A 241251-nucleotide genomic window follows, 5' to 3' on the forward strand; every position below is an offset into this window, starting at 1 on the left:
ATGTCCAGTTTTTTCCAGTGGTACATACAGTTGAGTGTCATCTGTATAGCAATGGAAACTAATATTAAACTTGCGGATAATGTCACCAAGCGGGATCATATAAATACTAAAAAGAAGGGGGCCAAGTACAGAGCCTTGAGGAACACCACAGGGGACATTAGATTGTTTAGAGGTCAGATTGCCATAGTTAACACATTGCATACTGTCTGACAGGTAGGACCTAAACCACGAGAGTACAGTTCCTGAGATACCAATGCGTTCTAGACGAACTAATAATATGACCAACAACATAATTATAATGATAGTTAAGATTTGAAGACAGAATGAATCCCAAGTCAATATTATCGAACTGATCCAAGTACTCGATCAGGGTCCATAATATGGACATTTGGATCATTCTGCCCACCCTTACTTCTTAGCTGTTTTAATGAGTCCAATGTTTAACTCCTAATGGAAGTTTTTATGGAAAATGAGTCTGATTTAGTTACATCTTTCCTCGAAATGTATAGTGTTCATATGCTAAGGAAAAACAAATTAAACTTTGCAATTGTTCAATTATTTCTGGATGTTACTTTACTGATCAAATAATTTGATTTTTTTTAATCATCTGAGGTATATTTAAATCAAGCAAAATATTTGATGCTTATTGTACCAAATCCACAGCCTGCTGATGATTTTGGTTTGCAAAGTTCCTAATAGGTTGTGTTAAACCTGGTAACCACTCGACATTTGTTAAGCTATTAAGTGTATCCGTCACATGACAGTGTCAACAGTGTGACAGGATTTTCCATGGACAACCTGGTTTTGTGCTCTTGAGTGGAACTAGAAAGGTTTCAATCCTGTGGCTGTTTGATGGTTAACCTTTATTGACATCGTTTTTATTTGTGTTTTGTCTGTATTTTTTTTAAACTACTACAAATTGCCGTTTTGCCCAGTTATTATTAGTTAAAAAGCCAAACCACCTTGTGCACAAAGAAAAAAAAAAACGTTTTCATGTATTGGTCATGCTGGACTATACACAGATAATATACATGGTGCGTTAATATATTAAAATACCAACACAAAGTGTATTTGAATAACTTCATATTATTAGGCAGCAAGTTCAATCTGCGGTGGACAGATCGTTGGCTTTCAAACTAAAAGCTTCACCCTTTAAATTTGTTCTTATCATCACGGACACGTAAGATAAAATGTTTTTCATTTTTTAACTCTTATGTAATGTTTTTATCGTAAACCCTGGAGTTTATAATAATTGCAGTACAAAGTTTAAATCCAGGTGTCAATATCATGATTGCCCTATTTGGAACCCGTGTGGCTGCTTGATTGGCGCCAACAGCCCGGACAAGCTGATTGGTGGCCACACCCTTCTTAAACCCCCGACTTCAGTTCAAACTTTGTCAGATCGTTGCGAGCTGTTGTGTTTCACTCAGTGAGCGTTCCCGTCTTCGTCCCTGTTAAAACCTGTTTCCTGCCTGATTCCCGTTTTTCGACCCGTTTCCGAACCTGACTACGCCTGTTTTGCATGCCGCCTTCCTACGGCCACTGTTACGAACTTTACATCGCCTCTGATCTCCAGCCCTGGTCAAACAACTTGCCATTCCCGCCTGTCTTCTTCCGACACAGAAGTGTCACTTCCACCTTGCTCGTTCCCGCTCTCCGCCAGTCCTCGGATCAAGCAATCAAGCAAGCCTTACTCTCACTCTCTTTCAATAAAATCTGAGAAACGCATGCAATTGAGTCCTGTGTCCGTTCTGGTCTGTGACTGTCAAATCAGCTTTTAAATTTTGTTTACAGTGTAAACATTCTATCCATCCATCCATTATTTGCACAGCTTATCCTCAGTAGGGTCGCAGGGGGTGCTGGAGCCCATCCCAGCTATCTTCTGGCAGTGGGCAGCGGACACCCTTAACTGGTTGCCAGCCAGTCGCACGGCACACAGAGACGGACAACTCACTCGCTCATTCACATCTAGGGACAATTTGGACCAGCAAATTAACCTGACAAGCATGTTTTTGTAATGTGAGAGGAAATCAGAGTGCCCGGAGGAAACCCACGCAAGCACGGGGAGAACATACAAACTCCACAGAGGAAGGTTTGATCTTACAACCTCAGAACTGTGCCGCACACGCGCTAACCACTGCTTCACCGTGCTTCCTGTAAACATTCCATAAAGGCAAAAATGTAAAAAAAAATAACAAACATGGAAATACAGTCTTTGCACATTATTTTCAATGATTTTGTTTTAAACTTCCATAAATTAATTATAAATTAAATCACAAAATAAGAATATTTAAATTATCTGCTAACAGAGCATGAACACTTTTCTTTTAAAGATGATTATTTTACTTATTTTCTAACTGCACATTTTACTGAGTAATTTTTTTTAGTTATGATTATTTATTTAGCTAGCATTTATTTTTATTTATCCAATAGTCAAATTAGATCAAACAAAAACCTTTTTTTCTATCTCCCCAACCAAAATGGTTTGCGGGGAAAATACAATAATAAAACATCGTACAGAACTAAAAACATATGTATGTATATCACTGTTCTACATTATGTACCAATAGCCCTGACTTTTTACCTGCAACTGCACCTATCTCTATTTCAGTTCCGATCATTTTAAGGCCAACGCGATCTTGGGAGGGAGAGGAGTGGAATGTCAGAGGATCTCATGCTAAGACAGGTAGCTTACCGTTAGCTAGCATACGACACACGCGTGAGCTGTTAGCTTGTTTATAGAATAATATAGCTGTTGTTGAGGAACGGCTTTTTTTTCCTCCATGTGTTTGTTTCAATATCAACGTTATAAGACAAGAGGTCGGTCATATAAGAGCTGGAGATGAACATTTCCTTTGAATTTTTCCAACAAAGTACTGTGGGCATAAATCTCAAGACTGAGGTGGTCTTCTTATTCAAAATGGCCCGTCCATAAACTGATTGTAAGTCCATGACAAAGTTAAGCATCAAACAGTAAAGGGATGCCACAGTTAAATGGAACGCTACTAATGTTTTAGACTTGATGATGTCCCTCCTCTAATTGTGATCGCTGATGCACAAAATGAGTTTAAAGATTTGTACACTGGACCCAAATGTTCTCTTCTCATCTTAGTGTTAGCGGGCAAATTTGACAGTAAACATAAAAGTTTAAAAAAAGCTTAAGAAAATAGAAAGCAAATCTCAAAGTAAAAGTAAATTATCATAATTAAAGGGGGTAAAAATGTCATGTTCTCAAACAGACTCAGTAAATTTCCGAATAAAGGGCGATCGGGAATTTGTAAAGTCATTGGGGATAAAAGAGTGTTTGATCAGTAATGGGCAAAACGTAATTCAAGAATTGAAAACGGTCTGCTTCATTTATATGATTATTTGAATTCCTGAATCGTGTGATGTTTTTGTTTGTCAGACACCAAAAAGCATCTTTGGGTGCATGAAATTGGAAGTTACAGCCCTCGTTTGACTCCATGCTGCAAACAAAAATTAGAGATGGTTATCATTTCAATAAACTTGAGAAGAACATTTAGGCAAATGCCTTCCATGAAACTTGTGATATTCATCTCTCGAGAGTGCAAACTGCTTTTGTCACCCCGCGGCTCCTTCTTTGGTGAAAAGTTCTTTGTTTTTCATCACAGTGGTTGTTTTCAGTCATGTTTTGATATTTGCCTCTAGTACCTGAACCAATCCTGCTGGGTTTGCAGTGATAATCAATCAAAAGGCCTTCTCGGGTTGCTCAAAGTTCTGACAAGCAGAATATATCTACAAATACTGACATATCACACCTTCAGTTATTTCTGTTTTTGTTCAGGGCCTTATTGAGGAGAACATTGCTTCCTGTGCCAAAGGTGTGGGCCATCTCATCATTTGCACAGTTGGACAAAGATCATTTCTTGTCAGATAATTTCTTCCGCTATTTCTCAGGTTTTTTTTCACAATACTTTGCCATGGTTATTGATTGCTAGTTATTTTTTCTCATATGTATTTCTGTCACATTTCATTGTACATCTCCATGTTTTTCTCTCATAGCTGTGTGTGCAGTTGATTTTTATATTGGTTTACTTTGGGATTATTTACTCTCCTGGCCTTTTGCATTTCATTTCCTGCCCCGGTGTCAACATTTTTTGCTATTTGTAGTTTTCCTGTAAAAACATTTTGTGTAGTTTCTTTTCTGTTTTGCATTCTGTGTTCAGGGGAACAACAAATACCAACAAATTAATTAAAAAAAGACCAAATAAACCAGCAATTGTTCTCTTGGGAGAGTTTCCTGGTTCCCTCATTTCAACTTTGTCTGCAGCAGTTTAGGAAATGCCTTGTATTACTCTGTCCTCGAGTATTGTCTAATAACTGTCATAGAGTGTAAAGAAGATGAATTGCTAGACTCTGCTGGCTAAACCCTTAAAAGGAATACAATCATGTGGGCAGCTTTCTTGCCAGTTGGCCGCAGATGCATTGGTAGGCTCCTGAAATCACTTTTACTCGCGTCACAGATTGTTGGCAACTGGTGTCCATCACGAAACTAAATATTATTCAAGAGTGTCAGTGAGTCTAACACAGAACAATAGTCAGAGATGTCTTTTTGTTTTAGTTTTAAAATGCTCATTACTAATTTTTGACTATTTATTTCCCCTCCGTGGAAATCTGAAAGACAATATTTTGTCTGGGAAGAAGGAAAAAAATCCTGATATTTATCTTGTGGGGAGAATCAGCAGGCAAGTATAACAAAGCCCGATCTGTGTTCGCCATCTGGACTTTACAAGCTTGCTTGTAAAATTTATCTGCTGAAAATCCAATGTGTGAACAGGGCTTTGCATCCATTCTGCCATCACCTGACAATGATAAAACTTAACAAGTTAAGTTGACATTGCCACAAGCACAAGTTAGAGACTGACTGCAAATGATGGATCACTATTCGTTACAATGGACATTGGGTTGGGAATCTGAGGCCCACACCCATGCCTCTGCATATTAGATGTTTACAAATTCCTTTTGTAAATGTTTGGGGATCTCGGATGACAGGAAACCATCCATTAAAAACAGGAAGCAGGAGGGAGGGAGGCGCAACTTTTATTGTTGATCACTCAAAGTCTGTGATGGGATGCCATCTTGTTCCATTCATAAATATGTCAAGAGTGTAAATTATAGTTGCAGGGACTCTCCAGGTGTCCACTTTTGATGGCTTTGGCCAAAGTTAAAACATTCACCCATGAAGGTAAAATTTGCATGGACTCTCAAAACTGCGCTGCTCTGGACTAGATTGGGAATGAAAACTATGTTCACTACCACAACAGCACAGACAACCGCCCTTCTAGCTGCGGGCTTTTACAAAAATATACTAAAAACTCCAACCATGCAAACAGTTCAAACATATACGTTGTGAGGAATCTTAACATTTGTGGCTTGCGTACATTTTCCATCCGAAAAGAAACATATGCTGTAGCTTCCTGGGTACTTCTCCTGGGGTTTTGCTCCCCATGCTCATATCACCAATAAATGTCCCGCCGCACTCCCTCTTGAGAACAATGTCAAGTTATTTTGAGGGCTAGTTTATGTGTTTTACTCTGAAAAACCCAGAGGCCTTTTATGTCTCCAACTCCCATTCTCTGAATAAATTCAGACTGAATTAAGATCTTTTAGTGTTTGGTTATTGCTATAATGGATTTTGACCTATGCTTGGCATGGGTTGGGAGTGACTTTAGAAAAACGTTTGAAAGAAACACTAATCCTTTTTCATGCTAATTTTCAAACCTCTTATAGCCACACATTTTTAATCCAGTTTATTCTAATCAAGGTCAACTGTAAACAAACCCACACGATTCAGGCAAGAAACAAGGTGCAAGGCTGAAATGATTGGTTGTCGAGTGCAGGCCATATAAAGACAAACAATCTTTCATACTCACAATCACACGTTTGGTAGCTGAGCTCTCCATTATGCACCTCCTTAACCCTACCCAGGCTTCTTATACATATTTCTTATACATACATACATATATATCTATGTCAAATGTCAAAATCTCAGCTAATGCAACTGGTTCTAGATAATGGCATGCATCAGGTCAGGTCAGGTCAGGGCAGGTCCAGTTTTTGAGTTTTCTCCCACCGTCATGTAGGTTTCAGATCAAGGGATGTTTTAATGATGCCCCGTTTAAGTCAAGTCAAGTCAAGTCATTTTTATTTGTATAGCCCTAAATCACGAAGAGTCTCAAAGGGCTTCACAGATTGTTACACTATATTACACAAACTATTTTCAACCGACAAGAGGAGTAGGTTATTCGTATGCAATGGAGTAGAAGTGAGTTTTAAGTTTAGATTTAAACATTTCCACTGAGGTTGCAGATCGAATCTCAGGGGGAAGAGCATTCCACAGCACCGGTGCCCGGATGGAGAACGCTCTCGAACCAGCAGAAGACTTCTTTGCTCTCGGGATCATCAGAAGACCAGCACTCTCAGATCGTAGGCTTCGGACCGGGACATAGTGGCAGATCAGATCTGAAAGATAAGAGGGAGCAAGTCCATGTATGATTTTGTACAATACTAAGAGAACTTTGAAGTCACATCTTTGGCTAACTGGGAGCCAATGCAGGTTAGCCAAAATCGGTGTTATGTGATCGTACTTTTTTGTCCTGGTTAAAAGCCTCGCTGCGGCATTTTGTACTAGCTGAAGAGACTTGATTCTGGACTTCGGGAGACCGGAGAGTAGTGCATTGCAGTAATCGAGACGGGAGGTAACAAATGCATGAATTATTGTTTCCGCATCAGACTGAGACAGTATTGAACGGATTTTAGCAATGTTGCGAAGATGGAAGAAGGCAGTTCTTTTCATTATTAACTTTTTTTTTTTAAATGACTTAACTTGACTTTTGACAGTCACGTGATTACTTTCCATCCGTTGTCCTTCAAGGAACCGAAAGAGAATAGAACCTTTTGCTTATAATAGCGCTTTAGTGTTAGTTTTTAGCGCGCCGGTTATATGGCGCCAGTATCCCAGACACACTAAAAAGGAGGACAAGGTCTGGATCAATAACTAAAGTCGACAGCGGTAGCGATTTGATGAGTGGCATTGACATTAAGTGCTGTAACTACTTATCGGGCGCTTGTGATGTCAATAAATGACTGGAAGCGACTCAGTTGCAGGTTCAACAGTGAGTGAAATCCTCATAGAAAAAGACCCGTCATGTAAAGATTTAGTGCCCGGAGTAATGGCAGCAGTCATGTCAGTGGAACAGAAGAATTGGAGGCAGCGCAGGGGGGCAGTTAATTTAGCAAAGAAAAGCAAATACTGGACAGGCACAAGAATAGCACACAGCAGGAAGCTCAGACATCTTGTGAGTTGATCAGGAGCATGGACACTTACGATGTAGATGTTATACAACATTACATTTTATCTCATCATCACATTTATTCTACTCACGAATTTTTGTACTCAGAGACAAATTTTAGAGAAAGCAGAAAACAGAAAGTCTTTCTGAGATATAAGTAAACACAAAATAAGCACGACCAAGTAAACAACTCTTGGGTTATTTGACGATGATTCAGACTTTGAAGGACATTAAATAAATACAGTGTAAATTTCATTTTGGTATTCTGTTTATACTTTATGTTGACAATGTATGATTTTAATCATAGCCCCACAGATTCAACAACGTGGTACTGTGAGTAAAAATAGTGTGATGATGACATAAAACATACAGCTTTTTCCCATGTCATATACTTCCCTTGAAGTCTCGTAACTAGAATTCGGCAAATCGCAGCAGATCATGAGAATCTATTTTTGTCAGCATGAAACTATTAGCAACACTTTATTGCTAGGACCTTAATTTGGCCTGTCATGATTGTTTTAGGTCCTTAGCTTGGCCTTAGATACTAGGTCCTTAGCTTGGCCTTTTGATTTTTGCATTCCGGAGATGGAATAAGAGCTTGCTCTGTCCACTCCACGCATCGGCCCGGTATTGCAGTACCTCCGGGAACGGTGCATTCGCAATGATCGCAACAAGGCTTTAGGGCTAGGACCTTAGCTTAGCCTTTTGGCTGAGAGTAAGTGTCCCGGCTCCTAGGCTTTGTAGCATATAATGAACTGACCGATAACGGATAATGGATAATGAATAACGAAGATAGATCAATAACCCTTAAAAACCCCAAAAACCCCCGCAGCAGGGCTTTAGGGCTAGGACCTTAGCTTGGCCTTTTGGCTGAGAGTAAGTGTCCCGGCTCCTAGGCTTTGTAGCGTATTATGAGCTGACCGATAACGGATAATGGATAATGAATAACGAAGATAGAACAATAACCCTTAAAAACCCCATTGATCAAACGTCATATTGTTAGAATATGTTATAATGAATTTGTGAATGTGTTTAATTGCTGTTGAAAGTGTCAATAAAAATTGTTCAAACTCATCTCACCATGGCGATCATGCATCCAATTTTGTGCAAACATGGTCAGTGATATTTTTCTACTGATCAATCATTGCCTATGTATGTTAATATGCTACTGTAAATCTTTGTGAATATAGCGCACCCCAACTTTTAGTTCTTTTTCTGGGTAAAAAAAAAGGGAGTTATACACTAATAAATACGGTATTTGCAAAAACGTAAGGTAATTTTTATGTCTGTGCAGCTTGGAATTAGACGACTCACAGCTGGGACTGGTGGTCGGTCGAATTATAATATTCGACTAAGGCAGATCATAACATTAGGTAAGCTTTTCCTACATTTATTCACAGAGAAAATATTGAACTCCAAACAATGTATTCCCTCAAGTCTCCGAAACAAATAGTTCATTGTTTTTTTTCCTTATTATTTTGACAACAGAGTGAGAACATGAAATACAAGTAGTTTCTTTTGTGGCTTGCAATTTGATGATATGATAACACGACAGTGACTTTTGTACCGAAGGCATGTTTGTCCAGACATAAGAGATGACAAGTTCATGAGGCATCGTTGTTTTTGCTATAACAAGCCTTTGGTTGTTTGGTCATATTTGAGAAAGTATCCATAGATCTGATCTAGTTCTTTCAGCACAATCACGATAAAAAAAATTGATGCCACTTGACTCAATAGGTCTACTTTTGTCTTGAATTAAGGACTGTTTAATTTTCATATTATTTTAATTTTAGAGAGAAAGATGTCGAGAAGGGAAGCAGAGAGAAAAACAGAAAGGTGAAGAAAGACCGGAGAGAGAGGGGAAGAGAGAGAGAGCGAATGAAAGAGAGAGAGAAGGGAAAAATAAAGAGAGACAGGGAGAATTAATGCGAGGGAGAAAGCGAGACACTAGGAATGAGGGAGAGAAAGAGAGACACTGGACATGAGAGAAGGAGAGATGTATGGAGTGAGAAAGAAAGACCAGGAGAATTAAAAAAGGGAGATGGAAAAGATGAGAGAGAGAGAGACAAATGGAATGAAAGAGACATGAATGAAATGAGAAAAAGAGAGAGGGAATGAGAGATACAGAAGGAGTGAGAGGGATAGAAAGTGAGAATGTGAGAGATTGAGGGAATGAGTGAGAGAGGGAGATAGAGAGGGGGGGAGAAAGAGAGGGAGAGAGAAAGATGTGAAATATGGTAGGAATGAGAGAGAGCGAGTGTGAAAGAGGGTAGGAATAAAAGAGAGAGATGATGGGAATCAAAGATTGACAGTGGGTATGAGAGAGAGTGTGTGTGTGTGTGATGGAGATAATGAGAAAGAGAGACAGAGAAAATGAGAAAGGGGAATGGCAAGACTGAGAGAAGAGAACGAGGGAATGAGAGAGAGGCAGAGAAAGGTAGAGACATAGGGAATGACAGAAAGGGATCTCCTCACCTGTTAAAAAAATAAATCAGTGGTTTTTAATATATTAGGTGCTTGGGAGAAAAAAAAAACAAATCCTGGAAGATTATGATTTGGTTATTGATTTGTTTTATGAAAAACATCCAGCACTGTTAATAGAGAGATAATAAACACAAAATGTAATATATATATTTTGACAATAGTAAATGTAGAAAAACGTAGAAAAAAATGCGTTTTATTTAATGCAGTTCTGTATTTTAAATGCAATTATGGGTCCAAACGTTTTTACAATTTGACCTCATTTCAAAGTATCGAAACTTTGTACACCCTTTTTGTAACTATTTCAAATGCTGATGAATATAAAATGGTTATATTTTGATTCAGACAAAATACAACCATTCTATAATGCTGTTTTAAGACAAAAAATAGATTTAAAAACATCCCAAAAAAATATTGGATTTGTAATCTGGGTCTTTCTTCAGAAATATATCAGGTTTTTAAGGTGAAAATGTAAATATATTTATGAAGTCATTATTTGTATTAGGAGTTGAGTCACACTGGTGAAAAAACTTGCATTTAACATCATTATCCCCACACATTTTATATTTCACTTGCAGTATGCATATTTAATAATACTGATTGTTCACAAAGAAATACAAATGTTACTCACGGATGAATGCTAATTTCGGTATAAACCGCCACTAAATTACAAGGGACTTTATTATGAACAAGATATGACAATAATAATAACAGAAAAAGGTTTGGGTGCTAAAGTTTGGTTAAGCTTCGTTTTCCCTTGACATTTCCAAGTTATTTGGGCTACAAACAATCTGAACCAATATAAAATCTGAGTAAACAGCAAAAGCCTAAACCTATTTTTCTCTTGTTTTAAAATACAACATTATCTGTTTATACTGAACTTTCTTCCTTCGACGTATCACTAGTGCTTGCTTAATAAAAGTATTTTATTTTATTATAGGATAATAGATGCCTGGAATATAAAGTATGCATAGAGACGAGGGTAATCAGTAGGAACGGACTGAATAAACTTGGCATTATTGCATAAGAACTGTAATGCAAAGAAGAAAATAAATAAAATAATAATGCTTCTAAGTATTTTTATTGGTGCACTTTCAAATTGAATTTATTTGTTAAGCGTTTTTTTCAGCGAATAGATTGCCGATCAAAGCGCTGTGTAAAACATTCAGTGTACAATAAGACAATAAAATCCCCTGCTGTATCCCCACCCAACAACCCCAAACAACTAATATACAAACACACTCAGTGTTTGAAATAAACTAAAAACAAAAATCAATATTAATATAAATAAAATATGATGCTAATAAGGCACTAATAAGGACGAACCATGTTAGGAAAAGGGTCCTGTGAGAGGCTTATAGGGATGGTAGCAGATGGCCTCAGGAGCTTCAGCCATTGAACCACACCCTACCACTATGACCCCAATTTAAGGTTCGCCTGAACCTAGGCCCAGGCAGCACGGCGGCGCAGTGGTTAGCGTGTGTGCGGCACAGTTCTGAGGTTGTGAGATCAAACCCCCTGTGTGGAGTTTGCATGTTCTCCCCGTGCTTGCGTGGGATTCCTACGGGCACCCCCACAGTCCAAAAACATGCTTTTCAGGTTAATTGGCTGGTCCAAATTGTCCCTGGGAGTGAATGAGCGAATGGGTTGTCTGTCCCTGTGTGCCCTGCGATTGGCTGGCAACCAGTTTAGGGTGTCCCCTGCCCACTGCCCGAAGATAGCTGGGATGGGCTCCAGCGCCCCCGCGACCCTACTGAGGATAAGCGGTGAAGATAATGGATGGATGGATGAACCTCAGCCCAGTTCTTTGATCTTAGATCACTATATTACAAAATGAGTACCAGGAGACTGCAATTCTCTATTAACAATTTTCTGAATGCCAGAAACCTTGAATACATCGCAGTGGAGCGTCCCTCTGGATTTCGCAGAATAAGTCTGTCTTATCAAAGGTATTGGCCAGTCTTATACTGTCTTGGCCGCCTACCCGCACAAAGGTGGCTTGGGAGGCACGTCGCTTTCAATATGGCTCCGTGGGAATCAAATCGAACTGGAAATGATAATAATAATAATAGAAGAATTGAATAAGAAAATAAAACTTTGGCGGGAAAAAACATATGTAGAAGTAGGATTCAAACAAATCCAACTACCATAAATTCCAGACTATAGAGTGCACCTGATTTTAAGCCGCACCCACCACATTTCGGGAGGAGAACCGATTTTGTACATACACAAGCCACACCTGTATATTAGTCGCATGCGCCCACATTGAAAAAACACAATTAAAACTCTAATTGGGGTTTTTAAGGGTTATTATTCTATCTTCGTTATTCATTATCCATTATCCGTTATCGGTCAGTTCATAATACGCTACAAAGCCTAGGAGCCGGGACACTTACTCTCAGCCAAAAGGCCAAGCTAAGGTCCTTGCCCTAAGGCCTTGCTGCGATCATTGCGAATGCACCGTTCCTGGATGTACTGCAATACCGGGCCGATGCATGGAGTGGACAGAGCAAGCTCTTATTCCATCTCCGGATTGCAAAAATCAAAGATCATGGCAAGAGGTAATGTCCTACCACCTAGTTGGTTTGGGGTTTGGGTTTTTAAGGGTTATTGATCTATCTTCGTTATTCATTATCCATTATCCGTTATCGGTCAGTTCATAATACGCTACAAAGCCTAGGAGCCGGGACACTTACTCTCAGCCAAAAGGCCAAGCTAAGGTCCTAGCCCTAAAGCCTTGCTGCGATCATTGCGAATGCACCGTTCCCGGAGGTACTGCAATACCGTGCCGATGTGTGGAGTGGACAGAGCAAGCTCATATTCCATCTCCGAAATGCAAAAATCAAAGATATAGTGACTTCATAGAAAGTACACAAAAGGCCAAGCTAAGGACTTAGCATCAAGGCCAATCTAAGGACTTAGCATCAAAGCCACGGCCATAGGAGATACACAATATCAGAACCACAGCTGTCAACCAATACCTGATAAAGTCCAAAAAACACAGCCGGCAAATTGAACGGAAAATGATACCGGTACTTAAGATTTAATGCAGACCAGCAGAGTCCAGGTGCCCGTTAAAAGTAATCCAAGGAAAAAAGTGTATATTTCCAAAGGTAAGTGTGGGAAAAATATATATCCACTATTGTCGGCCGCGTCCACAAACACGTCTCACCTTTACTCCACTTCCCATCAGCCCACGTTTGCCCCGCCCCTTCTTTCTCATTTGCTCGTACAAAACATATCAGAATAAGTTTCTAAAATAAATACATTACAAAAATATACAGTTGTAAATACATATTATACATGGTTACACATATTTACAAAGACGGTACACCCGGAGAGTTTTCCAAGCTTTAATAATAATATTATAACTTTCATCCCAAACCGTGCCTGTGAAGGGTAGCAAAACGCTACTAGCAACCTTCTCTAAAGTAAACAACTTTGTTTAAAAAAACAAACCGTACTTGTTCTAAGCACGGTAAACCGTCCTCATCTTCCTCCTTATAACTGACGTCATCAAAGTCGTCTACCTTCAATATGGGAAAGTGACTTTGTTACAAAAACGTCGTCCCACGCTTCCTTACCTGAAAAAGCGCTAGCATCACGCTCACTCAGTAAAGTTTACGTGCGGTGGCTCTGTTTCCTTCTATATCGGACTGCTCGATTGCGTTTAACATGAAAGTTGTGTCATGTGCCTTTTTTATTGCAATTTGCATGATGAGGATATGTCTACGCTAATTTAATTTGTGCACAAGCTAAGAAGTTGCAGTCTAAATCTTACCTTTTATACTCGAGCGCCGCTGGCGGCCGTTAAAGAAATTAGGCCGCATGACTGAATAAGCCGCAGGGTTGAAAAGTTTGGGAAAAAAGTAGAGGCTTATAGTCTGGAATTTACGGTAACTAAAACTCATTAATTAAAAGCCTTATTGAAGGAGGGTTTGGAGTCAAGTCAAGTCATTTTTATTTGTATAGCCCTTAATCACAAAGAGTCTCAAAGGGCTTCACAGGTTATTGCACAGACTATTATTTCAGACTATTATTACACCATCCCCTGATCTGGAACCAACATGAGGGCAAGGAAAAACTCAAAAACCTCAACGCGAGGAAAATGAAGAAACCTTGAGAAGGGACCGCACATGTGGTATCCCCCTTTCAGGATTACCAGACAGCAAAGGATGTTGCAATTACAAATAATACAGAGATATTGTCCACAACAAGTATAGGTTATTCATATGCTATAGAGTAGAAGTGTGTTTTAGGCTTAGATTTAAACATTTCCACTGAGGTTGCAGATCGGATCTCAGGGGGAAGATCATTCCACAGCACCAGTGCCCGGATGGAGAACGCTCTCGAACCTGCGGAACACTTCTTGGCTCTTGGGATCACCAGTAGACCGGCGCTTTCAGGATGAAGGCTTCGGACGGAACAATAGGGGGAAATCAGATCTGAAAGATATGAGGGAGCAAGTCCATGTATGATTTTGTATAATACTAAGAGAACCTTGAAATCACATCTTAGGCTAACAGGGAGCCAATGCAGGTTAGCCAAAATCGGCGTGATGTGATCGGACTTTTTTGTCCTAGCTAAAAGCCTCGCTGCAGCATTTTGTACCAGCTGAAGACTCTTGATTCTGGACTTCGGGAGACCGGAGGTAACAAATGCGTGAATTATAATCTCCGCATCCTACTGAGACAGCATAGGACGAATTTTAGCAATGTTGCGAAGATGGAAGAAAGCGGTTCTAGTAATTTTCTTCACGTGTGTTTGAAAGGACAGCTCGGGGTCAAATATGACACCTAAATTTTTAACTGAGTCACTCTGTGTGATGTGACATTTGTCAATGTTCACAGCAGTTTTTGAGAATAAGTCACGGCATTTAGATTGAGCCTCTTCTTAAAAATATCTAGCGTCCGGGAGGACCCTATGACATTTGCAATATATTTAGATTATAACTAATTTAATATGATTACATAAGATGATCGAGTCCCCTTTTTGCTAGTTTCCCATCTTGAATCACAACACTCTTTCAGTACACTGAACTTTCTTCCTCTGCTAGCCTCAAACTTTCAGGATTAATGAAGGATTCAATTGCTTGAATTGTGTCTCATGAGATGAATTTCAAACGGCCTGTAGGCTTCGGAAACTGTGGGAAGATGTATGGTTTGAAATCCTTAAATCAGCACAAATATTCAAAGCCTCACAGTATCTCTCTTTTACGGTGCCCTCATCTTTAGTGGTTAAACTGCAGCAATCCAATCCACCTACTTGTCATGTGTCTGCAATACTCAGACCGTTTCAAGGCATGTCTTTGTATGCATGTTCTCCATCCGCAGCTGGCGAACTCATTGCAACCTCACAAGCCATTTATTTCAGAGTCAAAGCTGCTTTTGATACAGTTGTGATGATCACGTAAACAATTCTAACCAGTGCGAGTACACACAACAATATCTGCATACGTCTACAACTTATGCACTCACACAAATACATACAGTAAATAGTAGATGCCTTTGATACCTTTGTTTTGATTTTCAGAACAGAATCATCCTGAGCTTTGTTTTGCTGTTAATCGTGTTTTTGGTTATTCCTTTTGTATCACTGCAAGTCTTTGTGTTTCTTGAGAATCAAAAACTTTATTTTAATGATTTTCTGCCTCGCCTTTTTTCACTGAAGGCCTTGAGACCGAAAAACACAGTACAAAAACATTAATGCATTGCACTAACTCCCTGAGTCTTTACGAAACACACAGGACTACTTACTGAATTAAAAAAGGCGTTGGGAGGTTCAGCCAGTAGCAGTAGTAGTCACGGTAGTAGTTTCACGTGAGGGAGCAAACCCCTATCCAAATAAGATAGAAAGGGATGGTCACCACCCGGCTGTACTTGCCCAAACACCCTACAGAAGTGGTGCCACTATTCCCCAGGTGGTTAAGGGATCATCTCATCTCATCTCGTTAGCTGCACCGCTTATCCTCAGTAGGGTTGCGGGGGTTAAGGGATCAGTGAACCAATATTTCTACTTAGCTTGTGAGTGGTCTCAAAAAAACAATACCACTAGTAGATAAATCCCACGTCCTCCACACACAAAGGAGATATAAAAACAATGACAAATGTTTTAAAATCTCACACATCACAATTGCATTGTTCTCTATACGGACTTTGTGTATTATTTACCTTCTCCTACTTAATTAATTTTAAAAATATATTGATTTGAGGCAGCATGGCGGCGCAGTGGTTAGCGCGTGTGCGGCATAGTTCTGAGGTCGTGAGATCAAACCTCTTGTGTGGAGTTTGCATGTTCTTCCCGTGCTTGCGTGGGTTTCCTCCGGGCACTCCGGTTTCCTCCCATATTCAAAAAACATGCATGTCAGGTGAATTGGCCGGTCCAAATTGTCCCTAGGTGTGAATGAGCGGGCGAATTGTCTGTCCTTGTGTGCCCTGCGATTGGCTGGCAACCAGGTCAGGGTGTCCCCTGCCCAACGCCCGAAGATAGCTGGGATGGGCTCAGGCACCCCAGTGACCTTACTGAGGATAAGTGGTGAAGATAATGGATGGATGGATGTATATTGATTTGAATATTGGGCAAAAATACATGAACTATCGTGTTAATGTGCATTTTTTTTTCAATACTAGTAGGACTAGAACTTTGTAACTGTGAAAGGCTGGCCAAAAAAGTGAAAACAAAAATTGTGCGTTTTGGTCACTTTGAGTCTAAGAGGTTTTTGTTTTTTCTTATGCCTGTCATTTTGGGTTGCACTACACAATACAGTGACATCATTATCTCCAGACAGAAGAGCAGCTTCAGCGACAGACTGCTGTCACAGTCTTGTACCACGGACAGACTGAGGAGATCTTTGCTTCCTCATGCCATGAGGCTCTTTAACTCCACCCGCCGGAGTAAAGGCCCACATTAAACCACACCCACGACATTGCATATTACCGTACCTTTATTGCAGTGTGTATTCTGTGTAGCACTATCTAGATAATCTTTTTAACATGCTACATTGGGTATCAACACGTCACATTGGCTATTTGTGTATTGTATTCTTTTTTGCTCTATTATTGTTTTGTTCTCCAGCGCTGGGATGCTGCTGGAAATGTAAATTTCCCTGCGGGGATGAATAAAGTATCTATCTATCTATCTAAGAATGCATACTGTCCCTTGTATTGTTGGATGAAATAATCAACGAATTAATTAAGTATTGAAAGCCATTGTATTTGCATCCCTCAATAATGGTTGATTTAGAAATGATTGTGTTTTATTGCTGGGTTAAAAACTAACTGCTCATTTTTTCTTAGTTTATTTTATTTTATTTTACTGTTCTCATTATTAATTTTAAGTAGACTTCTTAAAGTGTGTTTCAGGCATTAAATAACAAAATATTAGCAAAATTCAAAATACTTGAAGGTAAAATTTGTATTATTTAGCATATCCTAGTGGTATTTTTTAAAAAAAAAAAAACTAGTGATTTAAATAATAAGCAATAATACATCAACTATCATGTAAACGTTTTGTTCCCCAAAATACTTATAGGTCAAAAATGAGCATTTATTTTACATAGCGATTCTCATCAAGAGTTATTTGACATAATTGTGCACTGTCTTGCTGCAACGGGTATACAAAACCTCAAGAACTCTTGGCAAAAAAAAAAAAAAAAAATCAAAACTTGTACATAAATCCCTCTTTGCGTGCTTTTGTGTGCGGCTTCTATTCCCTGAAACGGCTGAACCGATATTTGTAAACATTTACACAGTTGTACTTTAGTTTTCTGGGATTGTTATTAGCTAGGTTTGGTGTCAAGGAACCCCCAATAAATACCAACAAAATTGATAAACATCTGCTTTCGTGTGAAATCGGCCATGCGGCTCTTTGGAAATCCCTAGTGGCTCCCTGGCGCTTTTTGAACAAACCACGGCTCCATCAATCCCAGCAGTAGAGGTGGTGGCCAAAGCCAGCCATGCCAGGCCATTTTGCTTGTGAGAAATGAATAGGTGAGGTTTGGTCACTTGATTCTGCGTAGTGTGCATTCTTTCTTGTGCTTTTTTGCACTCGTTTATAGTTTCACGGCACAATAGAGTGACGTCTAGTGGTCAAATATAACACGGTGTCCCTTTGACCAATCGAGGTTTTTCTGCTAAAAGCAGATGAACAGTGATTGGTTGTTATCGTCCTTCGAAATAAACTCTCAAAATGGTCCCTGAGAAGGGTAAAGTGAGGTGGATTTGTATCTTAATTTATATTTTACAGCACAATTTGAATCAAAATGTTAACACAAAGGAAAAGAAAACAAAAACAGGAGAAAACAGAGACACAAGAAGATGCTTAAAAACTTAAATAAATCTTAAAATAAAAAATAAATTTAAAAAAAACAATCAAAGATTATTCGAATACCACTAGTTTTAACACGCCAAGCAATTTCCACATATTTTTATCCATTTTAGTAGTGGCCATATTGAAACTGTGATATCACTGACAATTATACCACAGTACTTCAACTGGTCTTTGCTTTTTTCGTTTTTGCACAAATGCAATGATAACCAGAATGCCTTCTTTATATTATCAGGCAGGTGTATAGCATCATATTGTAAAGAAAATTAACTTAAGTCAAGTCAAGTCATTTTTTTTTGGTATAGCCCTAAACCACAAAGAGTCTCAAGTTAACATCTATTTAAATAAAGCTTATATAATAACCTGATGTTGAATTTCAATCCTAAATGACACGTAATAGATTTTATTTTCATGCTAATCGGCCCATTGTGTAATGTTAAGGGGGATGTACGGAATTTGGACGGTTTTCACCCGTGACCAATGTTCCCTCTAAGCTGCGCGCATGCGCAATCGCGCACTGCCTGCACAATCGCGCACTGCCTGCACATTCTCAGCGCACAAGAAAATCTAGCCAGCTCACAAAAATCAGGGCTCGAAATTGCTAATCAAGAAGCGAATTAAGTCAAAGTTACAGTGCATGAAGGTAAAAATACACAGGTCTTTAGAAAAAAAAAATCTCCACACCTGTCTGCTTTTATTTTACTTTTAGCACCGCAGTTCAGGACCTCGTAACACACTAGGAAACAGGGAACGGGAGAAGAGCGGTGGAGAGTGATTTCATGCTTGTCCCCAAAGTTATTTGTTAGTGTAGCCAGAAAATTGTAAAAGTAAAAATAGGCCTGTTTCAAATACAGTCCAAACACAAACCCAAACACCCAAAAAGATGACAAAGAGAATTTATTAGTACTTGAAGAATGAGCTTACTGAAGCTACAATCATGACTTTAAGCCAGGAGATGGCGTCAGAGAGAAGTCAAGTCAAGTCATATTTATTTGTATAGCCCTTAAGCACAAATAGTCTCGAAGCGCTGCACAGTTCAAAGACTATTGCAAACTATTACATACCTGTCAACCTGTACGTTTTTGCCGTACCATGTACGTTTATTATGCATTGTAAGACGTGTACGACGTACAACAAAATCTGTACGGAAAAACGCAAATTTGTCAATTATGGGTACCATCCGGTAAACTCCGACTATCACGAAACGGCAAATCAATAAAGTCTAACGAGTTGGCCGCGGAAGCCTCTATCTCTGTATCGTTTTTTTCGTTGCAAATGAAGTGGGCGGTTTGATGCCACTGTGCGCATGCGTCTGCTGCTTAGGGATTTCCCATCATGCATCATTTCGAAGAAAACAAATATGATGTACGATTATTTTGTACGGGAAAATACGACAGTTTGTACGGGCATGGAGCCGTAGAGGTTGACAGGTATGCTATTATTACAGACTATTAACCTACATGAGGGCAAATGATACGCATTTTATCAACATAAAGTATAGGTTATTCATTTTCTATAGAATATAAGTGTGTTTTAAGCTTAGATTTAAACATTTCTACTGAGGTTGCAGATCAAATCTCAGGGGTAAGTGCATTCCACAGCACCGGGGCCCGGATGGAGAACGCTCTCAAACCTGCGGATCTCTTTTTGGGTCTTAGGATCACTAGTAGACCAGCGTTTTCAGAGTAGCAAAATGTCAAGTCCCGGACACCACCTTTAAGACTCAAATGATGTCGTTAACAAGACTGGTAACGCCTCTGGCTGAGATCATTAACAGGATACAATTTGACAACACTAACGCTCTGTTGAAGCGCCCATGGCACTATGTAGAGAAAATAAAAACACAAGAACAATTTGTTTTTAAAGATGAAAATAAATTTCTAGGAACGGAAGTGGAGTTGCGTAATCTATAACAAAATTATTCTTTGTTGAAAACAGCTCATTAATTTGAATGAAAACTTTGGGTTGGAGATACATCCACGAGTTCACACTCATGAGGTAATCTCAAGCGGCCAGAGAGATAAAAAATTGAGCAGGCCCAATAGGGTGGGGAGATAGGGGCATCTACCTTCCTTTGTCCTTAATTTCTACTCTGCGCGCAAGTCCCTTGACGGTCTACACTGCAGACCCATTGGAAGAACTATTACTACTGTATTACCAAGGGGGCTAGAGAGAAAGAGAGAACAAAACAGTGATGGAGCAAAAGAGAAGCAGAAATGAGAAAGAAAGGAAAAAAAGGAAGAAAGAGAAAGAGAGAGAGAGAAAACAATAAGAGAAAAAGCAGGAAAAGAGAAAAACAGATAAAATTAAAATAAATAAATAGAAACAGAAAAAAATGAATGGAGAAATAAAAAGAGAAAAAAATGCGTGGTCCCTTCTCAAGGTTTCTTCATTTTCCTCATATTGAGTTCTTTTTTTAGTTTTTCCTTGACCTCATGTAGGTTTTAGATCAGGGGATAATGTAATAATAGTCTGTGGTTTTCAATAATCTGTGGTCTGTACAGCCCTTTGAGACTCCTTGTGATTAAGGACTATACAAATAAACATGACTTGACTCCTCTGCCTAGTAGGCAAGATGCAGCAGCAAGACAGGCCTGGAGAGGTGCTCAAAATGTGCCTGTCATTAACATGAGGGATAAACTTGTGTGGCTGAGGGCGCTGGGTTAGAGAGAGAAGGGCCGCACTATCTACATAGAAGTGGCGCTTTGAGGGAAATGGTGGAGTGGTGAAGCCAATACTATTTGATCCAATCCAAGTACTTTCTTAGTTTCAATATTATCAATATTTGTATCGATGTGCCCATCCCCCCAGCTAAAATGGAAATCGAATGCGATCGTTAGAGCAGTTTCCTAATGCCCAAAGAATTAGTTTTGTCAGGGGGACCAGAACAGAGCAGGAGACCCCAGAGCATTCGTACAATTCTTTATTTGGGGAAGCGTAAAGGGTTAGCGGGAGACGCGATGACCGTCGGACGTCAGCAGCTAAGCCGTGAAGACTACTTCGGAACACGTAGCCAATCGTAGCGTGGGACGGAAGCAGGTCGAGTTTACCGGGACTGGAGAGAAGATCGTAGCGTGGGACGAAAGCAGGTCGGATCGGAGGCAGGCAGAATCAGGTAACAGGTCAAGAAGGCACAGGTAATCAGGAGAGTCAAACGGGGTACAAAAGTAATCCTCAGACGAAGAGGTCTCGGCATAGCGTGCTTAAAAAGGGAACATAAACCAATCAGGAAGCGCACTCAAGCGCGCCAGATGATTACCCCAGGTGGCTCCACTTAGGTAATCACGACAAGTCTAGCTTCAAAATAAAGAAACTGTGGACTAAAACACTAGTTTTGAGTCATTATTTTTGTTAAAATTTGAAAATTTTGTAGATTTTTAAAAAGATGTGTAAAAAGAGAACCCTACCGATGCGTAATACGGTAGTGTTGGCAGGTATGTACTGGACTGTCTCAGAAAATTAGAATATTGTGATAAAGTTCTTTATTTTCTGTAATGCAATTAAAAAAACAAAAATGTCATACATTCTGGATTCATTACACATCAACTGAACTATTTCAAGCCTTTTATTATTTGAATATTGCTGATTTTGGCTTACAGCTGAAAAAAACTCAAAAATCCTATCTCAAAATATTAGAATACTTCCTCAGACCAAGTCAAAAAATAATGTTATAACAGCAAAACTAAATCAAACATTTGAAAATGTCCATTGATGCACTCAGTACTTGGTTGGGAATCCTTTTGCACGGATTACTGCATCAATCCGGCGTGGCATGGAGGCAATCAGCCTGTGGCATTGCTGAGGTGTTATTGATGCCCAGGATGCTTCGATAGCGGCCTTCAGCTCATTTGCATTTGTAGGTCTGGTGTCTTTCATCTTCCTCTTAACTATACCACACAAATTCTCAATGGGGTTCAGGTCAGGGGAATTAGCAGGCCAATCAAGGACAGTGATGCCATGGTCAGTGCACCAGTTACTGGTGGTTTTGGCACTGTGGGCAGGTGCCAGATCATGCTGGAAAATGAAATCCTCATCTCCGTAGAGCTTTTCAGCAGATGGAAGCATGTAGTGCTCTAAAATCTCTTGGTACACAGTTGCATTTACTCTGGACTTGATGAAACACAGTGGACCAACACCAGCAGCTGACATGGCTCCCCAAACCATTGCTGACTGTGGGAACTTCACACTGAATTTCAAGCAACTTGGATTTTGCTCCTCTCCAGCCTTTCTCCAGACTCTGGCGCCTTGACTTCCAAATGAAATGCAAAACTTGCTTTCGTCTGAAAAGAGGACTTTGGACCACTCTGCAACTGTCCAGTGCTTCTTCTCCATAGCCCAAGTCAGACGCTTCTTCCGCTGTCTTGAGTTCAGAAGTGGCTTGACCATGGGAATACGGCTATTGTAGCCCTTTTCCCGGACACGTCTGTGAACTGTGGCTTTTGATACCTGGACTCCAGCTTCAGCCCACTGTCTTTGAAGCTCCACCAAATTCTGGAAGCGGCTCTTCTTCACAATTTTGTTAAGGCTGCGGTCATCTCTCTTGGTTGTGCAGCGTTTCCGGCCACATTTTTCCCTTCCAACAGACTTTTTGTGGATATGCTTTGAAACTGCACTCTGTGAACAGCCTGCTCTTTGAGAAATTTCTTTTTGTGTCTTACCCTCCTGATGGAGGGTATCAATGATGGTCCTCTGGACAGCAGACAGATCAGCAGTCTTCCCCATACTTGTGATTTAGTTTACTGAACCAAGCTGAGTGTTTTTAAGGCTCAGGAAACCCTCGCAAGGTGTTTCGAGTTAATTAGATGATTCAGGTGATTAGTTGAATAGCCTACTTGTATACTTTTTCATGATATTCTAATATTTTGAGATAGGATTTTTGAGTTTTCTTAAGCTGTAAGCCAAATTCAGCAATATTCAAATAATAAAAGGCTTGAAATAGTTCAGTTGATGTGTAATGAATCCAGAATGTATGACATTTTTATTTTTTTAATTGCATTACAGAAAATAAAGAGCTTTATCACAATATTCTAATTTTCTGAGACAGTCCAGTATGTACTTTCCCTGCGAATTGGTTCTAATGATCTGTTTACCTGCAACCTGGCAAGAATCTTGCCGGGCCAGTTCATTCTCGGATTGCTGCGCAAAGGCTGAGGCTAGATTTTGCAAATGTCAGAATGTGCGGGTGGAGAGGGATAAGCTCGAGCGGGTAAGATCGGTATGACATTTGAAACTCCAGATTCAGATTGCAAAGAGACTGCTGTCTGCGATAGCATCTCCTACGGACTTCCTTCTGACGTTGGACTCCTCCACATTGTGAATGGCACAATACACATTTTGAGGTAGTTTAGGAGCTTTTTTTGCTGTAAATAAAACAATAATTGTCTTGTGTTTGCCATGCCTGTTTAGCCAGTTGAGGACCGGCCCAAAATAGCAAGATATCTCCAGGCTCGGGGCGAAGGAAGGAAGCACAACAAACCTCATCAAGTGGAGACAAAAACTATTTTGGGACACATACTTTGTTATTCGTGGGTTATTCTTCTTGTAAGTTTTTATTTTTATTTTTTTTTTAATTTGGTTTAGCAAAAAGTAATGAGAATTGTTTTATGTCTTAAAACACCAGTTGGACATTAGAAGACAATATTTTGTGAATGTAGAAAATACACCCTGTTCCGTTTTACAAGGAATAGCAGCAAAGTGAATGCGTTGTGCCACAAGGTCAAAGCGCTTGAGCTAGAAATGTGCAGGTCGCATTACAGGCAACTCACGTGGGATACGTTGCTAATAGAATTCCATGTTATTGATACAATAATGCTCCTAATTTTTGGCCTGCAAGCAGTCTGTTGGTGGCAATGGGATTCAGGGAGTGCTTGCACAGCACATTACTTAATGCTACGTAGCTTTGCAGAGGATCTAATCTTAACCAAAGTAAAAAACGATCATAAAGTAATAGTTATTAGTGTTCTATTGTGAACCAAAAACAAAACTCGGAATTGGAATCTACATTTACTTAGTTGCAACTATTTGGTAATGTACATATAGTGAGAATGCTTTGTGTTGAAGAGTACATTCTGATAATCCCCAACTTTTGGGGTTATTTTGAACCAGACAACCCAATATTAGGGTTTGGTGTAAAAACACATATTTTCTTTTAGCACAGTGCCACAAGTATTTTGAATTATTTTAAAGAATACCAACAAGTAAATAAAGTACACTTTTTTAGGAGTATATACCTATATATACATATATAAATCCATTATCTGCACCGCTTATCCACAGTATGGTCACGGGAGTGCTGGAGACAGCCTTAACTGGTTGCCAGCCAGTTGCAGGGCACACAGATAATCCACTCACTCATTCAATTCGTTACAAAGGAGCACATTCACACCGAGGGACTTTAATAAAAATAATAAGCATAAATCCACTGCGTAGTCATGTGGAACATTTAGATGTCTTCGTAATATGACACCAAATTCCCATTCATTCTTTTTTTTCCGGACGGCAGGAGTGCTGGGCCCATCCAGGCCAGATTTTTGGAATTGAATTCAAACGTACCACCTCAAAGCCCCAGTTCAAGTTAGAGTCTGAAATATAGCAGTAACAGTAACAACACAAGGTAAAATATAACGGAACTCCTTTTTCTTCCTGTGCGGCCCGCTACCAATTTACCTACGGCAGAAAACTGGTGTGCGGCCTAGTGGTTACCGAAGGCTGACTTACAAGAATCCTCTTAAAGATTTATTCCAATTAAACAATTCCACAGATGTCCTCATGCTCCCATTATGAAGACCGATTTTGCATAAAAGCACTCAAGATACCTAATGACCAGCTCATAAAACGATTGGAGTAGCAAAACTGTTTGTCAGCTCCCTGTCACATTTGAGAGAGAAATAATTGCAGAACTTTAAAGGTGTGACGTTTTTCACCATCAAAACTAAGCAGCTGTTAGTGGGTGGTCTAAGAACAAGGCTTTTCCCTGCCAACGCTTCGTTGTTTGTACTCTTGGTGACTTGCCTGGTCACTCTGTGGACAGCCTTACTCAGGCGCCGCATACAAATCCAGATACATTACATCAGATGATCAGATTCTTCTCATTCTCAATCAGATCAACCTTCATATTACCTTTCATGTCGTTTGTCGACGTATAAGCTTTCCACATAAAAATAAATGGTGTTTGGTAAGGTTTCTCATGAATGGAGTTCACGATCATACCTCAGACCACAGTTTGGATTATGCCACTTAAAAATATGAGGAAAATATGATTTTATGGTGATTACCTCACAAGATTAATAGGATGCATGAACATTTATTTATAAGGCAACGGTTTTGTTGTTGGTCCGGACAAGAGAGGGTTCTTTTGTTTTGGGCGCAAAATGACTGCAACTGGCATTTTAATTGCTATTCTAAAGTGTCTTAGCAATAGCATTCTGATATTTGTTTTAGAGAGAATGACACTATATTGGCCGCACAGCAGATGAGTGGTTAGCACCTTGGTGGCACAGTTTTGAGGTCATGGGATCAAATCCAGCTACCAGCCTTTCTGTGCAGGGTTTGCATGTTCTCCCCGTGCTTGCGTGGATTTCCTCTGGGCACTCCGGTTTCCTCTCACATTCCAAAAACATGCATTTCAGGTTAATTGGCTGGTTCGAATTTCCCCTACGTGTGAATGAGCGAGTGAGTTGTCCGTCTTTGTGTGCCCTGCGACTGGCTGGCAACCAGTTCAGGGTGTCCCCTGCCCACTGCCCTAAGGTGGCTGGCATGGGCTCCTGATTTAATGTAATGATTATCGTGATTTTTTTTTACATGATAAAATTTCCATGTTTTAACTTAACAGTTTAAGCTTCTACCTATTTTTATCCTCACAGTAAAATGTGATACTGGAGTGCCACGTCCCATTTCGTTGTCACCCATTTTGTAACAATAATAATAAAGGTATATTCTATTCTATTTTATTCCATTCCTTTTTGGACATGTTACGTTAACATGGTTTTTCTTTTTTGACTAGTTGTTTTGTTTTTCTCTTCCTATGTTCAAAATAAAGTTTTATACAATCATTCATTCAATCATAAAAAACATAAAACTTATCATGTAAAACATGAAAATGATCTTGTCAAATGTTGTATAAACACAAATTTGCTTTTTTTTCTAGTTTTTTTCTTCCCCAGGTCCATTACCACACAAAACAAGCGCAGGACTGTGAATAATATACATGTATCTCGTTCACCTATAGAGAGAAAGGTGTGTCTTATTTTGGAATTCCATTGCTGCTAAATATTATTGCACTGTTTTTCGTTGCACTATTATTAGAAAAGAAAATTGCACTTATAACTTGGGCCAGTTCAAAACACCACTCTAAATAGTTTTGCCTGTTCAAGCTGCCATTCTTTTTATCTTAATTTTGTCTTTTTAGTGTTTAATATGTGTTTAACCTGGAGTGTCGCGTTCATTCTCGTTGTAAACAAGGTACACTATGTGGTCATCAGTGACAATAAAGAAAATTCTTATTTGAATTGTTTTTGTCCACATTCGGCAATACCTTTTCATAAAAGCCTGTCGCGACATTGGAAAGTTTCTAAAAGACATGAACCTTTTGTTAATGTTTGTTTGTGGGTGTATCCTGAAAATGCCTTTTTATGCTACCAATTCGAATTAGCTCTCTTGCACACATATTCTATCATTGTAAAAATGAATTGTGGGAATGTAATTCAAACTAGCTAGAATTATGATTAAGAATATTCACCAGGAAATATTTCCCTTGAGACACAAACTACTGCATATAACCCAGATCACAAAATGGAGCTTCTTGTGTAAATGTACAGAAATATTATTTATTTGGGTTACCGCATGGATTTTAAAGCTCTTCTGGTAGGGGCCCAGTTTGCATTTGCTTGTAAAGTGACTAACTGACATTTTCAGCCTTATTCTCAGGACCTCACGATGGCCTTCCGCTGGGGCGAAGGCAAAACAAATACGGTTCATTTTGGACGGACCCATAAATACGGCTAGGTGATTTTATATTATACAGTACTTAAACAGTAAGTTTTTCTTTTTTTTTCTCTTCAAAGTACAAAAAAATTGTGCCATCAATTATGTCATTTACACATAATAATCAATGTCTATTGCATGTAAGAGCCGTTTTTGGGAGGCGGTTGTTCAAATTATTTAATAAATTGTTTAATAGTTCTGCAAATCACATTTAATAAAGTCGCGATAATGCATAAAATTGACATTTTTAACAAATTATTAGCAAATCACTCTCATCCAGTATTTCATTATGAACCAATGACAGGATGAGCTAGCGGTAACCAGTTGGCCACTGCAATGAAAATGCAATTATATCTCCTTGATTCCATCTGAAAATTGCAATATTGCTCAAGGGGTCGGAACACGTATGCAAACAAAAAATTCCAAACACAGTTGTGTTTATAACAAGAACAGCACAATTTTTAAAAATAGCAATCTAATCACACTGATACATGTAAAATGGCCTATACCAGTCCATCAGATTTGACATTGTGTTAGATAAACACTGCCTGCGACCAAAATCCAGTTGAACCACACTTCAAATACACTAATAATATCGTGCAAAATGTTTAAAAGGACATTGTGTATCATTTAGCGCCTTCTAGTGGTAAAAAAAAACGTCATTAAAAAAATTGTATGGATTTAAACAAAAGGCAAAAATACTTAAACCATTATGTACTGTAAATATGATTTTCTTTAAAGACTCGTACTGTAGGTCAAGACATTTGTATTTATTTTACATGACATAAGGCTCACTTTGAAGAAGTTGACATGATTGTTTGCCATTTTGCTACAAGTACCCCAAAAACCCTGTGAAAGGCTGGACAAATAAATGGGAAGAGAAATAGTAAAGTTTGGTCACCTTGAGTCTCCGTATTTTGTATCCTTCTTTGTGCTTTATAGCTGTTAAAATTTAAACTTTAGAACACTAATTGACCTTAAAACGTAAGGAGAGAAGACATCAATACATTTTGAACATGCAAGGAGAAACACGGTGAGGAGAGAAGACATCAATGGATTTTAAACGTGTAAGGAGAAACAGGGTAAGGAGCCTTCAGACAAAAAATTCCATTCCCGTTTCTGACGCCTCCTCTAAACCTCCTCTTTCTATTAAACCTGCAAGGTTACCAAAAACGGAACACCCCTTAGGGGTTTTAGTTTTGCTTTGATCAATGAAGTACAGTTTTGCTATTTTACCATCATTAAAAATATGTGAGCTACTTTAGTAATTCAAAGTGTGTTTTACATTGGTTAAAATAGTGTAATTTATGAGGCCCAGTGATGACTTTTGACCTTGTAACAATAAAACAACATATGAGCAAGGCTCTAGAAAGCCTGAATGAGCTAATTGGTGCTTGTGTTGCATTTAGGGATCTGATCTCACCATAAGGTTCATATCCGTAAAGACATCTGGCACGATGCCACGTAGTGCCAAGAAGCTGTTTCTTCTCTTGCTCAAATTGGTATGATTAAAGGTTGCATTAGGTAATACCCTGGCAAACGGCAGAATGGGAAAACTGTTTAGGCACTCTTATTACTACCACAGTTAGTCAACAACCTAAATTGGTCAATTTGTAGTTCAAGTCTGGGTACAAAAGTATTAGTTGACCAAGCCGTACAACCTTCACATTTTGCTAAACCCTGTGAGACCCAGATACAGAAAAAGAATTTAAGGAAACAAAAATAACCACTTAGATCAGTTGTTCTCAACTGGTCTGAAGAAATAAATTGTTGTAATTTTACAATGCTGGGTCTTACAGGAATAAATGTTAAGTCCAATGTCCTGAATTCAATAAAACCAGAAAAACAAATTCAGGTATACTGTGTATTGGAATTTAACTTATCCATGATCCCTAAATATGTATTTGTGACAAAAAAGAGAATGGACATTTGTCATATATCTGCTGTGCGAAATCATATACTCCGTATATGTAGTCCTGCGGGTACATATACTCCAGTAAGCTGCTGCATACAGTACACCGGATGGAACGGTCATTGCCTAGGGTACAAAATTACAAACACATTCACAACAACATTCCTCATTAAACTGAACTGGTACAAACTGTTAAGCAATAAATAGGCCTTCTTGGGGGATTAAAACGATTGAATAACTTCCGAGCAACGAAAATGTGTATTTGTGATTTTGCTCTCTTTTCTCCTTGTGCCTGCGTGGGTTTGTCCGAGAACTCTGGTTTCCTCCCACATTCCAAAAATTACATGGCAGGTTGATTGGTGAATCTGTGTCGAAAAATGAATATAAAAAGCTTTCTTACTAGAACGGGATCGATGAAACAAAGCAAATATAACCATGTATGTCATGTTGTTGACAGACTCTTATCTTTTGCTGATATTGTTTAGACTACACCAGCAAAATGTTTAACAGGATAAAATTGATGGAACAGGCAGCTAAATCATTTTGTCGTGAGATAATTGAAAATTAATTTATAGCATTAAAAACCTTTTTTACTGACCAATAAAAAATTCAGAAAGTTTAGTTTTTGTGTGGTTCTCCAAAAAGTTATTTCACCAAAACTTTCTGTTCCCAGACATCAGTTTAGTTTTAGTTTTTGTTTCTTTCTTGCTCTACAAAAACAAAAATACTGTTGTGCAGTAGAGCTGCTGCAGTGAAAAGGCGAACTATTGGTCACAATGTCAAGGCATACTAAGATAGTGAGTAACAATCATTATCTGATGCTGATGGGAGGAGTTAACTGATGCTGAACCTGCAAGAGTCCCTGCAGCCTCAAACAACGTGCACGCCCATACGTGTTACTTAGGTTTGGAATACCCAAGACAACCAATTGATTACACGAAAAGCATGTATATCACATACCAGGTTAACTACTATTTTGTCCAAATGATCCTTGTCTATTTTGGGTTGATATTGCAGATATGCCAAAAATTCCAACAGGTTCTTACTTGAGGCATCTCTCCAAAGTGTTTCTTGAGTATACTAAGAACTTCACATCATAGAGCGTATAGAAAAATGACATCAAGTGAAATGAAAAGGAAAAACAACTTTTTGGGGCAATTGGCAAACCCGAAAGCATTATCAAAAGCTTGCATGTACTAGGGCTAAACTCCAGATCCAAAAGGGAAATCTTCTCGCAAGTTATTTTAAAAAAGTGGAGAAGGTCAAGTCAATTCATATGTATTTGTATGACCCTTAATCACATGATGTCTTAAAGGACTTTCACTGTACCTAACACAATGCGTCCTATCTGAGAAGTAAGATCTAAACCATGGGAGGGCAGTTCCTGAGAGACCAATACATTTTTCCAACCGATCTAGTAAGATATTATGGTCCACAGTGTCAAAGCCACTACTGAGATCCGGCAGCAGCAGCAGTGAGGAAGCGCCGGAATCCATTGCCAGGAGAACATTGTTGGTTACCTTAAACAGGGCTGTCTTAGTGGAGTGATTACATACCTGTCAACCTCCGCGGCTCCATGCCCATACAAACTGTTGTATTTTCCCGTACAAAATACAAAATGATTGTACACCATGTTGTTGGGTTTTTTCGGAATGATGCATGAGGGGAAATCCCCAGGCAGCAGACGCATGCGATTGACAAATTTGCGTTTTTCCGTACAGATTTCCTTGTACGTCGTACTCGCCTTAAAATGCATAAAAAACGTACTTTGTACGGCAAAACCGTACAGGTTGACAGGTATGTGATTAGCCCTGAATCCTGACTGCATAAATTTGAGCCTGGAAGTAGGTCAACCAGGCAGGTAGTCGGTTTGGCCGTACTCTCCAACTGTTAAGATAATCAAGAGACAAATCACTTAAAGAGTAAAAAATAAATAACCAGACCACTACCATCCTGCACATCTATAATTTCCAGATCTTTGTCAAATGTCGTATTTACATGGTCAATCTCTTCCAATATGTGTTGAATCTTATTGTTAAAAAATACCGTATCTGGAACGATCAGTTGCCTTGTTAGCGATGCTACAGTCTCGAAGAGCATTTTGGGGTTATTATTATGTGCAGGAATTATTTTGGAGAAATAGGCTGTTTTAGTGTGACAAGGGCTGTTTTATACTTCAGCAAGCTGTCGCACAAGGTCAGACGAAAAACTTCAAGCTTGGTAGCGCTCCATTTTCGTCCAAATTTCCTGCAGCATTGTTCAAGTCAGGCATATCGAGGCCAGTTACGGCCCGTGATCACATTTTTACAGGCCCGCGGCCTCTGTCATAAAATTAATAATGTGGGCATTCAAGTAATGTTGACCGCAGTAAAAAAAATATTAAAAATCACAATTTTACCTAATGATGGCAGTAGCCCCTTTGGCCAAATTGCTTTTGGCTTTCTGTGATAATTTTCGCCCACCCAATTTTCGACATGGCGACTGTAAATAAAAAAAAAGGAAATTCGACTGTGAAAGTCCCCTCTTCCAGGACATGTGAAAATTTGAATATTTTTTTAAGCAAAATCAAAATATAACATCAAGAGGCACTGTCACGTAAAACATGCTGACTGCAAAAGCCTAACTGGAAACGAACTTTGTGAAAAAATGAAGCAACTGGAAACTTTTTGAACGGCACAGTAGCGCTTCTTCACGAGTCACGAGTCAAATGAAAAAGCTACAAAGGTGTGCTATGAGGTTGTGACGCTGATCGCCAAGCACATCGAACATTTCACGGAGGGTGAATTTATTAAAGCTATTTATAGAATGCCAGGTTGAATAGTAGGTAAATTCATCCACAAGCAAAAATAAACACATTTTTAAAACTTTTGAAATCATTAAATACCGTAATTTAAGAACTACTGTATAAGTTGCTCCAATGAAAAAGTATTTGGTAAAATAATATAAAGAAATCATACATATTTCACAATAGTATATACTGTAAAAATTCTTAACCTAGTTGGCAGAATATCTTGTTGTTTTTTGTCATATTTTTAGCTTATTTCTCTTTTAAAAGGAGCACAATAATGATGAGCAAAATATTTTTTATGGAATGTGGCAGATAATTTATACTGTATATATTCGGAATCCTTTTTAACTTAGAATAGAAAAACAATACATGTACTTCATCTCATCTCATCTCATCAGCCGTACCGCTTATCCTCATTAGGGTCGCGGGGGGGGCTGGAGCCCATCCCAGCCATCTCCGGGCAGTGGGCAGGGGACACCCTGAACTGGTTGCCAGCCAATCGCAGGGCACACAGGGACAGACAACTCATTCGCTCATTCACACCTAGGGACAATTTGGACCGGCCAATTGACCTGAAATGCATGTTTTTGGAACGTGGGAGGAAACCAGAGTGCCTGGAGGAAACCCACGCAAGCACGGGGAAAACATACAAACTCCGCACAGGATGTTTAGCAAATTATTTTCCACAACAGACAATTTTGCTTGAAATATATAAAGTATTTACACATATTTTTTGAGAACAAAAATGAATTATACCTAAAATATCCAACATGTCTGTCTATGGGACAGGATTATTATCATCATTTTGTTATTTATAGTCTATAAATTTCATTTTTGCAGCTAATTTAATGATGTGGCAAAATTATTGAAAAAGACTGCTACTTTTCCGAGGAGAAGACAACACTTATTTTACATAAGAAAATGTAGCTCAAGACCCACAAATTTGTGTCTGTGTTTTTTTAAATGTATTTGTTTAGGAATAAATTGCTTCAAAGTATCCCTAACAGTAACAAACAACCTATGAAAAACGTCAGATTCATAGTTTGGGAAATGTTTCCATTTTGAGAGCTTCTAGCCACCCGTCATATTGGCAAAGACTCGTCCCCCTGGAAAAATGAGAGACAGTTCTGGCAACTTCTGTATTCAAAAATGTTAATCATCCACAAATAAGTGTAATTTCTGCTACTTTGTAGATTGTGTAGAATGTTCAATATGAAAACCTATGCTATTTTGGCAAAATTGCTTTGGTTAACAGAAGAGTATTAGTTATAAATGCTGCACACAACAAGAGGGTAAAAATGACTTTGACATCCCACTCTCTCCCTGTTGAGGTTTGGTTAAGATTTGAGGCGGTTTCTCAATACAGATGTGTGCCAACTAAGCACAAGTCCCAATAAAAAGCCAAGTTGCAATGTAAGGTGTTTGTGAAGTATGCAGTACTTGACTAAATAAGGACTGTGTTAAGAGTCGTGAATATGACAACCAGTATAACGGCTGTTGCCATTAAGTAGAGGTAATATTTTTGGTATCTATCCTAATCTTATCTCCGTGAAATAAGCAAGTTGGAAACAGCACGAGTTCTGTAATGAGTTGCCATTGATAATTGGCAGTTAAATGTTAAAGAACATGAATTATTACAACTATTAATTAGAAACAAAGAAGACTCCAGACAAAAAGGCATGACTAAAAGCAAAGTGCTATGTCAAAATTTGACAATTTTATGATTCCTGGAGCAAACAGAGAAAAAAAGACAAATGCAATCTCCCATAGAAGTTTGGAAAATGTCCGTGGGCATTTATTCATTTGGGTAGAATACCAGACAGACCCACAAATAGTGTCTCATCTCAAAGTAACTTGGTGCTTTGTTGATAATAAACTGTGACTCATGTTGAACTGAGCAATCAGTACAGTACAGTACAGTACAGTAAAAACAACTTAAGACTTTTTTCCTCACCACATCCTTTGAAGGTACAGGCTTTTATCCATCCATCCACTTTCTGCGCCGCTTATCCTCACTAGGGCCTTGGAGTGCCTGGAGCCTGTCTCAGTTATCTTCGAGAAGTGGGCTGGGGACACCTTGAACTAGTTGCCAGCCAGTCACAAGGTGCTTACAGACATACAACTCACTTTCTCATTCACACTGGCCAATCAACCTGATGTGCATGTTTTTGGAATGTGGGAAAAAAAACGGAGTGCCCGCAGGAAACCGGAGTCCCCGGAGGAAACCTACGAAGGCACGGGGAGAACATGCAAACTCCACACGGGGAGACTGCAGTGGCTGTAATTTGGTAAAATACACCATTTTCACTGTGCTTGAACAAAGTTTTAATTTTGGTAAATAGATTTTTGCGCTTTATTTTATTGCATTTCAATTCAATTATATATTTTAAAATATTTCATTTGTGTGAACAAATAAAACTTATTATATTATTTTGGGGATTAAAGTTATCCCACTTTTGTCAAAATAGGTTACTGATGGTGCTTGAATAATACCTGCTTCTTTCATTTAATCATTATGCTATAGGGATTTTACATCAAGAACATTTGTCTTTTGTGGCTGTTTGAAAATTCCTGACAGAGCCCTGGGAAAATTTTGCTTTATTTGTCTGATCATATTGGAATATGTTTGTTAGGTTTTCAGTAGGTTTGATTGGGTTCCCTAGACTATATTCACCATTTCTAAAATTGTCAACATTCTAAATGTCTGGCCATCTTGTAGCCATCTTTTTTTATTTGGCACTCTGTCCTTTATGTTTTCAATATTGAAAGGGATAAACACACCACATGATGGACAACAACAGCTCACTCTTAATACCAGCTCGGTCGTGGCTCTGGTCAAAAAGGGCCGTGCCTTCAGCTATCTGTCAGGTCAGAGGTGATAAGTGTGTGACTGATAGAAGGACACCTAGATATTATTACGGGAACATCTTTACCTCTGCCATATAGAATGTTCGTAGCTTGCACTAACAAGGAAAATTGAAGGCAAGGTCAATCTCCGGGGCACAGTCCATAATACACAGCTCCCTACTTTGCCACCACCCAAACTGAGGCCATGAACCGCAGCGGTAAGAAAGTTGTGCAGAGTTGCCTCCTTAGTGCCCTGACGACCCAAGGCGGTGAAGGAATTTGGGAACTGAACCATTCAACTTTGTCATCCGTGCTTAAGACCTAAAAACAGATGAATGAGAAATTTGATGAAAATTATCTGTTCGTGGAGAGGGTAACTTTACTTGGAATTGATAGAACATTGGTAAACAGGGACCTCTAGAGGAATAGTTGTTACATTACATACAAAAACTCAATACAGGTAAAAATCGTACTTTCGTATAAGTTTCCAACCCCAGGATGAAAAAAAATAACACATAGTACATTACTGAACGTAATTGTGATATTTTAAACAAATGCTTTAATTTGAAATCAAAGTACATTTTATTTTGAAAGCAGCGGTTCCGGTTATGGGCAGGTCTGGACCAAACCGAGAATCACTGTTGGTATTAACCAATCACAGTGAGTGATATGACGTCGACTCTTCTAGCCTGCCCTTGTTTGTAGCTCTGTTAGCATTGTTAATAAATTATTCGTTTAAACTCGCCGCATTGAAAGAGCTGACAGTTTAGGATTGCCTGCGATAAGAAACGGAACATATGTTAAGTATTTTAGCGTAATGGGATTAGTTTAGCTGCGTCGCTGATAGCGGACATGTGTGATAAGCCGCTTTGAGTAGAACCGAGCTACCTGGCTGCCCATCCATGCAGCTGTCAGCACACCTAAGCTGGTTAGCTTAGCTGGCTAGGTGCGCTAACGAAAGTCCCTCTGGGCTAAATATTTTGAAGTTAACCCGCAGTTGCGTAATATACTTTAGACCAGAGCAGAGTCTTATTGGCTTATTAGCAGTAAAACACGGCGAGATTAAACGACACCACCCTCCCTAAATTCGGACTATTCGTTAGCAAGAAAACAACGCCTTAATTCTTTGGTTACTTTGAAGTCCAATTCGTCGGCTAGTTTAGCTAACTGCAGTAATTCAGTCTAAATTAACCCCATTTACCACCATCTCTAACGTCGACCTCCTGCTAAACTTTGGATACTGGAACTGTCATTTCGGATAACACCTGGTGGGCATGAAGAAATTTTTTGATTCTCGCCGGGAGCTTGTCAGCTCTGGGCCCGGCCCGGGAGTCTGTGGAGGGGGTTCGGGTGCCAGTGGCGGAGGCAGCTTCATCGGCCGGGTGTATACACTTGGAAGACATCAAGTGACCATCGAAGAAATTGTGGCTGAAGGCGAGTAGGCATTCTGTCTCTTCTGTTTAGTCCATCTCATTTACATCACATTGGAATAATTTGTCCGACCAGGTTAAAACAGGATTCACTTTTAACTTTCCTGCTTACAATGATATTCTCAGATAATTTAGAATTGTCTTTGTCATTGATAACAACTTAGCTTAGCTTTGTTTACAACAAAATTTAACATTACATTCAAGGAAAAAACATGTAATAAAGACTTAAAAGAGTAAAATAAGTATGCCATGATAATTGGGCAAAAACATTTACAATGAAATGTTCGTGGACTGGCCAATTTAAGGGCATCGTTAAACTAGTCCAAAGAACAATAGTGCTATTAAAAATAGTGTAATGACTTTTAGCAGCTACAACACTCCAAAATAAGTCGATTAAAAAGACATGATCGCGCATTTTACTTTTCATCAGCAAAATATACATATTTTCACTGTCTTGTGCACTGCCTTAGGTTGTTGGTAGAAATGGGTAAGAAATTATCCGAGCCTGTAAATGTGTGTCTAAATTGTTAATTTTGGGGGGGTTGAATAGTCAAGTCATGTTTATTTGTATAGCCCTTAATCACAAGGAGTCTCAAAGGGCTGTGCAGACTACAGACTGTTTTTACTCCATCTGATCAAAAACCTGCATGAGGTCGAGGAAAACTCAAAAACGTCAGCATGAGGATTATGAAGAAATCTTGGGAAGGGACCGCACATGAGGCGATCCCCCTTCTTGCAGCAACGGACAGAAAAATGTTGATGTCATATCACACTCATTTATCCAGAAGTCATTAGTGTCGAGACTGACCTTTGACAGCATATTTACTTTCCCTATTTTGAATCAGCTACACACACGTTATATATATATATATATATATATATATATATATATATATATATTTTTTTTTTTTTTTAATTATTATTATTTTTTTTTCCCATCAACCAACCCACCCATTTTCTGCATTGCTTATCCTCACGAGGGTCGCGGGGGTGCTGGAGCCCATCCCAGCCATCTTCAGGCAGTGGGCAGGAACATACTGAACTGGTTGCTAACTAGTCACAGGGCGCACAGAGACATACAACACACTCGCTCATTAACACTTAGGGACAGATTGGACTGGCCAATCAACCTGCCACGCAGGCACGGGGAGAACATGCAATCCCCGCACGTCATTTAAAAGTCAACACAAAACAGAAATTAATGCCACAGTAAATATAATGGTTTCACACCTTGCTACAAAAGCATTACAGAGTAAATGGTGTGCCGAGTTAAAGACACAGTAATAGTAAAAATGTATTGCTAGGACAGCCATGAACGCAATTTTGATGTAGGGTGGGCAAAATATGACATATTAGTGTAGATTGTGACATTTCATTCCTAAAATTATATCCTGGTGTTTTACTTCAGTTAAACAAGGTTTGTGTTTTCCATTACACCAATAAGAGGAAACATTGTTGTCCTAGCTGATGAGGCTTGTTGCTAAATAATATATTTAAAGAGTCTGATTAATTTATTAGTGTTCTGGCAGGATTCCTGCTCTCCGGCCACTTTAATCTGGTCATCTCGCCACAAAGAGGATCCTGAGTAGAGGTGCCACAACTAAATAATTGATCGACAACAAACCAATGTGTAAAATACACTGACAATTATATCCATAATCAGTTATTTATTTGGATAACCCATGGATTAGAAATTCTCAAAATCCACAGAATTTTAGTTTCTGAAGATGAAATATTTATATGTTTGCATTGTTTTTTTATGATACAAAGCCGATTAGTTTTAGTTGAATAGAATACAAACATTTTCTTGATGTAGGTACTGAAAATGGTCTCACTTTTGTAAATGGAATGTCAAGTCAAGTCATGTTTATTTGTATGGCCCTCAATCACAGGGAGTCTCAAAGGGCTTCACAGACCACAGATTATTGCAAACTACGTACTGTTTTTACACTATCTCCTGATCTAAAACCTACATGACTGCAATGAAAAACTCAAAAACCTCAACATGAGGAAAATGAAGAAACCTTGAGAGCGCAAAATTTGTTTCGATGTGTAGTCTGATAATGTCATGTGGCAGCTGTTAGTGTTGCATGGTGTTGCTGTGTACATACAAGTGGTGGGCGGATTGGCCCAAACATCTATATTATCGATACTGAGCAAGTACTTGGATCAGATGGATATTATTGTCCTAATATTGATACTTTGCTCTTGCCCCAATTTTTTCAAAGTGACGCTTCTCTGCGTGGATAGCACAACACAGAAATCCCTAACAACTGTGTCTGTCTAATTTGCCAAGAGACTGTGGCTGTTTGTTATTCCAAATACATCAATATATCACAATCACAAAATTTTGATGGTGGATGATTTTGGCCTGTCTGGAGTAGTCTGTTTTTCCCCTTTATGAAAATAATGACAATTGGTATCAAGTTTCAGACATGGTATTGGACAAACCAGTAAGTAAAATATCATGAATGTATGGTTTCTACAATTATTATTTTAGAATACATCATGATAGTATAAAGCAAGGGTTGCGAACCTTTGTGACTCAAAGAGCCGTTAAAGCAAATTATTTTTATTTTGGGAAAGGGCTAAACCCGCTCTCCAGACAAAATAGTATTCTTCGCACATGTTATTTGATGATTTGATAAAATTTATGAAACAAGAATAATGCCAGAGCTTGTGTCCCAAATATCAACAAAATACTACTTTAAACTTGTCTCGCTCCTGAAATTACTTAGGATTGTTGAGACTCATTTTGATCTTCATTATTTTTTCATAACTAATGGTTTCAAAACGAGGTGCAATCAGTTATCTTGTGAAAAAAAAAATCACAACATTTTCTAAGAGGTTCCTGATGCATTTAATTTAGGCGCAGTCGGTGCAGGGCGAAAGACGAGAGGGAGCTCTTGTGCTCTTTGCATAGCTCCACCCATCCCTACCGCTCACCCAATCAAAATCCTCTGGGTGCTATTCTGGTGTTTAAGCGTACTTACAGTTTGTTGTGCGGATTTTATAAGGTGTCTTAACAGTGAACACAAATTATTTTATGGGCTTTCATATAAGGATTCCATAGTGATGTACAGCCAAAAATAGTTTATTTTGGTGTGACACATTGACTGTAAACTGTAGTTAGAAATGTACCCTAATATATATATATATATATATATATATATATATATTATACATTCACACTGGAAAACATTGGTGAGGCCTTGCATGCATTACAATCGGCTTCGCTCACTCAATATGGAATGACACGGGTCTAATTTGCATGGAATTAATTTTGTCTACGAGCCATACCTACTCATGAAAAGAACCATAGGTCCGTGACTACTTGTATGTATAAAGCAACAGTTTTTGGTCTTGTGATGGTATGCAACTCAATGCTCCAATGATTCCTTCGTTCATCTGTGAAACAAAATCATTGACTTGAGATCATATTCAAAAGAATGAGTTTGGATCTTGTTCTGTCATCTTTGCTTAACCTTGCATTGGAGTAGTTGTAAGGTTGGGAAACATTTAAAACCCTCCTCTATTATAGAGATGGCAAGTCAGAATAGATATTGCTCTTTTCATGGTTTTGCCCGCTGAATGCATTTTTGGTTCGTGTGTTTTGTGAGTGTAAACTAGTCATGAATAATCCTGACATTTGGTTACACTAGTGGGTTGTGGCTAGCTGTACTTAGTTATTCTTTTGACCTGTCTCCTAAGAGAGTAGACTGGCGAAATGGTGCTCAGGAAGCCAGCTAATCCTTCTAATTTCTTACAGGCATCTCAGATTAGGCAGCCGGCAAATTGTCTAATTTATCACGAGAATGCATACGGGCAAGCCGTGGATATAAAGTATTATGCAAATTACTATTAAAATATTAATTATTTTGTTTTCCGGGCAACTGCAAAAACCATGTTCAGTATTACTATCACTTTTCAAATATACCATATTTACAGTAATAAATATAAACATTGAGCCAGTTTTTTAAAAATATTGACTTTTCAAAAACTGATTGACTGAATGTAATTACATCATCACATCACAATCACAAATGCAACAATCCCAAATGACTTTTTTTCAGTTGATTTGTACAATTTATGTCACTGCTGATTGAGTGCTGACTGTTCAATTCATTATAATCCTTTTAATATTTACTTTAGTTCTAAGTACTAAAAGTTTCAGTCTTCTTGAAAAATTGTAGCATTCAGTTTACTTTTGGATAAAACGCAATAAAATAGTTTACTGTTGTATACCAACATGGTTAAGGCAGGCAATGATCTACTCTTCTAACTTCAAATTGTGCCATCTCTTTGCAGGAGGTTTTGCCATTGTGTTTTTGGTGCGAACAAATCAGGGTCAAAGATGTGCACTGAAGCGGATGTATGTTAACAATGAGCATGATCTTCAAATCTGTAAACTGGAGATACAGATTATGGTGAGTAACATTTAAAAAAAAAAATGTTGCCGACATTTAAGCCTCTGGTCATTTTTCAATTTGCATTATTCATTGCATTATGCATTGTTCTTGTTGTGATCTAGTAAAACAGTCAACAAACTAAGATGTATTTGACCAGTTAAAACCAAATATGCCTTTTTAACAAGCTTGGATACTTGTGAAGACTTAATTGGGAAAATTCTAAAAGAGCTTATGTCAGTCATGGGTAAATTTCAATTCCCAAGGCGACTCACATTCATAGGATGAAAGTGCCTTGCTCGTTCACAAGCCCATATACTGTTACTGCCACTTTTCATTTGAAAGAAAAACAAGTTTTTCTATTTTCGGCTTCCAAAAAATATTCCATTCTTCATATTGAGAAATGGCTTGCAGTAGTTGTTTTTTCACCAGCAGTGCGTTTTTCTTTTTGGTATAAATAACCAGATGTTTGTCTTACCAGTTTATAGCATTTACGATCCAAACGCAATAATCTTTACAAATGAAATAAAAATGAAGAAGTAGTATATGCTGTCACACCCTGTTTGTCCGGATGAATAAAGCTGTTAAGGTAACTGCCCTTGTTTTTGTTTATTGACATAGCGGGACCTTATGGGACACAAAAACATTGTTGGCTACCTGGATTCCAGCATAGCAGCTGTTGGGGCTGGTGATGTGTGGGAAGTCCTAATCTTAATGGACTTCTGTCGAGGTAAGATATCTCCTAAAATACATTTTCTGGTCTGCATCAGAAATAAACTGAATTATCGGTGGTGACTTTAAGAAATGTTATACTTTTTTTTTTCTTCTTTTTTTTTGACCAAGAAAGCCAGAGATCAATCACTTCAAAACTTAGTAAATGTTATATTTTTAGTAAGGCATTGAGACAGTCTCTGTGCCTTTATTTAAATTGACCAAAGAAAAAGAGGTACTGTGAGTCTTCAAAATACCCCGGGAATTTAAAAAATGTGTCAGTGGCATGAAAAACAATGCCTTAGCTTTCTATTATTCTTAAAATAAGTGACATTTTAGAAAGCTTTTTTCTTGAGGAAGCAAAAGAACAATCATTTTTTTAAATTTTACTTTACATTTTATTAACTTTTTTCCGAGTTCCCTAAATTGCGCTTGTTTTTTAGGACACCCAATATTTTCCTTTTTAACCACTAATTATAAACTCTATAGATCTTTTGTCAGCCACTTTAAAAATAATAGTTTAGCCCTAATTTTTTATATCAGTACATTTCACACTGTTTTTAATGCCCTCCAAAAAAAACCAGATTGTTACCCTAATTGACATACAATTTAGTCAAGAATATGGAATCAGTGGTGTTTGAATGAAATCAGACAGACAATAATGAAATTAATATTTTTATTTCATAAAAACTGCAACAGCTTAATGTCATCAGGTTTTTCAGCAGATGCCATATTTCATTTTTAGGTGGACAGGTGGTCAACCTGATGAACCAGCGCTTACAGAGCGGCTTCACAGAGGCAGAAGTGCTGCAGATTTTTTGTGATACGTGTGAGGCTGTTGCTTGTCTACACCAGTGCAAAACTCCAATTATTCATAGGGACCTCAAGGCGAGTTCATTCATAATGTATATATATATATATATATATATATATATATATATATATATGTATATATATGTATATATATGTGTGTGTGTGTGTGTGTTAGAGGAAATATCTCGGGTTCGGGCATAAAAAGTCGATAATGAACTCGGGCCAGGCTTCGCTCTTGCTGTTTTTTTTTTAAATTTATTTTAAACCCTCCACTTTTTATGTGTTTTATGTTTCTTTTACTTGGTGGATTTCTACGGAATGGCATCTCCGACAGCCGTTTGTTGTCTGAAAAAGCAAATATCACGGTTTCGAGGTAGTCAGGGTAGCGTGCATGCTGTGCACTTCGGAGCTAAAGTGGGCACCTCCGCGTCGGGCTGTTTGTTGTCTGGAACGACCCAAATCACCCTTACTCCCCACAAATAAAATGTGAAAACTTGGGTTTTTTGCTGGTTAGTGTTTTTATACCTGCATGTTGTGCCAGTTGGGGTGGAATTTTTAGGACTGATCTTACCTCTAATACATATACAGAGGCTTGTGAAATTATTTGGCCCCCTTGAACTTTGTGACCTTTTGCCACATTTCAGACTTCAAACATCAAGATATAAAACTGTAATTTCTTGTGAAGCATCAACAATAAGTGGGACACAATCATGAAGTGGAACACACTTTATTGGATATTTTGAACTTTTTAACAAATAAAAAACGAAAAAGTGCGTGTGCAAAATTATTCAGCCCCATTGAGTTAATACTTCTTAGCGCCTCCTTTTGCTGTGATTACAGCTTCAAGTCGCTTGGTGTATGTCTCTGTCAGTTTTGCAGGTCACAAAGTTCAAGGGGACCAAATAGTTTCGCAAGCCACTGTATATACAGTAGTATGTACATATATGAAATTTATTTTTGGGGTGAAAATTGGATTTGAAATGATTGTTTTTCTCGTTTAGGTGGAAAATATTCTTCTGCATGACCAGGGACATTACGTGCTGTGTGACTTTGGAAGTGCTACAAACTGTTTACAAAACCCCCAGACAGAGGGTGTGGCTGTCATTGAGGAAGAAATCAAAAAGTTGTTGTTTTTTCTGTCTTTTGCCTATATGCTTGTTCTAGGTTGCTTCAATGCATTGAGAGAATGTGTGTGTCTCTTTCCACAAGGTACACAACGTTGTCATACCGCGCTCCAGAGATGGTCAACCTCTATGGTGGTAAGGTCATCTCAACGAAGGCGGACATATGGGTGGGCCCTTTGAATGACCTAATGACCGAGGGAACTAAAGTAAACGGAGCAAAATCAACTTGTGTTCTTCCTATTGTGTTTGCATAGGCGATGGGATGTCTTCTCTATAAACTATGCTACTTCACGCTTCCTTTTGGGGAGAGCCAAGTTGCCATCTGTGATGGTAGTTTCTCTGTTCCAGACAATTCACGCTACTCGCACGATATGCATTGTCTTATCAGTAAGTTGCGTTGCCTTTTTTATTTACTACCTGTTTGTTACACTGTTCTGGGTATGCTATTTATAAGTTATGTTGGACTCGTAGTATATTCACTCAAGTAATACTAACTATATTTGGTTCATGTATACATTCATACTTAAACTTTACCCAATAAAATAGATGCAATTATCTGCAAAAGCAAGATATAACATTTCTGTCCCTAGGTGATGCAGTACAAGTCGATTAAAAAGTTATATTCCTTGAAATTGTGTTTTACATGATGGTAGAACCGATGTTATGGAAATCTGAAAATCCTATGTTTGGATTTTTCAGGATATATGCTGGAACCTGACCCTGACAAGAGACCAGACATTTATCAAGTATCTTACTTTGCCTTTAAACTGCATCGGCGGGATTGTCCTGTTCCAAATGTATATGTAAGTTCAAAATAACAAGCTGTAAACTAAATTTTGACTTTGCTTACGGCTTACATTATGTCAGGACAATCTAGTCCCCAGAAAATTAAGAACTGCCCACATTTGTGTATCCCTACTTTTTATGTTGTATACCTAAAGATTGAAAAAAGTGTGTCTTGCAGTACTCTTTTGATTGACAGTATTACATTGATTTAATTTAATCTAGAATGTACCAATTCCTGCAAAACTTCCTGAGCCTGTCAAAGCCAGTGAGGCAGTTGTGAAAAAAAGTCAAACCAAAGCCAGGTGAGAGACCAGCCAAAATTCCTGCTGTTTTTTGAAAAAATAAATAGTTACATTATAATACATTATCCTCCTCCTTTTTCTTCAGGATCACAGACCCCGTTCCTACCACTGAAACCTCAATAGCACCTCGTCAGAGGCCCAAGGCAGGCCAGACCCAACAGCAGCCGATGTCAGGCATAATTCCCATACAAGCAGCTCTGACGCCACGTAAAAGGCCTAATGTTCCTGCTGCAGCACCGCAAACCAAAGGTAATAGATCCTTGCCGGATCAAAGAAAAAAACGGGCCTTCTATTTTGAATAGGAATAAAAAATTTGTGTTAGTATACTAATATTCATAATCAATTGTTTCCGTTAGGAGGTGTCACTGTTACACAATCAGCTACAGGTGCCCTCCAGACTTCTCAGCAGGCTCCTCTCGCTGCTATGCAGGCTTTAGTACGGCCAGCGCAGACCACCAACATTCAGCCTCAGGTCACACCACAGCTTCAGCAGCTTCTCATGAAACAGCAGCAGCCTTCCGCTTTTTTACACTTACAGAATAACCAGCAGGTAGGCTTCCTGACAAAAGAGCAAAAAAGAAAAGGTCTAAGAGTCAATGTATCCTAAAGTTCTTCACTTCAGTGTTCATTTTCCCCTCAGTATTCAGACATAATTTGCAGGTTTTTTGTTATTGTTTTGTACGGCACACAGCTGATTTCCCAATCTCCAGTGTTCTCATTTGCCCGCGTCCCTGCGTTTAGCATAAAAGGAGAAAATGAAAAAAAGACAGGTTTGTGGTTATCCCTTTAATCAGTATATTACAAACAATAATTTGATGCAGAAAATGAATTAATAATTTGATGATTAAAACTGAATGAATATATAGATTTTATTATATTATTTGTCACCGATTTACAATTTCAACCTCAATAACACTAAATTTTGGGGACCCATAGATCTCTGTTGGGACCCATAGATTTTTGAGCATGCGAGTCCCCGGGACCCATCACTTTTCAGAGGTAAAATGAACACTAAATCTCCACAAGTTGTTAGGAAAATACTTTCTGACTGCAGAAGGAATAATAAAATTCATGGGTCAGAAATCAGTCTATTAAAATATATAATAGGAAAACCTGTCTATAAAGATTCTGTATTCCTGATTGGAATCATTAGAACTTCTAAACCAGCATAGTTGACTGTCTCCGTGACAGCCACTCAGCTGCAATGCAAAGCTAAGCCTATTTTTCCTGCCATTACACTGCACCAGCAGCAGCATGAGGTCCAAGAAAGCCGAGCTCCTCGTCTGACTCCAATCTCAGAGTGTTCCATCATTCAGCCATCTTCTGACCCAGATGTGGTAACTTGCTGCTAATAGTGCCATTTTGTAATGATTTTACTGACCATGGCAATTAAGTCCCCGTTCTTCATTCATTGCTCTATCCAAAATCCCTGCACTTACTCTGATTGACCTCAAATATAATGACTCGCTATCCTTTATTTCTAATGTGAACAGTCTTATCTTGGTAGAGGTTTTCTTAAGCATTAAATGTTGTTTGGTTTTCATTTTCAAGAATATGTAAGACTTGGGACCTTTTTTTCTTGTTTCTCTTCCCAATCACTGATCCTTGTTTCTGCTTTTTGTTTCCTTATGTCTGGGAATAGTTTGTCTCTTCAATAGATTTTAATGTTGGTACAACATATCTTTATTGTCCCTCCACAGACGACAATAGGAAGAGGGCTTCACAAAGTAGGCTCATTAACACCGCCTTCATCACCAAAGCTGGCGGCCAAGAGCGGTCATAGACGCATCCTGAGTGACGTCACCCACAGTGCCATCTTTGGCGTCCCCATCAGCAAGTCCACTCAACTACTGCAGACAGCTGCTGCTGAGGCCAGCCTCAACAAGTCTAAGTGAGCCAAATGAGTGGGTTATGTGAGGAGCAAATCTACTTTCATGGCATAACTAAAGAAAGATATCTTAGATAGTGCAAACCAATTTGAATAAAACCAAATGAAATGAAATGAAATGAAATGATCTGCATTTATATAGCGCTTTTCAAGTCAATGACTTCCCAAAGCGCTTTACATTGTGCTTCACATTTCCCAATAGCGGCCGTGATCTGTGCAGCCATGTAAGGCGCTAACCTGCTTATTGGGGGTATTGGGGGTTCAGTGTCTTACCCAAGGACACTTCGGCATGTAACACGGACAAGCCGGGATTCGAACTGGGATCCCTTAATCCTAAAACGATCGCTCTACCTCCTGAGCTACTGCCGCCCCACAAATCTGTTTGGTTCAACAGAATTTGTTGAAGAAGGGTCAAACTGTACACATTTGTTTGCACAGATGACTAGAACAGACAAAAAAAAAAATGAAATCAGACCGCTTTCTCATTTATATGTAGGTCAGCCAGCACAACACCTTCTGGCTCACCTTACACATCCCAGCAGACTGTTTACCATCCAGCTGATACAGACATGCAAGCTGCCCGGATTTCAATCAAAGGACTTCCCAGTTGGAATCCCTTTGGTGATGATAATTTTTCAAAGCTCACTGCTGAAGAACTGCTTAACAAAGACTTTGCAAAGTTAGCTGAAAGTAAGTCATGTCTCTAAATTAACAAAAACTAGTATGACAGAGTACAAACATTAATTTAATTATTTTGGTCATAGCTGCTGTAACAGAGGAGAGCTCCAGGGGTGACTGTCTCATTCAAGGACTCAATTCATTTGCAGGTAAGAAAAGAAGAGCTCTTTTCTCAAACATTTTACACCTATTTGTACTGAAAGAAAATAAAGATCTTAAAAGTTCTAGTGTTGCAGAACTCATTTTTATGTTCAATTTGCGGATGTTTTCCAGCATGAAAATTATAACTGATGGTTACAGAAACCTGCATGTGTTAGCATGTTAGCAGCTACACATGGACTCCTTGTCAGTTTCCGTGAATAGAGCCCCTGGCCTACAAAGGTCGCATCTCATTTGCAGATCTGTGCTTATACTGTCACTCGGTAAGGCAAGGACAAACACGCCTTTGTTAATTGGATTTCCTTCCTGCTGGAGGACTCTTTACACAAACCAATGAGCTCAGGAAGTCAGTCACTCAGTCTTTTATGTCTTTTTTTCCTATTGAGTCCATTGGAAACAAGTGACTTTAATACGCATGGAAGAAAAAATATACTTTGATCATTTGTAGCGCCGCTTTTTCCTTTTTGTGGTGATCCTAAAGTTGTATCGATATCTAGGTGTCTAAAATCTTTTAATGGAGCGCTGTAAGAGGGACACGTGGTGTGAGATTTAAAAAAAAACTGCCTTGTTGTGAGTCCCTCCCCCAAAATATAGACTACACTCCTTTTTGACTAACAATATGGGAAAAAACTTTCAATATCTTACGTTTGGATATGTTTAAATTTTTGCCTTGAGTGCTATATATCTTAATATAAAAAAGTAGTACTTAAATATAATCCAGAAAACGGAATCCTTCTCAAGGAATACATTCCCTTCAATTTATGTGTACATTTGTATTTACAAAAACTTTTTTGAACATGCACAATGTTATGTTTTCTAGCTAATTTTTTTCTTAATGCTTGCATGTAATTTGAGACAACTAAAACTAATATGTACAGTATATTGTTAAATACAATTGTATTTGATTGTTAGGCAAAATATGACCTCATCGTTAAGTAAGTCAGCTCTTATAGCAGAAATTATTATATGTGTGAAAGTTAAGTAAACCAGGGCTGGTGTGTACAATAATGTCTTACATTATTGTCAACCTCATTTTCACTTTGGATGATTAGCATAAGATTTTCAACAATCCTATCTCCTTTAGTGAAGGGTCACATCTGCTGTGCCATTTTCTGAGCCAACACATTACTTCTGTAAGAACCCCACCCCATCTCTCCTCAAATCACCAATTATTTGCCATTGTGGTTTCTTTCCCGTAAGTATGGGCTGTAGAGAATGTTGTGACAGATTTGCTGAATGCATGGTCTTCATTTGAATATACTGTTTATGTCATCAGAGCCAGTCTATTCTGTTACGAGTTATGTGCTTTACAAATAAGGTAATTGACTGCTCAAGCAAATAATGAGTTGTATGGTTTGTCAGAACCCTTGTGGCTTAGTGTTTGTTCAGCACGCTTACTGGGGACATTTCAGGGTTGTCTTTGCCTGGTTTGTGTCATCCTGGTACTAAAAGATTTGCTCTAACATGGAATGGGTTGCTGTATTCACCATAACTAAGCAACTAACACATAGGCCTCCTTTATTAAGGCATTTTGTAAATACACTATTGAGGTACTACAATACAACTGACTTGTTTTGTAATCCATAGGAGCATTGCTTGACCTATCTTACATTACTTGAAGTTGAATTTCTATTTTCTGTTCTGTTTATACTTGTTTTTCAACTTCTCCTGGTGTGCTTTTCTGTCCTTTGCCGTATCGCTATGTGTCCCTCCATTGTCTCGCTTCATTACACAGATGATTTGCTTGACAATGGACACAGGTGCCACGAAACCTCACTGCTTCACCCTGACCTCTTAACCCTGGCCGAACCACTGAACACAATATCTGGTAGCTGCACCAACTTCATTTTTGTTCTATACCTTCCTTACATAAATCAGTCACTCAGCCTTATATTTTCCTCCCCTGCTTTCTCTGGCTTACATTTGTGTAGCAAAGACAGGTGTGTGTGTGGATTCACTGATTCCGGGATTGGAAGCTCCTCCAGCCCAGCGGCAATCAGGCCTGTCTGAGCTCGCCTCTGCTAGTATGCAAGGTTAGCATTGTAGGTCTCAGTGTAGTATCGCAACACAAAATTAAGTAATTATATTATATTATTCATTCAATTCATTGGCTGCTATTGGTGGTTATAATTGTCATAGAATTTCACTCTGCTGTTGGATAAAATATCTTATCCTAAAATGATCAGAAACCTCGCAGCTTGGTTTGACACAGTCCATTAGTATTCAAAGTGAAAATGGAATGAACCAGTGTTTCAAGTTCTTAGAATTTTCATGCCATAATTTCAAAACAAAATCAGTTGTTTTTGTCTTTTATGAGAAATGTTCACACATATGCATGTTCTGCTTACTTTGACTCATTCTTATTGTGAGTTTGCCTTCTTTCTTATTCAGATTCCTTACCTGCTAAGGAGTCTCTGCTGGGCTGCCATCTTCTATCCCATACCATTTCTCATGGAATTCCAAATGTTTCTGCTACTTCTTCCTATCGCACCTCTGCTCCTCTTGGTCCCTGTGCTGCGCCCTGCCCGGAGGAACTGCAGCCTATTCAGACCTCCGCTGGTAAGTGTTCCAGATTTTACATTCTGCAGTTTTGTACTTCTACAATAACAGATTTGAATACAAGTTGAATAATTAGATTGTGCATAAAGACACTTCCAGTGTCTTTCGCAATCAACGTGGTTGGTGCTTTCCATTTTCAGTCGAATAACAGTAATTTGTTTTTTGCAACAAAAAAATCATCATTAGCAAAGCTTGCTTATTGTTACTGCCGTATCTAAAAAAACTTACCTCCGTTGTATTTGTCATTGTGGATTTTTTTGTATGAATGTAATGCTTACAATAAAAATAAGTGTAAGAAACTAAAAATGCCCCAAAATTGAGATACATCTTTTTGAATTAGCAAAGACAATAAATTAAATTTGAGTTACCAAATTAGGACAATGACCACATTCCGGAAGCAATATTACAATCACAGAAAAACTTTCTAATAATCGTAAAGAGCAAAATGCATTATGTATGACCTGAAAGATTCACAAACTCGTATTTTGTTGGCAAACTGAAAATAAAATCACAATACAGGATGTCGACACTCTCACTTTTAAAAAGGTGTGAAAGGACTGAAGCCATTCTGCAATGCCACATATCTGTGCTAGCCTGTTTTTGTTTCCCTTTCTGGCCTTAATTTGGTAAATTGTGCAATGGCTGAATTAACTGCTTTACCCTCACTTACCTTTGCATTTTCCTTCACATCGTATTCCTCTGCTGCAGACTCTTCTTTGATCATGTTGCAAGGCCAGATTGCCAATAATGACGAGTTTGACCCTATTCCCGTGCTCATCTCCAAAACCGCAACCCAAGGTAAGAATCTTGAGATGAGCACTCGCCCGGCAGTCAGCAGATTGTGAGCCCATCTCTCAAAATATATAGTTCTAGTTCTAGTTATGTAGGAATTCTTGCCAGTAGGGATTTTACATTAGGATATGTGCAGATGTTGAGTACTTAGAATTTTGAAAGTACCCTGCCCACCCGATACGTTAGAACAGGCTTCTCCCATGTTGATTCAGCCATGTTAAGATGCTCACTCTCTGCTTCTTTCTCTCTTCCTGCCTTGTTCATGCATCCCTCTGCTCTCACCATCCCCCATCCTCACCCACTCGTGTCGTCATTCAACCTTTGTTTTGTACGACTTATCCTTTGGCTCACCATCTTCCTCGGCTCTTCCACATACATTTCTGTGTCTCGTCTTTCTTTTTCTGCCATGTTTCAGGTGGTCACTCACGCAACAACAGTGGCAGTTCAGAGTCCAGTCTTCCCAACTTGGGCCGCTCCCTTCTACTGGTGGATCAGCTCATCGATCTCTAGAAGGGGTGGGAAAGATCAATGGGGCAGAATGCAACTATATAATGAGTTCTAGGTTTGGAAAATGTAGCAAGTTAGTAAGCTATGAATTGAAAGAGAGGGCTCGGCATAGATTTGTTTATCTTAGCACCCCAAGGGCTGTTCATAAAGCGTTGCTTACATTCTTACTAATGCCTGAACATATCTTTTGTCATTAACATGGCTGCATCGTGGCCATCATCATGCTTCCGCCCTTCATAATTCCTCATTTAACGCATTGCCATGGTGGTCAATTTCTCATTTCATGATGGACTGATCTTTGACTTCTGCTTTGCTATTACCTGGTATTTGTATGTGTTTGTTGAGGATTGATGCTTTTTTGGAAAACAGTAATGGCGAATAGGGTACATTTCATTTTGATGCGCTTTCCGTGAAACATATACGGGTTGGGTGTACCAGTGTACCCGTACCAGCCCACAAATAGTTTCTTGGACAAATGATGGAAACATGTATGTCCAGGCATGCTGTGTGTTGTTGTGCTAGTGCTTTCATGCATTCTAACGCCTCGTAGAGTATACATCCCAAATTCAAACACAGTTGACAGCAATGCAAGAACTTTCTTTCGGAGACACTGTTGAGGCTGCAATTATTCATACCTAAGCTTTAAAAAAAATGATCTTAAGTCTTTAAAATACTGGTGGGGACACGTAGAGTGATATGTAGCAAAAATATTTGCCCAAGTTATAGGTCAAGCTAGACATAAATAAATATTCCAAGATAAAACAACATATAGTGTCTTGAATTCCTAAATGCTTTGTTATGTTGCCAAAAGGAATGGTGATGTAACAGACTGGCATTTTTTTTTAGAATTTTGTCAAAATGTGTTTCTTGTGTCCAATTCAAAATGGGTCAATATTCGTTGGCAAAAGTGTGATTTTACATATTTTGTTTCATATATGTCTGAATGTACTCATCGTCATTGTGTTCTATTTTTATGTTTTACACAATCTCCCATTTTCATTGTAACTGGGGTCTTTACAATTGGAGTCTTAAAAGTACAGTACTGTATCTTTGAAAGTAACATATGACAGTTTTAAATATAATTACAAATTTTATGCAATGTACAGAATTACATGGATAAAATGACACTGCATGATTGCCGATGAGAAAAAATTGGAATATGGAGCCTACTTTTGTAGCACTTTATTTTTCTCTAAATGACATAGGCGAGTGTCTTATGGGACTTAGTGTCTCATCCATGCAGGAGAACGGTAAGCAGTCAGTATTTTAGAAAAAGACTCGGTCTCGTCTGGAATTCATCCCAAAAATGTATTTGGATGGTGAATCGCCAACCTACACCATTCACCCAAGCATGACTGAACTATTTTTATATACAGGGAGTGCAGAATTATTAGGCAAGTTGTATTTTTGAGGATTAATTTTATTATTGAACAACAACCATGTTCTTAATTAACCCAAAAGTCTCATTAATATCAAAGCTGAATATTTTGGAAGTTGGAGTGGGGCTTTTTTAGTTTTAGCTATTTTAGGAGGATATCTGTGTGTGCAGGTGACTATTACTGTGCATAATTATTAGGCAAGTTAACAAAAAAAAATGTATACCCATTTCAATTATTTATTTTCATCAGGGAAACCAATATAACAGCTCAACATTCACAAATATACATTTCTGACATTCAAAAACAAAACAAAAACAAATCAGTGACCAATATAGCCACCTTTCTTTGCAAGGACACTCAAAAGCCTGCCATCCATGGATTCTGTCAGTGCTTTGATCTGTTCACGATCAACATTGCGTGCAGCAGCAACCACAGCCTCCCAGACACTGTTCAGAGAGGTGTACTGTTTTCCCTCCTTGTAAATCTCACATTTGATGAGGGACCACAGGTTCTCTATGGGGTTCAGATCAGGTGAACAAGGAGGCCATGTCATTAGTTTTTCTTCTTTTAGACCCTTTCTTGCCAGCCACGCTGTGGAGTACTTGGATGCGTGTGATGGAGCGTTGTCCTGCATGAAAATCATGTTTTTCTTGAAGGATGCGGACTTCTTCCTGTACCACTGCTTGAAGAAGGTGTCTTCCAGAAACTGGCAGTAGGACTGGGAGTTGAGCTTGAGTCCATCCTCAACCCGAAAAGGCCCCACAAGCTCATCTTTGATGATACCAGCCCATACCAGTACCCCACCTCCACCTTGCTGGCATCTGAGGCGGACTGGAGCTCTCTGCCCTTTACCGATCCAGCCACGGGCCCATCCATCTGGCCTATCAAGACTCACTCTCATTTCATCAGTCCATAAAACCTTAGAAAAATCCGTCTTGAGATTTTTCTTGGCCCAGTCTTGACGTTTCAGCTTGTGTGTCTTGTTCAGTGGTGGTCGTTTTTCAGCCTTTCTTACCTTGGCCATGTCTCTGAGTATTGCACACCTTGTGCTTTTGGGCACCCCAGTGATGTTGCAGCTCTGAAATATGGCAAAACTGGTGGCAAGTGGCATCTTGGCAGCTGTACGCTTGACTTTTCTCAGTTCACGGGCAGTTATTTTGCGCCTTGGTTTTTCTACACGCTTCTTGCGACCCTGTTGACTATTTTGAATGTAACGCTTGATTGTTCGATGATCACGCTTCAGAAGCTTGGCAATTTTAAGAGTGCTGCATCCCTCTGCAAGATATCTCACTATTTTTGACTTTTCAGAGCCTGTCAAGTCCCTCTTCTGACCCATTTTTCCAAAGGAAAGGAAGTTGCTTAATAATTATGCACACCTGATATAGGGTGTTGATGTCATTAGACCACACCCCTTCTCATTACAGAGATGCACATAACCTGATATGCTTAATTGGTAGCAGGCTTTCGAGCCTATACAGCTTGGAGTAAGACAACATGCATAAAGAGGATGATGTGGTCAAAATACTCATTTGCCTAATAATTCTTCACTCCCTGTATTGAGCTGTGCTGTAAGAGGGCTCTCCTCTTAGGAGTATGCAAAACGCTTTACTGGTCAATTTTCGAAAACTGGAAACTTGTCTGAACAGGCCACATAAGTCTGTTTTTTTGTTTTGTTTTTTGTTTATTCCCCTATTTCCCCAGAAATAACTTGAAATAGAGAAAGTAAAGGATTTGAAGGGATATTCAATGATGATGATGTGCATTTTAAGATAATCAAGTCATATCCTTGTCTGGGGAATGACACCTCTGATCTAAGCGATTATGTTGGTGTTTGATGCGGCACACCTTTGTTTGTTGCCTCCTCTATTTTAGAGTAGAGAGAGGATCCCTTCTTTCTTTGTTCCTTTAGAACAAGGTACAGTAATTTGTCAATTTCATATCTCAGTCTCAAACTTTGAAGTCGTCAGACCTATGCAGCAATTCTCTTGTTCAGATAAAATAAAAATGTGTAAATTATTTACTGTTTCGTTTTTCGCCATTGTCTGGAAGGTTAATTTAAACTGCATCACATCAGCCGTTGTTTTATTTGTGCTTTATAGTGGATGACGTTACGCGCTAAGATGGCCAACTTTTCCCCCTGATCTTTATTTGCATATTTCTTTAAAGTTATAGTCAACTTAAAGGAATGCTTTTGAATGGACCACCAATAATCTAAATATGGTTTTGATAAATATTTTCCTTATTGAAGATGAATTAATAAGTCATATGTACCTGTCTTTATCCTCCCTGGCGGTTGCAATCTTGAGAGTTGATGTCTTTGGATGATGACATTTTATCAAGGCTAACAACCAAACACAGTTCATGTACTTCCTGGAGAAAGCCATGATTTGTTATTGGCTGGAACCTGGGTGTTTGTGATGACATTTGATCAATTGCATTATTTAAATTGCTGCTCTCTGGAAAAAAGAAAACTGGTAGTTAGCACCAATGTTCTCATTCTGCAAGCACAAAATACTACGTTTAGATTAATAAATCCCCATACAACACACACACATATATCAAATTTTAGTTTGTGTGTGTGTATATCCCACCCACAGCACTCGAAAGAGGGCACCATTCTTCGCTACAGAACAGAACAATGAGGGGGACAAGAGACTCTGAGGTATAAAATGTTAATGGCTATAAGAAAAAACACAGACGACAAGACATCTGACCCAAACCACACTAACTGGGGATGTGTTAGAAGCGAAGTGCCACTGCGGGAAAATTTGCAAAAAAACAGGGGGATCTTAACATATCAACCGAGGACCTTCTCTGAGAAAGGGGGAAACCAGATGAAGCGAATGGTAGGGACACTCAGTGAGATGTAGGAGGACTCCAGTCAGAACTCTCCGCATATGCAGGACCCCTCGACCACAGAGTCTACTCACACACTACCCGGGTGGGGGAAGCCAGCTTTGGAATAGGAGGGAGAATTTAGCTCAGGACCAGGAGAAGATGGGCAGTTACCAGCCAACTCGAGGGCGTTGTGGTTTGGGGTCAAAACGTCCAGTGACAGTTGGACACAACCTTATGACATCTTCTCCTGGTTGAAGGCTAGAGTCACTTTTTTTGAGGGGCTGGAAGAGGTAGCGCTAATTGTATGTAAAAACCTGGGCAAGTCTAGGTTACCAGTGACTTCCATGAAAGGCTGGATGGCAACCAAGGAAGATTGTTGAAGCTGAAAAGACAGATGACCTCCAGGAAAGACTGGCACTGGTGTGTGAAGCTAGCAATCCCACCCACAGCACTTGCAACAGGGCACCAACCATTGATACAGAACATAACAAGAAGCAAAGTGTCCCGAGAGGAGGAGGATAGGGTTGGGCGTGAGAAACTCAAGAGGGTGGATTGAACGGTAATGGCTGTGGCGAGAACATGGACGACAAGACAGCTTACCCAAACCACACTAACTGAGGATGTGTTAGAAGCTAAGTGCCACTGTGGGGAAATTTGCAAAAAAAGCAAGGGGCCTCAACATACATCAACCCAGGACCTTCTGTGAAAAAGCAGAAAACAGATTCAGCGCATGTAGAGACACTCAGTGAGAAGTTGGAGGACTCCACTCAGGAAGCACCCCACAGTACTGGAGACCTCTCCGCATCTGCCGGACCCTTCGACCACAGAGTCTCCTTTTACACTACCCTGGTGGAGGAAGCCGGCTCTGGAATAGGAGGGATATCACTACAACTACAACTAGAGGGCGTTGTGGTTTTGGGTTGAAACATCCAGTGACCGTTAGACACCACCTGATGGCATCTTCTCCTGATTGAAGGCTACAGTCACTTTTTTTTAAGTGACTGAAAGAGTTGGCACTAATTTGTGTATGTGATTAAAATAATATGGGCATTCTGTTGATATCTCCTATGTTTCAGGAGATCACAGTGGATGAATCAGACATTGTGTGACTTTATGACAAGAGCATCCGTTTTGATGAAATGGGCATTGTTAAACAGTGTTATTCTACCATATGACTTCACCTTATACACGGACAGCACTTAAGCAATATTTTAGCTCAGTAACCATTTCTTTTTAAAAGAAGTCCGATAGTGGTGATCTTTTAAACCCTCTGAGTTGTCCTCCAGTAAACCGATGATGTCAACACTGCTGAGGTAAGATTGACCCAACCGTGCCTCCCTTTGTGCTCATCTTGTTTAGCTGTGTCTCCTCTCTCTGTCTATGCCCTTTTCCGCTCCTTGATTCCAATGACGACTAAAAACATGGAGTGAAAGTTATGGAAACAAGGCCACTCAATGTTGTGATAAATGTTGTCAAGCGTGTGTGTTGCTGTCATGACGCGTCCTCACGCTGTGCTTATTATTGTGTCACTTGAGGTGTGTTGCCCAGAAAACAATACTAGTTGAACTTGTTTTTTTGTTTTTTTACAGACCTGCAGCTGGAGAGAAATGGCTACTCGATACTTGGCAAGGAAGGGAGGGATACTGAAGCTGATGAAAATTGTGCAGCAAACTTCATTGATGAAGTTAAGGAAAAGAAAACTTACCGAGAAGACCATCAGAATTTGAAGGTGTCGAATGAAGATTGTTCTACTGCCCATGACTGCAGCGGCTCCAGACCTCTGCTGCTCGACTCTGAAGAGGACGAAGAACAAGGAACTCAGTCAAGCTTGGACCACTGTGCAGCTGTCGCTTATCTTGAACCCAAGTCAACCACTGCGGACGTCTTTTCAAAAGCTCCCTTTCGCAACACCCAGAAAAAAGTGAGCGACGTGTTCACTAATGCGCCGTTTCGAGGTGGGCCGCCCTCAGCGCAACTGACGCTGGACGTGTTCTCGCAGGCTCCGTTTGCAAAACGGAAGGAGGCCATGCCACCCGCATGCGCTCAGGGAGCAACTGGGATGCATGAACAAGGTGTGCTGGTACAGACAGCTCAGCATCCGTTCCGTCCACAAGCGCTGGCCAAGTATTCTCGCCACTTTGAAGGAGCGTCAATCCCACAGCAGGAGGGGCCTTTGAATGTGTTTGGGCAAATGAATTTAAACACCGGTGATCCCTTCATCTGTGCTCCATTTCACCTTAAAGCCCCACAGGAAAAGCCTTGATGACAGCTAAAATGCAGGCTTGCACCCAAGCAACTTTCTACTTGAAATGACTGCATCAAAGTTTTGGGAACAATGATGCTAAGTCTCATATCGGGACATGGTGACTTTTTTTATGCTTGCGTTTCCAAAACAAAAGTGGCATGCATGTGAATAGCACAATTTACAACCCACATGAACACTTAAGTGCCACAACCAAAGCAGCACGGACACACCATTGCACGCATGTTTGAAGACCTTGTCACAATAACAGCAAGGGCTGTATATCCACAATTGTCATTTGAGTTAGACAATATGGGACTGCTGCTAAAAAAACAAACAAAATGTTACATGTTTACATCTCTTTATTACCTTCCAATTTCAGCATATTGTACAAATGACTCCAGTAGTTTGCAATTGTCATTCATGTATGCAGTGTTTGATCTGATCATCTCAAACGTGTTGTCAATGGCATTCCTAAACGGCCATTTTCTGTTCACATATTTTTTGGAATGGCAATTTAATAACACACAATAGGGTGGTCGAGCACCTATGTTCTTCCCTACCTCGCATCTGCCTCGTTTGGTTGGATTCAAGGAGATCTGCGTTTCACATTTATTCTAGTTGCACATTTAAAAAGAAAACGTCCTTCTAACACGCGTTACCATTTCAGCCGAAAGTCAATCGTTTTACACATTGAAACTAAATCCATAATATGCACCAACAGTAAATCACTTAACAAGTAAACGACTTCTCCAATGTTCAAGTCAGCACCGATTTCTTCTTTACAACTTTTGAAATAGCGTAATGCGGATTAATCAACACAACTATTTAGAAGACCTGTAACTAAGATGCCTACCCAGAACTCCTTTATGTCCACCGTGCTCTGTCAGGCCCTGAAGCACTTTGGTTTTAGTCAAGACACTTTTATGAAACCGCATTCAGACTAATTTATCCAAAGTTGAGAATGATATTCTGTCAAAATATAATGTCCTTGTTTGTAATTGAATGTAATGCAAATGGGTGCGTGATTTATCATTGTTTTGTTTTGACACATGCTTGGAAGTGAGGGTTTCAGTAACTGATCTAGTGTTTGAAGATGATAAATGCATGAAATACATCACAACCTGCCTTTGTTTCCTGAAAGATATTAAACGAATCTAAATCGAACTGAAAAGAATCGTTTTTTTTTTCATTAACAGGCTGCCTGTGTGGTGTGTATTCACTAGGTGGCGCTAGTCACCGATGACCGTCGATTTAATCCCTTTTGTCAGCGTAGAAACGCTTCATTTTGTTAATCTATTAAGAAATGTCGGCATCTTCTCGGGCTTTTTTCGTATTTTTTCCACAACTTGAGCCAATTAAGATGATTCAAAAGACGCGTTAATCTAAATAGAGTTTGGGTTTTGATCGGCGTCTTGCGTGGATGTCTTGCTAGTTTTTAACAACGTTTTGCTTGTCGACTTCTGTCCTTTTTCTTTTTGTGACTTCAGCGCTGACTGAGCTCTCCCTCGCAGTGTTAAATTGATAGGATTTCTGCAAGTAAAACATTGTTATAGCACCATGGCGACCCAGAGAGTGCTTCCTCAAAGCAAAGAAAGTTTGCTGCAGAACTACAATAAAAGGCTGAAAGATGACATAAGGTCCATCCTGGACAACTTCACTGAGATTATCAAAACTGCCAAGGTATGTGTACACGAGTTATTTTCTGATATTTGAAGTCCTCACTAATGTAGTCCAAAAACGTGTGTCTATCGAGAGTTTATTATCTTTGCTACAAATATCTGACAACAGTCCTATATTATTGACTTACTAATCATACGCCGATTTGAACACAACGATCTTTCATTTTTGCAATCGGTGTAAAATTTGGGCACATTTAATCATTGACATTAAGTCAAGTCATTTTTATTTGTATAGCCCTTAATCACAAAGAGTCTCTAAGGGCTTCACAGGTTATTATACAGACTATATTACACAGACTATTTTTTAGACTATTATTACACCATCCCCTGCTCTGGAACCAACATGAGGGCAAGGAAAAACTCGAAAAAACCTCAACATGAGGAAAATGAAGAAACCTTGAGAAGGGACCGCACATGTGGTATCCCCCTTCCAGGATTACCAGACAGCAAAGGATGTTGCAATCCCAAATACAGAGATGTTTTCCACGAAAGGTATAGGTTATTTGTATGCTATAGAGTAGAAGTGAGTTTTAAGCTTAGATTTAAACATTTCAATTTAAGCATCTAAATACATACACAGCGTTCTGCATTTAAAGCTTTTATGAGGATATCATGCGCGTGGTCATGGTTTTCTTTCATTCCAGGATGAAAATGGTAAAGTAAGAAAATTACTACAGTATTTTCCGCACTATAAGGCGCACCGGGTTATAGGGCGCACCCCGAAAAAAGAGTTTTTGGTCCTATTTTTGACATACATAAGACGCACCGGATTATAAGGCGCTACAATGGGAACGTCAACCAAACAGTCAGATAGTTCAGTCCAACTTATTACCCCCTTAACATTCCGAAAGCTTGCAAAGACGCAAATACGTGTCGAGAACACGTGCGGATGCGGTGTCCGTACGATGTCACTCAAATGCATCGTTCCATCATTCGGAAGGTTAAAGTCTTGGGATTCAAGAAATGCCAACCATTTCTTAGTTTCTATTTTCTTTTTCGCTCGCGACTTTACTGTGCATATGACAATAAACACTTGGAATTGAGTTTAATTTAAAAATACACTCCATTCTATCCATTATCTGCACCGCTTATCACAGAAACATCGAGTTCAGTCTGAAACAAGATACAGGGACAATATAAAACCCGGAGTAGCTCACCGAAGTCATTGTGTTCATAATAATGTGCAGCCAATGTCCTCTGATATCCGTGAGGGTAGTAAATCCAGGAGAATAAAATATTTACAAATACAGAATAGAAAAAATGCTTTCTCTATGCCGTCAGCCACGTGCTATACACATTCATCTTTTTCGGCCAATTGCAGGCTTTGTTTTGCCGTTTAAGCCAATGCCAGCCTGTAAATGATAAAAAGGATCCGCCCCTTGACCTCCGAATAACTTAAGCCAATAGTGATCTATTCAAATGATGATTGACACATTGGTTAGCCAATGAAACGCCGGTAAATAAATCCCGGCATACACCGCGTACTACTTGGCGTTCGGGGGGAAATCTAGTCGTCGGCTGCAAGTTAGTTGGAAAACTTTGCAATTTTAAAATTGACCCATAAATAAGGCGCACTGTATTATAAGGCGCACAGTCAGATTTAGAAAAAAATAAAGGCTTTTAGGTGCGCCTTATAGTCCGGAAAATACGGTACTTCAAATACAGTCCAAATGTCAAAACATTTGTTTTACCAATACCAATTCTTAGGGACTGTTTACTTACCTGTCAACCTCCACGGCTCCATTCCCGTACAAACTGTCGTATTTTCCCTTACAAAATAATCTTACGACAGAGTTTTTTTTTTTTTTCGGATGATGGGAAATCCCCATGCGGCAGACGCATGTGCACATTAGCAGCAAACCGCTCGCTTCGTTTGCAACAACAAAAAAACGATACCGAGATAGAGTCTACCACGGCAAACTCGTTAGACTAGAATGATTTGTCGGTGTTTACCAGATGTTACCCATGATAGACAAATTTGCGATTTTCCGTACAGATTTTCTTATACGTCGTACACGTCTTAAAATGCATAATAAACGTACTTTGTACGGCAAAAACGTACAGGTTGACAGGTATGTGTTTAGCCAATCAGAATGCAAACAAAACGCATCGGCTTATCAAAATCTGTAGAGCAGCGAGACTGTAGAAAGTGAACCGCATTATAGTGAGGGTTTTCTTTAAACATTTGAAAGTAAATTGACATGATGTTGTAATTGCAGCTTATCTAATTCCTGTGACATAGGTTTTTGTTCTGTGTCACCTTTCTCTACCCCTTCCCTCCTCTATTATGTATGCCACAGGCTTAGCTGCACTTGGTCTGTTTACAAGGGTAAAGAGTTACTTGAATGCCTAAATCACCTTACAATACCTTAACATAACCTAGATGAATGCTTTTTGAAATATGAGGATCTCTGCTCAAAAATGTTAAAACACCCCCCCCCCCCATTGCTTGTCCCGTCAGATAGAAGACGAGACACAAGTTTCCAGAGCAACTCAAGCAGAACAAGACCATTATGAGATGCACGTACGAGCAGCAAATATTGTAAGTCTAAACACATGAAAGTGTTTATTGATGTATTTGAACAGATTTTAACCCCTGTTAATAAACGAGCGCTGCAACTAATGATTATTTTAATAGTCGACCAGTCACTGACTATTGAAACAATAAGTCGAATAATCAGATGTTTTTTTTCTTAAATTTAGCATGAGGTTTTTTATAGTTAGGTGGCAAATTATAATAAATATAAAAAACTGGGCACAATGACAACTAGATCATTGATTAAACATACTATGGAGTCGTTCAAAAAATAAATAAAAATACCCAATATGAAACAAATTAGGCACAGTGCTTGGTTAGTGGAGACTAAAGGTAAAATCTTGGGCCCAGTTCGGACATAAAATATCAATCGTTAGGTCAGGCCGGGCTTCTCTCTCGCAGGTTTTTTTTCCTTTTTTTCATAGAGGATCTGCCCAGCTTGCGCTTACTTTTACTTTGGTAATTATTTGCATGACTACTTTTTACTTGAATAATATTATTCAGAAGTAATTGTACTTTGACTTAAAAAACACACTGTGGCGCTGCGCCTCAGCGCCGCGTGTACTTCGGGGGAGAAGTGCATACTTGATTTGAGGTACAGAGCCTGAAGTAAACCGATCTTACTTCTAGTAGAGACGTAAACCCATAATTAAACCTTGGCCTATTTTTTATGGACAAGCAAATAAATTAATATTGTATATTATATTAAATACATTAGTAAATAAACCAGGAGCAGGCTTAGTAGCAGCAGTAAATAGAACCAATGGTGTGTTCAGTTTGTGGCGCTGTCAACTGCAAAGTCTCTAACAATAGAAATTAACGATTCTCAAAGTTTCAAATCTAACAGAATCGACCAATGATTTTTGTCATTTTCAACGTGTTAACAACCAACATTTGATACCCAGACTGCATTCATTTTATTTCAACTACGTTTGTCAGGCACAGTCCGGCATAATGCTCAAGCTCTTTTGTAGTGAAATATACTCGTATATCAGGTACAATGCACGTCATCAAAACTGTTGGCTTAGCGAGGCGGGTCAAACTCAGTTTTGTTCAACTGTCCAATGTGCTTTCTCTTTAAATGTTCATGCATCACTGAGGTACTGCCATGATACGCAAGGACTGCTTTGCACACTTCGCAAGTAGTCTTTTTATCCGTTGTATTCAGTTTAAAATGCTCACATACTTTAGAAGTTTTAGTACTTAATGTTGCCGTCGTCATTTCAGTTGGTAACCACTTGAGACAGAGACGCAATCTCGCATGAGCGACCCAACAGAGGTTATAATCATCTAAGATGCCTCTTTCTGTTGGGGAAAAAACTTGTGACAATAGTTGTCAACCATTCCTATTATCAGATTTTGTTGACAGCGTCAACTGATTTTGCATCCCTTAAATAAACATCCAAGTTTAATAATTCCTCCTGAGGCCATTATTTTTTTCTTTGCCGCTGCTATCTTATGCCCCTATATGAGTAACCAGTTATTTTCCATTGCAATGCAGCTCTCTCACATTAGGCAAGATCAATGTGAAAAGGTCTTTGGGCCGACTGTGCTTGCCAAGCCCTGCCGCAACATTTTCTTTCCCGTCAGGTTCGGGCTGGCGAGTCATTGATGAAGCTGGTATCGGACCTAAAGCAGTTCCTCATCCTGAACGATTTCCCTTCCGTCAATGACGCCATCAGCCTGCAGAACCAGCAACTTCGCTCGCTGCAGGAAGAGTGCGACAAGAAGCTGACCTCCCTACGCGACGAGATCGCCATCGACCTATACGAACTCGAGGAAGAATATTACTCCTCCAGGTACAAGTAGTCTCTTATTCGCCACCATCCCACCACTGTCCTGCGCTCCCACCCCCACCATTCCCCATTGAGCCCCAGAAGCCTCCATCTTCATAATCATCACCATAATCCTACCATGTGTGAGTGTTGGATATGCATTGTCGAGTGAAGGGAATCCCCTAAGCCTTAAAAACAATCTTGTGCCTTATATTTTACCGCTGTCGGAAGTGAAGACACATCGCTTGTAAAAAAAACACACAAAAAAAACAAATGGTTGTATAAGGATTTAATGAAAGTGATGAGTAGCTTTATTTAGGGATACTGTTTTTGACTTGTCAAAATTTTAAAGGGGAAGTAAACCCAAATATTTTATTTACCAAATGGTTTATCGACTCTTCCACTCATCTAAGCCTAGTATTGTAATAACAGTATTTATTCGAGTATAACGCGGACAATTATTGATTGACAACATAAACTATGAACAAAATACTAACATAAAATTAAAGGTGGTGTCCGTAAGTTCCTAAAGATTCTACTTGCTGAAATCATCATTTCAGCTTTCGTCATCCTGCCTGTGTGCCACGTGCACGCACGTGTCTCTCTCAGATGCGCTCGAATTAACTTTCTTTTTGGAGGTTTGGGTTGGCATTTGGACTTTGGAATGGTCCTATTCTTACATATACCATTTTCATCCTTAAAATAAATGAAAACAACCAGTACGCGTGGGAAATCACTCCCCACCTCCTGCCTCCTTTTGTCCAGCCTAATGCTCTGAGTGGCCGGAACACAGGTGAATAGAGTTAGCTGAAAGCAAGTAGGCACGGTGACAAAAAAAAACATATGGCCTCTTTGAACTCAATCGGGCATTGTTAACAAATAACATATTTAATTCTAAACTTTTTAAGGACACCTCAAACAACCACTTTTAACATTGTATTTATTTAATGTGCTTCAAAGTCTGATTCATCATCAGATAAACCAAAGAGTTGTTTACTTCATTATGCTTTTTGCGTTTATTTATATCTTTTGGGACGACAAATTGTTTCCTCTATTCTCGAACATTTGTCTTTAGTGGGCAAACTGCGGCCCGTAAGGCTTTTTAATCTGGCCCACGAACAGAAAATGGTAAGAATATAATTCGTATATATATGTAAATATATATGTATATTTTTCTATGATGGTTGAAAAAAATACTACTTATAATTTGTTGTTTTGATGGCTGTGTCCCTTCGGAGACCACTTACACTTTATAAAAAAATATTCCTTAATGCTGTGCTTAAGGCTAACAGTCAAACAGCTGGCGACATTTTTCTGTACTTGTGTTTTTTGTCTATTTTATTTATTGAATATTTTTCAAACGTAATGAAACAAAAACACTTGCGCTAGCCCTATTGCATTTTGAGATTTTCAATGTATCAAATTTTGTGGTTAAAAACAGGTTATATTTTATTTTGATATGACTATTTGAAAACCGATTTAATTGATTGACAACTATAAATTTAGATCAGGATGTTTGAATATGAATTTATCTGTAAATGCCTATAAAAAATATGGATAGGCCAATTTATCATTTTTTTCCTCATATCGCCGAAGTATCTGGTTTAAGTCTGTATTTTGCAGATTGAAAAATATATATTTTTTTGTCGTTCCCCGACCCCTCTGCCAAATAATCTAACCCAATGCGGCCCTTGACTCAAAGTTTGCACACCCCTGTAGTAAGTGAAGACTGACCATTTGATAGAATTTAGCCCTGCTTTTTAATCTGACTCTGATCTTACCTCGAAAATGTGCAAAGTAGAGCTCAAAGGACTAATTTTTCCATGTTTAGAAATACAAAGCGAACTGTAATTAATTCATTAAATTGATTGTTAGGCTGGCAGTTTGTTGCGTGAAAAATCATGATTAAGAAATAAAAAAGAGGAAAAATGGAAGAGTGTGTCATGTTTGTCGAGAAGAAACAAATGAGATGTGTTTTATTGTTCTTGGCACTACACTGGGCGCAGGCCCGCGACACTTTTTTGCACTTGCCCAGCCACCAACAACCTCACTCATATTCAACAAATCAACTTGACAACAGTGATAAGCAGCTCTTGAGCAGACATGGTCTTCATCAATATTCCAGTTTCTGGCGCTTGTTGCTTAATCTCTGTGCTTGTCTTGTGACTGACTCTGCTTTCGTGGGCGCTTGAATGTGCTTGTTCTCACTTGGCACTCTTTTCTGCTCCTCTCTTGCTCCGCTATGCCTGTGCCGCGCTGATTCTTTGCCTCCCGCTGGTCCCCCCGCAACTCAAAAGCTACGATCAGTGGGATAGTGCCGACCTTCCCTTGTGCGAGGCATACCGGAGGCGGGACAGTTGGGCTTCGCCAGGCAGCAGCTGCAGCTCCAGCCATGGGGAGCAGGAGGAGACTGAGGGAACCCCGCAGCAGGAGGTCCTCACCCAGCATCACCTCAACGGACACGGAGGAGGCGCACCCGTCGACAAACCGTAAAATTGTTAACCAGACAAGGGAAAGATCATGCAATGGAACATGTTCTACTTTTTGATGTATTTTGAATGTGTTTGCACAACAAATCTATTTTCTTACTTGTTACTGATATTATTTTTCAGCATTGCGATTACAAAAAGACTTTGTGGAAGTGGAAATTAAGACATCTTTTAGTGTTCTTATTGGCGTTATCTACCAAAATGTAAATGTGCAGTGGTGTCATTTGCATGCTAGTCAAGGCGTGTGTTTGTTTTCTAGTAAAACGACATTTTGAGCCTTAATCACTACAGCCCAATGCAAATAAAGAGTAAAAATTCTAGTGGGTTTCGTTTTTTATTAAAAACAGATTGATGGAACTTGAAATATGTACACATATACACAGCACATTTTCATTGAAACAACTATCAACCTTTTCCATTTAATCATCAGTGTATCACATTCACGCCAAAATATTTAGAGAAATTTCATATACATATAGTCACACAAAGAAAAAATGCAGACTACCTTTCAGCATAAGTCTGTTTTCCCATTCAAAAGTTAAACTAAGGTTTATAATATCAAAAATGGGTCAGACACTGCCACAGGTCCATATGGTGCTACCATAATGACATAAGTGTTGCTTTAAGAGGAATATTCAACATTTAGACATTTGCTAAACAGAGAACAACACATTATTCTGATAAATAATGTATTTACCCCCTGCTAAATCAAAATGCAGTACTTCAACCAGCCTCAATTTGTTTACACCCATTACCTTTTTATTAAGCACGTGATGGGATGATTGCTTTTCTCCCTTGCAGATGTTAGCCACCAAAACTTGATCAATATCGCCGGTTCATCTTCTTGAACTTCTCATAATGGTAGTCATCAGTTGCCTTTTCATTATTTGGCCGCTTTCTGAAGTTTGGTGGCTCTGGTACTGGTGGATTAAAAGATTGAATGAGAAATATGTTGCAAATCTCATAATTAATTTTATGTATTTCCAAAGATCTATATTTTTCATAATTTTTCATTTATTATCATTTTCAAAGCGTTTTATTTCTCTTTGAAGTAGTAATTGTATTGGTTGTACTACAACGATTTCGTATTTTTCTGGGAAGTGAGTAATCTGTACATACAGAATTTGAGCCTGGCATCAGAATAAAATATAAGAAGAGAAAATAGCTGGCAGTGAGCACTTACTCTCTGGCCCAGGTTTTTCAGTGTCCCCCACACGCGGAGCTCTTGCTTTGGGTTCCTCTCGTTCTCGTCTGTGGTGCCTTTGAGTGTTGTTGGAGTCTTCATGATAGACTGTAAAATAGGAAATTAATATTATAGACATTTTTTATCATTAAACTATAATTGTGTGATAATCAAACCTACAGCGGTTGTGCTGTACATAGTTGACAGCTATGTTGGTGGGGACAAAGGATGTCCCGTTGTCTTTTTTCTTGTTTCTTTGTTCTGCAATGAGTCTGGCTTTGGCTTCCTCTGTCTGAATGATGTTCTTTATCTTTGCACTGAAAATTAAATACAATTATTTGTTGGTTTTTACAGTTTTAATTTTTTTGAAAGTTTACATACTCGATACCGAGGTCGACTTCAGGGATTCCACTCAGCATCTGATTGGACAACATTTCCTCCGTCTTCTTGGCTGAGTTAACTCTGATGTTTTCCGGCAGCTCGTAAAGGTGGTCCTCTGCATTTTTAACCTTGACTTTTTGTTCCTCTGCTTCCACAAGGCCCTTCTTTCTTCTTAATTCTGTTTCTATGTACTTCATCCTATAGTCAAATTTTAAAACGTGTAAATAATGGTAGAGGGAAGTTTGACCACACGAATCACATATTTATCTTGATGTGTTAAAACAGACTTGTTTACATTTATCAATTTCTTTTTTCAAAAAGCACAAGATTTAGAGCTAATGAATCCGTACATGTCAGCATCTTCGTCTCTTCTGTTTGTCTCGGCGGAAAAGGAGGTACCCAGGTTAAGATCTGTATCCTCCTCGGTCCTGCGAAGGCAAATATATTGAAGAAAATACAACACGGGTTGAAAATGATAAACAATACAATTACAAAAATATGTGTTTGTTTACATGTCTCGATTTCGATCCTTGACTTTCTTCATGTCAACAACCCCTCCAGTTTTGAGTTTAAAGGGGTCATTCTGTAAAATGATTAGAATCCTTATCAGATCACTGTGCAACAAACGCAATGTAAATCTCATTTAAATCAAGTCATCAAGAATAGCACTCACATCAATCTCAGCTTCAGGTGGCAATTTTTCTCCAACCAAAAGGGCAGTCACGCTGTAAAAAGAAACCCAGTTATTTGCAAATTATATGTACAGTATAACAATTATCTGCATTATTAGTTGTTTCTAAATTAGAAGTTACCTGACACCGTTCTGTCGTCGCCGCAAACTTTGTAGCTCTTTGGCCTCTTCCACTTTGCATCTAAAATAAAGAAAATGAATGCAAACTATATAAATGAACAAAAAAATATTTGTATTTCTGATTATTTTACGCTATTAGCTCTTAGCTAGCAATACTTTGTTCCATGTCACTTGTTACCTGACTTCTTGAGTCGTATCATCTTCTTCAACATCTGAAGAATCTCTTCTCCGCCTAAAGTTTTTGCTTGAAGGCATATTTATGATTTCTTCTGTTTCCTTTCTTTTGAAGATTATAAATGCCCACTGAGGGGGGAAATCGCCAGCAGTGAGGGGGACACTTGTTAATGGTGCACAAAAACAACGAGCCAGCAGCTTCCGTTCTCTCCAGTTATCAAAACAAACATGGCGACTTCCAGGCAGGTCGTCAGTTTGCTGTCTAATTCTATACGACTTTTGCGTCCGTAAGTACTTTACTATCTCCTAAAACGGCACGTATTTGTTGCTTTTAAAAGCATTGTTCAAAAACTGTATTCAAAAGAATGGTTCAGTTTATGTGATTACGCTTGCGTTTAAGTGCTCCTCTGTTACGATTAAAACTCTATTATTACTGCCTTGGTCGTTATTGATAGTATTGCACTGCCAAAGCTTTAAATGGTTGCGACGTTGTCTGTATGATTGGAATAGGGAGTATGGATAGTCCAGTGGCATCTGGTCAAGTCCCATTGATTTGCATAGCCCTTAATTACAGAGAGTCTCGAAGGGCTGCACAACATCCCCTGATCCAAAACCTTCATGAGGTCAAGGGAAAAAACAGCTTAAGGACGCACATGAGGTCCCCACGATGAGCTGACTGCAATTGATGTTGCATGGGCACCATGGGCACAAAATTTAGTCAACATCAACAATAAACATAAGATCTAACTGAAATTGTAAAAAAAAAGTTCCGCTTCCCATTCCCCTCACCTATTTGATCCAGTAGGCATGGTTAGCTCATTCGCCTCACACGTATAACGTCCCCGGTTCAAGATAGGGTGGAAACATTTGTTAGCCTTGAGAGGGATAGGCGCCACCGGGCTGTATTTGCCCAAGACACACCACAGAAAATGGTGCCCCAACAACCCTCTAGTGGTTAAGGAATCCACCTACCCCGGTGATGGGATGCATCAGGTGCTAGTGCGCTGACTCATATGGGTTCATCCTTCTCCCTCTCTCAACCACCAGCCAGGCAACAGGATAGGACAAGAAAACAATAGTATAAGGCCAATATTAATCATAAGCTTTGTTTATGATTTAATCTTCAAACCCTTCCATTGAGGCTGCAATTATAATCTTTGAGTGCAGAGCATTCCGCAGCACATTAACTCAAATGGAGAATACTCTAGAGCCTGCAGTTTTCTTCTTGGCTCTTAGAATCACAAATTGGCTACGCACACCTCCCCCTAATGGGTCCCCTCGGAGGCATCGCCCCTGTTATAGTGATGTCACACACCCAGGTTAGCCCTACGTGTGGCGCCCAACATGAGGCTCCCGCTGCGCTGCGGACCTTTTCTACTAGGCTTCAGCTCTTTTCGGGATTTACCACCCTTCCGGGTGAGTATTTTCCCAAGTGAGCCTATGAGGAGGAACATAAGGCACAACTTAATCTGAAATATAGGAGGGGACAGTACCACGCAAACTTTTGTATGTTCGTATCAGAGGCTTAAAGGCACAACTTAAATGGACAGGGTGGAACTGCAAGTTAGCTATTGGAGAACGAGTTTGATCATATTATTGAACTCCATTTTTATTTGCCTGTCTTTGGTCACTAAAGATTTGCACATTTGAAATTCGACTGACTGACAGATATGTAGCACAAATGCACACCATGGGGTTTGTGATAATTCATATAATAAGAAATCTATTTTTTTTAGGTTGACTTTGCATTTTTATACAAATTTTAATTTTTCTTATAATTTAAATAATAAATTGATGAGACGCTGGTGGGAACAATTCAATCCCGGTGACCCACCATAATCTTCCTATGGTATGAAAAATCCTGCAAGATAAAAAAAAATATTGACATTCATCACATCCAGATTAAGTCTGAAGGGGTGGGCCCTTCTCAATGTTTCTTAATTTTTCTCATGCTGAGTTTTTTTCTGTTTTTTGTTTTTTTCTTTCCTCTATGTAGCTTCCAAATTGGGGAATATTGTAAGGGTCGCCCGTGCAGCCCTTTGACAATTCTTGTGATTAAGGGATATACAAATAAATGTGACTTGACTTGAATACCTGTGACATTGTACAACTTATTCAACTATTATTGCCTAAAATGAAATGTATTTAAATATTTCAATCTCAAAAGTTTTCTATGAGTCAGACTGACTTTCGACAACGCATAGTTCAGTATTGTTGTAACGTATTCCTGCGTAAACAGGTCTCATGTTTTACTGGCAGGGTGTGCCAGAGTTCTCCTTTTCACTGGCTTTCACACAACTCGGTAATCAAGAGAAGATTCCCTCAGCAATGGGTTGTCCCTGGTCTGTATCACAACTTAACAGAGGTTTATTTATTTTTTTTCCCAGCATAGTGTTAAATGTATTGTCAAATGCTCCTTGACAGGGAGAGGCATGTTTGTGCAGACACAAGACACACCAAACCCAAACAGTCTAAAGTTTCTGCCGGGGCGCGTGGTTCTTGAATCTGGGACGATGAACTTCTCCAGCCCTCGTGACGCATACACTTCACCTTTAGCCAGGTAAATGTTTTTTTAAGCAATTTAAGAAAAACGGATCACGGATGACGTAGCTGCACTGCAGTCAGTTCTGAGATGCGATCTCTGCAATAGTTTGGTATTTAAATCTAGAATTATACATACAGTGATATGAAAAGATGTAGCCATCCCTGATCAGTTTGAAACGTTTCCATTATTATTGTTCTTTTCCAGTCACATTTGAGAAGTGAAATCAAGTTTAGGTGCCTTCTAGTGGTCAGTAAAGAAAACATATTTTTCAACAAACAAAAAACTTTTTTATCATTCTTATTTCTTTCTGAAAGGCTGGGTTAAAAAATGGAAGAAAAATAGTGCTTTCAGCTCACTTTCAGTCTTTTGTGGTCTTTCTTTGACAAATTTTTGCTTGCACTACACATTACAGGGACATCTAGTGGACAAATATAAAACACTGTCCCTTTAAGAACAGCTGAATGTTTTTTTTTTTATCAGTGCTGTTTTTGTGGAAAACCCCATTTGGCCCAACCTCATCCAGATCCGAGCTTCAGCGGCCGCAGACTCAATTGAGTTTGTAACCCTTGGTTTAGGGGAAGGATACAAAAAGGTAACTAGGAGACATCACCGTCAGTTTCCACTGTGAAAAAGGTGGTTAGGTTCTGCTTTATGCCTGGAGGGGCAGGCCAAGAAAGACCTTGCAATCACTACAGTAGAAATGATATGATTTGTTTATTAATCTAGGAGACTGAAAGAGAACTCATCCAACCTAATGATTTGGTTGGTTGTTGTACATCCTAATGGACTGAAGTTGGACATGTGCCTTTCTAGTACCTGGATCAGTATCTGCCTCAGTTGCTGCTACCTTGAAAAAAAGATAATGTGTAATGGAATGATATTCCAGGTTCAAACTGACAATGTCCAAAATAATACAGTTTATGGTAGCATTCTTACATTTTCTGAGGGAAAAAATTTGATCCAGCTATTACTAATGTTTTAAATAGAATACAAGTAACCTTAAATCTTAAAATCAACTCACAAATTAATATTGTATTTGGTTTTATATATATATATATATATATATATATATATATATATATATATATATATGTGTATATAAAATGAAATTTTATATCAATCATTTTTTTATAACTTCCTTTGATTGTTGTTTTTTAATACCTAAACATAATTGAAATGTATTGTTCTCTATTATTCGTAGACAACTTTTCAGAATTGATGGGGTCAAGAGTGTCTTCCTAGGTCCTGACTTTATCACCATAACCAGGGTATGGAAACTTAATAAAACTACTTTTGTGATTAAGTAGTGCATTAACAATTTGTGCCCTTCTGCAGGCCGATGAAAATACTGAATGGAGAGTAATAAAACCTGATGTGTTTGCCGCTATTATGGACTTTTTCACTTCTGGCCTTCCTGTTGTCAATGAGGATGCAAAACCTAGTGAAGACACAGGTAAAATTGAACCGAATTTGTTACAAAATATGGGCAATATACATTTTTTTGAAGAACCTAAAAGGAAAAACATTTTTTTCTTCTGCAGCTCCATCAGAAGATGATGATGAGGTTGTTGCAATGATCAAGGAACTGTTGGACACTCGAATAAGGTAGGTCTTGGGTCCTATGTTTAGATAGATAGATAGAAACTTTATTTATCCCCGTAGGGAAATTCACACTTCCAGCAGTATCCTCGTGTTGAAAATAAAACAATAATAAAGTAAATGAATATAATACATAAATACCCAATGTAACGTGTTGATATAGAGTATTTAAATAGTGCTACATAAAATACACACTGTAATAAAAATTGGTTAATATGCAATGTGGGGGTGTGGTTTAATGTGGGCTTTTACTCCCCCGGGTGGAGCTAAAGAGCCTCATGGCATGAGGAAGAAATTATCTCCTCAGTGTGTCCGTGGAACAAGACTGTGACAGCAGTCTGTCGCTGAAGTTGCTCTTCCGTTTGGAGATGATGCTGTGTAGTGGATGTGATGAATTGTCCATGATTGACCGCAGATTTTTCAGTGCCCTTCTTTCCGCTACAGTTGTTAGGCTGTCCAGCTCTGTGCCCACAACAGAGCCCGCTTTTCTCGCCAGTTTATTAAGACGAGAGGTATTCTTCTTCTTGGCGCTGCCTCCCCAACACGCTGCCGCATAGAAGAGGGCGCTTGTCACAACAGTCTCATAGAACATTTGTAGGAGCTTTTTGCAGATGTTGAAGGACGCCAGCCTTCTGAGGAAGTACAGTTGGCTTTGACCTTTCCTGCACAGAGCTTCTGTGTTGGCAGTCCAGTCCAGTTTATTGTCCAGCTGCACACCCAGGTATTTGTAGGTCTGGACAAATTCAACACATTCTCCTTTGATAGTTACAGGAACCGGGTGATTTCTAGTTCTCCTGAAGTCCACCACCATCTCCCTGGTCTTGGCGGTGTTCAGGTGCAGTTGGTTAGTGTCGCTCCATTTGACAAAGTCCTGAATCAATTTCCTCTACTACCCCTCCTGCCCACTTCTGATACATCCAACGATAGCAGTGTCATCAGCAAACTTGTGCACGTGGCAGGACTCAGAGTTGTACTGAAAATCCGACGTATACAGGGTGAATAGGAACGAGAGAGCACGGTACCCTGTGGCGATCCTGTGCTGCTGACCACAGTGTCCGATGTACAGCCCCCCTGTTTAACATACTGGGGTCTGCCTGTCAGGTAGTCCGTAATCCATGCTACAAGGTGTGAGCTTACTCCCATCTCTGTCAGTTTACCACTAAGTAGCAGAGGCTGTATGTTGTTGAAGGCACTGGAGAAGTCCAAAAATGTAATCCTCACAGCACCCTTGCCCCTGTCCAGGTGAGAGAGGGATCGGTGTAGCATGTAGACTATAGCATCCTCCACTCCCACCTTCTCCTGATAGGCAAATTGCAGAGGGTCGATGGCGTGGCAGACCTGTGGCCTCAGGTGGTGCAGCAGCAACCGCTCCATGGTTTTCATCACATGTGAATCTCGTTGCGTGCAATGTTTCACAACATTGATATCAATGACACGAAAGTCAATTTTATTCAATTCCTAAACATCGAAAGCTATCGCCTTATGTGAATTTATTTTTTCCTTCTACCTATGTTTTCCTCAGGCCTACTGTGCAAGAAGACGGAGGGGATGTTATTTATCATGGTTTTGAGGATGGCGTTGTGAAATTGAAGTTACAGGGATCCTGCACCAGTTGTCCAAGTTCTATGATCACTTTGAAGAGTGGAATCCAAAACATGCTGCAGTTTTATGTCCCGGAAGTTGAGTCAGTGGAGCAGGTTGGTTTTGATTCCAAAGGCAAATTTTTGTTTCTTTTTTTATGTGGTTTACAGGAATTGATTGAAGAGGACTTTATATACAATAAATTATTTCAAGGATTATATTTATGTAGTTCATATTCAATTACATAATTAGACCTATTTAAATGTATTTTATTTTTTAAACAAATTACTTATTAATAACTAACCAATTAAAACTAAGTCAACCTATATAAATTGTGTGAAAGACAGGTTTGAAATAAAACATGCGTCTATGTTTGTAAAGTATATCACTCCTCACTACTTTGTACGTTATATAAACTATTAGTTTAAACCAGTTATATGCAACTGTATTTTGTCAAAATCATATGGTTAGATCTTAGAATATTGTTAATTTAAGCGCTACTGCAGTGACGTTCGGTGAGGTTTGAGTCTGGTGAGGTACATTCAGATTTAGAAATAAATGAACCTACATCTTATTGCTTATTTGATTGACAGAGCAAAAAAGCAATATACAAAGATAGCATAGAAAAAACATGTTTTATCGTCATTCATTAACTTAGTCTATGCACTAATCCTTTTGATTAAACGCATAAAAAGAAAGGTAATCCTCCATCATGCAAAAAGTCCATCCAACAAGAATAAAAAATACTCAACATAGTAATACATTAAATAATCATTGTAAAAATAATATTGGTAACACTCTAATGTGAAAATTCACCAATTTTGAAAAATAAAATTAAAAACAGGTTAAATATGAAATAACGTTAACAGTGAAGGACTATCCTCATTTAATACAATTTCACATATTTCCAAGACGTCAATTAAGTATACAGTAATTGTATGTAGTAAACATCACTTATAAAAGTCAATGGGTTTGTGTGGAGCCCAACTGTGATCCTCGACTTAGTTTTCTGTGTCTAAAACACAACTGCGGTGAAAACATATATACAAAGGCTCTCTGAACTCAGTTGGACATTTTTAGCACGCACTTAACGAGAAAATATTGAAATTCCAAACTTCTCAAGAACACCTAGAGCTACGCACCCGACTTTTAATCTTTAGTAGACACTCAAACTAACGAGAGAAGACATCATGCATTTTTAACTTACAAGGATGACAGATAACCACCCATTTTATGCCCAACCCCTGAAACATTTATTTTTTTATTAAATATCATCAGTTACAAAATCAGATCCTTCCTAAAAGGTGTCGAAAGAACAGTAACATGATTGCCAGATAGCGACAATGACGTGATAGTCAAGACAACGAACAACTGTGTGCATTACTGTCAAAATAAGAAACTGGTATGAAATATCCTTTTGTCCAATAATAAAAGCAATAAACTTATTATTTATTGAGTCTTTTTAATGAACAAAGGAAGGGAATAGAGAGGAGGTTAACAGGCAGCTATGCTCTGCATTGACGAATTTGAACTTAACCGATTTACTTCTTGAGCTACGATTTCCCATTGTTTACGGTCACAAGCTGTTAGTCATAGCCACAACAAGATAGTGAATACAATTACCAAAATGAATTTCCTAGGCAAAGTATCCCTGCGCTCCCTTTGAGCTGAATTAAAATGCGGTGCCATTTGGTAGTTAAATTTTTCACCACCAATGCAGACATGCCAAGTGAGGTGGCCCAGGCTTCTTGTTGACGAACACGCTGGGTGTACCCCACTGTGAGGGGGCCGTGGATTGTAAGTGAAAAATTCCTTATGAAATTTTGTTTTTCAAGTAATTCTTTCTCCCCACAGGTGAAAGATGAGGAAGAGGCTGCCCAAGTGTGAAAGACTCTTCGCCAGGACAACGTGTGCACATTCCACACTGAACTGGCATATAAAACGCATCCAGCTGGATAGTAGCAAAGCCACACAGTGGGAGTACTAGTTGTCCATTATATTAATCATAAAATCATGAGGTTGTATAGTGTATTTAATACTATTTCAACTTGAGGTGGATTGCCATTTCATGACTCATTACTAAGTGGTAAACATGTCCTCAAATTGCTACGCCAAATGGCTTTCTTGTTTAAACGCACAATATTTATTTTAATAAAGTTTACCTTTAAACATTTTTGGTTTCTTGTGGGTAATATTTGTATGATAAATAGAAGGAAGAACGGTAATTAACGGTGTGGAGGGCCAGGGTTCAAGTCCAGCTACCGCAGCATTCTTGTGTGGAGTTGCATGTTCTCCCCATGCCTGTGTGGGTTCCTTACGGGCACACCGGTCCAAATTGTCCTTAGGGTTGAATGAGTGAGTTGTCTGTCCCTGTGGCAACCAGTTCAGGGTAACCCCTGCCCACTCATGAAGATAGCTGGTATGGGCTCCAGCACCGTCCGTGACCCTTGTGAGGATAAGAGGCGCAGCGAAATTGATGAATAGGTAGATTGAAGAGACATTCCAATCACATTTTATCTGTAAAGCACTTTTCAGCCAATTAATTGTCATTCAAAGTCCCTTGTAAAAACATTCAGTGACAATAAGACAATAAAATTACCACATTTTTCCCTACCCAACATCTATTACACAAACGCACATAAAATAAAAACAAAATAAATCATAAACATATGCAATTTAATTTTGACTGATAGGGATGGCAGAAGATGGCCTCAGGAAAGGATTCATTAAACATAAAACCACACCCCACCAGTATGATGCGAAACCACTGCCCCAACACGAGGAACGATTGAAACATTAAAAAGAAAATACAACTGAAGGACAAAATCATAGAAAGTAAAATATACTGTGGTAAACTGTTAGTTTTTATTTGGTTTGATTCATTTAACATCTATCAATTAAAAGCAATAATCAAAAAGGTGGATTTTAGCCTAATTTTTTAATAATAGTGTCCCTGCAGACCATTCCATTTGTCTGGACCAAAGTGGCTGAATGCTGCTTCACCATGGGTTTTGGACCTCACCCTAGGAACAGTTCAAAAACTGCTGCCAAAGGAGCCCGGGGACAGCAAGGGCTACTATAATAAAAGGAAACCAGACAGATAAGATGAACCAAGACCATTCAAATAACTACTTAAAATACTTGTAATTGATCCTAATATAATGTGACCCCTTCCCCGGACCCTGTAAGCACTGCTGTTGAATTTTGTAGTAGCTGCAAGCTGGCAACGTTCTTTTTGGAAAACCCGCAAGCATAGCATTACAATAATCTAAAGGAGATGACATAAAAGCATGCATCGGCACTGCGGAGTTTAGTCCGTCTATATTCTGCAGATGATAACACACTTAGTAATATATTTTGATATGTGGCATAAAAGTGAACTGATAGTAAACAATAATCCCCACATGTTTACACAATGTGAAATCTTGTAGTTTTGGTAAACGAAAATCAGGACCGATCATTAAGACCTCTGTTTTGCCCAGGTTAATTCGTCAGGTATTGCTTATTTTTTTTTTTTTTTTTTTTTTTATATGCTAGTGATCAAAAGTTTGTGGTCGCTTAGAAATTTCCATTCATTGACAAAAGTAAAGTTTGTCTGTGTTTTAAAAAAAAAAAAAAAAAAAGGTATTGCTTAAATATACTAACTGAAGAGCACAACGCATGTTTACTAGATTAAATAAAGGCCTGTTTAAACGAAGACGTACTACCAGAACACGGATCAGCATCCGTGTGCCACGTCAGGAGAAGTTACGTTGGCTTAAAAGACTCATTGAAACGCCACTCTGGCCAATCACAAAAGATACGGAAGTTGCTCCCTGCTTCTGATTGGTCCACCAAATCTGGAAGGCGGTATGTATTTGACAGGCGTTCTTAGCCCCCTGAGTGACAAACGGGCACTGAACCGAAGACATGTGTGGTGAGTACCTGATTAAATCGTGTATTCAACCAATTTTTAGATTATCAGATGATACCTAACACCCCCAATGAGACATATAAAAACAGTTTGAATATAAATAACCTTATTCTTCTCTGATTTCGTTCGAGGTAGCTACGGGTGGCTATCAAATTAGCGAAATGAATGAGAAACGAATGATGCTAATGACATGCTGAAAAATTACATTTATTTTATATCTTCCACGTACTATTTATTTCACTTTTTTTAATGGCGACGCTATAAAATATAACTAATAAGGGGGAAGTATCGCAACCAGTTTTGGTACAAGCTAGCTAACGCTGGGAGGCAATTTGACCCAAACATTGTACACTTCACTAAATCAATCGTACAATATTGTGTCAAATGCGTCTATTTCTACAATTATTGAAAATCCCACCGCTAATAGTGTGGAAACTGTCATTGCTTCTATGAATTCAGGAAAAGTGTGTTATCTATCCGTTCATCTTCACAGACTTGTTGACTTTTTCCTTGACACAATGATGGTTTCCGGGTGTTCCACCTGTTTCCCGTCAATGTCCCCACAATCTGACCAAAATAACCTGTAAGATTAGGTGACATACTTAGTTCAATAGGAGATTGTTTTAGTGCACAGCTAGCCCAACCTCTCCTCGCCTCCTTTTTTTCAAATGTTTGCTTTCTTTGAATTGTTCTTTGTTTGCGAAGTCTAGTTTGCAAAGCTTAGAATTTCGTCTTCATATTTGGGTCTGAATGTGAGTGTAGTGCCCCACCTCAATTAAAAAAAAAAAAAAAAAATCACTGAACGAAAGCTCTGTTTAACCAGGCAGGGTACTGCTTTTTCTCTAACAGGAGTTTTTTTGACCAAATATACACTGCCCTTACTGTCGTTGGACATGATGGTGGACTCAAATATTGGCTCAAAGAGTGTATGCTTGTTTTATTACAGTTCATTGGTAAATATGCTTGGTGATTTCTCCAGCAATCCAAATTATTAACATCATGTTTTTACCATTAATTTCTCAAAATCTATTTATGGTTGTGGATTTTATGAATGTGAATGGGTAAGTGTAAAGCGCTTTGGGAGGTCTTCAGTGACTTGAAAAGCGCTATATAAATGCAGACCATTTACCATTTTATACATGTGTCAAGAAACACATTTACATTTTTGACTCCTTCTGGGAGTGTGATACAGAGGAGGGGATCCCCAGCCCCCACGCTCAACCCAACTGATGTGTTGCAACATCTGGTTGCGAGTCATTAGGTGACCAATCCCCCTAATGCCAAGCGCCAAGGCAATGGGTACCAATGTTGTAAGTCTTAGGTTTGACCTGGCCAAGGCTCAAACCAGTAACCTCCCAGTCTCTTGACCCTAAGGCCACCGAGCTGGTTGTGGATTCTAAAAAATATATATATATTTTTTTTTTAGTGTTGCTGGTTGACTTGTTTCGTAAGATGGTCGGGCTTGTGTTACATTTTGAAACGGACTAATTATAAGTTAAGAAAAAAAAGAATTAACTAATGATATGTGAGATGAAGCGAATTATTTATCATGGTAGTTCAAAACCGAGGAGCCTATCTTTTATTTTGTGTGCATAAGCCTTAAACATATGTACTCTCAAATAAATACTGTGCTTTTCAACACTTCTTTGTTAAAAAGTCACGATGCCCAGCGTCACCCGCAAGACAGGTTTTTGTCCCTTCGTTTCATCAGAAAGAAGGGTGAGTGAAATAATGTGGTATTGTGATTGTTGTTCAAACTTTTGTTGGTGACTCTAGAAATTAATCTGACAAAATGAACAATGCGGGGAATGATTATTGAATGTACAGTTTGTGGAAATAAGGACATACTTTCCTTCAATGAGGTACCGGTACTTGTTTTAACACCGCTGATCAGTTACTTGTTAATATTGTCCTTGTTTCCACCAGGAATCTTTGCGTATCTCAATTACCATGTGCCAAGGACTCGCCGAGAAATCCTTGAAATCCTTCTCAAAGGTCTGCGGCGTCTGGAGTACCGAGGTTACGACTCTGCTGGTGAGGGATGAGAAAATGGTTATCGGCAAGTGTTGTGCGTTGTTTATCTTTGTGCCGTCAACCCTGAGGACGTGCACCTTGATTGTGTTGCGTTCATGTGGCCGTTAACAGACCCTGCACAATGGCAGCATGATTTTGTCTTTTTCTACAGTGGCTCAAAAATATGCGCAACTAAGTGTGTTATTGCTGTTTACTTTTATTTTTTGGTAAACGGAGCGTTACATGAGCCAATTCCATGACTATCCTCAGGCTCTTTTAAAATTTAACTATTTGTTGCCAAAAGCAACCTGTTGTGCTCTGAGGTTTAGTGCAAAATGTGCACCATATTTACACTATTTTGATCCAGAGGAACTTTAATTGCCAAAAACTACCTTTGAATTATTTCTGCCTATTCATCCTAGAATTTTTTTATTTTCCTTTTTAAAGTTTATACTGATATCATGGAGTGCTACATGTTGTCTTATAATTATTTTCACTACATTGCTATCAATGACGATACAAATAAATCTAATCATTGTATTATTTCAGGGGTGGGCATTGATGGCGGTAATGGCAAGGATTGGGAGGCCAATGCTAAAAGCATCCAACTGATCAAGCAGCGTGGAAAAGTGAAGGCTCTTGATGACGAGATCCACAGTAAGATTAAAGAGGTTTTGTCATACGCCAATGAATAAGACGTTGTTTGGTATAGAGTTTTGAAGCAGTTTTTCTTTAGGACAAAAAGATCTGGATCTTGAGGTGGAGTCGGATGTTCATTTCGGCATTGCTCACACCCGTTGGGCTACACATGGAGAACCGAGCCCACTCAATAGTCACCCGCACAGATCAGACAAGACCAATGGTCAGTGATTTATTTATTTTTCACCGTCTAAATCATTTAATTTAATACTACCACAAAACTCTGTGTTTTTATCATAGCAATTTTCTCTTTTTTTTATTTTGCCACTTTTGTGGGTGAAGTGCTTCCAAAGATGTTTTTATTTTTACCATAACAAAAGGTAGTTTTACTATCTTCTCAAGGGTGAGGAAAATTATTTCTAAACATTTCTTAAATCACAAATGTCAAATCTGGCCCACTAAAAAGTTTTTTACATCACCTGAGATGATCTTGATTCATATACAACAAGAATTATTGTATTTTTTACTACCGTACGTTACTTCTCCTTGAATCAAGTGTCTTTTTGTTTAATAGATTTTTGCACTTTATTGTATTTTAATCCAATTATATTTTTAATAATATATTTCAATTAAGTCAATGATAGAAAATATTACTATTCATTTTTTCTTTGAAGTAAATTTAGCCCACTTTTGCTAAAATTAAAATTGAAGGTTCCTAAAAAGTCATTTTTTGCCTGTTGAAAATTGCAGTGTTCGGACAGAGCCATTAAAAATATTGCTTTGTTAATGTGATCATACATGATTGTATTTGTTAGTTTTAGTAGGTTCAGTTAGGTTCAATAAATTCATCCTTTTAGAAGTTTCAAACATTCAGTACGGCCCTCACCTTTAGTCATTTAGCCCTCTGTCCGTTTAACACTCCTGTGTTGAATACATGAATGAGTTTGACAAGACCTCAGTTGAATCTAGAGATAGATAGATAGATACTTTATTCATCCCCGAAGGGAAATTCTCATTTCCAGCAGCATCCCTGAGCTGAGAACAATACAATAATAAAGCAAAAAGAATACAATATACAAATACCCAGTGTGACGTGCAAATGCCCACTGTAGCGTGTTATATAGAATAACTAAATAGTGCTACACAGAATACATATTGCAGAATACAGAAGATCTATTCAGATGGATTGGAAAAGAACATTTTCACAAATGGCTTTTTTTGTGTACTTAGTTTTTAAAGTTGAACTTGTGAAGGGAGGGAGATAAATTACGATCTTTCATTTAATGAGGCACCAGGCTTTATTCACGGTTGTAATCCAGACAATCTGTACTTGAATTGTTTTGGTAATAGATTGAGTCATTCGGTCACCACGTCTCTGACTTCATTAATTTTCTTCATGGTCTGCAGAGTTCATTGTCATTCACAATGGGATTATCACCAACTATAAAGATCTCAGGAAATTACTGGTGAGCACAAATGTGTTTTAATTTTATTCTTTATTGAATCGTTATTGAATTAGCAAATGATCCAGAAAGTAATTTATTCTCAAATCCCACCCCCAGATGAGCAAAGGCTACGAATTTGAGTCAGAGACTGACACGGAATCTATTGCCAAGCTGGTGAAGTATATGTACGACAACCGGGAAAGTGATGATATTAGTTTTGCCACACTGGTGGAAAATGTTACAGAGCAACTGGTAAGGATGCACACACTTGAACAAAGAATTATTGATTTTTAAGTGAACTGTCCTTCCCAGGAAGGTGCTTTTGCATTGGTCTTTAAGAGCGTACATTATCCTGCGGAGGCAGTTGTTACAAGGTAAACGTCACTATTCATACGTTCTGTCAGTGTTGATGTCCTTATTTGAGGAAGGTGTTTGCTTTCTATACCAGAATAAAAAAATCTCAATATTTGATGTGCAGGAGAGGAAGTCCTTTACTGATTGGGGTGCGAAGTGACCACAAGCTGTCAACAGACCATATTCCTGTGGTCTACCGTTCATGTAAGGTGCAATTTTATCTGCAGGGTTCGTCCAGGTGTTTGAAATCTTTGTAAATGCTTGAAATTGTTACCATTTTTTTCCCACATGTCTGCTTAAAAATGACACAGACAATGCTCATTGGCGACTTTGCTTTCCCAGTGCATTGCTTCTTACCTCGTGATTAAATCCAATTGACATTAGTTTGTATGGCATTGTCCTACGAAGCGCCATTGCCCTCTACGAGTCGTCCCTAAGAGGAAGATTGCATGCTACACCTGAACAGGGCTATGAAATGTGAATTAGTTCAAAGATTACATATCAACTAAGTATATTTGTGGGTCATGCAAATAAACTAAGGTAGTGTTTCTCAGTGGTAAATTGTAGTGGGAAGAACTTTCTGCAACTAAAATTGTAAACTACATATTATTGTCATTCTTGCCCAACACCGATATGGGGAAAGATTTGTCTCAAATTATATATTCGCCATTAACTAGATCTAAAAATCAAAGATCTTCTGGTCTTCTTCTCTAACTTATTTAAATCGCAGATATATTTGTGACTCTGCAAAATACTTGATTCAAACTGGATTTTTAATTGTATTGGAGAAATTACTTAATAAATTGCTTGAATTCAGACATGCAAAAGGTGTACAAACTCTGCATCTGGTTGTTTCACATAACACAAGTTGCCTTTAGACTTAGTTATGGTTTGTTTCCCAGCTGGCAAAGAGATGAAGAGCTGCAGTTCTATTCCCAGAGTTAACCAGGACACCTGCCTGTTCCCTGTGGATGAGAAAGCTGTTGAGTACTACTTTGCCTCTGATGCGAGGTGAGCACCCCCCTTGTCCTTGCAGCTGCCCTTTTCAATTCCCAAGTACTGTCGTGGCGCTCTCATAACTGTAATCAATATGGTGCTCGTGACTACAGTGCAGTCATAGAGCATACCAATCGGGTGATCTTCCTCGAGGATGATGACGTGGCTGCTGTGACCGAGGGACGGCTGTCTATCCACAGAATAAAACGACGTGCCGGGGATTACCCTACCTGCGCAATCCAGACCCTTCAAATGGAGCTGGAGCAAATTATGAAAGGTGAGTTGAGGGTCTCTTAACTTTTTGCTTCTGCCACTGGTACTTCTGATATGAGACTGGACTAGACCAGTGTTTGTCAGCTTGTGGGTTGGTACCCAAAGTTGGACGCGGAGCCAATTTCAATGTGTCACGGGCCTGTGGCTTGGCAAAATAATGCTAAGAACGCGAAAAAAAGTGGACGGTCAATTTACACGATCGATCTTTTTTCCTGTTTAGTCAATCACCGTGCTTGAAAGGGACAACATCTAATTTTGTTTAATTTTTCTGCCCATAGTAATAGGTTGGAAGAAAGTTAGTGATAGGGGGAATAAAAAGTGGGACCCAGTGACATCAATTAAGGCAAGGGATGGAAACGATTGGGAAATACGAAAATGTTGACATGCTACTCGAAGGTACAGTAAATGGTTTTAAAATGTAATATTTTTTAGCTTTTTACCTGTATATAATCTTTACAAACTACAAGTACATAAGTAATTATCACTTATTAGGTACATTCTTTATTAATATTTTGAATGTATTTTAGTATGTGGCTATTTTAAAGCAGTTTTAAGGGGTCACTTATATGCGAGCATATACGGTACATGAAGTTGTTTTGGTTTTGCTGGCCATTTTGTTTTTTGAAGGGGAAAAAAAGGTGAATATATTCTACTTTCTGATATGAACTGCACAATCCTTTCATTGGATACATTTTAACAAAACTATAATGCAATAAAAAGCTCATCTAATCTCAAATATTGTTAAGAGTGGACTAAGGGTGTGGTGCACATGTAGCGAGGTTAATGCAATAAAAAAAAGACAACAGGCCAGAGTTTTAAGTCCACGATTTTAATCCTGTTTAACTTTAAAGTTTTTTGTAACCTCACAAAAAGGCACTACATGAGAACAGTCAAACTCATTCGAGTGAAAGGTATATTAAATGCCAGTGGAGATTATATTTTTCTAGTCGTCACCGGCGTCTAAGAACAGTATATTCTTTATCAATTTTTTTAGCAAGCGTTACAAATATCGTTTTATCATCCATTTAAAGTATATTCAGATGTATATTTACATAAAAATATCATTATTTTTGTAACTTATGCTTTTGTCAAGACTTAAATTAATAATTTTATTTCACGTTTTATGCATCTCATTATCACTTGTTTGTTTTTACTTATGTTTCATTATTTTTGAACCAATTACAAAGTTCAACTGATTTTGTAATACTTTTTATGCACAATAGACTGGCGCTTGGCTCCTCTGGTTGTACCGCAGTCGGCCAGCAGAGAGCAGAAATTAGCCACTGTTGGCTGGAGTTGAGCATTCCAATCGTCAGCAGCTTGCTTGTTTCTGGAAGCGATCAGCTGGATAACTTCATTCGCATGACCCAAATTTCTTATTAAAGGAATGGAAAAACATTAATGCAAGCATGTGTTTTCAAAGCAAGAACTGAAACAATATACCCGTATTTTTGCTCTTCCCCGCTTTCAGGAGCTTAATGTGTGTCAACCATACCTCTTTTATTGTTTGAGAGCACTTTATTAAAATCCTTTTTTGTTGTGACCTTCTCTTGATTTGCAGTTACTTTTTCAAGATTTTTTTTATGTCTCTACCACAGGCAACTACAGCTCCTTTATGCAAAAGGAAATCTTTGAGCAGCCTGAGTCTGTAGTCAACACGATGAGAGGAAGAGTGAACTTTGATGACAATACAGGTTTGCTGACTCGCATTATATTAGTATCTTTGTGGAACTGTAATGGATCTTTGTTTTTGGTCATTAATTAAATAAAGGAATAACGTGTCTGAAGCAAACTTTCTACTACTTGCTTCGTATAATTGTATTTGGCCTGGGAAACTCAATAAACTAGCACATGCCCAACAGAAGAGCCTAATAAAAGGAAATTGCTGGAATAATGGTGTTTCTTGCATTAATGTTTATATGATACAGAAAAGCCTCTAAACTGAGATGAAGTTTTTAATGAAGATTATCAGTTGAAGTTCCAACCATGAGGGTTCTACTTTTCTGAATAAGTACCGTAGAAGGGGAAAATATCAGTAGATAAATGAGTTTGTGAGGGAGGTAAAGGGTATCCTTAAAAGGAGGAGGAACAGGTCTTTGATCACGAATAGATGGAGTGGGGGAATTACTACTTTCTAAGAACATCTTCGGGGTTTTCAAGCACCTAACTATGCACATCTTTAGTTTCTGGCAAAAACTGTTATAGTTTTGTAATACGTTTTTCTGCAAATATACAAACCCGTCAATTAAAAGTGTTTAACAAAAATCGTGTTTTTCGCGTCTGAAAAATCACAAAAACCGAATTGTCTTGAGTTGTGACTGTATGATGATTGACAATTCTTGTGAAAGCAAAACGCGTGAAGAATGATTTTTTTTTTTTATTTATTTTTTTTTTTTTAAATAGCATTCTCCAGGGATATTTTAATGATGTGGAAAATGGGGAAGAAGTATAACGAATTGTTTGTTATTAGTGACTTTGGGTGGACTGATGGACCACATCAAAGAGATCCAGAGATGCCGACGTTTGATCCTTATCGCATGTGGCACCAGCTACCATGCTGGTCTTGCAGTAAGTAGATGCTAAACTTTTTTCTTTTTTTTTTTGGGTGTAAATTCAAATTATTCAGCACATTACACAGTCACTTGCGCAGAACTTTTTTTGCCTTATAGTGATGTAATGTTTTTTTTCTCCTGCAGACTCGTCAGGTCCTAGAGGAGCTTACGGAGCTGCCTGTGATGGTGGAGCTGGCAAGCGATTTCCTGGACCGTAACACACCCGTCTTCAGAGATGACGTTTGTTTCTTCATTAGCCAGTCAGGTGGGAACTGGCCCGCTGCTTTGGTTTTATCTGTTTACCATTCTCTGTCATAGAGCAAGGATGTGAAAGTCTTAGTAATTTGTTTATCTTCCTTTTTGTTATGTTTCTTTGAGGCTTGTGCAATTACAGCCTTGTATGCGTCACACTCCACCCAACTGTCTTGCATGTCATTCTCTAGGGGAGACTGCTGACAGCTTGATGGCCTTGCGCTACTGTAAGGAAAGGGGAGCTTTGACTGTGGGCATCACCAACACAGTGGCCAGCTCCATCTCTCGTGAAACTGACTGCGGAGTGCATGTCAATGCCGGCCCTGAGATAGGTGTGGCCAGCACAAAGGTGAGTCAGAAAGAGCTTTGTATGCCGCTTTAATGATGCAAAGAGTTGCAGCTAACTGTTGCAAGTGGGCAGTTGAAGTCTTCTTTTTTTTTTAAACACAAGTCTTAATCATTCACTCATTGTTCCTTTCTGGCCCCTATAAAAAATGCATACGTTTCAATAGAATGTACATCTTACCAACAATCTCGTTCTTGACATGTTGAGCAAGCAAACTGAAATTTAGTCGAAAGAGAAGCAACTCATTCTTGCACATTTTGGTTGAGGGCAAAAGCGTTTGAAAGCTGAGGCACTGTGCTGCTTTGTTTGTTTTTACCACAACAATGTTTATACAATTTAGTCATTCCTTGTAACTTTGATTATGAGATGAGGGGGGGCATGGTTTTGCTATAAACAATTATTTACTGATTGCATTGCATCACTTAAGTTGTATTTTGTTCTACTAGTCTAGCACCTTATCAGGAAGATGGCATATTTATATGTCCCAAAAATAGTTTAAGTATTTGAGTGTATTAGTACCGCCCCGGTTGATATTATTTGAATGATGCAGTCCCAATCAATGTAACTTCGCAATCCGGAAACATTTTTACCGGATTGACACATTTTTGGACATTGTCAGTCAACAGAAAATGTGTTCAGTTGATCAAGTTCACGCCTCAAGATTGGTAGGCAGTCAAAATAGGCGCACAAAACCTTTTTTCTCTGTAAAATGTTACATGCCAAACTCTGAGGTCTCAAAAATATATTTTCTTGGTCCTGATACCTTGGTTCTCCACTACAACCACCAAATTGAAGTAAATATTTTTTTTTCCCATAATGACAAAATATGTTCTGTACCTAAACACCGGCAGTTAAGGGACCCATAAACCTAAAAAAGACATAATTATTTATTTAAATGTGTACATAATAAACATTGAACTATTTTAAAAAGTAAACAATTTACTGTAACTTTTGACTGGCGGTTCGATGGCACACTCATACACCATCATAGCATTTTGAAATACCTCTTCTTCAAATCGACAGTTGTTTTCTCTTCATTCCCTATATAACTAACATTGTTGGGATCTGTATTATCGCCCTCAAAATGCATTAAAATGCTCTAAATTGCAATAAATTCTCAACACGTGTCGTTAGACTGTATATCTGTCTAAATGATCCTACTCAACCAGGAAAGAGGAGTAAAGATGTCTGCTCATATTACTCGGCCACGCATTTGGCTTTGTTCGAGTTCTGATTTTTCATTTGAGTGACAAATTTCAGATTCAGATATACTTTGTCATTCTTGTACACGTGTATACAGAACAAAATGTCTGACCCGCACAGTTTCCTTGAATGTACAGATATAAATAAAATGTTGTATTGAGTTGGAGTATTGAAGTCCTAATAATATACTAAATAATTATAGCTATGTATAGTATTATACAGTAGTGCAAAGAGTGCAAGAGGAGCAGCTAACCAGATGTGCAAAATGGGCAGTCAGGTAAACAAGTCACTATACAATAACAATAACACTGGAGTACGATAGTGCAGAGGAGAACAGATGTGCAAAGGAGTGGCTAGGTAAAAGAGCTCTGCCAGTAGTGCAAGGACAAAAAGAAACAAAGCAGAGTGAACAGTCCATGATTGGGGTGAGAGGGGTCCCTAATGATGTTCTTGGCTCGGGAGAGAAGTCCCGATGATTTTTCTCTGCTGTCCTCATCACCCTCCTCACACTACCCCAGTCGGAGGCACGGCAGCCTCCACACCACAAAGAGATGCATCTAGTCAGGATGCTCTCTATGATGCCCCTTTAGAATGTGATGGGGGTGGGTGGGGGCAGGTGGGCTCTACTCATCCTCCGCAGGAAGTACAGGCGCTGCTGCGCCCTCTTCACCAGTGATGCAGTGTTCACGGACCAGGTGAGTTAGTCTGTGATGTGCATCCCTAGGAACGAGGTGCTGCTGACAACCTCCACAGCCTTGTTGTTGATGAGAAGTGGGGCATGGTTAGGCTGGTTTTTCCTGAAGTCGATAATGATCTCTTTAGTTTTGTCAACATTCACGACCAGGTTGACTCTGCACCAGCCCACCAACTGCTCCACCTCCTCTCTGTAGGCCAGGTCGTTGTCGTCCCTGATGAGGCCCACCACTGTTGTGTCGTCCGCAAACTTCACAATGTGGTTTGTGGCTGACCTAGGGACGCAGTCGTGTGTCATCAGGGTGAACAGCAGGGGGCTCAGGACACAGCCTTGGGGGGAGCCCGTGCTGAGGGTGATGACATCGGAGATGTTCTGACCAAGCCGCACTGACTGGGGTCTGTCAGTGAGGAAGTCCAGCAGCCAGTTCCGCAGGGGGGTGTTGAAGCCCAGGAGTCTCAGTTTGTCTACCTGGTGTTGTAGGATGATAGTGTTGAATGCTGAACTGAAGTCCAGGAACAGCATCCGCACATGGGTGTTCTTCTCCTCTAGGTGTGTCAGGCTCAGGTGAAGAGCAGAGGTGATGGCATCCCCGGTGGAGCGGTTTGTCCAGTAGGCAAACTGAAAGGGGTCGAGTGAGGAGGGCAGACTGGAGGTGATGTGCTCTTTAACCAGTCTCTCAAAGCACTTCATTATGATAGGAGTCAGTGCAACGGGCCGGTAGTCGTTCAGTGATGAGATCTGGGGATTCTTTGGTACTGGGATGATGGTGGCAATCTTGAAACATGATGGTACCGTGGCTTGGTCTAGCGAGGTGTTGAAAATGTCTGTAAGGACACAAGCCAGCTTATTGGCGCACTCCCTAAGGACCCGCCCTGGAATGTTGTCAGGGCCTGGAGCCTTCCGTGTGTTGACCCTTTTCAGGGTCTTCCTCATGTCAGTTGAGTCCAGGGGGAGTGCTCTTTCGTCCTGATGTGGAACCGCTTTCACTGCAGGGGTGCCATTTTGTGCCTCAAACTTCCCAAAGAAGTTGTTGAGATCATTCAGGAAGTCCGTGCTAGTGTCCCCCACTAGGGCGGTGGTTGGCTTGTATCTGGTGATGGCCTGAATGCCTTTCCACATATCCCTGGTGTTGGTTGTGCTGAGGAAAAAGGTCCTGGATTTTTTTGAAAGTGCGATCACTTTGCACAGCACAGTTTGTATATTGTTGCGCATTGCTAAGTTGCACATCTAAAGTGACAAAAATTATTCAGCATTTTTCAATTTACCCCTCTCAGCATTTATGTACAAGAGTCGTGTAGTATCTTTTTTCTATTCATTTTCATATTTTCCACATGATTCATTATTACTGTTTATAAGTTTTCCCACCCCTGTTCCATATGAAAATATGGCTGTGTAATGTGATACATCATCATCTGAGTGAAGAAAACACCTTCCGCCTTCTTTTGTTGATGTATGCGTACGTGCTGTTGTTGCTAGTATGGAAGCCAAACCTTGTCATCGCTAGGCCAGTAGCTTAAAACCTAATCACTAAAAAGGCCAACTTTGTGATAAATTCGACCTCATTAAGTTGTGCAGGTGGTTCAAATTATGCAGATCTTGCGCATCGACAATGGCAGACAACTGATCTATCTATGCCTATTTGTTTAATGAGAGAGAATGACGTTGGCTCAAGGAATTAAGTGGTGGGCTGCTCCAGATCCAGCAAGCACGCCTTGGAGACGCCATCATTTACTGCTTGGCTGAGTGGGCCACACACGCGGCCCAAGTAACGCTGCATAACCAGCTCTGCAAATCACTGGAGAACGTGTGTCACATCCCACTAGTCTAATTTTTCGCATTCTACAATGACCACATTAAAAGAAAAAATATTATGAATGGCATTGGTAAACACGTTGACAGTGAGTAAAAGGATTGTGGCTGCACCTCTTCTCAAACATGTGAAAATGGATCACAACCATAGAACCTATTTTGGAGAGACTATAGTCAAGTTACATTAATTTGTACAGCTCTTAATCACAAAATGTCTGAAAGGACTGCGCAGGCCACAATTACACCAGTCCCTGATCTGATACTGGTATGCTGGCAAAGACGAACTTAAAAACTTCAGCATGATAGTTTACTATATTTCATGTTTTCCATGCTGTATCTAAATTAGGGATGCCACCAATATGAGAAACTTATAAAGGATAGCCATTTAATCATGTTATTAAATCAAAACATTATGCCTGTTGAAAATGTGATTGAATTTGTGGAGTTGTACCACCCACTTGTCGTTAGTTTACTGCTACAGTCTAATTTGGTGTAAAATGGTTTGTTCACTGCAAATGTTAAGAAATAGGTCAATCTAACCAGCCATTGCTTTCATCATACCTATTAAAAACAACTTTGCCCCATCTTCCACTCAACACAGGAGTTTTACAAATATAACATAGGCCAGGTTTATGTAATAAATTGGCTTCAGGTTAACTTCATCTCCCTCAAATGGAAAGGAATGACCTTCAAACCTAAGCCAAGACGAAACATTAGTGATGACAGCCGGCGTCAGGTCGTCAAAGACTTTGTGATGCGATTTTCTGCTGTTCCCAAGTGTCAAGCATTTGCTCAATCATGAGCACAACTTTAGACCAGGCCAGCACCCTTCGCCGCCTTCCTTTCTTAATATGTTGTCCATTACCAGATGGAGATCAATTTAATTCTCAAAATGGCGGAAGTGTGATCAATCTCAGAATCTATAAAGCTTTAGTTTAGATCATATTTCTTCCTGTTGTATATTTTTGTTTATAATAAAATCACGCAACACAAAGGCATTTTTTTTAGCATGGATGTAGGGGACATACCCCTACTAATATAGAGCAATCGCTGATTAGTCTACATTAATATGTATCCATCTATTTACCCCAGTCATATCCCTCGAGAAGGGTGACTGACAGCAAGACAAACGCATACAAAAACTAAGAAAATAAAAAAGGGGAAAAGTAGCAAAAAAAACACATTTTTTGGACCATGGCCAACCCAAATGCCCAAGCACCCAAACAAGTTAAGCACTTCGGCACCCAAGAAGGTCATGCTTTCGTCCCTCCAGATGAAACGGGACACGAGAAAGCGGCCATGCCCTCCAATGCCAAGATCAAACTGAAGCTTTCGAAGCAACATAACATCCAGTTAGACATTTTTGCTAATCAGTGTAATTTTGTTTTGTGCGTCTTCTAAACAATATATATACCTGCAGTCACACTCCACATGTATTTTTTTCTTCTCAAATGTGTGCAGGCCTACACTAGCCAGTTTGTGGCCCTGGTCATGTTCGCATTGATGATGTGCGATGACAGGATTTCCATGCAGCAAAGGCGCCGAGAGATCATTCAGGGCTTGAAAGTGCTTCCAGGTTAGTAAAAGGAAAGGTATGACACATTTGGCACATTTCAACTTACCTTTTTTTAGAAAATTAATCATTGGAATCATCCAAAAGTGTTTTAGATATTTTAATAGACTAATTTTGGTACAATTCACAATGGAACTATAATTAAATCTCTCCAATGGCATATATATAATGGCAAATAAATGTTTTTTCGACATATAAAAACGGAAGGAAACCAACACTGAGACATCACATGTTCCTAAGTATTCACATCCTTTCCCACATCATTCAGAGATGCACACTTGGCGGATTGAGTCCGGAACACACTGAAGCAGATTTTCATCCAGGATGTATCTGTACATTACTGCATAAATCATTAATCAAAGTTTTTGGCCTTAAAACCGAGGGGAAACAAGGAGAAGGCGTGTGATGTGTTATTCTGTGTACACAACAAAAAAATGATAAATTGGCCCCAAAAAAAGGTTTTTATACTTTTAGATATTCTGTATTTTCAATTTGGATTTTTGGGGGTTAATAAACGCCAAATGAAAAATATTCTGTCATTCAGCAGCTGGAAGTTCAATTTTATTTTTATTGGTTATAAGATCGGGAAAAAAAAGACCTGTCCCTCGTCAGATAGTTTTTGAAAAATTTAAGGAGTGTTTTTCAAGAAATAAAACTAAAGATACAATAAAATAAGAGCTTATACTTACAACAAGAAATGTTTTTGTAAAAAGGCACAACATTTTTGTGCCGTAGAATTTTGAGGGGGTCAAATCCGGCTTTTCAGGGTTCATGAAGGTGCACTTTTCAAACTTTGGGAAGATTTTAATCTTTTAAAGGTTTGAAAGTGCTCTGATTTTGGGTGGAGTGCTTGTTACATGCTTTAAATTGTTGCCATGTTTCCTAACAGTCTGACTGGGTAGAACACTCATTAAATAAGGAGAAATAAATCAAATCTGCCTAAAAATGACGCTGACGCGCCTACTCTGGTGGCTTCGCTTTGCCATTGCCTTTCTTCTTCCTTCGTGACTAACGGCAGCTGTAATTAGTTTGTATGGCGCTGTCACGTGAAGTGGTATTTCCCTCTATGCGTCGTGCCCTAGAGGAGAGATGAGGAGACCAAGAGGCCGGTTACTGGAAAAATTGGAATATTGGCTTTGAAAGCGGATAAAAAGTGCGTAAATTTGGCCATGAAAACCGTGTACAAACCTGAGTTGTAAAATTAGATTTTAACATAAAATTTGGGCAAATGTACCGTACATGACTATTCAAAGGTTTACTGCACAAATCATATTTTTAGACCACATTGAGAATTGAACAATGATCGACAAAGCATCGTCAAAAACGACATGTTATTGCTAATCATTTTTTTCCCGTTATGCTCATCCAAAGCGTTAAGTACACAAATAAAAAAAGCAATAACCACATTAGCAGACCCTGCCTATTCTGCTCAGAACAGAAAAGCAATGCTGTAGTCTGATTCATTTGCTCCTGTAATGTCAATAAGAATCATAAAAGGAGAGAGACGCACTTGCAGAACTTTACTTTTCACCTTTGTGAACATCTATAGTCCTCCGCATCAGACTGTCTGCTGCTCATAAATTTTTATGTTTTGTACAGCATGTTTCTGATTCTTTTTTCAAATCTTGGTGTATTTCCCCCTTGGATGATTGGATGTAGACCTGATCAAGGAGGTCCTCGGTTTGGATAAAGAGATCCAGGACCTAGCCTCTGAGCTGCATGAGCGCCAGCAGAAGAGCGTGCTAGTCATGGGCAGGGGTTATCATTATGCCACCTCTTTGGAAGGAGCTCTGGTGAGGAAATGCACACAACTCTCCTGACATTAAATAAGTCCCAATATGTTGTTTTTCTGACTTGTTTCAGCTCAACCCAAAATCGTCTTCTGTGTTTTGCCCCTCTGCGTACTGTTTCATTCTTTCTGAACATTTCTTGGCCAGAAAATCAAAGAGATCACATACATGCACTCTGAGGGCATCTTGGCTGGGGAGCTCAAACATGGTCCGCTGGCTCTGGTGGACAATCTCATGCCGGTCATCATGATCATCATGAAGGACAACACTTATATCAAATGCCAGAACGCACTGCAGCAAGTTGTTGCCCGTCAGGTAAGCGTTCATGTAGAAATTACTAGCTTTAAACAAAATATGAATAAACTTGTGTCAACTATAAATGTGACATCTTTATTTTGGATTGTTATATTAAAAATGCAAACTCATTGTACCATTTACAAAATATCCATAAATTTTGGAGGGGGGGGGGGCAAGTAATGTATATTAAATTAATGATTTCATTTCACCTACTCATAAGTGATTTCTAAACCAAATTTATTTTGGATTTAGTTGGTCAATAAAAATATGCTGTTTAAAACTAAGGTTACAAATTTAACTGCGGTTCTCTGAGTCCCGTACGATAAAAGAACTGAATGTTCCCTGTGTGCATGCACAGGGACAGATAAAACTGTTTTTTTTAACCATAGTGCCATGAGACAGTCAAGCATGCCGCAGCAGATTTACCGTTTTCATGGTAATGCTTAGAATTCTCAGGAAGCGTAACATACCTGTGCCTTATAGTTATCAGCATAACTAATTTTCTTCCGTATTTAGTAGCTGGAAGTAGTGTGCTATATTAACAGTTTTCTTAATGATTTCGTGTGGGTAAATCTAAGTCTGGTCCGCTTGGGTACTCTTTGGAGGCGAATGCGGCGTCAATAGCGTTGAGTATCAAACATGTTTAATATTTTTGGTGCTCTGCAGCAAAGTGCTCAAGTGTGTGCAGCAGCACGGAAATAGATGAGCTACTCTTATCTGCAATCAAGCGCTTTAAATACAAAACACTGCAATGACGTCTAAAAACATTTATGACACCCGTCAGTGGAGAAATAAGTTTATTACTTTATTCATATATTACAGAACAGGAGCGTTGGTGTTCTGCAGCCAAAGATGTTGACGAAAGTTGTGTGTTGGGCTTAAATTAATCATTTTGCTCAAATATGACATTTGCCCTTACAATTTTGTTTTTTCAATTTAAAATACTTTTTATCATTTTGTTAATTAAATGGCCCCACTGGTAGAAAAGATTGTACACTTATGTTTAATTTTTCTAATTTTACCTAAAAAGTTAATGTTGTGTAGTAAAACTAGGAAGAAACAGGTTAAAGTAAGTTATACAATTACAACTAAATTAGGTACCAAATGTATTTTCCTGTACTACGTCCTAAAAATATTTATGTATTAACACACTGAAGAATTGTATGTGGTCAACATTATACATTAGCCTGTCTTAAAAATGTGATCGCTAAAAACGGTAGGCTGTGAATATATACATCTTTCTTTTTTAATAAAGCTTTCTAAACACTGGTTTAAAATATTTTGGGGGTTCAAGGTGTTTGAAAATGAGTGGTTTGAATTGAAAAAAAAATCTCTGACCTGTTGTTGCATCATGACATCACCACAATTGCTGACCAGAGCACATGATGTTATTAAAGGCGTGACACTGACAACTGTCTTTTCTTTCTTTTTCCCTCAGTCCAGTCAAACTGTTGAAACTTAAATCGAAAAATAATTCTTTGACAGGGCCGCCCCATCGTCATCTGCGACCGAGACGATTACGAGAGCATCAGCAACTCGTGTCGCACCATCAAAGTGCCTCACTGCGTGGACTGCCTGCAGGGCATCCTAAGCGTCATCCCCCTGCAGCTGCTCTCCTTACATCTGGCTGTCCTCCGAGGATTCGACGTAAGTGCTCTAGACTGGCCTGTAACCACATCTGTTTTTCTTCTCCTACGCCCTGCATAGACCACAACCCTAAAGGAATCTATTTGCACTGCAGGTGTTACCTCACGTGCAACTGTGCTGTATCGGTATAGGAACAGTCTTAAATTCATTAGCAATCAGGATTGTGATCACATTATTGACAGTTGACTCTCAGGACTTAAATAGTTGGGGACAACTTTTCTCTACTGGATTTAAGTAGTAACAGGGATCGTACAAGTGCTTGAAATCCTTAAATGCTTGAATTTTAATGTTATGTTTTCAAGGTTTGAAAAGTGCTTGAATTTCTGGTGAAGTGCATGTAAATTCTTGAAATTGTTGCCATTCCCAGCAGTCTGACTCGATAGGCTGTGCATTAAATGAAGACAAATAAATCAATTTTACTTAAAAATGACACCAATGCGCCTGGTCTAGTGGCTTTGCTTTGCCATTGCAGTTCTTATTCTCTCGTGACGAACAGCAGCTGGCATTGGTTTGTATGGTGTTGTTATGTGAAGCGTTATTGCCCCGGATGCATTTCCCTAAGAGGTCAGGTGAAGAGATCAAAATGCTAGTCACTGGAGAAATTGGATTTGAAATTACCTAAAAAATGCTTGAATTTGGCCATTAAAAAGTTGTGTGAACCCTGCGGTTATCATCATGACTGACACCTGGCAATGCAGTGGAAGATAATGATTCATGTGTTTTTAAACATTTTAAGATCATCTTTGAGCTTCTCATTCGGACAAAATAGTTGTGGAGCGGCAGCATCTTGCTTCTCAATCACAAAGTTTGAAAAAGGTGCTAACAGTTCGGCAACTAATTGACCATCAAAATGATAGCTAGCAGTTTTTTTAATTGACTTTAATTGAACACTAGTCCATTGAAACTAAATTCTTTGATATAAATATGCCTATTACATGAACATTAAATGAAAGAAGCAGGTATTATTCATGCACCAGCAGTAACCAAAACTTTCTATTTCAGTAAAGGTGGGCTAAATCACTTCAAAGTACTTACCGTAAATTCCGGACTATAGAGCACACCTGATTATAAGCCGCACCCACTACATTTCGGGAGGAAAGCCGATCTTGTACATACACAAGCCGCACCTGTATATTAGCCGCATGCGCCCACATTGAAAAAAACGCAATAAAAACACGAAATCATGTTTGAACAAATTTATTGACACTAATAACAGAAAACAAACAGTGCGAGGTTTGAACTACCCCTCTTGACATTCTCAACAGCAATCGAGTACATTCACAATATTATATTTCAATATACAAAAACTAAATTAACCCTTACCTGATACAGTCCAAAGAACACAGAATGAAACAGAAAATCATACCGGTACTTAACATTTAATGCAGACCTGCAGAGTCCAGGTGCCCGTTGAAAGTAATCCAAGGAAAAAAGTGTATATTTCCAAAGGTAAGGGTGGGAAAAATATATATCCACTATTGTCGGCCGCGTCCACAAACACGTCTCACCTTTACTTCACTTCCCGTCAACCCGCGTCTGCCCCGCCCCTTCTTTCTCATTTGCTCGTACAAAACATATCAGAATAAGTTTCCAAAATAAATACATTACAAAAATATACAGTTGCAAATACATATTATACATGGTTACACATATTTACAAAGAAATACGGTACACCAAGAGTTTTCAAAGCTTTAATAATAATATAACTTTCATCCCAGCCTGTGAAGGGTAGCAAAAACGCTACTAGGAACACGCTAGCAACACAGTAAACAGCTCTGTTAAAAAACATACCGTACTTGTAGTAAGCACGGCAAACCGTCCTCATCTTCCTCCTTATAACTGACGTCATCAATGTCGTCTTCCTTCAGTGTGGGAAAGAGACTTTGTCATATGGACGTGGTCCCACACTCCTGTACTAAAAACACGCGAGCATCACGCTCGCAAAGTAAGTCCTATATCGGACTGCTCGACTGCGTTAAGCTTGCTCGACTGCGTCATGTGCCTTTCTTTTTGCAATTTGCATGACGAGGATATGTCTACGCTAATTTAATTTGTGCACAAGCTAAGAAGTTGCAGTTTAAATCTTACCTTTTGTACTCTAGCGCCGCTGGCGGCTGTTAGAAAAATTACATAAATTGGCCGCATCACTGAATAAGCCGCAGGGTTGAAAGTTTGGGGAAAAAAGTAGCGGCTTATAGTCCGGATTTTACAGTATACTAATTTTCTAGCATTCAGTAAACAACAATAAAATAAAGTGCAAGGAAAGGCAACATTAAGTCATGTTTATTTGTATAGCCCTAAATCACAAAGTCTCAAACGGCTGCACAGGCCACAGTTTATTGCTAACTACCGATTAATATTACACCATCCCCTGATCTAAAACCTACATGAGGGAAAGGAAAAATTCGAAAAGCTCAACATGAAGAAACCTTGAGAAGGGACCGCACATGAGGTAATCCCCCTTCCAGGAGGACCAGGCTGCAATGGATGTTGCAAGAACAAACGATATACAGATATTGTCAACATGAAATAAAGGTCATTCATAAGCTATAGAATATAAGCTTAGATTTAAACATTTCCCATTGAGGTTGCAGATCAAATCTCAGGGGGAAGAGCATTCCACAGCACCGGGGCCCGGATGGAGAACGCTCTCGATCCTGCGGATCTCTTCTTGACTCTTGGGATCACTAGTAGACCAGCATTTTCCGAGCGAAGGCTCTGGATCGGAACATGGGGCAATTTAATCTGAAAGAGATGAGGGAGCAAATCCATGCATGATTTTGTATACTACCAACAGAACCTTAAAATCACATGGGAGCCAATGCAGGTTAGCCAAAATCTGAATAATGTGATCAAACCTTCTTGTCTTAGTTAAAAACCTCGCTGCAGCATTTTTACCAGCTGATGGCTCTTGATTTTGGACTTCGGGAGACCGGAGAGTGGTGCATTACAGTAATCGAGAAGGGAGGTTACATACGCATGTATTATAATCTTCGCATCCAACTTGAGACAGCATAGGGCAAAATTTAGCAATGTTGCGAAGATGGACAAAAGCTGTTCTAGTAATGTAACTGATTTGATAAAGCACGTCAACAAAGACGATAGAAACACATAATGACTATCAATAATATCATCATTCATTTGAAAGAAAGTGCATTTACTTATAATTACATATTTTAGACTTGAGATACGAAAGATCAGCAATCTATTTTACAAAAACAATAGAAACACAAGAGATTGATTATCAATAGAAATATTATCACTCCTAAATGAAGTGCATATTACATATTTTACTACACATTATGACATATTTCATGTTACATACTGTATTATAGACGAATGCACATAAAGCGATGTCTCACTGCCTTGGTGGCTGGTGTGCCAATTTTACAATATGCATTTGAAGTTGATCTACAAGTCCTTGTTTTGTTGCCGAGTTAAAACTAACTATTTTGAAATGTATTATTTTAGGTGGACTGTCCAAGAAACCTGGCCAAGTCTGTGACAGTGGAGTGAAAGCGGCAATATAAGGAAACGAAAATCATGTCATCGTTTCACGCCTCCTCATTTTACTCGCCAGGTTGTTTCATTCTGGTTCCTTTTGGGGGACTTTTTTCAGATGTTGTAGACTGGTGGTGGTCTGGGTTGGTGCCCATTTGTTCACCTGAAGAGATTTTGTTTTATTCATTCAGGCATTCGGAAAGATGAAGTGATTTCCAAGCCAACCTTACTGACAGATATTGTTTTGAACGTTTACTCGCTTTCTTCTTTCATGTGCTTTCTTTAGTTGCTGTTTCTGTTCTTTTTGGCAGCTGATCATCTCAGGTGTCAAATTTTAGGCTAGAGGAGACATAAATACCGCTCTGCCTGCAAGATTTCTGTGCTTCTCTCACTGGAGTCACAAGTTTGGGCATGAGTTCTGTAGCTTCATGGTCAAATTGCCTTGTTACAATATTGTGGTTTCAAATTACCGTATTTTCCGCATTATAAGGGGCACCCTAAAAAAATGGTCTTTTGGAATACGTTTTTCAAAAGGCACAGTCTTTAAATATCAGTTATCAAAATCGCAAAACATGGTTTGCAACGGTATTCGAATCCGGATTGCTGCCGTGAGGCACCTGAACCTTTCCCTCTAGACCACGGGTGGTACAGATATAATGGGAAAAGGCTTGGAGCTTATCTCTTTATCACACCATTTTTACTCTGTGCCATAAACATTGTTCATAGTGTAGTCTGATTAAACAGTTCTTCCATTTCTTCACTTGAGTGTCAATAACCTCTTGGTTTAATGTCTATAAAAGAGCTTATCTTGTATTTTGTTGAAAACCTTCCGGTTTTCTCTTTCTCTTTTGCAACGTTTTCACACAGGTGAAGAAAAAGGATAAAGAATGCACTATGCATATAACTGTTTCTGGCCATATGAGTAAAATTAGTGTGATAATAATATAACCGCTAATTCCTTTTCATATGTCATCTGTACCACTGCTGGTCTAGTGGTAGATTGTTGGTGCTCTCACTGTCACGACCCATGTTTGAATCCCGTTGCATCCAATGTATTGCACATACTTGGTATACGCAGTATGCATCTTCACTGTATTCTGCAAAATATTCTGTGCACCTGTTTATAAGGGGCATGTTGAAATTTTTGTTCATTTTGGGGTTTTTAGGTGCTCTTTACTGTTCAGAAAATACAGTACTCGTTTTTTGACTGAATTTTGCATGTGCTCAAGTTTCACTCAATAAAGTGCAATAAGGTGATACGGAGAGATAAACCCCTTAACGTTCCGACAGCCTGCCGGCGGGCCCTCAAGCTTTTGATGAACAGTCAGGTCTTCACGATGTGACCAGTCAGTGAAATACGTCCTGCCACATATCATTGGGAACCTTAAGCTCTTGGGATTCAATATATGACCATTTCAAAATATACTCATCACAGAAACATCGCATTCGGTTGTAAACAAAATATCTGACAACTATAAAGCGGGCATAACGCAAAAGTCTTGTAATATGCCTTTCGTGAAATGATTTCACGGAAACATGGTCTAGGTAAATTCTCGAAAGCCGAAATCTCACCGTGTAATATATTTACTCCAAAACACAGGATCATGAGGCCAGACCCAAAAAATATCTGCCTAAAAGTATTCATTCGTTTGACGACCATTGTTGTTATGTTTGGCTCCAAAACTCCCCTTTTTAAAATTAAGACTTGTCAGATGACTTCTCGTATAGCGCTGCTTAGCCTTTGACCTTTTGTTATACGTCACTCTTGGCCAATTGCACTTGCAGGGATTATTTCAGTTTGGGAAAAAAACTTTCAAAAGAGACTAATTCTCCATAATCTCCAAACAGTTCAAGAACAGCATTCCATTTACTTTGGGTACGTCTTGGATTGGGATTTTAGCCAAATTTTACAGGAACGATAAGGGGTTAAGTTACTGCCAGCCCACTCTTTGACCAGAGCTGCAGCAAACGTGATATTGGGACCATTTGTAATACCGGTAATTCATTTTATGATGTTTTTCATATTTTAAATCATGTTTGTATTTTTTTTTACTCTGATTTGAAATGCAATGTTACAGTCTGTAAAAGGGGACAGTCAAACCGAACATGCTTCAGTTTGGGCTGCCGGAAACCAAAAATTGTGTAAAACGATGTCCTTGTTTTGTGATTTTCTGTAGCCAAATGTACTAAATATTTTCAGAATGCTCCCACGCTGTTGCCAGTTTGTCAATGTAGGTGTATTAAATGGGTCGGTGGAAAGATGTTACAATTTGCATTTATGACGGAGCAGGGGCTGATACTTTTACTTTTTCTGTTGTGTTTTTACCATTCTTCTCGCTTCTACAATCAAGCCTTAATCTCATTTTGTGCATGCCAACGTCAAGCATTGGTTTGAATGCCGGGTATATATACTGTATGGCCCATGTTATTTAATCAGCAATACGTGTCCTCTCATCAAGTTAGTGATGTTATTGATAGTGATAGCAAATGAGCGTCGCAGCATAGTCCATGAGTTGTCTTATGCTGACAAGGGGCAAAAATACTGACTATGTGTACTTCATAGATTTATAATAATAAATTTTATGTTGTATCTAACGCTGTGTCCTTAAATTCTGTCCAGTGTAAATGTATGTCATGTTGCATTACTTTGATTGGCACTACAGCGGAGTTTGTTAGCAACTTCGTCGCCTCATTTTCAACACCATTCCGTGTCGAGTAACTAACGAGTTAACAAGCATTCATGCCAGAAAATTATATGGACAAAAATAGTAGCTCAGATGAGCAATTCGTATTTACAATAGCTTAAGTCAAGTCCAGCTAACAGAGAGCCAATGCAGGTTAGCTAAAATTGAGGTAATGTGATCAAACCTTCTTGTCTTAGTTAAATGCCTCGCTGCAGCATTTTGTACCAGCTGCAGGCTCTTGATTTTGGACTTCGGTAGACCGGAGAGCAGTGCATTACAGTAATCGAGACGGGGGGGCATAGGAGGAATTTTAGCAATGTTGCGAAGATGGAAAAAATTGTTCTTAACCTGTGTTTGAAAGGACAGATGGGGGGGTCAAATGTGACACCTAAATTTTTGCCTGAGTCACTCTGGGTGATATTACATTTGTCTATGTTCAGAACAGTTTTCGAGAAGTCACGGCATTCACACAAAAGTGAATCTGAATTCTTACTCCTTGACTTGCACCTACCTACCTTAAGTACAGTGTTACTGCAGCCAATTAGTTTTATTTAATATAAATTGTTATTAAATAACATTCTTTTCATTATTGTTTTATTAATATCATCATTACAAAAAAAAAACTAAAAAGCACCAGTAGTAGCAAACAGTCTATAGCAGACCTGGGAACGCCATTCTTTGAGGGCTTCATGTCAGGGATTCGGTATTCAAGACTATCTAAACCACATGTGTCAAACAGGCGGGCCAGATCAGGCCCGCTAAAGGATTGAATCCGGCCCGCGAGACAACGCTCAGAGAAGCGCAAGAGAAAAACAAGCTGCAGGTTGAAATATGTCAACTTGATGTTGCCAAAGCCAGGTGCCTCTCACAAATACACTGTACTACACTGTGTATTTCTTTCTCTCATTCTCACTCTCTCTCTCTCTCTCTCTCTTTTCCACCCTTTTTCTCCCACTCTGTTTCTATTTCACTCTCTACATCTCTCTTTTTCTCTTCCTTTGTTGCTCTTTCTCTCTCTGTCTTTTAAACTTATTTTGCTCTAACTTCCTTTTTTCCTTTTCTCTCTTTCCCTCCTCAAACCCTTAGCGCTTTCTTTTCTATCCTTCGGTCTTTCTATTTCTCTTTGGATTGCTTCCTTCCCCTCCCTTTCTTTTCCCCCTCTCCCACGACTTTTTATCTATTGTTTCTCACGCTCTCTCCCTCTTTTTCTTTCTTTGTCCCGCCATCTCTCCTTTTCCCTCCCTCTTTCTCTTATTTCTTTTTCTCTCTTTTTCTTTCTCTTTAATCTTAGTCCGGCCCCCGACAGAATGTTTTTTCTATCTTGTGGCACCAGAGTTAAAATGAGTTTGACACCCCTGATCTAAACCAAATAATACCTTACCAATTGCGATATGGATACAGCAAACGTAGACATTCCTGATGAGGTCCTCTGTCTGGTCAGCCCTTTCCATAGCTTGCACCCACAGACCCCTACGGTGCTTTGCAAAAGGCCCATTTCAAAACGTGTGTTCCCCAAAATTGTAATTTGTGTACCTGTTCAAATAATTGCTGGAGATGTTGTTTATGTCAATTGTGACTAAAAGCAACTCGACAAATCCTCCCTCTATTCAAACTCGTACTTATCCTGCGGTGATTACGCAGGCTGTAAAGTTGCCTTTTCTGTGTTCTGTAACAAATCTCTGGACTTGTGGTTAGACATGGACTACAGTCCAAAGTCGGTCATGTCGGTGTTAAAAGCGCAGATGGAGCCAAAAGATGACCTAATGCCCAATGTGCTCATTAATGCACTGAAACTGCCAAGACCCTAGCAAATGTTTCAGAGGGTCCATCTTTAAAAGATGAGAATTTTTCTTTGCAACGTTTTTGTTGAATTTCTGTGCACTATGAAAGGTGAACTTGTAGGTCGGCATCAAAAAAGATCTCGCTCGATGGGACGAAAAATCATGTGGGATGCAGATGTTTCCAGAAGACACAAGAAGGTCGCCGTTGAGGTCAGGGAAAGGGGTCGGATGAGGTTGAACTATTGTAGTATTCACAAGTGCCACGTTGCAGTCCGGTTCAACATTGGAGCACATTTTAATGGGGCCACGCAGAAAAACCCTGGCCCGAAACCTTCATGTTGGTCATTTTACAGATGGCTAAATTATGACCTTATCCAGAAATGAAAAAAAAACGGCATTGTTCTTTTAATTTATTTATCCCTGGTAACCTCACTAAGCAGTACTTTTGACAGTGTGCACTGCCAAATGAATACTGTATTTTCTGCCCTATAAGGTGTACCTCTAGAGAATAGCTTTGTCATATATTTTCATGCACATGAAGTTAAAACTACAGTAAGATCTACCATATTTGTTCGTGTTTAACCTCTTTAAAGGCTTACGGCTTATAGTGCAATAATTGATCAGTCGCTAAATGTCCTGACTAAATTCGCATTTTACACAGGGAATCGAACCCAGGTCACAGTGGGAAGGGCACTGACACTTTACTACCAGACCATTAGTAATACAGATGACATATAAAAAGGTATTAGAGCTTATCGCATTCTTTCACTATTTTTACAGTGCCAGAAACATCGATTTGCATTAAGCATTTATTTCTGCGGGCAGCATGGCAGCGCACTGGTTACGGCGTGTGTGGCACAGTTCTGAGGTCAGGGGGGATCAAACCTTGCTGTGTGGAGTTTGCATGTTCTCCCCGCGCTTGGGTTTCCTCCGGGCACTCCGGTTTCCCCCCACATTCCAAAAACATGCATGTCAAGTTAATTGGCTTGTCTAAATTGTCCTTAGATGTGAATGAGCGAGTGACTTGTCTGTCTCTAAGTGCCCTCTGATTGGCTGGCAACCAGTTGAGGGTGTCCCCTGCCCACTGCCCGAAGATGGCGGGGTTGGGCACACCTGCAACCCTACTCAAGCAGTGCAGATAATGATGGATGATGATGATGATTTATTCCTGCATTATGGTAGGTTAAACAGTCTCTCCACCTGTTCACCTGTGCGTCAATAACGCGGTTTAGCATGTATATACCTTTAAACCGATGTCATCGTATTTTGAAAGATCTTTCTGTCTTTTGCAACATTATTGACGCATAGGTGAAGTACTCAGAACTGTTTTTTATAATAGTACTATGAATAATGTTAGAAGGAAAAAAGTAAACTTAGTCATATCACTGTATCTGATCAAATCATTTTAAAGTGACCGTGTATTATTTACCGCCTCCTAGTAGTAATAAAATAGATAAATTGTTGTAAAAACAATACTGATTTAAATATAAAGCGAAATATGTGAATTATCAATAAATAAAAAAACTTTAAGGACATTATTTTTGTATTATTTTTTAGACCAAAATTGTCCATTTTCCCAACATTTTTTTTTTATTTTGAACAAAACTCAAAAAATGTTGAGGGATTTAGATGTTAGTTGTCATAGTTGCCATGGCACCCAATTGGCCCCGTCCGTGTTGCGCCAGCTGCGGCTTTCCGTCTTTTTAAGCTCAGTGCTCTCATTTTTCCTAGTCTGTCAACGAACCTCTGCCCTGGGTTCTGACTCGATCCTGTTTTCCTGTTGGTATTTCCTGTCCGGTATTGTTCTCGTTTAGTTTGTCCTGTTAAATATCGGTTTCCAGTTTCGTTCCCGTCTATTTTTGTCCTGTTTATTATTCTCTCAAGTTTTCATTCCCGTCTAGTTTGTCCTGTTTATTTCGATATCCTGTTTCATTATCAATCCTGTCTGTCCCATCCTGTCTGGTATCGTCCCCATCGGTCCGATATCTGCTCGGACAATTGGAATCGATCTCGTCAGGTCTCTGGCTTCCTGCCTTTCCTAGCCAGACCGCTGCCGAACGTGCATGACTCCCCATTCCTCGTAAAATAAAAGGCTTGTGTGAGAACGTCACGCGTTTAGGTCCTGATCCTGTTCCAGTTCATGACAGTTAATACATTAAGACAAATCTACTGAAACTGCAATTATAATCTAATATTAACAATGTTTGAGTTTTTTTACTAGTTAAAGAAGCAAAACACACTTTAGATGAGCAAAAGGCACATATTTTAATACATTTTAAAGGGACAATGTGTGTTATTTAGCGCCTCCTAATGATAAAAAAATGAAGAAAAACAATATTCATTTGAATAATTATCAAAAGTACATATTTTTTTGTGAAATCATCAAGTACAATGAATCATCCAACAATGACGTGGTTTTGTTTTAACCCTGGAAATTAAGATTAAGATTGACCAAGCCGTTTTGAAAGCGTGAGAACTACATTAAAAACACCCGCAGTTGTTTAATTCAATATCAACCACGTATACAGTGAGAGTTCAAAGACGATGTTGTCGTTTTGCACAAATCTTCAATCCGAGTCAATTTGAAAATGTGGGAAGTGGGCTTAGCTCGTCCTTATACCGGCCAAGAGCCATTATCACCATTTCACCTTTCCTAAGGCCCTTCCATATTTCCAAAGGATTAGTCGTACTCTGCTATTTTCCGTGATGGCTCATGCACATGCGTGCGTAATGCAACGCATGAACATCTGGAGCCGGTTAGCTATATTGGTGAAGTTAGATCCCCCGACCCAAGAACCCCTCCTTCACAGTCTGCATTGTGTGGCCTGCACTGCAAGGCATCGGAGTGAACCCGCTGATCCGAGTCTTGTTTCTACTGCGCTCAAATGCATAAATGTTTGCAATTCTCTCAAATGTTGAATCAGTTGTTAACAGTTTCATTTTAATTGGAGCTCTATGAAAGTTACATCATAGGAGCATAGTGAAAATTTGCAAACAAAAAGTTGGGGTTTTATTCATTAGGCACTTCGCACATAAGCTCATTAGGTATATAGAATAGAATATACCTTTATTGTCGTTGTTACAAAATGGGTTAACATATTGTGACAACGAAATTGGTATATTAGCCAGTGGTGTGCCATCAGGGCCTGCAAGGTCAGAAATCTACCCAAAGGTCTTCAGAATCAGTTCTGCAGGCTCTAAGGAATAACATAAAGAGTGGATAAAGCTGTTGGTTTAGCCAATCAAAATTCGAGTTTGCCGACCAGGGCCTCCTAGCAGGCATAGGGAAATGTCAACAGTTTCACACGCTATGATTAGATAGGAGGAGGGTAAATAAAATACAGTATCGCAGTGTCCACCAGTTCTGTCGAACGGATTTTTACATTCCTAAATCAAATAAAAACTTATACCAGAAACACGACTGGCTCAACTTTCAGCATTAGCATTGGAACTGAAACGCACAAAAAATCTGGACAATTGTAATTAAAAAAAAATTCTTGAAGAAAGAAACGAGGATGGATTTTGTGCGCAAATAAAAAGGAATTCTTTTGTGAGTGAAATATGGGTGTATTCCAAAATAATAGTGCAATTTTGTGAGGTTATAATTGATGATTTTTTTATGTGTTGCAGCTGTGGCAGCAATAAATATTTTGTAGCCAATAAATAGTTTTGAGGGTTAGATTGATTCAGACGCAACACTATTGAAGGTCTAGTTGTGAAATTAATGGCCCTTCTGGCTTTATCTAATGCTACTGCAGTGTAGTCAACCGAGTGTGATGTAATGTAAAATCCATCCATCCATTTTGTTCGCCACTTATCCTCAGTAGGGTTGCGGGGGTGCCGGAGCCCATCCCAGCTATCTTCTGGCAGTGGGCAGGGGACGCAGTGGGCAGGGGACACCCTGAACTGGTTGCCAGCCAGTCTCAGGGCACACTTGGACAATTCACTCGCTCATTCACACCTAGGGACAATTTGGACCAGCCTATTAACCTGACATGCATGTTTTTGAAATGTGTGAGGAAACCCACGCAAGCACGGGGAAAACATGCAAACTCTGCACTGGAAGGCTGGTAGCTGGATTTGAGCCCATGGCCCCAGAACTGTGACACGGACGCGCTAACCACCTAGCTGCCATGCTGCCCAGTAATGTAAAATATTTGGATATATTGCAATTCTATCGCATTACGGAGAACAGACACATTCATAGCTCAGGAGGTAGAGCGCTCGTCTTGGGATCAAGAGATCGCAGTTCGAAACCCGGCTCCTCCGTGTTAAATGTCGAAGTGTCCTTGGGTAAGACACTGAACTCCTAATGCCCCCAATAAGCAGGTTTGCGCCTCACATGGCTGCACGGCCGCTATTGATAAATGTGAAGCACATTGTAAAGTGCTTTGGGAAGTCTTCATTGACTTGAAAAGCGCTATACAGTATAAATGAAGATCATTTCATTTCATTTTGCATCTGTACTCAACTAGAATTGATATGTTCATGCGTTCATAGCGCCACCAATAGTTGCTGCTCTGTGTTGCTATGTAGTATCCGCTTGGTTTCACTTTTTTTTGGTTCAGAGCCACACAAATCTTGAAAATAAGAAAACATTTACATGTTGTTTATTTGTTAATTGTAAAATATGTCTATGTGTACCCGCATCAGGGGATAGTACTTAGTACTTTGAAAATGAAAATAAGGACTGATTTAAAAAAAAATTCACGTTTGATGTATTATTTTGATTCTTAAATAGTAGGAAAAACAATGATAACTATTTTTTTGGTAGAAAAAAAAAACGTCAGTCGTATGAACACAATATAGCACCCATGATCATTCTCAAGATTTTTCTTTAGAAATCATTGAAAGTTCGGTTTCAGCAATTTCAGGGAAATATATCGTATAGTAAAAAAAAAAAACCACAGTGACATTTGAGAAGTGAGAAGTGATATTTATACTATTTACAAAAAGTGTGATATAATTACTTAAACAAAAGTAGGCATGTGCATATATTGGTCTACTAGTGATCTCAAGAGCCAAGAAGAGATCCGCAAGTTCGAGAGTGTTCTCCATTCGGTCCGCGGTGCTGTGGAATGCTCTTCCCCCTGAGATTCGATCTGCAACCTCAAAGGAAATGTTTAGATATAAGTTTAACACACGACTATTCTATAGCATATGAATAACCGATATTTTATTTTGACAATATCTGTGTATTATTTGCCCTCATGTCAGTTTTAGATCAGGGGATGGTGTCATAATAGTCTGTAGTTTGCAATAATCTGTGGTCTGTGCAGCCCTTTGAGACTCTTTGTGATAAAGGGCTATACAAATAAACATGACATGACTTGACATATATTTGGCCACCCAAACAGAAAAATTACATCAATATTTAGTAGAACCTCTTTTTGAAGAAATAGGAAACTCTAAATACTTAATATAACTTCTGATGCGGGTCTGGATTCCGGTTGAATAAATCTTGACCATTTTAGTAGATCTTTAATTAGTCAGGTCTGATGGTTTCCAAGCCTGGTCTGCCCACTTTAAATCACACCAAAGTTTCCCAAAAATATTTAGGTATGGGGACTAGGATGGCTATTCCACGAAATTGTACTTGTTCTTCTGCAAGAAGGCCTCAGTAGAATTCAAGCAGTGTTTAGTGTCGCAATTTTGAAGTGTTCAGGGGCAACTTCTACTTTTGTCACTGATTCATGAACATTGTTCGTTGGCATCTGCCTACACTAACTGCAATTCTTTTGACTTTAAAATTAAACAAGATTAACAGTAGACTGGCCCCACAGCATGATGGAACCATCGCTGAATTTTACTGTGGGTAGCAAGTGTTCATCTTGGAATGCTGTATTTTTCTTCCCTAATGCATCCTACACCTTTTGTTATGTCCGATTAACTCAAATTTTAGTCTCGTGAGTTTGCTTGAGGTACGCTAAAGTACATTTGGAAAGTCAGCTTCATTTTGGAATTAGGTGTTTTGTAGCGATAAGTAAGAGGATCATAGGCCGTAGAGTTTTTACAACAAATCTTGGAAGGTTAGGGGATTGTTTCTCTTGTCTCTTTTAAAAAAAATTGTAAACATTGGATTATGGTGATGCTTTAACTTATGTTCTTAGTTTCTAGATAATCCATAACCCCAAACAACAAGTTTGTCTTTTCAGTTAAGAAGGATCAGCTTCTATTCTTCCAGTGACCATCATACAGTAGCTTGTCGATGAAGGATGCCTGTCTTAGTGGAGGGAACATCTGCGGTTGTAAACCAAGTGCTGCCTGTGCACCGTACATGAGAGCAGGACGGATGCGACACATCATGCTGCTTAAGCACAGTGAGGAACATGGTGAACGTGCTGAAAATCACAGTGCATTCTGCTATTCTCCAAATGGGAATCATCTGTATATGGATCTCAAATTTGGACCTGAAAGCTCTTCCTATCTTTTGGGTGAGAAAAACAACAGAAAATAGTACAGTACAAAGTATAGTATTTGTTTGACACCTTCATACAGTAGATTGAATTAATTATATTTGGTTACATTTATATTGATTGAAGAAGTATGGTTGACATTATGTCAATGTTATAGATGTTTTAATAACATGCTTACACAGTGTGCAAAGAAATAAATACACCAATTCCTGGAGTTGTCATTTATTTACAATAAGGATTATAAGGCAATTCTTGGACTCTGAGAACGCTTGCTCCTTGTGGGTTATCAAAAGATATGTACAAAAACGATAACAAAAAAAATCGCTCTGCGGACTGACCTTTTCTAGAGGTATGAATGGGAGTGTTAACCATTCTTTGTACCTTGAAACTGCATCCTTACAAAACTACTAAATCACTAACTATCTACCTTATTAACTATCATTATATAGTAAAAACAGCCTGGTATCAGAATGTGTTCGTTGTTTAGCTTGGCTCCCAGAATGCCTCACAAACATACCGTAAATTCTGGACTACGGAGCACACTTGATAATAAACCGCATGCACAAATTCAAGAAGGAAACTCAACTTTAGATTTTGTACAAGACGCACTGGATTTTAGGCTGCAGGCCTAAAATGCCATAACAATGAACTTATTTACGTCCATCTATTACATTTTTTAAAAAATCAACTGGAAAATGTCAAGTGTTGAAAAGTGCTGCAATTAAGACACTCCATTGCGGACAGTGTCCGTAGCTGTCACTCTTAATTAATTGACGCCGCAGTAATTATTAATAAATTTGCATTGACATGACAAGAATACATAAATTCCTGGAATCTTTCCACCCAGAAGTGTTGGCTGATTAAATATTTTAGTGTGGCAGCAGGTGGCTAATAATAGGGTACATTTTTCTTAAAAAAAAGGCCCAAAAATGTGACGTCATGTTAGAATGTGATCAGTCTGATAACTGTCAGCCCAATAATTATTGAGTATCCTTTCTTAGTTAATAACTTGTTGGCTTGTACAATATTTTTTTTAAGTAGTAGTATAACAAAGGATGGGAGAGCTTAAGATCAGTCGCATCTTACAGACTGTTGTCATAGTACGAGCTTGTCAGTACAGTACATTGAGTTTACTTTTGAAAACGTTTTTGTCACAGTCCTGCGCTTATATGTAAATGCCAATTCATGAAATATTGACTACTGTGCCAGTTGATTAAGATTGGCAGATTAATTGTCGCAAAATGTGTTACTTTACTGTATTAGACATTTCCCCGCTGATTCTGCCAAGATCACGATTTCACTCCATTGGGACAGTGGGAGTCTTGTTCATCCATTCAAGTCACCAGTTAGATGACAAGGCAATTGGCTCCCGAAGGGAGTCATAATTACTCCTGACGTTTACCCGTGATTCATTTTGGGCAGAAATCACATTACGTCATCACCTGCCACGTATCCTCGCAATGTTTTTTTTTAATGAAACAGTCGGATTCCCCTGGTCCACACCACTTTGAAGCCAGCTGTCTGAAGCACCCCAACAGGGTATGGGCCCCCAGCCGCTTCAGAAAGGACCCCGGACGGGCACCGCAGCTTGGGAGATCTGCGTGAAGGACCCAGCGTGCATGTGAGGTCACTGCCAACACCCTCCATCACCCTCGCAAACAAAAAAAGAATAAGCCACATCCTATTGTTGACCGCAGTGTTTAAAATGCAGAGAAGACGTACAGAAGCGGCATGTAGTCCGGAATTAACGGTAGTCTACTGGGCTCAACTTCACCCCTGACCCCTTAAAGACAACCACCATCTAATAGACAACAAATACCATGTTCAGTTCCAGTTTCAGCTCCAAAGTGTGAGTCCCATTGTCTCGCCAAACGGAGCAGAAACTCTCTTTGAAAATGCACTCGTGATTTGATGTAAGGGTTTCAAGCATCCGCCAGGCTGGATGTATAAAAAAGTCAGTGTAAACAAATAGCGTAGAGTAGTTCCTGGTCCCCTGCACAAAGCAGTAAGGCCACAATCGAATAGGCTTCACTCCCCCGCAGATTTAAGCAAACATGGCCATGGTTCGGAAATTCAGCTGGGAGTGTCACTTTCACAGACCAGGGCGTGGCGGGGGGCGGGCTGGTGGCGGGGCTCGTCCCGGGGCGGGACCCAGAGGTAGTGGAGGCACGGTACCGGAGGGTGAGAGTGGGGGCGGCGGAGTGGGTGGCAGCTCGGGCAAGGCAGGGAAGTGCAAAGTGGTGGGAGGGAGAGCCCGTTTGGGGGGCGGGGTGTAATAGGGAGGGGTAGAAGGAGGTGTAGGGGACGAATCGGACGGTGTCGGCGGCAGGAAGTTGAGAGTCGTGGTGAACAGGGGGGGTGATGGTGGCCCGTTGGGGGGTGGAGGGAGGTTGCCTTGCGGTGCAGGTGGACTCCTGCTGGGAGGTGTGTAGATGGGTGAAGGGTTGTAGTGTGGGTACCGAGGGGGGGCCGCCTTCACACGGATAAAGTTCATGCATCTGCCCTGAAATGACAACATGAACCAACGGTTAGACCAGGGAACGTATGGCCCGCGAAACATATATGGATCCTTTCATGAGTACATCGAGCTTGGAGGCAAAATAAAAACCAACCCTAATATCATACTGTGGCCATTGCCAATTTCCTCAGTGTCTTTTAAATTTTAGTACCGGTGTATGCAAAGCCAAAACAACGCAGTGGACACCATGTTCTGTAAACAATATATAGGGCGGAGTCCCAACTAAAGTTTACAGTCACGGTGTTACACCAGCAGCTGGTTTTGGCTGTACGTCTCTTGAATCCTGTAAATGGAAGGTCATCAAATAATGTATGTTCACTGTTGAGACGCTTTATGATGAAAACCCACAGAACAAAGTGTAAACACCTGAAAATACCAGCCAAGCACCCAGGGCAATTTGATTGGTTTGCGTGTAAGACGTGGACAGATCTCTGCAATCAAAATGAGCCTAAACAAACTCAAATAACGGCAGGAGGGGGACACATTCTAAGTGGTCAATTTGTTTATATCAGGCACAGGCTCTGGCATTATTACTTCACTGAATTTAACAAACCATAAAACGTCACACAGTAAAATAAAATGCGCTGAAGCATTAGCTTTTGTCTCGAGTGCGTGTTTGGAGGCTTAATTGCATTTTGTCTTAAAATATTTGGTGTGGCTCTCAAAACAGAAAAGAAAAATGTAAACATTTTCCTTTCATGGCTCTTTGAGTCAAAAAGGTCCTCGGCCCCTGTGTTAGACGATTGCAATCTAATTCAGCAACTTTTAATGTCTAATCAAATATCTACTGTGCATACCAAAAGTCCTGTGCATTTTGTTTTTTCAAGGTTTTATATCAGAGAAACACTTTCATTTGCTACATGTTTATCTCATTAAGAACACATTTTTTTATTTTCGAGAAGATGGTAGAAATAAGGACTGTCATTGTTTTGGAGTGTAGTTTTGGAGCAGGCCCGATGATTCACTTAAGGATGGAAACTACAGCATTGTCATCCAATTCAAACATGCTTTACTCTTCGTGCAAGTTCCGACTAAAAGCTGACAAGAAAGAACAGCAGGGAAAACCATTTGTACATTTGGCATGTGATTCAACCATTTCAGGGTTTTTTTTCATTACAGTGTAAACATTTGTCTTCCCTCCTTCAAATAAATACCCTTTATAAAGGTTTATGAGTCACAAATTGTGCTAGTAAAAGTAAAAGTGATTTTAATTTGGCCAAATGCATTGTTGAAAGTTATAAGTCCGTTAAAATGATTGAGGTCTTGTTTTGGTAACATGAAGTCGCTTTCTAGTTTGTCCACGTGGATGGACGGTGTTATGAGTGCACTGCAGGAAAGAGGTCTAAATATAGTGGAAGCTAAAGCTCTTGGTGGTGATAGGAATGAGTGGAGAGGTGTTGTAAAAGGATAGTGGGATGTTTAGACGCGTTCTAAGGGACGGGCAGGGCACTCGTATGATGCGGCAGGGGTAAACCAGTGAAAGCTGTCGGGCCCTGCTGTTGAACAGAAGAAGAGTGTGATGTGTCACCCTGACCCGAGTGACATGGTCGCGTTCTTATGTCCCGTTTCATCTGGAGGGACGAAAGCATGACCAACTTGGATGCCGAGGTGCTTAACTTGTTTGGGTGTTTGGGCATTTGGGTTGGCCATCGTGTGTTTTTTCGCTACTTTTTCCCTTTTTTTTAATTTTCTTTGTTTTTGTATGAGTTTGTCTTGCTGTCGGTCACCACTCTCGAGGCATATGATTAGGGTAGACAGACAGACAGACAGACAGACAGACAGACAGACAGACAGACAGACAGACAGACAGACAGACAGACAGACAGACAGACAGACAGACAGACAGACAGACAGACAGACAGACAGACAGACAGACAGACAGACAGACAGACAGACAGACAGACAGACAGACAGACAGACAGACAGACAGACAGACAGATAGATAGATAGATAGATAGATAGATAGATAGATAGATAGATAGATAGATAGATAGATAGATAGATAGATAGATAGATAGATAGATAGATAGATAGATAGATAGATAGATAGATGAGATTATTGTTAAGTTAAAACTACCTTAAAAGGTAAGTGTAACTGTGGTAATCTTTGTTTTAAGTCTGGGTGATGCTACTTTGTAGCATTTGAAAAGCAGGCATAATATGATTGCTTTTGCTTTGTATCTTTATACAATTTGGAGATTTTCTACTATATATTTTGTTTTCTGATTGACAATATAAAACATACATGTTGCATTTACAAGTGTGTGCAAAGTCGTATACATGTGTTTTCAACTACATTACTTTAGTGTATTTGCCTCTTTGATTGCGTTCAAAATATTCTGCTAGCATTTCTTGCATTGATCAATCTGAGTTTGTTAGATAGTTAGAAATTATTTCAATGTTGCGTGCCCATTGAATTATTTTTGACTTTGCAATCATTGATGAGGCAGGGAATATCCTAATACACAATATATAAAGACACGTGAAAGCATTTCTAAACCAGTAGTATACGACACATTACAAGAACCCACAGGTCGATCTTGTTAATCGTACCACAGGATTCAATATTGGGACGTTATAAAAGGGAGGATCCTAATTGCAAGCAGAGAAGCCTGAAAATACTTAGAGGCCTTTTCAGTGCCCTAAAGAAGTTTTCCAAAGAAGAAGACTCTTTTGAGTTTTAGATCTCTGTTGTCGGGTGCATAAAATCGAAAATCCCAGAGGATGTACAATTCAGGATTCCGCACACGTTGCACGGTTTGAAACACTCATTCATGATGTCACATGGCACGTCTGCATATTAAGTGAAGCTTCGGTTCAGGTTCGGTTAGGAGCGATATCAACACAAGTACAGGTACATCTGCAAGATGAGTAAAGTACTAGACAAGTACCACACTAAACTTCACCTCATTGCGGATTCAATGGGTATTTTTGCAAATGCATGTGTTTTTTTTGTTTGTTTTTTTTTTCAAAATACATTTGGTATTTTTTGAAATACTGTTTAAGAGTGTGTAGTGTAGTAGTACATTTGTTTTTTTTGAAATTTGTTTTATCATGTCTAGTCAAGTCACATTTATCTGTATAACCCTTAATCACAAGATGTCTCAAAGGACAAATGCCTCAGTACCACGGTGGCCGTTGATGAAGGAGGAGGAGAATATTATAGTTGTTTATTACAATCAAACAGATTAAAACAAATAAAACAGAATATTCTGGACCTGACTACAGAACAATGCTGCGATGGTTTCAAAATGGATATCAATCATTTATATCCCAAAAGGCTGGAACACAGTTGTCCATGATAAAAAATGAAAAATAGAAGTCAGTGGAAAATCCCCCAAATCCCAGCTTCACATCAGTCCTTTGTCCAGACTGAATGCTGCAATGGTTTGATAAGTCTCAATGCCCGTCTCATCTATCCATTTTCTGTTCCGCTTATCCTCACTAGGGTCGCAGGGAGGTGCTGGAGCCCATCCCCGCTACAACAATTCCAACCCAAAGAAAAATGTTTTCGGAAAAATAAACTGAAAAGCTCGTGTCTTGCATCTGGTTGTGGTTTGTTTAATTTAAAGAGCATGTACTGTAGATATTCAAGAGCTGGACAGAGCTCACAGATATGTGATATTGAAGAACACCTTCCAACAGTCATCCGCAGCTTTGTGTGGCTAAAAACTTGTCTGATGTGTTGAACCTTGATTATACTCATCAAAGTTCCAGTGAAGTGAACTGTATAACCAAAAGTTGTAGACTACACTTGACCACAAATTTGGGGATTTTATTCTTGTAATAAGTTTCGGTCCCTGTGAAAATGGTTTTCTGTAGTCTGAATTTTAAAATGTCCCTAAAGTGTGAAAAATCCTTTTTTTTCTTCAAGCCATCCATTCATCATCTGCACCGCTTATCCTCAGTAGGGTCACGGGAGTGCTGGAGCCCATCCCAGCTGTCCTCAGGCAGTGGGCAGGGAACAGCCTGAACCCAGCCAGTCAAAGGGGAACAAGGATAGACAACTCACTTGCTCTTCACACCTGGGGACAATTCGGTCAGGCCATTCAACCTGACATGCATGTGTAACGGGTGTAATAATAACTTTTATTTTATTGAAATTCCTGCTAAAATATGTGTATAGTTTTTGGTAAATGTCCTGCAATGCTGAGTCCAACAGTGCCATCTGCTGGTATGGGGTGGGGTTTGGCTTCTAACATGTGACCAGGAGGCGGGGTTTTGTCAGTTTTACCAGAGTACTACAAAGGTAAGACATATCTTTTGGTGCTCCACAAAATAAGTTAATTTTAAACTTTATAACCCCAGCTGACAAATCTCTCACCATGCATAGTAATGTGATTGATATTGTCAAGCTGTTTAGGTTTATTTTCGTTTTGTTTCTGTTTTACTAAATATTAATTCCCCTTGTAGAGATCAAAGAGATCAGACCCAGCAGAAAAAGCTAATGTTGTGACTCATCCATTTGCAGGTAAATTGTACCCATTTTTATACTCATTATTGTTTTTATTCCTATTTTTCATATACATTAAAAAAAGGATGATGTTGGTTAAAATTCAGAGTAAAGAAAAACATGTTGAATTCATTGTAAACGTTAAAAATCCACTATACGATCTCTTGTTAAAAGTATCTTGTTAAAATGCAAAGATTTATAAATGTATTGTGATATTCTAAAATGTATTTTCTGTAAAGTGAAAAGACAGCTCTTTGATATGCTTTGTTGTCAGTTTTACCAGAGTACTACAAAGAGATCAAAGAGATCAGACCCAGCAGAAAAAGCTAATGTTGTGACTCATCCATTTGCAGAACTGTAATAATAAAAACCTCATCATCCAGTCCAGCGTGAATGTGGATCTTTGGTGGGACACGTACAACGCGGTTACATTGGTGCCGTGACCCGTGACTTCTATCAAACTCGCCGAACCGAGGACTGTCCTACCTGCCACATGAGCTCACAGTATTTGAAATTTTAGTTACATGAGCGATATTGTTTAGCTCATTACAGTGCAGTGTCACAGTGATACGAAGGCTGCTGATTTATTTTGTGATTTTGACTTATTTACATTTTTTTCTGTTAATCTTTGAAACATGTTTAATCAGAGCAATGTGTTAGCTCCACAATTTGACAGACCTATTCACTTTGGCAGGGGCAGGGGCATGTTTACCCCCATCCCCTCTGATAATAGTTCTACCCCAGGTGGTGCTACACATAGAGTAGAGGCAAGTTCCAGTGTGAGCACCCATAATGCAGCTGACCAACATGCTAGCCTACCTTCACCTCAGGTCAGACCCACATCTACGCCAAATTCCACGAGTGAAATTTCTGAGGGTTTAGCTGATCACATGACAAATATTATTCAGGAGATAGGACATAAATTGGCTGATAGCATATTCTCAAATATACAGTCACATAATATAGTAGCTCCTAACGCTGCTGCCACACAAGATGTAGCAAACAGATTGAGTCAGGTGGTTACGCAGAGAAAGGTTAAGGAACCGCCGTCATTTATTGGGGATGGCTCAGACTCAATAACAATACATGAGTGGGAAGATCTAATGAGGACATTTATAAAAAGGAGTGATGTGAGACTTGAAGAGCAAGCAGAGGAAATCCTTATACATTTGAGAGGAAAAGCTAAAGATGTAGTTAGGTTTAGCATTAGAAACAGTAATATAGACGTCTATACCCGCCCTGACATGATTTATAGTCTTCTCAGGAAATACTTTAGCTGTACCAAGTACTCTGCTGTCCCTTTAGCTGACTTTTATTCAACTTTGCCCAAAGACCAGGAAGACCCCTATGACTACTGGCTGAGACTAAACAGAGCAGCTGACCTTGCCTCTGAGTGCTTGAGAGAGCAGGGCAAAACATTTGACAACCCTGAAATAGAGGTTACTCGCATGTTTATTAGGAACTGCCCATGCAAGGAACTGGCACTCACTTACAGATCAAAAACCATCGAAAAGTGGTCAGCATGTGAGGTACTAGAGGTGCTGAATGAATACCACGCTGAGAAGAGCTACAAAGCAGATTCCCTACAACAACCTGCGAATAGAGCGGAAATTGCCGTACACAAAGCTGAGGTGAACCATGGTCCAACCATCGTGCACGAGCCACCTCAGACTTCGAGCCCACAGTATGTCTCTCTAACGGACGTTATTAGTATGTTGGAGAAAGTTCTGAGACGTGTTACCTCGAACCAGTTTCAAGAGAGAGGGGGAGCTCCAACCAGGCGACCTGGAGCCAGAATAAATGGTTTCACTGCCAAGCCATGTATCATTTGCAAAGAAGTCGAACACAGTGCTCTCTCTCATTGCCGAGACAAAAACCTTTGCTTTCACTGCCATGCCCCAGGGCATTCTCGACGTGATTGTCCAGTGACGAAAGTTGTCCCGCTGCCTCAGGGAAACTAACTGATCTGCGCTTAGGGGAGAACAGTGCAGATCAACTGAGTATACCTCCCACCACTAATGTGAAGCCTGACATGCAAGACAATAAATCAATTTATGAGTTGTATAGCAACAAGATACCTCCATCGAAGAAGCTGATCTTTCAGGGGTTTCAGAGAATAGCGGAGACTGACGAACTGTTTTACACACCTGTACTTGTGCAAGAAGGCCCCACTTTCAGAGCGCTGTTGGACAGCGGGTCGATGGCTTGTACAGTAAGTGAGGACACAGCTAAGTACCTCCTGCAGCAATTCCCTGATATGATGAGTTACACGGCCGATGATTATGTCATTGTAGGCTGCGGTGGACACCAAGTTTCTCCCAGAGATATGTACGACATTCACGTCACAGTTTACGGGTGCCAAATGATAATACCAGTAATGGTGGTGCCAGGCCAGACAGAACAGATGATCCTTGGCAGCAATGCCATCAAATATATTTTGACTCAATTGAAAAGTACTGATGGCTATTGGAGATTAGTTTCCACTCCTGACAACGGTCTGTCCGATAACCACAGTCAATTCCTGTCAATGCTTTCCAACACAGAGAGATGGAGAGGTGATTGCATTCCAGACAAGGTAGGGACAGTAAAGATCAAGAGTTGCGTGACGCTGAATCCACGGACCGAGTACGTTATTTGGGGCAAGTTACCTGAGTTGGCCGGGGCATCAGCGGGCAGCACAGTGGTCGTTGAGCCAACCCAATCTAAGGCTGCGCCCAGACAAGTCCTTGTCGGACGAGTTGTTACTCCACTCTGGGGAGATGGATGGGTGCCTGTTAAAGTCTTTAATCCCACGGACAGAGTTGTGGTGCTGAGAAGAAACAGGAAAATTGCAGATGTGTCTTCTTGTATCGCAGCGGAAGACCTGCCCAATGCAGAGGAGGTCAAGTGCAACGTGCAGAGTGTACAGAGCAAAGAGGTCCGACCCAGGTCAGAAGAGGACATGATGCGTGCATTGGAAGCTCTGGGACTGCAAGACATTGACCTGAAGTCATGTGAGGTTTCGCTGCAGTGTAAAGACAAGCTCCTTCATATCATCGAACAATTCGAGTCAATCTTTTCTCGCCATAAGATGGACTGTGGAGAGGCCAAAGAGTTTGTACATCGTATCCACCTTGTTGATGATAAGCCGTTCCGTCTACCCTACAGACGTATACCACCAAGTCAGTATGAAAAACTGCGGACGACTCTGAACGAGATGGAAGAGAAAGGAATTATTCAGAAGTCGACTAGCGACTATGCATCTGCGCTTGTTCTCATATGGAAGCGGAATGGAGAACTAAGGGTATGTACTGATTTCAGAAGGCTTAATGCAAGAACCATAAAGGATGCCTACCCACTACCGCATCAAGCTGATGCTTTGGCCGCACTTGGGGGAAATGCCTTTTTCTCCACAATGGATCTGACGTCAGGCTACTACAATGTCCCCTTGCACCCTGACGACAAAAAGTACACGGCATTCTCCTCACCATTCGGCCTTCACGAGTACAACCGGCTCCCTCAGGGACTTTGCAACAGCCCAGCAACATTTATGAGGATGATGATGTCAAGATTTGGTGATCAGAATTTCATGAGCCTATTATGTTACCTCGACGATCTGATGGTGTTTGCCCCCACAGAGGAAGTTGCACTCCAACGCCTGCAGATGGTGTTTACTCGCCTTAAGGAACACAACCTCAAGCTCGCACCCAAAAAGTGTTTTTTCCTCAGGCGGACTGTGAAATTTCTTGGGCATGTCATCAGTGAGGATGGAATTCGGACTGACCCCGAGAAAGTGAGAGCGATAAATGACGTACAAGTCGCTGATCTAATGGAGTCGGATGGCAAGACGCCATGCCCTAGTAAAATCAGATCTTTTCTAGGCATGGTGATGTATTTCCAAAGCTTCATTGAAGCATGTTCTGCGAAGGCAAAACCTCTGTTCAGGCTCACATATGAATCTGGTGACAAGCATAAGCGCAAAAGAGCCCACAAGAAAAGTCAAGTGAAGCTGACGCCTGCAGATTGGTCCGATGCATGCCAGAACGCCTTTGAAACACTGAAGCACGACCTCGTGACAGGTGTCACTCTGGCCCACCCAGATTTTGATGCGCCGTTTATTCTGGCTGTCGACGCATCCTTTGATGGGATTGGAGCAGTCCTGTCACAGCTGCCACCTGGTGGAAAAGTAGCCAGACCAGTCGCCTTTGCAAGTAAGACGCTCTCTCGCTCCCAGCTCAACTACCCTGCACACAGGCTCGAATTTCTTGCCTTGAAATGGGCGGTATGTGATAAATTCAGCCATTGGTTGAAAGGAAGACACTTTACCACGTGGACCGACAATAACCCACTTACATACATTTTGACCAAACCAAGACTTGATGCGTGTGAACAGCGGTGGGTAGCGAAGCTAGCTGCATACAATTTTGACCTGAAGTACATTCCCGGCCCAAAGAACATCGTAGCCGACGCTCTGAGCCGTGAGCCATTTGTACGGTCATGTGTGGGTCATCGCCTTGTTACCGAGCCCTATACTTCGCTCTTGGACCAAGTCAACAGGGTGAACAACAGTACTGTGCAAGAGGTGTTCAGAGTATCCAACAATTGTCACGCTGTTGTAGACGAGAGTGCTGGGACATCAGACGAGTCAGTAAAAAGGGCAATTCCATCAGGCTCCAATGGTTCTGTGACATCAGAAGAGGTTGCTGCTGTCTTCAGTGCTCAGTCCACTGGTGGCGTGGGTCAAGTGCTGGGAACAGATGCCAACTTTAATCTTCTGCAGAAGGGAGATCAGTCAACGGCACTCCCACAGAGTCAGCTTGTTGGTTTACAAGAACAGGACAACACAATAAGCAGAACCATGTACTTTGTGCATAGACACAAGAGACCTACCAGGCGTGAGAGAGCTGTCGAGTCGCCTAGTGTGATGAAACTACTGAAGCATTGGAGCAGACTCACCATACAGAATGGCATGCTCTACAAAATAAGGAAAGATCCTCACATGGCCAAGAAAATCTTCCAGTTTGTGGTGCCTGATTCATTGAAACAGAAAGTCCTTCAAGGTTTACATGACTCAGCAGGTCACCAAGGCCAGAACCGTACTTTGTCTCTGGTGAGGCAACGATTCTTCTGGAATGGCATGGAACGTGATGTTGTGAATTATGTCAAACCCTGTCAGCGCTGTGTAGTAGGGAAAACACCGGAACCACACAACCGTGCACCACTCAAGAACATAGTCACCTCTGAGCCTATGGAGTTGGTCTGTATAGACTTTTGGACTGCTGAGCAAGAGAACAAGTCTGTAGATGTCCTGGTCGTAACTGATCATTTCTCCAAGATGGCGCACGCCTTCCCTTGCAGAAATCAAACCGCCAAACAAGTTGCTCGCCGTCTGTGGCAGGATTTCTTCCTTGTCTATGGTTTCCCACGGCGTATCCACTCTGATCAGGGAGCTAATTTTGAGAGCAAACTGATCAAAGAGCTTCTAGAGATGGCAGGGGTGCAGAAATCCCATACCACTCCGTACCACCCCATGGGAAATGGTATCGCAGAACGATTCAACCGAACATTGGGAGATATGATCAGAACCCTTCCCCCTCAGCCCAAAGCAAAGTGGCCACAAATGCTGCAGCAGCTCACATTCTGCTATAACTGCACAGAGCATGAGACAACAGGGTTTGCACCGTTTTACCTAGTGTTTGGTAGGATCCCTCGTCTCCCTGTCGATGTCATGTTTCAACATGCTAATACCAATGATGCTGTTGTCAGCTACTCTGACTTTGTACGCCATCTGAAGAAAGATCTACATGAAGCTGCTCAAATTGTACAGAGGAATACTCTCAGAGAACAGACTCGTCATGCCAAGCTGTACAACCGTAGGGCCAAAGGATCACCTCTCGTCGTGGGAGACCGGGTGTTGATCGCCAACAGAGGTGCCCCGGGGAAACGCAAAGTTGCAGATAAGTGGGAGTCAACCCCGTATGAAGTCATATCAGTCAAGCCTGATCTCAATGTCTACAGAGTCAAGGATTGTCTGACGGGCAAAGAGAAGGTAGTTCACAGGAATTTGCTGCTCTCTGTTAGCTTCTTGCCCTGTGAGGATGATCTGGCCAGCGAATCTGAACACTCAGAGTCTGACGCTGCTATGCATGGAAGTGATGTATGCCCTGATTTACCTGACGCGGTTGAAGACAGTGATGTCCGTACAGTAAACTGGGTGATACAGGCAGGTGAAGAGCAAGTTCATCCAGAGGTAGAGGATAACTCACTAGACAGCAGATCTGATGCCCAGTCCGACTCTCGCAGTGTTGATACATCCATTCGAGGAAGTCAGCACATCCCCGAACAAGATGTTGACCATACTTCAAGTGACAATACGGAAAGCCCATCACAGTGCTCTGAAAACATGATCCCTTTGGGTATGGGTCTCCCAGACGAGACCCCATTGAACACTGACCATCTGGACGCAGACTCCCCTGATACTGACTGTTTAGACTTGACTGCCCCAGACCTTCAAGCTCAGGTTATTTGCGCTCAACCTAACCGTTATGGTCTTAGGGTCCGCCAGTCCATCAGGCCTCCTAGTCGTCTTATTTGTCAGATGAATGACCATGTGGTAGGTGACAATCCTCTGTCCGCAATATCTGCAAGTTCCTAGTTTAAGTTCAGTAGAGATGCACTTTCAGTTTGAGTAACAAAGCTTGAGTAAGAAACAAGAATTGTGCCTATGTGAGCACTTACAACTACAGGAACAATGTTTGATATTTCAGAGATGTAACAGGCATCTTTGAGTCTGTGCTTAGTTAGGAGTTTGATCGCCTCCTTTCTTTTCACACTCCTTTTTGGGAGAGTTTTAGAACTGACATGCACTTCAGTTTGTTCCATGTAATACTGTACCAGTTTTCGTGTCCTCTTTTTCATCAGTATTTGCCTTTTTGGCATGTGATTTTTTTTTCTGTTTAGTGTAGCACTCCCATATTTAGCAGAATTTCAGGGGGGTGTATGTAACGGGTGTAATAATAACTTTTATTTTATTGAAATTCCTGCTAAAATATGTGTATAGTTTTTGGTAAATGTCCTGCAATGCTGAGTCCAACAGTGCCATCTGCTGGTATGGGGTGGGGTTTGGCTTCTAACATGTGACCAGGAGGCGGGGTTTTGTCAGTTTTACCAGAGTACTACAAAGGTAAGACATATCTTTTGGTGCTCCACAAAATAAGTTAATTTTAAACTTTATAACCCCAGCTGAGAAATCTCTCACCATGCATAGTAATGTGATTGATATTGTCAAGCTGTTTAGGTTTATTTTCGTTTTGTTTCTGTTTTACTAAATATTAATTCCCCTTGTAGAGATCAAAGAGATCAGACCCAGCAGAAAAAGCTAATGTTGTGACTCATCCATTTGCAGGTAAATTGTACCCATTTTTATACTCATTATTGTTTTTATTCCTATTTTTCATATACATTAAAAAAAGGATGATGTTGGTTAAAATTCAGAGTAAAGAAAAACATGTTGAATTCATTGTAAACGTTAAAAATCCACTATACGATCTCTTGTTAAAAGTATCTTGTTAAAATGCAAAGATTTATAAATGTATTGTGATATTCTAAAATGTATTTTCTGTAAAGTGAAAAGACAGCTCTTTGATATGCTTTGTTGTCAGTTTTACCAGAGTACTACAAAGAGATCAAAGAGATCAGACCCAGCAGAAAAAGCTAATGTTGTGACTCATCCATTTGCAGAACTGTAATAATAAAAACCTCATCATCCAGTCCAGCGTGAATGTGGATCTTTGGTGGGACACGTACAACGCGGTTACACATGTTTTTAGAATATGTGAGAGGAACCTGGAGTGCCCAGAGGAAACCCACGCAAACACGGTGAGAACACGCAAACTACCCACAAGAAGGCTGGTAGCTGGATTTGAACCTGTGACCTCAGAACTGTGCCGCGGACATGCTAACCACTCAGCTGCCGTGCCGCCCTCCATTATCTTTTATGATGGAAAATTTGAAGTACATGCAATTGAGAGCAAGTGTAACTTTGCTGGAAACAAGCTTGACTACAATATAGTTTAATTTTCAACCCCTGTTTGTATGTTTTTCCAAAATTCCAAAACTTGGTAGACTTCATGATTGAATGCTTGAACATTAGATTTAATAACAGGAATGTTTTTATTAGTGGAGTTCCGTGTGTGTGTGTTTTGTGTGTGTGTGTGTGTGTGTTACGACTACGCAATAATTTTTAAAGCTCTCGGGATAAAATGTTCAAAGAGCAAATTATGACAGGCCTCCCCTAAGAGAAAACATTACTGAGCGAATTTTCAAGTCAAAAAACCTTCCAAAAGATTTAATAATGATAAATGGAATCTTAGTGCCGGTTGCATAACACGACCATTTCTACCATCAACTACCGGTAGGTACTTTTTGTTTGCTCAATGAGATCTGCAGACGTAAATGTGAATGGTTTAAGGATGTTTTTTTGCAAAGTATATTCTCGAGTTTTTTTTGCATTTTTGGTATTATATATTTAGTGATGCACTATAACAGTTTATTCCTACAGATAACTGATAAAATCCTGCCTCTGAGGGACAGGTACAAATGCTTATAAAGCCCATCTATCCATCCATCCTTCCATCCATTATCTGCACCGCTTATCCTCAGTAGGGTCGCGGGGGTGCCGGAGCCCATCTCAGCTATCTTCGGGCAGTGGGCAGGGGACACCCTGAACTGGTTGCCAGCCAGTCTCAGGGCACACAGAGACAGACAACTCAATCATTCACAACTAGGGAAAATTTAAATCAGCCAATTTACCTGACATGCAAGTTTTTGAAATGTGGGAGGAAACCGGAGTGCCCGGAGGAAACCCAGGCAAGCACAGGGGAAAAAACATGCAAACTCCGCACAGGAAGGCTGGTAGCTGGATTTGAACCCATGACCTCAGAACTGTGCCGCACATGCGCTAACCACCGCGCTGCCGTGCTGCCCGCTTATAAAGCCCACTACTCTTTATTTAAAGTTTATACTGCATTTGGAAAAAAAGAAAAATACGCACAAAATTGATTTTCAAATGTGTTAATACTTGTTTACAATCACATCATATTACACAGCTCGGGAAACATGTGTCAGAAAGTAGTCCTGGAGAAACTAAAGTGTGACTTTATAAATAAATCCAAGAATCAATCAAGCAATCAGGCAATCAATCAGTACTGTGTTCATTAGTAATACCTATAATGACTATAATAGCCAGACTTGGTTATGACCACCATAATACTGACATATATACATATTGCAGAAAGTGCTTCTGTATACGATTATGGGTGTGTTGATTATCTGAAAATACACAACTTCTAATCATGTCAGAACCAGAACAAATGGTAGACCCAAACGCGTAACATTTCACACAAAAGTCCATTAGGATATCGAGGAAGTCAGGTGCGAGAAAACAAACGCTAGCGATCCGGACAGGAGGAGTAAGCAGCTGCGGAAGGGAGTGGATTTGCCAGGGCGGGAGATCGGTACGTCAAATGGCCAAAACGGGTCAATAGCCGGAGCGGGAGATCAGAGCGTGGTCGGTGGGCAAAAACGGGTCAACAGCTGAAGCGGGAGATCAGAGCGTTATCGATGGGCAAAAACGGGTCAATAGCCGGAGACGATCAGAATCAGGAGCAGACGAGTTGGATACGGATGAAGACGGGACAGACGGAAGTCAGAGTCAAAGTGCTTGCCGTGCAAATGCGGAGATTTGCTGACAGACCGACAAGGAGTGACTGGAGCACCGAGTTTGAATAGGAGCGGAATCAATCAGGCAACGAGCAGCAGCTGGGGTCAAACGAGCGGGTACAGGTGAGGGCAATGAGTAATCATGACAAATCATTATACAAGTTCTCCAATACCGAAAAAGAAGTCTAAGTTCTACTACTACTACAAAGAAAAACACAATACATTATAGTGAAGAGTATAAAGGCTGATTGAATATAATAGCTGGGTTCAAAGTAGCCAACATTTTTGTTTTCCAATGTTTTCTAAATTTCTACAACAGATACTTGAGATTCTTTCCTCTGCCAAATCAGGAAATCAGCATCAGTTTCTCTCTATCAAGTCAGGTTGGTCTGCTAAATTGGTTTGAAAAAAATCAGAGGGTAAGACAAAATTCATTCCATTTTTTGTGGCATTATCAGCTCTTTTTTGTCAATACACATCATCCTACATCGTCTTAACTAAAGTTTTTAGGAAAAAAAAAATTCTAATAAAATATATTGATTACCTGATGGGAGTATGTATTATTGTAAACTGAATGTTGGACACCGGTAAAGGTTACATAAACCTAAACTGAATGTTGCTGACCATATTGGACTAGCGTGTGAGACGTCATCCACTCCGCTGTGGCTAAACTACAACAAAGCACCCCGAGGGCATCCTGTTAATCTGTTAATAAACAACAAAGGAGACTGTTGGGGATGAATGAAGTATCTATCTATCTATCTATCTATCTATTTATCTAAACTTTTGTTCTATAAGTTTCCACACAAGCATACATGTGAACAAAAACATCCAAAAAAAGTGGCCATTTATCAAAAAATTGTCCTTAGTGAGCACAATCACTATGATTTTTTGATTCACCCCAGATCTACTAAAAGAGAAAAACACAGAGAATACATTTCTTATTGATCTTTGTTATCGAGTCAATATTTTTCTATAGGTTTGATAATCGTGAAACGGTATCTACCTTAGTGTTCCTTGGATTTTATATATAGAGGGCTCCGCGCTTTGTGCTAAAAATAGTAACACGGCTTCGTGCCGCCATCTTGGAAGTCTGTCGATTACAAGCGGTGATAGCGAGAGGAGCAAATATTTATTCAGTTTGTCTATTTATTTACTCAACTAGCTTCGTTTGTGTACGGATTTTGTCCATCAACACTATGGAAAACTATGTGGAGAGTTTAGACAAGCAAGCACGCGAGCGGTACGCTGCGAAGTTGCATTTTATTGGAAAATTGGATCCCTACAAAATTAAAAACAAGGACTGGAAGTCTGATCCCGATTTGTTGCCGTGTGTGACTTACATCGAACTTGTTAACTATCTTATTTTCCACCCAAGTCCCTTTTGTGAACTGAAGGATTTTCAAAATTACAAAACTATGGAAGCTTACGACAGATTTGTGTCTGGTTGGGTTCGGGATGTGTCTGTGCACACAGTATTTAACCTAGCCATACTTGAATGGTGTCGACAGATGTACATGAAGTACACATGTCCCATAACCTTTTTAAAATTTATTTCTACATCATAAATAATTCAATTTACCTGTCAGAAAGTGGTCAGAACAAACACGAACACAGTCAAGCTTTGGCAAATTCGACCGGTTGATAGCTGCCAGCCACATTCGTCTTCGCCGTTCACTTTTCTCCTGAGCTTCAATCCCCTGATTGTAAACACACTTCGGAAGTCTAAAGAAGCCCTTCCCACCCTTTTCCCCTCGGCTACAACAGCCAACAATAACGCACGTATTCGGCATTACAATGTAGAATCTAACTGGTTCGCTGAACAATAACAATGAAGTGAAAAGCTTTGTGGACTTCCAAAACGGCCGCCAGCAGTGCATTGTGGGTAAATCTTAAGACCTCGAAGCACTCTATAGATAGATATATAGATAGAGATAGATAGATTTAAAGATAGAGATAGATGGATAAAAGGGTCGAGATAGATATAGAGACATAGATATATAGATAGATATAGAAAGATAAATATAGAGAGATATAGAGAGATATAGAGAGATAGATAGAATGATAGAGAGAGATATAGATATAGAGATGGATAGAGAGCTAGATAGATGTAGAGATAGAAAGAGAGATAGAGAGATAGAGAGATAGAGAGATAGAGAGATAGATAGATAGATAGATAGATAGATAGATAGATAGATAGATAGATAGATAGATAGAGTGGAGAAGAGGACGACGAGGTGAGCGGAGAAGATGAGGTAAAATTTTGGACTATTTGATAAAGTTTCAGGAGCGAGCAGAGAGAGTGGGAAAGGTGAGATGGCACAACATTCATTTGGACAGGTAACTTAAAATTAGTTTTACCTGGTTATATCAGTATCAGAAATTATTTTCCCCCCATTTTATTAACACTCCACTTATTGAAACATAAATATTTTGTTTGTTTGTTGTACATGATTCAATTGTTTGTTTGTTTGTACATGATTCAGATTGAATCGTTTCTTGTACATGATTCAATTGTTTGTTTGTACATGATTCAAATTGAATCGTTTCTCCGGCGCCGTCACGAATGGCAGCCACTCCAGCAGCTCCCGTGTTATTTTCGATTGTTCTCAGTTATTTTCGATTGTTCTCAGCTTAGGGATGCTGCTGGAAAAGTGAATTTCCCTTCGGGGATGAATAAAGTATCTATCTATCTATCTATCTATCTATCTATCTAGATAGATAGATAGATAGATAGATAGATAGATAGATAGATAGATAGATAGATAGATAGATAGATAGATAGATAGATAGATAGATAGATAGATAGAGGGATAGATAGATAGATATGCATACTTGTATGCATGCAAACGAAAACAGCAAAAAAAAGCATTTTTACCCCTTTAAACTCTCCTTGTGGGATAACTGAGCAACACTTGAGATGAAGCAATGACTCACATTGTTCCATTCTCCCAGTTGGACTTGAGTGTAAACACAGCTGTGTGCCACCTGACACAGTTTTGTGAAAATAATCAAACAGATGGTATACATATAGTCCATGTGTATGTAAAGGCCTTTATAAAGCCCAGCCTGGGTTAAAAAGCCGGTCCAATGTTTCATGGCTGCTTTACAAGTTGGCTAAACTGTCAAAATTGTAAATGTGCCAAAATGTTTAACACCATCTCTAAAGAGTTATAAATGTTTTTTAATGCAACTATGCCTCCTAAAGTGTGGCTACAGTGTGAATTGAAGCACTGAAAGGATTTCTGCCAAAGTCATCAGAGGACAAAGCCTTGTGTTATTTCTCAATGGATGTTTGTGCGGGTGGGAGGAGAGGGAGATAAGAGCAATGTCAACTATTGGCAGTAAACATACAATCCTGAAGGGTGGATTCTGAATAAATGATTAAAAAATGCAAAAAAATAAGAAAATATTATAGAAGTCAGTAAGCATATGCTGTAATATGGTGAGCATTTTTATAGTTAAACCTTAAAATAGGTCATTGAATGTGATTCCTATAGTATTCGTAGTTGCTCCTTTAAATTGCACGTCGAGAATTCACAAAGTTTACTGTTATGGTTTTGATCGCACAGTTGTCTGTTTTAAGAAGCAAGATTTGTCTTTTTCCTGTAATGATTTGAGCAGACATCTCTCCCTTGACATGAATTTGCACTGCAGTCGGACGTCAGACTCCCTGTTAACTCCCTGTTTACCAATCGTTCAACCGTGAGGTGCTCCCAAACGAAACGTTTCTCAAATTGGGGTCAATCGTTCCATGGAGGCCCACACATTTTTTTGCAATGCTGTAAACAGAGATAGAGAATCTAGGTCCAGAAAATGAAATCGGGATACAGATTGCCTTGGGCTACAAACACTTAAACTCTAGCTCGTTTACCTGTGGATTAAAGGGACACTGTGTGATATTAGACCATAGTGCAACTGAAAACGAGTGCTACAAAGCACAAGGAATAACACAAACTAATTATTATTTGTTTTTTTCCCAGCCTTTCACAAAGTTTTTGGTGGTATCCTAAGTAGCAAGATGGCTGACAATGATGTCAGCTCCCGCAAGGTGAGCCTTAAGAAATAAACAATAAATACATATTTCTCTACCTATGAGTTTTTAATCAATACGCTATTATATAAACATCATTTTAGATTTTATCTCATCATCACACAATTTTTACTGTTTTGGTTGAGCTCTTTCCCATAATGCCCTATGAGCACTATGAGTAAAACTAGTGTGACGATGAGATAAAATGCAATGCCGTTTCCACTGTTATCACTAATCCTCAAAGCCTGTTGGTTAGGATTCAGCGCTTTCACCTCTGAGATCCAGATTTGATTCCCATTGCATCCAATGCTGAGCAAATGGTACCACATTATACAACGTTGTTTTGGCTAAACTCTTTCCCATAATGTTCATTACAACATTGTACCACATGGCTCTGTGAATAAAAGTAGAATGATGATGAGATAAATTGCAATTTATTTCCCCCTAATCCCAGTAGCCTAGTGGTTGGGATTTGGTGCTCTCACCCCTGCAATCCACGTTTGATTCCCGTTGCAACCAAATCTGAGCAAATCAGGATAGCAATATTCAGCGACTGATCATACGTTGCTCAATTGCAGCAATATACAACCATGAAGTGTGCGTTCTTAAGGCAATGTTTTCTTTTTTTTCTCTGTGGCCCAGCACTAGATGAACTAAAGCCCACTTCCGGTGTGCAGCCCAGGGAATGCCGACCACTGGTTTCAATACGAAACACTTTTGTTGTTACCGTAGTAAATAGACAGCCTCGGGATATTTGATTAGGAGATTTTTTTGTATTTACATCATGTGTTGAGAGGATTGTTTTTCACTCATATTTTACAGATATAGTACTTATCCATATGCCTTGGCTAGACTAGTTGGTGCTCGTGAGAAAAAAATATTTTTAGGAAAAACTTTTTACTTACACTTTTAGCCACTTTACTGTGAATATGATAGATTGTCAATATGCATTTTTAGTTTGGGCCCAATTAAAATGTGTTATCTATTTAATACAAATATGTTAGCCTTTTTATGCGAATGATGTAAATTGATAGGGAGCGGAATGAAAAAAAGAATTCTCCACCCAATGGTAGCAGGTACATTAAACTGAGTAACCACCTTCTGACCTTCCACCAACAGAATGAGTTTAGTTTTTCTTTTTTGTGTGGTAATCTTACCTTATCGCCAGGATGCGGTCTCATGACAGACACACGATTGTAAGCTTTTCTCAAAAGAGCCCACAATGCATCCAGCTTGCTCTACAGAAATCAAAGAGGTAAAATGTGAATATTCGTGAAACAGATGTTGAAGTGTTATAACAGAGTTACGCGCTACTAAACGGCCACTAAACATATCAAGCCCAGTCTACATCCAACAACACTATGCATCTTCTCTTCCATGTTTTAACGGAACGCATGCCCTAAGGATTAAGGGAGGCAACACAGCTGTTTTCCCTTAAAAAAATTCTTGTCATGCAGCCCAACTCACTGGAGATCAGTTCAACAGGAGCCTGGTCTCTATTAACATCTCATGCTGGCTCGGAAAGAGGTTAAATCAATGCTGGTATTGCTGTGTCGAAGCAGTAGATCTACTTGTACATACCAGGTTTAGATGTTTTTTTCTGGTCACAAATAGTTTTTTATGTTCCCACTTAACATTAATAAAACATGAGATGGGGCCTTAAAAAAATCCAGCCCGACCCGACCTAGGCCTGCAGGTAATACAGCCCGACCAAACCCAAGCCCAACCAATCAACCGGATTTGCAGGACTGAGCCCGGATCAAACCCAAAATTTTATTTTTTATTTGTGAGCAGGGCTTCTCTCTTGCTGAGTGTTTCATTAATTATTCATCTGTAATTATTCTTTGTTTAGTTTTCTTAGTGGAGGATCCGCGCGGGCGGTAGACCCCGTCCCCCTTTTGCGCAACGCAGTTGTGGACGGGGACACGCCAAGCCTGCGGGCACGCCAAGCCGAGTGCGCGACGCGGAATGTATTGCTCAAAAAGGGGAAAAATTGTGAGGACTCAGGAGGAAGAGAGGTGATTATGATAACAAATGAAACCTGTCTTTTGTAACAAAATCTAAGTTAAATGAGACCGTGTAAACATTTACATCTTTTATATTTCTGTGTCTGCAGAGGTTAGTTGCATAAACCAACAACTTTCCATCATGGACGTCATCTTTTTAAGGGTTGACTAGAACATTTTTAAGTCCGTCCGTCATTTTGACAGTTGAAAGTTGGGCCATAAAACACAGCATCAGTACGTCCTTAAGAATCTAGAGCGGTACTTTAACCCTGGAGTAGGCATTTTTAGAGGAAAAGAGCAGTAGTCTAAACCATAATGCTTTAGTGTTGGTGAGTATGCCATGTTTAAGAACGTTTTGAGCAAAGTCTCCATTCTGTTACCTGTATGGGAGAGTACCACTTGTGGGATCCAAGGGGTTTGTGCATGCCATTGTTGAGAATCCGCGTGGGGGACTGCTCATACTCATGCTCAGGCATCTTCACTTTTGCATTTTTGGCCTTCTCCAGCTTTGCTCCCTCCTCAGTGGAGCCTTTCTCACCCCAGCGGACCTGGAAAACCACTTGGATTTTCAATGAACTGACCAAGTCCCAAGTCGGAGATACTTGAAACTCTGTTCTCACCTCCATCCGTTTGATTCCCCCAACACCTCGTCCACCGTAATACGAAGCATCGACAGTGGGCCATTTCTTCTTTGGTGTGTCATCGTCCTCATCGTCCTATAGGGATGTCAAAGAAATGAGAGGATTTATAGCCGCCGAACCATTTCATTGTTGGGAACTTAAGCTTACTGATATGTCTCCGTCGCTATGGTTACTTTTGGCTGCCGTGTTAAACTGAATTGCATCATACCAGGTGTTGAATACATTTTAATTAGATATTTTATTCACAATAACAGTACGTGTCAGTATGATACTATGCAGTTTCTAAACTAGGCCAAAAAAAATGATTTGAATGATAAACACATTATGTAGTTTTGCGTAATTGAAAGGTATGGTTTGTACTGTATTTTATCCACTGGCAATTGTTATTGACTAACATCAGAGTTGTTTAGGGCTTAGGTGCTTACCAGTCCTGACTTTATTAATGTTCCACAGATACAGTTTTTTTTAAATTGTTTGGGAATTGTGTTTTTTGGGGTGGGGCTGCCCTCCAAGGATAGAAGTCTTGTGCAGCCCTTTCTCAAGGTTTTCTTCATTTTCCTCATGCAGAAATGTTTGAGTTTTTCCTGCCCTCGTATAGATTTTTGATCAGGGATAGTTTGAAGGTAGTCTGTAGTCCATACTGTTCTTTAAGACTTGCACGTAAGACTCTATTAACGGGTGTTTTTTAAAGCAGTCTTCTATGTAAGCTTAAGAAGGCCACATTTTGCTAATTTTATTTTTTATTTACTGAGAAAAATCTGGAAAAAGTTAGAAGGTAGTAAAACATTTTTTGTTTTGGTTTTTAAGTACTATTTTCTTTATTTTTCTTAAAAAAACAAGATCAAATAGTCTGTGGTTTGCAATAATCTGTGGTCTGTGCAGCCCTTTGAGACTCTTTGTAATCAAGGGCTATACAAATAAACATGACTTGACAAAGCTTGAAAAACAGGTTAAAAATAAAATGAAATCCTAAATTACAGTGATGATATTGATAATCTAAGATTAAAAAACATGGAACCTGGAAACAATATTTTAACATTATTGATAGACTGTGCGTCTAGAGATCATTTATTGAAAAAGAAAGTGTCTTGGTTCAAAAAGGTTAAGAACCACGGAATATGTCAAGCACAGGATTACAACAAAAGGAGTCATTCTTCTGAAATAAAAATCATCATGGAAAAGACGTTTTGAAATTAGATTGGACTTTGTTAAATGTGTTAATTAAATTTGTTTTGGATTTTTAATTAATGATTTTCCCGGATTTCAAGTACAAATTTCAAAATAATTATATACAATTTTTAAGAAAATTTTATTTTTATTTATTTTGGGGCACTTTGGGGCTTCCATACTTCGAGTGTAGTTTCTTTAGCCATCTATAATTTTATTTTATTTTTTTTAATTTAATTTACAACTTTTGGCTTCCACACTTGGAGTGTCTTTCCTCTATCCATCCTTGCTTTTCTCTGTCGGTGTGTGATCGTTGACAGCTCCAAGGAAAATAAAGAGTGCCAAGAGGAAAATCTTATGATGTTAATTACTTGTAATATGTTGACCATCTGGCCTATCATCTATCTATCATGTTGTCAAATCTGGACAAGCATACCACGTGATTGGTGTCAGGAATAAGCAGTATAATCAGTGTAAATACATGCAGTTGGATATTTCTGGTCGATTGATTGGGTATACAATACTGTGAGATTGAAACTATAAATTGAATTCAGTTATAAAAGTGGGATGGGTTGGAAATGTCTGAATTCCACTGTTAATACTGGAGGGCGTTCACACGCGATGCATTTGAGAGACGGGTGTGGAATTTCATTTCAGGGGTGAGAGAGAATGAGAGCGCTTGCTCGTTGAGGTTAAAAATATCAGAATAAACTTAATAACAGATAGAGTGTGATAGCGTGGCGCTCGTACCGAACTCTCCTCCGCAGTTGGTGGCGGCTCATGGATAATCTGAGAAGGGATAAAACCAAAGAGAGAATCGACCATTACACATCAGATAAAGTCATGGGTTCTTGTTGAAAAAGTTGTTGTCTCTGCCCTTGGTTTCGACTTAGATGAGCAACAGACTGACCTAGACATCTGCTTTAAGTTCCCATATTATTCTCGGCGCAATAATGCTGTGTCTTATTTAGATTGTTATATTTTTCTGCAAGACTGAATGTACGCAGATTTTAGTTTGCTTCAGCTGTCATGTTGATTATAAATTAAACAAAGAGGGGGAATGAAATGCAATGCATGACCCTGAGTTTTCTCATTTGTGATTTTCCTCCATCTTTTTCCAAACCCCAACGCAAGACTGACCCTCCTCTCCTTGGTAACCCGGGCTGGGTTTTCTAAACAGACATGCATGGACTTCAGGCGCCATGAAATACACAGGAAAAAAAGAGAGTCGAAGAATTGTGTTCTAAAAATGGACACGTTGGTCTGGTTGTTTCCAGCTGTGGTAATAATCGATAGACCGAGTTTGACTATGAGGAGATAATTTGTTGCAATTCTGACGCCAGCAGAGATGCGGTGACTTGTCTCATGCGTACCTATCACATTGACCAGACCTTCTGACAGCTTCAATAGTCACTTGATTTTATTTAAATGCTATACCATAATTGTCATCAGTCCTAGCCAAACAAAGCATTCAAATTATTCAGTGATGGTTAGGGTTGGGCCATAAGTAAGGGCGCTTTATTTGCATTGCTCTTTTCGCAGACATAATGTCACAAAGTGCTTAACATTAAAAAAGTGCGTTGAAAATACAATAAATGTTTGTTTGTTTTTTTAACTAAAAAGCACATTTAATAAAGTAAGTTCTTAGTTGTTTGTGAATGTAATTCAAAGTTGTTATCCATCTTTTGATTATACAGTTTTATTAAGACTATGTTGAACGAGACGTCATTGCTTTTTTCACATACCGTGCCATACCGTATTACTCTAACACTTTTGAAACTAATGGTTGTTAAGTCGGAGGTCTCGACACCTTATTTTCTTCAAACCGATACACGTATTTTGAGTCGATACCACGTACGGATAAAATAAAATTGTTTTAACTTAAAAAATGACTGATATTTTGATAGAAATAAATTTCAATCCTCTCCAAAACATTTTACCTAAAAATAGAATTTTAAGTTTTCTGATTGTTACATTTACAGCCTATACAGAAATCATTACAGAACTTAATTGACTTGAAAAGCGCTATATAAATGCAGACCATTTACCATTTAACTTTAAAAACGGCTTATGTCTATCAACACCGATGCAAATATCTGGTATCAGTACTCGCCCATACCTAAAAGAATATATCATAGATCAAACAGGGGAAAAACATTACAATGAAGAGATTAGATATCGGGAAAAAAATGTTCACAGGGGAAAATCCAGTTTTACTGGTAGTTTTTACAAAATCAAAATCATTGGGGCTGATCACAGTCAGTTTAAAAAAAGAATAGATCACCGATTAGCAATCGAGATGAGGCAATAATAATTTATAAATAATGCTATATATATATGTTGTTTATTGTTGACTTTTAATTATCAGAATAATTAAACTACAGCCAATGCTATGAGTCCAAAGGCGCTTTTACGTGTACATAAACTTGAAAGTCTTACTATTGCTAGGTTATCAGAAAACTTGAGCGTTGGTTAAAAAAGCATGCTACTATATAACAAAAGGGATTGACTTCTAATTCCTGAACGGATGTACTCACCACAGTGCAGCATAGTGGCCAAAACCACCACAAAAGAGCCAAGATGAGGAGCAGCATGAGGATGAGCAGAGTGATGGCCAAAATGGTCCCATCAGACTGTGAAATATAAACACAGAGTCACACTATGTAGAAATTTATTGCCAAAAGATGGAGCCCTTTTATGTTTTGCTCTTTCACTGAATCACGTCGATTGGACAGTAATTTTAAAGACCAACATATAATTTATTTGTCATGAGCAGGGAAAATACAGTAAATATTGCCTGCATTGTTACTAGAATTTTATGACCACAAAATTAAAGGCAAGCTCCGTTGGTGGCAGCAATATTCCATCTATTCTAGACTTGACATAAATCTAAACAAACATGCACATGGTTGACTGAAGAGGTCCAGATGCACTTCAGGTTGAATGTAGCTAGATCAAGCCGCAGTCTATCACTATGTCTGTGACAAGAGTTGGTACATTGTAGCGAGCATATGGTCACCAGTCAGACATACTTAGGTGAGATGGAATACACAATCGTTTGGTGTCCGAATGGCGCATTTGTTGTATTAGTTATTCATTGTGCAGAGTGATAGATAGATAGATAGATAGATAGATAGATAGATAGATAGATAGATAGATAGATAGATAGATAGATAGATAGATAGATAGATAGATAGATAGATAGATAGATAGATAGATAGATAGATAGATAGATAGATAGATAGATAGATAGATAGATAGATAGATAGATAGATAGATAGATAGATAGATAGATAGATAGATAGATAGATAGGCCTATGTCACAGTAAAACACTTGAGAAACACCACTTTGACACAATGAAAGGTAGTCTGTGTAAGGCTTATATAGCAGTGTAAATTTATGTTTCCCTTCAAAAAATAACCATTAGTAGCTAAACCCCTGGTATCAAAAGTGAGTACACTTTAAAGTAAAAGTTCCAGAAGTTCAATATTCTGTGTGGCCAATATGATTTTGCGGAACCATCTTAAACCTCCTGGCAATGGATTACACCAGAACCTCACAAATTGCCACTGGAATGCTTTTCCACTCCCCCATGACAACATGGAGCTAGGGGATATTCCAGATCTTGTGTTTTTCCACCTTCCACCTGAGGATGCCCCAAAAATTGGATTTATATCTGGAGACATGCTTGGCAAGTTCATCCCCTTTACCCTTAGCCTGTGTTTTGGGGGTCATTGTCAGGCTGGAACATTGCCCTGTGACCTAGTTTTTGGAGGGAGGGGATCATACCATGCTCCAGTATTTCACAGTACATGCATGGGTTCATATTTTCCCCCATGAAATGCAACTCCCCAACTGCAGTTGCACTCATGCAGTCGCAAACCATGACACTCCCAACACCATGCTTGACTTTAGGCACGACACAAACATGTCTGTACTCCTTGCCTTCTTGCCGGGACACATACATAAAACCTTCAAAATCTTATTTGTCTTCTAGTGTTTGAATTATCCCATTGTGGGAGGGGATGTAAAGGCTTTTCCAATATCCAGACCAGCTCAGTGGCCTTGTGGCTGAATGTCTTCCCTGGAGAGGTTATGCCGCCCTGGTCATGAGCACAGAATTTTAACACCAAAGCATCTGCAATATGTCAAACTTTAAAGGTGGAACAAAGCCATCCCAGCCTAAATAGAAATGTATTGCTCACGACTGGTACATTAAAAATCATTTTGATGAGATATTCTGCTGTGTATGCATGTTTTTACATTTGGGCTTGAAGGATTCACATGTTAGTCTTGGACTACTTGTTGATTCACGTTCTACTCACACAGCTCACAGTGGTAATGGTGACTGAACTGGAGATGAAACTGAGTCCTTCATTCATACTGACGTAAAGATTTGCTGCCCTAGAAAAGAAAAGAAAAAAATATGACTTCAATGACATGTCAGTAGTGTTGAAGAAAAATGTAAAAAACTCACATTCCCTCATCCTGAAGAACAGGTGCCTGGCACAATAGATATGTATCCTCTACTATCATAGGTTTTACCACTGGAAACAAAAACAAATTTGAAAGGGTCAGAAAAACAACTTGGTAAGCATAACTAAATATCCCCCTCAGTGACATAAAAGACTACTGGAATGCCAAAAATAGCTCAGAGTATTATCTGAAATTGGTATGTTGTTCACAACAAGGCATCAAAATAAGTGAAAAGGTTGGGCAATAGGAGAAGGATTCTAGGAAGCTTTTCAAAGAAAGTAGTGACTCAGATATTAGTGAGAATTGCACCCCCAAGAAAATCAAAACATGTTTTTGCTAAAGTCCCTAAGAGAAACACCTCAACAAAACTGAAAGCTTTTGTTTTTTGAGGCGAATCTAGGTCATGTCTGTTTTTTGTGGGTTTTTAGGAAAGCGGCTCCAACAAGCAGTATGGCCAAGACGCTATGTTTATTCTGGCATGGGGAGAGCATACCCAAGAACTGAGGAAATCAACATGAGAGTCACATGAACCATGGCTGATTCACGCTTAAAAAAAGAATGGGTTGCATGATGGCCATGATGTTGCTCCATGATAGAAACCCAGCCAAATCTTGACTTGACTATGATCTCCTTCAAAGTTCATCTCGACATCCAGAGTGCTTTCTTTTCCCATTAAGGAGGGATCAATCAGACTTAAACGATTCTTAAAAACAACTACACAAATCCAGGCGAGAGCATACACAATTGAATTCACTCAAGTCTGCATTAACTATCTTTAAAAGAATATCCATGCTTTGCTCCCAGTTAACATTTCACTAGGGAAATTCAGTTTCATTAAATATTAATTAACGTTGTATGAAAAGTATTTAAGGATTCATATTCTGTTGAATTAAATGTTTAAAGCGTTTGCCCATTTCAAAATGCAGATTCCTCCCTAAAAATACAGTCAACGACGTGATTCACTCAAATCACCCATTTGTGATAATTCCGGCACATTCTTGTTCCCTTTTCCATCTTGTGAAAACATCTGGTTGCATACCATGCATTTGTACGAACAACTCTGCGAACCTTTTAATGAGTATAGTGATACAATTAGCGTTTATCAAGTCAAAATCACTTGAAAAACATATTTTTAAATATCTGGAATAAAACTGACAAAAGAAAACATACAGGGTTTTTTTCTCCGTTTTCTTTAATTGTTTGAAAGTTCCTGTGTGTTTGGTCTTTGAACCCTACACAAGTCTAATGCGAGGATCAATAGTATTACTTTGCTTGGGTGAGGCATGGTTTTCATGAATAAGGCCCGCTACTTCTTGGTAAAAATCACCTAAATTAAAATGACTTTTATTTATGAGACAAAAATAATTGCTATTTTGTTAAAGGTAATTTGTTTCTTTAATGCCTTGAATTGATTAGGATAGGGCTTAAAATCTCATGATAGTTCTCCTTTAGGCACTTTGAGATTTGATTTTAACATTTAAAATATAGAACAAAATCATCACTGAGTGGAACACAAACATCTACTAATGCTGATGAGTTTCGGAAGGGAATTTTGGAACTCAGACATTTAACAATGTTGGCCTAAATTTACAGCAAGTTGATACAAGTTAATGTGTCCTGTAACCTGACTAAGATTCGAATAATTTTAATTCTACAGCTTTGTAGTTGTGTAACATTTAACAACATTTTTTTTATTATTGTGGAATTATTCTGTCAAGTTGAGATAAGTTAGTTTTAGAGGACAACAGTTATTTACCAGATGGCCCAATTTAGCAGAAGCATTTGATCTTTCTTGTAAACTGGACCCAAACCTCCCGCAGAGATGTGGTCTGCACAGGAGGAAGTTGTTTCCTCAACTATTTAATATATCTACTAGCAAAGACTCTGGGAAAAGTGCTTGTTAGCCTAAAGGCTTTCTAAACACTTAGTTTCATGTGTGGGATTGGTTGTCATCTGTACAGGCTGTGATTCCACTAAAACGTGTAGACTCAAATAAAATGTCTTTGATCATACAGGTTTACACTTAATGGTGCATTTTTAATTGAACTTCACCAACATATAATGATTTCCTTATATTAACCTACACAAGTATCTGTAGCTTGTAAGTAAATATAAAATATGACAGTATTAACCGAGTCAGGAACTTCTTAGAAGAATAATAACTGACTCACTTTTGGTAAGTGTGTCGTTAATGCGAAAGCTGCACAGGACCTTGTCAACATTGCGGGCATGAAGGAATCCATTTCCTCTCACTACCACCTGGAATGACTCTGATGGAGGAAAAAGAAAAAACACAATGTCAATTCAATAGGTTTATGAAGCTCAGCCTGAAGGGTGAATTCTGCTTCCCCACCTCCTGCGCAGATACTCGATGGTTCGGCTGCCAGAATCTCAATGCATGACTTTTTCAAGATCTAAAGAAATGAATGGAGAGGAAATCATGAATATGATTTACAAGGAGAGAATATTGATGTAGTCGTCAGTGTTTTGAAACTCCTTTTTTTGAAATAGTTTTTATTATAGTAATCTAAAGCTTCCTTTCTAGACATGATGATTGTACTCCAACAGTTTTGCCTTTTCCTTAAATCTACAAGAACATGCTTCCTCCAATTCAAATTCCTTTGAAATGTGCTGCAGATGAAAAGCCTAACCAATTAAAAGGCATGCCTGTTGTCACAAAACAAAGTTTTTTTATTTCCTGAAAACAGTGAGGTCACTAGAGATCCAGTTACCTATTTGATCCTGTTCGGCCAAACTTGATCAAAAGCAGCAAAGTCGAAGGAATTATTCCCGGAATTGTGTTAAGGCAATGCAAACACTAAAAGATGGCCTTACGGTCCTTTAAGTCCGGTCTGCTCTCTGATGATTATAACTATGAGATCATAGGGTGAAAGTATTATATTTCAAGGTGATTTCCTGTGGGCCATTGGCGTGACCTAACTTATTTCCACACAGGTGTTCGTTTGTCTGGACAAGAGCGGCCTACTTACAGAATCAATGACCCCTTGTAAGGCCTCAAATCCGTCATTGACTGGGAATACGTGGTCCTTGCTGTCTGCAATTTTCGCCAGCTGAAATTGTAAGAAATTAGAAACACAAGTGAGCCATTTACTGTAGTACCTTCCTAGTCACAATGCACATAATATGCGTTTTGTGGAAATATACTGGAATCAGAATCCTTTGGGAGCAATTTTAGTGTAATGTCTTTTCTGACTTGGTTTTAATGCTAAATGTCTGTCCTGAGACAATGACAACATTTTTTACAAAACTAAAATGTTTATCCCATAGAGTATGTTCCCTATTTTAAGCATAATTTTATTTAGCATAATTTTTACTTAATTCTGTATGGGAAAACTAATTATCTAAGTAAGCAAAATTAATGGATGCCTATGGCAGTTCACTTTATGGATTGTATTTTACTCACATGAGAAAAATAAGACTTTAAAATGAAAAAAATTATCTGTAATTGTACTTGTTTATTTTATTTAGGGTTCTTATCATCTTGCCAGAAAATCATGAACACGATACGTGATCTAGCAACCGGTATATATTTAGTTTTGTATTTCAATTGTTAATCCATGGCAGATTTAATTGGCCAATAAAACCCCATTTATACACATTCAAACATAAAAACAAAGATAAAGATGTTCAAACATAGACCAACCTGCTCAATATGAGCAAAATATTGACCCATTTACACAACTTATTTTTAACTTTTAAAACTTATGAGGGCTTTAATATTATCATACAAATGTTCTTCCTTTAATTCACATTTTTATTGGTTTTAGTGTTAAAGGGCCAACATTTAAAAGTGTTTATATTTTGTTGCTCAGTCAGGCTCTAACTATTTTTGATACAACATACCTGTTAACTTATACATTTTTCCCATATTTCAGAACTTTTTTGATCAATTTAAATTGTGTAAGCCTTATAACAATTTTTGTACAGGAAAAAAAAGTACATCCAATCTCAACTTGTCCATTTTGGCTTCATTCCGGATTGTCTCGGTCACTGATAGCGGACACCACCATCATTGCAGATCGTGAATATTGTCTCGGTATTCTTCGTAGTATGTCTTGTTGTGAGTAGATAGGTGCTACGTTGTGTTTGTATGGTTTATTATCACTTAATAAGGAGAATTGCAATAATCAATAAGGGGAGCAATTTGGTGAGCAATACTTTTACATACAAATTTTAGTGTTGCTGTTATTAAGCACAACCATTGCTTGGCTTCAACCTTAAAAAATGTTTAAATAAATGTGAGTGGTTTATTGTGGGAATGTAGTTGATGGGTTTTTGGTAATACAGCAGTGACTGCAAAAGTAGATTGATTCTGCGGCAAATATATCAGAAATACTGTATTTTATTGTTCAAGATTTATGGACCGAAAGTAGTAAAAAGCCACCTGAGTCTCGTTGAAGTCCTTCACCCCAACGCAGTAAACGGTGGCCCCGAGGCTCCGGGAACGATTTGCCTGTCAGGTTAGGAACAATGAAAGACGTAAATAAGAAAACATTCCTTACAGCACATGGAATAAATTACATGATAGGACTTTGCAAAATAAAGCTACACGTCTTTGCATTGTGTTTTCCAGCTTAGACATACAACCAGCAAGGCAATATTGAATAATAAATCAGGGCTTCAATGTGCAGTAGAGTTATTTCCCTGGCTATCCAAAAATGTCTGCGCACTCACAACAAAGTTCAACACATCTCACCTGCACACATGGCTCTTACAGAAGCTCTCACAGAGCAGTAAACAGCAGGATGATCAAAGCGGTTATGTGGCGCCGTTTAATTAGGTTAGTGGCGCAAAGTTCACCTGCTTTTAGTTAGTGCGGAGGAAGGATTTTTGTCTCACCGACCTCTCGCTCCGCATAGTAGAAGAGATCTTCATGCAGCTCTCCGTCTGTCAGAGCTATAATAACACTGGCTGTGCGATAACCTGCAAAGGTAAAGCATGTGATGAGAACCCGCCATAGTAAATTCATAATCTGTGGTGTATCTATTATTTGTCACAGTTGTGGCCCAAAATGTAGACGTGATTATTAGTCACTTGAAGCCACGCTATAATACTCAATCAGCCAAACACACTTATTAGAAGGACTCCAAGCATTTATATTCCTTATTACACTATATCGTGATTTTCTATAGTAGTAGTAGTAGTAGTAGTAGTTGCAGGCTAGAGCTCTTGTTGGTGACAGGAATGAGTGGAGAGGTGTTGTAAAAGGATAGTGGGATGTTTAGACGCGTTCTAAGGGATGGGCAGGGCACCTGTATGATGCGGCAGGGGTAAACCGGTTAAAGCTGTCAGGCCCTGCTGTTGAACAGAAGAGTGTGTTGTGTGACCCTGACCCGAGTGACATGGCCGCTTTCTTGTGTCCCGTTTCATCTGGAGGGACGAAAGCATGACCAACTTGGTTGCCGAGGTGATTAACTTGTTTGGGTGTTTGGGCATTTGGGTTGGCCATGGTCCAAAAAATTTTGTGTGTGGTTTTTTCAACATTTTCCCTTTTTTTCTTTTCTTTGTTTTTGTGTATGTAGAGATAGATGTAAGATTGACAGTAATAGTACTACTAGTATAACATGGTCGTGTCTCCTGTCTACAGTAATGTACATGAGGCATCGGAGAGTTCAGCTATTTTTAGTGTCAGGATGAGTATAGGCTGTCGTGATTGTACAGGCTTCTGAATTTAGTGAATATTGTGAGTTTTGTTTTGATTCTGCCTCTGAGAGGATCTTGATTTATTCTCGTATTATACACCTGAAATTATTCTGTTTTCGTTTTCACTGTACATTACTTTTCTTTAAACTTTATTTAATTGTAGTTTAGTGAATAATATAAAATTGCTGTTACTTTTTTTTTTTTTGAAGTGATTTTGTCCACTTTTATTAAAACATATCAAATGAGATAAAGGTCCTGAACAATAGTTTATTTCTTTTAAAATTCAAGTCATGGGGATTTATATAGTTATTCATAGCAATGAAATGTGTATTTTGTGCATGTGGAAAATTAAAGATTACTGACAGAGCCATAAGAAAAAAAAAAGTTTTATTTATCTCATCATATTGGAATATATGTTTTAGCTTTTCAGTAGGTTCAATAGATTATTTTTATCTGGCCCTTCTATCTTTCTGAATTTGACACCCCTGATTTATAGCATTTATTTTTTTCTCACGCCTTCGTGTGTTTATGCTTGAATGCCAATTTAATTAGGATTGTCAGTTCAATCTTGACACAATGTGTTATTTGTCTAAACATTTGCTATGTATCAGAATATGTATATTTACTTTTATTTATCATAGCTTCGAATGTGTACAACTAAGATAGTGGTGCATGCTAAGAAGGAGTGATATATTTTTTTCTTATCCAATGCTTGTGTGCCATTTAGTATTGGATAATTTGTATGATGTGCAAGGCAGCACGGCGGCACAGTGGTTAGTACGTGTGCGGCACAGTTCAGATGTTATGAGATCGAACCTCCTGTGTGGACTTTGCATGTACTGCCCGTGCTTGTGTGGGTTGCCTCGGGGCACTTCGGTTTCCTCCTACATTCCAAAAAAGTCAGGTTAATTGGCCCGTCCAAATTGTCCCTAGGTGTGAATGAGTGAGTGAGTTGTCTGTCTCTGTGTGCCCTGTGACTGGCTGGCAACCGGTTCGGGGTGTCCCCTGCCCACTGCCCGAGGATTGCTGGGATGGGCTCCAGCACCTCCGCGACCCTACTGAGGATAAGCGGTGCATAAAATGGATGGATGGATGTATGATGTGTAAAAGTGATGCATGTTCCCAAAATGAACACACCCATAATAATTTACATACAGTATGTATTTTCTGCAATAGCTAATATGTCAATATTATGGCGTTGATAAAAATAACTTGCTTGATTGATTGATTAATTGATATAGTCAATCTCTATTCTTTACTATTATTGTATATTTTTTAAGCATATTGGCCGCAGTTGTATACTGTTATTGGAATTGTAAAAAAAGATAAAGACACTCATAAAAATATTGGAAATTTTGTGTGGGATTTCATTTTTTTTGTATTTTTTTTTGTTTATTCGTATCGGTATTGGTCTGTAGAAGCAGGATGTTATCAGTATTGGTAGGGAAAAAAAATGTTATTAGCATCCTTAATTCATAACCATGCCAGACTTCCAATCTTGTGATACAAACCTTCAGTGTTTCCGTGATATATCTGCTCACTAGCCTGTGGAACAAACACAAAAGGACATTAACTGCCAAAGAACGAAAAACTTCACCAATCCAACATCTGTAAAGTTCACTGGGTAACCACTCGGTGGCCATTTTAGTGGTCATGTCGAACGAAAAATAAATCCAAAAAAAAACAGCGTCTCACCCTTAGGATTCCTTCGTGCATGAAAGTGTCTCCTCCTGGGAGAACTCCCTGGAGCTCCTCCAAACCTTTGCGGATGCGTTCTCTGAGGTAACACACACACAATATAACCTCATAGATGTAAACGATTCAATGGGGTTATTAATAGTAGGGCTGGGATGGTTTAGTTTGTGTCGAGATTTTTTGCCCAAAGTTTTTGACTTATTTTATTATGTGTCCTTCATTAGTTGGACATACCTTTTAAATTTTAGGTTTACAACATTATTATCAAATACTGTTATTGTTTTTTTTAATTTTCATTTTTTTTACATTTAATCATGTAAAGGCACAAAGTCCTTATCTGAGAAAGATGTGTTTTAGTTTGACTAAATGTTCTTTTTTATTAGTTACGTGCACATTCAAAGCCATATTATAGAATCAAAACATACTTATTTAATGTGTGTTATGTTTACCTGTATGTCACCATAATAACGTTCTTGGGTAGAGTTGGGCAAACTATGGCCCACGGGCCACATGAGCCCCTTCAGGCTTCGGAATTCGTCTCGCCAAGTGTTAAAAAAATATTAATACATGAATAAAGTGGTTTCAAAAAGTACTACTTCTAATATGAGTCTGTCTGGTGGTACTCTTGTCTCCAGCGTCCCCAACATTTGAATAGTTGGCTACATTTTTCTTAAATTGCTATTTTTTATGTATTAATCTTATTTACATTTCATGCAAAAAAAAAACACTTATAAAATATAAAATATTCATAAATGCATATCATCGCCAGTATCCTAAAAAACAGTCTCCATTTTTCGCCATTTTTTAAAATTTATTGGGTTTGTCTTTTAAAAAAAGCAGCAAGGATAAGATAAATTGGATAGGCCTACATTATGTTTTTCCCTCGTATTGCCAAGGATAGGATTTGAGAGAGTATCTGTAGATACCAAAAATAGAATCAATATTTGGTTTCTTCCTGACCCAGCCCTTCTCCCAAAATTTTCCAAACCACTGCAGTCCACTCAAAAGGTTTGACAACCCCTATTCTAGGGACTACCTATAACTGTGTTTGTTGAGGACTATAATGCTACTACAAAGCAGATCATCTACAGCAGTGGTGTGCACAAATATACATCAAGAGGGGCTACAGCTGTGGCGCGCCCTTAACCTAGTTCTCTTGTGAAAAGTTATTTTTTTAATGTTTTTAATAAATCTTTACGGGGTTTTTTTTGGCCATCCAAAGGTTTACTAAGGTCCATTTTTGCGGTTATGGTCTGTTAGAAACTTTGCACCAAGAATCCCTGTACATAACGAGTGCAATTTTTTTTTCGGCTTACATCAAAGAAAGATATTTTAAAGAATCACTAATAAGGTGCAAATTCTAAGAGTTGTATTAAGTGGGGAATTTCTAAATGGCACCATGATGTCCTAACCTATTGGAACTGCCAGCAAAATTTGTTCCAGATAATTCTTTCAAAATATGCGATAATCTAATTTTTAATCCAATTCAATTATACATCTTGGCAAAAGTAGATTAGTTGATATTTATTAAATTTACATTTCTGTCAGAAATTCATTGAATGTCTGAAGACCAATGATCTTCAGATGAGATAGAATATTTTCAATACCTACTTCAATCTAGAAAGACAAACACAAAAATAGGTTGTATGTACCCACCTGTCCTCTGTAAGCCTCATTAAAATATTCCCTTCAGTAGAGAACACGATAAATGACATCCTTAATTGCGGACTGAAGCAAAGTGGAAATAAACACCGTTAGATCAAGAAATATTACTTAAAGGTTACTTTTCCATGCTAAAACATTATTAGTGTACCTTATGAATTTGTGGGCTAATTGCTCGACAAAATGGTAAATTTCAGTCCAGTGGTCCATGACGCTCCCAGATCTACCAAAGAGAAAAAAAAATTAAAAAAATATGACATCTATTATTTTACATAAACTCAGAGTGCTTCCACGGAAGGAAATCAGCAGGAGTTTGGATCTAGGGCAGAGGTCTCCAACTTAACTTACTTGGGCAAGTTGGGGGCCTCCAGCATAGTGTCTGGGTGAAACTGGGCCAAATTGGGTTTTCCTTTCGTATTTAATGATGCTGCTATTGTTTTTTTTTTTTTATGGAACCATGTCTACACTTTTAATGTTTGTATTATGTTATTTATGGGTAATGGGTTATATCAATATTTATTCTGGTTAGCATTCTGTGAATCTTTGTAAATTCTTTTAATTGGGAATGACTGACTGGATGCTCCAATTTTTTTTGCTCAATCATAATGACAATACATTTTGTGAATCTGAATCTGAATATTTTCTACAAGAAAAGCTCTGATTCAAACATTCCACTCCTCTCAAATAGCTTTTATAAAATTTGCTGCGCAAATGGAAGTAAAATCCCCCATTAAGAATTAAAACTATAAATAGAATAATGTGAAAGAGTATAAATGAATCTAGGGTTTACTTACATTAAATGGACAATGTGTATTATTTGACCACTAGATTTAACTGTTTTGTGTAGTGCAACCAAAAACTAGTGCAAGGAAGAAAACAAACTACGGAGACTCAAAGTGACCAAAATACACAATATTACCTCCCATATTCGTGCCAAGCTGTTTTGGGGGTTTTATGTACCTGTAGACAAGATGGCCAACAATTAGCTCATGTTAAGTATCTCATCTCATCTCATCAGCTGCACCGCTTATCCTCAGTAGGGTCGCGGGGGTGCTGGAGCCCATCCCAGCTATCTCCGGGCAGTGGGCAGGGGACACCCTGAACTGGTTGCCAGCCAATCGCAGGGCACACAGGGACAGACAACTCGCTCATTCACACCTAGGGACAACTTGGACTGGCCAATTCACCTGAAATGCATGTCTTTGGAATGTGGGAGGAAACCGAAGTGCCCAGAGGAAACCCACGCAAGCACGGGAAGAACATACAAACCCCGCACAGGAAGGCCGGTAGCTGAATTTGAACCCACGCAGGAGGTTCCCATGGCCTCAGAACTGTGCCGCACACGCGCTAACCTCTGCGCCGCCGGGCTGCCCCGTGTTAAGTATAATAAATGCACATTTCTGGACCATGTATGTTTCAAAAGTGCACATTTGCCTGATGGTTTTTATATTTTGAATTATTCTTTAAATCAATATTGTTTCTAACAACTTATTTTTTCTATCACTAGGAGGCGCTAAATAACACCGTTGTCCCATTAAACTTTTTTGTTAAGGTGCGGGCAACAAACAATCGCCGCAATCGGCCCGCGGGAAAAATGTTTGAGACCCCTGATTTAGGGGGTGCTTTATTACAGCGCTACTGAAGTTATTGTTATTTGTTTAATACACCTGCAAATAACTAAAGGGGATTTAAAGTCTGTGGTATTTTATCTGAGAAAACGTTGCCGTTCCAAGTAGTTGACATAACAATTTCACTGTCTTTACCCCCAATAGTGAATGAAAGCTACAAGTTGTGCTGTTGAGTTTTCTGTTTTTCCTTAATGTTTTTATTGGCCCATAAAACAACTGCAATAAAGTTCTGGATATCCTGTGCTGTTCCAAAATGAACAGGGTAGCATCACAGAGTGGAAGGAAGAAGTCCATCCTTCAGAAAATAACAAATATCTCACAATGATAATTGCAGTACAGGAGAGTACTGCAATTCAAAGTACTCGTATGAACAGCTTTGTGTATTTCTTTAAACCCCATGACATGTGCTGATTTACAATTTGCTTTTGCAAGCCCTTTTTTTCTGCCCCCAACTCCCTAGCAAACACATATTTTCCATTGATACCATGACCTCAGTTTTAATGTGAAAAGGCCAAGACCACATCACAAAACATTAAAAGATCTGGAGCAAAAAGGAAATAGGCTGTGAATACAACAAAAGAAGGTGGAGGACACCATTTCTACAAGTTATTTATATATATATATATATATATATATATATATATATATATATTTATATATATATTTTTTTTTTAATTAAAAAAAATACTTATTATTACATCTTCATGATAACAAGATGAAAAAGAAAAAGAAGAGGAAGAAAATTTTGCATTGGCATTAAATTTCACCTGTTAAGTATTGTTTACAATATTTCTGTCATGATTTGTCAATTGCCCTCACCTGCGCTCACTCTTTCAGCCCCAGCGGCCACTCGTTCCCTAATTGGTCCTCCTCCTATTTAAACTCTGGGTCACTCCTCGTCAGTCTGTCAGCGAAGCTCTGCACATGCAAGGCAAGCATTTTTGACTCTGGCTCCCGTTCTGTTCCCATCCCGTCCTGTTCCTGTATCCTGCTCAATCCCGTCCTCTGTTTCCTGCATCGATCCCCGATCCAAGCTCTGTTTTCCTGTTCCGGCTACCCGTATCCTGCCTTATTCTGTTTCCTGTATCGATCCCCGATCCCTGGCTTCTGGCTTGTCCCGGCTACCCGACTTGTTCTGATCTCCGACCACGCTTCGTCTCCTCTCCCGGCTGCCTGACTTGCTTCCGATCTCCGACCACGCTCCGTTTTCCCGTCCCGGCTGCCCGACTTGTTCTGATCTCCAACCACGCTTCATTCGCGAGGGCCACCCGCTCCTCCTGCCCAGCGAGCACCAGATCACTGTCTTTTTCCTCTCACCCTGACTTCCCCGATCCCTTAATAAAGCATTATGTGAAACGTTACACATTTGGGTCCCCTGCTTGTAACAGTCGTGACAATTTTAGCTTGTTTTTAAACAAAACAGTAAAAAATAATTAATTAAAAGAACAAAGTGTATTATTTTACGGCTCCTGGTGGTAAACAACTTAATTCATCCGAGGAAAAAAAACACATATTGAACTAAACAATAAGTAAAATTACGTAAATTATTATGTACACATGCAAATTCTAAATACTTTTGGGTCGAGGAATAAGCATTTATTTTACATAAAATGAGCCTCATCTAAAGGTAGCAGACATAATTGTGGGTCATCTTGCTGCTACAAGTACCCAAAAAAAACTCAAAAAGGCTGGGAAAAAAACGTGAAAAGTGCGTATGTCAGGTCACTTTGAGTCGCTGTAGTCTGCATTCTTCCTTTTGCTTTTCAACACTTGTTTTCGGTTGAACAACACAATACAGCGTACATGTAGTGGTCAAATAATACACATTATCCCTTTAAAGTGTGATAAATCGTCTGATATGGCACATTGTAGTACATTTGCTCATTGTGTTAGTAATGTATTTTTGTTCTGAATCTCTCATACTTCTTAAATCTATATTAACTCATTCCTTTGGAATAAATATTCAAATAAATTTTCCATCAAGGGTTAAATGCCCCACACGTGGTCTGTGTTATGCTATTGATAACGTAAACAGCAACGTTTCAGTGCACTAATAGGTAACATATGTGGAAATGTGGCATGCTATGCTGAAATATAGTTTGCACCTTATGACCACGCAACATCCATAATGCTGACTCAGCTCTCATTGATAATGAAAGAATTTCGACTGACTTCCTTGCCACAGATTATTAAGCATTTAAAACTAAAAAATATTCATAATTGATATGTGTGTGAAGTTCATTTCAATAAGTTGTTTTTACAGGAATAAATGAATGCATTGCATGCTCATAAATCTGTCTACATTGTTTAAGACTCACTTGTCCAAGACAAAATAGAGGTCAAAGCCTCCATAGCAAGAGGATGCTGCTGCCAACTGTCTGTCTTGGTCGGATCCAGCCTGAACTAGAAGAAAAACGGAAGTGGCAGCAAACAAAACTGGAAGCCAGGATCTTCTGCTCCAACATGAAGGCATTATTCCATCAGAAAATCCCATGCAGGTGAGGTGAATAATGAACACCTTTGCAGCAAATATTGTAGAATCTTCTTTTCAGTCCTTCAAAGTCATATGCAGCTTCTAAAATAAATAGAAACCCCAAAAATAAGTTCTCATCAAGGGGTGAAGTGAAGAAGTGAGCAACTGTTCTGATTTTGAGTGGAGACTCTCATCAGTGAGTCCAAAAAAGACGAAAAATAAGACTTTCCTAAAATTGCAGTTCCCCACTTTAGCTTCTTGTCCAACACATTGCTTTGCAAACCAATGCTCTTCTGACTTTGAACTCACTATTACATTCTCCCCTCCTTTACTCTATTTAAATGATGGAAGAGAAGGACAATGGGAACACGATTACCAATTAGTATATTCTGCCCTCTAGAGGTTGTACATGACAAAAAGGAGTAAACTACTATAATACCGTGAGCAAAGTGGGGAAACTTCATGGGGCCCTAAGCAAAATTAGATTTGGGGCCCCCTATTACTTGTTAATTTGCATACCTACTAGAACTCATTCCATGTTCTACTCCAGGGGTGGGCAACTATATGGAGTCGGGGGCCGCATGTGACATGTTATACTTCTTCTGAATTGGTTTTGAAACGACAACCATTACAGCATAATAGTCTATTAAGTCCCCGTTTTAAGCACTGCATTTGTTATTTAGTTTTGAAGTATTACTGTAGTTTTTTTTAGGTTGTTTTTTAGTATTTTTGAAGTCAGATTTTTATTGAAGTTTTGTAGTTTTTTTTTGCAGTGTTACTGTAGTTTTATTTTATAGTGTTGCTTGAGTAAATTTATGCAGTATTTCCATTGTAGTATTTTTTAGTATTTCTGTAGTAATTTTGTTGTATTACGGTAGTTTTTTTGTTATACGTCGAATCCCCAATGCCCCCAATAAGCAGGTCGGCGCCTTGCATAGCTGCATGGCCGCTATTGGTGAGTGAGTGTGTGTGTGTGTGAATGGGTAAGTGTGAAGCAGATTGTAAAGCGCTTTGGGAGGCCTTCATTGACTTGAAAAGCGCTATATAAATGCAGACCATTTACCATTATTGTCATGAAACGAACCGGGAATCAGGAAGTTGGAATTCTTTTGCGCAGACGATCTGTCACTTTAATCGAGAAAGAAAAGTTGTCCAACACACAAACGGACCAAAAACAAAACAAAGCAGGCTCAAATGCAGGCAAAACTACAGACTAGGCATTTAACGGGATTAAACAGAACATGCAAGAATCTCTCAGAATGTTACACCGAAGTGCAACAAAGTCCAACAAGCACAACAAGAATAAACAGGTATCAAACAGGCATGAACAGGTTCTCAACAAGGGTAAACAATGATCTGGCAAAGGGCAGTTCCAAAAGGACGTTTAAGTACCCATAGGCGTAATCAGGAAAATGCAGGTCAGCCGGTGTCAAGGGGCGGGGCCAGCTGGGCACCATGACAACCGTGCAGGACATGACGATTATAGTATTTTTGTAGTATTAGTGCAGTGTTTCTTTTTTATTTTTGTACCATCTCTGCTGTATTTTGTAGTCTTTCCATATAAGAATGTTTGTTATACATCTGTAGTATTTTTGTAGTACAGTGTTATAGTAGTTTTATTTTTGTGGTATTTTTGTCATCTGAGATTTTTTGTAGTATTAAGTGCAACCTAATTGGTATAATGGCGGCGCCCTCTGTTGGCTGCGGCTGCATCGACTCGCTACAACGGGTCAGGTGTATCGACATTTCGTTCTGTGTACATTGTTACAAAGAATGACAATACAAAGGAAATTATTATTATTATTAATAAGTGCAATTTGCAGGAAACCTCTTGTAGTTTTATTTTGTAGTAATATTTATCTAGTATATTTTTATATTATAGTATTATGTATTGGTATTTTTTTAGTATTTCAGTAGAAGTATAATTGATGTATTTCCAAAGCAGTATTTTAGTAGTATTTTGTAGAATTTTTGTAGTACTCCCATCATAATATTTTTGTCATATTTATTTATTATTTTTGTAATATTACTGTAGTTGTATTGTTGTAGTATTTTTGTAGTAAATCATTCCTCGGTAGTATTTTGTCATATAGTGTTGCTGTAGTAGTATTTTTGTAGTAATTCTATACGATCTTTTTATTTTCAGAAGAAAAGCAAAATAACATATAAGGTCCCTGTTTTAAAGGACTTACATTTGATATTTAGTTTTGAAGTTATTGTGTAGTATTTTGGTTGTATTTCTGTAGTGGTGTCTCTTGAGTGTATATATTTCCGCAGTTTAGCGCACTTGTTTAAGGTGGTGATGGCCCTGGGCACGCAACTGTCTCTTAGCTTGTTTTGCTGCATTCCAGAAATGTGCAAAGTCGGATTTCCCTCACTTGGATGCTTCAAAGTGTTCCGAGCACATGTAAACAGCAAAGATGGCTGATCGTGAAACGTTTTTCTTTGTTTTACTCATTGAAAGACAGTTGGACCTCCAGCAAACCCACCTTCTCACAAGGAAAAATGCCGGTTAAGGTCAATAGCACACACTTTAATTGTGTTAATTATATTTTACCATTCACCGCGTGTTTATCCATGGGTATTGCCATTTTGTCAAGTGACGTCCCATTGAAGCAAACGATTAAGTCAGGGTACAAATACTTTTTCTCCGACTTTGCGACTAGGACCTCCCATCTCGACTGTTATTTTCCTGGTTGGGGTTGGAAAACTCCCAGTTCCCACTTTTCTGGAAAGCAGCATTAGTCCTTACAGGAAGGCAACAGGTCAAAGAGGTAGTGACCGGGGTGAGAAAAGTCCCTTATAATGTCGACGGCTCTTCTGTGGCATCGCAAGCCACCAATGTTCTCCAGACTGGGCAGAGAGCAGCCACTGATCTCCTGGGTTGTGTTTATTACTCTCCTAATGTTTTTCCTATCCGCTGCCATGCTCATAGACAAATTCTCACAGCTTATGGTTGAAAAACACTGTTTTGAATAGGTTTACTGTATTTCCTGAATGAGAAAAGATATCGTCTTATGTCAGACAGAACCCCCATTTCATCATACGTCAATGGGTTCTACGCATTTCCAACAGGGGGCGACAGTATGCGCCCATTGGTCGTCAGAGGAAGAAGCACTAGGTGCAGTTTATGTTAGCTGTTAGCGGGCAGCCCGGACAAGACGTGGAAGTGGCTTCTTGACAAAGTCTCAATCTCTATAGGCGAACAGGGAGCGAAGAGGTTTGATTGTTGTACTTTGTCCACTGCTTCGCCAAGATGAGCTTTCTTTTGTAAGTAAACGTGTCAAACATTCGCAAAGTCCTGATAAAATGTCGGTCCTTGTGGTTAACGTTAGCCGAAGTTATAACAGGGGAAGTAACTCAAAGCAAAATGACAGCCAAGCAAAAATAAATGCTCGTCATGTTTTCGTATTTGTACATTGGAACAAAAAGTTGATTTTAATACTTTGGAATACGTGGAGTAATATACTAATCAACTTCTATGCTAACTCCCCCGTCATTGCTAGCTCGAGTGAGGTAGCAAGTCCGCTTCTCTGACGTGTAAATATTGTCAACGCTTATTACTATAAATATCCTTATGCAATTGTGTTTGTTATCACGCCGGCTCAAACATTGTCAGGCGAGCCTGCTGAATCTCCTCTGATTGAACGATGTGGTTGATCGACGACTTCTGTGGGTCCTAAGTATAGTTTTCTATTGTTATATTTTTGTGACGCGTGATAACAATTGTGCCTTTAAACAAATGAGCACGTCCACTGTGAAAAAACTGCACCACCATCCTTTTTTTGGTTAAATTAATGTTTTCGTAATCTGTATGAAGAGCTATCCAAAGAATGTTTACATCATGCAACGTGACAAATGTCATGATTACGGTTAAATGTTTAGGGTATATTTGTCCTCAAAAAAACATGGACGTTATTGCTCAAATAAAGAGTAAATATTGGTTGTGTCAATACACTTAAGCCCTTGCAACATTTACTTGATCTTGTTCATCCTTAAAGAGGGGATTACCTTACGTGCGACCCTTTCTCAAGGTTCCTTAATTTTTTCTTTCTGTTTTTAATCTATATATAGTGTTTTCTTGCCCTCACATAGGTTTTAAATAAGGGGATATTGTAGTGATGCTCTGTGCAGCCCTTTGCGACTCTTTAATTAAGGACTATGCAGAAACGTTTGACTTTACATGATTGTTGCCAACTCATTTTCTAGCATGGACTAATTTCAGTAAAAATCTGGTAAACGAAATACAGAGATCCTCGGTTTTCCAGGTTGACAATCTGCCAAGTAGCATCGCACCTTCAATAAAGCCCCCAGAAGGTTAAACTTACCTCGAGATTACGTCATTACTGCCTGAGAGTATAGAACTGTAAAAAACAACAATCTAGATCGACACACTACACATAGCTGCACATGAGCGAATGGTTTTATTGTCATTATACCAAAGTAAATCAAAAGTCGAGGGCTTCTCCTTTCAGTGTAAGAAAGCAATTTAAAGAGCGTCCAGCTAGCTGCGCCCTAAAAAGAGTTTTTCTTGAATGGAGCCAGATCTCCGAAAGGACTAAAATAAAATCTGCCCAAATGTAGCAGTTTCCCGCCAATAGTATCTTCATGTCATCCATTTCAGGGGTAATGGACCTGGCGTTGGCAAGATACAGGGTCCGCAGGGGTGTAGCTTGTGAGGGGTGTTAGCTTGGCCGCACCCGCTGGTAATCACAATTTCATTGCGCTCTTGGGACTTTCCTTGGAGTCCGATGCAATTAAGAAATTTATTTTCAATGTAACAAGCCGATAAAAGCTAGCGGTCACTCTGCGTTGGGGTTTCCTCTCCGGGGATAGTACTGGGTTCCATGGTTACCAGCAGCAGGAGCAGCCTCGTGATTTGACTCAGATACAACACCTTTGTTATTTGGTCACTGTTGTTGTCGGTTTAAAACGTCCTCCTGCTCCTAAGAGATGAGCAGAAGCTCCATGACACTCCCAAATTTTGAGTAAGCCTGTTTTTTCACATTCACAATGTAATCATTTTGTGTCACCATATTTTCACACTTAAATTAGTAAAGATGTTCTTTCGCTAAAAAGTGGTTTAAAAAAAGCTGTTAAATGATGTAGATTAATCAAGAAAAAACAAGGGGACCAGGATTGCGGCAATATATGAATTGTGGTATTGACACATAGAAAAATGATAACTACAAAGTAGCTATTGTTAAGCCTTTGTATAACAATCTATTAAAACAAGTTAACAATGGCACACTTAAGTCATTAAGAGTGTTGACTACCTGAAAATGCAAAATAACTCCTTCTTACCATCTAATTTTCAAACAAAGTACTGTGTACGTTTGAATGGGACCTATACTTTTCACTTCCCCAATATTCACACGTGCAGTTTTCGCATCATTTGTCAATTGTTGAGCACCGCTTGTGTTTCCTTCTAGTAGTAGTCGCTCATCCAAGACATTCAAGCCCAAGAAGAACATCCCAGAAGGCTCCCATCAGTATGAGTTGTTGAAACATGCTGAGGCTACTCTGGGAAGTGGAAACCTTAGGCAGGCCGTCATGCTGCCGGAGGGAGAAGATCTTAATGAGTGGATCGCAGTCAACAGTGAGTGCAGAAGAAATGACACATTATTTTTACTGATGCACTACTTTCTCTATCAAGGTGGTTTATTTTTGGACACATAATGTCAGCATTCATTGTCTAAAAGTATTTATTTTTAGTTTTCAAATTACATTCATAGAGTAAGTTTTTCAAAACCTACTTTGACATGTTGTCATTCACACACACACGCGTATTTCCCCAGATTAGAGACAGACTTCTATTTAGTTATCACTGCTAATTACTGTTTCCTGCGAACTGGACTCACGCAACAGAAGACAAATATTGATATTTCGTTTAGAAAATCTATAAGCTTAATGATGATAAATCATTAAACATTTTGAAAATAACTATTTTCAGAATAATATCCTGCTGTAACAATGAACTTTGAAATAAGTGTTTTCCAAGGAAACTACAAGGCATACACTCAAAATAAACAAGATAATTTCCTCTCTGTGGGGAAAGGCCAAAGTTCAGGACTCTCCATTCGAGCACTGCGCAGACAAGACGCCATTAGTAAGACGCTGTTTGGCTATCAGCCCCCAGACATTGTATTCTGAGAGGCTTCAAGTCGTGTTTATCTCATGTTTGCAGTCATGTGACCATTCAAGATGGCAGTTACATAACATAAATTTGCGACTTTACGGCGTTAATAAAAGTTTTATACAGCCGCATTATTCAAGGCCAATGTACCTGAGCATAAACGAAAATACAATAAGCTGATGAAAAAGACATACTGTGGAAAATTACTATCGTGATTCCAACACCATTCCATTAACTGTTGTCTATAGTTGCCTTTGGTGCCATGCCGTTTTCCTTCAAAAAAGTGCGCTCCCGCAGTCCAGCTACCAAAAGCAAAATGCAGAGGGGACCTATAAATGGCAAACGGTGTGCATGGGGAATTAGTCAACCCAGGGTATAAAACGTTTTTATTATTTCTATATCTTAGAGCATTAACTGCATTACTTTGTATTTCAGCGGTGGATTTCTTCAACCAGATCAATATGCTGTATGGCACTATTACAGAGTTCTGTACTGAGGCCAGTTGCTCAGTCATGTCTGCTGGTCCCAGGTAAGGCAATAAAGCACACTGACAAACAATTATAATAATGCTGTCTGTAACCCAAATCGATCCATTCACTAAAAATGTATAACTCGTTGGACAGTTATAAAAAAGTTCACCATTAATGTAATTTGTTAGCATTGTATTATATGGTAGTCCTTTCTGTCTAATGGGCCATGTTTTTTTTCTGTTAGAAAAAGTTCTGCAGTATTGGTTTGGTGGAATAATAAAGTTAAATACCCTTTTTTTATTATCCTGTACTTTGAATGTAATCGCTGCTTAAGGAAATTGACATCTTAAATTGTTCTCAACAGTCTGAAGTAATGATCCAAAGTTTTATTTGATATAGTTGTCTGAAAATTAGCTTGCAATACAATCCCTACATTGGCCAAATCTAGATCTGGAACTTCCTCTATCCTACCCCTCCCTGTTACTGTCAGTTTAATCAGGAGGAAAAGACTGTGGCTCACTTCCTAATCACGTTGCTATCAGAAAGTACGCCCACAGGAACAGAAAAAAGAGCGCTCCATTTCCGGATTCAGTATCTATTTATAGTTTTATCTCCTGCCGGGCAAGGTCTTCATGAACTAAAGTTCATAAATGCATTGAAAAAATCTTCTGCTACATCTCAATCATATCACTGTGACCCTTTTCAGGTACGAGTATCACTGGGCTGACGGCACCAATATAAAGAAACCTATCAAATGCTCCGCCCCCAAGTACATTGATTATCTCATGACTTGGGTCCAAGACCAACTGGATGATGAAACTCTTTTCCCTTCCAAAATTGGTAAGACTGGTGACCTTTTTTACTACTTTCTAATGAGGTTAGGTTATTAGTTTGTATGGTAATCACATACTGATATGTTGTTGTTTTTTTTTTTTTTTTTCAAACTATGTGATACTTGTAAAATAGTTATTTTCATTTGTGAATACCTAAAACAAAGGTACTATGTGTCTGTGTGGCTTTTACATAGAACAAATCAATTGACGCTTCAAAGCCAAAGGCAGATCTGGAGTTATTTTTCTTTTTTTTCACAAATGGCTTATTATGTGATTTGTATGGAACCAGTTTAATGTGTTAATTTGTCAAGCACTCTCATCAGATCGGTGAAGTTGGTGCCATCTAATGAATGACAAAAACTAACCGGACAAGGAGGGACAAAAACCTAAAACAATAATTACAGCCATTGTTGGGCTATAGAAAAGTTATGTTTTCTAGAAAGTTAAAACTGTCTTCCACTGCAGGGGTTCCATTTCCCAAGAACTTCATGTCTGTAGCCAAAACCATCCTGAAGCGCCTTTTCAGAGTTTACGCACACATCTACCATCAGCATTTTGACTCTGTGATGCAGCTTCAGGAGGAGGCTCACCTCAACACTTCCTTCAAGCACTTCATTTTCTTTGTCCAGGTGAGTTACAGCAGTAGCTTTGTCTACATGTGCTTGATGGGATTTTAATTGAGTTGAATTGTCTTTTTTGTCATTAATAACAACGTAGTGAAACGTTGTATGCTACCTGATTAAACGTGGCACTCCAGTGTAAACATGTAATAAAGACAAAGAGAGAAAAATAAAATACTGTCAGGATACTGGATGTATATTTTTTGCAACCATTTCCATACAGTATGTGGCTTAAAGAAATACTTAAAAGTGTACAGTAATTGTTCTCTTATTTTCAGGAATTCAACCTCATCGACCGGCGAGAGCTTGCTCCTCTGCAGGATTTGATTGAGAAGCTTGGATCCAAGGACAGATAGACAATATGTCACTCCCGTCTTACTTTTATAGAGATGTACTTTTTCATACTCCTTTCTCTTCTTGGCCTCTGCTACCTCTTTGACTTAAGGTCTTAGCTCAGTTTGTGCCTTTTTGTCATTCCTCTCAGCTGAGCATTTGGATTGTACTTAAAAAAAAATCCGTCTGCTGTCTTTCACTTCTATCTGAGCCTCCCGCTGTCATATTTGTTGTCCTTTTGGATATCAATTCGCTTTTTGTGTTAAATGTATTTTTTTCAAACTGGTTTATAAGGAAAAAATGTGTTGTTTACTTTCTAATTGCACAGAGAAAATTTGGAAGTGGAAATGAGCGGTTTGCTATTGATAAAGCTGGTTGACATTTTTTACATGTTCATTGTTTGACTGATATGACTAACAAATCTATACGGCTCCAGTTTTTCCATTTCATCCATTTAATTTTAAGTGCTATTGAAGTTAAACATTTTAGGAGTTAATTTTTGACCAAATCAAACCAAGGCACACGGCATATATGTGTTTAAAAACAGTTGATGTGCATGCCGTACAGAGAAATGCAGTGTATTGTCAATCGTGAGAAGCCCTTTTCACATGAATGACTGCATTTTTATTAAATTGGGAAGTTTTCCCCCTTCATATAGGTCAAGTACAAGACCGTATCGGGCTTCCAATGAGGAGATGGTGAAAATGTATAAAAAGACTTTGAATTGAAAGTTTTAGTATTTTTTTGTTTTGTTTTCTTAAATCATAGGATCTTTATTTTATGGTGCCGGTTATGCGAAACTCTCGATAGGTATGTTTCCTCAGTGTTGGTACTTATTTCCCCAGGGGTCAGCAACTTTAGCCCCTCTGCACCAAGAGAGCCAAAATTTTGTAAATATGATAATGGCGAAGCTGTTTTGAACTTAGGCTACAACAGCAGGGCTGTGTGTACTCCTGTCTTTTTGCTTTCCAATTGCAGCAGGAATTTTGTGGGATGTTTTCAGATTTGGCAACGTTGATTGCAGATGGACCTTAACTCCTGAGAAGACGTTTAAGAACCTCGGGAAACGGCTACTGCCATCTACTGCAGTAACGAGCGATAATGTTTTAGTCATTATATTGTTTCAAGCCCTTGTTTAATATGGAAGTAAGCATTGTTAAGTGACTCAAGTTAAGGCTAATGTGTGTTAGCCCCACATGATATTTTTATACATTTAGAATCAAGTACAAACGTGCTTGCCAATTGAGAATTATATCAAACCCCTTGGTGATTATTTTGAGTGACAAGGGGTGCACAAATGTACAGTATTCACAGTGTCCAAACATTTGCTGTAAATAAGAGCAGCATTTTTCTCTGATAAAGCTGTGCCTTTATACAACTGTATTGGCAAATTTTAAACCCAAATAAACAAAAGGACAAAGCTTTGTTTTTACTTTCTGTGTTCTTCAAAATGCATTCTATCAGCACACAGTGCATACATTAACAGTTAAATGGTTGTCTTTGTAAATTTTATATCATGTAATGTCTTTCAAGATCTTAAAGGGACACTGTAATATTTGACCTACATGTCGCTGTAACATGTAATGCCACTGAAAACCAGTGCTACAAAGCGCAAGGGAGATTACAAACTACAGAAACCACAACAATTTTATTTTCTTTTTTTTTTGCCCAGCTTTTTATATGTTTTTTGGGGTAACCGTTGCAGCAAGATGGCAGACAATTATGTCAGCTCCCTTAAGGTCTGCCTCATGATATGTAAAATACACATGTTTCAACCGATATGCATTTAAAAGAGGCACTATTATATGATAACTCTTGGATTTTTGCTTATTATTCAGATCCATATATATACATATTTAAAGGGAGTGTTATATTTAGTGCCTCCAAGTGGTACAAAAAAAACTGATTTGCATACCAGGCAAAAAATGCATGAACTTTCATGCTAATTATTATTATTTTTTTTTTATAAAAGATTAAGTGAAGAAATTTGTGTTTATTTTGCATAGTGGAATACATACTTAGTAGTCGCCGCCATGTGTGACTGGCATCTAGATGCTATGCATTGATCATTTGCAGACATGGGGACTTGAGACTTAGTGACTTGGACTCGAGTCGACTCGAGTCGCTGTTTTTATGACTTGTGACTTGACTTGGACTTGGCAATCTAAGACTCGGGACTTGACTTGTGACTTGACTTGCCCAAGAAAAAAATACTTGGGACTTACTTGGGACTTGAAGGTGAAGACTTGAGACTTACTTGAGACTTGCACATGTGTGACTTGGTCCCATGTCTGATCATTTGGAACTGGTTTTCCTTCATCTTAGACAATGCCCTCTACTCGTCAAATATTACACACTGGGGCTTTAAATAAGGTTTTTTTTTCACTTGTGGTTCACGGATCCCTTTACCGCCAGGGTCGTAGGGGCACCACTTGTGGTTTGTCTAAAGCAAGTACAGCCTCATCCCTCTCTAGGTCTTTTTTTTTTCATAGGGTTTTACTACCCCACATATAATAGACAGTACTGTTTTTCATGGTTAACAGTATGAGGTGAAGCCTCCTGATCTGACTCCGATAAAGTACTTTCAACATCTGGTCGCCGTAGTTTTTGGTGCAAAGCTTCTTCCAATAATTTACAGAAACAATACAATCAAAATTTTCCATCAAAATACATAAATAATTCAATAAAATGATTGCCTATGTATATTATTCCTTATTGTGCAAATTCACTTAATTTGGGTGGCAATGGAACGGATTCACCGCAAAAATCGAGGGTTAGGGTTAGGAGTTTAAACCCATTTTTTTATTTAAATAAACTGTACACCTACATATTTGACGACCACACTTGTGCTCGACAGTAGCGCAATAGTTACACAAATGTCTACTTTTCTTTTTTTTTAACCATTGGTTTGTTGGATCCTTTAACCAGTTGGGTCGTAGGGGCACCATTTCCTGTGGTGTGTCTTGGGGAAGTACAGCTTAGTGGCGCATATCTCTCTCCAGACCAACACACGTTCCCAACCGCCACGAGAAGTCGCTAAATAATACACAATGTCCCTTTAATTCGAAGTGTTCCAGTCGCTGATTAATTGTATAAACAATACACGTCATATGACTCATAGTTCAAAAATGTATTTCTCATCTATTACATATTTTGGGCTGCGATGTCACAATCTGTTTCGAGACTTAATTTCGGTATTGTAGAAAAATAAAACGGGGGCAAATGATTCTTATTCAACCAATCAATATACCGCCTTTCTTTTACCTTTGTTGTGCTTCAAAGGCATACATCTCTTTGATTTTACGGTTAAGTGCCGTACAAAAATGAATGTAACAAGTTTGAATTTAATAACGGTTCGACTGTGGGTTTTCTTCACAGAACAACGTTCCACTAAAACTGCGTCAGGACGCTACATTCAATATTATATCACACGTGGACCGCCTGGCAGGCAAGACTCGTGGCTGAGTAATTTCATGTAGAAATTGAATGATCGTGCTTGGGTTGTAGCTAATAGCCTGCGTCTGCGTATTTTCCCATCATTTTTATTTTATTTTTTCCCAAAGGCCGTTATTCTTTCGTGTTTGATTTAAGTGGGGATGGAAAGTTGATATATTATACTTATTCCAGCGGACAGGAATCTCATCATGCGGTTGTTTCTTGAAGACGATAGCCATGCTAGTTTGCTAGCAGCAAGTTAGTTAGCGTTAGCTTGGCGAAGCTTTATTAAAGACGGTTGCTAAGCTACATAGCCGCGTTGCAGTCGTCACTTGGAACGTCATTTATATTTTATGTGTGGTTTAAACACTCCGCCGGCTTAGGGGGAAGATGGTTCTTGTTCCTTGTTGGTGAAGCTCGCCTCTGTCTTCTAACATTAGCTAGCCGGGTAAGCAAAGGGAAAGAACTGTCAAACCCCGTCACGTTCTTATGTAAATGCCTTACTGACGTCTCTTACTCAATGGTATTTCTTCATGCGTTACACAGTACTGTGAAAATGAACACTGTTAATATGATTATGGAATGTCATCAAATTTCGATGTGATTTAGACCCTCTCAAAGAGAGGGCCCGTTAATGCATCTATTTTTAAATACAGGCTCCAGTAAGACCATGTCAGACGAAAATACGCAGTTTTGTGGCAATTGGTAAGTAATATCAACTAATAATTGAAATAGTTGGGGTAACTACGCTACATAGTTACTTATACTTTTTAAATTTGTAGCAAACATGACATTCCAGAAGCGAATTTCACCACCCATGAGATCCATTGTCGAAGAAACATCGCACTGTGTGAAGTCTGCCAGGAGCCGGTGCCACGCTCAGATCTGCAGGAGCACAAGCAGCAGGAGCATAGCCAAGTACAGTAATATGTTTTTAAAATGCTGCATCTGACGGCAACGTCTTAAATGATTCTTGATAGTTGCAACTTACACTTAAGGAGGACATTTGATTCAGGGGCGTGGGGGGGAATGAGCTCCACAAACGTACAAGTAAAAATATTATTCCTGTCATCAAACAGATTACATGCAAGTGTGGACTCAAGATAAACAAGAATCAAGTTGAAGATCACCAGGTATATGTTAATTCTAATTACACACACACACACATATATATATATATGTATATATGTGTGTGTGTGTGTGATACAGGTAAATGTTATGGGAACTGTGTGACTGAAAAGCTGTAGTGCAAAAGATGAGTTCTTGCCATCAAACCCCAACAGTGAGAAGTAAGAAAATGATGAAAAACGTTTGTAACAATCTATTTTAATTTTGGTTAAAATAAAAGCTACATCAACCTTAGTTTGTGTAATGGATGTTTTTCCACTAAAAAAACAATTTCTTGTATTATTTTAACACTTCTGGAAATTAAATTTAAGGTAGAAAACATACACAAATACTTCTAAATGTCTGGACTTGTATGTGACTAATATATACACACACACACACAGTAAATGGTTGTAATAGATAACTTAGTGCATCCTTATTTGCGTAACATTGCTTTCCTGTCTTCAAACGTCAAGGTGGCAACTTCAATGAAATCCTAGCTATGCATCAACTGAAGGAAGGAAGTATACATTTATTGATGCTAAAGAACTGTCACCTTGAAGCACTCATTTCTGTAAAATGTTTCAAGTATTAAAACGATTCATTTTACAATTATGTGAAATAATCCAAAAAGTGACCTTTACTACATTCAATTAGCATCTGTCTTGACAAATGTTCTTCCTGCAGGCCCTGGACTGCTCTCAAAGACTGGTGGCCTGCCAGTACTGTGAGCTGGAGATTGCCTTCAGTCAATCCAGAGAGCATGAAGATTATTGTGGCGCTCGCACCGAGCCCTGTCCGCAGTGCAAGTGCAATGTCATGTTTAGGGAAAAAGCCCTGCATCCAATGTTATGTGGGAGTCCTACACTTCTCCAAGAAAGGAACAACACCTTCTCGATTCGCAATCAGGCGGACCTGCAGCCTCCAGGGCCCTGGTTCGAAGGCCATTCCATCCGAAACACCCTAAGATCTGAAGAGCGAGGCCCCAAAGAAAACAATCTAAGTGCAGGAAAACATCAGGTCTTTCCTCGGGCATTTGAATCCACGTTGTTTAATACTTCAAAACAAGGAGGTGGCGGCGACTGGAAGAATATTGCCCCAAGGAATATGACGTCCAGCCGATGTAAGTTTAATCTTCTATATATTATGTCTAAATATGGACTGAATCTCAGTTTACTCATTAGTTATAGTTAGATGTGAGTAAAAGTGATATTGTAACACTCATTCATCACTAACCTACTAGTGATAATTGTGTTTATTTTTACATCACGGATCAGAGCATAGCAGAGTACTGCTGAAATCCAGGTATCTGTTACCCGACCTTATATAAAAATAGCATACTCTCTAACGCTAACCAATATGCTGGACTTTTCTCCATTTTATAATTTGGACCTATATATATTTTGATATATAAGTCTATACAGAAATTGATCCAAATTATTATAAAACATTGACAATCTTAAAATCTGCGCCCTTTATAATGATCTTTCCTGGGAAAATATTTGCTGTCAAACAGAAATACTCGTAGCTTGAGTGACTCCTTCTAGCCTAAATCAATTTTTGAGTATTCACTTTGAAAATAATTCACATATTTAAAGTGTTGCTTGCCTTCTAATAATTGAAAATAATAGTTGAATAAACATGGGATTTTAGGCCTCATAAAAGTTTTTATTTAGTAGGTGTTATACTCTCTTATCCACACGCTTTCTCAGTTCCACTACTACTCCAGTTCTGTCTTTCACAATTTCATTTCTCAATCTATCCAATCTTGTCACTCCTAACATACTCCTCAAACACTTCATCTCAAAAACCTTTAATGTGTTTAACATACTCCTCAAACACTTCATCTTAAAAACCTTTAATGTGTTTGAAGAGTATGTTAGGAGTGACAAGATTGGATTGGTAGAGAAATGAAATTGTGAGAGACAGAACTGGAGTAGTAGTGGAACTGAGCAAGCGTGTGGATAAGAGAGTACTCGGTTGGTCTGGACACATGGAGAGGATGGATGAGGAGCGAATGTTGAAGAGGATCTACAGAGCAGAAGTAAATGGAAGGAGACCAAGAGGAAGGCCGCGCTTGACATGGATGGATAGTGTTATGAGTGCTCTGCTGGAAAGATGTCTAAATATAATGGAAGCTCAAGCTCTTGTTGGTGATAGGAATGAGTGGAGAGGTGTTGTGAAAGGATAGGATGTTTGGACGCGTTCTAAGGGATGGGCAGGGCACCGTATGATGCGGCAGGGGTAGACCAGGGAAAGCTGTCGGGCCCTGCTGTTGAATCGAAGAGTGTGTTGTGTCACCCTGACCCGAGTGACGTGGCCGCTTTCTTGAGTCCTGCTTCATCTGGAGAGACGAAAGCATGACCAACTTGGGTGCCGAGGTGCTTAACTTGTCTGGGTGTTTGGGCATTTGCGTTGGCCATGGTCCAAAAAATTTTGCGTGTGTTTTTTTTTTTTTTTTTTTTTCATCTTTCATTTTTATTTTTTTTTTTTTCATTTATTTTTGTATGTGTTGTCTTGCTGTCGATCACCCCTCTCGAGGGATATTTTTTATGCCCTGCTCCCCCTACAAAGAATTGGTAAATATCCCTCCAAGAGGCTGGAATTGGTATGTACACACATCCACACATGGCAAAGTATTTGTATGATTATCTTTTCGATATTGGCGCATCCTTTTTAATGTCAGTAAGATTTGCGACTAATATTTAGCACATGAGTTGCTGTATTAACCGGGGCTTTTTCTCACTTTCTTGCGAAAGCCTTTTTCTCCAAATGAAAGGTAGAGCATGCTCATTTCAGGCGAAATGTTATTCTAGGTTATAGTTCAAAACGACGGCAGGAATTGAATTTGTGTAATTTCCAAAATGTTTCAATTATCAAAAAATGTTAAAAGCACATAACATTATCAAATAATGATTGCTATATCAAAGCATCTGCCCAGAATTTTGAACTTTTTTTATTTGTAGCCGCCCACTTTAGCCTGTGTCAACATTGCGACCTTTGTCGAGTGTGTTCAAGTACCTGCATGTTGACTGACTTGAGACCAATGTTAAATGAAACGCTGTTTAGGCATGCGAGAGCAGAAAAATGACAACTTTTCATGTGATTTGTATATAATAAATATAACGGTGACCAAGGGATTGCCCAACCAAAAGTGCATTGATCGGGTAAATTAGTAAAGGGCAACCTAAAGGAATTTTGTATAATTGTGAATATATTGGGGTAACTAACAGGATTGAAACTGAGTTACAAGGCCAGTTGGAGTTAAGCACAGGTATTTAATGGATATCACCTCCTGAAAAAAGAAAGTACTTGCTAGTGATCCCAAGAGCCAAGAAGAGATCCTCAGGTTCAAGAGCGTTCTTTATTAGGGCCCTGATTCAGTGGAATGCCCTTCCCCCTGAGATTCGATCTGCAACCTCAGTGGAACTGTTTAAATCTAGGCTTAAAACACACTTATATTCTATAGCATATGAATAACCTGTATTTTAGGGGATGGTCGGTGGTTTGCACTAATATGTGGTCTGTGCAGCCCTTTGAGACTCTTTGTGATTAAGGGCTATACAAATAAACATGACTTGACTTGCTATTGTTGTTATGAAATCACCTCATTTTTTTGGGGTCATTTTTGCTCGGTGCCGTTGACGCGTGCACCCAAAGTAATTGATACGTGTGTAACTGCAGTTCTTTTTAGGTAGTGCTTAAAGTAATCAACTTTCTGGGGGTGGCATATTTTTTTCTCAGATTGATTTTATACTGTTTCTTAAATCACTTGATGGTAGCAAGCAAACTCCTGTTCACAATTGGCAATTTTACTTTGATAGCTAACTGCTTGGTTTTGTACTTTTTGTTATTTTATTGCATTTTCTTGTGTTTAAAAATACCTTTTGAAGCAAATGTAGATCAAATTATGAATCATCCGTCATACACTAATAGATAGATAGATAGATACTTTATTCATCCCCGAAAGGAAATTCACATAAATGGGTTAAAAAAAATACGGGGACGAGCATGACTTTACCTTTGTCTACCACTATTCCCCCAGCCCCTTAATTCTTCCTTCCTCCTTCCCCCGGTGTTCCACACCGAACAGCTTTGCTAAAAGTAAGATACAAGCAGAAAGACGTGGTGGAAGAAAACATGACAAAATCTCTTTGAACTAAGTTGGCCACTGTTAACACATAATAGAGAAAATATTGAACTTTCAACTTTTTAAGAACACCTCAAACGATGCACGCCACCTTAAAAACATTGATAAACAAAGTAGGAGGCCTAAATTAATCAGCTACAATTTGGTAGTTCAAAGAACTACTGCTTAAGACGGTAGCAACACATTAAACCGCATTTTCAAATTGTTGCATTTCCACCGTGGCATTAAATATAATGGGTCAATTGCTGTTTGAGTAACTCTTCTTTCTTCTTTTTTTGTGTACTAGTAGCTGAACAGAACAACTTCTTGAGTCGCAGCAGTGCATGGCCACTCCAAGACGAGGATTCTTCAGGCCTAGACTACATGCTTGCCCTCAGCCTTCAAACTGATGGCGAGTCCATGGCTGGAGTGGGAGATGCCAGTCTGTGGAGCGACATCTGGGACCACACTAAGACGTCCAACACCTCGGTCGAACGTCAACTTGCCACCTCTAACAACAACCACCCAAATATCCCCTCTCGCACAAATGCCCTTCTGGACCGTGATCAAACTGGTAAAGTACCTTAAAAACGTCTACATACTTTGTAATTGCAGATGACAAGATGTTTAATATTTCTTCCAGACATCATGCTTCCCTGTGAGTTTTGTGAGGAGCTGTTCCCTGAAGAGGACCTCATTTTGCATCAGGTTTGGTATCATTTTAAAGCAGTCTACCAATGGATTGCGATTAACCACACATAGTTTGCTTTGTTTTAAGATATCAATATTTGAAAGAATGCTTATTAGTCTGCATACCTGCAAACAAATGTAAACAAATGCCCACCACTTTTCAATTATTTAAAATACCCCAATTATGATATACAGGCCACTCCCTAATTAGCTGCCATTCCGTTTTGGTTGACATTCAAGGGGTGTATGGGCATTCAATGTACTGCAATTTTGATCAGTGATATATTCTGAATGATCACCACTAATACCTTACTTAATTCCATGCATGTAATAGTCCGGTACACCTTTATATATGAGAATAATATCAGAAAATATTGTTTTGTGTGTGTGGGGGGGTTGTTCTGTGCCTTATAACCTGTTGCGCCTTACAGTGCGGAAAATATGCTACTAAACTTTCCACAAATTGTGACTTTAAATGTGACCTTTCAGACTGGCTGCAGCCCCGCGTCTGCGTTTGCGTCCTACAGCAAGCAGCCACCGTCCCCCCCAAGAGAGGCCAGACATCCTGCTGGAATGATGCGCAGCCTCCCGAACACACTGGCCTCCAACATCCCCACTTTCCCGGGATCCGTCTCGCCAGCTTCTTACAGCCCACCGGCCAGCCCACTAGAGGGCGACGTGGTGATTCCTTGTGAATTCTGTGGCGTTGCTCTGGAGGAAGCAATTGTCTTTCATCATCAGGTATGTCACTTGACAGGTCGGTTACACAACTCCAGACGATCAGCTTCCTGTCGTGTAAAAAACAAAAATGTCAGTGAACTACATTTTGACATTGGTTTCATTCTTTCTGATAATTGTAGGGACACTTTTTTGATATATTTTACAAATAACACATACCTGTCAGCCTCAGCCAAAACTTCCCTTGTTAATGGTTTCAATTTCCCTTATTAAGTGATAATAAATTTTACAAACACAAACCCGCCCCTATCGACTCAACAAGACTATGTAGAATAAAAACAAATTTTGTACCAGTTGCAGGCTCTTGATTTTGGACTTAGGGAGACCGGAGAGTAGTGCATTACAATAATCGAGACGAGAGGTAACAAACGCATGAATTATAATCCCCGCATCTGACTGAGACAGCATAGGACGAATTTTAGCAATGTTGCGAAGATGGAAAAAAGCCGTTCTATTAACCACGAGGGTCATAATATTTTTAACGTGCGTTTGAAAAGACAGATCGGAGTCAAATATGACACCTACATTTTTGAATGAGTTACTCTGGGTGATATTACGTTTGTCAATGTTCAAAGCAGTTTTTGAGAACAAGTCACGGCATATAAATGGACCAATAAATATAGTTGAGTGACACCTGCGTAGCAATGGAAACTGATATTACACTTGCGAATAATATCACTTAATGAATTTTACAGACTTTATCTCTGCAACATACTTTGATGCTAACTGAAACTGTCACAATTTTGTTAAATTTGCAACAAAGATGTCAGGGTGTCACTTCCCACTGTCTTACTATACTGAATAGTATGTAGCACCATCCTCCGTATGTATATACTTTCTGTACGTACATTTCTAATTCCATGGCTGAAAGTCTCTAACTGTGTCTATTAATGATAGGAAAGTAGAGCAACTTTGTAAATCTCTCATCAATAGAAAACGACCTTACCTTTTAATTCATATACGTGTGTTCAAAAGGATTCTGTAGGACTTAAAAAAAAAATACCGCGACAAAATAAATTCGTTATTAAAATATTGAACCTTTCTACACACTTGACCGAACCATGTGACGACTCCATGATGGACAGTAGTACTTGTTGTCCACTGTGGTTGAGGGCAGTAAACAGTAGACAACAAAAACAAAAAAGCTATACTATTCAACACCATTGGCAATGACTAGTTAAGCAAATGTTTTGCAGATGTCAGATATGTCGGCTGGCCTTATCGGAAAGCACAAAGAACGCTAATTAGAGAAATGCAGGATGGCATTAGAAATGCTTGCTAGCAAGCGATACAGTCCTCTTTCTGACATAGTCACACATCTAAACAAATCGTCCACTCTGCCCGACTTCAGTCCACACCTCTACCACTATATTGTAAATGTAATATTTGAGCATGTTGAAAATATTTCCTTTTGGGAAAGTACGTTTTCTCTTCTGTTGATAATTAGGCAGTTCATTTCGACGGAACACGCTTTATGTTAAAACATAACAGTTTTAAATACATGAGATTTTCTGAACATTACTGTTTTGTATCTCTGGGTAATCACAATAAAAGCAGCTCATTTACGTAGTAGGAAATAGCAACGGCAAGACACCAACATAGCTAGCACTAGCTAACCTATACTATTAAGTGTCTTTGATGTGGCTCGTACCTACTTAACATAGAATTGCTCAGAAATAAATCAAATGTCTCATCTCATCTCATTAGCTGCACCGCTTATCCTCAGTAGGGTCGCGGGGGTGCTGGAGCCCATCCCAGCAATCATCGGGCAGTGGGCATGGGACACCCTGAACTGGTTGCCAGCCGATCGCAGGGCACACGGGGACAGACAACTCACTCGCTCATTCACACCTAGGGACAATTTGGACCGGCCAATTCACCTGAAATGCATGTTTTTGGAATGTGGGAGGAAACCGGAGTGCCCGGAGAAAACCCACGCAAGCACGGGGAGATCATACAAACTCCGCACAGGAAGTCTGGAGCTGGATTTCAACCCACGCAGGAGGTTCCCATGACTTGAACTGTGCCGCACATGCGCTAACCACTGCGCCGCTGTGCTGCCATAAATCAAATGTACCATATTTTCCGCACTATAAGGCGCACCGGGTTATAGGGCGCACCCCGAAAAAATAGTTTTTGGTCCTATTTTTGACATACATAAGACGCACCGGATTATAAGGCGCTACAATGGGAACGTGGACAAAACAGTCAGATAGTTCAGTCCAACTTATTACCCCCTTAACATTCCCAAAGCTTGCAAAGACGCAAATACGTGTCGAGAACACGTGCGGATGCGGTGTCCGTAAGATGTCACTCAAATGCATCGTTCCATCATTCGGAAGGTTAAAGTCTTGGGATTCAATAAATGATAACCATTCCTTCGTATCTATTTTCTTTTTCGCTCGCAACTTTACTGTGCATATGACAATAAACACTTGGAATTGAGTTGAATTTAAAAATAGACACTGCATTCCATCCATTATCTGCACCGCTTATCACAGAAACATCGAGTTCAGTCTGAAACAAGATACAGGGATAATATAGAAAGCCGGAGTAGCTCACCGAAGTCGTTGTGTTCATAATAATGTGCAGGCAATGTCCTCTTATATCCGTGAGGGTAGTAAATCCAGGAGAATACAATATTTACAAATACAGAATAGAAAAAAATGCTTTCTCTATGCCGTCAGCCACATGCTATACGCATACGTATTTTCGGCCAATTGCAGGCTTTGTTTCGCTGTTTAAGCCAATGGCAGCCTGTAAATTATAAAAAGGATCCGCCTCTTGACCTCCGAATAACTTTAGCCAATAGTGATCGTTTCAACTGATGATTGACACGTCTTTTTCGGCCAATTGTAGGCTTTGTTTGCCGTTTGAGCCAATGGCAGTCTGTAAATGATAAAAAGGATCCGCCTCTTGACCTCCGAATAACTTTAGCCAATAGTGATCGATTCAACTGATGATTGACACGTCTTTTTCGGCCAATTGCAGGCTTTGTTTGCTGTTTGAGCCAATGGCAGTCTGTAAATGATAAAAAGGATCCGCCTCTTGACCTCCGAATAACTTTAGCCAATAGTGATCGATTCAAATAATAATAATAATAATAATAATTTCCTTGTATTGTCATTCTGTGTAACAATGTACACAGAACGAAATGTCGATTGCACCTGACCCGTTGTAGCCGATGCAGCCGCAGCCAACAGAGGGCGCCGCCAACCACTTTTTAAGTCTTAGGAATGACTCGGCCGGGGCGCGAACCACCGACCTCCCAGTCTCAAAGCGGGCGCCTTACCATCTAGGCTACTGATGATTGACACGTCTTTTTCGGCCAATTGCAGGCTTTGTTTGCCGTTTGAGCCAATGGCAGTCTGTAAATGATAAAAAGGATCCGCCTCTTGACCTCCGAATAACTTTAGCCAATAAAGATCAATTCAAATGATGATTGACACATTGGTTAGCCAATGAAACGCCGGTAAATAAATCCCAGCATCCACCGCGTACTACTTGGCGTTCGGGGGAAAATCGAGTCGGCGGCTGCAAGTTAGTTGGAAAACTTAATGTTGATCCATAAATAAGGCGCACTGTATTATAAGGCGCATGGTCAGCTTTTGAAAAAAATAAAGGCTTTTAGGTGCGCCTTATAGTGCGGAAAATACGGTACCTTGTAAAAAAATGTTTGCTCCAAATCTTAGAATACTTAAAGGCTTCTAGCCTGCCAGTGTTGTGCCTCCCTCTATTTGACTGCAGACAAATATTGCCGTCTTCTGTCATCATCAAAAGGGTTAAAATTCTAAATCAGGCTTAGAAGTTTAGCCATCGCACAGGAATTATTTACCATGGTAAAAAGCCGTGGTTATATTCTTCTATCATGGTTTTTGGTATTTATTTTAATTCAACTGCCGTGCGCTCAAGTGTTCTTATGCCGTCCATAATGGCTAGAGAAAACAACTTGACGTTGTGCGCAAAGGGTCATAATTTTTTTTTTTGCACTTTTAAAGAAAATTGCCATACGGCTTACATAATTAAAAAAGGTTGAAGAAGTGTATAAAGTGCAGGGGAAACGTATACGTTGACAGGTATGACAACAGCAAGTATAAAAACCCGAGGATGATGTTTTTTATGTCTCTTTTCACACACAGGACAAATGTGACATGCGCCCTCAAGCAACTTTTCCCCTAAACAACATAACAAAAGCTTCCATCAAAAAAACATCTCCCAAGGACGCATTTGGACGCACATCTCCAGATTTTCACAGGAGAATGAAGCAACAAGGTATAGTACTAGTGTTATCCAGTAGCCGCATTATTTATAATGGACATTAATTATGCATTCTAAACCAGTGGTCGACAACCTTTTTTGTACCACGGATCATTTTAATGTCGGACTATATTCTCACGGACGGGACCAATAATAACATTAGTAATAATAATAACAATAATAACTATAATAATAGAATTATTATTATTATTAAGATAAAATCCACTGTGTAATCACTAGACCACTCGGGCTCTAGATGTCATAAAAAAATGAATTAGATTTTGTCCCATCTGTTTTTACTCATTGTACCACTTTGTAGAACGTTGTTTTGGCTTAACTCTTTCCTATAGTGCGCCATCACAATGTATAATGTACTGTAGACCCTTGTTTTTTTTGGGCGGGGGTGCGTTCCACAAGTGTCCTGCGATAGTCGACACCGGCCAGTTAGAAACCTTTTATTTATCTATTTATTGTTCAATAATCCCAAGTTACAGGCTCAAGTATTCATTTAAAAAATAAAATGACTCTATAGAGGTTTATTTTTTTGTTTTTCCGTTTTCACAAGTAAGTTCTGTACATGGTTGAGGGAACCAACTGCCAAATTATTACTTTAATAATAATATTGCTGTTTTATTGCACAAGTCAAGTCAAATTTATTTGTATAGCCCTTAATCACAAAAAGTCTTAAAGGGTTGCACAGAGCACTTCTAAAACATCCCCTTATTTGAAACATAAAAAAACTCAACAACAAAAAAACAAACATGGATTTTTTAAATTATCAAACATTTTTTTAAAAGTGCCAGGAAGCGACTCGGGAGTGCCAAAGACACACATGTGGATCCAGGGTTTAGCGGGTTGAGGAGTTCAAATTTGTTGGCGATAGAAAGCATCTTCTGTTTAGCCATTCAGAATGCAGAGCACGATGCTTGGTCAAAAGCGCGTAGTAGTGAAACCGCAATACACCAAGGGATTACTGTAATGTCTTTTCCTTGGTCATCTACTCGCCTAGTGGTTAGGTTTCGGCGTTCTCATCGTAGTAACATTTGTTCAATTCCCGTTGCATCCTAAGCTGAGCAAATTAGGTTGACCGATCAATCATTGCCCATCTGCGTCGATATACTACTGTTAAACATGCCTATAACACACACCCAAATTTAACATTTTTTAAGTGGGAGAAAAAAATGTGCTCATTTATGGATAAATAGAGTACAAGCAAAAAATAAGGCATATTGTTTTTTTCTTTCTGTGCCGCCCGGTACCAAACGACCCACGGCTTGCTCCCAGTCCACAGCCCGGTGGTAGCCAACCACTGTTCAACCACTAAATGTTCTAGCCTCTGTAATTAGAGGTTTGTTTTGCCATCAGGTGACTTTTTGGATGGAGAACTTGGTTTGGAAGGAGACCCCCTACCAGGACAAAACCAAAGGGAGTGGCAGAGAGGATACATTGGGCGGCCGAGTCAGCGAAAAACTTCTAACTGTGAGGTTTCAGCACAGAACAAAGCTCAGCACGGCAGAGATGCAGAGGGGGCGCTGTCGTCTCTTTTAGACATTGACAAGCCAGGTTCTGACTTTCTGAAGGGGTATGTCACCTGTTAAATCCATCTTTACTTATCTGAAGTGTTTTGTACTGAACACAGTTAGTGAGGAGTAAGTTCTTTTTTTTTATATGTGTCAATCAGGCTGCATTCTACAGAGAACAAAGATGGAAGAGGAAACCGAAGGAATGTGTTAACAAAGGTATAGTTAAAACTTAATAATGAATTTGTTTGGAACAAAAACTGTTGCATGTGCAATGTGGCCAAGCTAATTCATAACGTACAATCACTCATCTTCATAGTAAATTTTCCCCTTTCATTGGGGAGGCTAAAACAGTTTACTTTCTTTCGAAGAGTGGATTTCCCCCTTAAGACTCGAGACCATTTTATGTGGAACTCACGTTTGTTTTTGTTTTTGACTTTGCTCCAATTCACAGCTCCCTAAGAAGCAGAACGAAAACCAGCAGGAAGAATAATGAGACTTGCATCGTGCGGCTAGAGAAGTTCATGTGCTCTCTGCTTTTCGTTCCTCTACATTTTTGAAAATCTTAAATATATTTGATAAGTGCCTGTGTCAGCAGCAACAACTATTTTACGCTTAACATTTCAAAGTGATCTGAGTTTATTATAAGAAATCCGCGTTTGTATGAGTTGAAATGAAAATTGTTCTCATTTGTATTCACCATCCTTAATTTGAATATTTCTTCATGTAACAAAGCACTCTTCAACTAGTGTGTTTTATACTGTTGAATATTCTTTAGTACTTAACAAAAATGTGATGAATTTCTTTGTATCCTTAAAAATATCACGCTGCGATTTCAGACGTCTCCAGTTTGGTCTTTTGCGTACATTTCATGTTCAGCCAAACTAATCATAAAAAAAAAGTTTTGTATGAAAACCAGCAATTGCTGTATCTTATGAATTCACGTGCCACACATGTCTGAAGATCTGGAGCAAATTGTCGATTCCCTGAGATGATCAAATCTCTGCAAAATATGTGATTGGTAAGAGAGGAGCAAGGGAATGATGAAATCTTCTGCTTTGGGGTTTGTACACGCATGTGGATGATCATTGTCCTTGTACTGCAACCACGTCGATGCGCTCATCTTTGTGAATCTCATGTGTTTTGTAACGTCAATAAATGTTCACAGCTTCAGTTTGATTTCTGTATTTGCTGTAAACCTCAAGAGATGAATAATAACTTCAAAAGAATGGAACAAATGCCAAACAAATATGCACATCTGGTTCACAACTTGATGTTTCAGAAATCCCCAATTTGGTGAACACCAATTAACGAAGAAAAAAAATGTTTGGTGACTGCTGTCGCCCTGATTTGGGTTGCTGAAAAATTTCAATAGTTGTGGTATGAGGGAAGGATTAATTTACTGGCAAACTGCATTATACTAGACACCATGATCGGCAAAAGTTTCATGTATGGGGGGGGGATCCCTTAACCTCACGGATTGTAGTTACACCATTTTCTGCTGTGTGTCTTGGTAAGTACAGCCTGGTGGCGCCCATCCCTCTCCAGGCCAACAATGTAAATGAAGCAAACACAAGGTCAAACGATAAGTCTTTGTGGCCACAATTAAAAACCTCTTTTGTTTATCTTTTCAGTAACCTTCAAAGACAAGAGGGAGTCAATTCCAGGGCTTACTCAATTTATATTTTAACAGAATCGTTTGTACTTCAATCGAGACCACAGTAAAATACATATCTATCCTGGTCATATCCCTCGAGAGGGGTGACCGACAGCAAGACAAACACATACACAAAGAAAATAAAAAGGAAAAAGTAGCAAAAAAAACAAACATTTTGGGACGATGGCCAACTCAAATGCCCAAACAAGTTAAGCACCCCTGCACCCAAGTTGGTTATGCTTTCGTCCCTCCAGATGATACGGGACGCAATATAGCGGCCATGTCACTCTGGTCAGGGTGACACAACAAACTCTTTTGTTCAACAGCTTGGCCTGAAAGCTTTCACTGGTTTACCCCTGTCGCATTATACAGGTGCCCTGCCCATCCCTTAGAACATGTCTAAACATCCCACTATCTTTTTACAACACCTCTCCACTCATTCCTATCACCAAGTGTTCTGTACATTTAAAAGCTCCAATTATTCAGTACTGTTTATATTGAATGAATGAAAACTTTTATTTCCAACATTAAAATAAAAACAGGACAAAAACAATGAGTCAACAACAAAATAATGTCACATAACATGTTCGAAAAGGGGTAGTCAGAAGCAGATGCTTATTTTCGCTACCCCTTTATCTCCCCTATTAAATACATTTTACAAATCCTCCTTTCCTCTTATGTCTAATATAACAAAATCTCATGGATATACTTATTACATAGGTGAGATATCAATAATTAATTACAATAATCACATATACACTAATCTTTGTAATACCCATTTGGGCTGCTCAACGTCATAATGCGCCTAGTTACCAAATGTCATTGCGGCACCAATGATAATAACAATAAAAATAAACATAATATTTATAATAACAGTTCTGATATAATAATAGCAACAATAACAAGTTAACCATTGTTTTAAACGCAGTATTTCCAATCTCCCCCATATCCCATTTTCTTCATCCCTGTATTTCGCCAGTAATGCTTTTTTGTATTTAAATATGAACACACGGATAGTTGGACATTGTTTGGTCTCATCTTGTAAATTATTCCAAAGTTTGACTCCACACACGGACACACACATACTGTTCCTGGTTGTTCTCACCTTTGGGATTTTAAATTTACTACAGCCCTGCAAGTTATAATTTCCCTCTTTCCAAGTGAATCTTTTTTGTATGTTTTCTGGCACTATGTTTTTATTGACCTAAAATAACAGTTGTGAAGTGAAAATTTTTATTAAATCATCCAATTTTAATAATTTGGACTGCATGAATAAAGTATTGGTATGATCCCGATATCCTACCCTGTGTATGGTTCTTATTGCACGTGTAAGGATAAAAAGGGCCTGTAGTAAACTTTTTTAATTATTGCCCCAGACTTCTGCACAATATGTTAAATATGGCAGAACTAGAGAACAATATAATAACTGAGGATAAGCTGTGTAGCTAATGAGATGAGATGAGACAATGCATTATAATTTAAATGAAATTTGGCTTTATTAATTATTGAAATGTTTTTAGATACCTTAGTTTGTATGTGTCGGATGTGTGTTTACCAACTTAATTTATTGTCTATTATGACCCCTAAAAACGTAATTTCTGATACAATGTCTATTGCAACACCATCCATTTTTACTTCTAAATCTTGATTTGCCTTACGATTACCAAAGAATATTACTTTGGTTTTATTTAAATTTAAAGATAATTTATTTATATCCATCCATACTTTTGGGTTAATTAGTTCACGATTTGGTTCATGTATGTAAAGCAATAACAGTCAAATGCTAAGTCCTTAACTATTTAAACACCTTTTTTTAGTTTATCTTTTCAGGCGCCTTCAAAGAAAAGAGGGATATACTGCTGGGGCTTACTCAATTTATGTTTGTATTTATACAGAATCCGTTAATACTTCAAACTACAGCACAGTAAGACAGATACAGTGCATTAAAAGGTTTTCAGTACTGTTTATATTTGGGTAATGCCTATGAAGCAATCGCAAGTTCAAACAATCAGTCCTCGCAGCCACAATTTAAACAGTTTTTTTGGTCAATTATTTTCAGGCACCTTAGAAGAGCGACTTGATGCTAGGTCTTACTTGATTTATATTTGTGTTTACATAGAATGATGAAATACTTCAGACTATATCACAGTAGAAACACTAACATTTTCCAAGTATTCAGTACTGTTTATACACTAGCATACTTACATTCATGCTGTATGTTAGCATCATAGTAAATGTGTTTTGCATATAAGTGCGATGTATAACCAGTTCTATGTAGGCTTGAAAGTGGGTGTGTTACATTCAACAACAGATAGTAAAGACGACGCAACAAAGACTAAATATTTCATTTGCTGTGTTTTCTAAAACGGTTCCAAATTTGTTAAAGAACATGTCAAGTATTATTGTCGTTTTGAGTTTCCACTCCTCCATCACATCTAATTTTCTCATCAGAAAACTGACAAATGATAATGGCTGTACTACCCTGAGAACACCTGCTCTTGGTAAGCAGGTTTGGGCCCAAAAAGTACTTGGATGGGAGACCGCCTGGGAATACCAGGTGCTATAAATAGGTTATTCAGCGCACATTGTGCTGCGACAGCACTGACTGTATCCCCTGGTCCAGTCGCTGAAAATGTATATCCCTAAGGGGACCAATTCTGCTCATTTAGTCCAGGTATTTGGGAGTAGGGAAAGCTTTTAAAAACCTGAGTTTGATGTTTATTGTATACGGAATCGGATTAAAGTATTAGCACATCTGGTAAAGTAATATATTCAGTCAAACAAGAGGAGTACTACTTGAATATACAAACAAGCCATATTACTGTCTAATATCCCAAATGTTTAACTACGGTACTTGAGACTCTTCAGTAGACTTGTTGTGTCGGGATGCAAAAGATGATTATTGAAGTGTCATTAATAAAATGTATTGTTTGAGCTAAATTGCATGTTTTTAAAGCTTTATCGGTGGCAGGCTGTGCAGTTTACACCCGGGCTGTCAGCTCCAGCCTAAATTAGTAATGTGCCGTTCTGGAACAAACAGTCTCTATGACTCTCAGGGAGCCGGCAATGCGGGTGCGCCAGAAGGGGGTGCTTGTAGGGGCCCGCTTCGTGTGGACGAACAATATGTGAAGCCCGTCTTTTGCAACGAAATCTAAGTTCATACAGACTGTATACACAGAAAAAAGTAAGAACAGAGACAGGTGGATGATTTAAAAAAAGTCCGCAAGAAAGAATGATTGACATCTTAGGGCTGACCAGCCCAAAATTCGGATCGAGTCGGGCTTGTATCAGGCTTAAGATCTTACCTGTTGGCTGAAAGTGGCGAACAAAACGTTTTTCTGCTCGTGAAAGACTTGCTTGCTTTGAGGTTGTCTGATCTTTCAGCTGACAGACAATTTGCAATTTTTTAATAAATATTGATGAACAAAATATAATCAACATCACGTGATTCAGATATTTTTAGGCCCACTAAAAAGGTCTTGCAGGGTCTGATGACCCACCACTGACCTATATGGATAAAAAAAAGTGTTAATCCAGTCAAAACTATGAGTATTTTGCTTGTCAGGCTTTAACTAAAACAAAAACAACATATCCTCTCTAATGGTAGTCTTATAGAAGTTTAAGCAGGCTGTGCAGGATTTGGGCCACTAATCACCTCACATCAACAACTGTTAAAGAGCTGCTGGGTATGTGCCAATATTCACTTATTCCTATGTGCTTTGCCCTAACCATATAATGAAAATGGTTGAGTCCCGATACCAGGTTAAAATACAGATGCTCGTGCTTTAAAGGAATCGATACTCGAGGTTGTGAGTTCATTCTGGTGGCAATTTAACAATAAGGAACATGAAATCGAAGTAATGGCGAACTGTGATTAAAAAAAATCCAAGATGAAGGGAAAAATAATGTCAGGATTGTACTTTTCTGATGCATCCAACTAAGGCCAGTCTCCAACCACTATCTTATTAATCCATCCATCCATCCATTATCAGCTGTGCTTATCCTCAGTAGGGTCGCGGGGGTGCTGGAGCCCATCCCAGCTATCTTCGGGCAGTTGGCAATGGACACCCTGAACTGGTTGCCAGCCAATCGCAGGGCACACAGGGACAGACAATTCGCTCGCTCATTCACACCTAAGGACAATTTGGACTGGCCAATTCACCTGAAATGCATGTTTTTGGAATGTGGGAGGAAACCGGAGTGCCCGGAGGAAACCCACGCAAGCACGAGGAGAACATGCAAACTCCACACAGGGGGTTTGATCACAGGCGCTAACCACTGCGCCGCCGTGCTGCCCTACCTTATTAAAAGATTACTATGCTGTGTTGAGCTTCTGCAAATGCAGAGTGAGGAACACAATATTCTTGCCTCATGGCAGAGGGCGGTAGTGAGACCAAGGATTCTGATTTGGCGCACACTTGGGCCCAAAACAATAGAAACAGTGATAGTATTAGCAAGCTTACAGTAAGTCAAGCCATCCAGTATTTTTGTACTCATTGGATTGACTCTTTATTTACAATGGAGGATTTTTTTTTTTTTACTGTTTACAGATCCCTGAACCCTCTGCATCGTCGGGGCATCATTTCTTGTGGTGTGTCCTGGGCAAGTATAGTCCGGCGGTGCCCATTCTGCTAAAGGCCAGTTTTCTTCAAAGGGAGCAGCCCATTGACTTCATTTGTAAGTTCAGGTAAGACAATATATAAATTGTATATATATATATATATATATATATATATATATATATATATCTCGTTTTATATACTACAATTATTGGCCCGGAGAGGGATGGGTGCCACCAGGGTGTACTTGCCCAAGACACACCACAGAAAATAGTGCCCTATGACCCTCGTGGTTAAGGGAACACAGTTTATATATTGCTTTCTTGCTCAACCAATCAAATGATGAATAAGATGTAGGTTCATTGATTTGTAAATCTGGCTGTGCCCAGACGCACTCCACTTTAAATCAGTGCTTCTCAATTATTTCCACGCCTGCCCTCAGAAGAAGAAATCCTCTCGCACGCCCTCAAGATGGATTTTTTTTTTTAAAGTAACAAAATAATATTGGTGGGAACATAACAAAGGTTGCTCGATATTGATGGTAACATGTCACCTTCGTCCACACGAATTCTATCCTTTTCGGCACATATTCATTAAAGAAAAACTCAAGCGTCTATCAGCGTGATTTTGTGTTGTTATGTCTTCAAGTGACAGCTTAAATTATTTGGCTTTGTGCTGTCTGCTACCAACATTTCTAACATAGCAAGCACGCTGGTCTTTGCTCGTGTCCCTCCATGGTCGCTGTGAAGTGCTTCGAGAGGAAACTTTTGTTTATTTCCTTACTCCGTCTCTCTTCGCCCGTTTTTGTATCCTTGTTAAATGTTTTTTTCGTGGGGTCCCTTGAGGGCTATACTCATGCTTATACTCTGTGCTCAATGTACTGCGAGAAGGCTGGATAAAAACAAGACACTCTGCCACAGAAAACGCCACTTCCCCCTAGTGTAGTGGAGGTGTAATTGCTCTTTATTCCCACTTTAGGCGAATCATTGCTGTAGATCAGGGGTGTCAAACTCATTCAAACTCGGGGGCCACACGATAGAACAAACATTCTGTCGGGGGCCGGACTAGCAGATTAAAGAGAAAGAAAAAGAGATAAAGAAATAAGAGAAAGAGGGAGGGAAAATGAGAGAGGGTGGGACAAATAAAGAAAAAAAGAGAGAGGGAGAGAGCGTGAGAAACAAAATATAAAAAGTTACGAGAGAGGGGGAAAAGAAAGGGAGAGGAAGAAAGAAATCCAAAGACAAATAGAAAGACCGAAGGAGAGAAAAGAGAAAAGAAAGCGCAAAGGGTATGAAGAGAGAAAGAGAAAAGAGAGAAAAGGAAAAAAGGAAGTTAGAGCAAAATAGGTTAAAGACACAAAGAGAGAAAGAGACAAAGAGCAACAAATGAAGATAAAAAGAGGGACACAGAGAGTGAAAGAGACAGAAACAGAGTGGGAGAAAAGGGGTGGAAAAGAGAGAGAGAGAGAGAGAGAGAGAGAGAGAGAGAGAGAGAGAGAGAGAGAGAGAGAGAGAAATACAAGTACAGTTACTTTGTGAGAGGCACCTGGCTTTGGCAACATCAAGTTGACATATTTCCACCTGCAGCTTGTTTTTCTCTTGCGCTTCTCTAAATGTTGTCTCGCGGGCCGGATTCAATCCCTTAGCGGGCTTGATCTGACCCGCGGGTCGCCCGTTTGACACCTGTGCTGTAGATAAATCACCATAATTGGAAACAACCCCTCAGAAGTAAGGAAAAAACTGAATTCGCATTGAATCAATGACGAGCGCTGCGGCAACTGTTTTGAGCTTTTTCTTTCCTTTTTTCTTTTTTTCGCTCCACAAGTGTTGCGCCAGAAGCAGCCGGTTACTCAAAGGGGGTGGGGCTTACGCCGTCTGCTCTGATTGAGCGGTTCAAAAAGCGGCCAACGTTTCGCGGTGAGTGAGTGAGCGTGGAGTTTTCGCCTACTCCGGACTAGAACCACCAAAAATGCTCTTTTCGTGAATGGCGACCTGTATATTTTAACTCCGGAAAAAAAAATCATTGAAGTGTAATAAAAACGAAAAGACACTTAACAAAAAGTCTGTCGAGCAGGTGGAACATCGTCGTCGAAATAATACCAAGTGATATTGCATTTTGTCACCTGCGCATGCTAACGAAGACATCATGTCCAAAATGTCCCAGGAAAGTTACGCTGCCCTGGATGAGTCTTCCCTCCGAGCTTTGGTGAGTAGAAACGAGGACATTCAAACACTCTCTTGTTTCCAATCAACCTGGATGCCTTGGTTCACCTTATCAAAGCATCAGCTCTCGAAGCTTAAAGGGGCAGTGTGTAATATTGGCCAACTAGATGTCACTGTATTGTGTTGTGCAACCGTAAAGGGATGATACGAAGATGATTTAAAAACTACACTTAAAAGTGACTAAAACGCAACATTGTTCTATTAATTTGTTTTCCTGGCCTTTTGCAGAGAAATAAACAAGAGAAGGAAAGATAAAAGTAAGGAGGACGAAAGAGAAGTAAAAAAAAAACCCCAAAAACAAATAGACATGAAATGAAAAAGAGAGAAAAATACTAGAACAAAATTAAAATGTAAAATAAAGAAAAAGCAATTAAGATAAAAGAGAAAGGGGGTAAAGGATAACAATGATAGAAAAAAGGAATAACGAGCAAAATGTAAAAAAAAAAAAAAAAAAAATGGGGTTGGAGGAGAATTTTTTTAATTTACGATCACTGATAAATATGTCCGCTCCTTCCAGTTCAGCCTCATTTTATCCAGTATAAAGATACATTTCCCCACCTGTATTTAAAAATAAATAAATCACGCATGTATTTTATACAATGATTTGAAATAAACATCTACTTTTAATAAAATAAATGTTTTATTACCTTTTTATGTAGCGCTAAATAATACAGTTTTTCTTTGAACAAACTTATCTGGGCCGTTATTGATCTTTGAAAGTGTTTGGTATCCAAAAATGTCCTAAAGCTAATGTTTTAAATTATAAGTAACACAAAAAAAGATAAAGCCTCACAATAAGTAGGTTAATTCTACCTCCCAGCAAGTAAAATGTTTGTTTTTTTGTTTGTTTTTTTTCAGTCGAAGGCAGAACTGGGTAAACTTATTGAGTCGTGATCTGCGTTGGGTTATAAAATTTGGTAGTGGGGGCTGGGTCAGGATTTTATTCATAAAATGAAACTTAAAATTGGTTTCTAAATAATTAGATTCAAAACAAAATAATCTATTAAGTCCTTTGTTTTTTTAAGTACTAATTTTGATAAAAAGCAGTGAAAAAGATGCATATCTTGATAAATGAAATAAATACATGCTTTTAATAAAAAAAAAAAAAGTAAAGAAAAATGTAGCCGGCAATGTGAATGTTGGTTTCGAGCGCAATATCTTGTCAATAATAACTTGATAATAAAAGTAATTTCATTTCATACACAAAGGTCCACTGGGGACAAGAGTTGCGCATAAAAACAATTTTAGTAGTGCTTTATTTATCATCATACATATCATTATACTTTAACCATTTCTGTTTAACGACAAGGATTAAAACGCATGATTCGTCGCATTTTGCCCCTGGGCCATAGTTTGGCCAGCCCCAGACTTGGGTCTAGGATTCTTAAAGCCCCAGTGTATAATATTTAATCATTAGATTGCTCTGTAATGGTCAAATGCAGGAAATTAAATCTGAATGATATGAGGGAGCAAGTCCATGCATGATTTTTTACAATACCAACAGAAAATTATATATTAAATAAAAATATTATTCTGCTGAACACTACTGTTATGAATGAATGCTAGTTATTCGACTGATCATTGGAAGACGACAAAGAAACTGAACAATTGTTGCAAGGATAAAATTGGGCTATTTCCTGTGGCACACTAGAACAATGTCTCACGGCACTCTAGTTGAAAAAAGACTGGTCCAAAGAGAGCCCAAAACAATAAATAATTCGAAAAACAGAAATAAAACATCAGTGTGTGGGTGTGTTCTAGGCTAGGCCAATGCAGCCGGTTTTGTCTAAATTAATCCACTTAATTGTGTGTTTCTTTTACACACAGTCAAGTATAAACTTCATTGTGGGAGGTTTATTGGACATGAGCCAATGGAACAATTTGGATTCATTGATTTGCCAACAGAAATGATTCCTGTCACTTTTCTGAACCATCGTCAAAATACACTTGACAAAAGCTATTCTTAATTGTTATCCGTTTTATTATTACAGCCTTATTGTTATTTTTCACATTGTACACTCTAAGACTGTTTCTTTTATGAGTTGTTTTAATGCATCCTAAATTGGATGTTTGTAAAGTACCAGGGAAAAAGATTCGTACAGGTGCATGAAATGCTGAAATTGTTGCCATGTTTCTAGGCAGTCTGACTATAGACCATGCATTAAATGAATAAGAAAACAAGTGTCATTAAAAATGACGCCGATACTTCGTATTCGGTGTGCAATTGCATTTCTTTTTGCCTCTTGATTAATGGCAGCTGACATGAGTTTGAAAGGCGCTGTCATCATGTTAAGCGTCATCGCCCCCCTCCTCCCATTCTACCCCCATACAAGTGTGACATAGCCAAGCGCATTGTTGAGGCAAAACGTTGGAATACATATAAGTTTGAGACAGGCGATCGATAGTAGATGATGCCATCTCAAAAAAGTGTGCAAGAAGCAAAAAAAAATTATATCGTTATAGCGATCAGTCAACAACAAAAAAAACATGTTTTGGTCAGTGCGACACATAAATTGTCTACATTGCGTGAATAATGAGTAAAATATCGTTTTAATGCCAGCAAGTTAAATGGATGATAATAGTGGCTCAGATGATTGGTTCATATTTAAAGTAGCTTGGTTCACACATAAGTTACACTTTAGAAAAAATGACTATCCTTTCTCAAATCCTCCTGTGCGGAAATTGCATGTTCTCCCTGTGCTTGCGTGGGATTCCTACGGGCACTCCGGTATCCTCCCACATTCCAAAAACATGCATGTCAGGTTAATTGTCTCTTTCAAATTGTCCCAAGGTGTGAATGAGCAAGTGAGTTGTGTGTCTGTGTGCCCTGCGACTGGCTGGCATCCAGTTCAGTATGCCCACTGCCCGAAGATTGCTGGGATGGGCTCCAGCACCCCCGCGACCCTAGTGAGGATAAGCAATTCAGATAGTGAATGGATGGATGGACTTTCCTTTTTCTGCCGTTTGACGTCGTCTAATTTTTTCAGTAAGAAAAAGAACAAGAACATTTTATGCAACATTGACCTCACAGATGGCGACTAACACTAATGAAATGGGGCACAACAACGCACTTTTATTTACGTTTATTATGCCCCATTAATTGAATTAGGGCTTCTGGTTAATATTTGGCTTAGGATTTATACAATTTTGTAGTTCTTTTTTCTGCATCCAGCACTCGGTGACTTCGAAAAAAACAGGGCTATGGATAAAATCACAACGGATTTCTTCTTATATCGGTACAGGAGAAATTTAAAAACTGGCTTTGAAAGTACTTAAAAATTATTTGCTTCATTATGGCTATGAAACCCTGCCAGGACGTATGTTTTCTTTTAATGCTTTTCCAAATTTTGTTGTCTTTATTCTATGTTTTTATGACGTGTAAATGTTGCAGTCCGTATCAGAAACAGGCAACCTCCCGTTGCTGAAATTTTGATCTAAATGTCAAACTGCAAAGCAGACATACTAACAACTAGACACCTTGCTGTATTTTTAAACTGTGTTTGTAAATGTAATCTTGTACAGTAGTAGTCACTACGCTTAGTCATTTGAAAACAAGGCGTGTCCGCATCCTCAAGTTTCTTTATCTAATGCAATGCTTGTGGATTAAACGGTGTTAGTTCACTGTCTATTGCAGTTGAGTTGTGTGACTTCATTCATACTTCTGCTCAGACATTATGTCATTAATCAGTATTGATGAAGTGTTTGGGTTGTTACCACATTCTGCTTTATCACCATTAGTCATGTCTTGAATGCATCCTGAAGTAGGAGAGAAAATGAGTGAGTGAAACTTTTCTCTTCCGAAGGACACCTGTTTGACGCTGTCTATGTATTCATGAGGCTACCTGAATCATTTTCACCACATGCCATTGTGCAAAATCTCAGAAAACCAATAACCTTTTTTGGCTCCTCTTGAACCAATTGCTTTCTTTCTAATCTTATTTTGATAACACTGACTGATGTTTCCATACCTCTGTAATATAATACCGTAAAAGCTGTAATTAAGTTCCAGTTCCTTGAAAAAGATTGTAATGTTCACCTTTGTCACTGGCAAAGGAATTTCCCCCAATAATACGGTTGGATGCTCAAGTTGAAACACAACCTGTACCAGGATGTTTGTCATCTATGATTTGTTTGTATCTTGCCTTAGGACCTAGTGGACTTATCTCAATGTTCTGCTGCAGAGTCAAAAATGTCACGATCATTATTTTTTCCATAAATCTTTTGGGGAAAAATATGATTTATGACTGGCCTAGGATTGCAAAATAAAAGTGTTACACAGACATTTCTACTATTATGTTATTATTCATGTTTTTTTTTCATGCTGCAATAGGGGGTTGAAATTCTTTCTGGTGAGTCTGGGGTGTTGTTAGTCTGTGTGTCCTGCGATTTGCTGTTACCTGGTTTAGGTTATTGTGCCCTGGCCCTACTTCTTAATAGACAGTGAGATGAGCCTTTCTCACAAGATTGATGGTTGGAATACTATATGTGTAGGATTTCTGAGAGGTAGGAAGGGGCAAGGTTATGAATGGCCATGTAGGTGTAGAGAAAGAGTTTGTAATTTATTCTATGGTTGATGGGAGCCAGTGAAGTTGCTGAGAAACAGGGGTGATGTGATGGCGAGAGGGGCTTTGGGTGAAGATGCGTGCGGCAGAGTTATGGACCATCTATAGCTTGTAGAGGGACTTTAGAGGTAAACCACTGAGGAGGGAATTGCAGTAATCGAGGCGTAAGGTGACAAGGCTATGGACGGGGATGGTGGTGGCGTGGGGGGTGAGACGTCGATGGAGCGCAGGTGAAGGTAAGCTGACTGGGTGATGTTATTTTATGAGTTGAAGGAGAGTGTACTGTCGAGGATGACACCCAGACTCATGACTAAATGGGAGGGAAAAACTAAGTAATTATCAATGGATAGAGAGGGTGGAATTGTGCCAATGAGAAGTGGTTCAGTTTTATTGCTGTTTAATTTTAAGAGGTTGATGGTTAACTGGGGCAGCACGGCTGGGATGGGCTCCAGCACCCCCGCGACCCTACTGAGGATAAGCGGAGCAGATAATGAGAGATGAGAGATGATGATGGTGATCGATCACTTTATCTCAGAAAGTCAGGAGTTTTGGTCAGGAGATGGTAATATGGAGTTGGGTTTGCAGGAAAATTAAAGTTTAGTGTCATCCGCAAAGCAGTAGAAGGCAATATTGAATTTCCGGAGGATATGGCCGAGGGGGAGTGGGTAGGTTATAAAGAGCAGGGGCCCCAGGACAGGACCCTGGGGCACACCTGTGGTGACTGAAGACTGGTCAGAGGAGAAGGACTTGTTGAATGAATTGAGTGCAGCGAGTGAGGTACGAGTGGAAATATTCATGCAAATAACAATGGACCAATATCCTTTCTTGCAGGCAGAATTTTAGTTCAGCTGAATCTCATTAGATTGTGTTGGAGTAGAGAGAGGATGTAGTGCAAGAGCACTGATACTGATGACAACCAAGGGTCAGTTTGTGACTTTCCACTCTCAAGAGACACATGGTTTTCTTTGTGTGTTTTTTTATGAGTATGTATGTTTGTCTTTTAGTCCTAAATGACTATTCTTACAAGCCTGCTTTCCCAATAATCTGTTTTTTTCTAAACACCTTACATTTTGCCTTCCCTTCTTAGGTCTTGCTTCGAAAGGCAAGAAAAGATGTGTTTATTCTGTAATAAAAAAAAATCAAAAAGTTTTGTTGACCTTTTCTATCGTGTTTTCCCCAAATTATTATCATCTTGCCAAGTTGCTCATGAATCAACGGAGTGACAACAGTAACCCCCCCCCTCTCTATTTTAGTGTAATGGCTGTAATGAAAGCCCTGAGTGCTTTGATCAGTCGGCTTATGAGTTTATTTAAAAAGGCAAAGGCCAAATGTGTGGGAGTGTTGAGGATGAACTTTGATGTTCTCGCCAGACTTTGGCCCGGAGGATTTGGTGTGTGTGGTTGCTGATGGTGCTAAATGTCCTCACCTTTTTTTTTGCTGGAATATTTAGTTCAGTTCCCACTCATTGACTTAAAGTGGAAATGTTTGGCTGCATTCTCTGATTCATGAAGTACAGTACTGTTTTCTTCCTATTCAACTGGAATAAGCAATGGGCATCGAATCACTAACTTGGTCCATATCCAACTGACAGTTTGGCATTATTCAGGATAAGAGTTGTGAAGTCTTCAAAATTTTGGCTTATACAAATGAAAAAATATTTGTAAGAATGGTACTGAGGCAAAACAATGAAATGGGCAGGGTTGGAGTTCAGGTCGTTTGAAACCATGTGACATTGACCTTTCCGTGATAACAGGCAGATCTCATCAGTTAGTGAGGGAGGTCCTCCTTCCTGTTGGACTCCCTCAAATGTGATTGCCCTCTTGGGTTCGAAATATTCCACGTTGTCACAGAAGATGTTTGTGGAGACAGTCTACATTTTCCACTGTCTTGGAGGTTTGTTCTCCAAGTTTTAAAATAACTTGCGGTACGTTCACATGACATTGGGATAGTATAAACAAAAAAACAGTCAGTGAAAGTGATTAGTCTCTGTTGACGACCTGCAAAAATTGCATGATGCTAAGTAAATAACTTAAATTTCATTCAAGTTCGGATGTTTTGTAGGACTCTTATTGGTGTTCTTGGAAGAGCTATTAATGCACAAATGTTCCCATACTGTGTTGTACCTGATGAACTAAGCGGTCAGAAGGTTATATGGCGGCCTCTCTAAAGCCGCTAATCCCATCGCCACTCATCTATTCAGAGCACGGGTTCCCTTTTATTTTGTGCATTTGATCCCTTCCATGGCAACCAACATTTTTCTTTTTATCTTGAACACAATTATTTGAATATCTACCCCCCCAAAAAAACAGAAAACCGTTGGTGTCTTCATTTCTGTTAGAGTGTGTGTGTAGTGGTCATTTATCTGGATGTCAGAATTACTGCCAGAGCTTGAATAAATCACCTGCTTAAGCTAATGCAGATTTGCCTACTTGAGGAGTTTAAATGTTTGGCCTTCTCTGAAAATAAAAATCTGCCAATGAGATATCACAGATAGTACAATAATTAATACATGTATTAATGAATAAATAAATCAAAACAAAAATTTGCCTTAATTCATGACTCTCCAAATCAACAAGTGGTGTAAAATCCCTCAACTACAGACTGATCAGCGACTGGAGATGGGCATAATGCAATTCTGTTTACAAATCACCTAAATATTCGAAACAAATCAGGCCCATGAGTACATTTAACTTTGAAAATGGTGACTATTAGTGATAAGTTAGCACTTATTTAATACTGAAGTAGTCACCCAGTAAGTCAAACCTGTAGGACAAGCAAGTGTAAGTGGTTTACTCTGTGCAGCATCTGGCACTAGCTCTGCAATCTTACTCATTGCCTCCTAATGCTGCCTTACAAAACCACAGGTATGAATATTATCTTTCTCTTCCTGCCTATTTATTAATGCAGTATTTTTGAGAAAACCATAACAAAATCTCCATAGGGTGTCTTTCTATGCATAACTTCCAAGCTTAATGTCTGGTATGGATTTCTGATCATTTCTGCGTGTGATCTTCTCCCTGGAGATCATAAAGCAGCTATATTTTCAAGATCTGCTAGCTTTAAACAATAATATACAGGACCCGTACGGCATAAATTGTATGAACCTCTGGAATTAAGAGCTTTGAGAGGTCACAGTGCGAGTGGGAGAATGAGTTTGCCTTTCAGCTCTTTCTTGTGTCCCCAAGAGATTTGTTGATAATGTCAGCCTCATCCGCAGGGAGTAATAAATCAGCCAAATTATGCTGTGTTATGTAACATTTCAGTTACATGGAAACAACAATATTGAACTTTATTTTCTTTAATAAATTGTTCTGACTATTGTCACTTTGCTGTGTTGTGCTGCTCCATGGAATATGAACTGTTTTTACCTCTAAAATGAATGAATTAATTCATAAATGGTTACTGTGCTCTCCTACCTTTTTTGAAGTATCCCCTTTTTCGCCAGCTGGACAGCTATCAAACGACGTCCCGTATAACCAGATTTCCTTCTTTTAGTTTCTGTATATTCGGACAACAGAATCAACATTTACCCTTCTAAGGTGGCTGTAAAACTAAGAACAAATTACAAAAAAGTCCAGTTTGCTTGCTTACTATTCAAATGCATTCAAAGCTAAGACATGTTAACAACAATTCAAACAAGAGTACATAATTTTGCACAAAACATTACCATAAACATAAAATTCATTCAAGTAATCACAATACGTTTCATACTTGCGGATGATTATTTTCCAAAGTGACAACACAAGAAGATTTGCAATGAGCTTTCGAAAGTTAACGCCTGAGTTGCCGTCGAAGCTTTGCACTACTCTTTTGTTTCCTTTTAGTAACAACCGATTATCATGTTAACCACAAGAGGGCAGTCTATAAGTTTCTGAAAGGCAGAACAGTTACCGTATGCAGTATCATTTTAACGATGTATTTTCAATTTTATTCACTGTATTTTCCGGTCTAAAATTTATTCTGGTTCAAATGCTGGAAGAGCATATTGCCTGAATTAAGCAAAAAAAGGTCTGCGAGTAAGTACATTTTCTTTTTGGGAATCCAAACAAATTATCTCCATTGCTCCACTGACAGTTCAGATTACAACAAAAAGGTTTGACTTCATCCCTTATCCTAAAATACAGCACCAAGATAAGAAGTCGTAGTGTTTATTTGATTAAACAGGAAACCTCTGTTTGCAAATACAACTATAAATGGTCATACTTAGTTTCTGCCCTATAAGCCCCAAAGTCGATATTTAGTTTTAGGGCTTTGAGTTTATTGCAATTAAACAATTCCACTTTTCCTCGTCTATAGTTGGGTGAATGTTTACTCTGAGACTAAGGTTGAAATACAGTTCATTTCTTTTTCAGGCTATTTAGTAGGACATTAGTTTATTCATTTTTATGTTCTGCTCCTCAGTATGAGGTGCAGTGTTTTTACTACAGCAGGGTAATTGTTCCACAATGGAATGATGTGCCACTTAAACACGTAGCTAACCAAATTAACGTCCAGGAGATGAATGTTGGTACAAACAAGGGCGCACACTCACAGCCGTTTTCTTTTTTTTCCCCCTTTTTTGCACGTAAGGTCTTGCAATGAGTGCTATTTGGCCTCCCTTATTTCTACATAGGTTTTGATACTTAATAATATAAAGGAAAAAGTTATTTTGTCTTTCCTGGTTTTGTTGCATTATTATTGGTAATGCTGGGCTTCAGCAAGAGGTATAGAAATTGAACAATTTTCGATTTAATGCAACTTAATTTTTTTTGGTTTGTTTTACTCAAATTGTCCATGTCATCGGATTCAGGAAACTACAGAAATTATTCTGTTTTCAGTAGTTATTGAAATAAAAAGAGTAGTTGTCTCCAGTGTTTTATCCAATCATTTGCAAACATTTGCTTCAATTTAGAAAACCAATGATGAAACCAGTTAAATAATGTTAAATGGATGTAATCCCTTTCCTGTGATATAACCCAAATGGTATACTTTAAAATGAAACAAAACAATTCCTAAATAATAGTTTAAAAATATTGTTTTTACATATAATTGTATTTTAATAAATTTAAAATACAACTTTTATAGGATCAATTAGTTTTATGTATTATTTGTCAAACTGTGAGATTATCGACACGATCTCCTCTAAATTTTTATCCTTCTAGGAGGCCACTTTAAGAGTGTTTCATCAAAATTAATCTGGAATATGAGTTTTTGGAGTCGTGTTTTTTTTGTAGCCGTCGTTGATGTATTTCTAGACTAATAACTTTCCCGTCGTTGTAAGTTGGGTTTTTTAGAGTAAAATGAAGTTGAATAATTGCTGAATGCAGAAGAAGTTGAATTTGTGGGTGATAAAATAGGGCTTCTTTTAACTGTTTTTTAAAATTAAATCCACACCCCAAAAACAGGCGGAGAATCGGACTAATTTCAGTCTGGGCACAACATTTTTTTCTCCAACAAATGATGGCATTAAAAACTTGCTTGTGAGTGTAATAATAAAGAAACTGCTGGACCACTGCAATGTTGTTGTTACTACATCCAGCTGAGTCGCATTACTTGCATACGCCAGATTCTGTAAGCAGAAACCATGACCAGTTTCAGGTTAGACCCATCAAGACAAGCTGTGTAATATTTATATTCATAAAAAAGGAAGATCCCAAATATCAAGCCAGGTTGGTGTGCATATTTTGAGTCCTGGAGGCACACATGAACAGGTTTTTAGTGAAAACTATCAAATTCAGCACTTTTATTTTATTGTGGAAACTTACTATAACATATGCATGTTTTTATGATTGTGGTATACGTCATATTAAGCCAGGTTGCGACATCATTTTGAATTAAAAAGAGGTCAAATTTGGTATGGACACAGATAAATGTGGCTTCCTGCTTGAATGCTTGATGAAAGAGTACAGTAATTCCCTCAAATCTTTCATCAGAAGGATGTTGATGTTTGTTTTTTCAGCTTTTAATGGTGCTGAGAGCTTTTGGAGATGTAATGTACATATGTCGTTTGTTAAGTGTTGCACGTTTTGACGCTTTTACAAAAGTTTAGTCAAACTGCATCTGTTTGGACTATTAATTTGTTCTCTGCCTGCTAAGGGGACATTCCCGTAAAGTGACATGCAAGACAGCTTTTTGTTTTTGTTGAGCTGTTTATGAAAAGAATCACAATTTCCCCATTTAGGAAAATGCTTGTTCATCTGTAACTCTTAGGGTGAGTCTCTTTCCTAGTCTTGTCAAATGACAGAGGCAAGACGCACAACTTAGGAAATAATCTTTTTAATATTACATATGGTCTTGTTTCAATGGACTCCTTATATGGTAAATGGACTGCATTTATAAAGCACTTTAAACAGTCTTGTAAGACCTCCCAATGTGCTTCACAATATACTTCACACTTTGTCAATTCACACACCAGCCATGCAAGGCGCCTACCTGCTTATATATGAGATTTTGATGACGCAAAGTGTTATGGACTCTTTATGAACATGAGAGTTGTTCATTTTCTAGGGCAAACCTGCTTTGAAGTCTGTTGTTTATCCAAATGTGATACCTTTTGGTGGTCCTACAGGGAATATAGTTTCCATTGTGGCCCAGTTTTAACACTATAAAGCGACACTTGGCCTTCAATCGCATGTGCTTAACTAGACTTTCAGTACATTCAGCTATTGTGTTCAATAGAATGTAATTTATGCCGGTATTCCCCCTACTAACTTGCATTTTTTTTGCTATGCGTCCCCCGCTTTCGCTTTGTTATTGCTCTGTGGACTGTAAAGGGGGACAGTGTTTTCCCATGTCTCTGTCTGATCTATCGTCTAGTTAGGCTTGAATGTCTATCTTCCCCACACATGTCGCTTCAATCAAAGTGAGCACGTTGCCACATGTATGTTAATCTTTCTCCTTTTCAGTTAAAATTTTTTGCCAGTCCTTGTTGAGTCTTGTTTATAGACAATGAAGGCCCAGTGGGCTTTGCATTACATTGTGGTTTGACCTTGAATGTAGTTCATTTCTTTGTTGATCTTCCAGCTGTGAGCCGACCAAAACTCTCCTTTCTATGAAAGGGATTGCTTTGAAGGATTCTCGTAATTTGACTTTCTCAGTTTTCATAGAGGGTGCTGTAACTTTTTGTCTCACAACATTATTTTTTTGAGTTGACGCTGCAAATTAGAATTACTCCGTTATTTGCACCTAATTTGAGCTAGTGATAGTTGAGGGAGTATTTTGCCATTATTGGTGAACAGTCTCAAGTGAGTACACTTGAGACTATTCAGTGCTGGTAGTTGCTTACTCACTTCAGCAATGTTACAAGGAGTGTTCTGTTTCCATATAAGGGAAAACTAGTTTTGACACCACAGAGCTAAAAGCTCTCTGATCCCATCTGCTGCCTGGATGCACTCTAACCTCAGCATACTCTGGGAACGATTACCACAGGGCTTGATTCCAGGCCACACATTGTACTTACAATATATATGCACCTGTATGCATGCTTTCCTAATTCACCAGCACATCTGTGGGGATTGATATGCATCGTATTTCTTAAATTAGCAAGTGAAATATGTAACAACATGGGTTACATCAGTGGCATATGTTGACATAGTTGTAGAGCTGGCCTTTGGGGGTCAGAACGTGTCTTAAACCTTTTGGAATATCAAACTGTGCTTCATTTATCTGCTGTATCTTGTGTTTTGACTAATTATAATTGAGGAGAGACCAATATTCTGGGCAGGGGTCTCAAACTCACGGCCTTTGGTACAATTAGCAGTCAGCTCCCCATAAGTGAGGCTCATGTTTATATAAAAGGAATGCCAATATCTCAACTTAACGGTATTTAAAAATACACATCTTTATGATTGTTAATGTATTTTTAGAAAAAATATTTAAATCTAGCAATAGACTTTTTATTTATTTTGTTTTAATGAGACATTTTTACCCCTATGAGGCACTGATTGATTGCTTTTCATATGAATTTGGTGTGTGTGTGTGTGTGTGTGTGTGTGTGCTATGCTTTTTTTTTTTTTTCTTGCTTTCCTGGTCAAAATTTTGAGTGGGGGAAATCCAGGCTTCTCTTCCATACCAGCTTGCTTACATGATGTGGTTGACTTGGAGCTGCGATACTACAGGAAACTTCTAGTCATCCGCTACTTAGCCCATGCAACAATAAAACAATCATCAGAAGTGACCAAGCTAATTCTCCAGGGCACAGTACAAGGGCGCAGGACACCTTTGCCACGACCCAAGAATAAGCCAGCGACCGTCAATGGTGGAGAGGGCTTTCCAGAGTTGCGTCCTCATTGGTGCCCCGATAACCCATGTTGTTAAGGGAACCGTGATATGTATATATGTCAGGTTTGCCGGTGTGTTATTTGTGTTACATCAAGCCAAACTCACCTGGTACTTAGGCTCAGACAGCAAACAGTGGGGAACAGGAACATGATACGAGCATAAAAAGGATTAAAGTAAAACAAAGAAGATCCCTAATTAACCGTGATTGATTGAGCTCCTCCATTGTACCATTACAGATATCACACTGAGGCCGGTCAGCATCACAAGATAATTTAGACATTACTGTATGAGTGGTGCCATGTCACGTCCTGCCTTTCAGGTTTATTCAAATAAGACATCTGAGAGTCTGACAGTTATTAGTCTGTAATATCATATACAATTACTGACCCACTTTGTTTTATCTCCTGTCAGTCAGCCCTGTGTGTGAGCTACTTTAGCATCAGTCCTGGCAAGTGGTGTGGTGTGAAAAGCACTTTTGTGTGTTTGTAACGGCTAGTCTGTGGTTCATACAGTCAATGTTTTTCCCCCCGATTTGTACAAACAGTCCTGTGGAGTTTTCAACCGTTTATTTAATAAAAATGTGTTTAGGCTTGGTCTTTGGCTTAGGTGTTGCTTCCTTTTTAAGAAGAAATTTCCCGTGACACACTGCAGTCCTTTACTTTGTGAAGTCCACTACATCTGGTCTCTGTGCCTGAACTCATTTCCCCTTCTTTTTCGTTAACTGCTACTTTTGTTTGTTTTGGCACATGTTCCTGTGTGAGGTGTTTTATTTGCTCTCGTTACGGTCACTCATTAATTTACAGTGCTGGGATTCTATTGGTGTGGTTTTTGTTCTGCTGTCTTTTGCATACACTGAGGAAGACCGTTGCAGCTGCTGGCTTCTTGCCAAGGCAATATTGAGTAATGTTTAAATGCGTTATGGATCCAATCCAAATGCACTTCAACCAAATGTCTGGCTTTTAAATGGCTCAGTTCAAACATAAACTGTATCTTTATCTCATTGAATATTTAATTTCAAAGTCCTGGTGCATATAATCAGAGGTCTTTACAGGTGTTACCATTAGTTGCAAAATCAGAAATCACTTAATCTCAGAAATCATTAATATGTATCAATATGTTGGGGCGTGTGATATTTACTTTATGAAACAACAATGTTGTTGAAAACAGCAGTTTATTTTGGACTCAGATTTTCTAAAGTAGTTCATTTAAACCAAACAGACAAGTGAGAACTTGAAATACAAATGTCAATACCAAACTCTGATTATTTTCAAAATGTTACACTATTCTTGCATCCTATGCAATCTTTACAAAAGATGATTCTACGTCAAGTTTTATAACAAAGATCTATTGTTATTCTTTTTGACAAAAAAAGAGACTAAAGAAAGATGACCATAGCTCCTACTGCAATGTAAAACAGTATACTGATATCACCTTGTCATTTAAAAGATGGCTTTGGTACATTTTTCTTTGGGTCTTTAAGGATTTAATTGTTTGCGTAAGCATCCATACTGTATTTCTGGACACTGTTGGAGAAGAAAATGTCACAGAACCAATCGAAGAAGTATAGACATACCTTGTCTCCTCTCAAAATTTCCTTGATGCTTAAATAAAAAGCAACCTGACTCCACCACAGTCTCTTTCCTTGTGAGTCAGCAGGAATGTGAGGAATGACCTGTCCCCTTTTCCACACAGTTCTTCTCTGCCCATTTTTTGGAAAAATAGAGCATCATTTTAAACTCTTTGTCATTAAACTTATATTCTGAAAAAGTTTTACTGTGCTTCTGTGCCCTCCTCTGATTTATTTTTCTCCATTAGTTTACTTGTACAAATTTATTTCAGAACTTTATTATTCTGCGAATGACTGCGCACATAGGGACTCGTACCTAGTGCATATTTTTGACAAGCCACAGCGAGACTTCAAAAACTGCTTGTCATCCTTAGGGAGAATTCCTGCCTTTTCTGAATTTTGTTTTATGGGTAAGTATTTTGAGAGGAAACACTTCAACCCCGTATTTGGAGTCGTCATTCTGTGTGGCTTGACTCACCAACCACAACATGTAAGCAAGCTGGTATGACAGAGAATCCTGGGTTTCCTCCACTCAACATTTTGACCAGGAAAGCAGAAAAAAAGCACAGCGCAACTAACTTTAAAGGCTATCAATGTTTCTTGAATCACTTGTCTCTGCATGTATTGACAGTCTTCTGCCGTCAGCCAAAAGAGACATTTGCCTCATGTGATAGCACACCTCTATACTGTTGCTCACAGCCCTCAACATAAAGATGCCCTTAGTTGTTCTGCAGGAATAATCATAAAAATCAGTATCCATCTGAAATGATCTTGAGGTAATTGAAGGAAAACGTGAGGCCCGGTAAGTGAAAGCTCTGGAAACCACACAATAGCTTTTTGTGTTCTCCTTGCCAAGGTGAACCTATTGCATCACGTTAGTAAGTTATGTGCAGTGTTCATTTACTAGCGCCAGTCCGTTCTCATTGGCCACGTCAGTATGCACACCTGCACACTCTAACAAAATTTGATACAGGCTTTGCGTTTAAAAATACATGTTATAATTGTGCCTGTGCATACTGGAGAAATGTCTTTTGATAACTTTTAAATTTATTGTTGATTTTATACCTTGATTTCAGCAGGCGCACCAGATTATTAGGAGCACCTCGAAAGATAACTTTGGACTTTTGTGATATAGCTTTCCTGTATACAGTAATACACATGGAATTAAAACTATAGTAAGAGCCGGGGTTGCATGAAAAAATCAATTAGCAAATTTAAATTAAAATGATTTACTTCAGAGAACCATAAATTGTCGACATGAAATGTGGTTTCACCACTAAAATGAACTTTGGCAACAAACAATATAAAAACGAGGGCACTAAAAGACTACTTTTTTTCAAAGGCAGAACAGTTACCGTATGCAGAATGATTAAATTATCATTTATAACAATAATTCAAACGAGTATGTAATTTTGTAGTTACATTATCATAAACAAAAATCTTCATTTAAGTAATCCCAATACGTTTCATACTTAAGGACACTTATGATTACCTCATGTGTGGTCCCTCTTTAATGGTTCTTCGTTTTCCTCATGCTGAGGTTTTCTAGTTTTTCCTTGTCCTCTTATAGGTTTTGGATCAGGGGATGGCGTAGTCTGCAATTTGCAATTGTCTGGGGTCTGTGCAGCCCTTCGAGACTCCTTGTGATTGAGGGCTATATAAATAAACATGACTTGACTTGTCCAAAGCAACAACAGAAGAGGATTTGCATCAAGATCCAGTCAAAGTTCTGCGCTTCACTTTTGTTTCTTTTTAGCAACAATCAATTAACATGTTAACAAACAAGTGCACTCAAAGACCTCTCTATGTGCCTCAAAGGCAGAACGGTTACTCCATGCATATCATTTAGTTGAAACTATGCATTTCCTCTTATGTATATCCACCAATTTTTCTGGTATATAAATTGCACCGAAACATAAAAGATTGTGCCATGTCTACTCATCATTCATCAAGCTCTTTTTCTTTTTGTTATTTTGGGGGGACTTGCAGCTTGATGGTACCGTGGATCTGGACGAGAGACGCAGCATCCGTTCAGCTATCCGCGAGTTGAGAAGAAGAGAGATAGAGGACATGGAGGCTGCGCTAGCCAGCAAGAGGTTTCGCCACACACGATTGAAACAACAAGAGGACAAGGAAAACCAGCACAGGTCAGAGACCACACACATAAAAGCACTTATGATTTTGTTCATTGTGGTGGCGCCATATAGACAAAACTGGTAGCCTTTTGATTAGACATAAAAATACAATAACCTTAACGAAAATGTTAAGTTCGCCTCAGGATAAGGTAAAGATTATTGGATTTGAGTCAATGTTTCATAATCAGGGCAGCACAGTGGTTACCGTGTGTGCAGCACAGTTCTGGGGTCATGAGATCGAACCTTCCTGTGTGGAGTTTGCATGTTCTCCCCCTGCTTGCGTGGGTTTTCTCCCCACATTCCAAAAACATGCGTGTTAGGTTAATTGGCCGGTCCAAATTGTCCCTAGGTGTGAATGAGCGAGTGAGTGGTTTGTCTGTGTGTGCCTGTGATTGGCTGGCAACCAGTTCAGGGTGTCCCCTGCCCACTGCCCGAAGATGGCAGGGATGGGCTCCAGCACCCCCACGACCCTACTGAGGATAAGCAGTGCAGGTGATGGATGGTTGTTTCATAAACACAATTGTAAAAAATAAATTGAAGGTCAAAATGTTAAATGTTGCTTTAGCTTGTGAACAAAATACCCTGTTAAGAAAACAGTTCAGGTGAAACGGATCTACTCTACTTTAGCAGCTCCCATGTTATTTTCGATTGTTCTCGATTGTTCTCAGCTCAGGGATGCTGCTGGAAATGTGAATTTCCCTTCGGGGATGAACAAAGTATCTATCTATCTATCTATCTATCTATCTATCTATCTATCTAGTAAGCAAGACAGCTTCCCTCAACACAGAAGTTGCAAAAAATCTGGAAATGCAAAGACGTTAAAATTTCAAACGGAAGCCACAGTAGACTTTCAATTTTCCATCATGTCTGTCTTTTTTACGTCAAATAGATTGCCTTCATATCAAATTACCAGAAAGCATTTAAACCGCTATTCAGAAGAGCACAAGCTGCGGTTCTTGAACTTTTCTTTCTTGGAACTTAAAATGGTATTTGGAACATTTAGGACTGTTCTCTGACCCATATCTATCTCAGGCGTGTAAAAGAAAATATTTAGCTTAATATCAGATTTAATTAAATATTTTCTTCCAAATATCTAAGGAGAAATCTATGTTGCAGGTATTCAATTGGATATTTTCATTTTTTACAAAAATAAATTTACTTTTAGAATTTAAGGAAGATTAGAGCAGCTTTGCATCCCAATCATTTGACTTTTCTTGAAAATACTTAAATATCTGTATGAAGCACCAGACTACTTTGATACCAATGGCGTTACCCTTTTTAAGTTAGAAATCTTTAAGAACCTGAAAAGTGGTGCCAAATAGCATGGAAAGAAATTGACGCTACCAATATAATGTCTGGCAAGTTTGAATTTCAAGCCATAAGATAATCTGTTTCAATTAATTGGAAAAATTCCCCCTCAGAAAAATGAAGTGCTTTTACATTAGAATGTGGCACCAAGGTTATAAACTCTCCTTGTAAAACGGAGAAATACACAATTACCGGTAGCTATTGGGTTGATATGCTGTTGCAGTTAAAATTGTATTCCAGAGAAGATATTGTTTTTTATGCTTCTCTACACACTGCAGGAAAATTTCCATCCTTACATTTAATATAGTCTGTGTCCTGACTGGGTGTAAAGAAGCAGACATTAAAAAATGTACCAGCATGGGATGATGCCAAAGAAAATCATAGATGACATGTCACATTAAAATAATGTATAATTATGAGAAGGCCCCTCAAATAAGATAGCAGAAATAAATAGAATGGTAGCTGTCTTTTTCAAACCCTCAGAGACTCTGACGCCAAATGTTTCAATGCTGTATAATTATTTGCAGTTATGGAATATTTTTTTGCATAGCGCAGAACATTTTTTTTGTCCTACTGTATCATCATAAACGAGTGAATCTTGGGTCTTATTGTGAAGTTGCAGACCAGTTATGATACCAGTGTTGGTGTATATTGTATAACCTCTCTCTTGCTACACAGGTCAGAATCCACCACTGGTTTTGATATTCTATCGCACAAACTCCAAGCAATCAGAGATGTTGACGAACTCACTAAGATGGTGAGTAGAGTGACTGTGTAGAGTGGATTAGTCCCATTTTATTTTTGATAAGTCACAAAAAATACAAGTCAACACGGACCCTTTAAGGCAAAACAAAGACAAAGGCGAAGCTCTCACTTATTTCCACTTCCCCTTTTTACAAGATCAAACAAAAAAATGGCATACTTCAACTATGAATAGCTTAATATACAAAAACAAGACTTCATCAAGATTGTGTAATAACTTAACTCCACTCTTAGTAATGCATTTGTATATTTGTTCTGAATTTTATTCTTAGCATATTTTGCTTCCCTTAAAGGTCATTCTTGCATACGCAGTTTTAGAATCCATTTTATACATTGTCAGTGCTATTTTATAAGGAATACAATTTTAGTTCATGTAAGCCTTACATGGAAAAATGTTTGGATTCATTTGGATGTTTGCAGTTTTAGCAATCAAGTCTTGACACATATGATATAAATTGAGGGCAACTATTGACTGAAACAACCTGAGGCAACGTTGAATCGGTCTCACTTGAACCATTGCAGTCTCCTCTTTCCATTATGGCAAATTCTCAAAGCATCGTTATCATTTACATTGTGTTGTAAGTATACATGTAGCGGCCCAGTAAAACGGGTTTTACCATAAAATTCAGTATTAAAATATGGAGTGTTTTAATAATGTTTTTTGCATATGACAAAATGATTCAAATCACAAGTTAAATAGTGCCTGTGTTTGTAGCTGCGTGCTGCCAACGAATACGAGGAGAGGAAAATGATAAGAGCGGCCATTCGACAAGTCAGAGATGAACAGCAGCAAGGTGAGCATGACCGTATTACACTCTCCCTAATATGGCAGAAGTATTGCATGGTTACTGTCAAAAAAGTCAAGTTTTATAGAATTACAAATATATTCTTAGGGCTGGGGTGCTTCAATGGAGGTGTCCTTAAAAAGTTGAAAGTAGAATATTTTCTCTATTAAGTGTCTTAACAATGCCCAGCTTAGTTCAAAAGCCTTTAAGAAAAAAAAAAGTTTTCCACCGCGCCTATCTGCTTTTCTCTTACTTTAAGGTGTTCTTGCCACATAATTGATTAGTTTGGAGGAAAGGGGGGGTGGAAAGTGACTTTATGCTCTTCAAGTGTCTTTGTTAGTCTAGCATGAAAATGGTAAAAGAAAGATAAGGCCCCTTTATAGTATTATTCAAACGCCAAACCAGAACCCCCAAAAAGACGAAAAAAACGTTATTTTAAGGGCCTCTAAGAAATGCACATACTTGCACTGGGTACAAAAGGATCTTGACAGAGGCTGCAACAACCACTTAAGCCAGAAGATGGTATCATCAAGCAATACATGAAAAAGTCTACGGTTATGTCAACACAGCATGTGATGCCCTACCAGATAGTGGATTCCTATCATTCTTTCACGCCGGCTACTGTGGGCAATGCTTGTCACTTTGTATCTGATGACTGACAATGAGTTGTAATCACACATGCACTTACTGTCCTCATCCTAGTCTGTCTCCCTGACGACACCGTAAAATGAGTAGTCATCTCGGTGTTGATCTCACGCTATGCGTGTCCTTTTTCATGGTTTGACTCATCCAGATGATGGTGTACATTGATAAGGTGTATGCCACTTTTTAAATTGTCTTTAAGGGCCTTTGGAGAGAGTTAAAGCCCCTGGTCGCAGCGTGGAGACAGAGTGTCTGGAATCCCAGAGCATCAAGGGCACCGTGGTGAGTATGTCAAATCAGCTTTTGGTGGGAATACAGAGCTTACTTAAAATTTCTAGTTTCATGCTAAAATAAATAATCCCAGTTAGGTGTCTCATGACAGGCTGCGTTTTGTAATCTGAATTGAGCACTGGCTCGCCTGGTGGTGCCAAATTTGGTCGCAGAGCTGTGGTGGCCACTTGGGTTTTTCTGCACGCCCCAATGAAATATGAAAACCCAAGAGGGGTGTATGCGAGCTCATAGGCGCAATGTTATTAATAATAATAATAATAATAATTTCCTTGTATTGTCATTCTGTGTAACAATGTACACAGAACGAAATGTCGATTGCACCTGACCCGTTGTAGCGAGCCGATGCAGCCGCAGCCATGCTCAATGCAACTGTTATATGATGAAAAGGGTAAATTTAGGCCTGTGTGTTTTTTTTTTAATGTTATTTCATTTTGGTGTACATATGGCATTCCTTTTTGTGGATTCTTACTTTTTTAGTTGAAACTGCTGTTTCTCACAACTGACCAGATCTCTTGTGGCCAGCACTTGCGTTTAACTGCAAAGACAAACCAAAGATTCTGTAATTGATATAATTGTTCTAGTGAAGATAATGTGACAGCCTCCCCAGGGCCTGATTTTATCTTTTGCTTTTGATCAGCTTTATTGTTGGTTTCCGCTGGAAGTCAGAATAATTCTTTGTGTAGGTCGCCACTGTTGTGCTTTACTCAGATTAGGAAGCTATGACAGCAAGCAGGCGTCACAGGATGCCGCAGCATTCAAATTTCTTTCTTTTCATTGGACTTCCTGTAAGACTGCTGAGTGTTGTGCGGTGGATAGTAAATGAGTCACAGAAGGTCTGGATGCCTGGTTCTTAGGAGAGAGGTGGGAAACTTGAAAGGGAAACTGACAAAAACGCAGACTGCCCACCAGCTGTACTCCGGTAGCCTGACATCGGCCCCGGAAGGTGTATGTGTCCAAAAGCAACACAAGCAGCAACAGGGCTCCTTCCAGTCAGATCACAGTACCGGATCTCTTTGAGCTGCACGCAATTGTACAGTGGCAGATGAAACTCCCAGATTGCCCCCCTAAGAAACCACACACAGACAAAATGCCTGCCACAAACATCAAACTGACACCAACTTTGAAACTTCAGATGGAAAATATGTGGGCCTGTTTACTGGATGACTGCAAGTGTAGCCATTACAGACAGTTTTAAATGACATGTTGGAGTAACTGTAAAAATCTCTTGGCTCTTGGCAAATCCACTTTGTGATGGCTGAAAAATAAAATTCATAATGCTAATTGTGCGGAAAAAAAAAGAACCAAGGACACAAAGTTGTCATCATATTGCTCTGAACAGTGGTTCTCAATGGCCTGACTTCAGGACCCACCGTCCTACCCTAATTACAAGCAGTGACCCAAAACAAGGAGATCAAAAATTATTACTAAAACATATTGAATAAAAAGATTGTGCAGTTTAAAACCGAGATAGTAAAATTCTCATTTAAAAAATGACCATCAAAACCAAAATGACTTAAAGTAATGATAATCCCCTTATTGTCGGTTAGATGGATTTTTAATGAAATGCAAAAGCTCCACTTTAGTGGCATTGTCTTCTAAATAATAAAATCCACGTCTAATATATTCTCTTCAGCATCTGCGTTTGGCAATCCTTAGCATTTGTAAACAAACTTTGTTTTTTGTTTTTTTATTTTTGTGGTGTCGACTCGCATTTGTGGGAAATACTCGCCATCTAATTAGTGTATTTGACATTTGCAAAAGCAGACCGAGAACAGGGGCACAATCAATTTTTGGGTCCCAACCCATCACTTAATAAAAAAACTGTTATAGATGACTGTGGATATAAATGTCTATTTTCCCTGTACAATATACTGTAGTGTTTTACACATTCCATATACATACTGTATACATACTATTATTTGTTATTTATAGGCATTTCATTTTTGTATCCTTCACGAGACACATATCAATTACTAGCAAAAATAATTAGTTATGTCCAGCTATACATTTATTTCCTCAATAGTATACCCTCATACAATGCCCGAGTGACTAATCTGGAAGAACGGGAGATTTCCACAAGGGCCGGCTCATCTGAAGGTCGTGTTTGGGCTGGCTGGATGAGAAAAATACTTTTAACCTGTATCTGTCATTTGCACAATCTAACCTTACTCGTGCATTCATTCTTGAGTCGGCTATTTGGCCAAATTCAGCGCAACAGATGAGGTGAGTTTTTACGATATGGGGGAATTCCCCCTTCTAAATTTTAAGTTGTTTGGTCCACCACCTTTCTTCTTTTCTATAGTGGTAAAATTAACACAGAACTCAGAATGATATGATGAAGGGCAGAAAGGTGCTAGGTGAAGTATAGTCGAAAAAGACGGGGAAAGAAAAATGTTCAAATCGTTATTTACATTTATAGTGATATCAATTTACATTGTTTATATTATTCTGTTTTTAATACAATGCGTAAAACCCAATTTATTGGAGGGGGTGAAAAGTCTAAACATTTTTTTCTAAGCTAAGTAAGCTATACGACTCTTTTTTTGTGTGTCCAGGGGGTTCAGATCCTTGTGGAGGTAGAGGAAATCAAGGGAGTGGCTTGTTTGTACTATGTAGTGTGTAGGGAGTGTGTATATGTTTGTGCACATGGCAGCATGTGTGTGTAATGACTAAGCGGACGTCCTGACTCCAGAGGGTTAAAAAAGAGAGAACGAGAGAGAGATAATGTGGGCGGTCCCTCTTGTTAAGAGGTAGATGTCAGTCTTCTTTCCTCCAGATGTATGTCAGACCAAGTGCTCCACTGACTTATTTTGCCCCCAACTTCCCTGGAGCAAAGAGCAAGACAATTGGACAACTTTACTCTGAGAGCATTTTATTTCTTCCTGTCATTGTCTGACTGAAGAATGGGACAGCTCTTTCCCTCTGGGTAGATTTCAGGTTTGTGAATGAATTTATCTGATTCAACTGACAGGTCTAGTCCCGGGGTTTAAAAAAATTGTTTTGATGCATGCAGGCCAACATGTAGACACTAACGGTGACACCTGGTAGGTTTGTGTGCAATATAAGTTTTGTGTTTCCAAACAGTATCCCATACTTAAAGAAAAAGAATGTTAGCCATTTGTGTGTGTGCAAAGTTTAAGAGTGACCTTTTGACTGGAATCAAATTGCAATGACATGCAAAAAAGTTGTTTTTTAATTGTGGTATAATGTAAATCTTACTGTTTGTTTTAGTATAACAATGATTTTTATGCTAAATTATCATCAAAATGCAGGCATATATCCACAGTTGTTAGTGTTAATTGTTGGAATGACTGCTGTGTGTAATTGTGTGGGTTGTCAGACATGAGGATGATTGTTTAAATTGTGTCCAAAGACTTTATAAACTTTATATATTTGTTTTCAATTTTTAGCCATATTCTGTTCATGTTACCAAGTAAATGTTAATCTATTTGTCAAGATGTTGTCGAAAGTCAGTCTGCCACAGTCTTACTTAATCATAAAGAAGTAAATTATTTCAATATACAAATGCTCATAAAATGTGTGTTTTTTTTAAACTGTACTTTAAAAACTAAGTTTGGTAGAAATCAGCACCAATATGATGGAGATCATAAAAGTAATGGAAAATACTTTACATTGTGGGTTCTGTCATTCCAGACTGTGATGCAGACATGATTGCTACTGTAGCTTTCACTTTGGAGGTGGGCCGAAAGTGTGGAGAGCTGTAATGGAAAAGCCTCTAGGTTTTTTCTCCTTTCCACATCATGGCACGAAACGCTGATGTAAATTCCAGTGCAAAGGAGAGAACTGAGACTCTGTTTATTAATCCATATGTCTGAAGTTCATAGTGCAAAAGGACCTAGGCTTTCGTTTAAGTAGTCCTGAAGCTACTCTCTTCTCACATTGTGCCTTTAGGGCTTCACTAGAATACAGATGGCCTACGCCTTGCTGTGGTCACAAGAGGACAGTCCCCATATGTGTGGTTTTGGCTATGAGTTTTTGTAATTATAGTTTTCACGCAAACATGCTCCTGTGGCCAACTTAGGGTGAGTTCTTCAAAGAAAACGGGCACCAGACCGATGTCACTGTTGACTCTTTCAGGTCACAGCTGTCTGGACAAATGGGAAGCCACTAATAAAAGCATGGCGACTAGCAGCAGGTTTGGAATTCGTATCTACGACTTATTTGCTCTCCAAGAAACATGTTCCCAGTGGTTAAGTGGGAGTTGTAAACTGATGGCTGCCACTGCTTCTGGAGCAACATGTAGGCACGGAAATACTCTTTCTCTCTAATTGTGTTTACAGCGTAAACGCCGTTATTTCTCCCCTCTAACTCCTGCATAGTCCACTTACAGAAGGTTCCTTTTGTAATGGAACCTTAACCGTGACTTTATTCTTTTGTGTTAAATGGGGCAAAGCCCCTTTTTGTGTTCCTCAATGCAGAACTCATTATGAAAGCATTTCACAAAACTAAGGGTTTGTGGTGTAGTCCACTTATCATGATTTGTAAGCACTGGCTACAGTACTGACATTTTAAAAAGAGACTTTTAGTGAGGCAAACTTCTTGGTCGGTTGCGATTTCTGTTCCACAAAGCGGAGGAGGTGAAATGGAAAAAATGATAGGCCGGGAGCATCTTGAATCTCCATCTATTGGGCTACAATGTTAATGTTACTTTTTCACAACCCCTCAAACACAATTTATCCGAATGAACACAATCTGAGATATTAAACACATTGTGGCTTTTGACACAGTTAAATATGTGGCATGATTAATCACTCATACTGCTCGCTGCTCACATTTTATCTGATTTAATTGCTATCCTAGATAACCTGCTTAAGGCGGAGAACTCTACAGTCATAACCAGAGGATGCTTCGCTCTTGTTTGAAAAAAAATGAAAGACCTGTTTTACATAGTCCAAACATTCTGTTTAGAATATAGTCACAAACTGTGTTGAACAGCCGTTGGGAAAGCATGATTGCTCTTTGGTTTTGGAAACATTTTTTAGGTTGTAAAATAAATGTCCAATTAATTCATTTTCAAATCCATATATTTATTTTTTTTCCAGGGTGAGCTTAACTCGTTCAATTGATTTTATCTTCCTCAAACATAAGTGTTGAAATGAATGCATGTATTAGTCACATAATTTGGGGTGTCTGAAAAATGTTAGGTTCAAAATGTGATTGAAGCCAAGTTTGGCTCTAATAATTGTATTTTAACTTTTCGTTCCACTACTGTTACGTTACACTATTCTTTCATTGCTCTTATAATTTAGGCCAAGCTCTAAGTACTACTTTCTAAATAGTTTCTGCCCTATTTTTCATGATAATCTTTTATCTTATTTGGTCTTTATTGCATGTTAACCTGGAGTGCCAGGTCTCGTTGTATACAACATTTTATTACGTTGCTGTCAATGACAATAAAGACATTTAAAATTAATTTATATATATATATATATATATATATATATATATATATATATATATATATATATATATTGGCTAGGCAATTATTTTCTCTGTTAAATTAACACTCAGCGATTTAGCGTTCCTGGAATGACAGATTTTATGAAGTTGATTTACTACAGTTTCTTACACTTGATTAGTGATGCAGAAGTGGCCAATTGAACTTATCAACAGGCGATCCTACCCACTATGTCTTGAAAAACCTCTGTAACAGCTCGCTCACCTCTGTTTTTTTAGTTCTGTCTTTGAGATATCGCATGCAAAATCCTGATTTGTCTGCGCCCGATCCTTGTAAAGTTTTTTTCAGTGGATAGCAAACGACATATTTGCCTAAAGTAAATCTAATTACAGCAGTAATTGCTTTGCAATGTACAATATTAATCAGAATAACAGAAACATACATTTTTGGGGGTTGTTATATCCGCCCTGCTTTATTCCTGGACCCTGGCTATTTCAGCTGAAAATGAAAATCTCCATTCTGATCCCTGACTAGTTTAACTTCTTTTATCTGAGCCTGTAACGAGGAAATCAGTTTTGAATTCCCTTTTCCAGCTGGCGTAGCATGTTACACAGCATAGGTGTGTGTCCCAGCAAAACAGTTGAATTTTAACAATCCTCAGCTGACCTCTAATGGTTTTGCCCTCCATGTGTTTTCTTTTCCTTTTTTAATTCAGCGGAAAGTGCAGGACTGTGAAAAAGACCACATCAAATCTCAAATTCGGGAGTTGCGTGGCCAGAAGACAAACCAAAGACTAGGTGAGAACCACTCTCCTTCTGTAGAACGCACCCTCACACGATGATCCATTCTCTACACTTCCTTGACTGTTGCCATACAACAACTTGTATATGCTGTAAACATTCGCCTGAAGGTCATTTTTAGATTCCTTGGTAGAGAACACTGTGTCTGTGTAATAAACCTGTAGCTGCATTAAACAACCAACAGCTAAATACAACTTCCTCCTCAAATGCTTGTTAAAACATCCAGCTAAAAGAGCCATTCTTCTTTGATCGAAGTCAAAAAGTCAGATTGTTATAGAATCTAAAAGACCTTTCATGTTGCTTTATTAACTTTGCAGAGGCGCTAAAGCCATCAGCTTAAATTATTTTGGTTCTTAAGTATTGAGAAAATTTTATTAACTTTTCAAGCCTTTAATAAAATTGCATGAATTACATGCATTGAATGGACAGATTTTTTTTGTTTTTGTTTTTCAACCCATGACGATTAAAGCTTCTTTTTTATAAAAAAACAAAAACAAATGATGTGTTACTTGCATCTTGAGCTTATTTTGAAACCTCCACCCTCTCGAACAGTGGTCTCCAACATGGTGCCCGCAGATCTGTTCTTAAAATAGGTTACCAGTAACAGGTCATTGTGATTTTCCAGTCAAATGATTTTTGAAGTGGTTTAGTCTCTTTAACTCTGCTTCCAATAATTTACCTGGGAAAAACATGGTAACAAGATAGTAATAACATTATTATCATTATTTTAGAAATTAATATCAAACTGGGAGTCCTTTGCTGTAATTGTTTTTTTTTTAAAAGTAGCTCTCAACTTGAAAAAACGTTAGAGAACCCTGGTCTAGACATTGTAATGTATGGTGTAATCCTTTTTAGTTGACAAAGCAATTGTCCATAAAAGATCAGATTCAGATTCAGATCTACTTTATTGTCATTCTAGTACACGTGTATACAGAACGACATGTCGATACATCTGACCCGCACAGTTTCCTCGAATGTACAGATATAAGTAAAAGTTGTATTGTATTATGGCTACGTATAGTATTTTACCATACCATAGTGCCGATAGTGCAAGAGGAGTAGCTAACCAGATGTGAAAAATGGGCATTCAGGTTAACAAGTCAGGTAAACAGTAACATTAACACTGTAACAGTAACGCTGTAAGTACAATAGTGCAGAGAGCAAATGTGCAAGGAGTGGCAAGCTATAAAGAACTGCCAGTAGTGCAAAAAGTCAGATTAGCAGCCGTTAAGATTTTGGTTAACTATATGTTAGATTGACCATTTAACAGTCTAATGGCCAGGGGGACTAGACTACTGCGGAACCTGGTGGTCCTGCACCGCACACTGCAGTACCTCTTCCCAGAGGCTAGCAGAGTGAACAGTCCATGATGGGGGTGAGAGGGGTCCCCGATAATGTTTTTAGCATGGGATAGGCAGCGCTTCTGGCCAATGTCCTGAATGGAGGGAAGTGTAGTCCCGATTATTTTCTCTGCTGTCCTCGTTACCATCCTCACACTACCCCAGTTTCAAAGCTTTAGTAAAATTATTTTTTCTTCATCCATGGTTTTTGTTTTTTACCTCCTGGGATCTACACTTGGGTTATAAAACTTTAGAAACCAGGGAAAAGCCAAGCAGCCACATCTCTGCTAAATAAAGCTGATACCGGAACTGAACCAATGTTGATGTGGCAAATCTAATGTTGCTGATTTATTCTCATCTTATAATTTAAGACCGGGTGAAGGTTGTGTCAACAACAGAAAAAAAGACCACCAGTGAAAAGCACTTTTCAACAAAGGCAGAGAACATTATGTGGTTGGCCCAGGAGTGAGTAGGCAGTGTAAGCCGGTGGTTTCTTAAGTGGCTATTTGTCCCTTTTTAGGGTGAAAGTATGTGAAACTGAAAGACGACCCAGTAAAAAACACATTCTTTTGTGATGGTCAACATTACAAAACTCCCTTTCCCATGCTACTCAAACCAAAAAAGCTTCTGCAGCATTTACAAGCTGACTGTATGATTTAGAAAATGAAATGCTTGTATAGTCTGAATTTAGAAAATGAAATGCTTGTATAGACTGGTAGTATGCGTTATTTCCCTGATTGACATGAATGCTTGGTGTTCTGCCAACCATGAATCGCATTTATACCCCTTAAACCGAAAACAATAAAAAACCATTGCCAATTCCACATTTTGTCCTTTATTCCTCACTTCTTTGCACTCTTGGTGTTCTCACGATGTAGTAACCAGAGTCCACTACTTCCTTGACAAAGGTCCGACAATGTTCTATTAAAAGTGATTATTATTATTTTCTTTGACTGCAGCAAGTTTAGTATGTGTGTGAAAGTTAATTGGCAGTGTTGAGTGGGAGACTATTTTTGACCATTTTTTTCAGTCTGGTTCGGCCACCTTGCGTGATGGGTTTTGAAAAGCATGTTTGGTTTCTCAATAGTGTTTTTATCCACATATAAACTTGCATATCAGATTCTGTAGCACTGCTGTAAACTTGTATCTGGAGTAGAGATGTAATTTTGTAGGGCTACTAATTATGAGTTGAGCCGTCAAGAGTATTGGAGACAATATTTGTTTGCAGAAAAAGAGAAAAGCAACACTTTTTATTTTTTCATTAAAAATCAAAACGATTCAATCACATATCAGTAAGGCAAATATCAAAACCGAAATTGAAGATTTTTAGAAAGGAAAATGGGGAGAGGTTGTGGCTTTACATCTGCTGAAAGGTGGATATATTTAAATTTTTTTGGTTTCTTTGCTTGTAAAAACGTTTTGAGGGAGTTTCTGATTTTTATTATTTCTTCGTTGAGTCATCAAGAGAAATGAGACTAATAAAATCTTCTTTCAGCTCGTTTTTTATTGACTACATTTTTATCGTTTTTTATTTTTCCATCCATCCATTATCTGCATCGCTTATCCAGTAGGGTCGCGGGGTTACTGGTGCCCATCCCAGCTATCCTCGGGCAGTGGGCAGGGGACACCCTGAAAAGTTTGCCAGCCAGTCGCAGGGCACTCAGAACAACTCACTCGCACGTTCACACCTAGGGGCAATTTGGATCGACCAATTAACTTGACATGCATGTTTTTGGAACGTGGGAGGAAAACTGAGTGTCCGGAGGAAACCCACGCTAGCACGGTGAGAACATGCAAACTCCAGACAGGAAGGTTCGATCTTATGACCTTATGAACTGTGCCGCACACGCGCTAACCACTGCGCTGCCCGTTTTTGTTTTGAAAAATTGTATTAAATGAACAGATGTCAAATATGTGCTTATACTTTGTGCCAGATATTTCATTTCAAATTGAATTATGGCTAAATTATTCAAAGTAAAGACTGAAATGAAAATGTAAAACATTTTATTTGAGGATATACTTTGTTTTTGTAATGTAAATTTTTCGTTATTACAATAACCAGCATTTATAGATTATCGAAGCCCGAGTTTGGGTGGGTAAAAATATGATATCTTCAAGTTTAAGAAAGGATGCAATAATGGAGCTGTACTTTTGCTTGCCTAATAACTGAACAAAACGAAATAGACGGTTCCTAATCACTTTTTTTTTTTGTCTTTGTCACTCTACAGTGAACTTTTACCTAATTTAAAGTTTCAAGATGTTAATATTAAGCAACTTTAATGTCAAGAAACACAGAGGCCGTGAAAAAAAACATGACAAAATGTAAGTAAGTAAAAATATTTTAAAAAGCAAAAACAAAATCCCTGGAAAAATGCAAAAAATAACTTTAAAATATTAACTCTGCAGTGCTATCAACAAACTATAAAATACAAAAGAAAATAATTTCAACCTATATTGACAGTCTCTCTGAAAAACAAGCAAAAAATATAAATTGTGTAAAAGAAAGAAGAAAAAATCAGTAGGGTCTACTGAAGATTGGCTTTTAAAATGTGCTTTAAGGAACCATTTGTAATATTTAGTGGCTTCTAGTGGTACAAAAAAACTTACCAATTACAACACCAATGTTTTATTTTAAAAAGAATCTTAGGCATCCACGTATCACTGCCCCTCGCTCATACCAGACAACACAGTGCCATCTAGTGGTCATATATTACACATTTGGACTTTAAGAGACTTGTTTGGCTTCTTCTGCCACTGACAAACAATGCACTGTTTGGAGCCATAAATATAACTAAAATGAATCCAAATTTAGCTCCCTCTCCAGTCTTGACTTTTTTATGTGCAGTACTTTCTTTAAGGGTCTCTAACTCAATTTACTTGGGGGCCTCTGAAGCTAGGGGTCCGTGTGAAACTGGGCTAAATCAGGTTTTTCAGAAGGAAAGCCTTGATTAAAAACGTTCTACTCTTCTCAAATATATTTTTTAATTTGTTACACAAAAAAGATTTAAAAAAACATTAGGAATTAATGTTGAAATTATAAATGAATTAATATAAAAAAGTAAAAATGAATCCGTAATTTGCATGGGATTTACTTACATTAAAGGGACTATGTATATTATTTAACCACAGATTTTTGCTTTTTTGTGTAGTGCTGGGAAGAACACAGTTTGGAGTCTCAGTTACCAAAATGCACAATTTTTTCCTCCCATTTTCTTGCCCAGCTTTTTTGAGTTTTTTTTTTGGTTACCTGTACCAGCAAGATGACTGACAATTGGATCATGTTGGGTAAAATGAACGAAAATTATTTTTAAGAAATGCACGTTCTATATCTTAGTTGGTGCATTTTGCATTATTTTTTAAATAAATGTTCTTTTTAATGCTTTTTTTTCTTACCACTAGTAGGCACTAAATAATGCAACTGTTCCTTCAAACTTGCATATCATGGTGGGGGTGTCAAACCATCATCCCGCGGGCCGCACTAGTCCCCACGACAAATGTTTGAGACCCCTGCCCTAGACTGTCTACCCGCCAGAGTCTCACAAAATTCTATGGGAAACACTAAAGTTTGTCACGTTCATCACTTCGTCGTGGACAATCCCTTATTATAATAACTATAGCAGGGAAAAGAAAAAATGACGCACAACACCTTCAACTTTCATTTAAACAGCCAATAATAAAACAGTGTAGACCCGTGATAACATCTAATTGGGTCTGTTCCCATCCAGTATCGGCAACGGTCTACATACGGGTATGCAAGTGACGTCATACGTCAACTAGCTACAGTATACATCCCTTAACAGACATTATCTGCTTCAGGTGGGTAAATGTAGCTGCTTGATAACTTTCTTTCTGATCTGGTTTCTTCATCTCTGGAATGTGCTCAGCCACAGATATTCCCCTATAAAACGCACTGTTGGGTGTTTAGAGGTCGAAAGGATGTGGGCGCTGCTCTCTGGTTTGGAGTGCGGTTTCCTGAGGAGAGAGAGCAATAAAAGCTCAAATAAATTGGGAATAAAACTCTTGTCTCCATTTCATTCAGACTTCCTTTTTTTTAACTTTTTGTTACTTCCAGCAACGCTTCCTCTTTCATTCGCAACAGAATCTGGCAAATGTAACTCAAGAACATAGGGTATTTAAGTCTAGATCCTACGCGTCTCCAATCTGATTTTGAGTGATATTTTTTTAATCCTGGTCTCTTTCAACTGTGAGTGTCCGGAAGTATATAATTTCCCTTCATTTTAATTTGTCGACCACCTGTTGCTTTTCATTGTATCCAGTAAAACCGTAGAAACATTAAAGTTGTATTTTAGCCCTTGAGTGAAAAGGTAATTTGTATTTGGGGCACAATTTTACCCAAATTTGATCTTTAAAATACTGACAGGTTAAAATGTTGTGTTTTGCATAAAATAATTACATTTGCATTGGAAATTTGTTTCAATTTATTTTTCTTTTCTTTTTTTTTTTTATCGTACAGTAAATATCTTTACTCAGGTACTCTTTTTTTTTTTTTTCATCACTTAATGAGTTTGAAACACCTGATCTTTTCTCCAAGGGCCATATGAGTGTAATGGCTGTCCTCAAAGGGCCTAATGCAAATTATAACTAACTAAATCTAATTGAATGATATGAAAAATAAATAGCTACTCCTTCATGTACTATAACTCTGATATATTAATTATTAAGCCACAAACAACAGTTGAATTGCAATAATGTTGCATGACATATGTTATGAAATAATCTTACTGGATATTTTAAGTAATATCTATTTATCAATTCCACTTATTGGCATTGATATGGAAACACTGACCTGTAGTGACACTGAGCAGTCACTTTGCGGGTATCTTAGTCGACTGTCATTAAGGGAAATGCAGTTTTTGGTCAATTCACTCATCCATCCAGCCATTACCTGCACCACTTACCTTCAGTAGGATCATGGGTCAAATAACTCTTTTAACGTATTTATATTTAGGGCAGTCCCTGGCTATATAAAATCATGTGGCGGGCCACATTTGGCTCCTGGACCATGAGTTTTACACGTGCGCTTTGGATGGAAGACAACATTTAAAAAAAAGCTTAGGTGGTTTATTGTTTACCCCACGATTAACTTTTGTCCAAAATAAAAACCTTACTGTTCAGCTATCATGGGTCACACTAGGAGCCTCCGACAAGCTGATTCAATACATTTTTTTGTGTAAAAGCTTTTCTTTCCATTTCTAACAGCGTTGTGTTTTCTTTTTAAATAGTCTCCCCCTTCATTGAATTTGTTTGTTGTCTGTAGAATAAGCCATACAGTCCTACAATAAAACTTGAGTAGCTATTTGTTGGTCTGACAAACTTTTAACGCAGCCTCATGTGTTGCTACATGAGCAAAGTTGGCAATCAGGTGATTGAGTTTCTTTCAGTTGTTACAGTTATGCTCCCCCTAATTTTCTTTGTACTGTTAATTTTCTCCATTGCAGGAGCCAACTCGGGCATGATGCTTGTTCTTGATCATTTGGTCAAAAGCGAGGGCCCTGAACCTCTACTGATCGATCCACCAACAGAAGCAGTGGCCACAGATCCCGACATGGATTTGTCTCATCGTCAGAGGTCTGATTCTGCAGCTTCAGACTGCAGCGTTGGCTCTTCACATTCCAGATCCAATATGGATTCTTTGACTACAGAGAAGAGCCTTAGCTTAAGCTACAGAGCCCGTTCGGATTCAGGAGCATCAGACCGAAGCAAGCGCTCCTCTCAGCGGAGCAGACAAGACTCTGGGACATCAGAGCATAGTATTGAAACCCAATTTTGCGCAACTCACACAGTAGGCTCAGATGTGTCCGATTCTTGTAGCAGGGTCCCTTTTGCTTCTGGAGATGTTGACCGCATTGATTTGTCAAGAAACCGCAGGGACTCTGGAACCTCAGATTGCAGTTTGAGTATGTTTTCTGATGAGAAGTACCCTTTGGAGGAAGAGGCAGGGACCCAAAGTGTCTCAGCTCAAAACATTGACTCTGAAAACCAGACGGGCCACAATGTAACAAGTCACCACGTTCCACCAAGAGAGGACCTGTTTGTTGACCAGGACCTTACAGACGGATCTGCTTGGTCCTGCAGAACTCTGGAAACTAGTTTAATCAATGGTACCACTGATGAAAAGCATGACATCCTCAAACAGAAGGTAAACAATAGTCAGTTTTTTTGCACCTCAAAAATCTGAACTTTATCTTTTAAAAAATGTAAGACTATGATGTAAAAAAAGAGGGTAGGTTTTTGGAGTTTCTCAGTAGTATGCATGTATTCTCATAAACCCGTTTTAAATTATAGTTTTTATCTTTTGTATAGGCACTAACCACTAGAGGGAACTATTTAGTCACAAAATGTGTACAATATAAGTTCTTGCCGTCTTTGCCTTGACACATAGGCGACACCCAAGTTACATTGCGTTCATAAGCACAGAGTTGAAGTCCAGTTAAAGGTTGTTTATCCTTTGTTGCTTGGCTACACAAACAAACACATCTGCACCTGAACATCTCCACTTCCCTTCAGCTGTATTCGAGCCTCACCTGTTGTCAAGGAGGCACAGGCGATGTTCTGTTTTTCTTCACGTAAAAGCACAAAAGTACAGTACACACATTCAACCTTGCAAGATAACGAGCGTTAACTGTTAGTTCTCACCTGAAGGTCCGATGATTTTTCTTTATGTGTGTTTACCCAAGGTTAGCCTCAACTTCATTTACAGTTTATTTCAATTTAGGCTTACCGTAAGTCACCTTAATGTAATATAAACACTGTGAGGCCCAATGGCCATAAAAGAGAACTCGGACCTACAACATTACGCAAAACTCAAATTTGGTATACTGAATTAAAAAGATGAGCAGTCCATTTTGTACTGTGTTGGATAATGTTGTTGTCACATTGAACAGCCATAATTCTATAGCCTCTTCATTGGCTTTGATTCGGGACATTAAGAGCTAAGAGTTGTGTATTGTTGTTTGTTAATCCCAATGTAATTGATCTTTGTATTACTCTCCCCTAATCACGGTTCTGTTTTTGGTTTTTATCTAGATTGTGGCGTCTGATCCAATCCTCACTCATGGCAAGAATGCTGGTAAAACAAAATGAACTCACTGGCTACTTATACAGACACTAATGACTTGTTCATAATTAAGCTAAAAATTGGGATCCAGATGTCAGTGTTATAGCAGTATGAACTATTTATATTAAAAGAACATTTGCACGTGTGACAGTATTTGTTTGAGGACACTTTGCCATAGTCACAGTGATTGATTTGAATACATTTTTGTGATTTGCACCCAAAACCTTCTAGTTGTAAGACAACTTTTCTACTAACATGGCGCCCTAATGTCTATATACTATTAGAAATGATCAGTGCTACTTACAAAAAGTAACGAGTAACATTTACTAGTTAGCAACTTCAAACACAAATAATTGTGTTACACCCCACATTACTAGCACCCAAAAGTAGTGTGGCATTCTTAAAGTTACCATCTTGTTAAAAACTACTGCATATACTTGCATTTAATCTAACCACCTAAAACTGCTTATGACAAAGGAATGGAAGAAAACGTGCACACCAACCTGTGGAAGTGGTGAACCCTTCATATTTGTTTGCTTCTGGAATCTTGAGAGCTTGCAAACTAACACAGCCAAGACTCCTTATCCATTTTGTCTTTTGTCTTAAAGCAACTGAATGATTTTATGCTCTATTTCTGGGTAATGTCTAAGACGTTTTTTTTTCTCCAGGCATGGTGTATTGCAAAAATAATTTTACAAATAAAAGACCAAAAACTTTCACTCTATTACTGTAAATTCTGCGCTCACGTTTGCCCCATTGATTTTGTTGTTCCTGTATAAGCCAGGCTCCCTTTCCACACGCTGCCTACCTTTCACTGCTGGTGAGAAACAACCAAATATGCGCATATCAACCTACCCCCTGATTTCGTTTTTTTCTTTTATAGCTGTAAATAAAGCTTAGATGCGAGTGTATATACTCTAGGTATAATTTCAGTAGGTAAAATGTACGTGTCCTCGTACATTGTGCTTGAGACTGTGCCACTGTAGCTGTAGTCATTTGTACTTTGTAGGTACTTACAAATATGCCCACCCTTCTGTCTTCTGTATTCATCATTGTGAAGCTGGCAGATTTAGGATTGTAATTTCTTTCGTGAAGCAGGACCTTTCAAAGAACGGAAGAAGCTGAAATCCATCCGCTTTTAAAAAGTAGCTCAGTAACGCACCATGTTGTAACGACAGTTGAGTTATAAAATTGTTTTAATAACGCATTATCGTATTTGTTACCAAGAAAAGTAATCCTTCCTTTGCATCGCACTACTCCTTGTTTTTGGTTATGTCTAGATTATATACTTTAAATTGTAAATTCACAGGATAAATGGTCATTTTTGATACCCAAAAAAATTATCCATCTGTTCTGTCTTTACAGTCCATGAAACAAAGGATGTTCAAGTGGAGCAGTCAATGCGCAACAACTCCATACGTGATCGGATGCGCAAGTTCAATGAACCCAATCTGAACATAATTTCCCCAACTATAAAGAAAGCTCCTCTGAGCAGCAGCGGCCAGACAAACTTCTCCAGATCCGCGGAGCTGTTTACTACAGCTACAACATCATTCATCTCCCCTGGCAGCAGGCCAGCATGGGGCCAGGCAGACTCCGCAGCTCACACCTCTGCTGTGAGCCAGGCCACACCTCAGTTTAGAGGTGTGGCTAACAAACCTCTGCCTTCGGCTGGCCAATCCCAGCAAATCGTGGGTGGTACGAGGCATCTGACTGAGAAGAGTGAGCCGGTCTTGAGGGATTCAAAGGAGGACCAGACCCTTGGGGTAGAAGCTGGACAGCAGGATAACACAGAGGAACCAGAACCAAACCCAGACATGAAGACGTTTTTCACCATTGAGATCAAGGATGGTCGCACCACGTCTTCGTCAGCATCCTCTCAGAGGGGCAATATTGTCCCCATTAGCAACATGTCGCCACGCATCACTGCTAGTCCTCAGTTGCAGAGAACAGGTATGCTATGCTAACAACAGGAAACTTATTTTCTCCAGTTTGTATTTTAAATGTTAGTATTAGTTATGATAATTAGGACTTGGTTGTGTAACAGGAACTGTTATTAACTGCATTGCGCATCACAACCAAGCCACTGACCCTATGAGCTGTAGGAGGGTACAAGTACCAGTGACAAAGCTTTTCGTCAGCCGTTTTCTAAAGGGTGTTTGTCATGTAGAGGCCTTGTTGAGTATGTGAGGTCAGTCAGTACTTCACCATGGAAAGTATCTCAGGACAAAGTACACAACAACTATTCTTCCCTTCTCAAACTAGACTGAATTGTATGATGAAACGGACCTTGTAAACAGGCACAGTGCAGCGGTTTGTCTGCTATGTGATTTGTTTTCGAGAAGTATGAGGGGTGAAATGGGAGTTCAGTGGTTTCTCCTTATTCGGGAATTTACTTGAATTTACTTGATTTTGCTTGTATTATTTGATTTATCAAGATAATACACAAAAATACATTGAGGTCAGGGTTATGCTTTGAATTTCATTTTATTTTTTTGTTTTATTGTTTCCAACATGGTATGCATTGCAGTTGCACAGTTAAGGGTGGGGTGCGTATGTCCTTTCAAAGGTTGAAAGTTAAATATTTTCCTAATTATGTATGTTTTAATAATGCTCAATTTAGTTCAACCATCCCTTAATGCATTATTTTTTTTACTCTGCCTATCTGCTTTTATCTTACTCTCAGCAGCAATCTTCAGGGCGAAACACATTAGGTCCAAGGAATGGAGGCTGTGGGGAAGGCTAGAGAGTCAGGCTTTTCGCCGCACGTTTTTTTTTTTTTTTTTTTTTTTTTACCGATCAATTTGTGTAGCATGAAAATGGTGAAAGTAAGAAAAGGCCTACCTCAAACTCAAAACACAGACCCAAACCCTAAGAAAAATGAAAAAAGAAGAGTTTCTCAAATGCATGCACATGCATCAAAAATGATGAAAGTTGACTGAGGCTGCAGAAATGACACAAGCAAGGAGATGTTGCCAGAGAGTAAAAATGTTCTAAATTCCACAAAACTCCACAATTAAGATGGTAATGCAAACGTGCTTTTGATCATCTTTTTTAGCATTTGTAATGTGATTTGTCCTCAGATAATTTCAGTATAATTAGTATTGCTTTATTAATTATTTATCTTAGCTTTGGCAAATTTATAATAATACTAATTTTAAGTGTCTGAACAAATTGTAAGTCTTATCAAATCAATTTGTATTTGGCCCTCTGAGAAAAGATGCTCTGGATTGAGTGATCTAATGTTTCTTAATGCATAAGTAGGATAATGCATAAAAGTGGTGTACCGTCTTATCGGTCCCTTATGTTAATGGCTGTCAAGCTAAAGCTTTTCCATTGCAAATACAACCCAAACATCTGAACTTGTTCCTTTTTCAGAGCTGACTTTTGGGCTCAGCGCCACACCATTCAAGATGTCCTCTTCCAGTATCTCCACTGGATCCTCCTATAAGGTATTGACTTGGAATTCTAAATGGTCACTGAGGTTTTCCAGATCCAATCACAACATGGACAGTATGTTCTCTTTGACACTTTGTAGATGTTATTGTATTTAAGAGAACGTGCAGTTTTATGCAACCAAATTCCCCCCATAAAGGAAGCGAACATGTCTGTTCAGTGAAAACCGGACAGAGTACGAGAAGCAGAAAGACGAGCAGTGTTTATCAAATACAGAGAGGGTAGCCAGTCACATCTGTCCTTGTAGGGTATGTGCAGGAGAGTAAAAGAGGAGGAGGAGGTGCTCTGGGCATTCCTCTTTTTCTCTCCGAAAGGCAAGTGCCCCCTGAGATCTGTCCTGAAAGTGTTATTTAAATCACATCTGTCTATCATTCATCTCACCAAATGACAAATAGTTCCATCGAGGCTTTATTTGGCCACACTTGAGATGCATCACTTCGGGGAGCCTGCGGAGTTGACTGCTGACTGAGGAGAGTGACTGCTGATGAGACGGTTCTCTTCACTCAGTGAGGAGTTAAAACCCAAATTGTTGCCTTCCTTAACCTCCACTGCCCTCCTAGAAAGGAAGTGTTCTCATGAACCCAAGGGTAGCTGGAGGGAGGTGAGAAGGTGGGAAGAGGTGGGGTCTTGCCCACACTTTAATGGCATTGGCGAGGGCAGACATAATCTGGGTTTGGGATCAGTTAATTGGGGCAAGGAGGAGTGTCCGTCAGGCTTGATATAAGGTGTTGGAACGAGACCGTGTCCAACTTTTTAATCTTCACCGAGGGAAAGGTTCGAATCAAGAAGGCTTATCGATAGAGTGAAGTGTTTTTTTTATTTTTTATTTTAGAAGATGATACTGACGTACCTGAGCAAAATAATTTAACAAACAGGTAATGTTTTGATTTTTGAAGGATATTTGCACTTTTGGTAAGTATCTTTTCAGATATTTTGACCAACAAAAACTACACCATAGTAAGCAACCCGACGGTTACTCACCGATAAGTATGATTAGCGTAAATCTTAGCTTTGCTGTCAAGTTTTTTTATTCACGACGGTTTTTCTTCGGAGATTAACCACAGGCTATACTGTGAACCAGAAAATCGGACATCGCGGATAACAGCATGCTTGCTCCATTTGATACTTACTTACGAATGAAGAACCACAACAATGGGATTGATGTTTTGGGTGGACAAGTCAAGAATATTATCTTAAAACTACCACATTCTTTGTTTGTTTGTTTTTTTTAGTCAGGTTTTTAGAATTTTGTTAGAAGTATTTGAATGGTTTCTCGTAGTTTTACTTTCAAAAACTTTGAATCCAATAGAGATAATTCAGTACAGTGCTGTGTGAAATGTTATTTTTTTGTGTGTTTTTTATATATGTATATATATATATATATATATATATATATATATAATATGATATAAACATGTTTTTTAAATGATTGCGTCCGTGGTAAAGTCAACCCCCAAAAAAATGAATCCACTTAGATCGTATTTTAAAATATGATTTTGGATCACTACAAGTCACCCAAAATAAGTCATTTCAGTTGTTCCACTTTTTTATTGTTGAGTCATTAAGTTACAATTTCGCAAAATTTTCTGTTTTTATTTTATTAGCTGTAAAATTCTGTGATTCAATTAGTTTTGTTATTGAAGGTGACACGTTATCTTTTGTGAAATCAAGATTAGCTTGCAAAATTATGCATTTATATTGTAAAACTATTTGCCAATTTCTCTGACATTTATTTTTGATCAAATCAGTAAATGAATCACAATAGATTGAGTCCAAGAGTGTGTAGCAAACTCACCTTTTTTCTCAGATCAGTACCCGAGATATCTCACTTTTTAAAAATGTTATAAATACATTACTTTCATTTTATGATAGATTGATTTATAAAAAACAACAGCAACAAGTAAACAAACATCGTCATCACTATAATAATAATAACTTTTAAAATTTGCCACAGTGATTTACTGCCCTGTTTGCCAATAGTCTGTGTGAAATCTCACTTGCATCATACAATTGGTCATTAACTGATGTATTCATTTATAAATAATTATGTTTCTTTTTAAATAGACACTCTCAAAGCAATGATTTACAGATGAGTTTTTATTTTTATGACTAGCCACAACACCACTGGGCCTCAGTTTCTGATCTATTTGTGTGGTCTTGGCTTATCCGCGGCGCTGCACTGTAAAAACCTCCACTCTTTCCTTTTCTGTATTTGTACTGCTCTTGTCCTACTGACAGTTTTGTCAAAAGCAGAACTGTCTCTATCGCTAACAGATTGACGTCTGGCCATAGCAAAAACATCTGCGATCGATTTAAATTTGTCTCTAGGTTTAGATTGTAATGTTCAAAGCAATAAACTTAGGTTTTCCTTGTAGCTTTGGATTTGACCCTCAATATTTATAAATTACCATTGATACAATTAATGGTAATAAGTCAAAATGGTCAGATGACTGTTCACTCCCTGACCGTGTCGATCAGTACGGCTGTTCACAAGTGTACTACAATTGAGCAACAAGTGATGACAACTTAGTCTGTGTTTCCCACCGTCACAGAGATAACTGTTGAGCCCTAGCTCATACTTGTAACTCTGGACCCTAGTGACCTTCAGTCAATGACTGATTGTCTTGGATTTGCACTATGTGATGATGGCCCCATTGTTAAAATACCACTGGGCTATGGCGTATGATGCTTGATTAATCACTTCACATTCTCCATTGTATTTAATCATCCTTGTCTCGTTCTTCGGTTGGACACTAATGAAAAAGTCATTATATTCCTATTTTTCCCCAGTCATTAAAATTTCCTTGAGTATTCATTTATAATAATTTTCTGTGCTAATATTTGAAGATTTTGGGTTTGCTTTCCTGCATAATACAAACCCAACTGCAGAGGTTAATGTAAAAAACGCGTTATTTCCGTCATCTTGCCCTTTGTTTCTTGCACGCTCATACAGACATTAATAAATTAACACAAAGGTTGCTTGGTACAGTGTTAAACTTTGAGATGAAATGTAATTTCTGTATTACAATTGCTGTTTACAAATAAACATGAAATTATACCGTTTATAATGTCAAATAATTTTAAAATTGACTACAATCCAGAAGCATTCCAAGGAAAAAACTGCTCATTACCGAATTGAACTGTTGTTGAATCTGTTTATGTGTAATTATGCATCTAAGATGGCACATGTGAAGTGTGTCAATTGCTCTCGTTGTCTAACATTAAACGGTATGTATGTTATAGGTAATATTAGACCAATGTTCAAGATACCTAATACCAGTCACCGAATAATTTAGTTAAAAACCAGACTACAATTATGCAATATCTCAATGAGAAAGCTGCAGATGACCTACCAACCCTAATAACCTCCCCCTGGTAGTTAGATGCTTGTTGGCCATCTCAGGCTTCAACCAGCTGACTGGCTCTATGGAACTATGCATGAGCCAGAGATAAAGAGCCTGTGGCACCTGGAAAAAGGGGATGGGACTTCTGTTGTCTTGGCAGCGAGATTCTTTGAATGCTCATTGGTTGGCACTGTTTGGGTCACTGAACGGGGGAGTGGTTTGTGAAGTGTATAAAAAAACTGTTGACAGGTCTTAGAAAAGGACTGGACGAGAGATCACTTGTTGGATGTTTTTTTTTAAATTGCCTAATGGCATTTTGGTTGATATTTGTGGACCATTGGAGAAAAGAGATTTGATAGAGTTTGACATTCTGAATGTTGTGGTAGAGGTAAAACTTTGAAAACTGAACAAGGGTGACGATGCCTGGTGTTAACTTAGACTTTCAAATAGCTGCAGAAGGACCAAAGGAACTTGGCAGCCCAGATGGTGCTTGTTCTTCATCTGGCCTAGAGGAGGCCATTGGAGATCTTCTTTCAGAGCAGGTCTACGAAGAAGAGCAGTTTGGAGAGAGGAATGTGGAATCCGCACTCAGATGTGTGGTTGAGGAGATCCATTGTGACCTCAAATCATTTAGAAAACAGTTGGATTTACAGCTGGAGCAAGCAGAAAGTCAGATGGTGCCTCTGGCCCAGGCCCTGGCCAGTCTGCAAGAGGACAATTTGGGATTGAGGATTCAGCAGGAGAGGTTGATAAAGCAAGTGGATGCTCTTTGTCAAGCAATGGGGCTTCCTGATTCTTTATCACAGGTTATTTCAAACCTACCATCCAAATCTCCTTCAAATAATTCCCATACCTGCGAAAACCTGACTGAAAAACGACAAGTGTGTGAGGAAAACCTAAATGCGGCAACTGAAGATGACCCACCTGTTCAAACCATAGAAACTACAAAGAAATCAATGGACCTTGACTCTGCTTCAATATGCACGGACGCAACCCCAACTTTGGAATGTGAACCCACTCCAATCTCTCACCCTCCAGCTTTTGCGTCCTGTCGCTCTCTGTCTGCTCCCGCCTTGATCGGAAACATTTCATGGAACAGCAGCTTGGTACTGTGCATATTGTGGTTCTGATCAGAACTTTGTGTTCTTCTGTTACTTTCACCTTGTTAAATACCTATCTTGACGTTCGTGTTTGGTCAATGCAATAATAGTGATCCAACAATTGAATTCAAAGTCCTGCTCAGAAAATGAGTGTGCCAAATCGCCTTCAACATGACATTGACACAACGGCTCTAAAGAAAAGTGTTTTCACCCCCCCCCCCCCCCACCCCCGCTCCCCCACCACATGCGCCCACACATTTTCTATCTTTTGCTACTTGAAGGCCTTGTTTGGCCATGCTACAACACAAAACATTCTTTGTCAGTCAATTGACTCTGTCCACCCATTCCCAGGGGCTAAAAGTCCACAAAGATTTGGTTAACTGTGGTCACACAAGACTGGCTTGTCTTGACTTTGTCCCACCCCTGGGAGACATGGCCTGGCTTGGGCCTTCTCAGAAAAGCAGTAGAAGGAGTTAGAGTCAGCTGTCTGAGCTAAATCTGGACCCTAGTACAGCAAAAATTGAGTGGCCGCAGCTACAGTGGTCTTCCACAGGCATTCAGCTCCATGTGAACATTTAAGACGTGTTTTGTTTAGGATTCATGGTCACTGAATGTATTTTGGTGCACGCCCAAGGCGTTCCCCTCTCAAGCAACTACAATAAGGTACATTATCTCAGTTTCTTGCGAGTGTTGCAGCTTCAACAAATACACAAATAACTAACAGATACTGTATTTTGCACTAAGGCGCACTGGATTATAAGGTGCACCTCAAAAATTCGTTTTTGTGATTTTTTTTCATTTATAAGGCACAACGGAATATAAGGCGCCTAAATATCAATTAACTGTAAGGGCTAGTGTTTTTTCCTCAATATTAATAGGTACCATTTTTGTTCATTCATCAGTTTAAATATATCAGTTTGATGCAACAGGATTTGAACCTGGATCATAGCGGGGAGCTTGCTGAAACTTTTCAAGTAGACTGCTAGGGATACAAATGACACATGAAAATGAATTGGGTTTTACATCATCATTACAGTATTCTTAGTCACGGTACCACGTTGTTGAAAGTATTATTGGGCTGGGCCGCAAGAAAATTGTCAGACATTAAACCGGTCCGTGGTACAGAAAAGGTTGGGGACAACTGCTATACAGTTTTGTATCGCGGACATGCAAGTCTTTATGGCACGCACAAAATGCTTAACTGAATAAAGAGCAAGGCATTTGGGGAAGTAATTCAGTCATTCTGAAAGACGTAAATAAACGCATGGCTGCACGTATTTAACATTTGTCACTTACAATGCACACATTAAAATATTCTGGCCAATTTGCGTTTTTTAGGTGCACCAGCAAATGTTATTAAAAAAAATATATAACACATTCCCTAGTCTTTGATTACATGGGGTAGTCGAAAAGGTTAGATGTCATATTGCTATCACCTATTTTTTTGTGATGCTTATTCCCACATTTGTAATTTTCAAACTTTTACTTTATCCAATTTAGTTTCAGAATGGCTCTAACATCAATATGTCCTCTTATCAAGTAGGCCACATGATGTTACATACTGTAAATAATGACTTTCCCACTATCTAAGTCAAATTTCAAAGCATAGCCAACTGTCGGTCACAATTGACACTAGCTTTTTACCAGGGTTGGATGAGGCTGTGGGGGTGGAAGAAGAAATGAGTTATGCGGAGTGGGCAGTCTTTGTCAGGAAAAGCAGATTATCGGGAAGATGTGGTCTTTGAAAACATGTTCACTGATTCAGGCCTATTATGGTTGCTCACTTTCATCTCTCCATGACGATTATTTTTGAAATGTCAACTTTGGCAGTTTTCTTAACATAACCCAGGTTTCATAATTTTAAAACTCAAGGCCAGGAGGTTTCCAACCATTGTCACAATTTATCTATTGCACACTAAATAGTTAAACATCTTGCATTGCATGTTTTTGTTCTTGATCTTTTGTTTTGTCTCCTGTAGATGGAGACTGAGCCTGTCGCTGCCTCAGATTCAGTGTTTTCGTCCACCCCATCAGTCAAAGTGCACATCCCCACCATGCCAAATGGTTCTGCGATCGAAGCAAATGCTCAGGAGTGTCCCGGAAAACTGACCGCAGATCAGTTGGCTGCAATAGAGGATGAAGAGCTTCTTGACAAAATGGTACTTCACACCTAAGTTGTGATTCTGAATGATTTATAAGTCCACTTAGTGACAAAAGCAACAACTCCTGACATTCACGCAGTTTGTGTCAGTGGAGTAAAACTTGTCAACTGGGTTATATTTGGATAAATCACAGCCTGTTTTGTGTTTGCACATCACCATCATCAGAACAGAATTCTTAAACAGCTGTGACCTTTTTTATGTATTGACTAACCTCTCATTGTTAATATTCATGTCTCTTCCGACAGCTTGATGAGTCCAAAGATTTTGAGGAACGGAAAATGATCCGCGCAGCCATGAGGGACCTTCGGAAGAAAAAGCGAGGTAACCGAAGGATGGCTCATCTATTTTGTCATGGATGACACAATCCCTCTGAGATGCAACCTTCTAAAAATTATAGAGACAAGTGTTTACAAATATAGTGGTCTTTTCCCAAATATTTTTTCTTAGAGGCCATGCTGGGGTGTTCTCAAGAGGAAATAGGTAGGGCAGGTTGCCTTACAGCGTGTTAAAACAACTAATAATTGTGTGTATAGTGTGTGTGTGATTCCACCATTGCCCAACACTTAAATGCATTAAATGACACGACTGTGTTGGCCATTATAAACTGGTTTGATGCATGGTTTTGCATTTCCGTTTAAGAGACGTTTCTTAGTCACCTTAAAAGGTGTTCTGAAACTTCACACATTAGTTTGGGTCATGGAGATGAGTCAACTGATGTATGAAACTCATTGAGTAAACCCATATTGTTTCGCATCATTTTTTTGCTACTGTTCATATCACATTGCATTCCAAAGTTGCCATTGAAAAGTCTTTTATATATTTTCCTAGTAAGACCTTATTTGTGGAAGCAACAAATTTTCCAAAATATCACCCTCCCTCTGTTTTTTGTCAACATATATTACTTCTCTCTGATGCATGCGTTTTTTTTCTCCCTTCCAGACCAGAGAGAAAAAGAACGCGAGATACGCCTGCAAGCGCTTCGCCAGCAGAGAGACGAGCGTTCCAACAAAAACCGTGGCGGAGCTGGAGAAGTTGTGACGAGGAAGGTGGAGAAGTCTGCTGATGGCTCCACCCTCAGCCAAGTCACCAAGACAGACCGCTTTGCCCAATCTGGTACTTTTTGCCATTTTGCTTTTATTCATCTTCTTAAATTACAATTTTAATGACACTGTTGACATGGTAAGAACTGCAATTGTCTATTATATGTGTGCTTAGACGATGGAAGCAGATCATCTCGCAGCACTGTTGTTGAGGCTAGCTATTTGCAGAAAACAGACAGTGAGTCGTCCCTTCTTCCACTCCGTTAAATAAATGACATCCATAAACTGCACACTGGATGACTTGCTTAAATGTGAAAGTGACATATTCACCTGTATATTTTAGGAGGGACGGTTCAGTCCAAATCATACAGCTACTCATCGTCATCCTCCTCTAACACAAGCAAAAAAGTTGGCAGGTGAGTTTCAAAGCCTTTTGCCCAATATTATTGATCGGTATTCAAGTGTAATTACACTGTTAAAAAAAGCTCCATTTGCAGAAAAGCCATCTAATTTTCTCATTTTCATATAATACACATATTTATCCAAAATTAATAAAAATTCTTGGAATTAAATTCTAAAATCGCAAATGGTACATTACACCCGCACCCCATTTTACAATATATTTTGTACTAAGAAAATAAATTGTACTTGATAATCCTCATTTTTGGAATGTTTTTCTTTTGTTTTACAAATATTTTTTTTTACAATTTAGGAATGTTTATTTGTTAACTATTTGGCCAGCAAATGAGGTTTCTTCTTGGATTTTTATGTTTAATAGAATAATAAATAACTAAATACCTCTAACTCACAGGTTTTGACTATTCCCTTCCTCAAGGTAGTCCACGTGAAAAACGTAAAACTATGTATACAGTGACCCTTTGCTATAATGCGGCTTACTTTTCAAGGTTTAACTACTTCAAAAATGTTCTAAACAGTCGCCCCACCTCTTCTCTGTCTATCAATAACATTGCGGTTTGATCCAGCACCATGAAATAGTATTAGCCCTTTTCCTGAATTCTGTGTTATTTTTGTGTATTTATCACTCACAAAGGTTTCAGATTATCCAACCAATTTTAATATGAAGACACACAAGGAAATACAAAATGCAGTTGGAAATGTTGATTCCATTTATTAAGGAACAAAAAAATATTTGCCTATTTGTAAAAGCAATTGCCCACCTCTGTTAAATAACAAAGTAACTGTGACTAACCTCAGTTTTGGGAAAGCTGAGTTCAATTTCACAGGCCAAAATTGGTTGCAACCCCCTGTGTTGAATCAAGGAATCAGTTAAATTAAATCTGATAGACAAAGGGAAAGTAGACTACAAAATCTCAAGAACACAATGGAAATTCTAGAAGAAATTACACAAAAAGTGCCTGAAATCCATCGGTCCGGAAAAGGTTTTAAAGCCATTTCTATGGTTGTAGGGCTCCAGCAGACTATTGTCAGAGCCATTATCCAAAAAAGGAAAATGCTGGTAACAGTGGCCAACATTCCCAGGAGTGGTCGACCTAATAAGATTACTCCGAGAGTGTGACAATGGCTTATCCACAAGGGTACAAAAGAACTTAGATAAATATCCAAGAATCCGCAGTCCTCACTGGCCTCAGTGTTCCTGACTCCATTATAAAAATGACACCGACCAAAAATGGCATATACGGGAGCGTTTGCAGGTGAAAAACACCAACAGAAATTGTCTGGGGCTGCTTTGCTGCCTCACGAACAGAATTTCCTGTGGTTGACAGAATAATTAATTCTGGTGGTCACCAGAAAATCCTGTGGAACGTCCGGCCATCATTCCGTGCCCTCAAACTCGAGCGCTCTTGGATCATGCAGCAGGGCAACGAGCATAAACACACCAGCAAGACCACCTCTGAATAGCTCCAGAAGAAAAGGAAGAATTGCGTATTTAAATCCAATTAAGATTCTGTGGTGTGACAGTAAATGGGGACAGTTCATGCCACAAACCCCTCAAATATGGCAAATTTAGAAACAATTTTGCAAAGAAGAGTGGGCCAAAATCATCCACAGCTTTGTGAAAGATTCATTACCAATTGTTGTAAAAATTTTATTTCTGTGATTGCTGCCAAAAGTGGCCTGATGCTATGAGGTTCAGGGGGCTTTTTTCCACTCACAAAGGGCCAAATGGCTTATATTTTGTGTGCCTTAATAAATTGAATCAACATTTCAAAAGTACATATTTTAATTCATTGGGTTGTCTCAGTGTGATATGAAAATTAGTTTGATCATATGAAACCCTTGTGAGTGATATGCAAAAAAAAAAAAAAAACAGAAATCAGGAAGGGGGTAAATGCTTATTCAAGACACTGTACAGACAACAGCTTGCCGAATTTGCTGTAAGTACATGCAAATTCTCTTGGAATATTGAGTTTCTCTAGCTAAAACCCATAATGTTGATTTAGCGCTCTGGGCCAACGAATGCAACTGCATGGCAGGCACAAAAGGCAGCGGAAAACTTCTGGACATACTAAGGGAAGGCAAAAGCTATGCGGCGTTCTCAATCGTTTTTTATTTTCTTCCTTTCAATTACTCTGGTCGTGGTGGGCGTTGCTTATCCCAGCAATTCAAAGCCGTCAGTACAGAGTGATGATCAAAATTATTCTTTGACGGTACGGGTGTTATTTGTCAAAGTTTTCCGAACTACTTTTATTTGTTGAAAAAATGCTTGGTTCTGTAAAATGGCTTGTTCATTTCAGTGTAAAATAGGGTATATGGATAATAATTGTAAAAGAATCAAGGTTTCTACTTCAGATTTTGCCTATTATATATAACGGATTCTTTTTGGAATTAAACCCACACAAAAAATAAGGGTAGTTAAAGAAGACAAAAACTTCCTCCCCCCACAGAAATTTTCAAATATATTTTAAAGTATGAAAAATAAACAGTTTGGGGTCGACACTATCATACAATGTGTTTTCGCCGCTTTCTTCTCCAAATAAAGTGTTTCACTCTCTACTATTTCAGCGTGTTTGATCGCGAGGACGAGTCAACGTCTCGCAGTGGCGGCTTGGCAGCGTTGGAGCGAAGGCAAGCGGAGAGGCGAAAGGAGCTGATGCGGGCGCAGACTTTGCCCAAAACGTCGGCCATGCAAGCTCGCAAAGCCATGATCGAGAAGTTTGAGAAGGAGGGAGGCGGGTGAGAAGAAACACTAAGAGAATAAGGGCTGCAACCAAGGACTATTTTAATAGTCGACGAGTCAGACTGTTGAAACGATGAGTCCAATAATCATATCATCAATATTTGTTTCTTAAATTAAGCATGAAGTTGTCTTATGTAGAAAATCATAAAACATTAAAAAACAGGTACACTGAAAAACTTATTTTTTATCAGAAATACTGCGGATTCTTACCTAAAACCAATTAAGAACAGTCAGTGCAGAAATAAATCCGTAAATAAACCTCTGTCCATTTTTTAGTCTCAGGCAAATAAATGAATAAATACATTAAAATAGAGTAGGAAGTTGTATCCCTGTGAACGAAAAACATGCTCATTAGCAGCAGTAAAACAGTACATAAAAATATATGTACAGTTTGTGTTTAGATTCAGTGGTCAATAAGTCTCTAACAAAAGAACTGACATTTGTTCTTCAGACTGCATGCATTTAGTTTAAGTCTGGCATAACACTCGAGCTCTTTTTTTATAGCGAAATAAACGCAGATAAAATTACAACGCGGTATTGTCTTGAATGTTACATGAATCATCCTTTTTAACTGCACAAACCTTTTATTTGACAAGTGGAAATGTTTTCATTAGGGTGAAAGAGTGGGTCCTCAAGTCAGACCAGTTGAAAACATGTGCTCTAAGTGTTTGTGCATCGTTGAGGTACTGCCATTGTATGGATAGACTACTTGGCAAAATTTGCATTTTATCAAAGCTAAAATGCTCCCAAACTTTAGAAGTTTTGGTACGCGTACTCAACGTTAACGCCATTTCTGTATGTTACCGCTCGTGACAAAGACACTGTTGCGCTTGAGCAACCCCCAGTAGATTATAATCATGTAAAATGCCTCACGCGACGGTAGTAGACTATCAATTTCTGTCTTAAACAATGACTAATCATTGCAGCCCTATCAAATAGACCAAACAAGAAATGAACCACGTCTTTAATTCAACTTTCCTCATTAAGGCCGGCACATCAGGCAGTGTCCAAAGTCAACAAGGTGCAGCGTTCCACCAGCTTTGGTGTACCCAACGCTAACACCATCAAGCAGATGCTGCTGGACTGGTGCCGCGCCAAGACCCGATCATATGAGGTGCGCCTCCAAGCTTTCATGCCACCCATTAAATGTCCAACTCAACCCGCTAATGCGCCTTAGGCCGTATCATAACAAACGACCCGGGAATGTTTCCATCACTTAACTCTCTGTTTTCTCTCTACCATCAGCATGTGGATATACAAAACTTTTCATCCAGCTGGAGCAACGGGATGGCATTCTGTGCACTGGTGCACAATTTCTTTCCAGAGGCTTTCGACTACGAAGCCCTGAGTCCCAGCAACCGCCGGCAAAACTTTGAGGTGGCCTTCAGCAATGCAGAGTGAGTTCAAACAGGGAAGCCGGTTGGCTGCATCAAACTGTGAAGGGATGCTTTCGTACTATTTTGTTTTACCTTATTTAGCTACACTAGAGAAAAGGGCCAGGGTCAAATCTAATGGAAAATGCTGGTGCCGTTTCCTTTTCACATGCTTAGAAGCATTCTGTCTTCAAACACAGTGTCCTCAGTTAACAACCATCTTTTTTGTTTTTACAGCTCCCAGTGATTCCAAACAAATATTTATTGCCGATGTTTCTACATCGAAAACTAGCGCTGTCTTTTTCAGTGTGGAAGTCTGCTTCTTCTACACTGATAATTACCATATTCTTCATCTTGTTCAGTATTAGAATAGTTTATATTATCATTGATGACAAAGTGGTGAACATTGTTCCCAACAATGTAAGACTTGGCACCTAAGGATAACCACGTAATAAAGACAGAAAAAAGAAACACTGGTTAAAAGGATATTGGTATAAATAGACAATAAGCACAAAATACAAACAATTTGAATCCTCATTTAAAGGTAGGGTGCATCATTTGAGGTGTTCTTAAAAAAAGGGGAATATTTTCTCTGTAGAAAGGCCTTTATTTTTCTCCACAGCGCCCATCTGCTTTTATCTTTAATTAAAGCAGTTCGGGGCGGAACACATTAGGAAAAAGGAATGGCGGGTCAGAAAGAGTGCTCAAGAGTGACGTCATGCTCATCCCAGCGGGGTATTGTTTGTTTTTTGTTAGTTTAGCATGAAAATGGTGAAAGTAAGAAAAGCCATGTTTATAGTACAGTTCAAACGCCAACCCAAACCCCAAGAATGATGTAAAGGTTTTATTCGAGCACGTTTAATAAATGCACGTACTTGCACACGCATCATGGAGCCATGACACTAGCCAGAGGTGGCAGGCAGAGGGTAAAACAAGTTCAAAATTCAATACAGCTCCTTTAAACCACAAAAACTCAATTTCAATATAAGTCTGATTTCCACTGTCGTCTAGCTTATCCAAGTCACAGATATCTACAAGAACTACAGGTCTTGCCCAACCACTTTTCCATAGTGTCTCCCTTCATTTTTCCTCTTCCTCCCACACTTATTTTTATTTCTCATGTCATCATATCATACCTGTGATGTCCCCATTGTGCATCACGTCCACGCAGGTCCTTGATTCTTGGACTGCCACCTGACCACAGTCACCACTTGTGTGCTTGTTTGGATGTGTGCTCGTCACATGCATTTTGGAGTGTCACACATTATCGGCCGACACAAGTCATTTATTAGAATTTGTCGTATAAGTTGCTAAAAACACTCCTCTGACAGTTTGTTTTTTTCGTATCTCTGTTTGTGTACTCTATGCCACAAGTATCATGTATTATGTTAAAAGCATGTCAACACTTGTGTGAACACACTGAGAATGTAATGTTTGTGTCTCTATGTCCACTGAATTTGACTATGGCTGCTCACTGCATTATCGGTCTTCTCTCCTTCATGTCTTCCCCACCTGTTGTCGTCCTATTGTCTCCTTCCATCTCCTCTCCTTTATTCCTTGTGTTGTCCGCTTCCTCGTTCCTATCTTTGTCTGCCTTCCCGTCCTTTGCCGGGTACAGGAAACTAGTGGACTGTCCTCAGCTGCTGGACGTGGACGACATGGTGAAGATGCGCGAGCCCGATTGGAAGTGTGTGTACACGTACCTGCAGGAGTTCTACAGGGGTCTGGTGACCAAAGGCCTGGTTAAAACCAAAAACTCGTCCTAAGGTCGCACCCGAGCCTAAAAGGGAATCCATGGTGAGAGAAGGGCTTGTTGTTTAATGTACATAAGATCCCAAAATAGGATATTTTGGTAAACTTTGAGAAGAGCCAAACATGGTATGGTCAAGTCTCTTTTTGCTTATTATCCAAACTTTGAATGAGGCAGGTCGACCTCCTCTCAAACACTCTAAAAGGAATAAATGCATCACGGTGTTTCAAACAGACAGCTCTGGAGACAAAACAGGGAGAAAAAAAAATCATCGGAAAGCTCGTGTTGTAATTCTTTTAATCAAGCGATAGTTTACACGTGTTTATGCATTCGGCTCGCAAAGCCTTTTAAAATGCTTTTAGAGAACAGTGGCCTATGTCTGTGATTCCTAAAATAGACGGAGTCATTTTACTATGTTGATGTTTATGTTCTCATGCAAAGGCAGACTTGGTTTTTGAGTGACTGCATGAAGGAGAAGGCTGAAAATGCTACATGATGTACGCACGTTGCCACCGTGTGGTAAATGTGTGTAGTGCTCACACTTGGCGCTTTTGAATACAGTGATCCCTCGTTTTTCACGTGGACTACCTTGAGAAAGGGGATAGTCAAAACCCGTGAGTTAGAGGTATTTAGTTATTTATTATTCTATTAAACATAAAAATCCAAGAAGAAACCTCATTTGCTGGCCAAATAGTTAACAAATAAACATACTGTTCTATATAAACAAATAACTTATTTGCTGTCTAATTATGACTTTGCTGCTGTACTGTAGTGCACCATAGCCTTAAAAATTAATTCAGGCCACTATCCTTACGTCAGATGATTGTTTTGTCGCCATCACGTGGACCTTAGTAGTACAAAAACGTAATACAGAAATAATGAAATATTGCTAAACTAAATATAAAATTTAGTGCTTGAAACAGGGATCTTATACATAATATTGCTTTAAATGTGAGGATTGTTTGCATGTATATTTATTCATCAATAAGTAATATTGGTTAGGTCTCCAGGATTGGCCCTTTGGCCGAATTATCTATCCCATAAGGTTAAGTTTTGTCGACGCCTGCTTTAGCATGTCTAGAAATCCAATTTTGTCGGCAAGAAAAAGCGTCTTCCCCTGCCTTTTGTGCTTTTGTCAGACCAGAACATTTTGTTGACATCATTGTTTTTTTTGAGAAACTCAAAATAGAAAAATATCTGTGTGTACCCAGTGTAGGTTTGTCAAGTGGTTGGTGTACAACTTAACCGTAACAATGTTGATGCACTGGCAGACACAGGCAGAGAAGGGGCGGGGCGACTACTAATCAAAACAGATTGCAGAACACATAGCGTGATAAAAATCCGCAAAGTGGCGAACCCGCGAAAAGTAAACCGTGATGCTTCGAGGGATTACTGTAGTCACAATTGTCCTCACAGGTGGGCCCATTCATTTATTTTGCTCGCTATACTGCTCATTCTGCGCATGTGATTTTTCTTCTAAGGACGTACGCCAACTGCATGCCACTGCTGGAAGTAGAGGACATGATGATCATGGGAAATAAACCCGACTCCAAGTGTGTGTTCACTTACGTCCAGTCTCTGGTGAACCACCTGCGCAGACACGAGATGACCATGGGTCGACCCTCGGATCTTTGACATGCGAAACCCGACCAAAGTTGAGATTCGGTGTAGCGGTTTGTACCTCTGCTACCGGACAAGGCAGGGCAGATTGTGTGTGTGCGTGTGCTTGCGTGTTTATTTGATCTATTGTTGATGGAAAAATCCAGATGTATTGTCCAGCAAGCCAGTGTTAAGAGAGCTTTTTATACTATATCCACAACCGAGATTCTGCTAAAGTCATTTCTGTGCTCTTGACACAGCGAGAGGCACCATTTAACTTATTTATAAGCATTTTTAATGTAAATCAAATCATATTAATGGAGTTAACATTGGTACTTTGAAATGTTGGACCCAGCCCTACCCACTTAAAGTACTTTAAGTTATTGTTCTAGTGTCCATTTTGCATACTTATATTTAATACTTTGCCACTGGGTGTTTTCCTTCGATTATTTTTTTGTAATGCAATGTCATCAGTGTAAATTGATCTGAAGTTTTAGTGCTACTGAAAGTAAGCATCAGGTTTTTACAGTTTTCAGGTTAGGATCTGCGTGTGCGATTACCAATGTGATCTTGCTGGCACCATCACATTCGCTTCGTTATTGAGGGAATTTAGGGGAAAAGGACGTGTTTATACACACATTTGAAAAAGATTATGTATTGTCAAAGTTTGTTTTGGTGGGGAGGGAAGGGGGTATCTGAAGAGCTTAATTCTCTCAGTGGAAAAAAACGCCGCACCAAATCTGACATGTACATTTTATAGCTAAAAAAAAAACGTCTGAATCGGGTTTTAATGCAATTCCTACAAATAGTTTAAGGGTTTTAGTTTGAGGGAACCAAATGTTTTTATTTTCAACTTTGTGTAAAATGACGAACATTGGAGAAATCCCAACCTAAGACACTTTTGACGAAGCAGGAAGTGTTTGTACAAAGAGGCTCAAACTATTTCATCTTTCTGTGCACTTCAATGTGAATTGATTAAAACAGGAAAAAAACTTTTGTGTTTTTTTTTTTTTTTTGCATTTTGCGGTGAAAATGGGGCATTCTTCCTCTGATGCGGATGTTTGGCATCTTTTGAAAAATCCCTCAGCTTCAGAAATGTACCGGTTTTAGTTACAATTAAAACATTCAGTAAAACCAAATCTAAGCAAATAGGGCTTCATTAGGAATTTAACTCATTTGGTTTATAACAGCGTAACCAGGTTTTCCTGCTTGTGGTTTTAATGGTAAAACCTGCGAAAACCTTTAAGAATAAAATCCCCATTTTTGCAAATTACTGGTTGAAAACCAGCTAAAATCATTTCAAAATATTCTTTTAGTGGTGTGTTGTTCAACTTGAGAGGCCAAAAAGATGTTTTTTCAAATGATTCAAGAACAGCTTCAGTTCCATTTCTTCCCTACAGACCACCAGAGGTGAGGCTTCAAGTACGGAGTTTCACCTTCGCGGATGCGCAGTTCGTGAAATGCATACCAAATATTAGCCACTCCATCGCAACGGTCTCATTAGAAATGACCTTTTTATCTTAGGTGGCGAGTGCATACCGCTATGTTGAGACTGGGGGAATTTTGCCATCCCTACTGCTCAGAGCCGGCCCAAAGCATAAGGGCCCCGCAACCACTAGGGGGCCCCCCCAAGAGTGGTTAACTTTTTTTGGTGGCATCTTTGTCCCTATTGTCACTGTCCACTCAAATATCTACAGTCATACAACAAAAATACTACAGAATAACTACAAAACTAAATATCAAACATAGCGCTTGAAAACAGTGACCTCATATTATTTTGCTAACTTTCTGAAAATAACAGTATAGAATTACTAAATACCATAGAATTACTCCAAAAATACAACTCCAGTAATTACAAAAATAGTAAAATTTACTATGAAAAAACTACAATAATACTACTGAAATGTTACTTTTGAAGTACATCAATTATACTTCTAAAATACACACACATATATATATATATATATATATATATAACTTCTGGAGAAATGTTACTACAAAAATACAAGAGGTTTATAACAAAAATACTGCAAATTACACTTATTACGATACTACAAAGATGCTATGAAAATACTAAAAAAAAACTACTACACTAACACTACTACAAAATTACAGAAACAACAGATATACAACAAACATTCTTATATGGAAAAACAGATGGTACAAAATAGTAATGAAATCAGTAATACTACAAAAATACTATAATAAAAACTAATACAAATATACTATACAATGGGGAAAAAAAATCTTTCAAAATACAAGTACTGCTGAAAGACTTAAAATACTATGGAATACTGCAAA

At 38.9% G+C, this 241251-nt stretch overlaps 9 protein-coding genes, 1 long non-coding RNA gene and 3 pseudogenes across 19 annotated transcripts; 8 read left to right on the forward strand and 5 right to left on the reverse strand.

Moving 5' to 3' along the window:
• Nucleotides 1–7839: 7839 nt before the first annotated feature.
• On the forward strand, nucleotides 7840–7974 carry LOC148365461 (U2 spliceosomal RNA; annotated as a pseudogene).
• A 4270-nt stretch (nucleotides 7975–12244) lies between these two features.
• Nucleotides 12245–12516, reverse strand: LOC148365462 (U2 spliceosomal RNA; annotated as a pseudogene).
• Nucleotides 12517–12544: 28 nt separating this feature from the next.
• Nucleotides 12545–12683, reverse strand: LOC148365463 (U2 spliceosomal RNA; annotated as a pseudogene).
• Nucleotides 12684–35301: 22618 nt separating this feature from the next.
• Nucleotides 35302–58429, forward strand: LOC148365464 (AP2-associated protein kinase 1-like). Of its 5 annotated transcripts, none has more exons than XM_088335791.1 (20): nucleotides 35302–36082; nucleotides 40387–40505; nucleotides 41106–41214; nucleotides 41941–42083; nucleotides 43010–43131; nucleotides 43218–43299; nucleotides 43387–43519; nucleotides 43832–43935; nucleotides 44141–44220; nucleotides 44306–44469; nucleotides 44577–44770; nucleotides 45468–45557; nucleotides 45921–46111; nucleotides 46605–46798; nucleotides 46873–46935; nucleotides 48681–48773; nucleotides 48877–48978; nucleotides 49337–49504; nucleotides 50213–50302; nucleotides 50712–54198. In XM_088335791.1, the coding sequence occupies exons 1-20, from the start codon at nucleotides 35923–35925 to the stop codon at nucleotides 50804–50806; spliced, it is 2496 nt and encodes an 831-aa protein (XP_088191917.1). In that variant the 5' UTR covers nucleotides 35302–35922; the 3' UTR covers nucleotides 50807–54198. The 5 variants fall into 5 exon arrangements, with proteins under 5 accessions (XP_088191917.1, XP_088191913.1, XP_088191915.1 ...); XM_088335787.1 differs by lacking the exon at nucleotides 50712–54198 and adding an exon at nucleotides 56610–58429 and having other exon boundaries at nucleotides 35303–36082; XM_088335789.1 differs by lacking the exons at nucleotides 50213–50302; nucleotides 50712–54198 and adding an exon at nucleotides 56610–58429 and having other exon boundaries at nucleotides 35303–36082.
• Nucleotides 42138–56813, reverse strand: LOC148365465 (uncharacterized). Its single transcript, XR_015850488.1, has 4 exons — nucleotides 54454–56813; nucleotides 50648–50802; nucleotides 49346–49543; nucleotides 42138–44779 (listed from the first exon to the last, which is right to left on the reverse strand). It is a non-coding gene; the product is annotated as an uncharacterized LOC148365465 (long non-coding RNA).
• Nucleotides 58430–58537: 108 nt separating the features above from the next.
• On the forward strand, nucleotides 58538–66064 carry med22 (mediator complex subunit 22). 2 transcript variants are annotated; one of them, XM_088335794.1, is made up of 4 exons: nucleotides 58541–58945; nucleotides 61406–61486; nucleotides 63071–63279; nucleotides 65553–66064. In XM_088335794.1, exons 1-4 carry the CDS (start codon nucleotides 58823–58825, stop codon nucleotides 65746–65748), a joined length of 609 nt encoding a protein of 202 aa, XP_088191920.1. In that variant the 5' UTR covers nucleotides 58541–58822; the 3' UTR covers nucleotides 65749–66064. The 2 variants fall into 2 exon arrangements, with proteins under 2 accessions (XP_088191921.1, XP_088191920.1); XM_088335795.1 differs by lacking the exon at nucleotides 61406–61486 and having other exon boundaries at nucleotides 58538–58945.
• c5h9orf78 (chromosome 5 C9orf78 homolog) lies at nucleotides 66060–68632 on the reverse strand. Its single transcript, XM_088335792.1, has 9 exons — nucleotides 68298–68632; nucleotides 68121–68180; nucleotides 67982–68033; nucleotides 67821–67891; nucleotides 67659–67736; nucleotides 67309–67506; nucleotides 67108–67244; nucleotides 66928–67035; nucleotides 66060–66664 (listed from the first exon to the last, which is right to left on the reverse strand). The coding sequence occupies exons 1-9, from the start codon at nucleotides 68372–68374 to the stop codon at nucleotides 66567–66569; spliced, it is 879 nt and encodes a 292-aa protein (XP_088191918.1). The 5' UTR covers nucleotides 68375–68632; the 3' UTR covers nucleotides 66060–66566.
• nfu1 (NFU1 iron-sulfur cluster scaffold homolog (S. cerevisiae)) lies at nucleotides 68425–76191 on the forward strand. The gene is made up of 8 exons (XM_088335793.1): nucleotides 68425–68580; nucleotides 70553–70635; nucleotides 70718–70853; nucleotides 72040–72106; nucleotides 72174–72291; nucleotides 72380–72443; nucleotides 73960–74134; nucleotides 75873–76191. The coding sequence occupies exons 1-8, from the start codon at nucleotides 68522–68524 to the stop codon at nucleotides 75903–75905; spliced, it is 735 nt and encodes a 244-aa protein (XP_088191919.1). The 5' UTR covers nucleotides 68425–68521; the 3' UTR covers nucleotides 75906–76191.
• Nucleotides 76192–77825: 1634 nt separating this feature from the next.
• Nucleotides 77826–101910, forward strand: LOC148365469 (glutamine--fructose-6-phosphate aminotransferase [isomerizing] 1-like). The gene is made up of 19 exons (XM_088335797.1): nucleotides 77826–77934; nucleotides 79858–79965; nucleotides 80494–80601; nucleotides 80681–80806; nucleotides 81991–82049; nucleotides 82146–82280; nucleotides 82341–82402; nucleotides 82507–82586; nucleotides 83285–83393; nucleotides 83492–83655; nucleotides 85250–85345; nucleotides 86122–86219; nucleotides 86348–86468; nucleotides 86647–86804; nucleotides 91969–92083; nucleotides 93740–93873; nucleotides 94018–94185; nucleotides 95653–95814; nucleotides 99286–101910. The coding sequence occupies exons 1-19, from the start codon at nucleotides 77928–77930 to the stop codon at nucleotides 99328–99330; spliced, it is 2055 nt and encodes a 684-aa protein (XP_088191923.1). The 5' UTR covers nucleotides 77826–77927; the 3' UTR covers nucleotides 99331–101910.
• Nucleotides 101911–110413: 8503 nt separating this feature from the next.
• Nucleotides 110414–152593, reverse strand: antxr1a (ANTXR cell adhesion molecule 1a). Its single transcript, XM_088335798.1, has 18 exons — nucleotides 152158–152593; nucleotides 148363–148434; nucleotides 148206–148277; nucleotides 146550–146631; nucleotides 146366–146399; nucleotides 144055–144134; nucleotides 143596–143664; nucleotides 142181–142261; nucleotides 141544–141604; nucleotides 141362–141460; nucleotides 139192–139261; nucleotides 139040–139118; nucleotides 137251–137346; nucleotides 135464–135502; nucleotides 133526–133621; nucleotides 133286–133453; nucleotides 132057–132137; nucleotides 110414–112699 (listed from the first exon to the last, which is right to left on the reverse strand). The coding sequence occupies exons 1-18, from the start codon at nucleotides 152331–152333 to the stop codon at nucleotides 112289–112291; spliced, it is 1866 nt and encodes a 621-aa protein (XP_088191924.1). The 5' UTR covers nucleotides 152334–152593; the 3' UTR covers nucleotides 110414–112288.
• A 2797-nt stretch (nucleotides 152594–155390) lies between these two features.
• On the forward strand, nucleotides 155391–162125 carry LOC148365471 (MOB kinase activator 1A). 2 transcript variants are annotated; one of them, XM_088335799.1, is made up of 6 exons: nucleotides 155391–155582; nucleotides 157745–157911; nucleotides 158884–158977; nucleotides 159625–159758; nucleotides 160217–160380; nucleotides 160650–162125. In XM_088335799.1, the coding sequence occupies exons 1-6, from the start codon at nucleotides 155569–155571 to the stop codon at nucleotides 160725–160727; spliced, it is 651 nt and encodes a 216-aa protein (XP_088191925.1). In that variant the 5' UTR covers nucleotides 155391–155568; the 3' UTR covers nucleotides 160728–162125. The 2 variants fall into 2 exon arrangements, with proteins under 2 accessions (XP_088191925.1, XP_088191926.1); XM_088335800.1 differs by having other exon boundaries at nucleotides 155392–155582; nucleotides 157748–157911.
• A 1725-nt stretch (nucleotides 162126–163850) lies between these two features.
• On the forward strand, nucleotides 163851–177753 carry trafd1 (TRAF-type zinc finger domain containing 1). 4 transcript variants are annotated; one of them, XM_088335802.1, is made up of 12 exons: nucleotides 163851–164152; nucleotides 164796–164844; nucleotides 164922–165057; nucleotides 165219–165272; nucleotides 165934–166369; nucleotides 169683–169949; nucleotides 170019–170083; nucleotides 170555–170806; nucleotides 174943–175075; nucleotides 176426–176642; nucleotides 176742–176799; nucleotides 177035–177753. In XM_088335802.1, exons 2-12 carry the CDS (start codon nucleotides 164810–164812, stop codon nucleotides 177071–177073), a joined length of 1692 nt encoding a protein of 563 aa, XP_088191928.1. In that variant the 5' UTR covers nucleotides 163851–164152; nucleotides 164796–164809; the 3' UTR covers nucleotides 177074–177753. The 4 variants fall into 4 exon arrangements, with proteins under 4 accessions (XP_088191928.1, XP_088191927.1, XP_088191930.1 ...); XM_088335801.1 differs by lacking the exon at nucleotides 163851–164152 and adding an exon at nucleotides 164159–164587; XM_088335804.1 differs by lacking the exon at nucleotides 163851–164152 and adding an exon at nucleotides 164159–164587 and having other exon boundaries at nucleotides 169686–169949.
• Nucleotides 177754–184715: 6962 nt separating this feature from the next.
• smtnb (smoothelin b) lies at nucleotides 184716–239943 on the forward strand. Its single transcript, XM_088335805.1, is given in 22 exon segments — nucleotides 184716–185001; nucleotides 201396–201553; nucleotides 203528–203606; nucleotides 204327–204405; nucleotides 205241–205320; nucleotides 211464–211545; nucleotides 218348–219048; nucleotides 219936–219978; nucleotides 221332–221919; nucleotides 223345–223418; nucleotides 229846–230025; nucleotides 230274–230349; nucleotides 230476–230508; nucleotides 230968–231141; nucleotides 231244–231306; nucleotides 231412–231484; nucleotides 234054–234224; nucleotides 235216–235342; nucleotides 235474–235625; nucleotides 237220–237352; nucleotides 237355–237398; nucleotides 238833–239943. Coding segments are annotated over 22 exon segments (3324 nt in total). The 5' UTR covers nucleotides 184716–184941; the 3' UTR covers nucleotides 238987–239943.
• The last annotated feature ends 1308 nt before the right edge of the window (nucleotides 239944–241251 follow it).

Source organism: Urocampus carinirostris, chromosome 5 (genome assembly GCF_059441175.1).
Source record: "Urocampus carinirostris isolate Australia breed hairy pipefish chromosome 5, RoL_Ucar_1.0, whole genome shotgun sequence".
NCBI classification, from domain to species: Eukaryota; Metazoa; Chordata; class Actinopteri; order Syngnathiformes; family Syngnathidae; genus Urocampus; species Urocampus carinirostris.

Excerpts from the sequence above, each read along its gene's own strand:
- med22 (XM_088335794.1), top strand. The coding sequence starts at position 58,823 with ATGGCGACCCAGAGAGTGCTTCCTCAAAGCAAAGAAAGTTTGCTGCAG. Across the intron at positions 58,946-61,405 it reads AGATTATCAAAACTGCCAAG|ATAGAAGACGAGACACAAGT; the intron begins GTATGTGTACAC and ends TTGTCCCGTCAG. Across the intron at positions 61,487-63,070 it reads ACGTACGAGCAGCAAATATT|GTTCGGGCTGGCGAGTCATT; the intron begins GTAAGTCTAAAC and ends CTTTCCCGTCAG.
- nfu1 (XM_088335793.1), top strand. The coding sequence starts at position 68,522 with ATGGCGACTTCCAGGCAGGTCGTCAGTTTGCTGTCTAATTCTATACGA. Across the intron at positions 68,581-70,552 it reads TCTATACGACTTTTGCGTCC|GGTGTGCCAGAGTTCTCCTT; the intron begins GTAAGTACTTTA and ends TTTTACTGGCAG. Across the intron at positions 72,107-72,173 it reads ACTTTATCACCATAACCAGG|GCCGATGAAAATACTGAATG; the intron begins GTATGGAAACTT and ends GCCCTTCTGCAG.
- LOC148365471 (XM_088335799.1), top strand. Across the intron at positions 158,978-159,624 it reads GTCATGTCTGCTGGTCCCAG|GTACGAGTATCACTGGGCTG; the intron begins GTAAGGCAATAA and ends GACCCTTTTCAG. Across the intron at positions 159,759-160,216 it reads TCTTTTCCCTTCCAAAATTG|GGGTTCCATTTCCCAAGAAC; the intron begins GTAAGACTGGTG and ends CTTCCACTGCAG.
- LOC148365469 (XM_088335797.1), top strand. Across the intron at positions 83,394-83,491 it reads TACTTTGCCTCTGATGCGAG|TGCAGTCATAGAGCATACCA; the intron begins GTGAGCACCCCC and ends TCGTGACTACAG. Across the intron at positions 86,469-86,646 it reads TTTCTTCATTAGCCAGTCAG|GGGAGACTGCTGACAGCTTG; the intron begins GTGGGAACTGGC and ends GTCATTCTCTAG.
- LOC148365464 (XM_088335787.1), top strand. The coding sequence starts at position 35,923 with ATGAAGAAATTTTTTGATTCTCGCCGGGAGCTTGTCAGCTCTGGGCCC. Across the intron at positions 44,470-44,576 it reads TGCAGCACCGCAAACCAAAG|GAGGTGTCACTGTTACACAA; the intron begins GTAATAGATCCT and ends TGTTTCCGTTAG. Across the intron at positions 46,936-48,680 it reads AGGACTCAATTCATTTGCAG|ATGATTTGCTTGACAATGGA; the intron begins GTAAGAAAAGAA and ends TTCATTACACAG.
- c5h9orf78 (XM_088335792.1), bottom strand. The coding sequence starts at position 68,374 with ATGCCTTCAAGCAAAAACTTTAGGCGGAGAAGAGATTCTTCAGATGTT. Across the intron at positions 68,034-68,120 it reads CGACGACAGAACGGTGTCAG|CGTGACTGCCCTTTTGGTTG; the intron begins GTAACTTCTAAT and ends TTCTTTTTACAG. Across the intron at positions 67,507-67,658 it reads AGAGACGAAGATGCTGACAT|GATGAAGTACATAGAAACAG; the intron begins GTACGGATTCAT and ends ATTTGACTATAG.
- trafd1 (XM_088335802.1), top strand. The coding sequence starts at position 164,810 with ATGTCAGACGAAAATACGCAGTTTTGTGGCAATTG. Across the intron at positions 169,950-170,018 it reads TCTGGACCGTGATCAAACTG|ACATCATGCTTCCCTGTGAG; the intron begins GTAAAGTACCTT and ends TATTTCTTCCAG. Across the intron at positions 170,807-174,942 it reads CAATTGTCTTTCATCATCAG|GACAAATGTGACATGCGCCC; the intron begins GTATGTCACTTG and ends TTTCACACACAG.
- antxr1a (XM_088335798.1), bottom strand. The coding sequence starts at position 152,333 with ATGGGATTTTCTGATGGAATAATGCCTTCATGTTGGAGCAGAAGATCC. Across the intron at positions 137,347-139,039 it reads CCATTACCACTGTGAGCTGT|TCTGATGGGACCATTTTGGC; the intron begins GTGAGTAGAACG and ends TATATTTCACAG. Across the intron at positions 135,503-137,250 it reads GGCCACTATGCTGCACTGTG|ATTATCCATGAGCCGCCACC; the intron begins GTGAGTACATCC and ends ATCCCTTCTCAG.